The sequence below is a fragment of the Uloborus diversus genome, chromosome 6 (genome assembly GCF_026930045.1).
Source record: "Uloborus diversus isolate 005 chromosome 6, Udiv.v.3.1, whole genome shotgun sequence".
NCBI classification, from domain to species: Eukaryota; Metazoa; Arthropoda; class Arachnida; order Araneae; family Uloboridae; genus Uloborus; species Uloborus diversus.
Genome location: NC_072736.1, coordinates 74,784,296 through 75,072,653, shown reverse-complemented (window position 1 = coordinate 75,072,653; position 288,358 = coordinate 74,784,296). Strand labels below are relative to the sequence as shown.

At 32.7% G+C, this 288,358-nt stretch overlaps 2 protein-coding genes and 1 long non-coding RNA gene across 4 annotated transcripts; 1 reads left to right on the top strand and 2 right to left on the bottom strand.

The window, feature by feature from the left end:
- Positions 1 to 15,414: 15,414 nt before the first annotated feature.
- LOC129224820 (zinc finger protein 862-like) lies at positions 15,415 to 18,839 on the bottom strand. Its single transcript, XM_054859367.1, has 3 exons — positions 18,704 to 18,839; positions 16,883 to 17,229; positions 15,415 to 16,737 (listed from the first exon to the last, which is right to left on the bottom strand). The coding sequence occupies exons 1-3, from the start codon at positions 18,837 to 18,839 to the stop codon at positions 15,415 to 15,417; spliced, it is 1,806 nt and encodes a 601-aa protein (XP_054715342.1).
- A 7,626-nt stretch (positions 18,840 to 26,465) lies between these two features.
- On the top strand, positions 26,466 to 33,702 carry LOC129224732 (uncharacterized). Its single transcript, XR_008580714.1, has 3 exons — positions 26,466 to 26,528; positions 29,349 to 29,408; positions 33,631 to 33,702. It is a non-coding gene; the product is annotated as an uncharacterized LOC129224732 (long non-coding RNA).
- A 35,228-nt stretch (positions 33,703 to 68,930) lies between these two features.
- Positions 68,931 to 191,908, bottom strand: LOC129224490 (uncharacterized protein ZK1073.1-like). 2 transcript variants are annotated; one of them, XM_054858949.1, is made up of 13 exons: positions 191,681 to 191,908; positions 141,608 to 141,658; positions 110,209 to 110,272; positions 107,263 to 107,380; positions 105,055 to 105,117; positions 101,818 to 101,878; positions 99,894 to 99,980; positions 95,904 to 95,981; positions 88,955 to 89,064; positions 84,599 to 84,637; positions 75,378 to 75,513; positions 74,003 to 74,054; positions 68,931 to 72,586 (listed from the first exon to the last, which is right to left on the bottom strand). In XM_054858949.1, the coding sequence occupies exons 1-13, from the start codon at positions 191,726 to 191,728 to the stop codon at positions 72,429 to 72,431; spliced, it is 1,065 nt and encodes a 354-aa protein (XP_054714924.1). In that variant the 5' UTR covers positions 191,729 to 191,908; the 3' UTR covers positions 68,931 to 72,428. The 2 variants fall into 2 exon arrangements, with proteins under 2 accessions (XP_054714924.1, XP_054714926.1); XM_054858951.1 differs by lacking the exon at positions 191,681 to 191,908 and adding an exon at positions 166,227 to 166,376.
- Between the last annotated feature and the right edge of the window lie 96,450 nt (positions 191,909 to 288,358).

The following is a 288,358-nucleotide window of genomic DNA, read 5'->3' as shown; positions in this document are numbered from 1 at the left end:
TATTGGGTTTATTGTTGACAGCTGGAGTTGAATATTAGGAACAGCATCTAGACAGCTTCGGTATTTAGTTTTGGTGGTTGCATTGGTTGAAAATTCAGATTTTCACTGATAAGTTATGTGAATTGGAAAAACAGGCTTTACTTTTTTAATGATTGGTGTTTTTTGTTTTCCAGCCAAAGCCAAAAATGGAACTAAGCACAGACGGACAAAAATTATAAAATGGTAGGACCCAAGTAAAACTTGTAGGGTCCAAATAAATTATTTTTTCAGAGTTTGTGAGAAAAATTCAGTCTTGACATGGTTTTAAAACAATATTGTTCTGAAAAAACTAATCCCCAAAGTATTTCTTTTTTAGTTGGACACTCAAGGTAAAGTATGTATCCTGGAAAGTTGATTTCAAGAAGTACCTCTATCAAGCATTCTTATTCACAGGACAACAGACTGCTTGGTTTTGTCAAAGCAGATAACGATACGACCACCTATGCATGATCTTGCCTCATTGTACCTTGAGATGTCGGGGAGTAGGACTCAAAAGACAACTCCTTATTTGAAGGAGAAAATTCTAGTTTTGAAAAGCAAAATTTAAGTTTTACTTAATTTTTTTTTTCGAAGTTTGCCATGGATCCCCTACTAAGGTTCGATCGACCTCCAAGAGGTCCGTGGACCACAGTTTGAGAAGCCCTGCTGTATGGAAATTTGTAAAATGATACACTTTCCTTTGCTATAGTGAGGGACATTGGAAAGATATTTGCATGAAATCACTTGAGAGCTTTATCCTCATTCTGAAATCAAGTAAAAGATTCAAACTCATTCTAAAATCACTTGAGAGGCTAGATTCTGAAGTCACTTGAGATTTCCATTCAATTGTTGGGCATTTTATATTGAAACCACTTAAGAAATTCACTCTTTCTCTATTTTGACCATCCCTTATACGGCACCTTGATGTACAACAGATACACCGTGCATACAGTCAGTGCAGGCAACCTCAGGGTGTCTCTTGATATTTTTGAGTTTGAGAAACTACATATTGATCAGTTTCAAGTCCAGAAATTTCTCATTTCCTTTCTGGACAATTTATTAAGTATTGAAAACTGTGCTGCATATGTATTTCACTTTTTTTTAAAATAAATACTCTGAGACCAATATAAACAATAATTATTTCAATCAATTTCAAAGGGTTTTTTTTTTTTTTTTTGGCATTGTCGAGAAAAATGCTTTGAAAAAAACTAGCGCAGGGAATCTCTGTTTTAACAGCAGCTTAATGCAAAGTTGGCTAGTGAAAAGTTAGGTTGCAATAATCACTGAAATTAGCCCAAAGTTGCCAATTTGTATGATGACTGCACCATATTCCTTAAACTGAAACTGTACCTGAATTTTTACAACATATTCCCGTATTATTGTATGAAAGATGACTTAATGATTACAAATTTTATTATTGTTCAAATATTTTTTTCTAACCTTTGAGTCAATGAATTTTAAAATATGTGCTATTATTTAAGTTAATAGTTTATTCTTCCCCTTTTATCTTAAAATTTAGTCATAGGTTGTGAGAACAAACTGCATAACATTTATTACTATGTAATGTGTTTTAGGATTTCAAGGAGCACTTTTTACAAAATGTTACTCAAGCATTTTTTTTTTCGATTAGAGGTAAAGGTGTCCCTCATAAATGATCATAATTTAGAAGTAGGAATTTCGGTAGTATTTCATACAAATATTTAACGTTTTCAAAATCATATATTTATTCTTTAATTTTTGAAATTTTTCAGTAAAAATAGATGCATGATTGAAAATTATATAATGCTTTATGGAAAGTACAAGTAACAAAGCAGTAATTTGGTACAGTCATAGAAAAAAAAACGAAACACTTTTAATTATTCGGCTATTATACATGCTAGAAAGGAAAGAAAGGTGTCATCTGACATGGTTTAAAGTCTTCTTTAAAACTACGTAGGTAAAATTTTGATAAGGGACCATATACAAAGTAAAATTAGCACTAAGTCTTGATTTTCAAATAGGAACCCCTATTTTTTGCTACATAATTATGTTTAGACAGCAAAGTGTAGCCCAGGTATGAAATTTCATTGCATTCCGTGCAGTAGAACAGAAGTTATTAACGGAAAACAATTTAGGGACCGTCACCACATTGAAAATGCTACTTTCAAGGTCACGGCTTATCAAGTAGTGGAATGTAAACTAAGAACGAGATTATCCAGCTCAATTCATTTTTTTTTCAAGTTTACCTTTTTTTTTCGTAATTCGGTATTTTTTGGCCGATAATGTTGCGCCGAGGCGATTTAGGGTCAAAAACTTTTTTTTTTTAAAAAAACAGTAAAATATTTACTGATTTTTGTCTGTCTGGATTAACCTTAGAAAGACGGATGGGTACTGGCGGTTCCCTCGTATAGATCGTTGTAAATAAAATAATGACTTACTGAAAGTAATGGAATTTTTTGACTTTTCATAATATGAACCTATTGGATTGCTTATTTAATCATTCAGCCATTAGCCTCATAGAAATGTAAATTGAACCTTATACCTAGATAGACCTGTAAATATGTTTGATAAATGTATTGAACCTATGTTACTGGTTTATTTTGAAATGAATAGAAGGTCTTTTGATGTAAAATGGAATTCGCGTTTTTAATTTCGCAGAACATCGAAAGAAGTTTGGTATATTTCATACAAAAATATAAAAAATATACCGCCTAACGTGGGAAAACGCAGCATTAAATAGATTGGTGACTCGAGCAAAGCAAGGCCCGTTTATTCCGTGAAAATTTGCTTTCAATACATAAAATGAACCAAATATCAATCTAATAAATAAAACAGAGACATGAGAATATAAATACCCGTTGATGCACAAACATTTCATACTCAAACTTTATTTGGGAACGTTTGGCTATTTGAATTAACAAAGTTTACAAACACAGTAGTTGTTCTAGCGGCTTCATTTTAATCAAAAAACAGCAATTTGTTTTTAATCCAAATTTGATGTGAAAGATCACAATGATTGGTATTATTAAAAAAGCATAACACAATCAGCGGTTTTGGTCAAACATGTAATGTCTCTTAAAAGCAATTTAGGTAAGTAATTTCCCAATGTTGTTTCTAGCAACAAGATTCGAGATGGTCCAACCCGTAATATAAAAAGAGAAAAGTCATTTTAGCTTAAACTAAGGTGAACCAAAATCAAACTTCTTGTCAATTCTCTGATTTTGTAACTTTGCACTACTTTTGTTGCTTTGCAAAGCTAAGCATTATTTGATTTTGTTTTGCGCACCATATACTTGCTTGTGAACATTTCCCATAGTATCAGACAGTAGGCTGTCGCACCTATACTAAAACTACGCGCAGCATACCTACAGCCGGGTTAGTCTATCCAGAGGACTCAATTTCGTCTCTATTGTAGACTTGAGTATCTGGGTTCAGAACTGATCGTGCTCGAGGCAGAAGTCATGTCATTGAAACTGAGAGTGCGAACAAACTGGTAGGTAAAGTAAATTTATCTGTTGTATTATTTACGGCCTCTAGATGGTGAAATAAATTTTCTTTATCCACCAGTTTGTGTGAACTCTCAGCCTCAATGACATGACATCAGCTTCCTTGTTTGGTTGATCCTAGTTCAGGACTGTCATGTCCATGAATAGGAAGACTCAGATAGTGTTTGGAGGGGATAACCTAACCTAATCTAACCTATAGTGCATGGGAAACATTCATCTCCGCGACGCTGGTCCGTGTCGCCCGTTCTTTGCTTAAAGTGAAAGATCAGAGAGCCCAATATTCAGAAATTCGTTTCTGAAATACATGCATATAATAAGATAGGCATCCAGGAGTTGATAACAATTTTTTTATTATAACTTTCTTTCTTTTTCCATATTTTTCCATGTTATATAAAAAAGCAGAAAATATTTTGAAAATTAATCTTTGGCTTGCGAGAAAGATTTTAATGTGAAATGCACGGATAATGACAGAGAAAGTAAATAGAAAAATAGTATTTAAATTACAATTAAAAATAGACGAAAACTCTACTTAATCTTACGCCCAAATTACTGTTTTGTTAAATCTTTGACGAAGTCAAAAAAAAAAAAGTTCACAATCAGCCACAACAACTACACTATGTGCAGAATTTGGGCTCCACCACTGCCACTCTGGCGACTGACATGTCCTCTGTTAGATCTTAACACATTGAAAAAAATTCAAACACCTTCCAATAATAATAATAATAATAATAATTCGTAGAAATCAGCAAACTGATCTAAGAGCAAATATTATTTACTGACTCATATGGATTGCGTTAAAGGAGAAATTTCACGCTGTCGGCTATGTTTCGAGTGCTTTTCGCCGATTTAGACATTGCAATAATTTTACGTTTAGCAAATTATCATTGAGATTAGCCATTCTACACTACCTATTGCAACATGACAAGCAAGACTATGAGGTTTTATTGTAGATTTTTGTGAGAGAGTTGTGTATGTTAATTTTTTTTCAGAATTATTTTTTTTACAAAAGGCATTGGTCAATGCAGAAAAAAAAAGTCGTATTTTACGTGTAGTTTTTAATTTAAAATGTTTTGTAAAATATTCTTTTATTAGGCAATGAAATAGTGTTTCGCATTATTTACATATTGACGTTTAAACGGTATCCACAAAAAACTGACGATTGCAATATTGTGTTGTTCTTCTGCATAGACAGAGAATAAATTTATACATTAAAAAAAATCATAGACGTAATTCTAATGTAGAAAACCCACGTTATTATTGGCTTGCTTATTTTGTTGAACAATTTTTTTCTTTTTTTACGAAGAAACTTACTTTCATAATTTCTGTTTTAAAAAGGTATACGGTCCCCTAAAATGGGAAAAAATTAATTTTTAAGCACAGCGCGAAAACTACTGAATATTTTGAGCTCAAATTTTGGATTCCCACATAAAAGCTCATCTAGATTGTTTTTCTCTTAAAATTTAATATGGTTTCAGATCATATTTTTTTCAAAAAATTATATCATAATTCAAAAAAAATCTAAATTTACATTTTAGTTGTTGTAAATGATGTTTTTAGTATTGGGCCGTTTCATATTTTAATATAAAAAAACAATCTTTGCCGTTCTTAGTCTAGTTTATGTGTTATGTGTAAAAATATCAAAATATGTTTTAACATTACGAGAGGGATTTTTCAAAACTCAATTCTGAAGTAACGGCTGGATCAATTTTAACAAAAATTTGTATACTATGTTAAAAATGGATGCTAATTACAAATATGTGATAAAAAGGGGGGGGGGGGTTCCCATTGAAAATTTTGAAGTTGATGCTCGTTTTAATATGAAGAAGACCCCTCAACAACAATTTATCAACATAATTATGTAGAACACATTATTCCTGAAAAAATAACACCTTACACCTGTCTCTAATGTCAATAGTCTGCAAATACGAACAAGTGTTTCGTTTTTTTTTTCTATGACTGTACAATGCTTTAATAGAGATTAAGATTAAAAGGATGTTTGAAATAGGAGGGCTCCCGGGTTTTTCATCAGAAATTCAGGTGAACTGGCTTTTTCAAAAAAAAAAAAAACGTTTTTTTGTCTAACCCTGATTCTGCATCCTCTGATTCTTTTATGTTGTAAAATTGCTGTTGCAAAGTTTTGCTGGTTGCTGTTTAAGTTATCCATAATGCGGACAATCAAAATTAGTATTAAAACTTGATCTCTTTTTTCTAGGTTTTTTTACTTTTGATAGTGTTACAGCTGTAGTGTAACTAAAACTAGATCTAAAAATGTTTCCCTCAAAATTTCATGCTTACATATCTGTATGTGTTTTATTTAATGTAATAAAAGTCAGGTTTTTATTCTGAATGTATATTTTTAAAAATTTTCTAGCTAGTTGAAATTGCAGAGGCTATCATTTCTGTGCAGTGTTATTCTGACAAGAATAAATGGAAATTTTTATGCAAAATGACTAAAGTGATACCATATGCAGTAAGAGAAGGACGATATTTACGCAGGCTGATATCTTTTAATGCTTTAAGAGCAATGACGCAAAATATTACTGCTTCTGAAGAGAGAGGAGTGAAAGAATTCAGTGTGAGTAACGTTATTCTTAATTGGTATTTTATTCTGTGATTGTAACGAAGGTATGCCCCGATTAATTGTCAGTATCAATTATTGGGCCACTTTGCCGATTATTTATAATTGGTCAAATTTTACCGATTAATCAGCAGAATTTTTTTTTTTAATGTATTTTTTCCAAGTATAACCTGCAACAAGAAAGTATGTTGAATGCATTTATTAACTATAAATAAATGTAATTTTCAGCAAACATTACTATAAAATGTAGTAGAGTGTACAGAGTAAAAACAGAACAAGTTGTTTAGAAAGTGTAAAACTGAATGAAATATTAAAGAATAATCTTCACAGCCAATGTTCACATAACATTTCTATGAATTCGTTCCAGGACTTTTAAATTGGAATAAGAAAAACATGAGCCCCCCCCCCCCTCCCCCCATCTCTAATCAGCCAACCATATAAAGAAGTACTTTCAATCTATATGCATATCAAAGCAATATTTATCCCACCCTAGGATCTCCTCTCCCACTCTTTTCACATCACCTGTCTTGCAGCTACTTCTTGTTTTTGTGTTATTTATTTATATTTATCTTTTGAAGAACAGAAATGTGACAAATAAACAAATGTGTATATTAGGCGGTGAGAAGCAAAGGGATGCAAGATGCAAAATTAAAAATTTTCAGATAACGAATAAGTAGGGGGGGGGAACCTCTCCTCCATCTTGAATCCCTGGAATTGTTCTTTTTTTGCATGAAATTTTAATTTTTTTTTTTTTCCTGCTTGATATAGTTTGCTTTACTTCTGTTTCCTTTAGAAAAGGAAACCTTCATATAGAATAGGGAACTAAAATTCTAAAGACCTTCTAACAAGCAGAGCGGAAAATGTTTGGTGTATTTTTTTTAAGGGAGTGGCAAATGAAGAAGATCGGCGCAAAAGTTAGGAGGAATTACAGAATGATCTTACTTTCTCTTATCCTATAAAGGGGGGGGGGGGGTTATAATCGATGGGAATGGTTTCTTAATTGGAATTTCACTATAAATTTACATTGGGACAATTTCCTGTTAATTTACAAAAAAATGTTTTATTTTCAATTGTTTTATCATTTAGTATGATAAATTCTTTTTGTTTATTTTTAAGCAAAAATTTGGAACATTAGTTGGCACAAAAGCATTATCAACTGATTGATTACTAATGTGGACAATATCTGTATTGATGGAAAAATTTTTAGGGTTATAAAAAAAGAAGAAAATTGTAATTTTTGGATGTGTTTTCGTAGTGTTGTAGTTTAAGGCTGTGTGTGACGATTTTTTCGTAGCACTTGGCAGCTCTGACTATATGTATGATTACATCATACATTTTACAACTTACTAATTTACAGGGTTCTTCCGCTCCGGGAAAACCTGGAATTGTCAGGGAAAATGACATTGCTTAAAATATCGGAAAAGTCTGGAAATTTTCCAAATTTGCCCCCCAAATTTTTTTAGAATTTTTTCCCTGCAAATTTTGTTCTATGAAATCTAATTTTCATTTTTATCGATGTTTCCTGAAAAAATTGCAACAATTTTGAAGCAGAATGAAGTTGGACTCAAAAAAAGTGGCGACCCAAAAAAACTATCGCAGTTGCCATTTTTTACCCTCAATAGTTCACAAGAAAAAAATTCCTCGGATGAACAGGAATTATGCAGAAACTCAACAGGGGAGAAAATAATTTACTGCTTCTGAAGCACAATCTTGAAGGTGAGAGGGTTGATCAGAGAAAATCGTTTTTCGATAGTCTTTTCAACTGCGTCTGAAACAGTCGTCATTTTTGGTCATTCACAAGATGGAAGTAGATACGATCCTTTAATGCTTAAGTTTCTAAAAACAAAGCAGAATTGGATGTTTTCTTCAACTGAAAACTAATAAATAACACAAAATGAGCTGTTTTTTTTATTATTATTATTTTGAACAATTTTCTTGGGAAATGAAAAATTTTGTTCTTAAAACTTAATCTTATCCTCATTTCCTTGTCCAAAAAATGTGTTATCCTCAAATGTGCTAGAAACTTTTCAACTAAACTGTAGTTTCATGAAGATTTATTATTTTTAAATTGTTTTCATGCTACAAATTCAAAAAATTCTTTCTTTTTTTTTTTTTTTTGCCGTAGCTGCCATAATATTTGGTCATTCCCAAGATGGAAGTACACAAGACTTCTTAAGGACCTAAGTTATCGAAAACGGTATTGGATGTTTATTGCAATGCAAACTATTGAAAAAAACGCAAAATTTGCCCTTTTTTTCGGATAACTCGTAATTATTTTCTGATAAAATGCAAAATTTTATCTTCAGAACATTTTTTTATTCCAATTGATTTAAGGCTTATGTGCTAAAAACTTACTATTTTGTCTTAATTGTAGTTTTTTAATTATTATTAATTATTTAAAACTACTTCTATGCTACAAATTCAAAAATCTACTTATCTTAAATTTTTCACCTAGTCGCCATACTTAGTCGTTTGCACAATGGAAGTAAAAGTAAATTTCCAAGAACAGAATTGGATGGTTATAGTAATATAAACAATTGAAAGTAATATAAAGTGTGCAATAAATTATGAATTTTAAAAAATAATTATTTTCTAGAAAAGAAAAGTTTTAATTTTAATGTATGCAACCTTTAATATGCGAAAGAAAAAAAAACTGACGAAGACACACTAAAATAAGTTGAAAGGACTTTGGTCAAGTAGTAAATGAATTAAAACAATTTTGAACAAAATGTTTAAGAAGAAACTTCAAATTTTGAGAAAGAAAAAAAAAATTCCAAGATTTTCTTTTTTAAATATAAGGGGAAAATTTTCAGTTCTTCCGCATTGCTACTTTAAACAATTTTAATTATTTTTAAAATATTGCTATTTAAACTGAATTTTGAATGAAGCAAGTAACCTGGAATTTTCTAAAAAACAACCTGGAAAATCTGGAAAAGTCACTGAATTTTTTTTAACCACAAGTGTATGAACCCTGTAATTATTTATATGAAATAGTATTTGATTTTTAAAAAAAGGTGTGCATGCTTTTTTTTTTTTTTTGCAAACTGATGGTTGAAGTGATGTTATTTTTTAAACTTAATTTTTCTATTTCGACTAAATATACACATATATACAATAATGCAACATCTTTCATGTGTTGATTCTTTTCCCCTTTTAGAATAGTGCTCTTAGATAACTTTATAATTTCTTGCAAAGAATGAAAGTCTTGGACTAAATGGTTACCAATAATTTAAAAAGAAATTCAAATTAGAAGTGCTCCTAAATTAGCCTACTGACTACAAACTGACCATCCCTAATATTTTAAAATTTCCATGCTTAGTTCACGTTATGTAATTTTATTCACAATAATATGAAAATTGGCTCAAAGAAATTAGATGAAATTTCAAAATTATTTTGGGGAAATTAGAAAGGAGAAGAAAAATAAATCGTGTCTCATAAATTAACTATTGACTACTTCTTAAGGCAAAATTATAAAATGAAAAAAAGTGACTGCGAAATTGGTAGTATTAAAAATAATTGTTATGTTATCAACAGCCAATTAATCAGTAATGGGCCAATTTGCTTATTGGTGCATCCCTAGTTCAAACCTCTGTGGTTGTTTAGTTAACAACCGAAGTCTAACAACCAAAAAGTGAAAAAAATTTAAAAGTGAAGTGGGGATTTGTCCATTTTGCGACATTCATACAATAAAATATAACAAAATTTCCTCTGAACCGACCATTTGACTCCCCAAGAAAGAACACTAGTCAAATTCTTCCAAAGCGTAAGTCAAATCCGTGTCCATCTATAATATTATCCATTTCAGTTGGCAAACAAAATTTCCTCTGAACCGACCACTTGACTCCCCAAGAAAGAACACTTGTCAAATTGTTACAAGGGGTAAGTCAAATCCGTGTCTATCTATAATATTACCCATTTCAGTTGTCACCCCCCCCCCCCAAAAAAAATGTTTAACGAGAGAGAATAAACCAGCAAACTTTAACTATATTTCCTAACAAATTAATCTAAACTGCATACAACATGCATTTAAATCCTTCACTATATGTGCTTTCAGTTTTAATTTCATATCCAGTTTGACGGTTAGAGTTAGTTGATCTCACTATAGCAATTTTTGAATTTTTTTTTTTTAATGCTTTCAGGAAAACCAAACGGAAATTATCTTTTTTTTTTGTTGTTGTTGTTTGTTGTAGTTTAGTTTTGAGAATCTGAAACACTTTTCAAAAGTCAGATTGAGTTTTGCAAATTTTTGAAATTCTTAACACTTGTGAAACAATGATACCATTAAAAAAATTTTTTTTAATTGGCAAGAGTGCCAATTTTGTAAATTTGTAACTGTGAAGATAAATTCTCCTCTTTAGTCAAAAATAGTAGCAGATAAATCGGTATTTAAAATGATCTTACTCAAGATTTTTAAGGAAGGAAATAACCTTTTTCAAATAAAATTCAAGCATAATGGCAAGCTTTTTGCTAATCCTATTGTTAGCAGAACAAACAAATTTGAAATGGGGATTTTATGAAATGTAAGAATTGCATACAAAAATGGAAGATAGTATTTAATAGGTGGCGGAATCTCAAAAAGTTTATATGCTGCATTAAATATTTTTAAAATAAATAACATTTTCAGATAGAAAATGAATTGGAGAATAGTCAAGCAGAAACTATTTAGAGCAGTGGTGCCATATGTGGCCCACGTAGCTGATCCATGTGACCCGTCATTGTGTTCAATATTACAAAACAAAATATTTATTCTGAAACCTTCGAAACTATTGATCATTTTCATTTGATGTTATGTGATTGTTGCAAATTTGAAACCAAGTAGTGGTAAACTGGTTTCCAAAAAACAGATGCTAAGTTTGCATCATTAAAATAAGCATGTAGTAATGTTGACATGGATATTTGGTTTGTAATTGTCTTTCATTTCCCTTTTTTTCCCATGCTACCTAGGAAATATTTCAATAAAATTAAATTTATATTTTTGTTCTGACTCACGAGATTCGTCTTACCACTGATTTAGAAGATGCCTGATGACTTTTGGTGACAATATTTCAGCACATTTCTTGCCCTTAATTTTGACATTTTTGGCAAAAAACCAACTCCTATTGTTCAATAGACTCTTTATTCTCCTGAAATGTTCTCTTGTGACTTCTAGCTGTTACCCAAACTTAAGAGGTGATTGAAAGCTACTATATTTCAGATAAAGGTATACCCGCACAGCTTTGCCTGTAATAGAAAAATTAAAAGGTCTTTTGGTTCGCCAGTATATTTACAAAAAATGTATGGTGAATTTTCTCGCCAATTGGCTTGTACCCATGTTACGGTTCCACGTTATGATAATTTCGTAATTTACTCGTCCATCTTATGATAGTTTTGTTCTTAAAATTGGAATAGAAAAAGAACCACATCGAATTTTCGAAAAATCGCTTTGAGGTGCACATCCCCATGCTACAAACTAACTTTGTGCCAAATTTCATGAAAATCGGCCGAACGGTATAGGCGCTATGCGCGTCACAGATCCAGACATCCTCCTGACATCCAGACAGAGACTTTCAGCTTTATTATTAGTAAAGACAAGAATTGACATTATGGTTGCAATGTCAGCTGAGATGTACTCTAGTCCGTAAAAGGCCTTCTTGGAATGCTTCCAACAATGGCAGCACTGCTAACGGAAGTGTTGGGGAGTCCCAAGGAGATTACTTTGACAGTGATCAAGTTTCCAACTCTTATGGTTTGCTAGTCAGATTTATTGCTCATTGAAAAAGACAACATTTGATTGCTTTTCTTTTTTGCCAACTAAAAGCAGAATACAACTTCTACTCTAGAAATTTGCATGCACTAAATTCTTGATAGTCTTAAGATATATGCTATGTAAGTTGATATAAAATGACATCAGAAGCAGTTACTTGTTTTGGTTTTTCTCTCAGGATCCGTTTCTACCTTCCTATTTTCTGCCTCTCAAAACAGAATGCAACCCCGTTCCTTTGTACGGGGCTGCCGACAGCCATGGAAGCGGAGATGGGCAATGTCGTTTTTTTTTTAATGATCCCTTCATCAGAGGATTGTTTATTCTTTTGACCCGTTCACTGAAGTCATTCATTTGAACAACTTCATTCATTTAAAAATTCTGCGTGTGATCTATCTGCAAGGCATACTCATGTACATTCAAAATGTTTCATTAGATCAGTAATATTCTTTTAAGGAGAAACAACTGAAATTACCTAAAAGTTAAAAAATGTGCCTGTAGAAAATTTATCAATTTTTTACTTAGATTCAGATGTATAAAGTTATTTATATACCAACCAACCATGTATAATACTGAAATAATGTACGGAAAAAAATCAATGGTTTAGCCGGGGAACTGGAGAATTTAAGTAAAAAAAAAAACTCACCCGAATAAAAGATGGCTTCAAAATGATCCCATAGTACCCATGGGAAAAGACACCCACACAGATATTATGATGAAGGGGGAAAAAATAGACAGTAATAGTCCCTATCAAATATTCTCAGGATAATGAATGTAAAAGAACTGATTTAGAAGTCGCCAAGGTATTCAAAAAGAAAGTCAAATTAATATTGATCGTAGTTAATTGGGATGTTATAGATTGAAGATTAAAGGATCACCAGAAAAGAGATTAAAGGAATTTTTAGAAATAGTTTTGGCTGAAGAAAGCGTGAGAAGAATTTTAACAGGTGTGTGGTATAGGAAGTCAAGTGGAAAATCCTAACATTTTGTTCATAGCCTAAACAAGTTACACAAAATATTACTAATGGACTCATTGAAAAAATGCAAATGAACTACATCAGTTAAGGAAAAATAATGAACAAAGCAGAAAGTAAAAATGGTTCGAAATGAATATATTATACTGCACTGAGAAAAAAGGAAAGTTGTAATTAACTGAGAGTTAAAAATTTGAAGATGATTGCTATTAAAATTCAATACAATGTTCCAAACCATTCCCCGTTTAAACAGAGTGGTAGTTAATTTTTTAGGAGATTGTTCTGATCTGTTCATCTAAGGGGTCTTTCTTTTAGACCCTTTCATTCATGAACAACACATCATTGTTAGTTTAGTCCCAAAGCCCTTTCCCCTCATAAAATTTTTAAAATTTGTACTACCCTGATTCTAAGCTGGAAACTAGGGCCGGCCTCTAGTTTCCGATTGGGCTAACCTGGCCTCTCGTCAGCCCTACCTATGTAATTATGGGTTGTCCTGATGTGTGTTACCAACTTTTAATTTGAAAACAATTTTGAATCACCCTGTATGTATACGTTTTTAATTATGACATATTGACTTTATATAAAACTAACAAACTCTTTTTATATAAAACTAACAAACTCTTTTCAGAGCTTTATTTTATTTCTTTTTAGTTGACAGAATTGCAATCCACTATGAGATTTCTATGTGAAATGGAACCTGACAATATTATTGTGGCTGTTACATTTATTGATTTATGTTTGAAAAAAATGAAATTTGCTTCTGAGGTAAGCACCAACAATCTTTTGAAATTATTTTCTAATAGAGGACCAAACAGATGTTGTTCTGTTCAAACTTTGTAAATTGAAAAGTTGAAAAATTTCAATAAACTATCAAGTGTTTGAACCTTTTTGTTGAAAAAATAAGTAAAAAGAAAATGTTTTAAGCTGCTTGGTGTCAGAATGCGTATATTTATTACAAGTTGATTTGTCTAATGCCCATTGAGCAGTTGTTTTATTAACTATTTTTTCTCGCGTACTTGAAAGATCTTCATAGATTGTATGATTTGTTCCTTCAGCCATAATCAAAAGGATAAAATCGTCCTCAGATATAAAGTGTAAAAAACTAACTACCCATCTAAAACAAATGGTCAATCCCGCAGCAACGTCCTCCATATGAAAAAGAATAAAACAGTAGAAAGGATATCATTTTAAAAAACGATTAAGGTAAAAACAGTTCCCTGAATAAGCGAAAACCACTCGCCCTTCCCCCCTTCCTCCCGATGTAAAATAAACATTCTTCAACTAAAAAGACAGCTCTTTGCAATTTAAAATATTTCATCAAATAAACAAAAAATACGATTAATTACATTAAAAGTAGCTTTAAAATGCAAAGAAATAATCCTGCAACTCTAATGTTTATGGCCAAAGTCGCCAAGCTACCACGTTACTGTAATGCAGCCGATCAGTGAGCGAAGCCGATCGATTAGCGATCCAATCTTTTAAACGAAAACTTTTAAATCTTGCTCTCTCGCTGAGAATTTGTCTCATTATCTTTCCTTGTGTACTTGAATGATCTTCATATATTGCCTAACTTGTTCTTTCCGCCAAACAGAAAAATCTTCCACTGTGCTGATCTTTTGCATACAGAACTACCCTGTTGTAATTTATTTGGACAAAAATAAAATTTGTTTTGTCTTTAAATTCCTCCGTCTTTTCCTTTAATAATTTACTGATTAGTTTGATAATCCTTAAAGTATTCTTACCATTGGTGCCAAAACTCAGATGGATTTCAGCCGAGAAAAAAATGTTGCAGGTTACTTTCTGATCATTTGGTTAGTGAAAGAAACCTGATTTCTTCCAGTACTTAACTTTAAAATAGTATATCACAAGACCTAAAATCATTGCTTTCAAGAGAGAGAAATAAAAGCTTCACGCTCTCTCTCTACGTTTTATCTATTCTCAACTGACATATCACAGTAGAAAATTTCATTGCAAAAAGCAGAGCTGACTTTCTTATTTTCCTTTGGCAATGGGTTAAATATTTATTTCAGTTCTCGCTCAACGATAGGTTAAAATACATATTAGTCGTTTGGGAGCTATAATCATCCAATGTTTAAATTAATTAACAGCAACGTTTCCGATTCGATCCATCACGCTTCAAAATCATGCTTGCCACAGCTTAATTACACACAAAAAATTTGATCAAAATCGGTTCAGCTGTTTCAAAGCCTTTTGGTGGCAAACGTCCGCACAGAAGATTTTTATATATTAAGATTCATAGATGAATTTACATCTGTCTCTCTCTCCCCCCCCCCCCCTACATCCAACAAAAAAATCCGACTTTTGTCGGATGTTTTTAAATCCATAAGCTCGCATTTTGTGAATTGAAAAAAGGAATTCCTCGTAATGCCAAAGTACGTGTCTGCAGTATTCCTACACATTTGTGCTTTTAACTTTGTTTTATTTGCTTTTATTTTATAAACAAAGGCAGGGTTCCCAATAGGGACGGGAAAATGGGTGGGCGAATCTCGCCACTTGCTAAAAGTTGAGTGAGATTTGAAAAAACTGAGTGAGAAAATTTATTTAAAGAATTTTTTATTCCATAAAAATTACAAAGTTCCACATTTACATAGTAAGGATTTAGCACCGCCTATTTTTGCGTTCATTAAATTTAGTGGCAGCTACATCATATGGAAAGTTCTCCAAGTCTACACCTGCATCAGATATGCGTATTAAATTGCTGAGCGTTTTTGGAGCAAGTCTATTTCGAAACTTATTTTTGATTCTATTTTGGGTACTAAAGGATCTCTCAACAGAGGCTGAACTTATGGGTATCACCAAATAAATTTCCATTAATGTTGATGTGTTCGGGTATGTATTTTTGTATTTTCGCGGAAACAGTTCTGCCACTTCACTTAGGTTTAAATCTTTGTAACTATGCTTCAGCATAACAGAAACATCTTCATATTCTTCAATCAGTTTTTCGCAATTTACGTAAGTAACAAAATGGTTTCCTAACGATAGCACTTTTGCTTTCATCTCTTCATTGTTAGCAGATTTTAATAAAAAAGAGTCAAAGGCGCTAAAGTTTTGAATAATATTCATAGATTCTTCTGGGAATCTTCTATCCATACTTTCTTTAATTGAATTTATTAATGATATTTTAGTGGCAGTGAGCTGATCCAGTGAGGAAGCTGAAATTATCTTTTTATTAATCGTTGAGTAATAACCTTCGCTAGCACCTTCCATTTCTTCCCTATCATTTTCTTCATTTATGATAATATTGTGAATGAATCGCTTTTCATTCACGCCTGGACTGTGTTTTAAATTTTCTAAGTGTATTCCTGCAGCATGAATTTTGGGCATGACAATAGATAAATCTGCTGAATCTGATTGAAATGCTTTCGAAAGATTAGTAAGTATTGGTAGTATATCGTTCAAAATGTGTGTTATGTACACAAACCTAATATGTCTTACGGATCTCAATAGTCCAGGTGCTGTTGGGTCATTTCTCTCCGTTTGCGAGTCCAAATAGACCATGAGCGAGTCCAAAGTTTTATATAGAACTTCTACAGCTTTATGTAGCGACAACCAGCGAATAGAGTGAAATGTTACATATTTCACTACCGTTTCACTTACTAATTTTTGAACAGCTGCTAACTTTGCTGATCGGACAGCTGAAGCATTGAAGTATGCGAATATTGCTCTGACTGTATCGCTATAAGAACGAATGCTCTGTAAATTTTTGACAGCATCCTGCATAACAAGAGCCAGTCTGTGAGCTGTACAATGTATTGCAATTATACAGGGATTTACCTCTTTCAAACGAGCAATCAAGCCTGCATTTTTTCCCAACATAACTTGCGCACCATCGCAGCCCAACGCAACCATTTTCGAAATGTTGATTCCTTTTTTATCCAACATTTCTTGAATAGAAAACATTAATGTATCAGCTTTACCATCCTGGATAGAAATATTTTCCAAAAATTCGCATTTTACTTTTCCATTCGTTACATATCTAATGTTAATCCCGAGATATGTTTTTCATTGGCCAAATCGCATGTTTCATCACAAATAATGAGCGACTTGTGAATGTTAATGAACCCACTTGTTTCACTTCTTCCAAAAGATTATCCTCAATCACCTCAGCAATGCATGAATGAAGTTCATTCACAGAATCACTGTGTTCATATCTTATTTTGGAATTTTTAACATCACATCCTTGGAGTTTTATGAACTGTTGAAGATTACCAAACAGCGAATTTGGCAATTCATTGACTGCTACGAACAGCGCGCTTTTTAAACAAGAAATTAAAAATGATTTATTTCTACTGTCTAAATTTACCGTAGCTACTTGCATATCTTTTTTGCAGGATTCTGCCTCAATGGTTTGCAAATGTTCTTTACACATTTTATGGCGATCCAGAGAAGTTGTTTTATACGAAGTACAACTCTCTGAAACAAAAGTAATTTGAATGAAAATAAACGAATATTCGGATTTATATCTATTTATTACAAAAAGTTTCTGTTAGTGTATCGAAGAAATTCAAACTACGAGTAAACTACCAAATTTACAGCTATAAAATTTAGTACACAGGTTGTCTGAGAATTTATTTATTTATTTATTTATTTTTTTTGTAATATTTATCATTTTAATGACATTTTAACTTTCGGCGGACAGCTTAATATCAAAAAGGAAATAATTTCATTTTCTTAATTTTATTTTTCAGATGCTACATAGTTAAGACTATTAAAATTTAAAATGAAATTTAAGTATACAACACAACTCTACGTATTATTGAATTTCATATTTCTTGGCGGTTTTTTTATTTATTTAGTTTTTAAATTTGTTTATGGACGTTGTTATTTTAAGGATAATGCAGTTATAAAAAATATTTTTAGGAATTTTTGTTTTTGGATGATTGTTTAACATTAACACTATTTTCTACCTTGACACCAAGTGCGGATCCAGAGTAAGGGTGACAGAGGCATGCTCCCCCCCCCCCTTTCATAAAATCAACCAAATACAGCCAAAAATATTATTTTGGAAATTTGAATTTCTAAAAATTCCCCCCTTACACCCCATCTTCTTTGGAATGTTCCTTTTATGCCCCCTCTCCTCCCCACCGCCACTCTCTTCCAACAACAATATCACTAAAAGCAATCACTGGATCCGCCCTTACATGATACACTAATTAACAGAAATAATGTCACAAACTCACAAACAATACATGTACAGTAAAAGCTCGTTCAAGTTAACTGAATTCCTACTTCTATCATTTTTTAAAAATCTTATGGGAACAAATTTCTCCTCTTTAATTTCACGTCGTGTTGGAAACGAGCTAAGAATCAAGCTTAGCAATATTTCAAGCATTCGCAAAATATCCCTGCAAGATGATTCGGCGACTCTCTTTGAAACAGTTGTTTTAAGCTTTAAATACAAAATGTTTTTTTATTTTTCCAAATAATAATAAAATTCAATGATTGAATTAAAATTTGGTAATGTACAAATTTTGTACTCATATAAAAATATTTTTTTTTAAATATATATTATAATTCGTTATTTGCATTTCCTTATCCAAGAATAAGAAAAAAAAATTTAGGCCATTGGTATACTGTTAAATTTTTTTTTTCGTTCATAGTTGCAACTTTTATTTTAAAAATAATTTTTTTGAGCGACTTATAAAATATTTACTGATAAAATATTAAATCATTACTTTGGATTTTGGTAAAATTTGGATATCTTTTGGATTTAAATACAGGACAAATAATTGAGCTTTTACTGTAATTATTAGATGAAAAAATTAATAAATAAAATACTTTGAATTTACCTTTTGCAAATGGATTACGCTTCTTGTGGGCTCGGCAAAGTTTACAAAACATAAGGATAACTCCATTTTTTCTTCCGTTTCCAGCCAATCATATATACTTTGCCATTTTGGTTGATATTTGTCAAACTTTTTCTTTTTTTCCGGTGGCATATTTAATTGATCATTTTCTTTCTCACTATTTTCCATTTTCTTTTTATTTGAAACATTAGAACTCGCAAGTAGATACTTTTCCATTGCTAAGGATGAGTGAGAATATTTTCCAGGCGAAACATGCACAAAGCACGTTTGCTAAAATGATCTCCCTAGCCACTAGTGGGTGACCATTGACGTGTTGGACAATTGAAAAAAGGAAAATGAAAAAAAAATGTACGAGCCAATACTTAGTGTATAAAAAAGTATCCTTTTTACAACTGTACTGTTTTTGTTTCTTTTATTCTAAATAAATAGCAGTTATATTTGGCCTTTTTTTAAAGAGCTCAAGTATCCTTATCTACATAAAAGAAATCGCGAGTCCAGAATTTGGCGTTTCTTTCACTGTTATTTCAGCGGCCTTTTAGTGTAATTGAAGTTTTTTATCAACAGTTGGACAATGTAAATTTTTCAAGAATTCCTCAATACTTATTTCTTTAGTGTTTAGTTAGGCAGATTGAACAAAAGTTTGGAAAACAGCCAAATTTTCAGATATTATTAGGAAAAAAATTTGGAAATTTTTTCCTGCGTGTAGATCGATTCCCTAACTTTGAATCTCGTTTTTGTACTAAATTGCTCGATTTATGTGCGAGTGTGATAATGTATAGGTTATCGCACTCGCATCTAACCTCGATTAAAGTTCATAAACTTACTAAAATGCCATCGGGCGATTGTTTGATAAATTATTTCGTCCTCCATTCTTTAAATTTCCGGTAGCACGATCGGAAGTTCTAAGTGGACAGGATGTCTTCCTGCAGGTGTGTCGACAAGCCGCGATGACATTTTCCTATGGGGCCGTTCACAATGATACCGCATTTTTCGGGGGGAGGAGGTTTCTTGAATTTGCGGCAAGGGTGCAGGAGGGAGTAACAAAAAAAAAAAAAAATGACATCACGTGTTGTTTTTTTTTCTCTCTTTTCACACATTTTATTCAGCAATTATTTTTTCATTGTGTTTATGAAAAATAGCATGGCATATGACAAAAGGGGTGAAAGTGCGGAGGTAAAATCTGACCTTTAGTGAAAGAGGGGGAGTAGGATCATTAATGTTGAAAAAAGGTCTGAGATAATTTATAGACAGCCCCTTACAGTTTTGACTTAGAAGTGGATAAAATCGGAATATTGCTACATCCCAAATTTTTCGTACTTCCAATAGTTATTTCGTTATTTGAAAAAAAAATAAATTCTACTTAACACACACAAAATATTCATTTGAAGAATTTGATGCTGCTAAGTTATTTTTGAGAAGAGAAAAAGAACATTCAAGTGAATCAACATGATCTTGTTAAATTTAAAAGTTCAATTAAAAGCACCCCCCCCCCAATGCCTTTTTTTCCTCTTTTAATTGGAGAAATAGATTAATTTACCAAAACACATTTTTATCCTTCTTCAGGACTTTCTCATCAAGTTAAAGAGTTAACTGAAGTGAAACTACCATCAATTAATACTCCAGTTGTTCAGAGCAAAAAAAACTCTGCTCATATTCCAAAGAATCATTGAACAATGAAGATTTAACAGAAGAAGAAAAAATTGACCTTATAAAAAATGCGAGATCAGTTGAGAGAATTGTAAAATGGTCAGGCTGCTTAGAATTAAGAGAAAATGGTCTGCTTTGCACTTTTTGTGGTCTTACCATATTTTATGATTTTAATGAAGGAGACGACTTTAGCGAAAAAAATACGCCATCGTCTTTTCGACATCTCAAATACAACACTGAAAGACACTTAAAGTGTACAAGACACATTAAAGACATGAATGAAGTGCTGCTAAAACAGGGTTGCCACGCAGGGAAAACCGGGAAAACCTGGAATTGTCAGGGAAAATGAAAATGGCCGAAAATCAGGGAAATGTCAGGGAAAATGAGAAATTGCATATTTCCGATCGTTCTTAGCGCGGCCCGCGGTCTATGACGTCAAAAAAAAAAAAAAACTTTCATCCTTGTTTTTTCGCCGCCATTCCCTTTCCATTCGTCGTTTTTCATTCCCCTCTTTCTTCTTCCCCCTTCAGTTCTTTTTATCAACTCTCTGCAATTGGCACATGCGCCATAGCAGTCGGCGAAACAATTTTGTTCGGTAAATTTAGTTAATTGGACAATTTGAAACTTAGAAAGTTTCTTTTTTACAGAAGTATTGCTAATCTTTTAGTATTTTGGTAGTGATATTTAAAGACTTCCAATGCGCTTCTTTCTTTCAAAATAAAAGTAATCCGGTTAAAAAAATTTTTGCACATCAGAGAAGTTTCTGATCAATGCTCAAAATTTAACTTTATGACAGGGTGCCCACAGGAGTGATTATGGCGCAAGTTGCGCCATCAAAATTTGGGGGGGGGGGGGGTTAATTATTTATTTTATTTTTATTCAAATTATTTACTCGTATTATTTTACTTTATTATTTTCATCTGTATGTGTGTATTTTATTGGGGAGCGAGCACACTTTTCTTTAAAAACAATAATAATTAAAAATAAATAAATAGGTAAAAAAAAATAGAAAAAGAGGGTTAAAAATAAAAAAAGCGCTAAGACATTCAGAAATATTGAAGTGGGGGGGGGTTGTGCCATTGAACTTGGGGGGGGGGAGCACCCCTGTTTTATGAGCAACAAACAGGGGAAATATGTGAAGCTAAAAGATGCATGATTTTTTTACAGGCCAAAGTCTAAAAGCGCTTTGAGTTCAACGGATTGGAGGGGTAGAAGGCAATAATTGAAAAAGTTTAAGGTTTCATAAGTTTTTAGTTCAGATTATTTTAGCAATTAACTTTATTTTTGTGATACAGATGTCACAATTGTTAATTTTGCAGTTCTTTCACTTGATGTAAGGCAGTGGCTCCTCGCTATTGAAAATTAGATATGCTACATTTACATTAATTGTTTATTACAGTGATTTGCTTCACTTGTGTTAGTACATTAGGGTAGTTCAAAAATACACTTTAAAAAAAAGGTTTTTCCTAGAAAACAGGATAGCACTCAATGTTTTTAGACTTGTGGATAGTAAAATACTGGAAGAATTTTAATTTCCTATTCCAACTGAAAGAGGGTGCTCGACCCCCCCCCCCCTCAAACTTCATAAGTATGAGGAGGGGGTTAAAAAAATACATTGAACTGAAAAAACAATGTTACATACTATAATCTACACGAGTTATATGCATATTCATTGCAATATAATAATTACTTACATAAAAAAAAACAGCTGGGGAAATTAAATGTTTCTAAATTTGTGACTTTTTCTATTCTAGGGCTAATGTTAAATGAAGGGGTCATTGAGCAACCTCTTAAAATTTGAGTAAGAAGCTAAAACTTTTACAGCACAATACTATTAGTAAGTCTAAAAAAAATAAGGGGTGTCTTGGACTCGAGCTGAGAGAAGAAAAAAAATTGAACCACCCTTAGTACATATTTTTGATTATTTCAGCTTGAGTAAATTAAATTTGGTAACCATTGTTTGTAAGGTTTGAAAATGAGGTAAGTTTTATCAAAATTTGAGATGTATATATTAATGTTGCAAAATGAAGGTGGAGATTGATAACCTGGAATTTTTCTCAAAACCACCTGGAAAACCTGGAAATGTCAGGGAATTTCATTTTTGAACTTCCGTGGCAACCCTGTAAAAGGACAAGAAGACATAAAGTTGGAAAAAATAGCAAAGAAAGTGCAATTAATTGTGCAGCTTCTGCTTACCTGACGTATAAACTAGACACATCATATGTATCATATGAAAGTACAGTAAAGTCCCTCTAATGTGGACACTAAGGGGACAAAAATTTTTGTCCGCAATAGAGGGGTGTCCGCAATACAGGGGTTTACTAATGTTACTTGCCTTGGAATCAGGGAATTGAAAATTGTCGGCATAAGAGGGGTGTCCGCCTTTGAGGGGTGTCCGTTAGGAGGGGTTTTACTGTATTATTATTGAAATGTACAATAGTGAAGCAAGTATGGGAGTGAAAAATCACTCTAAGGAATTTGCACGGAACTTTATGCCACATGTTCACACCATATTGAAGCAAGAAGTGACAAATTTTATTGTACAAAATGATTTGCCGATTGGTTTGATAGCGGATAAGATGACTATCAATCATCGCACAAGGCATATGATAGGCATAAGGGTGCCCATTTTGGATATTAAAAGGCCATCTTTATTTGAGTCCATCTACATTGAACATCAGTGGGTGGATGACTCTACTGGAGAAGACTTGTGCAAAGACTTCCTGAACACCTTAGCAAAATTTGGTTTTGACCTGCCATTTGTACAAAGGAATTTGATTGGTGTAGCAGTGGATGGCCAATACATAAACTGTGGAATTGAAAAACATCTGCAAAATATTCTGATTAAAGATGTATCTGTAGTTTGGGATCCTATGCATCGTTTAGAACTTTGCATTAAACATGCTGAAACACCTAAACTTGTTAAGGATGCTATTGATATCATCCAAGACACCATGAAAGAATTTTATGCAGGAAAGAAGTTTGAAGTGCTATGCAATTCAGCTGACGAGTTTAGTGAGGTTTTTTATAAACCAAAGTTATTTAAAACGATGAAATTTGTTTCACACTCTGACACTGTTTTCAAAACATTTCTGAGTGACTACAAAATGTTTGTTTCTGCATGTGAAAGAGTTCCAGAACTGTTTAGCTTGCGTGATAAGCTCATGAGGAAACAAAATATATTTAAAATTTTACTCATAGCTGACCTATACAATTTACTAGCTGTGACTTCAAAGAGTGTGCAGTCCGGAAATCTTTTGCCATGGCAATACATCGATAACATAAAATTACTTAAATCTGCTCTTAATATTTTAGAATATAATTTAAATCTTCTGTGCAATATAGAATCTTACAAAATATTTTCTGAACATATAGCAAGTTTCCATCAAAGCTTCTCAAAAATACAGTCACAAGTTTTGAGATGTTTAGTGAATGCACATTTAAAGGAATTCCATTACCTGATATACCAGTATCAGCTAACCATTTAAGGTCCCTAAAAAAGGATGATATAACAGTGTTCACTACATCTCCCAAAACTTTCATCAAATACATAAATTCATTGCAAACTAAAATTGAAGAATTTTTTTTTTTTTTTTTTTTTTTTCAGAAAAATCTGGTAGATGCACAAATATAATTGAAAAGGCAAGTTTCCTCTTTAACTTTGAGCATTTAATTTATCCAAAAAGCTGTACTTCCATTGAAGAAACACAGGAAGATAAAAACTTCACCAAAGAAACATTTGTTGCTTTTATTGAAGGATTAAAATGTATTTCAACACCTGAAGATCTTGACACCCTTTGGTTTGAATACCAACAGTTTATCAAATGTTGGTATCAGACTGTAAATTTGTTGGAAGAAAGTAGATCCGAAGGACTGGTTTATGAAATTGAAATTTTATATAAAAAAGCTGTGAATGACCTGGCGTCAAAATTACCCGCATTCATAAAATTTTTCATCAACATTATTTCAATCCCTGTCTCCGAAGCTGCTTGTGAGAGTTGGGGCTCTGTTATTGATAAAGTTAGCAACATGAGAATGCGAAGTAATGATGGAAATGATTATGAAGTTGGGACCATTGATAAAAGAGTTTTTATCCTTCTTAATGGGCTTTCATCTGGTTATGTAACAACCAGAAAATTTTTAAAAGCTGCTTTAATGTTCGGAAGCTCTTACTATAAGCACTTTTCTAGAGTCACAAGTTCTAAACTCATGGATAGAAAGTTGTCATCATGTGTTGTCACTAAAATTATTAATAATGCAAATTGTTTACCGTATTTTATGTAAAAAATTCATATGCTTGTTATATTTGTTATCCGTCATGTTGCTGTTACTATTTTTTAAACTGTCTTGCTGTTTACTGCTATTAAGAGGGATGCAAAATTTCATTTAAGTCTTAACTGCCTCTGAAATGTTTAACTTTACTGAAAAAAAAGGAAAAAAAAGAGTTCAATAAAATATTTTTTAAAAAATAATGTATAATATTCAATATTTAAATTTGAAAATTTTGCCAAATTTTTAGGTTTGCCGGATACAAATAATTGTTGTGCAAGGAACTTTGTATTTTATGAAAATTTTAAACGAAACTGGGTAATAATATTGCTGCAGAATATTTTCAACTGCTCAAAATAGTGTCGCAGACTGGCTAGAAAGTTTCTGCTACTGGGAGTATGTGAGCGAATTTAGATTTTTTTTTTTGAAAACTCTGATGTAGCGAACCCTCAGCTATAGCGATCTCGGCAAGTCAATCAGTTTTGGTTCATTATAATGGGGTTTGCCTGTATCAGCAATCATGTAGTCTTCTGGGGGAGGGGGCATTTATGAACAGTGGAAAAGCTTCCTGAATTTCAGATTCAACAAGAAAGAACAGTTATTTTGTTGGGGGGGGGGGGATCTGGGGCTTTCTATTCTAATGTTCTAATTGTTTCAATGGAGAAGAAAATAAAAATATCAGTGTGTTGTTTACATGCTTGAAAATCACTGAACAAGGTTGCCATGCCCCAGGGAAACCTCAAGAAACAGGAAAAACACAGAAAATTCAAAAATCAACTAAAAAACAGGGAAAATCAAGGGAATTTTGAAATTTTTCTCAAAAATCTGGAAAATACAGGGAATTTTTTTTTTAATTTAAAGTTGCAAAAATCAATGTCCAAATATATAAACTACCAAAACATAAATAAATAAATAGTAATAATAGTATTGATAACATTAATGAAGTTCAGAAATAAAGTAAAGTAAAAAATAGTAATTTTGTTCCTTCATTTCTTTCTTTTTTTTTAAAAGTAAATATTAAAATGTTGATCGTAAAGACAATCGTTTTATTGTTTTATTTAACATGCATCTTGAATTTCATGATAATTTCATTTAAAGTGTATGAAATTAGTCTTCAATATTCATTGTTCTGCTTAGCTTTTACACTTTTAGGTCCAAGTAATGAATGGTTAAGAGAAGGCTTCTTTTTTTTTACCTTGCATAAAAAGTTAAATATATTCAATCACCATGCTATTATTTCAGTTATTACAAATTCTTGTTTATTCCCCCTTATTTATTAAAATATTTATTGTTTCAATTTTATTTCCTGTGGTGAAATTATCAAGATATTAATGTTCTTTTTCATACATACATCAGTGTTCGCTTGTTTGTAATGTGTCATTTTCATACATGGAAAACAACGTGATTTTTTTTCCAAAATTGAGTGGCAACCCTGTTGAAAGGTAATGTTCACCTTTAAAAGTATACATGAACTTATTATCGATATATAATCATGGAAATTAGTGAAACTTCTAATCACAACATAATAACTAAAGATCTTCAATAATATCACTGCGAAAAATCTGTTAACTCTTTGAGTATGTTCCAATAGCTTCTTTTTATAACTTTTTATCAAAACATCTGTACCTCAAATTTTTCGTCTTCCCCCTGAACTTTGAGATAAACAGGATTGACTTGTATTAGTTTGTGTAGTGATATTTTTAAATTCAAGTGATCACTTTTTGATGTGTTTTTCCAAATAAACTAATGCTTATAATATCTGCATTACAGAAAAGTTTTTTTTAAACTTTGCTTTGCTTTCATTGAAAAGAAAACGTTTTGAATTTTCTTCTTTCCATTTGTGTAAAATAATGTCCCAATAATGTATATAAATAGAACATAAATTATGTATTTTAGGGTGAATTTGAAAGCCTATGCCAAGCCCTAAAGGAATGTTCAGCTTCTTTCTCTAAAAAAGCGTTGCCTGCAACACTAACATATCAAGAATGGGTAAAAAAAAATGTTTTTTATTTCCTTAAAATGTGTGTATTGCTGTAAATTAAAATATGCTGTACAAAAAATGCTAAAAAATGTTAATTTTCCCAAAATGATTTTAAAATTTCATCCAGTTTCTTTGAGTCTGTTTTCATATTATTGTTTAAAAAAATGCATTATGTTAACTAAACATTAAAATTCAAAAACATTACCGGATAACCTGTGGTCAGTAATCTAATTTAGGGGCACTTTTAATTAAAATTTATTTTTTAATTATTCATTGCCGTTTAAGCCAAGACATTCTAAGACCCAATCTTTATAAAAGTTATAAGGTTATCTAAAAGCAAAGGAGAAAAGTATCGACACATGGAAAATGTTGCACCATTGCATTATATTTATTCAAAATAGGGAAAAATAAATTTAAAAAATAACATTACTTCATCCACCAGTTTGTAAAAAAATAATGATGTATGTACATTTTTTAACTCAAATGATATTTAACAGCCGTGTTTACATGAACCTTTTGCTCTGAAAAAAAACCAGATGGAAAATACGCCGTTAATATTCAAAAGGAGCCTGTACCCTGTATCCGAGAAAGCAGTTTTACCCAGCATCCTTCTCAGCTATATCCAGTTAGTGCACAAACTCATTTTGCGAAGTGCATTCTGGGTAAAAACTCTGCTTTGACTCCATTCGATAGCAGGAGGAAAAAACTCCACATTTCCCCGGCAAATAACTGGAATTTGGGAAGCAGGTTTTTTCTGGGGTTGAAAATGTCCATATAAACGCGGCTAATGGCAATTATTTTTTTTTTGTTGAATTAAAAATGACTATTTTAAAGAGGTAAGTTGCAAAATGCGTAATGTAATCATGTGTATAGTTATCAAAAGCTTCGGTTAATGTATTATTACACAAACTTAGGAAATGATTCTTTACTATTTCGTTCAGTTTTACACAGTTTCAAAACTATTTGTTTAGTCTTTATTCTTTACACTTTCTTACTACATGTTATAGCAATGCTTGCAAAAAATGTATTAAGTTATTGTTAACAAGTGTATTCATCATAGTTTCTTGTTAAAGGTATTCTTTAAAAATAATTTATTTTGGAAAAAAAAAATTCTGCCATTTGATCGAAAAAATTTGGCTGATTATAAATAATCTGTCTGGAAAACTTGGAAGTATCAGGGAATTTTATTTCTGAAACAGAGGGTGCACCTTGTCTTTTGTTTAGGGTTTCCAATCCAGATCCCAAATCCCGCGGGATCCAGCAGGATATTTAGCGGGACTGATCCCTTGTGATTTTGTTCTCAATCCCACAATTTTTTTTCTATTTAAACATTTTCCAGCTTTTGTTGCTTATAAAATGACTATTTTCACAAGCACCATCTGAAATCAAAGTTCTTCCTCGTGTATCTGCAAGAAGAGCAAGAAAAACTGTCTTGTTTGACCAACGATGGATTTCCAATTTAAGAACAGTATAAAAATAGAGTATATTTTCTGAGAATGAATTGGTATCTGAATGCAATGTTGGAGCACTTCTGTAAGCTTTAGTAATGCACTCAAAATCTTTAAGTTACAAAAAGTGCACACCAAAGAAGCAAGCAATGAAAAATCTCACATTATTTATATATTTGGCACGTTTTTAAAAGGAGCGACAGAAACTTGTATGAAACACAGGATAACTCGCACGACAGCATTAAGTTAAGCTACTCATGTTTTTGAATTCCTCTTTAAAGTGATTAGGAAAAATTAGCAAAATTATCCAAACACTTTTACTGAGACTGCAACTTTGTAAAATCATTCAGTATTAGCCCCCTTGTTGCAATGAATCAAGTTCACTGATACAGTGACGAAGCAACAAGGATATTATCAATGCAAGTTAAATTGAATACAACAAAACACATATCCAACAGACATCGCTTTGTCCGAAATTTGCAGTTCTTGAGCAAAAACGCAGCATAAAAAAGAAAAATATTTCAAAAGGTGATGAAGTTAATGACTATCTTTTTCTATGTCCACAGTTATTTAATTTTAGGAAAACCAATTGCAATGGAGCTGCACTACGTGTTTTTATCAAGTGCATTATTTTTTGAACAAAAATCCGTAATCATATCCCATCTGAGCAATGCTTTGTTGTCGTATGGACGTTTTTAGGGCAAACTTTTGCCTACCAAACAATAATGTCTAATTGGGATCTAATTGGTGCTCTATAATTGGTGTAAGGAATTCAAAAAAAATACTATTTCAAGTAACAAGCGCAGTCCTTCCTAAAAAGCACAACTTTTTCTATTTTTAAAAGAATGAAGTCAATCCAGGGATCCCGCGGGATTGGCTCCTTACAATCCTAAAATCCTGCAGGACTGTATTCGACGCAGGATTGGAAACTCTACTTTTGTTGTTAAAGAAAGCGAGTGTTAATGGTGTTGTTTCATTGATTCCTTTACGATTTGGACTGAACTATAAAAATCCACAAGAGCAAGTTTAAAATTTTAAGCTTGCAACAAAAAATTGAATTAATCATAGAAGTCGGTTTTTGCATAGCAAAGAAGGAAATTGCATTGAAGTTTGGTATGCCTCCAAGTACAATTCAACAATTGATAAAATTGAAACGTTTCAATTGACGGTGTTAAAAGAGCAGTAGATGTATTGCGCCTTTTTGTAAAATTAAAAAACTCTACCAGTAACTATGTTTCATTTACTGTTAAAAGAATTATGATCCATTATCTTTAAAAAAAATTATTTGTAATTTTGTTTTTGAATAAACGTGTATGATATTTGATTTTTATATTTTCAAAGTACAAAGATAATATTGATCTTAAAATTTTAATTTTTTAGGCTAGATTTCATTTAGAATTGATTTATTCAAGAGTTAAAATAATGTCCAATTTCAGTCAAGTAAGTAGTTTTCAAACTCAATTTTCATTTTTACTTTTTTCATTCAATTTGATTTTAGTTTAGATCTTTTAACAGGGTGGCGACAGATCAGGGAAATCAGGGAGATCAGGGAAAAGTCAGGGAACTTTATCACTCAGGGAAAAATCAGGGAAATATCAGGGAATATTGAAAAAATAACAAAAATTCAGGGAAAATTGATCAAATGAAGAAAAAATTCTTTTTTTTCTTTGCAAAATGAAGTACTTTAGTTCCTTACAAATGTTTCACCAATTATTTGTTGTATTAAAATTGAATTTTGACTGAAAATCAAAATTGTTTTTTTGCCATGGCATTATTCGCTGTCACTTCAAATTACACGCAGGTTTTTTTTTTCTTCAGACTTGAAAACTCTTTTATTTTAAAACCATATACATATATATTTTGAAACTATTACTAATTGTTTTTTTTTTTTCATTTCAATGTTGTTTGTTACTAAAGAAATCTGATTTTTTTTTCGACAATTAATGAAATCATTTGAAATTGTGTTGTGTAAATAAGTAAATATATTTTTATTGTTTTTTAATAGTTAAAATTCTGTATCCATTCATTAAAACCTAAGTTCTTGGTTAGGGAATAGCTCAATATGACTGGTTGTTGGAAGATTTCAATTTGTTTTACATAAATATGTCTATTCTGCCCTGTGCAGGTTAAGGGTAGTAACAGCAGTTTTTTTACATTTTTGTCATTCTATGGTACGTTTTCTTTACTGTACATACTCACTTATTTGGTTTACGCTGAGAAAGAGGCGCAAAAAAAGTCTTAATTCTAACATTTTCCTATTGTTAGTACTGAATCCACTACACATTTCTTCAAATATCTCGAAAACTAATCTCTGCAGATACTACTGTTTACCTGCAGACGACAGTATTATTTACGTAAGTCCAACTACATTACTTCTATACTTTAACTATCACTTGTTGTTCTTGCAGCAACACTTATACTGCTTAAAAATTCAGCTCAAGATTATTTCCATTTAAATTTTTTAGTTTTATCATGATTAGATATGTCTTCAAAAGTGGTCTTAATAATTTCTTAGAATTCTTATGTTAACTGGTTCCTGGAAGTAAAGTATTTGTTTTAGATTTCCTACAATATTTCTCTTCCGATAATTTTTAATACACTATTTTTACCAAAAAAAAAGGGAAGCATCTTATCAAAATATATTTTTAATTAACAGCATAAATCGTTCTAAACACTGCATTTTATTTAAGATGCAATGCTTTTCAGGTAGGGCAAAGAAAGGAAACCATTATTATAAGTAACGTAAATCAGGGAAATTTGGTGAACTTAATCAGGGAAATCAGGGAAAAGTCAGGGAACTTTTTTTTCCAGTTCCTGTCGCCACCCTGTTTAAAAGCTTTACACCTTAAAAATTAGTGCAGTCGAACCCAGCTGTAACAGACCTTGAACGGCAAAGCAAGGGTTTGCTACATCCATTCCCCCCTCCCCCACAAGCCCAAACATGCTCAAATTTCTGGAAGATTGCTTCTGAGTAATTTAAGATAAATGAAGAATTGAAACTTCAACCATTCTGAGTGCTGTAACTTTTTTCTGGGTCATTCCATACCAAACCAACAGTACTTTCAATCTGACCATGTCAGACTTTTGTTAAACTTTTCGTAATTTTATTCTTTGACCCCTTGAAATAATGTACAGTGGAACCCCGAATTTGCATTTTCCATTGGACTAGTGATGGAAAACGCATCAAGGAAAACTTAAAATCCGTGGGTGAAGGTAAAACTCTGAGGATATTGTTTGAAAACGGACACTTTCCTAATGGACTACAGGGGAAGAAATCTGAAATGTTTATGTTTTTATGTACAATTTTTTTTTCAACACTCTCCGTACTAGCATTTTATTTTATTTATTAATTTTTTTGCTAATTTACTTCTTGGTATACATTTGAAAATGGAAATTGCTTTATAGCAGGGTTGGCAAGGTTTTGGACACCACGATAAAAACCCTGGTTTTTACCGTCCTGTCCAAAACCCTTGTGTCCAAAAGTGTCCCAAACTATTTTTTTAGAAAAATTGTATTTTGTGAAAAAACATTAAAAACAGAATAAAATGTATTAAAGTAATGCTTTAGATTGAACATTTATTCAATAAGAACATTCAACTTATTAGTGCAGCTGATTTTAATCTAGTTAAAAAGAAGTTGAATTCGTGATTACAATTTCAATTCATATGCATGAGTCAATTTAATTTTATATTTATTATTTTTTTATAATAGTAACCAAATTTCCCTATGTTTATGCATGTGTCCAAATGAAAGCAAGATTCGCAAGGTTTTTACCATCCTGTTCAAAACCCTTGTGTCCGAAAGTGTCCAAAACTATTTTTTGAGAAACGACATTTTGTGAGAAAATATCAAAAACAGAACAAAATGTGTCAAAACTATTTTTTGGATTGTTTAATACATTTATTCAATGTGGATATTCAAGTATATATATATATATATATATATATATAGTATATAACTTATTTATGCGGCTGATTATAATCTAGTTAACTCGAAATTAAATTCTTCATTAAAAATTTCAATTTGTATACAGGAGTTTATTTTCGTTAACCGAATTTTTCAACATTTATGCATGTGTGCAAAAGAAAGTGTTCAAAATATATTTCAATAATTGACTTAAATGCAATAAATTACAAATTTTTGTAGTTACATAATGTATTAAATGTTCATTATGTTTTAAAAATATGAACTAAAAAAGAATAGCACAAGAGTTTTATATAATCATCAATTTCTTGTTCTTTAATCTATGATTAAAAAAATAATTTTCATTAAAACATTATGTAAAAATTATTTGCAAAAACCATTAAAAGAATTAAGCTTTTTTTTCCACCTCAATATTTATTGCACATTTAATAACATGAATTAATTATAAAAGGAACTGAAATTAGAGTTCTCGGTAGTGTTGTGTATTTCTTTTCATAACTCTACCAACTGTTATATAAGGAAGTTTTTATGTACTAGTTACTGGCATTTTTTTAAGTAAAATATTTTTTAAATGAACATTTGGAGAAAAATATTATCAAATGTTCATTAATCAAACCTCATTATATCTATATTTATGTATTACGAATATAGCATTAAAACATATTGATTAGATTACACCCCTTTAGCTTTAGCATAGTTTTGGACAGTTTCGGACACTTTTGGACAGTTTTAGACAGTTTTGGACGGTAAAAACCACCTGTCCTGTCCTAAACCAGTTTTGGACAGTCCAAAACCCAACCCTGCTTTATAGTTTTTATACTTTCAGAATAAAGGCAGTAAGGCAGAACATAAAGAGTTCAAGAGCTGTGTCAAACAGCTAAGAACCAAATTTATCTCGGGGGGGGGGGGGAGACATGAGTAAAGTTTTTGTCAGTCTCACAGAGGAAATATGAGCTTGATCTGTTATAAGAAAAACATATAAAGCGTATTTTACGCAAAAGGTTAACGTAATTCCAGAATATTTTACCATTCTCAGTAGAACATCACAGACCAGCAGAAAATGGCATACAAAACAGGATATGGGGAATGTAAAATCGGGGTTCCACAGTATATATGTTTTTAAAACTTTCTAAGCAAATTTATGATTAATTATTTTTTTAAATTCATCAAACAATCCTTTTTTGCTTGATATCAGTGCTTTAAAATTCTAAAACTCAAGCTGCAGAGTTTTATTATAGCTAATTTTAAAGTCAATAACATTCACTAATTTGATATGTTAAATTCTGTCCGTTAAAAAAAATTTGAGATTTTGTTTTTTTTAATCAAAATTTCGGTGATTTTTAATTTGTTTCAATGAATACATGGAAAATTTTTCTGAGTGGGACCATAAAAAAAATCAACAATTATAGTAAAATTCTGGGAAGTTTCTTTCTTTGAGTCTTTTTTTGAAATGATTTTTTTTAATGTATAAAACATGATCTTCAGGTATTTTAAAAAGATATAGCACAAAAATATTTGGGTTAAACCAGTGCTCTGTTGGGGGGGGGGGGGTACACAGTTTCCCAAAAATGCAACTTTAATGTAAATTGCTTTCATAATCTTTTTTCTATGGCAAAGACCTCTCCTTCTCCAAAGGCTTTGCTGGATATTGTACAATTTAATTTTAACTTAAATTTGTAAATTTAATAGTCTAAAAAGTTCAAAACTTCACGATATTTATTTTTTTTTTATTTTACAGATGTCTGCAACCCTTAAGAAAGAACCAGAAGGTTTTGATGATGAAAGCAAGCAAACATTACCAGAATGTGCCATGGAGTGTGAACCTGTAATTAAAAATGAGAGTGCTCTTTTCCTCGCTGAATGTGCCAAAGGAAGTACTTCTACAGACTTTTCTATTCATTTACCAGACTTAAATGTTTTTGTGCCTCAAAATGAGAATACTTTTACTTCTATCTTCAATGACGCGCAAAATGAGTTTAGTGTTCCCTTAACTGTAACCAGAATTAAAACTGAGTATCCTGAGAATGTTTCTGATGCTTCAAATTTAGCAGCATTGTCCTCAGAATGTAGTGATATGGCTAGTAATATTTCAGTTGTAGTTAAAAATGAAATTTCTACTCCTTCTGGAACAATGGAGAACCAGCAATTGGGCTTGTACATAAATGAAAATGCATCAGAAGATTTGGGCGTGGTAATTTCTGATACATATTCTGCAAGTATAACTGAATATTCAAGTTTAACTGAAGGCACTTCCCTTGGCAGTCCTGCGGAGGATGTTCTACTAAGAAGTGATGCAAGTTTATGTGGTTTAAAAATTGTAGAGTCTCGTAGTGTTGATGATGGTGTTAAGACATCATCAGTTGCCAGGATAGAATCAAAGTGCGCTTCGAAAATAACAGACTTCTTTGCATCGGACAAAGAAAAAAAATCTGAAAGCAGTTTTGCAGAACCTGAATGCAATTTAAATTTTACTCATAAAAACTGTTCAGATGAGCATGCAAATGGATTTAATACTGAATTTCACTCTGAAATTTTGAAAGCAGTTGAAGCAATATGTTCTGATGTTGAAAAGCAGGAGAGTATTGAAGATGGCACGAGCAAGTTAATGTGCGAATTTACGGAAGGTTTAGAATCACTGCATGAGAAAAGTATCACTAAAAATATTGACTTGCAGGAAATGGCCCAAAGCATTGTATCAAATGTTAGCTGTGATTTACCTAAGTTAGATTATTCTGAATCTCTTGAAGTGTCCGGACATGAGTTGGGAAACTCACCGGTTTCAAGTGTAAGGTCTGAAAGTTCTGTCGAACATTCAGTAAAATTTGAAAGTCATGATTTAACTGCAGAAAACAAATCATGTGTGACATTGAAGGAAACCATTATATCCCCAATGATTCCCAAAGGTGGTTTATTTCAAATGCATTTAAGAGGGAATATTTCTCCTGTATCGCAATTAAATGATGAATATGATGAGGATAATATTCCAATTGAGGAGATAAAGTATGACAATTGTAAAAAGGAGGACGAAGTAATCAGACGCCTTGATGCTTCAGAGCTGTATTCTAATGTAAGGATTAAATCCTCAGAAAAATCTTCTGAACTTTCATTGTTTGATAATTATAATGCTCAACCAAAGATTGAAAAAATCAAACCTATTTCTGAAGAACTTTCATCAAATGATCTTGATGATTTAGTAGTCCTTGACACTCCTTCTCAACCTTCAACTTCTAACAACAAACGAAAGTTAACAAGCAATGAAAGTAGTTCCAAAAAACTCAAAAAGGCAGAAACCCTTGTAGCAACCAATCCTTTTGCTCAAGATTCATTAGACAATACTGATTTAGTTATTTGCGACTCATCATCGGACTCTGATATTGATGTTGTATGGAGTTGTGTGAAAAAAAATTCTGAGGATTGCATTATAACAGAAGTGAAAAATCATGTTATTGAAATTGTGATTGATTAGGAACATTAACTTAACATTTTTAAGCAAATTTTGTTGTTCAAAAACCGTTTCATAACAAAATTTACTGTGTTTTTTAAACTGTATACTTAAAAACAATAATTGTCTGGCCACCATTGGCAAAAGGAGAGCATATTAGCATATTTTTGAAGCTTGTATTTTTATATACATTTGTATATTATTTCATTGTAATATACATTTAATTCAACATTTAATTGTATATTGGAAGCATTTTGTTATGTGTGTAAATACTTTTGTTATGTGTTCATTCTTGAAAAATAGAAATTTAACTGGCTATCAATTACTAAAAATCTGAACAAAAGCTGTGATATTTTTTTTTTTTCTGCATTAGTACTTCAGGAGAGGAGTTCACCTTATTACTCTATTCTTCAAAAAATGAAGTTGCAAGCTTATAAGCAGTGGCGTAGCTAGACCCGACTTTCGGGGGGGGGGGGTTACTTCTTTTATATATATATATATATATATATATATATATATATATATAGATATAGATATAGATATATATATATGTATGTATATATATATATATATAGATATATATATATATGTATGTATATATATATATATATATATATATATATATATATATATATATATATGTATGTATGTATGTATGTATATATATGTATATATATATATATATATATATATATATATATATATATATATATATATATATATATATATATAATCGCTTGGAATTTTTTCCTTTTCTTCTTTTTTTTCTTTCTTTTTCTTCTCTCTTCTTTTTCTCTTTTTTTTTTTGAGACTAACTTTTCGGGGGGGGGGGGGGGTTTGTCCCCAAAACCCCCCCCCTTAGCTACGCCCCTGCTTATAAGAATTACTCAGCATTTAAAAATAGCAATAAAATTTGTCTGAAATGAAATTTATTCAATGTTACTGTACCATGTAATTTTGTTATAGAATTTGTTGGACTATATGTGGTCATAAACTAAAATAAAAAATATTTGCAGTTATTAAAATTATTGAAACTGGTCCAATGAACCCTGACTTCCTACTTGTATAAAAAGTTGAAGATTCATAACTGCGGAAAAAATAAAGATCTTTTCTTCAAACATGGATCTAATGATAGCTCAAAGCTTTCATTTAAAAAAAAAAATAATATTATGATTAAATGGTGAAAAGATGTAGTTGAAAGTCTGCCTTTGTTGGAATAACATTGTAGAAATTGCATAATTTCTTATGTCAAAGATTTTAAGATGGTTAACTTTTCAGAATCCGTGATTTTTTTGACAGAATTTTTTTAAAAAATGCGATCTGAAAAATTTTAAATTGTAAATAAAGCTTCCATATGTTTATTTTTGTTGAAGTTATTCAATGAAATTAAAAGGAGATCAAAACTTGGAGATTGATTCTGAAATCGGTGTACACATAACTCCAACAAGTGCATGTTGGCATTGGGTACCCATCCCTCCACCTAAACACCACAAAGAACCCCCCCCCCTCCCTGTTTTTTTATATCCCTTGTAAAATTGATTTAAAAAAAAGGTCCCCCCCTCCCCGTCTTTTTTTTCAATCAATGTTTGTAAAAGGCTATTTTAAAACTTTAAGAAAAAGACTAGAATGCTAGAATGGTTTATCATCACCATGTTTAAAATGATGTACTTAAGTGAAGTTTTGTCTCATAACATCAGTCTTCCTTCACTCGTGTGCCCATGAGAAGGGAGGAGCCATGCTCTTATTGGAAAGTTTAATATTTTTCCCCGCAAGAAAAATTGCATCACAATAGTTGAGGAAAACCTAACCTAGCAGTATTGTGAAGGCTATGCAAATCCTAACCGCAGCATTACGAAGCTGCTTGGTGAAGTTTCCCCCAACTAGTGTGCAAAATTTTATTTTATCATATGAAAAAAATTTATAGAGCTGTATCACATTCTTAGTGTTGTTTCATTTTTTTAAAAATGAATGATGTGGAAGAAAACATAAATTTTTACTAAAACTAGAGCACGTGCACACAGAAGAAAATATTTCCATTTAATTGCCTTTAAAATTTCGGAGTGAAATTTACCGGACCAAACTTATCTTATTTTCATTTTCAAATGTTACTACACAGAACAATCAAATTATAATAAACAGTGTTAAGCCTACCCTTTATAGAGAATTGTTCCTACAATCAAATAATAAAATGCAACTCTGCTTGTAGGGTAATTAAGTGAAAATTGTTTCATGCACTTTTTTTTTCATCATGAAACATTTCTTGTAGCATTTGATTCTTTTTCAAATTATTTTGCTTTTGGGAAGGTTCGATTATTTTTTCCTCCCTATTTACTAATGGTTACAATTTTGTCAATATTTTTTACCTTTAAATTTAGAAGTCCCTTTTCTAGACATTAAGTCGCTTCTTCTGTACTTTGTTAAAAAGGGAGTGGAACAACCTTTTTAATCATTGGCTAAAACAAAAATGAATAACAGTTGTTACAAAGTTAATTTTGTTTATAAAGTTAACAAATTAGTTTTAAGGCTGAACCTAAGCACCCAATAAATTTGTTGATTTTGGGCTGTTGAAACTTTTTAATAATGCAAGTTTTCGAAACTGTCGTTGATTCAAGTCATTAGTTCAAAAATTTTTCTCCATATGCTTGTATCCCCTGGGGACAAATTGAAAATTTGTTAGAAGGCCTGTGCTTTTAACTGTATATTTCTTGTGTATATTACCTTTAAAAGTTTAGGGACAAAGAAATTCGAAAATACGTTATGCCATTAATTATTCAAGGCTAAAAGTTTCAAAAATCAAGAAATTGTTGTCTTAAATTTTAGTAAATGCATGAATGTCATACATTTTTACATAATTTCTCATGTGCAATTAATGTGTTGTTATCTCTGTTATTACATTGTGAAATAAATAAATTTAACATATTAATCTTTGAGAAATAAAGAGTTTAATATTTTTCTTGTGTGTATTAAGTTTCTTTTGCATGATGATGGAAACATGTAAACTTAAAGTAATGGAATGGAAGTGACACTGTAAATTGCCCGTAGTTTAACTTGGCTATAGCTCGGGTGCCTTCTAGTGGTTTGGCGCCCAAAAACGCTGTGTCACAGTTTGACGAGATTCTCATAGAATCCTGTGTCGGAAAACCAGAAACGTATTTACAAGGCGTAGCCAATGTTTTGTTTTGGGGGGGGGTCTTAAATTTTGGACGAAAAGACGAAAAAGTTGCCTGTTGCTATGATTTTTGAAGCATTGGTAGACATATTGTAATGGGGGTGGGGGTAGGCAAAACAAAAATATGAAGAAAAAAAATTGGGAGAGGGGGGGGGGGCAGGTGGAATTATTGGTTGTTTTATTTATTTATTTTTTATTTATTTATTTATTTATTTATTTATTTTTTTGAAGAGTAATTTTACTGCATTACCAAGAGTTGAAGTTATTTTACCAAAATGTTTAAATATGAGCAAATGTTTCCTCAGAAATTTAAAGTTATAATTATAATGTCAAGTTGGAACATGAAACAATAATATGTACCACCAATTACTTTTCATGAGCTTTGAAGGTCAGAAGCGCCCAAATTATTGTTTGTAAGGGAAGAGCAGACCTATAGAAGTACATGCCAAACTGACACTGGGTTCGGTATCTTTTTAGACGTAATTTCAAAAGACATTTTTTTTTAACTCGATTTCAGACTGTATTTGGTAGCAACACAAGGAAAATAATTTGTTTTGTGGACCTGGAATTTTTTGAAACCTTAAAAAACGCATTTGGGGCTGAACTCGGAATTTTTTTTAATTGAAGTTTTAAAAATATATATGTTTATGTAACCAGGGTCCGCAGATCTCTTATTTTCCTACTTTATTGAATTTTTCAAAAATTTCCCTGTTTTTTCCTATTTTTTTCAATGCATAAATTTGCTTCCGCCTTTTTACCCATACTACTATATTTTTGTGAACATTATCCAGACAGTGGCAGATCCAGACGATCCTGTTGGGAGGGACGATTGAGTAATGCATCAAGGGGGGGGGGAGGGGACTAAAGAAAATAAAATTTTGAAAAAATTTTAAGAACTGAAGCATGTTTTGTTATATTTTTTTGGAATAATGTGTATTGTTCGAAGAGTTTGAATGAAAGTTATAAGTGTTTCGAGTACCGCACACACAAGAATGAAAAATTGAAAAAAAAAAGAAAAGAAAAAAGGAGTTTCAATAATAGTATTCTGAATCGATTCTGAGCAACAAAAAAAATATAATGTTTTGTCCCAAAAGTTTTGTTGACTGATTCTTATAGTACTTTTTACACTGAATCCAAAAATAATAATAGTTTTTATCTATCACGTATGGTTTTCTTGTGACAGTAAAATACAAATAACACACTTTTTTACCTATTTACAGCTATTCTACATTAAAAAGTGGTTGTAAGGGATTTTCTTGAGTATTTTGCTTCTTTTACATCTCTTTTAAGTGTCCAGCAGTAGTCAGCCAGCATTCTCGGACTCCATTTTCCTTGATATCGTTTTTCCATGCTTGAAATATCTTGATGGAAACGTTCTCCATGTTCATCACTAACATCTCCAAGATTTTGTGGGAAGAAGTCCAAGTGGGAATCAAGAAAATGGATTTTTAGCGACATGTTGCAACCCATATCACTGTAGGCTTTCAGTAGATCGTTGACATATTCCTTGTAGTTGTCGTCTTTATAGTTTCCCAAGAAATTTTTAACCACATTTTTGAAGCAGGTCCATGTTCTATTTTCTATGTCATTAAGTCTGCTTTCGAAATTGTTATCTTTTATCAAATCTCGTATTTGTGGACCAACAAAGATGCCCTCCTTGATTTTAGCATCGCTTAGTCTAAAAAATTTCTCTTTTAAGTACAAAAAACCTTGTCCATTCTTGTCCATAGCTTTGACAAAGTTTTTCATCAATCCTAACTTGATATGCAGTGGTGGCAGGTAAACTTTTTTAGGATCAACCAAAGGTGTGTTTTGAACATTTTTCTTGCCAGGTTCAAGGGATTTTCGCTCAGGCCATGATTTCTTTTTATAATGGTTTTTCCGATCTCGGCTGTCCCATTCACAAAGGAAGCAACAAAACTTTGTATAACCAGGCTGCAAGCCGAGTAACATAGCAATTACTTTAAGATCTCCACATAAGTTCCATCTGTATCTATCATATTGGATATTATCTAAAATCAGTTTCATATTGCCATATGTCTCTTTCATGTTTGCAGCATGGGCCAAAGGGACTGAAGGGAATTGGTTACCGTTATGCAATAGAACAGCCTTAAGGCAGTGGCGGATCACCGAATAGGCGCATGAGGCGCTAGCTGGGGCCTCCAGCAAAGCAAGGGGCCTCGGAGCCGCGTCACTTCCTCAAAGATGGAAAGTCAAAATTTTGAGTGGAAAATGCTCAAAACTCCTGGAAATTGTCAGTTAGCCATGGATTTTAGGCGCGGGTTGATTGCTCCCTATAGGGCCCCCTGCGTCTAAAGGGGCCCCAGGCTTCGGCTGTCTTTGTTTGAATTTTTCCGGGAGAAAAATTTTTCTTTTGAGAATTTGCCATGGAAAGTCATAATTTTGAGTAGAAACTGCTCAAAAGTCATGGAAATTGACAGTTAGTCATGGATTTCAGGCGCGGGTTGATTGCTCTCAATAGGGCCCCTCTGCGTCTGAAGGGGCCCCAGAATTCAGCTGCCTTCGTTTGATTTTTTTTGGGAGAAAAAACTCTTTTGAGAATTTGCCATGGAAAGTCAAAATTTTGAGTGGAAAATGCTCAAAAGTCCTGTAAATTGACAGTTTGTCATGGATTTTAGGCGCGGGCTGATTGCTCCCAATATAGGGCCCCCTGCGCCTGAAGGGGCCCCAGACTTCAGCTGCCTTCGTTTGAATTTTTCTGGGACAAAAACTTTCTTTTGAGAATTTGCCATGGAAAATCAAAATTTTGAGTGGAAAATGCTCAAAAGTCCTGTAAATTGACAGTTTGTCATGGATTTTAGGCGCGGGCTGGTTGCTCCCAATAGGGCCCCCTGCGTCTAAAGGGCCCCCAGGCTTCAGTTGTCTTCGTTTGGATTTTTCTAGAAGAAAATCCTTTTTTTTTTTTTTTTTTTGTGGATATGCCTTGGAAAATCATAATTTTGAGTGGAAAATGCCCGAAACTCCTGGAAATTGACAGTTAGTCATGGTTTTTAGGTGCGGGCTGATTGCTCCCAATAATTCCCCCTGCATCTAAAGGGGCCCCAGGCTTCTGGTGGATTTGTTTAAATTTTTCCAGAAGAGAAATTTTTGACATTTTTTTTTTGTATGTGTATTAGGTTTAAAGTTTCAAAATATATATTTGTTTCTTTCCTCCGGAAAACTTCATCTAGCATATTTCGCACTCTGCCGTAACTCAGCACTTTTTCCGAGATCGGAGAATTCCCCTTCTTTCTTCAAGGTCGAATTTTGTCCCTGAGATAGTGGGGTGTTAGATAAGAAGTAACAAAAGGAAAGGCATTTTTATGGCACTAAGACAGGGGGGTTGGGTTGACCTTGGAAAATCGCCGCGAGAACTATTGTGTCCGGTACATTTCTATCCAATTCAGTAGTTCAGTCAGTGAGTGTTGTCTTGTAACAGTGTTCAGAACCTTGCTAGTTTAATGATAGAAAAAAGCATTTACAAAAATAAAACAGCCCTGGGATTTAGGTGAGCAATCACACTTTTTTTTTCTCCAATGCGTTTTCCTTTTTGGTCATAAGTTTAAAAACGAAATTGTTTCAAAAGAGTCGGGAAAAGTTCTTTTTGAGGCAATGCTCCTACGCAACATTCTTTTTACGATGCTGAATTTTTCCTGCTGCAGAGCAGGGCTGCGGAGTCGGAAGGAAAATGGTTGACTCCGACTCCAAGATTTTGAAACATCCGACTCCGACTGCGGCTTTTTTTATTTTTTTTTTAAATTTATTTTTTCAAATCCCCCCCTTATGGGAAGGGGGGAAAACTCCTAAATAGAGATTCAAATATTAATTCCTTTTTATGAAATTTTCGCGTTGTATTTTATTGTAAACCTAAGATGCATACAACGTTAGAGATTCAATATGAAAATCAAATTACCCGGTAGGTGCGATTTCTAAAGTAAGATTACTAAAAAGTCCCATTTTTTAAAAAAATGAAAAAGATTAATTTGCTCCCCTTTAATGTTTAACAGATGCTGATCAAATCATATGCTTTCAATTTTTGAAAGCACTGAGAAGAGTGAGAGAAAGAGTTTTGAAAGAAAAAGAAACTTTTTTGCTAAGTCAAAAACTTTTCTTGAGAGGTGGCACCCCTCCCCCTCCCTCCCGGGTGGCACTCATCTGGTGGGTGACACCTCAGCTTAATTTCAGAGTTTATAAAAATTAAGGTTCTTTAATCCTGAAAAAATTCCCCAATAACAAATCTTAAATTTCATCTTAAAAATTTCAACAAAAATATTGCACTATATTGCGGAGAGAGGTCGTGTACATGTACGTCCGGAGCAATTTTACACAAAATGCGGCGGTATACAGCTTTGTACGAATAGCTTTAACTATACCTACATTTCTTGGTTCAATTTTTAATTTTAATTTTTTAATTGACGGCTTCAGAATTAACCTTAATATGAAGATTTTAGGATTAATTATAATTACTGAGTGTTGTAAGCAATAAATACAAATATACAAATACAAATACAAATGTGACGACCAGCAACAGGCACTGGGCCCAGCTAGGCTGGTCCTAGTCAATTAATTAGTCCCCAATGAAGATCAATGGCCCTCTTAAAGCTATCCACTCCCTTGCTCATTACCGCCTCTTCCGGTAAGCTATTCCAAGTGCCCACGACCCTGCTAAAGTAGTAGTTTTTCCTGATTTCCAGGTTAGCCTGAGATTTAAATAGCTTAAAACAATGACCCCTTGTCCTGCTTTCCCCGCAAAAATTTAATCCATTTACATCTTTCATTTTGATAAATTTAAATAACTGAATCATGTCCCCTCTGACTCTCCTTTGCTCCAGGCTATACATGTTAAGCCTATTAAGTCTAGTATCATAATCTAAATCTGAGAGTCCCCTTACTAATTTAGTTACCCTTCTTTGAACCCTTTCCAATACAAAAATATCTTTCTTCAGATAAGGCGACCAAAACAGAACAGCATACTCCAAATGAGGTCTTACTAAACTCCTATATAAAGGCAGAAGAACTTTCTTAGATTTGTTTGAAATAGATCTATTGATGAACCCAAGCATTTTGTTGGCTTTGTTACTAGCAATACTGCACTGTTGACTAAACTTGAAGTCCTGATTTATAAAGACACCCAGATCCATAACATTTTCTGCCTGATTTATGACTGAACCCTGTAAACGATATCTCATACGCTTATTTCCATGACCTAAGTGTAGCACTTGACATTTCCCTACATTAACTGCCATACCCCATTTATCTGCCCACTTAGTAATATGATCTAAATCCTCTTGCAGCTGTTTTACTTGTTCTTCATTTTCGACAATCCCCATAACTTTTACATCGTCAGCAAAACAATTTATGCTTCCAGAAATATTTTCATTGATGTCATTCATAAATATAATAAACAAAAGAGGCCCTAAAACTGATCCCTGAGGAACCCCACTTAAAACATCACTCCAATTAGAATGATTTCCTCTCACAACTACTCTTTGCTTCCTACCAGTAAGCCAATTTCTAACCCAAAGTAAAGTTTTTCCTCCTATTCCAATGTCAGCTAACTTGCTGAGAAGAGCAACATGCGGTACCTTGTCAAAAGCTTTTTGAAAATCAATATAAACAACATCCACACATTTTTTGTTATCTAAAGCTGAGGTAACCTTGTCGTAGAAATGCAATAAATTAGTAGTACAGGATTTACCTTTCCTGAAACCATACTGCAAACTAGTCAACAGACTATTAGTCTCTAAGAACACCATGATCTTAATTTTGATCAAAGTTTCGAAAATCTTACAAATCACCGAAGTCAAACTTACAGGTCTATAATTCCCAGCAATACCTTTAGACCCCTTCTTGAAGAGTGGCGTTATGTTAGCCAGCTTCCAGTCCTCTGGCACCGTCCCCGAGTTATAAGAAGCATTGAAAATATTCAAAATAACATCCACTAATTCCTCTGCACATTCAACTAAAATTTTTGGATAAATATTATCTGGTCCCGGAGCTTTAGTTGCTTTAATCTTTTTCAAATGAAATAAAACCTCCTCCCTGGAAAACCCAGGTAGCACAAACCATCGGATTTACGTTGGAGAAAGGTTGAAAATGCATCGTAATGGTTGGAAATATGTTTTGGTTAGATATTGGTTTTTTCATACGCTCATCCGATCATTTGAAGCATCGGAGGATGGTTTAAAACCAACCTATATCCGACTAAACGTATTCCCAACTTATTTCTAACCTTCAAACCTGTTTCACATTTACGCCCATTTATTGTAAGCTGGTTGCTGATTTGCGCGTTCTGCGAAGCGTGCGTAATGCGTCCCATAAGCCCCCCCCCCGCCTCTGCAGTCTTGTTGAGACCCATGACTTGAAAAAGGGGTGATGGAGGAGTGAGTGCGCCAGGGGCATAGCCATTTTCTTTTTCATTCCAGGGTCACATACACATTCACACACGTGTCGTACTTGCTCACGGCGAGTGTCGTTCAATCTCACAAGTACTAAAGTCTTCCAAAGTAATTCAATTCATTTTTCCAACTATTTTTCTTTCTTTCAATAAATTTAAAACTAAGATAAAACATTGTTTTTTTTTTTGGTATGTGTGTGTTTGATTATTAAATGCATTCTACTTTTATTTGTTTTCCAAGCACGACAAATGATTGTGGCTGTGCAGGCCCAGATTTTTCTTGTTTCAAACTGCTAGAATTTTTCCTACAAATTCATTTTGGCAGGAGGTTTTAGGAAGAGGTTGTTTCTAGGGGAATTTTATCTTTTTTGGGGGGGGGGGGGAGGGGTCTCCGATGAATCGAAATTCTTGAAATTTTTGCTCATTCGAACTGATTTTCTTTTTTTGATAGATGCTTTAACTAGTTTTTTTTAGAGAATTTTGTGAATGCTTTGAATTCGTTTTAGAATTTCATGTTGTTCCTTTGTTTAGCTTTGGTAATTTTAAACGCACAATACATGTGCAATTTACCATAGAAATAAAATTGTGTCTCTGCATGAACTTTTCTCGTTGATGGATAAAATACATTAAAATTCCTTCCCTAATACTAAAATGAAAAAAAAAAAGTCAATGAACATGAATTTTTTAATGAAATGGGAGAGTATAATAGTTCGACAAAACAATAAAATAAGTAGTTTTCATGATATTCAAGTTTAACCCACGTCATTTTAATTGTTATGAAGATTCTAACTGAATGTGTATGCGTATGTTTTTTTTATTTTTTATTTTTATTTATTTATTTTTTTTAATTCTTATTTCAGGTCAAAGCAAAATTGAACCTTCAAACAAGCTAGGTTATTTTTCATGGCAGAATTTTAAAGTCAAAGATTTTATTCTGTCTTAAGAATAACCTTGCTGGTAATTAATATTTCCTGAAAAAGAAAAAAGAAACTAATGTATGCTTATGAAGATAATTTTCGAGTAATTATTCAGAAAAATAAAAGGTAAGAATTATAAATATCTTAATTTTTGTTCATATTTTATTGAAACGTTTGTAAATGATAGGGAAATGATAAATTGCATTTTTTTTTTTTTTTTTTTTTTTTTAACTCTTTGAAACAATATATTGATGTAATGAGTGAAAATAGTAAAAACTTTAAATGAAACAGGTTTGAGAGCAATCAGAGGTAGCAATAAAGGTTATGATGTCACAAAGGGCAAAAAGTCACATAAATTATAGATACTATACATGATGCAACTATTTCTCTACTATATTTTAATTTATTTTAGCATATATAAGAATTTCCATGCTTCAGCATATTTTTTTAATTTTTAGCATTTCTATTTCTACGCTTGTAAAATAATAATGATTTGATATATATTTGGTAAAGTATATTGATTTGATGAGGGAAAATAATAAAAAATTCAAATGAAATAGGCTGGAAAGCAATCTGAGGTAGCACACTATTAAGGTTGCGCATATTAAATTTCAATAACATTGGGAAATAGTTACTTAAATGTTGATTTTTCATCAGAATAGCGTCGGAAAATAATCAGTCTAACGTTGCAGCTAACGTTGGAAAATTGTTGGATAAGCGTCGAAATTTATATTGGGATAATGTTAAGAAGTGTTGTTTAACTGTTGTAATTTACATTGGAATAACGTTTGGAATTGGTTGGTTCACCGTTGCATTTTACGTAGGAACAGCGCTGGAAAAATGTTGAGATAACGTTGGAAACCAATCGTTGGATAACCGTTTTCCGACGGTGCACTTTAACGTATGTTCTAACGTAAGAGGCCGACATAAGTCTAACGTAATAAGCTAACGTTGGCCGAATGTTCGTGTGCTAGCTGGGAATACAAAATCCTCAAGCTGTATAATAGCTTGTGTCTTGTTAGTGTCAACTGTTGAGATACAGTTATCGTTAAACACACTGGAAAAAAAGTTATTTAGAACATTTGCAATATCCCTATCGTTATGGATTAAATTTCCATGCTCATCAACCAAAGGCCCAATTTGACTGTTTCGAGCTTTCCCAGAATTAGCGTAAGCAAAAAACCTCTTAGGGTTCCCATCAATGTCATCTGCCAGCCTTTGCTCCAATTCCCTTTTCTGAATCCGTACCAAATACTTAAAATTTCGCCTTGCCTTACCATACTGGAGCCTCTCCGCACTCTGACCAGTTTCTTTAAACTTACGAAAAGTGGCTTGCTTATAATTAAGAGCTACTTTAGTCTCCCTGGAGAACCACATGGGCCAAATTTTGGTACTAACACCTTTTCTCCTAAATGGAACATAGTCCCCAACGGTTTTAGCAAGTTTATCCTTAAATTCCGTCCACTGCTGATCTACGTCGTTATTTTCCAACCCTGACGAAAAAACCTCTTTCAAGCTCTGCCTAAGTGCAACAAAATTGGTATTTCTGAAATTGGGCACAAACCTAAAATTATCATCTTTGCACACTTCAAATTTAACCCGGAACCTAATGCTGTTATGATCACTATCTCCAATATGCTCCCCTACACTCAACCCCTGAACAAAACTACCTATGTCACAAAAAACTAGATCCAAAATGGCCTCCTCTCGAGTTCCCTGAGTTACAACTTGATCTAAGAAACAGTCACCAATTACTTTTAAAAATTCCTCTTCTTTGCCATTACCAGGATAAAAATTATTCCAATCAATACCCGGAAAATTGAAATCCCCCATTATGATAACGGATCCCTTACTAGACATGTCACTAATAATACGGTACATCTGTTCATCTTGTCCCTGGTTTGAATTAGGTGGCCTATAAATGTTTCCAAAGCGTAGCTTTATGCCCTTACTGCTCATCAACTCCAGCCAAACCATATCAATATCAGTAGGCTTATCATTTATGACCAATTCATTGCAAATAAAATTGTCTCTAACATAAAATAAAACCCCACCTATCATATACTAATTTTATTTTGTACTTTTCAGTGTTAACCAAGCTTTCTTAGATAAAATTTTTAGAATAAAAAAAAAAACATTTAGGGGAGAGTGTTGTACCTTGGGGCACTGCTAATTTCTAAGAATCTATTTTTAGCAGCCATGTTTTTATAATCTCTAATAGTAGTAGGGAGATAAGGCCGTTCCTGCCCCAAGAGGCGGCTCTGCGGCTATGAGCCGCCTCCCAACTGACCTCCCCCCCTCCCCCAGCCGTTCCCTCCCTCGCCGCGTGAGTTGAGTTGTCCGTGAAAGATTACGAGGTTTCTGGTTGTCATGACAACCAGAGTTTTGGGATGGCAACACTTCGTAGAAGTTTTCGGATGGCAACACTTGTTTTTCGTAACCTTTTACGAGTTTTGGGATGGCAACACTCAACGTTTCGGATGTGAATATTTTTACGCGAACTTTGAAGATTTTATTTTTGCAATGCTCCTGGCGCCATCTATTGAGAGGTTGATTTTTTTATTTCCGAACTTTGAATAATTTCGACGAATGGTTGTCAAGACAACCAAAGTTTCGCGAATTTAATTATTTTTATTTTTACAGAGTGTCGCTGCTCGGAATCGAACACCCAAACTTTGAGTTAGCAAAAACGTATGCTAACCACTATGCTATATTTTTCATTACTCTTTCAGTCTTAATGTGAATCTGTACCATGACAACGAATATTACAATTAAATTAATTTTAAAACCATCAGTTAATTCACTCTTTAGTACTAATCATGGCATATCATTAACTGTATTTCAGCTCATAATTGAAACTATCATCATTATTATTATTTTTCATAATAACAAAGTTTTCACTTAAGTAAAGATTTATTTAAATACAACCCATTCGAGATTTTAGATTTGGTTCAATGCTTTATGGACTTGAAATATATTTTAAACTTTGATTTTCTTTTTCATGCATTTCAAACTTTATCATTTTTATTTTTTTCTAACTTGTTAAATTTTCTTAACTAATTTCATTTTTCTTTGTCAAATTTACAAATATTTTTTCTAACTTGTAAAAATTTCGAAGAAATAATTTTCTTAACTAATTTTTTTTTGACTTTCATACAACAAAATATTTTTTCTTACTTGTTAAATTTTCAAAGAAATAATTAACTTAAATATTCTTTCACACATTTTGAACTTTAACGTTTTTTCCTGTCATTTAGCACTTTGATTTTTTTTTTTTCACTATTTTAGCGTTTTTCAATTATTTTCAGTCTTTAACTATTTTCTTAACTTTTTAGTCTTTAACTAATTTCAAGCATTTCAGACTTAGATTATTTTTTCGTGATTTCGATTTTTTTTAGTATATTTTAGAGTTTGATCATTTTCTCGCTTGTTTTTACTTTATCGTTTTTTTTTTCCGATATTTTTAAACTTAGAAATTTTTCACAAGTAGTGACAGGAATCGAACCTTCAAATTTTTCAAAACGTTATCATGTCTTCAATTTTTGCAATCATGTCAAACTTGCAATCAATTTACTCGTAGTAGTAATTAACACTTATCATTAACAAATTTTCTCAGATTTTAAAAAATCAACTTAATTAATTTTTTCCAGTAAGCAAATTGCGCACTCAAGTTACATTCCAACACTGCATATATGTTTCAAGAGTTTCATTGAATTTATCACATTCCATTTAATTAACTCTAATAATTACTTTTTCATTAATACTTAACTTAATCATTTTATCATACATTTATTCCAGTTACAAAATTATGCTTAAAAGTTATTTATTTTTCTTAGCACAAGAGATTTTAACATGTTCCTACTAAAATGCTTTTCACTCTAGTTTGAGTTTACTAAAATAGCAACTCATTTACGATTTAGATTCATTTAATCGTCTTTGATTCTTTTTTCATTGTTAATATTTTAAATTATCACATACGTTATTATTTTTATACATTTATCCATTTAATTTTCGAAAATCTACAATCAATATACTTTTCGTATTAATTAACACTTATCACTATCAAATATTTTCATGAATTTTAAAAAATTATCTTAAATAATTTTTTACTGTAACCAAATTTCCCACTCAAGTTATATTTTATCACTACATATGCTTTTCATGAGTTTCACTTAATTTATCGCATTTCATTTAATTAACTCTAATAATTATTTTTTATCATCGATATTTAAGTTAATCATATTTTCCTTTCTTTATTTTTTTTTTCATGCAAACACTCTTGATGGAATAAAACAAAATTTTCAACTTTCATGAATTAAATCCCCTCTGAATATTTTATTTTACTTTACCATACTTTACTATTTTACTTACTGCGTTTTACTATTTATCATTCATTACAGCTTTTCCAAAATATTACTTTACAACCAACCAATTTCATTAACAGAATTTTCATTACAATTTATAAATTTCACTTTTATTTAATTATTTTTACCTACGGTAAAATAAAACACATAACACAAAAATGTTAAACATCAATGAAGTACCCAAGAAATGTTAAAATTATAAGTCGAGTATCAAAACTTCATGTCAGCAAATTTTAAAAAATAGACTTACCGAAAAATAACTTCTACTGAAATTCATTTCAAAACTTGGAATCAATTTACTCTTAGCATTAATAAACACTTATCATTAAGAAATTTTCATGGATTTTAAAAATCAACTTATTTAATTTTTTTCCAGTAAGCAAATTTCGCACTCAAGTTACATTTCATCACTTTATATGCTTTTCAAGAGTTTCATTTAATTTATCACATTTTATTTAATCAACTCTATTAATTATTTTTTTGATTAGTATTTAACTTAGTCATTTTATCGCATAGTGTTTTACTTTATTATTTTTTTTTTCATACAAGCACTTTTGTTAGAATAAAACAAAATTTTCAACCTTCATGAATTAGAATCACTTTGGCTATTTCATTTTCCCAATAATATTTTACTTTAACAACTAATTTCTTTAACAAAATCGATATCATTTATTTTAGTCTTTATCCTTTTCGAACGATACATTCAAATGGACAGCTATACGTTAAATTAAGAAACTTAATCTAAATTTTGACAAATTAAGTTATAGTTAAATACTGACTAAAATTAAGTACAAAAGACTAACCTTTTTTGGGGTGAAATCCCTCAAGTACCAGCTATCGCGAAGTTATTTAAAAACAGTGAATGAAACTGTAATAAGTGGATTGTTAATTATAACTCAATCTCACAAAATTACAATTACATGCATGTTTTATTTGAAATCGCTGCATACGACTGGCTGCCCATCGTCGATTTGCAGAACGCATGCCGTGATATCGCAAATCAACTCGGCTGTTGAAAAAAACTACCGTAATCCCACAGCACTTCGGATCGTCCACACACACACATCGAGGCGAATTGAGAAAATGACTTTATCAATATTGCTATCTACGCCTTTACCGATAACAGATAGCAAACCCCACGTGCTAGTATTATTCACCACCTGGCCTACGTCTTTCAAGTGATGTCACTGTTTCTGACCAATTAAAATTAGTTCACGTTTCTCAAATATCAAGCACATAGATCGGCAATAGCCTGATGTCAGGTTTTCCAAACAAAATTTTAGATTTTAATTCGTAGTTTCGAATTAATTTCTTTTTCATTTCAAACTTATAAAAAAAATTTCCAGCTTGTAAGAATATTTCTTTCAAAAACAGATTTTTGATTCAAAACAGTATTTTTTCAAACTTGTAATATTTTTCTACTTAGAAAATGAAATCAAAAATTTTTGTTTTCTTTAATCATATAAAATGTTTTTAAGAAATAATTTCTCAAACTTGTAATATTTTTCCACTAATTAAAAAAAATCAATTTTTTTTTTCAATCATATAAAAATTAATTTTTAATCTTACAACAGTAAATTTTTCCGCAAAAATATTTTTTTCAAATCAAAATAATAATAATATTTTTGTAACATATTGTTTTTTTTCCTTTCAATCTTTTTTTTTTTTTTCAAAAATTTTCAAACTTACAAAATAAAATTTTTTCAACTGAATCTTCAAACGAAATGCTTTAATTAAATTTAAAACTCAATATCACTTTACTCTTAGTATTAATAACCAATAGCACTTAACCATTTACTCTTTGCACTCTAAGTATTAATTAACACACACGCATTAGAAATAATAATAATAATGTTTAAGATACTTGCAAATCATGCACTCAAGCTTTCAAATATCCATCTAGCATGTTATTGTTCATTCGTGTGAGGGAACTTGTAATAAAACTTTACTTATCAACCGAAATTATAAGCGAAAATATCGCATTCTTTAGCACTTAATATAATCCTACAATTAACAAATTGGTTTTAACTTTGAATTTAAGAAAAATAAAAACTATTACACACTTAGTAACATATCTATCGATGTATATTATTTCATGACAAATCACAAATAGGTGAGGATCTTTTATCGATCATGTGACCAACTAAGTTAAGAAAGAGCGTTCTTATCTCATATGAGAATTTATAAGTCTTTAATATTTCTCTTTAATGTAAGTGTATTGATACGTACGAGTTTGTGTATGTGAATATAACTGTGTATTGTTTTCAAACCATTGTCATGTTTAAGCTTTACGGTTCTAATTTTGACTTTCCACTTAGCATTATTTGAAGTCCTTCGCATGCATTAAACTATAGAAATATTACAAAAATTATATTTTCATTCAGTCTTAATTACAAAACCATACAATAAGATGAAGACAACACCGATAGTATAAAGATTACTTACAATAAAGTGCATATAAAAAATATATGTAAGAGTGATTTCAAAGTATAATCCATCAACCATATTCAACAACTCAATCAAAACACAAGTCTCTTTTAAAATGATAAACACAATTTATTCACACACACAGTAAAAGACAATTAAAAAAACTTTCATCTTTAAGTAAAACTCTTCAAAACTTTCAAGCGTATTTTTAACATCGATTGCATCAAATAAATCAGACACATGACATTTTAAACATGGACTATCAACATTCAAAGTAACGAAGTCACGAGTCAAGTTTTCCCAATTAACATTAAAAAGAGCCCGTTCGAAAAAAGTGTCGAACTTTCGACCCCTTGTTAATGATTCACATTCATGCACTCTCATGTAAAAAATGAATCCATTTTTACAATCCACACATTCTTTTTTAGAAAGGTAGTTTATGTTGCATATGAGCTCATCAAATAGTCACTTACGTAGAGAATCAGCCAGTTTACGAACTTCTTGTGATGTATATGTGCTGATTTTATCACATCGACAATCACAGGGATATTTTTTCTCAATTTCCGAAAGGATGTACTCTTTTAGAGTATAAGTCATAAGTTTGTCCTTGACACCACGTGAGATACAAGGGGACGCGTAGCACAATTTGTCAATCTGGCTTTCCAAAAGTAGAACTCTATCAGGCATCAACTGGAACACTTCTCGTTTCAGTTTGAACAATCTTTGCACACTAACACAGATGTTACCATTCGCACTCGACTCTCCTTTTTTATAACAAAAGCGAAATCACGGTCTTCGATTAATTTTTGATTTACATTTTTACGTAGGCTTGAAATAAGTGATCTCCACACATCTGGTTCTAAGGAAATACCATCCATAGTTGGTCGAAAAATACCATCTTTCCCACACGTATATCTTCTAATATGCACGCGTGTACGTTTCCGAAAAGTATTCACCTAAAGTGAAAATACAATCACCCAAGTGTATCATATCATCAGGCTGTGGAGAAGCCTCAATGTTCATTTTCATGTTCGTTGCATCCCATCTGTTCATCTTCAGGCTTCAAAGTTTCAGAATGATTTTCACCAGCGTTAGTCATTCTTAACTCTCATAGGATTAGGAGTCACAATACTAAAACAACTTCCTGTGAACTTAAAAAATAAATCAAACTAGGTTTTAACACTAGCTGGTGAAGAAAAATCCTAAGTACATAGAATAAAATTTCACGATCTCTTTCAAAGCTCAGAATCACCCTGAAAATGATTCTCCAAACATCCACTATAAACCAATGAATATTCACTTTAACCAATGAGAAATGTACATAAATCTCTTGCTACTGACGTCATAGAATATCACATGAACTTTTGAGCAGAATTGAGTTGTTTTACACAGTATTCAGATTTTTAGAAAATGCTAACACTTTGACTTCCAAATTCATCCTGACCTACTACGAGTAATTTTAAGATGGTAGCAGGTTTTCACATCACATCGAATGCCGATGACGGTTTCGCATCTCATGCAAATTGACATGATCAATTACACGTGATTGATCATGTCATGCGTGAGATGCGAAAACGTCATCGGCATTCGATGTGATGTGAAAACCTGCTACCATCTTAAAATTACTCGTAGTAGGTCAGGATGAATTTGGAAGTCAAAGTGTTGGCATTTTTTAAAAATCTGAATACTGTGTAAAACAACTCAATTCTGCTCAAAAGTTCATGTGATATTCTATGACGTCAGTAGCAAGAGATTTATGTACACTTCTCATTGGTTAAAGTGAATATTCATTGGTTTATAGTGGATGTTTGGAGAATCATTTTCAGGGTGATTCTGAGCTTCGAAAGAGATCGTGAAATTTTATTCTATGTACTTAGGATTTTTCTTCACCAGCTAGTGTTAAAACCTAGTTTGATTTATTTTTTAAGTTCACAGGAAGTTGTTTTAGTATTGTGACTCCTAATCCTATGAGAGTTAAGAATGACTAACGCTGGTGAAAATCATTCTGAAACTTTGAAGCCTGAAGATGAACAGATGGGATGCAACGAACATGAAAATGAACATTGAGGCTTCTCCACAGCCTGATGATATGATACACTTGGGTGATTGTATTTTCACTTTAGGTGAATACTTTTCGGAAACGTACACGCGTGCATATTAGAAGATATACGTGTGGGAAAGATGGTATTTTTCGACCAACTATGGATGGTATTTCCTTAGAACCAGATGTGTGGAGATCACTTATTTCAAGCCTACGTAAAAATGTAAATCAAAAATTAATCGAAGACCGTGATTTCGCTTTTGTTATAAAAAAGGAGAGTCGAGTGCGAATGGTAACATCTGTGTTAGTGTGCAAAGATTGTTCAAACTGAAACGAGAAGTGTTCCAGTTGATGCCTGATAGAGTTCTACTTTTGGAAAGCCAGATTGACAAATTGTGCTACGCGTCCCCTTGTATCTCACGTGGTGTCAAAGACAAACTTATGACTTATACTCTAAAAGAGTACATCCTTTCGGAAATTGAGAAAAAATATCCCTGTGATTGTCGATGTGATAAAATCAGCACATATACATCACAAGAAGTTCGTAAACTGGCTGATTCTCTACGTAAGTGACTATTTGATGAGCTCATATGCAACATAAACTACCTTTCTAAAAAAGAATGTGTGGATTGTAAAAATGGATTCATTTTTTACATGAGAGTGCATGAATGTGAATCATTAACAAGGGGTCGAAAGTTCGACACTTTTTTCGAACGGGCTCTTTTTAATGTTAATTGGGAAAACTTGACTCGTGACTTCGTTACTTTGAATGTTGATAGTCCATGTTTAAAATGTCATGTGTCTGATTTATTTGATGCTATCGATGTTAAAAATACGCTTGAAAGTTTTGAAGAGTTTTACTTAAAGATGAAAGTTTTTTTAATTGTCTTTTACTGTGTGTGTGAATAAATTGTGTTTATCATTTTAAAAGAGACTTGTGTTTTGATTGAGTTGTTGAATATGGTTGATGGATTATACTTTGAAATCACTCTTACATATATTTTTTATATGCACTTTATTGTAAGTAATCTTTATACTATCGGTGTTGTCTTCATCTTATTGTATGGTTTTGTAATTAAGACTGAATGAAAATATAATTTTTGTAATATTTCTATAGTTTAATGCATGCGAAGGACTTCAAATAATGCTAAGTGGAAAGTCAAAATTAGAACCGTAAAGCTTAAACATGACAATGGTTTGAAAACAATACACAGTTATATTCACATACACAAACTCGTACGTATCAATACACTTACATTAAAGAGAAATATTAAAGACTTATAAATTCTCATATGAGATGAGAACGCTCTTTCTTAACTTAGTTGGTCACATGATCGATAAAAGATCCTCACCTATTTGTGATTTGTCATGAAATAATATACATCGATAGATATGTTACTAAGTGTGTAATAGTTTTTATTTTTCTTAAATTCAAAGTTAAAACCAATTTGTTAATTGTAGGATTATATTAAGTGCTAAAAAATGCGATATTTTCGCTTATAATTTCGGTTGATAAGTAAAGTTTTATTACAAGTTCCCTCACACGAATGAACAATAACATGCTAGATGGATATTTGAAAGCTTGAGTGCATGATTTGTAAGTATCTTAAACATTATTATTATTATTTCTAATGCGTGTGTGTTAATTAATACTTAGAGTGCAAAGAGTAAATGGTTAAGTGCTATTGGTTATTAATACTAAGAGTAAAGTGATATTGAGTTTTAAATTTAATTAAAGCATTTCGTTTGAAGATTCAGTTGAAAAAATTTTATTTTGTAAGTTTGAAAATTTTTGAAAAAAAAAAAAAAAAGATTGAAAGGAAAAAAAACAATATGTTACAAAAATATTATTATTATTTTGATTTGAAAAAAATATTTTTGCGGAAAAATTTACTGTTGTAAGATTAAAAATTAATTTTTATATGATTGAAAAAAAAAATTGATTTTTTTTAATTAGTGGAAAAATATTACAAGTTTGAGAAATTATTTCTTAAAAACATTTTATATGATTAAAGAAAACAAAAATTTTTGATTTCATTTTCTAAGTAGAAAAATATTACAAGTTTGAAAAAATACTGTTTTGAATCAAAAATCTGTTTTTGAAAGAAATATTCTTACAAGCTGGAAATTTTTTTTATAAGTTTGAAATGAAAAAGAAATTAATTCGAAACTACGAATTAAAATCTAAAATTTTGTTTGGAAAACCTGACATCAGGCTATTGCCGATCTATGTGCTTGATATTTGAGAAACGTGAACTAATTTTAATTGGTCAGAAACAGTGACATCACTTGAAAGACGTAGGCCAGGTGGTGAATAATACTAGCACGTGGGGTTTGCTATCTGTTATCGGTAAAGGCGTAGATAGCAATATTGATAAAGTCATTTTCTCAATTCGCCTCGATGTGTGTGTGTGGACGATCCGAAGTGCTGTGGGATTACGGTAGTTTTTTTCAACAGCCGAGTTGATTTGCGATATCACGGCATGCGTTCTGCAAATCGACGATGGGCAGCCAGTCGTATGCAGCGATTTCAAATAAAACATGCATGTAATTGTAATTTTGTGAGATTGAGTTATAATTAACAATCCACTTATTACAATTTCATTCACTGTTTTTAAATAACTTCGCGATAGCTGGTACTTGAGGGATTTCACCCCAAAAAAGGTTAGTCTTTTGTACTTAATTTTAGTCAGTATTTAACTATAACTTAATTTGTCAAAATTTAGATTAAGTTTCTTAATTTAACGTATAGCTGTCCATTTGAATGTATCGTTCGAAAAGGATAAAGACTAAAATAAATGATATCGATTTTGTTAAAGAAATTAGTTGTTAAAGTAAAATATTATTGGGAAAATGAAATAGCCAAAGTGATTCTAATTCATGAAGGTTGAAAATTTTGTTTTATTCTAACAAAAGTGCTTGTATGAAAAAAAAAAAATAATAAAGTAAAACACTATGCGATAAAATGACTAAGTTAAATACTAATCAAAAAAATAATTAATAGAGTTGATTAAATAAAATGTGATAAATTAAATGAAACTCTTGAAAAGCATATAAAGTGATGAAATGTAACTTGAGTGCGAAATTTGCTTACTGGAAAAAAATTAAATAAGTTGATTTTTAAAATCCATGAAAATTTCTTAATGATAAGTGTTTATTAATGCTAAGAGTAAATTGATTCCAAGTTTTGAAATGAATTTCAGTAGAAGTTATTTTTCGGTAAGTCTATTTTTTAAAATTTGCTGACATGAAGTTTTGATACTCGACTTATAATTTTAACATTTCTTGGGTACTTCATTGATGTTTAACATTTTTGTGTTATGTGTTTTATTTTACCGTAGGTAAAAATAATTAAATAAAAGTGAAATTTATAAATTGTAATGAAAATTCTGTTAATGAAATTGGTTGGTTGTAAAGTAATATTTTGGAAAAGCTGTAATGAATGATAAATAGTAAAACGCAGTAAGTAAAATAGTAAAGTATGGTAAAGTAAAATAAAATATTCAGAGGGGATTTAATTCATGAAAGTTGAAAATTTTGTTTTATTCCATCAAGAGTGTTTGCATGAAAAAAAAAAAATAAAGAAAGGAAAATATGATTAACTTAAATATCGATGATAAAAAATAATTATTAGAGTTAATTAAATGAAATGCGATAAATTAAGTGAAACTCATGAAAAGCATATGTAGTGATAAAATATAACTTGAGTGGGAAATTTGGTTACAGTAAAAAATTATTTAAGAAGATAATTTTTTAAAATTCATGAAAATATTTGATAGTGATAAGTGTTAATTAATACGAAAAGTAAATTGATTGTAGATTTTCGAAAATTAAATGGATAAATGTATAAAAATAATAACGCATGTGATAATTTAAAATATTAACAATGAAAAAAGAATCAAAGACGATTAAATGAATCTAAATCGTAAATGAGTTGCTATTTTAGTAAACTCAAACTAGAGTGAAAAGCATTTTAGTAGGAACATGTTAAAATCTCTTGTGCTAAGAAAAATAAATAACTTTTAAGCATAATTTTGTAACTGGAATAAATGTATGATAAAATGATTAAGTTAAGTATTAATGAAAAAGTAATTATTAGAGTTAATTAAATGGAATGTGATAAATTCAATGAAACTCTTGAAACATATATGCAGTGTTGGAATGTAACTTGAGTGCGCAATTTGCTTACTGGAAAAAATTAATTAAGTTGATTTTTTAAAATCTGAGAAAATTTGTTAATGATAAGTGTTAATTACTACTACGAGTAAATTGATTGCAAGTTTGACATGATTGCAAAAATTGAAGACATGATAACGTTTTGAAAAATTTGAAGGTTCGATTCCTGTCACTACTTGTGAAAAATTTCTAAGTTTAAAAATATCGGAAAAAAAACGATAAAGTAAAAACAAGCGAGAAAATGATCAAACTCTAAAATATACTAAAAAAAATCGAAATCACGAAAAAATAATCTAAGTCTGAAATGCTTGAAATTAGTTAAAGACTAAAAAGTTAAGAAAATAGTTAAAGACTGAAAATAATTGAAAAACGCTAAAATAGTGAAAAAAAAAAAATCAAAGTGCTAAATGACAGGAAAAAACGTTAAAGTTCAAAATGTGTGAAAGAATATTTAAGTTAATTATTTCTTTGAAAATTTAACAAGTAAGAAAAAATATTTTGTTGTATGAAAGTCAAAAAAAAATTAGTTAAGAAAATTATTTCTTCGAAATTTTTACAAGTTAGAAAAAATATTTGTAAATTTGACAAAGAAAAATGAAATTAGTTAAGAAAATTTAACAAGTTAGAAAAAAATAAAAATGATAAAGTTTGAAATGCATGAAAAAGAAAATCAAAGTTTAAAATATATTTCAAGTCCATAAAGCATTGAACCAAATCTAAAATCTCGAATGGGTTGTATTTAAATAAATCTTTACTTAAGTGAAAACTTTGTTATTATGAAAAATAATAATAATGATGATAGTTTCAATTATGAGCTGAAATACAGTTAATGATATGCCATGATTAGTACTAAAGAGTGAATTAACTGATGGTTTTAAAATTAATTTAATTGTAATATTCGTTGTCATGGTACAGATTCACATTAAGACTGAAAGAGTAATGAAAAATATAGCATAGTGGTTAGCATACGTTTTTGCTAACTCAAAGTTTGGGTGTTCGATTCCGAGCAGCGACACTCTGTAAAAATAAAAATAATTAAATTCGCGAAACTTTGGTTGTCTTGACAACCATTCGTCGAAATTATTCAAAGTTCGGAAATAAAAAAATCAACCTCTCAATAGATGGCGCCAGGAGCATTGCAAAAATAAAATCTTCAAAGTTCGCGTAAAAATATTCACATCCGAAACGTTGAGTGTTGCCATCCCAAAACTCGTAAAAGGTTACGAAAAACAAGTGTTGCCATCCGAAAACTTCTACGAAGTGTTGCCATCCCAAAACTCTGGTTGTCATGACAACCAGAAACCTCGTAATCTTTCACGGACAACTCAACTCACGCGGCGAGGGAGGGAACGGCTGGGGGAGGGGGGGAGGTCAGTTGGGAGGCGGCTCATAGCCGCAGAGCCGCCTCTTGGGGCAGGAACGGCCTTATCTCCCTACTAATAGTAACCTTTCACCCTAAATAGTTCCATAGTAAAAATCAGCATCAAATGAGTAAAATTGACGATTTTGTGAGAGAAAGAGAATTTCATGACTCAAAAGTAGATATTTTCTTCCTTTTCATTTCATTTTCCGTCTTTGTATGTATTTGTAAATTTAGCCAACTGAATTTTATTCTGTTATAAAAGAGAAGTACTTTCATTATTTTCTCATAAGCAAATTATTTATAGTGCTTCTAGATTGACCATCATTTTGGTTTTCATTAAACCACGTGGTGATTGTACCTTGGGAAAGCCAAACATTTTGTACCTTAGGACACGTTCCAAGGTACAACATATGCATGGTTCTTAATAATTAAGATATATCTAGGAACATGGAACAATGTTCTAATCTTATATGTAGTCCTTTAAACAACTTTTTCTTTTCTGGTGCAAACTTGGTTCAAGTATAATAAGGCTGTTTCCTGAATCATGAAGACTTTCCCATAGAACAACAGGATGTGTCCCAAGGTACAATAGGATGTTGAACCTTGGGGTAGCTTGGAACTTATACTTTAAATGGCTGGCAACATTTTATTTTCAAATTGTCTGAATTGAAAAATATATATTCTATAGAAGTATGTTGAGCTATTTTAATGTGACTTTTAGATTTTAAATTTGATTCAAATAATTGACGTTAAAAATTAAAATATGAAAAGTGTTCCAAGGTACAACATTATCCCCTATATTTTATCGGATCTTTTTTATTTGTGCTTTCGTACCAGCACTCTTTCGAATTTACCAAGCACCCTGAGAAGTTTCTCGACTTGCTCAAGCGATACATGCATTCATTTTACTATTTTATAACAGAGATCGAGGTAAAAAATATATTATTTTTATTTCAAAGTGATTATTTAGAAAATGTTAGGCAACAAAATTGATTGCTGACAATTGCTCTCAGTTAAATTAAGTTAAAAAATAAGCAAACTAGGAGACGGCGTTGGTAGCTGTTACAGAGAATTCGATAAACAATCAAGCCAGCTGGTTGCCACAATGAATTATTTTCTTATTAGTAGGTATTTATACATGTAATCAAATTAATTGGTAGTTAATTTTTCAAAAAATTCAAGGAGAGTCAGGGAAAATTAAAGAAAAAAAATGAAACCCGGAGTCGGAGTCGACATGTTTTCGAACGACTCCGACTCCTTTACCCTAAAATGAGCCCGACTCCGACTCCACAGCCCTGTTGCCGAGTTATGATTATTCCAAGCTGTCTTTTTTTTTGTTTGCAACTCAGCACTGTACCGGCATCTCATACAAGATGCCCGATCATATAGACTACGCATTTTTGACATATTTAACCCATATGAAGAGACTACTTCTTTAGTTAAGGAAAATAATTATTCTAAATCAGTTTTTTCTGTTCTGAAAATGCAGGCAAATGATTTTATAAGTTATCTTAAATGAATTGACCTTTTTTTATTATTCTGAGTGAAAAATTTGGGAGTGCAACCACCCCTCTCACCCTCCTCCCTATTTGCCGCCCCTGGCCTCAGATGATTTGTAACTATGACTACGAAAATTTTGCTCTCTAAATAAATAATAAAAACAGCCATCGCCATGGTAATCTGAAAAATCAGAGCAACATCAACTTTGGTCAAGTAAATAATCAATAAGCAATTCGTGATTGCTCAAAAAAAAAAAAAAAAAAATGTATATATATATATATATATATATATATATATATTAATTTGAATTTTTGGCATCTTGAATTCAAATTATGTTTTTCGCAATCACGAGCATGTATGTTTGTGTAGGCGCATGTGTGTGGGTGCGTGTGTGTGTATGTAGACATGTGTGTTTGTGTGCAGGCATGAGTGTGTGTATGTGTGTAGGAGTGTGTGTTTGTGTCTGTGCGCGGGCATGAGTGTGTAGGCGTGTTTGTGTATGCGTGTGTGTGTAGGACATGGACGCAACCTGGAGACGGTTTTCGCAAGAGGAGCAGCATCGTGAAGCCGGTCGACACGACGGTAGTGCTGGCAGAGGGTGCTGGCGGGAAAATAAAATCAGCGTAACGCCAAAAACTAGTGCTGCCAGAGGGTCAAATCCTGATTTCCCCAATTCCTTTCCAACTTTTCCCCAAAAAGCGATGTTTTCCATCAAAATTCCCCAAATTCAAAATTATTTTTCCACTAATATTTTCATAAAATGAGTTGACTTTCTCTGATATTTTTCTCTCTTGAAATTTTTTTTTCTTCCCCAAATAGCCAAATTTTCTTATAAAATTCCCCAACTTTTTTTTCTTCCCATTTTCGTTTTTTTTGTCTTCTTTATCTTTATCTTTTTTTTATTTTTACTAATAATAAAGCTGAAAGTCTCTCTGTCCGGATCTCTCTCTCTGTCAGTATCTCTGTGACGCGCATAGCACCTAGATCGTTCGACCGATTTTCATGAAATTTGGCAAAGAATTAGTTTGTAGCATGGGGGTGTGCACCTTTAAGCGATTTTTCGAAAATTCGATTTTGTTCTTTTACTATTCCAATTTTACGAACATTTTTCCGAGCAAAATTTTCATAAGATGGACGACTAAATTACCAAGTTATCATAATGCGGAACCGTGACGTGGGCAAACCAATTGGCGAGAAATTCATCATGCATTATTTGTAAATACATAGGGGAACCAAAATACTTTTAATTTCCTACTACGGTCAAAGCCGTGCGGGTGCCACTAGTCATAAATACAAGACCGAAAGATAAGAAATAACCTAATATTTTCTTTCAACTCGCATTTACTTACTCTGCTTCTATTTAAACTATGATTTTTGTATATATTTATCTAAGAACATTCTTCATCACACTTATTTTTGCCTGTTTCACGTATCAATTAGTTACTCACGCAGAACTATTAATGCGAATTCCGTAGCATAATATTCCACATAATGCGAAATGCGAATTCCATAAAGTTGAGCAAAGCTACGCCAACGCTGTTTTATACAAACAACGTAACTACCAGATGTCAAGACGCGAATTTAAATACGAAAAAAAAAAAAAAATCCCCAGGTTTCCCCCAAGGAAAAAATTTTTCCCCAAAGAATTCCCCTCAAAACCCAATTTCCCAAAATTTCCCCAGAGAGCACCAGATTTCCCCAAAATGGGGACATTTTCCCCAATCTGGCAACACTGCCAAAAACAGTCAAATGAGAACAATAAGCAATCGTGATTGCTCAAAAAAAAAAAAAAAAAAAACCTCAAATGAATGAAATTACTCTAGAAATATTTAAAAGAGCGTAATTTGGAGAAGATAGCCATACTTTATTTACATTAACTAAATCAAATTTATTTTTAGCATCTCACTCGAACAAAATATTTTGTGAGAATCTTCTTTCAAAACAACCCTTAAAAACTTCATTTCGCTTATTACTTCAGCGCAACAGTTTATTCTTTTGTGTATCTACTTGACTCACGTTGAGTATAGTTAATAAATTTCGAGAAGAAATTTAATATATTATTGTTGCGAATACATTATCTCTACAAAGGTTTGAAATCATTATTTAATAGGAAAATAGTGCTTGCATCCGATGAAATTTTGATTTGGTACGTAACCCTCGTAACGAAAAATATAAAACAACAAATATAACAAAAATCAAAATGTAAAATGTGTCTAAACTATAACCGGTCTAGCCTATTAAGTTATCCTTTAGGTATGGATTTCATTATACTGTACAATTTTCAAGAAAGAAACAAAAGCAAATCTCTCACGAAGGTTTTCATCAGATTTTAAATATCCCGTAAAGTTTGTCTACTGTTGTATTTTTGAAACTATACAGTTTCGAAAATTGGGAGGGGGGAGGAGGAATTGATCTCTATCTATTGTTTTGAAAAAAAAAATCGATTAAAGGCAGTCCCTGAGCTCCATCCCTTACCCTAACGTCAATAAATATAACCTATAATCGTATTTATAGGACTTCAATTTCAACAACTTTCCGCTGACACCCTTGCACCCAGGACCGGATCTATAAATTTCAGACCCCCTACAACAAAATTTGTAGGGCCTCAGAGGCCAGCAGTGTATATTTGTAACGTTAATAAGTCTTAGAGTGCTAGATTTTTTCAGTTTTTTCTTCAATTTCTTGGGCCGTAAAAAGACCAGGTGCACTCCCGCACTACGGGGTTTGCGGGTGCGCAGATCCGGACCTGCTGCAGCTGCACCCTTGTGCCCCCTAACATCATCAAAGAAAGTCTAAAACTGCGTTTTTAAAACTACGAGTTTAAAATTTTTCCCGGGGGAGAACCTCCGGGGAAACCCCCCTCTCTCCTTATTTTTTCTATCCAATTAAAGGTTCTCTTTCTCCTCTCTCTTTTTTTCTGGCCAAATGAAAAAAACTCCCGCCCCTAAGATTTTTTTCTCTCTGGTTGCGCCACTGAATGATGCGCATTGAAAAACAGGGGAAAGCTAGGATTTTGCTAGATGGTCTGAAATCGGGGTTCGGATCTCACACCCTGCACTACCTAAATTACCAAAAAACAAAGACAAAATTTTTCGCAGTAAACTTTTTTTGTCAGAAATATCGTTGTTTTTCCTTTTTAAATAAGAATAATCCCCCCCCCCCCCAAAGCTTGTTGATTCAAAAAAAATATGATTTTTTGCATTGTAAATATAGGAAACCATATCACTTTCGTTGTGTCAATTAAAGGGGGCCTCCGGATAGGTTGCGCCTGGGGCCCCAAAATCGCATGATCCGCCACTGGCACATTGAGCATTAGAGGTCACAGTGACCTTCCAAAAAAAAATTTCCTATTCGGCAAATTTTGTAAGACAGTTCGGTAAAATATCATCATTCGGCTAAAGTTGGAGTTTTATTTTACAAATGGAGAATTTCTGCCCCCTCCCCCCCCAAAAAAAATTAAGTTTGGATCAAGTAATCTTTTATTTCCGCTCAGTCCATGTCATCCAATATGATCTCATTCGTCGGTTACTTTGGCTACAATTGCTGCTGAAGAAACCTGAGCTCTCAATGCAGTTTTAACTATTCCCCCTGTCGTAGACTTAATTCCTTTTCTATTGACTTCGGTTCACATTGCTTTTAAAGTTTTTTTTTTTTTGTCCTAAAAGCACTTTTTGAATTATCCAGAAAAGAATGGCTACCCTTTTTTTTCGGTTTTTTTGCAACTATTTTAAGTCTCCCAAAAATTAGCCAGCAATGAAATTTTAAATCACCAGCCACGGCAAAAGGTAGCCCGACGGCTACTTTTCATGCAAATTAGCAACACTGTGAAGAAATCATCCCCTCATACATACTAATAAGCAATTCAATGTTCTAATGGGGGGGAAAACATTTTTTCTTATTTTAGCAGCATTTTTATGCAGTAAAGGGAAACGAAACTGTCATACGACTCTAACTTTATATTTAAAACTCTAAATTATTTTTAGACCGAATGAAAATTTCGAGATAAAGGAAGGCTCGAGTTATAAGGTTTCGAAGTCATCGAGATTCGACTGTATCTGTTAAAATTTATTTGTTTGGAAAAGGTAGGCTACAGTGGCCATAACACTATCAACTCCAAAGTAATCAAAATGATAAAGCTCAATAAATTATTTAAATAGAACTTATATGATCACAGAACACCCAAAAACGAAATATGCAAATGTACAAAACTTTTATCAAAGGTGAAACTCCCCTAGTTTTTCCCCCCAAACTAAAACACTGATTTTTTTTTTCATGTAGTATTATTTTTTTCTTTTTTGAATAAATATGGATCAATGTATCATAGATTACAACACAGAACACATACAGAGAGAAAGAAAAACACAAAGCTAGGTTTTTATACTTTATTTTTATCAGCATATAAATTTTTTAGAGAAGCTTCATTAAAGTGATTTTAATATCTACAAAGGTTGAAATGCAACAATGTAATAATTGCTAACTTTGAACAGCAAAGTGCATTATCAATAGAACTTCTGAAAAATTAAAATTGCTACTTTAAAAAATATATTTGAAGCATTTGTTAATATCACTGCTAACTGGGATTATTACTCATCCTGGTTTTTGCATAGATTCTAAGAAAAGTAAGGGTTTACCAGGACAAGTAATAGATCTATGTCTTCAAAAGCTAAAAGGTAATGAATGATCATATTATCAACATTGTTGTTGTTGTCGTTTTGTATAGTTGTATAAAATTAGAGTTGTATCACATTTAAAAAGGGTTAAGAGGATATTTTTCATCTTAATGAATACAAAAATCAGTTTTTAAATGAAGTTATTTTTTTCCCCTTTAAAATTTTTTATCAGCTTTTTCAACCATGAAAACTTTTTTTTTCTTACTCTAAACTAACATTAGAGCATAAAATAATTCTTATACTACTAATGAATTTTATATCTTTTATTTTTAAAAACGCATCGATAACATTTTTCTTTCTCGTCCTCTCAATTTGGTACGATCGCAAGAACATATGAGGTATGAAATTTTCTAACAATTAGTAGGGGAGAGTCGGAATGAATGAGACAGCTGCATATATGTGTGGGAATAAAATCTGAAATTTTTTTCCCAGTTTGTCTAATAGATGCAGAAGCAAGGGTCGAAAGCTAATGCACTATTGGACAAGTTAGAATTTTTTCTCCTCTTTTTATTTCCTCACATAAGTGTAACTATCCCACCCATCCCGACTATCCTTTACTTTTCTTTTGTGCAACAAATACATGTGACTGCATGTCTCTCAACATATCATTTTACCATTTGAGAGCATTTAAAAACAAGTTAAATGATTACTTTGTCATCATCATCCCTAAAATGCATTTCTTACGGTAAAGATAATAATGTTTATACTATTCAAGATCTGTTATTGAAATATTTTTGGTTTCTGATAACCAGACTTCGTGAGTTTTATTTAGCTAAATTGATTTGATCTGACTTCTATTCCACAATAGAAAAGTAACAAACCTTGCATACAGTTAACAAAATAGGATTATATCGTGCAAATGATTAGTTCTCTGTAAATAGAGTGCAGATGAGAATGATTCCATAAAATGTTGTACACTTTAAAAACAGTTTCAGGTTGCATTGAAACCGAATTTGATAACATGATCGTTTGGCATTTAGCATAACAAGTTTTTGCATAATTCACTTTTTTTTTTTGGCAATGAGAAATTATGTTTAAAATATTTTGATTAAATTACAATAATATCTGTAAGGAACTTTAAACATTCGAAAAACACGAGTAGAAATGGCAAAAGCTCTAAAGGATCAATTCATAGACCATTTGAACTAAGACACTTATGCAAAGTTCAGTTATTAATCATTAACTACAAAATTCAATGATTTTGTGACAAATAAATGACAAAATGTTGCAACACTTTTTTACAACATTTAGCTTAACTTAAACAAGCTTTTCTAATTTCACTTTCAGCCATTAAAGTTTAAAGTCATATGAGGCAGTGAGAAGAAAAGCAATGTAAGTGGTCATTTTCAAGTTTTGAGTAAAACGCGTTTAAGGCTTTAATTGATTTGTTTTTCAAAATAATGCTGTACAGCAGCACCTACCAGGACTACTAGTACTATCTCTTGCTCTAAGACAGAGGAGAAGTTCCCCTACTATTTGTATTGGTTATCTCCAAATTTTTAATTTTGCCACCTGCATACCTTTGCTTCTCACTGCCTCATATGTATTTTCTCTATATTTGTAATTTGAATAGGGAAAAGGGGGGCACATGTGAACATTGTATGTTTTACTATGATAACTTTAAGCAAAAAATTGTGAAAACTCCAGGGATGGAAATACCAGTGCTACCTGTGCCCCTTTATAGGTGTCCATGTGTGAATTGAAAGCATTTTTTTAAATGCTATAATGTAATATATATATATATATATATATATATATATATACATTATAAATAAATAAATAAATATATATATATATATATATATATATATATATATATATATATATATATATATATATATATATATATATAAATCTCAAAAATTTCCATGACACAAAGGAAAGGCTACTCAATCATGAGAACACATCATCACACACTGAGAAATTTATAGCATTTTTTGAAAAAATGAAAATTATTGTTTGCATGTTGCATGTGTCCCCCATTTCCCTAAATAGTTTTATTATTTATGCAAAATAATTAAAGTTATCAAATAATTTAATGGAGTTAAAAATTAAATTGAAAATTTTAATTATTTTTGAAACATTCAAAATTTTTGACAAGGCTAACTAGGACGCACATACTTTTTATAGCTACTTTAATAACATAATCATTACAAAAGTGTTACATGCATTTGTTTTGAAATCATGTTGAATGTCTTTATTCCTATAGTGTAGGTATGCTACTCCAATGTTCCAATTATGACTTTTAGTTAATGTATTTGACAATCAATGCACTTTGGAAAGCACTTTATAAGTTTTACGATTTTTAATTTCGCGAAATTTTTAAAACGTGTATTAAAAGTAATTGTCCTAAAAAATATTTTCAATGTTTTAACCACTGTTTTTAGCTTTAGAGACATAGATTCTGTGTTTTACATAAAGGCCGACGTTTTTAGGGTATATATATATATATATATATATATATATATATATATATATATATATATATATATATATATATATATATATATATATATATATATATATATATATATATATATATATATATATATATATATATATATATGCAGGGTGACCACAATTAAACGATCTTACTCTAAAGTTGTAGAGCGAAGAAAATATTTATCAGACATTAGCGAAACTTTGATCATAATAGAGGGGTGGGACCTTTTTTGAGAAAATAATAACAACAGTAAAACATAGTTCAAAATTTCGCTATCAGAGGACGTTTTGAATGAAATACACATATACAGCTCATTTATTATGATGTAGATTTCACCATCTTTTTCCTGGAGGAGCTTTTCTACACATTAGTGTTTGAGTTAACGACGTCCTCAAAAATCACTTCACAGAAGAACGTGTCATCAGCCGCGACTGCCGTGACTTGCGACTTTCCCGATCTCCAGACCTCAATCCATGTGACTTTTAGTTTTTGAGGTACATGGAACATCTTGTCAAAATAAGAAATTTTACCTAATCTTAAAGACGGCATTTCACGACATCTTCGGAAAACTTTCCAGAGCACATCGCCGTCAACTTACTGTTTAAAGATTCCAGAGGGTTGCCAAAAAATCCGATTGAGCTGTCGGCAAAATAATTTTTTTTGAAATAAAATTTTTAACTATCGTAAATGTGTGGTACATGCATAGTTCAAATAAAAAAACGCCCTTTGGAGACGAAATTTGTAATTATTATTATTATTATTTTATTTTATTTTTTTGTTCACTCAATTTCCCATCTTTTCATTATGTTCTACACATACTTTTGTTAAGTTTTGAGGAATAGTTTCACTCCTAGTCAACTTTAAACTAGGGTCGTTTAACTATGGCCACGCTGTGTATCCACACTTTTATACATATAAAATGGAATATAACACTCACTTTCTTCTTTAAGATATATATGCTAATAATGAGGACAGCAGAAAGGCCTGCAGCCTTTTTATTGCTTGCTAAAACGGACAAAAATATAATGCGAAATGAAACAGTAATATACAAGAAGAAAATGATAGCTAGCAGGACTTTGTGTGTTCATATTTTTCTAAACTGCATATTAACAATAGTTTTACATAAAAAAGTGACCTATGAAAATGTACAAGGATCAAACATTCCAGGTTTAATGTTTGGTAAACTTCACAAGTATTATGAACATTTTTAATACTTTTACTTAACGCTGATTTTTAAAAAAGTGAAATACATGTTTACGAAAAATATTTGCTGACAATGGAGAAAGAGTAAACGGTAAAAGGATTGGGTGTATTAATTCTTCAATGCAGTTTGTTAGCTCCTAATAGATCTATTAAAACAATAACAATGTTCATAATCTAATGCTGTCTCACATGTATACAAAACTCTAACATTTTGGGTTAGTTACTAAACAATATACACTCTTAATTACCTGTATGTGGCACAGGACCAATCAGTAATACAGAAAGTTTGAATTTTATAACATGCATTAAGAGATTCAATGCAACAATTTTTTTATGACATGTGCTAGACATGCGATGAAATTGCATAAGGGGGGGAGGGGGGAGGAAATACTTTTTTTAAGAAAACGAAATAAAAAATGTCTTAATTCATCTTGTTAATTACAAACATTTTTAGACCTCATACGAATTTCAGATAACTCATAGCAAGTAAAACCATTTCAATATGAAATAGAAAATAAAAATAATAATTTTGATATGCCAATAAAAATGAGTTTGAAAAATGTCTTTGCTTGTATTACCGCTTTAAGATTAGTTTTACATTTTAAAACATTATTGTACTTTTGTAATCAAAAAGTGTACTTCAAATTTAATTTTTCCTGAAACTAGTATTTTTCCGAGGCACAAAAAATGAAGGTATCCCTGAGCATCTATAAGTAGCGAAGAAAACGTCGTTATTTATTTTGTAACTTAAAAAATCCATGTATGCCTGGTTCAGTCATATTTGAAATTTCCTTGCCGCTTACTATTTGTTAACTACCGGGAAATCTTAATTCAGAACAATGCAACGTTTACATTAAGGCTCATTTAAGAAAAGGGTTTTTAAATTGTATGACCTTTCATCATTTTTCATTTTAACTCTAACATCACTACAGGGATATATACAATCATCTTTTTAACATTCTAAAACAAATGTTGTTCCAAATGGCACTGCGATGAGATTCAAGAGCAAAATTGCGAACGGATTATATGAGATTTTCTCGGGGGGAACGCAACAAGCATACTTTGTTTTTAATGCGCATGCGCAGAATACAAATCAAAAACTAAAGACTGCAGTGCACGATTTTTCTATTGTTTAAGAAAACCAGATAATTAAGTATTGAACTGATTCAATAACTGGTTTGCTCAAAGAAAAATATTACAAAGTATTTTGATCCTGGTATTTTGCGCTAATATAAATGTAACCCAAGTTTCTTTCAAAGAATATTTTCATAATGGGTATGCGTGCTTTAAAACTTGATTTGTTAACCCTTACAATATATGCAATAAATTCTTATTTGCTAAGAGCTAATGTAGGAAAAACATAAACAAGCAAACAAATTTTTAATGTTTAACAAAAGAAGAAAAAAAAAAAACGCTGTCTGAATGCTGCATATAGAAATTTCCAAATTAAGTTACCATCTTTTAAAAGCCCTTCATTTGAAACTGGAAAATAGCAGGATATATGTGCTAAATCTGCCACCTGTAATCTAAACTACAGATCTTTAATAAATCATTTTCTCTACAAGGCTATATTATAAAGACACACAGACAGTAACTACAATATAATTTCATAAAAACATGGTTCCTTTAAAACGTAAAAGTTACATTTCAAAGGGATCATTTATTTTTTGATCAGCAGGGTTTTCGTTTTGCTTCTACTATAAATGATGGTCCTTTCTAAAAAATGTATAAGCGCATAATATGATACAACAATTTTCTTTTTGAAGCTATAAGTGGGCCTGAAAACGAATAAGGGTTTATAAAACGGATACAGAATATTATTTGGAATACAATGTTGTCATTAGTGTTCAGTAAGTATTGCTGCATTTAGCAATGCAGCAATGTGCATCTGCCATGTATGAATTCCATTTCATCCAAAGAATACACGCTTTGAAGCAACTTCTTTTAAAAACACATCAAAAATACACCATAATACACTGAAAAAATGGAAACATATGAACATCAACAGAGGCTAATGCATGTAATAAATTGTGCCAAAAATTTCATGTGTGGGAGACGAAAGAAAATTCAGTCTTTTGATTTCACGAGGGATTAAAAGAATAAGAGATCCCCGACCTTCAACAACGCATATCAGATACATATACCACAAGGAAGGAAAACAAGCGAAAACTATTTCCTCTGTCGGTAATATAAACCCCAGTCAGTTCCCAACAGGTAGAGAGATATATACAGTTGACCTTCAGCTCGTAAACTAATACACAATAAAGTATAGCTTAAAAATCAATCTGACAGCGAGTCCCAAATAAAGAGTTCTTTTTTTTTGTGTTAAAACGTGAGACGCACCGCTGCCTACTTATTCAAAAAGCTTTCTCGTTCAGTCCCACATGCACACGGAGAGGAGACATCGACTTCTGCTGCGACGCCTCACTTTTGGGTGATGGTGAGGGAGAGGCGCCTCGGCCGCGGCATGTCGTATTCCTCCATGGAAAGCGTGCGCCGTCGCCCGATGGCACCCAGGGACTTCGGGTCACCCCCTGAGAAGGTCCTCTGCCGCTCCACCCCAGGCATTGTCACGGAAGTCACTGAAAGGCAAGAGACCGAACAATTAATTTTATTGAGCAGTCACGAATTTTGCACCACCCCGCTAAGGCAGAAATGCATAAAACACACCACCAGCTCAGTTATTCCATCCGAAGACTGCAATTTCTGCACCCTTTCATGCTTCAGGAGGGGAGCCATTTCCCTCATTTCTCCTCCCCTGTATCCATGCCTGATTAACGGTTCTATCACAAATTTTGCAACCAAACGAAGCATGTGTGTAAAGAATAGATGTTAATGGACAATGAACCAACAAAATGTTCCCTAACATTCTATTTTTCTTAAACTATGCTATGCTGTCGGGAAATCGAAACTTACGTACTTAACAATTGAACATTTAAAATTCAGCATATTTATTCGACTTATTATAAGTTATCTTGTGAGAAATTCTTGAGGAATTTTGCTTGATTATAAGAATTATATGATGCGGCCCGCGGCCGCCCCTTGCTTTGGCCGCCCTTGTGCGGTGCACACTCTGCACACCTGCTAGGATCGGCCCTGGCAATTTAGTGCTTTTTTTCAACCCGGAATGGGAGGTAACTGAGCTGGAGGTGGAAAACCTCATAAAGGAGCCAAGAGAGCAAAACTGGTTGCTAATTTAGAATTAGCACACCAAACGAGTGAGTGACCGCAACAATGGTTCAGTTCAGGTTTTCCGCTTCCAGCTCAGTTACTTTCTATTTCGAGCTGATGAGTGCTAAAAAGCACATAACTGCAGTCCTCGGATGGAATAACTGAGCTGACGGTGCATTTTATGTAGTCACGAATTGTTCTCACTTGACAGTAGAGATGCAAAAAAAAAGTTTTTGAGCTACGGGAATAAACTTGAGAATTCTGTGGAATAAACCCGAGAGTTCTGGGGTAATAAACCCCGAACTTCGGGAATTTTGGGAGTAAACAAACTCCATGTTTTTCCACGTTGATTCTAGGCTTAAAATACGATTATGTCAGATTTTTTCAGATGATATCGTTGGTCATTGCTAAAAAATCTGCTATGCTTGAAGTTTGGAACAAGCTATTTAAAATTGAAATCGAATTAAAACTAAAAATATGCCAGCTGAACAAGTTTTTTTTTTTGAAAGAATTTCAAATTGTTGGTAGATGTCCAACAATCCAAAAATAACTACATAAACTATCTTGCTGGCGTGATTTTTATTATGACAGATATGACATTTTAGTGCTTTTTTATATTATTGAGGAGTGCTAAATGTACAAACAGATCGTTTAAATATTTACTTATAGATTACTAGAGTTCATAAAAGTATTAAACCCTCATTGTTTTACAAAGCCCTGTTTATTTTATTATTATTTAGTTGAGAAAAAAGCAACAAACTCAGCACTTTTCATCATTATCATACATCATAAAAGTGTAAAACACTGAGAAATAAATACAAACTTACAGTATCCAAGCCCTTTGACAAACAAGAGCAAGCTTTGAGAAAGTTTTTCGGGCTGCAAATGTAAAAAGAAAAAATTGCATTTTAATTACAGCACACATACAAATTTACATGCTTTATTTTCTCATGTTTGCAAACATGGATGAATTTCATTAAAAACATGTTATTTAAATAAGAACTTTTTAATTTAAACAGAACTTACTTTTTTCTAACAAAAAACTTTACTAAATTTTTTCATTTATTTCCACTCCCTCAAACATACCAAGCAGAATTTTTCTTTCGAAAAGCAATTAAATATATCAAAATTATTAATTATTATCTGTACCTGCACTGCTGTGCTATAAGACTTAAAAAAAAAGCTCTTTAAGCATATGTAAATTTCCCTTCCCACTCCAAAATAAAAAAGAGATTTTGTTTCATTAACTAAACTGTTCACACACAATTTTACTTAATATTCAAGTGAAGTATAATCGAAAATGTTGAAATAATGACGTCAACTGCTCGTCAAAACTCCCTCTTTCAAAGAAAATAGCATATAATTTAAATGCACTTAAAAATCATCCAAAACCACCGTAGCTAAACGTTTAAAGTTAAATAACAAAATAATAACTTGCAACCATCCAATCCGAAAGAATTTGCTAAAAAGAACAAATAAATAAAAAATATCACTGAGTTGAGATTTTTCGTCGAAAAATATTAATAAATAAAAAATTGACACCGTTATCAGTATAGAAGCTCGTTGTGAAGCTTATATAGCAGTGCACGGTGTTCACACTCCATGTAAGACAGGCTTTTTCCGAGATCAAAAATTTTAATTCTGATTCATAATTTAACCTTTTTTGATACATCCTGTTTTTTAACTAAAGTCTTTTCCATGATGTTATGTTTCTATATTCTTTCTCCTTTTCTAATGTACCTTTTAGAAGAGATAAAATTGAGGGAGTGAAGCATTTCATTTCTGAAGCCAAGACCCCATGTCAAGGGTAAAATTTTAAAGCAAAGCATTGGAAGAAATCAGATTTCTTTCCCTTGTTTCATGCAAAACGTGCCAACCATTCTCCGTTGGTGAGTCACGTGATTTGCGGTCTTCATGTTAGCTTTTGCTAAGCCAATGATTGAACTTGTTCCCTCCATTTACTAATTCCTGCTCTAAGTAATATACCTCTGTGCCAAATTTCGCGGCAACACAGTAAATAGTTTTTCAATTTTTGCAGATTTTATGTTTGTGACCTTAATTTTGGGAGTGAGTGTCTTTACCTCTTATTTCCCTTTCTAACTTTTTTGTTTCAATAGAGTCCTTAATTTGCAATAGATTTAGGCGACAAAGTTTATAAAAGAGGTATATACAGAAAATCACTAGTAAGTCGGCTAGACATACCGCTTGTGCGAAAACATCTCCCACGCTATCTATTCTAAGGAATGAAGTTTTTTGTTTATCCATTCGTGCATAAAGATTTTGGACGGCCTGAAGATGTGAAGCTCTACCTCCGCTAATCAGCAGCACATCCATGGATCTGTAAGGAAAAGCTAATTAATACAGTTAGCTCTCTATTTAACGACGCCCTATTTAACGACTTTCTCTATTTTACGACGGCTTTTCACTGCCCCAGATGGTGCGCTTTAGTTTTAAAATCATTCTATTTAAGGATTATTTCTACTTAAGTACGATTTTTTGCGGTCCCTTGAAAGTCGTCAAACAGAGAGCCAACTGTATTCACACAAAGTTCAAAATAATTAAGTCTCTTGTCACATGACAATATGTGCCGTTTTATATAACGAATCAAGAATATTAAAAACGTTTAATTAGATAAAATAGCAGCAACAACTCTATGTATAGCGGAAAGGTCGCTTTTATGTAACTGATCCACTATTATGGTCCCCACTGTTTTTCGTATTTTCACTCCTCCAAAACAAATTTCACTCCAAGGGGTATTTTCACACCTTGAAAAAGTCTTTGATATATTTGTGACTATAACATCATTGTAACCGCACAAAAATGAATATTTTATTTCAAAAAGGAATTCATTTTGCAGTTATCTGAAATTACGCTGCACTGCGCTGTAAGTTCTCTTGTCAAAAAAACCTATTTACAGGGAAAACGCTGCGAAAAATAAAACAAATATATATTTACCTATTTCAGCGAAAAATTATTAGTTTCTGTCAGGGTTCATGATTTTATTTATTTATACTTTAAACAGAAAAAATCGGATTTTTTAAATTTAAATCAGATTTTTTTTTTAATCTTTAAAAATTTGTAGACATTAATTACTTTTACATTTATAAACATAATATAGTCACATAATAGATGAAAAAGCAACTTTTTAGCTATTTTCGTTTCATGGTAGTAGCTATTTTTTGATAATTGGTATAAGTAGAACAGCTTTATGCACAATTCAAATTACATTTAACATTTACCCCCTACCCCAGCTAAAACCACAAATCTTTTAACCATAATTCTAGAAAACAGTGGTACCACTATTTCCTAGAATTATAACTTTCACGCTTTTTAGAAGAAAAATTTCTTAAAACTTGGCAGTTTTTTGTGTTTATCATATTGTAGATTCGACAAAAGTTCTAAAACGGACTCAAGTGTTCAATTAGAATAAGGAAAGCAAAAAAAACCTGGAAAAGAAAGCAATCTGAACTAATGCATCCATTCATTTTACTCTTAAAATTAGAATAAATTCTCTAAATATTCAATAAATATGCAAGATTAATAAATATGTTAGAATTTTTACATAAGATGTGATTTTGTTTTATGCTTTGCTTAAAGATAAGGTTTTTATCATCATGTTTGTTTTTAATGTTAAAATAATGTGTGTTGAATAATTGCTTTTCTTAAAAACTTCATTAATCATGGTGTATAAGAAAAACTGGAAATTTTTATTTGTTCTGAACTTATTTTGGCCCAAAAGCAATATTACATGAGTCTAAAAATTTGTTACACACACAGAAAGAGGGATCTATATAGTTTTGCCACTTGAAGTTAAGATTGTATAGTGCAGTAAACTGAAATATAGAGCAACACATTCTAAAATGCAAAATTCATTTATAAAGAATTAAATCAACTGATTTTAATCAATGATTTTATTAAAAAACTCACATAACTCCAATCAATTGATTTTCAATGATTTTTTTTAAAAAATCGCTTGATTTAAGTCGTGATTTAAATCAATCTGATTTAAATCAACAAACCCTGGTTTCTGTTAGATTTTTTTTTTTTTTTTTGATTAATTTTGATTACACGGCTCTAGTTTTTTGGCATGTATAAAATAATTGCATTATTATTAATTTCATTCGTTTTAATGTAATTGATCCACTATTTTTCTCTGGACAGGTAAACAGCAGTATCTGCAGAAATGAATTATCGAGATTTTTGAAAAATGTGTGTTGTATTCAATACTAAGAATAAGAAAATGTTGGAATTAGGCCTTTTTCTCGCGCTTTTCTCTTAGAGGAAACCAAATGGGCAAGCTTGTGCAATAAAGCTACGTACAAAAATGTGAAAAAAACATGAAAATGTTGTAGTTACTGCTTTTTGCCTGCCTACGTCAGTATTCTGGTCCCCACTGTCTTCGTATTTTCACTCTTCCAAAACATGTTTCACTCTTCTAAAAAGTGCCAAGGAGTATTTTCACACCTTGTAAAAATCATTGATATATCTATGAATCTGACTATAACGTCATCGTTACCGCACAAAAATGAGCAATGAGGTTGTTTCCTTCAGTCAAAAGTACTACTTTTAGTCACTGAAATTGATAGAATGAGTAAAAAAAAAATAACATGGACCCAGAAAATACTTTCATTTTCGCAACAGTTATTTTTTAATTAACTTTTTAAAATGTCCGATTTTGAAAACAAGGCGTGGTCTTTATAACGTCACAAATGATGCAATTTGGCGCATGTTTCTTTCGCGTTTCCACGTTATGATAATCAAGCAGCGAATTAAAATTGTGCTCTACGCTTGCTATCAACCATATCGTTGCCAATACACGTGAGTAAAGATGCGAATTAAATATTTTTCAACACTGAATGTCATTTCATCATTTGTGATGTCACACGACAGAAAGGTAAACAATAAAAGCGCACCAATTTAAGTAATTTTTTAAAAATATTAAACTTATACAAATCATTTAAAAAATAGTCAGATCCTATATTTTTAAGCATGCTCTTTCAGAAAAAAATACTTTTAAAATTTTGGAAACGACCCCATTGATTTCAAAAAGGAATCCATTTTGCAGCTGCCTGGATCGAATTACGTTGCACTGCGCTGTAACAACTCTTGTCAAAAAAAACTATTTACAGGGAAAACGCTGCGTGCAGTGAAGACGGACAAAAAGAAATTTTCTAGTAAGTGAAAATCAGATAAAGGCATTAAAACTTGATTATTATTATTTTTTTTTTTTTCAAAAAAGGACATTTACCTATTACAGCGTAAAATTACTTGTCTTAATAAGATGACTTTCGATTACTTTTTATTACACGCCTCTAATTTTTTTGGTATGACTAAAATAATTGCAATATTAATTTCATTCGTTTTTATATAACTTATCCTTTATTTTGCTGTGTGCAGGTAAATAGCAGCATCTGAAGAAATGAGTTAGAGATACTTGAAGAAACGCGTTTTGGATTCAATACTAACAAATAGGGAAATGTTGGAATTTGGCGTTTTTTTTTGAGCAACCATGATTGCTAATTGCTTTCATTTGACCGTCCTTGATGTCCGGTTCGTTTTTCAACCCCACCGCCCTCTGTAAGCGTGACTCCTCAGATCCTGAGCATCGTTCCCCGGTAGCCGCTGCTCCTGGTCGGTGGCGACCATGTCCTACACACACGCACGCTCATACACACTCACACGCGCGCATTTACACACATACACACGCCAACGTGCATATACACGAGTCTACGCCCACACACAAGCCTACACATACACAACTACATATACACGTAACCACTCAAGAGGAGGGACAGGAATCGTTTCTAGAAACAAGCGAGTGGGGTAGTAACCAATGAATAGGGTCCTGTCGCAACTCGTGATTGCAAAAAACATATTTTGATTCAAAATTTCAGAATTCAAATTAATTTTGAAAATTAGAAAGTCTTTTTCTGTTTCAAATTTTTTTCGTTTTAAAAATTGACTTGAGGTACTTTTGAAACATTTGTGATAAATTTATCTGTACTTGCTTTCTCCTTCTATCGTCCTGTTGCCATACGTGCCATCCAAAAATCTATTCCAAACTCCTTTTCAGTGGAGCGGCCTAACGCTTTTTTTTTTTCACGCTTTTCTTTTAGAGGAAACCAAATGAGCGAGCTTGTACAATAAAGCTACGTACAATAGATGACGAAAATGCGAAAAAAAAAAAAAAATTAAAAATTTGTAGTTACTGCTCTTTGCCTGCCCACGTCAGTATTATGGTCCCCACTGTCGTATTTTCACTCCTCCAAAACAAGTTTTACTCCTCTAAAAAGTACCAAGGAGTATTTTTACTCCTTTTTTTAAAAAAAAAATTCTTCATATATCTGACTATAACATTATAGCTACCACACAAAACTAAGCATTTTATTTCAAAATGGAATTTATTTTGCAGCTGTCTGAAATTACGTTGCACTGCGGCGTGACTATTCATGTGAAAAAAACCTATTTACAGGGAAAACGCTGCACGCAGTAAATACGGACAAAATGAAATTTCTTGGCAAGCGAAAAGCAGATCAAGTCATTAAAACTTGATTCTTCTTTTAAGTTTAAATTTTTATTAAAAAAATACATTTACTTAATACAGCATAAAATTAATGGTCTTCATAAGATTATTTTCCATTAATTTTGATTACACGCCCCTAGTTTTTTTGTTATGACTAAAAGAATTGCATTATTAATTAATTTTATTCAGTTTTTGGAAATTTTTTTGCAATACCTTGGATTCTTCTACAGAGGGCAGGTAAAGGGCAGCAACTGCAAATACTTTATTTTTCCTTTTTTTTTGAGCAATCACATTGCTTATTGTTCTCATTTGATTGTTTTGAATTCCTATGATTTTATTTCCCCCCCCCCCCCCCCGGCCTCCCTCTGCAGCATCACCGTCGACCGGCCGGCCTCACGATGCTGCTCCTCTAGCAAAAGTCTCTAGGTTGCGTCCATATCTTACACACACACATACACACATACACCTGCACACACACACGTACACAGGGGCGGCATTTCACCATTTCATTTGGGGGGTCGAGTTTTTTAAATATGTATAACCCAAAGCGAAACCAAACACACATTAGCTAACAAGAAGTTGTCATAAAATCGGTTTAGTATGAATAAAATTAGTGTTTAGAAACAATTAAAATTTTGATTCATTGACTAAAAATTTATCATACAAAACATCTCGCTGCTAAACATTTTATACCTTTTGGAAAAATTATAATGCATGATTTTTCGAATTCGGAAGAGCAGGGAATCGTGTTACTAATCTATCAGTGCCCAATGTCGTGCTGTTTTGCCAGTTCAGCTAAATAGAAAAGGTATTTTTTCCCCCTTTGTGCCTCGAAAATATTTCTCTAACCTCCTGAGACACAAAAAAAAATCTTTCTCTACTAGCTGAACCGATTGTAATATTTAAAAAATAATTGAAGTAACACAAAGTTATGTATAAAAGCACTTTTTATATCTTGCTCTTCAAAATCGCCCATGCTACTTCTAAAACTGTGAGGGGCTTAAACTTTTCATCATTGAATAATCTAGTCATGTCGGTGCTCGCAGCTTCAATGAGATATCATCTGCCTCCAGCTCTGTTATTCACTATTCCAGACTGATGAGCCCATAATAAGGACGAAACTGCAGTCTCTGTATGTGAAAACCATTCTGTCGGTATATTGCTTGTAATTATTCTTTCCTCATACTAAAAATTTTACTCACAGTTGAAACATTTTATTTTTCGTTTTCAAAATCCAATCCAAATAACCATAATTCCAGCCAACCATACAGAAAAATAATTATCATCAAATTTTGTGTTAATTTCATTCGAAACTGAATGTATTAATTCATACAAAATATTCAAAAATCAATGTTTGACTTCACATCATCATCTGGATTTTTGTCACTTTTTTTTTTTTTTTTGCCTCTTTAAAATTGGCTAGGAGGAAGAATTTTTTTTTTTTTTTGAAAAATTTCATGATTGATTGAAATGTACACACAGATCGATTGTAGATTGAACTATGGTTTGAATAGTCGAGTAGCGGATTGAAGATATAGATTTTGATAGAGTAAAGCATTTTTCAAAAACCTTTTCCCGATACAAACAAATTGGATAAAAATTCAAACGAAGTCATACATGCCAAAGGGCATGAGCTTTTTCATCATTGAAAGAATCGTTTTGCAATAATTCTTCCAGTCGTCAAATCACTGCTTTGAAGTTATAGAGAAATGGTTTTATCGTTTTAACTCTTGAAGATTATCTTGTGTCACTCCGCGATTGCATAATTATAGAGCCCTATAAAAGGTATTTGGTTAATATGTCTTTTTTTTTTCAATAATCACATGCATTTTGAAGAAGTTTCTATGAAAACATTATAGTGTATTGAGCAGCTGAAACGTGTTTCTAGCAGAAGAAAGCAATGAACACTCATTAAATAAACATACACTAAAAAAATGAGCGTAAAAGTGAATGTAAAATATCAAGGAAATTTCTTGTGAAAACCATGCTGCCACACCACTTTTCACGAGCCTCTCGTATTGGACATACCATCGTAACACTGGGCACACAAGTGTGAAATATTTAGCCTATATGAGGCAATGTCGTCTTTAGTTAAAATTAAACATGATTTTTCTATCTGTTTTTTATGTTCTGAAAAAGCCGAAAATACTTCATGAATTTCTAAGTCATCATCCAAATAACGAAAAACACTTCTAGTCTGAGAATGTGTCGAGTTTCATCAAATAGTTGCTGAGAACTAGCGAGATTTCCTTTAGTGAACATTTATTTACGACTTAAGTAAATTGAATTCACCCATTTTCTATCATTCTGCTCAAAAAATTTGGGGGTGCAACCGCCCCCTCTTGACCCCCCTATTTGCCGCCCCTGCACGTACACACACACTCATGCCAGCACACAGGCACAAACACACACGCTTACATACACAAACACACTCGTGATTGCAAAAAACATAATTTGAATTCCAGATGTCAAAATTCAATTTTTTTTTTTTTTTTGTCAAATATTGTACGTTAGCTTTATTCTACAAGCTTACTTGTTTAGTTTCCGCTAAAAAAAAGTGTGTGTGTGGGGGGGGGGGGGAGTCGAATTCCAACATTTCCCTATTGTTAGTATTTAATCCAAATCGTGTTTCTTCAAATATCTCAAAAAGTCATTTCTGCAGATACTGCCGTTTGCCTGCCCGCGTCACTCTTCGTCTTGAATTATCCATTAGGTTTCGAAAATTGCAGCTGAACTTTATCAAAATATTACACAGCATTCTTGGATTTTTCTGCAATTCAATAGCATGAAGTAAAAGACTGTGCTACAATCGTAAAAGCACAAAAATAATCCCCTAGTAAAAATTTATGCGAATTTAAAAAGTTCAGGAGCTAGTTTCGTGTGAACTCTCATGAAAATTTAGCACTGATCATAGCAGAAAATTATATAAATAACGAAATCAGATGGTCAGCGAAGTCAGTTCTTTTCTATATAATTAGACACAAGCAAACGAATCATCAAAAGTGGTTCATTATCAGTGGCGCACAAACGCCACCAAACATATTATTTTGACTTAGTCGATTATCGGTTGAAAAACAGTAAAAAATTAAATGTAATTACTAAACATTAGTTAATGAAATAAATTACTTGTAACAAACAAATACCCTATTAAAATACCAGAAATTTAAAAATGTGCATATATTTACTTTTCTCATAGTTGAAAATAAAAACTGCGAAGTAAAAACATCATTACATAGAACAATTTATATTCGCATAAAATTCGATTTGCAGAAAAAGAAAATGAGAAAATAAATTTCATTTTTTCGTTCATTTTATTTAAAATTATTGTTTTCTTGGCGGGAAATTATTTTACGCACGACATACATAGGATTATCATCAATCAAAAAAAAAAAAAAAAAAAAAACTCAAGGACGATGGGAGGGGTCCGGACCCCCTGGACCCTCCCCTAGTAAGCGCCACTGTTCGTTACACATTTCTCATTGAAAGTCATTTAAGATCATCACTGTTACTGATACAGCACATTATTGTAACTATTAGGTATGAATATATACGAATTTCAATTAATGAGTTTATTAGAAAAAAATTTCTTTTACACAGGATTTTATGCATAGCCACTTGTTAAGCATTAAAAAGGGTTCAAATACGTCAAATTTTAGATTTAAAAAATGTTTTTTTTTCTTTTAAAGTAATCTTACGACAAAAATAGTTAATTTTTGAAAAGTTTCAAATTTTCGCTTTCGTAGACAGCAGGCGTTTGAGGACTACAATTAAATATGCTATGAAACTATCATATATTGGCTTCAGACTGTCATCTTTTTTTAGTAAAAAAAAAACTTTTTTTGTCGGAGAAAAAATCATTAAATCGGTAAAAATGCAGTTTTTTTCACCAAAAAAAAAAAAAAAAAAAAAACTTCTTTATCAATCAACCCAATTAAATTTTGAAAAACGATGCCTAGATGATATATAGGTCCTGATTTATTTTTAGAAAAGGAGTTATTCAAATAGGTTAAATACTTTTGAAATAGTGTAGATTTCAAATCGAGTGTTTTGCTGATTTTTTTTTTCAAAATGGCCGATTTTGTTCAGAATTTTAATAAGATGTAACTGGAAAAATAAAAGATTTTCTTGCAAAGTCCATTTCGGATATTTTATATGGCTCTTAGTTGTAACTACTGTAACTTAAAAAAAAAAAAAAAAAAAACTCGGGAAGGTCATATGGCGATTCCCACCTGCCTGCATGATTTGAAGTGGAATGACTCACATAAAGAAAAAAAATGTTAAATAGTTGAATTAATTTTTCGATTTCCATGATAGAGAGGGCTGACTTGCTCCATAAACTGATTTTAAATATCTTTAAATAATATTTAAAGCAAATCAAAATAGAGTAGACAGTTTATTTATGCAAAAGTGGAAAGAAAAGTTCTCCACATTTTATTTCTTTTATTACGTGTATTTTTTCCTGTTGTAACTTATCCCTGCTTTATATTTAGTGACTGTGATGTAATCATATTTTTCACATAAACTCTCAATATATTCATATCGATGTTATCTGCTAGATTTTCTATATGCTAGGGGTGTCCCAAAAAATGGTAAACACTTTCAAAAAATTGAAAAGTTTTAACAGAAACAAAACAAAAAAAAAAAACTCTCCAAAATGCTACAGCTTTCATTTTTAGCAAGTGTTTACGATTTTCTGCACAACCTAGTATACTTTGCTGTATATTTTTAGTTAATGAACACTCGACAACTAGTAACAGTACTTAATTTTTTTAAATTTTATTTTTAACTCTTTGAATCCTCTGAGACGGTCGAAACACAATTTATGAAACACTGTTTTATGTGACAAGAGACAAATCACTAAGAAACAGTTTGAAAAACACAAATAAAAACTTTTACTTACTTAAGATTAGTTTCTATGGCACTTGTAATATCTTTACGGCTGAAAAATAATGAATGAAATGTATTAAAAACCATATTAAATAGTAGCCTATAAATGAGTGTTTGGAAGAAGAACACGATGTAGGGTCACTTGGGGTAAAAAGGAAACATGGGGTAAATGAAAGCAAACTCTGTTAGTACCACCCTTGTGGCCAAGGGCGCAGCCAGAGGAGGGCAGTTGACCCTCCCTAGAAGAGAACCCCCTACTCCCATGCTCTTTCCAAATGTCAACAAAAATACTTTAAAATTGCAATTTTAGGACTCCAATTTCAAAAAAAAAATTTGAGAAGGAGAGCCACATAACCACTTTTTTGCCCTCATCTGACACAAAAATAGCATATAACGTTTTTTTAGGAGGAGAGGAGGATTTAATTAATTATAATTTCAAGCAATTTCCGAGTCTTGTACTAGGGAGGGGTGCAACAAAAAACCACTATATTGTTGCGCTTATCCTCGCATCTCCCTAACTGGAATCATGGATATGCCCATGCTTGTGGTAATTCTTGAAATAAACTGTTGGTGAGTGAAGAATGAGTAACGTACAAAAGAGGTACCCAGAGTTCCGTGTGTTTTCAAACAATTACGTAGACGTCATCATTGTTTGATGATGAAAACTGAAAAAAGTTTTGTTTTGAAGTTAAGTGATCTTATATTTTCATCTCCGTAGGTCTACGAACTCGAAGAAACTGGTTTCAACTACTGTTTTCGTATTTTCACTCCCATAAAATAAGTTTACTCCTCTAAAAGGGGCCAAGGAGCATTTTTACTTCTTGGAAAAAAAACCCCTTGGTATATCTGATTATAATGTCTTTGTTACTATATTCAGCGACCGCACAAAAATGAGCTTTTTTTTTTTTTTTCAAAAAAGAGTTTATTTTACACCTCTTCGGAATTCATTTGCACTGCGACGCAGCTATTCTTGTCAAAAAAACCTATTTACAGGGAAAAAAATACGCAGTAAATGCGGACTGAGATTTCCTGGTAAGAGAAAAGTAGATCAAAGGCATTAAGACTTAAATATTTATTTATTTATTTATTTTATAATTTGATTATTTTTTAACATTATATTTATTTATTACTTGTCACGTGGAAAGTTGCTAAAAACAATCGTTTATGAATTTTATTTCTTTTGAAGATTACATTTTGATGTATTGTCCTTTTTATGTATTTCAGAAATTCAGAGAATAATTTAATTTTTGGTAGGATTTTTCTTTTTAAATGATTTTACATTAGGTTTCTAGGACTTGGTGGGACGCCTGTGATCTACAAGTCATTGATTGAGTGTTGCTGGTATAGAACTTTTTAAGTTACGAAACCGACTGTGTGTAGCGCGATTACTTACCTACATCTACCTCATAGGGTCTTCCCATAGTTTCTGGAGTAAAAGCAAACATAATTTCCTTCATTCCATTTACCCCACAGTTTCTGGGGTAAAAGAAAATATAATTTCATTCATTCAATCCATCCCATAACTTGTGAGGTAAAAGGAAACATAGTTTTATTCATTCCATCTACCCCACAGCTTCTGGGAAAAAAAGGAAACATAATTTCATGCATTCGATCTATCCCATAGTTTGCGGGGTAAAAGGAAATATAATTTCACTCATTTCATCTACTCCACAGTTTATGGGGTAAAAAGAAACATAATTTCATTCATTCCATCTTCCTCACAGAGTCTGGGATAAGAGGAAGTATAATTTCCTTCATTCCATCGTTCTCCACAGTTTATGGGGTAGAAGGAAGCAATTTCATTCATTCCATATCCATCTACCTTAAAGTTTCTGGGGGCAAAAGGAAGCATAACTTTATTCATTCTATTTACCCCATAGTTTCTGGGGTAAAAGGAAACATAACTTTATTCATTACATCTACCTTATAGTTTCTAAGGTAAAAGGAAACTGAATTCCATTAGCTAACGAAGTCATAAAATCAAATTTTACCCAGTTACTCTCAGAAAGTGTAGTTTATTTTACTTAATGCGTATTTTTTTCGCCACAACTCGATAAAAATAAAGAGGAGGATCAAAAGTTGAATCAGTTGAATTCAATTTTCTTTCATCCCAACAGACTTTAAACCTGAACATAAAGACATTTAAAAAATATCGAATTGCTGTCAGAAATTTTGTTTTAGGCGCCATAAGAATTTCACATTGAATAGTAGATTCACTTAGAAATATGTTTGATGGGAACGTGAGATATACTAGTAGAATTTAAAAAAAAATCGAGTTCTAAAAATGAAATATAAAAAGTCTGCATCCGTAATCCAATGTAAAGAGCAAAATACGGCAAACAACTTTCAAAAAATAGGAGAAAAAACACGATGCAACACACATTCCAAATGAAAAAATATGAAAATACGAAGACATTTTCAAAACATGGAAGGCTTAACATAATCTTAAGTTTGTTACAAATTATTTCTAATAAAACGATTAACAATATTTTAAATATTTCTATGAATTCAGCATAATTACTTTGAATCAAACAACTGGCAAAAGGATAACCTTTTATAGCAAAGTAATTCATCTGACTTAAAAAACAAAACTCGTTTTCTTGAAGGGAGACAAAATGACTACTTAAATGCGCTTCATGGAGCACTTATTTTTTATGAACTCATTCTCTCAAATAACTATTCCACAAAACACATTTTATGCATTAATGTTAAAAATTCTTCCGCTTCGAGTGTTGCTTTCTTTATTGCAGAGTGGAGCGAGAATAACATTACAAACAAAAACAAATATTACAAAATATTTAAACTTTTACCTTATGATCTAGTGTTTTAATAAAACAAAACTATAACAACATAGTTACAATTGATGCTCAACTTCACAAACTGATTTGGACCCGCATTTAGGTCTTTAAGAGAATTTCAAATAGCTTTATCAAGGTTACCTTTTCACCTTGACATTGTTACTTAAGTACGACGATATCATTTCCGTCTTTATTCCTTCACATAAAAAACTTTTCATATTCAAAGCAATAGTTACCTTGGATTTAAATTAGAACCACTGGCACAATAATGCATAGTGTGGCTCTCATAACAAAACGTTTGACCTCGGAAGAGATCACTGCTGTTTGGGTTAAAAATAGGAGAAATTCGTGTATTGGCAGCGCCAATAACCGTTATTGGCAAAGTAAACCAGCTTTTCTCACCCTTATTTTAACAAATGGAGCATAAGGGGTCCGGGACACATTTCGAAAAAAGTTTCATTAAACATTTTAGAGTTTTGAAATTTTTTGCACTAAGTCACCATCTATTTAACAAACAAAAACATAACATAAATGTTAGAAACAAATTTTATTTTATTTTAATTTAATATATTTTTTTTAAAAATGAGGTTGTTTAAATCGCTAAAACTCAAAATATTCTTAAACAATTTTCAAATTTTTTTTCAAAAAAGTATGCACAAATATCTAAGCTTTACTTTCTATTCGGCCATTTAAAAACATTATTTCAGTAAAAAATAAAAAATATTTGAAAAAAAAATTCGAAAAATTCTAAGAGATACTTCCTTTTTTAAAAAAAAATCATATTATTGGCAGTAAATTTTTTTTTCAAATTTGCTGAATAAAAATTGAAGTGGACTGTTTGAAAAAGATATGCTCCAAGTTTCATTACTTTATCTTGATCAGTTCTTGACTTATAAGAATTTGAATGCAAAAAATCGGGAAAATTTTCATCATGGAGAAAAAAGCGTTTGAAGTTTTCAAGTTAAATTAATTAAATGCATACAACAAAAATAATACATCTTTTGTTGTAATTAAGACAGAAACAAGATTCAAAAACGTCATTTTAAGCAGGGAAAAGCGGAGAATGTTTTTTTAAATGATTAAGAATAAATAAATAAATAAATAAAATTTGGTTATTTTTGTGTTTCGAACTCCCTTAATCCTCCATTCATTGGAATTAAAGTACTCAGAATCATTGTACCGTCAAAATAACAATATATGAAAGTATCTCAGCATTGTTGAAAATTTAATAATGCTTCTTCAAAAAACTTCCCCAACTGCTGATCTTAAAGAAGAAACATCAGAATATTCTTTAAATTGGATCGCATTCACCCTTGTTTCTTTAATTTTGTTTTGCGCACAGTTAAAAATATGTAGAGTAATTTTTTTCAGGCATTTTTCGTTTGTGCTCTCAAAAATAGGAAGAAATTGACAAAAAAATGTGAAATAATTAAACAAGTTTCACAACTATCTTCAGAACCTGTTCGTTAGAGCTCCAGAGCCCCCGGAATAGAAAGTTTGCAAAATGAAGCATCAATTGTGTCTAAAATATTTTTTTCAGAAATTCATCAATAGCATTTTAGAAGCCTTACTTCATATAAGATTCAACATATCGGCGCAAATTTTTTGCATTGATTTGTTTTTTCAACTTTTCAGTATAATCTTGAATCAATGTTTCTTTATTTTCAACTGTTTCCAATTGCTGAAATAATAAAAAAATAGTATGTTTTTTTTAAACAAAAAATACAAAATTGTTAGTTGTTGAAGCCTTGCGTGCAACAGTTTCAAGCACAACTATCAATTTTAATTTTCTCTCTCTTTTTTTTTTCTCAGATTCATTTTACTCGTCACTTATTAAACGTCATTGTAATCATTGATCAATTTGACAAAAAAAGAAAAAAAAAAATACGTAAATTTGATTTTTAATATACTTTGATACCTTGCAAATGATTCCACAAAAACAAAAAAGACTTAATTTTTAAAGTCACCAGTGACTGGTGTTATGACAGTAATGCACAAATTAAAGCAAAGTCATTCAGTATATCAAGCACATTTAATAAGCTTTAAGGGCAGCAGAAAAATCTTATATCTAACTACTACTTTCAGTCGAATGCGAGTCATTGTAAATGAATTTTTATTTGAAAATTTTTATTTTTTTTTAAAATGTAATTTTTTAAATCCAAGACGACGAAAGCTTACCTTAAAAAAACAACAGAAAATTCCAAATTTAATTTTCGGATTTTAAATTTTTTTTTCATATCAATTATGGAATAGCATTTGTATTATAGCATAGAAAATGTAATAGATTTATGCATAGCATTTAAAATTACGTATTAGTTTACTTTCATGAAAATATTTCATGTATTATATCTATTTCTGAGAGTGAGCGAACGTTTGAAAACAAATTATTTGATCTAGAAAATATATTTTCGACTAAACCGTATTTGAGTACATTTTATTTAAAATAATGGAAACTTAAATCTCTTCTACGTTGGGTTGCATCAAGGATCAACATAACTCAATACCTCTGTGGTAGAATTCAATCACATATATGAAATTATGCTTATCAACATTGTTTATTTGTAAATGCAAGAAAAAGTGTATTAATTTTATGAATTCTGTGATAAAGGTAATCTAATTCTACAGGCGTTAAAGTGCGAAGAAAATAAACAATAGCACTGAAGCATGTGCACATAAAATATGCTGGGAAAACAATTGAGACTACAACTACCGTAACAGTAAGAAGTTTGAGAAATATTAATGAAAATTTGTATTGATATTGGTTCTCATATCCAAGTAAAGTAGTGTAGAATGATAAAAAAAAATTGTTTCGAAAGACGCTTTATTTTGTAAAAATTGTTCAGAATTTATTTCAGAAGAATAATTCACTTTAGAAATAAAGTTGGGCGGAGAATTCCATCTTTAAGATAGCAAAAAAGAAAAAAAAAACAATTAAATACGAAGGTCAAAAAAAAAGGCAGAACAAAAAGAAGAATAAAATAATTTTAAAAAATAAGTGTGAAGTTTCAGTTTGCGGTGCGCATGGACTAAAAATTTCGTGCCGTGCGAAATTGGCCGCTAAACAAGGGTGGCCGGTTCGAGAGGTTTCACTGTAAAATAATTATGTGAATGTTTACTTGGTTTTGTGGAATGCATCAAGTTATTCGTTTTCTCAGTATATTATATTTTCTGAAAAGATGTAGAAGGAAAAAAATGTATGAAATTGAAAAAGTGCGTTTAAAGAAATGCGAATGCGTGCTGAATCATTGAATCGTAAAAAGGTGTAGTTTATGCATCTGTCAGGGCCGCAGATAGCCGCGGTTCGCCACTTGTCAGTTTGGTCGCCGCCCCCCCCCCCCTTATAAAAGTTATACGATTCTGATTAATAGCCTGCACCTGGCAACCTTTCCCTAAAGGACCGAGCCCCTAATTTTCGACAAGACTGATATGGCCTCTCGTCGGCCCTGGCAACTGCTGTGATTAAAAAAAAGCATTATTTGATGCGAGATTAGTATTGTGATTATGGACGTGCGAAAAAATGGGAAATTAAAGAGTGAGACTGTGCCAGGGGATAAAGGGTATTAATTCGATCTCAGATGGGGGTTATAGATATCATCCAGCTATTTTTGACGTTTAGATTGAAAAGGTTATGAAATTAAATGTAATTATGATAATTTTTTTTTCAGGAACATACTAAACAATTAAACGCTTGTCTGGATCGACATTTTATCTTCATGCATAATTTTAATGCCAGTGACACACATTAACATCTACAGACGAAAAGAAAGTGCGAGCAAAGCAGCTAACATGCCATCTGTACAGTTAACTAAATTTTAAATCATGCAGTTGGGAAATGTTTACCTCCTGAATTCGTTTCACGAATACGATGAAGAGCATTGAAGAAGCCATGAAGACATAAGTAGAAAAGATTTTAAAGAAAACAGAGAATAAACACTCAGAGGAAAATACCAGCCCGGAAAATACATGTAAGCAAGACACATTCATAAAATGGATGCTATGCAGTTCAATAGTTTGAGTTCAATTTATTTCAAACCTCTGTTCCGCAGTTACTAAGGCCAGTAAGGTTTTCAGATGAAGAAAAAAAGAAGCTTGGTTTGTTTTAGCTTCAAAGCACGCGAATGTATTTTTCTTTGAAAATGTGTGCCTTATGCACACTTAACAAAAACTTAGTGGATGGTAAATGCACTTATCTATGCAGAATGTTTTATAGATAGTCGTATTGAATTTTACTGTACATATTACAGTCGAACCCTGGTTTAACAAACCTCTATTTAATGAGTATCGTGATTTAGCCAATTTTCCTTTTTCCCCTACTGAAATGAAGGCACAAATCCCTATTTACCGGATAATAAACCCCGAATTAACGAATTATTTTAATAGCAAAAAAAAATGTTAATTTGAGTTAGGAAATATTGAGTTGTTTTCCTAATGATGCATCCATCTTGTCCGAGGTAGATAAAGACTTTTCTTGGAATCAGCCATTTTTAACGGGAGAGGGGGTAACCAATGAATAGTGATTCTGATGCAGAAGGCGACAATACTCCCATTAAAACTTACTTTTTCAAATGCATTACATGGCCTAGAAACCGTAAAAACATATCTCTTGCAGCAGGCTGTAAATGACACAGTATTTTCTTATATCCATCAAGTCGAAAGAGAAGAATTTCAAGACAAGTATCAAGGAAATTGTCAATCATCTACTTGCTTTAAAATTTCAAATTATTTAATTTAAAATTTCAAAATAGTGTGAGTCGTGGAATGCTAAATAAAAAGTCTTCACTTTCTAATCATGGATATTTTTCTGAAGTTGCTTATTAGGGCTTTTAGATAAGGTTAATGTATTTTTTCTCTCCCCTTCCCGATATTACGAATAGCCCTGATTTAAGCATAAAAGTTTTGCTCCCGATGAGTTCGTTAAATCGGGGTCCGACTGTATGAATAAATATAAAAATATACATTTTTTTTCTCAAGTGAATTAAGTTTCGGGTCTACTACACCATATTTAATAATTATACAGCTCTTAATATGTAAATTCGTCAATATATTTATATTTTTTTAAAAGGATTAATAGTGGCAGTATTATCAATCTTGGGCTGCGTTAAAAATTACATTACATCGCATTTTTAAACTTTGCATTTTTAAACAAACCTTTACACAATATTTTAATGTTAAAGTATGTAAAAGCAAGATTTGCTGGAATTGTTAACTAAATTTAAAAATTATATAATGAAAAAATCTCTATTTTTTCCATGACAGCTTATACATTTAATTAAAAGGTAATAATTTTAAAACATAATAAACAAAATGTTTTGCTTCAAAACTACACATATGTTTGTAATTTCTGGAAAAACCAAATTTTTTAAATTAATATGTTTATTCTCCTTTTAAATTATTATTCTAATGAACTATATGAGCTGTCACGTGCAGTACAAATTACCCGTTTTTCTGTGGAAATGCCTATAAGAACTTTCAGAATTTGGGAATGTTAAATAAAATGTACAAACTTATCACTAGTATAGTCGAATTTTCCTTCTGAGGAAAGGAAGGAGGTTATAACAATCCTAACTCATAAATAAAGTACCACATAGGACTGATGATATCACTTAAACTTAAAGCCAACGGTTCTGGATGTGAGTTTACCTAAAGCCCTGAATCTTAGATTAAATTAGCGACAAATCCGCCATCTTGGGACTAAACGATGCTTTCTTTATATGTTTGCTGTGCTGAAGTAGCGTGTTTTGCTCCTGGGTTTTGATTTCTTATTAACTCTACGTTAATCCACAATCAAGAAGCACCACAATCAAGAAGCAAAACACGCTACTTCATTAAAGCAGTAAGGGGAAAGCGGCATTTAGCCCCAAGATGGCGGACGTGTCGCTACTTGTAGCAGCACGTCCGCCATCTTAGAGCTAAACGATGTGGTGACACGTCCACCATCTTGGGACTAAACGATGCTTTTTTCCTTATTTCTGCATGGTGAAGTAGCATGTTTTGCTCCTTGATTGTGGCTTCTTATTTAACTTCATGTTAATCCACAATCAAGTACGATCGCAATCAAGAAGCATACTTCATTTTATAGCATACATAGGAAAAAAGCGGCATTTAGCCCCAAGATGGCGGAGGTGTCGCTGTTTAAGCTACGATCTAGGGCTTTAAATCCACTCCTCTCTCCCTTTATTGCTCAAAATAAGCACATAACACAATGCCAAATGATTAATTTGGCTGATCAAATGCGGTAATCCAATCGCATAACCTCAATGATTAATCTGTTCGTGACAAATATATGAAGCAATTTAGACTCAAAATGTTGTTGCATAGCATCCATGTCGCATGAAGGAACTTCACGTATAGACTTTAAGTAAATACATATTTTACATTCTCATACATAAGCTCTACTTCGTTAAATTTTGAATGTTTCATGCTACAAATGATCAATAGCCCACATTAATTAGCTATTAAAAGCTGAAAGAAATCTGTTATGCAAGTACACATATATATATATATATATATTTAAAACATGCTGCAATATATCAAATACATTCTTATATTACAATATGGCAATTTAATTCATGGTCCAATATACATGTTTTCCACTGCAATCATATTCATCTGGGAAACAAATACATGAAATGGTATGTAAAAATAATCCTTTTTTGCAGTGAATTTATAAAAAGGAAACCATTTTGTTCATTGAGAAGCACAATATTGTTCAACATGCAACCTCCCCCCTTAAAGATCTTTGCGCTGGTAGTTATAAAAGAATGGACAACTTTAGTTCATTTTCAATTAATGCAACATCCTAACTCCCCCCCCCCCCGTTTTTTTTTTTTTGACAATAAAGGTTAACAAAGAGAAAGCATGAAACTATTTATTCATACTTTTTCGACACAGACTAATAATTAAGGTAGAATTATTAACGTCAAAATTCAATTGAAAGTTTTTAATTTTTTTTTTATTTTAAAGTTTTAATTTATCATGTTATAATTTCCAAACAGACACTAACGCGGCGATATTGTAATCTTAACTCAAACATTTTATTTTTTATTATCTGGAATTTATTATGTAGAGGTGGACAGATCGGTCACAGAAACATTTGACATTTACTTCATAATATGACATCGTTCTTCCGTGACGAACGGTTTTTAAGATAATTTTTTTCGACATTTTCGCTACAATATCACATTATTCTTCCATGACGTATTCTTACTTTGACGGTTTTTTAAGATAGTCTTTCTCGACATATACTCCACAATATGACATTGTTCTTCCGTGACGAATTCGCACTTTGACGTTTTTTCAAAAATGTCTTTTTCGACGTATACTCTACAATATGACACTGTTCTTCCATGATGAATTTTCACAGTGACATTTTTTAAAGATAATCTTTGTCAACATACACTCCACAATAGGATCTTCTAATGGAAAAGGCTCACTGATGGTTTTTCATGCAGTTGTGTACCAGTTGTTGAACAAAAGCAAAACAACGTTAAACTGGCACAAGTTTTGTAAATTTTGTGCCACTAAATTGCTGTGCTATTTTTTTTGTTGAGTGTTATTTAATAATTATGTTGATACTCCATTATTTTTAACGAAGTTTCTAGTACTTTTCCTCTTACCACCATGCAAAATAATCACGTCAGCGAATGACGTCGCATTTGACGGTAAACAAGTTGGCTACCTCGACTATAATATTGGTCAAAAGTGAATAAGGCACAATTTAAAATTTAATAAAAAGATAAGTCATTGACCATAAGGGCGGAGACATCGATAAGTATTGATCCAAACTGTTTATTTTAAATAATGTGATTCGCTTATTTCATCAGATGTAATATAATAATAAAAAAATCGAAAGTTAATACCCCAAGGTAGCATTATATTACCTGAAGATTAAAATGTCTCATATTAGTAAAGCATATCTGACTACTTACCAAAGTCTTCAAGCATATTAGAAGACTAAATATTTTCAAGAAAATTATTAAAATTACAATTTTTCTACACTTTATGGCCTTAATCGATATCAATAAGAATTATTTAGTTTTCTTTTAGAGTTTAAACGACATAAAGGAAAGGAGGGGAAAAAAAGCAAAACGGGGTGAACAAGTAATAAAAAAGACACATTTTAACCACAGTTTCTCAATAGTTCACTTCAATGAAATTTTTTAAAATACATGATAAAAATATTTTACGTACACCCAACTTCGGTCGCATTGTGTTTTATCGAAAAGTTAGTAAAATATACGAGCCAAATTGAATGCACGTTAACTGAGTTTACTTTTCCTCAAAATGAGTTCTGATAAGAAAACAATTATTATCATTATTTTACAATTTAAGGTCACAATTTTTTAAAACTAACTACGTAGAAAAAGAAAAAAAATGTGGTAAAACCCTTTTTAGAACCAACTAATGCTAAGGGAGGTATTTTTTAAAAGCGCTTACTAAAATTTATGTAGAGCAGACATCAAACACACTCAAATAAAAAACACAAGTAATAAAATGAGTCAAAAACTGTAATAACCTTACCGCTCCAAATTTGTGCAGTACAAGGTACTGCTCTGTAGATGGATTCATCCCAACATTAGAAAGTTTCCAATTCATGAACTGAAAATAAAATTAAAATTTTCAATTGTGTAAGAAATTTGGACCTTACAAATAAAAAAATCAGTTCTTTCCTTTGACACTTTTGATTAAATAATATATCATCTTATTTATTTGGGGTAAAATAGTAGATTTTTTTCAAAAATGTTTGAATACAGATCTTTTTTTTAAATTAAGGTAATAGGCTTTAAAATACTGAAAAACTGTCGCTTTGGTTAAAAAAACAACGCATAGACTGTACCGTTGTGGGTTTCCTTATTTATGCAAAAAAAAAAAAAAAAAAAAAGACACAAAAATTAGCTGTAATATCAAATATGAATCTCTTCTATTTGCAATCTAACAGATTAGGTTCGGACACAAAAAATCTCGTTTTGGTTTTAAATTCACATGAAGTTGAGACATGTAGTCCAAACGTACTTGGAAGGCATGACAGGATTTTTTTTGACTATTTTGTCACTAATATGCAAATTCCGGCCCAATAGATTTTACATGCAGTAGAATCTATTGGGCCGCGCGGAACGGCATCGAACTTGTGACCGGAGGGTTCCGGGTTCGATCCTAGCCGTTCGAAGATCCAGTCTCCATTAATGGTGACTGGAGGGCGTTAAATATGCTCGTGGTCACAAAGTCCTTTAAGTCAAACGATACTTCTGATGAACCTGTGAATGAAACGATAAATTTACTTTTAGTTTCATTCAGTTTGAAAATATTTCCACACACACACACACACACACACACACACACACACACACATATATATATATATATATATATATATATATATATATATATATATATATATATATATATATATATATATATATATGTTTAATAGATTATTGGCTTTTTACTTAGAAATTTCTAAAATAATAGCTATTATTTAACGAATTGACGCAACGCCAAAAGAATTCACGGATCCACTAAGAAACATTTATTAGAAATTATCATATATGTAAGTCTGTAGTGTAGTATATTAAAAAATGTATGCTATACATTGATAAAAACATCGATGAACAAGGAAAAAATTTTTTTGTTCGCAAGGAAAGTTGATCGAGAGTGTCCCAGCTAGGTTGCTTCTTCGAATGAATTTAATTGAAAAAACAATGATTAAAAAGAAATTCTGTTGCCAGTTTCTATTTGCTAAAAAATAAAATATTTGTAATTGATTTTTAACAGTATAGGGTCTGGTGGGGTAAAGTGGTCATAAAATCGTATGTTTTCAACTTTGGTGGATAATAAATACAACAAATTATTTAAACACTTCAACTTTTTTTGTTGTTATTTTACATTGCATTATTAAAGAACACAGTACATTGAAGTTTAGAAAAAAAATATCGATTTAATTAGTTTTACAACACTTTCTTTTCCCTTTGTATTTATGACCACTTTACCCCATGGGATGGGGGAAAGTGGTCATATAATGGGGTAAAATGGTCATAGTTAAAAATAAATGCAAAACCACATTTAATAAATCTAATATTTGTATATTTCAGTTATTTCTTTGGTTACAAGTATATGCACTAATATATGTGTGTATACACGAGTATATACGTGTCGTGTAAACATAAGTAAACAAGTTCATATATGAGTAGATACATGCATACATCAGATGCATGCATGCACGTGCCTGCTCAAGTATATACGTGTATACACGAGTATATAAGCATGTATACGTGATTACCTAAAGGAGTGTTGACGTATCTACACGAGTATATATGTGTCATGTTTATATACGTGTCACGTGTATATACGCGTATAAACGAACGTCATATGCATTTATGCACTTGTATCTTGAGTATACACGTGCATATCTGAATATATACGTGTATAGTAGATGTATATACGCATATATGTACAGGTGTACACCTGTACATATGTGGGTACATACACAAGTGTACATAAATGTATATACGGGTATACACGAGTTAATTCGTGGATGCATCCAGTGCGTGTTTGTACGTATCTACTGACGTAGATACATGTATATATGGAAGCATGGTTATATACGTATGTATACGTGTAAACAGAATTATATACCTGAAAAGATGTATATACGTCTATTTACGTGTATACACCAGTACATATAAGTATACAAGAGTATATACGCTTATATACATGTATGCCTACAGAGTGAATCCAAGCTCTGGAGCAAAAATCTAAGGGGTGTGAGAGGGGAGGATAAAATGCAAAGAATAATAAGGAGCTTATGGTCGCTGACGCGCTACATGCACACAAAGCCAGAAACTGATGGATGCAAAACAGGTCACAAATTTTTTACACAAAGATGATTTTACTCAAAATTTTTATTTTTAAGAAATATTTAGAGCTTTTGTTAAAAGTTACGGCCTGTAGTAGTCCTAATACACGCATCGCAACAAAGGCGCAGCGACGAATGAAAGTTTTTAAAAGTATCGTTATTAAAACAGAGAGGTCTTTGTGATTACGACGCCTGTATTACAGCTGCAGGCCGCAGATTTCTTCAATCGCTTTAAAACTTTCTTACGATCTAAAATGTTGTGTAAAATTGTCTTAGTGTAACAAATTTGTAACTTGTTTTGCATCCATCAGTATTTGGCTTTGCGTGCATGTAGTGCGTCAACATTGTGTTTGTAACCATATGCTCCTTATTATTCTTGCTTCTTATCCTCCCCTCTACACCTTTTATAAATTTTCCCAAAAGCTTAAACTCACCCTGTATACTTGTACATCATATGCTTGTATGTAAGTGTCTACTCGAGTACGTACGTGTATATACGTGTCTACCTGAGTATATAAGTGTTCGTATACATACGAGTAAAGGCTAGTATATACGTGTATAGTCGAATGTATATCTGAATGGATAAAAAAACCCATATCGCAGATACCCATATACCTATTTATTGATGCATTTATGTGAATACGTTTATATACGCGCTTACACGAGTATATGCTTATGCATACGTATATACTCGTATATTTAACCCTACTTACTGTAAAAACAATACATATTAAGTGAAATTAATACTTAATTTATATCTGCCTTATATTTAACTATAAAGTGACATTAGAAAATCAATATTCGTTAAGCCTAATATTATGACCACTTTACCCCATCTTACTGAAATTGTTCTAAAAATTTATCGAAAATCTATTCAGCTAACTGCTAATGAGTAAGTGATCTTACGACATGTAGGAAGCTTCCTGTGCCGTCAATCTGTTCATAATTCTAACAAACAAAATTTCCTAAAGAAGTTAAAAGAGGTGTTTACATTTTTAAAATTTTCATATTTACACAAAATATTTTTTTTACCAAATAAAATTTTGCCAGTTTTGAAATTTTGTGTTCAAAATGTAGTTTCTAACTCACCGAACCGAAAATAAAATTTTCACATTCATTCGAACATTTATTTCCAAGCTAAAGTCATTTATTTGACGTATGACCACTTTACCCCATTGACCACTTTCCCCCATCAGACCCTATTGCTTTTAAAGGCATTTTCAATTTTCCCTCTTAATTTTACATTTGCGACTCAGTCGGGGTTTTTTTTTAATTTTTAATTTTATTCAGAAACCAATTTCTAAGTAACTGGCTCCAAATTTGTGACATTTTCACTAATCGTACTTTTTTATTTGAAATATTGCGGGAAAAATAACGGGCCACATGGAAGAGCTTCGTGGGCCGGATGAGGCCCACGAGACGTAGATTGAGCAACACTGAATTAAATAAACAATATTTAGCACAGCTTTTGGCGCACTCATCTTAGTAGTTTTAAGTGTTAGCAAGTTAATTTATGATGAACAAACCAAAAATTATGGTCAACAAAATTAACTTCCAGAAAAATATCTGAATAAAAATGTTTGACCTTATTACTTGTAGCAGTTCTTACAAGCGGAAATTATAGATATCGGTTTATTGCCAGTATGAAAATAACATACCTTATCTTTGAAATATTCCATAACACCTACTCCAGTTGAAACACAATGAATTAAAACTAAACCTAGGACTCGCGATGGATTAGCCAGCTGAAAGAGAGGACAAGCATTTAATTAGATAAAAATTAATGTTAAAAATATTAAATACATTGAATAAATTTGTCACTTCTTGAAAAATGTGTTTTGTATCATTTGTACGCAATTTATTTACTATTGCATGATAATTAATAATTCTAAGAAAAACTTATCCGTTAATTATTTGGAATGAGATCGTTTCCAAAATTTTTAAAGTATTTTTTTCCGAAAGAGCATGCTTAAAAGCAAAGGATCTGACAATTTTTTGATAAATTTGTTTACGTTTAATATTTTTAAAAATTACTTAAATCGGAGCGCTTTCATTGTTCACGACTTCTGCCGATGACATCACAAATGATAAAATGCCATTCAGTGTTGCCATTCACAGTGCAAAATATTTAATTCGCATCTTTACTCACGTGTATTGGCAACAATATGGTTGATAGCAAGCGTAGAGTGCAATTTGAATTCGTTGCTTGATTATCATAACGTGAAAACGTAGTAGAAAGATGTGTCAAAGTGCATCATTTGTGACGTCATAAAGATCACGCCTTGTTTGAAAAATCGGACTTTTTATAAAATTAATTTTTAAAAAAGTGTTGGAAAAATGAAAGTATTTTCTGGGTCCATGTTATTTTTTTTTGCTCATTCTACCCATTTCAATGACTAAAAGTAGTGCTTTTGACTGAAGGAAACCACCCCATTCCCTCTATGGTTTTGAATTAATTTTTATTTGACGAATTCAACCATTTGGTATTCTTGCAACCAGCTTTGGGAAGGAGCTGAATATAAAAAATTAATCGCTTTTAATCAAAACAAACCTATTAGTTGTTGTTCAAAAGGTATGGAATTAAGCTGAATTGAAGTTTATTTATTTTTACGATACATTTAAGCCTTCTTTCGTCTTGTTTTGCTTATTTGTTTTTTTATTTATTTTTTAAACTTTTACGGCAAATTAGACTACAAAACGCTAATTGATGATGGATTATCAATTGAATTTTATTAATCTTCAAGGGTGATACTTCCTAATCACTTTTGATGAGCATTTGAAGTGTACATGCACTTAAAATTCGGGAAAGTTGACCAAAATAGCGAGGACGTTTTCAAAACTTCAAGCTGTTTTCTAATCTTTTAGCTTTCAAACATACTAAGATGTCGTTAGTATTTCAAGCAATTCTCTACATGCAAGGATTTTTTTTTTTTTTTTTTTTTTTTTTTTTTTTGAGGTGTTATTATGCAAAATTCCCCACTTCTAAAACTTTAAATTAAGTTTCTGATGAATCATATTTTTTCCATATGTTGCTTCTTTCCAACTTCGAAACAGAATAATATAATAATGAATTAAACTATCATAATTTTTTAACACCATTATTAACTTAATAGTACCGCAGATGTTTTCTGCCATAATGAAAGCTTTTAACTCCAAAATAATTATAGTAAGTAGATTTGTAAAAGGCAACATTTCGCAAAAAATACATTTTCTTGTGTGTATTTTAAGTGAAAAAACTGATTAAAAGAATCATCTTTATTGCGACAAGAGACACAACGAATAACATAAGGAGTATTTTTCAATTGAAACTTAGTGTCAAGACGTAGTAATTTTAAAGATGTTATGTTTCGAAAATTTTATGATACATCTGCCCCGTGAATAAACGTTCTCTATGTCTGTTCTGAAGTATTACATAGATTTATCTACGCAATTGTTTTCCTCTCAATTGTTTTGTTAGCGTGCTTTCGTACTTCAGCTGCCAACGATCTGTTTGAAAGGTGCTTTCATTTATTCCATAAAGTTGCATCCGGAAGGGAATCCCCCCCCCCCCTGTCATTTAAGATTCAGAAAAGTGATACTTACAGCGAATCTGACTAAAATATTTGCTCCAGCTCCTTCACCAAATCCAACAACAAGTTTCACTCTAAAAAAAGGAAAATGAAAGAAACATTATAATTTCTTTCTCACATAATCTCTCTAAGATACAAAACTCAAGTTGTAGAATTATTGTAAAAGTTGAATCTATGTTCTTACTCTAACGTTATACATGTTTTTTTAGTCGGAAGCGGAGTTTTATTTTCCCAGTTTGAACCATGTCTTCAGGCTTTAGCACAGACATTCAATGTCATAGATTAACTCCCAGTATCAACCAATGATACTTATACAAAGACGCATGGATTAACTTCCAGTCTTTAACGAAGATACTTATACAAAGACGCATGGATTAACTTCCAGTCTTTAACGAAGATACTTATACAAAGATGCATGAATTAACTTCCAGTCTTTAACGAATATACTTGTACAACGACGCATGGATTAACTTCCAGTCTTTAACGAAGATACTTATACAAAGACGCATGGATTAACTTCCAGTCTTTAACGAAGATACTTATACAAAGATGCATGGATTGACTTCCAGTATTTAACGAAGATATTTATACAAAGATACATGGATTAACAACCAGTCTGTAACGAAGACGCTTGTACAAGGCAACCTCTCTGAATCTTTAAATACTGAAATCTTGGTGTTTATAAAAAATGCTGCTTTTTTTTTAACTGTAATTAGTGGAGGATTTACTGCATTGCAAATGTCGCAACTGCGACAAACGGCCCAGAATAGGGTCCAAAAAGATATCTTTGGGGATAATTCAAAAATGCATTGCGACGAACGCCAAATCTGTAAATCCGACACTGACTATAATTGAGTTACGATGTAAAAAGAGTGTTTAAATGTTTGGAACTGAATAGTGACATTATCATTTCAGCACAGTGGTTATCTGCATATGGAGCCCATGAAGCAAATTTAGACGAGTAAATATCTATATTTTTTTAACAACAAGGTGAAAAAATAAAGCATGAAACAGTTCAGAGACTTTAAAAAGGTAATGAAAGTGACTCTTATTTTAGAGCATCATGTTAGCTTTACTAATAATAAAGCTGAAAGACTCTCTGTCCGGATCTCTCTCTGTCTCTCAGGATCTCTGTGACGCGCATAGAGCCTAGACCGTTCGGCCGATTTTCATGAAATTTGGCACAAAGTTAGTTGTACCATGAGGGTGTGCACCTCGAAGCGATTTTTCAAAAATTCGATGTGGTTCTTTTTCTATTTCAATTTTAGTAGCAAAATTATCATAATATGGACGAGTAAATTACGAAATTATCATACCGTGGAACCGTAACATGGGCACCAGCAAATTGGCGAGATACAAAATTATCATAATGTGGAACCGTAACATGGGTACAGGGCCGTCCGAAGAGCTGACGGCGACCGGGGCGAATTTTTCCCTGCGCCCCCGCCTTATATACACAGAGAAAAAATTAAAGTTATAACATCAGTGCATAATACGCGTGAACGCGTCATACTTGAATTTTCTCCATATTACTGAACAGAACAATCAGTGGACTATGCATAATACAAATTAAAACACAAGCAATGAATCTGTTTCTAATATTTGCAAAACATTAATACCCCAAAAACATTTCGAAAAATGGAAAGGTTAAAAATCCTAATATTTATCTAATAAAATGGTCTCCTACTAGATAAAAAACAAATAGTTAAAACTGAATTTTACTCACACTGATCAAACTAAGAACACTAATAAATAATTTGCTGATTATAAATATAAAATGGATTCAACGAAGTAAATTGCATCAAAATCAAATTTGGATCTGGACTCATCCGATGATTCTTTGAAGAGTTTTTTGGTTTCACTTGTGCCAGCTTTCATATATGTTAAAAACAAAGATGGCATTCTTTTGCATCAAATATTAGTAAGCATTAGGGAAAAGCTTACAAATACTTAACAACTTCGAAAATCGCTAAGAATTGCGTTTTTGAAGCTTTAATTTCGAATTACTGGCCCTAATATAACAAAATATGGTTTTATAATTGCATTTTAAGACTTGAGATTATGAAAATATTCGTGCACGGGTGTCCATATCGACTTTCTTTAATATCACAAGCAATGATATTTTAATCGACACTTAAAAAAAAATGAATGCAAAACATTGCTTAAATTTTTTAGACCACAACTTTTTAAAAAAATCCAGCGAAATGCTTCTAATCCTCCTACCCATAAAATCTTCGAAGTTTGTCTAAAGTAGCGTGTTTGAAACTTCAATTTCGAAAACTTGCTGGGGGGAGAAGGAATGGATTTCCATCTATTTTAAAAAATAATCCATCGGAAAATGTCTCTGAGATTTCTTTCTTACTCTTACGTCAATGAACTAGGCCCATAATCGCGTTTTTAAAGCTAAAATTGCGTTTTAAAACTAAAATTTTCAAAAATTTTACCTTTCCTATCAGATCAAAAAAAAAAATTTTTTTTTTTTGTTTTTTTATTTTTTCAATGTGCCGCCCTAAAAAATTTTCTGGTTACGTCACTACACGCAGGGCAGAATTCAAGCTAGTTTGGTGGGAACTGGACAAAGGAGAAGTCCCTTTTGTTTCATTCTTAACAGTTATATTCTCAGAAATTGTATCTGCTTCAATGATACAAAGGAAACGAATGTTCTGGAGACTGGGAGAGAGGAATATTTTCGTGCCCTGGGATAATTAGAGAATCATTGCAATGATTCTCTATTATGTGCGTTTATGGCTATATCTATGATACACAAAATGAGGGGGCACCGTAAGGCGCCCCACATTTTTTACGATCGGGGCATTTTATATGATAAGGCGTCCTTCACTTCGTGCGAATGTCGTCGTGTTTCTTCGAAACCAGGGGCGCCTTGCGGCGCCCCCTCATTTTGTGGCGCCCGAGGCGATTGCCCCGCTCCCCTCCTTTCGGACGGCCCTCCATGGGTACAAGCCAGTTGGCGGGAAAATTCACCACACATTATTTGTAAATATACAGGCAAACCAAAAGACCTATTGATTTTTCTATTACGGGCAAAGCCGTGTGGGTAACCACTAGTATTCAATATTTGCGTCATTTCATGGAGATTATGAACTAATATGTTTTATTGCTTAAAAATCATTAAATAACAAAAGAGTAAAATCAGGGTCAGAAAGGATTAATAAATGACATAACACTAATTTCATTGGGATGATGAGACTTATAAATTACTGGTCATAAGATGCAAATAAAAACAACTTACTTCAAATGATCTAAGATTGCTACTAAATCTTCTCCCATTTGTTGGATAGTAGGAAATTGAAACCTATAAGAACAGAAACAACAATGTAAGAAAAATCTAACTAGAATTTAATGGAACTCTAATATGTTTTGTTGATGCCCATTTTTAAACAAAAGCATTAGGTATGACTTTAAACATAATCTTTGAGGTAGTCGTAGTTTGCAAAAGGATTTTTAAACAATAATTTTGGAAACTACTGTCCAAATTAGCCCCATCTAGGAATATTAAACGCAATTATACGAAACGATTTATTTTGTTTTTACACTTATATGAGTGTTTTCATTCAAGAATTCTTAACCACAAACGTTAACTACGTTACTAATTCTTAACCAACAATGCATTTAAGAAGCCAATTTGAAAAAAAAAATCGCTATATATAAGCACATTTAATTCGTCTCTAAATCAGGAGGAGTGCAATTGTACCAACTTCTTTCCTCACTAAATGACGGGAATGATTCATGAATTATGCATTAGATTAGACATAAGAAAAAACATCAGTTTCACCAAGAAGCAAAATGGAGTTCATGTAAAGATAACGAATGGGAAAACATCGGTTAATTTTTGATTCACTAACATTTGGCTACTTAGTACACAAGAATATCTTTACAAAATTTATCTTGTGAATGTAAACAATTAGCGCCCTTGATAAGTCGTGAACTCTAATTGAGATTAGCTTACGAAATTTTACATTATACTCCTACCTGTTTTAAACATGTATACGTTTATTCGGCTTATTTTTGTAAGGAGAATTACGTCCTAATTTTTTTAAACAGTTTATATAATCCAGTTTAAAATTTTATAATGTTGGAATGGGTCAAAACAACAAATCATTTAGATGTCATAGAGGAAGTTATTCTTTAAATGGTAAGAAGTTTGGTGACTACCCCCTTGAAGTACGCTGTTTAGTTTTGGTAGCCTTACGTTAAAAAAGATATTTCTTAACTGAAAGAGTGTTCAAAAGAGAACTACAAGATTAGCAAATAGATTTTCAAGTTAAGGTTCGTGTTAAAGACTGAATTAGTTAAATATGTTCGAACTTGAGCAAAGGTCAGGCAGTGGAGATTTGATTCAGTTGTTCAATATTTTTAGAATGAAAATGTTGATGGTCTTATTTCTTGGAAGGAACACATTGTATTGTAAAAGTCATCATTTGTCTTTTCTCTAAAATATAAAATGAACTTGAAATTAGGAACAATTATCAGTTTAATTGGCTTTTTAGTGTATGGAGTAGTTTACATTAAAGAGCTGTAACTTATGATTGGATGAACACCTTTAGCGATTGACCGTTGATTATAACAAGAAGTTCAAGGGAGTGTGGCATCTTACCCGGGTGTAGAGATTCCCCATGATTACTCTATTTTAAAATTTATGTTATTTTTCCTGTGTAGAGTTTTCCACAAAAGAAAAAAAAAAAAGATCATTTCATTTGGTAGACTGAAGAAATTAATAGCCCACCAGTTTGGTAATAGTTTTTATCGTAATATTTATTCGCATTCTTAATTATGTCATTTTCTCAAATGCAGATACTCGAGATATTCGTTTTCAGTTTCAAACTAAACCATTTTATGATTAACGAAAATCTCTTTAAATCTCACGTTTCATACATTTAGATAGGTTTTAAACGCTTAAAGACAAAAAAAAAAGAAAAATAATAACTCTTAAGAACTAATAAAACTAGTTCTTTACCACTTTGGTCATTAGCAACATTTTTATATCGGAAAAATTCTAAGAAGCTTTACACATTTGGAGAACATTACAATTCTGAAAAATATTCATTTAAAATATAGTAAATCGAAATTTCTTTACATTTCTTTAATAAAAAAGTACTTATAAATGATAAAAATATTAAGCTATGTGGAATGCAATCTAACTTCTTTTCAAGCTAAATGATGGTGAAATGTTGACTTTACTTTGTCATTGCATATTTTTCAATACATTGTTAGTAGACATTACTTAACGTATGTGAGATGCAGCATTTCTCAGATGGAAATTATTTTTCATTTTAACAATCACTTACACGTAAATACAGTAATTTCGAATTACGCTTTTAGAAAAAAAAAGAAAATTTTTATAATTTATGCAAACGTGCTTTGTAATACACACTAATTCATGAAATTGCTCAGCACTGCATAAATCTGTTTTTAAAGCAAAGTCTAATGAAAATCTTACTCTGAAGGAAGGTCATCAGCATGGTCATGTTGTCCAGGCACATCAATATGAATGAACACAGAACGGGGTTTAATCTCAATCATGCAAGGGTGTTCAACAAAATCTTGGAATGTTGAATCTATGAATAGAATCACACATATTGGTATAATAATAACAATAGTAGTAACAGTAGTAATAATAATAATAAGTACTACTATTATTATTGTCATTATTATTACTATTATTGTTGTTGTTGCTGTTATATTATTATTATTATTATTAATATAACAACAACAATATTAATGATAATAACAATAAAAATAGCAATAGTACTAATTATTATTACTGTTGTTGTTATTATTTTTATTACTGCTGTTGTTGTTATTATTAACTAATTATTATTATTATTATTATTATTATTATTATTATTATTATTATTATTATTATTATTATTATTATTATTATTATTATTATTATTATTATTGTTATTATTATTATTATTATTATTATTATTATTATTATTATTATTATTATATTGCTACCAAAATAACAATAATAATGATACTCTTTAAATTTAAGCAAAAAACTTTCAAAACTGCCATTCAATGCACGAAGCTGATTAGAGAGATACTGCTTTTAAGTGGTCTTCATGTGATGCTTAGGGATAGGGGAAAAAACTTCATGCTTTCATTGCTTTACATCTGCTGATGTCTAGTGCAGAACTTATTTAGTTAATACTAGATACGTTTTAATTTTAAATGTTTATCACTATTTGTCAAGTACACGAAGAGCAAAGTGAATGAGGCAAAGAAAAATTTCATTTCGATTCTAATTCATTCATGTATCAAAGCACTTCTGTATTCATTTATTAATTAATTTATTTGCATTATTTCATCTACATTGATTATTCATTTATCCACTTATTTTGAACTACTTTTTCTAATACATTAATTAATTAATTAATTAGTTTATTCGTTTGCTGTTTCATCATGTATTTGCTTATTCATTTATTATTTTATTTACTCACTCATCTGATCAAATATACTTTGATAATTAAACAGAAAATATTTGATTAGAAAAATACTTTTTCACTTTGCTCCATGAAAAAAAAATGAAAAATTTCCAACTATTTTCGAAGGCACAAATTTAGTGCGAAAAATGAAAAATAATGTTTCAATGTAAGTTTTATTAATCTTGAAAAAGGTAAGTTGTCTCAACATTTCATTTAGCCCCACATGCCACTACGAGTACTTATCTTTTATTTTGTGTTAGGATATAGGGGGGTCATGGGAGTTATTTGTGCAATGGCACCATGCATTATCAACAGCTTTACAAACTGCATTGCTGATGACTTCTCCTTTTAATGGCATATGTAAATAATGGAATAAATAAACTTCAAAACTACTCCTTCAGGAAATTACTCCACACATAAAAAGACCCGCCCACTGTAATGAAAAACTTGTTTTATACACTTACATTACATCAGTTAATTGACATGAAACTGAAAACAAGAAAAAAGTGACAACACTTAATTTCCTGTACAGCATCAACACGGAATTAACTTTCACGTTTAGAATTCCGTCTCTAAATTTTCTAGAGTACGCCCAGAAGAAAAAAAGGATAAGATGAAACACATGGCTCTGAATATAAAATAAAGATGTTAATTTTTATTCCTATCATAACATCACAATTAAGAAAGGGGAAATTCTGATACAAGAAGGAAATTCTGAAGGTCGAACTCGTATTCGATAGCGTTTTGCAATTTCCTTATCTGTACTTTAAGCTCGTCTGAATTTCTTAGCAGTAAAAAGAGCTATACATAAGGTATTTTAAGATCAATAGTAAAATATAAAGATTATTCAATATTTAACATACATTTTTGCAATTCAACTCAAATAATAACCATGATAATAACAATAATAATAATACTAATAATAATAACAACAACAATAATAATAATAATGACAATAATAATAATAATAATAATAATAATAATTTTAACAGTAACAACAATAATAATAACAGTAATAATAATTATGAGTATTATTATTACTATTGTTATTTTTAGAATATTAATTCTGCTGCTGTTGTAATAATAGTAATAATAATAACAATTATTATTATTATAAAAACAACAATAATATTAATAATCATAACATTAAAAATAGTAATAGTACTAATTATTTTTTTTACTATTATTATTATTATTATTATTATTATTATTATTATTATTATTATTATTATTATTATTATTATTATTATTATTATTATATTGTTTTTGTTAATATTAGCATTATTATAATATTGTTATTATTATTATTATATTCTTCTTCTTATTATATTATTATTATTATTATTATTATTATTATTATTATTATTATTATTATTATCATTATTATTATTATTATATAGTTACTATAATAGCAATAATAATGATACCATTTAAATTTAAACAAAGAACTTTCAAAACTGCCATTCAATGCACGAAGAATACTTCAAGCTGATTATTCATCAGATCATGTTGCAATTTGAGAAACTTGTGCAATAGCTTGAAATTGAAACGAATTTGAATGCTTAGTGCAATATGAAACTTAAATAGCGACACTTCCGCCATCTTAGGGTTAAATACCGCTTTCTTCCAATGTCTGCTGTAATGAAGTATCCTGTTCTGCTTCTTAATGGTGGTGCTACTTGATTGTGGATTAACATGAAGTTAAATAAGAAGCCACAATCAAGAAGCAAAACACGCTACTTTACCATAGTAGACAAAGGAAGAAAGCATTGTTTAGCCCCAAAATGGTGGACGTGTAGCGCAAGACGTGAAGAACAGTAGAGAATTTAACCCTTTCAGAGACAGTATCGTTGGATCGTTTACAATTTTTACACCATAATTGAGCAGGTATGTTAAGTCATGATAAAGTTAAAATGCACCTAACCCTATTTTTTTAAATACAAAAATGTACTTACGATTACTTCCTATGTCGTGAACAGTTAGAAATATAGCTTTCTTTTCTACGTTATTAAGGTCACCCTGTAATAAAAAAAAAACGAATTAATTTTCATTTTTACGTTTAAAAAAAAAAAAAAGGTGCGTAACCAGAAAATGCAGAGGAAAAGGTGTGAAAATGGACACTGGTGTAAATACGGCCATTCCTCCTTAGTGACTATGGGAGTTACTGAAGACTGACCGCGAATGCTGTAGAAGGTATCATTCAGGGCCTGATTACCACACTGGCCTACTAGGCCTGGGCTTCCCCCTCTTCCTAAGGGGCCCCAAATTACTTAAAGAATTATGCATAGCATTACAGCTATACAAAAAATACACACATTTTTAAAATAATAGCCTTCAGGGGGCCTCAAAATTATTGTGGGCCTTAGGCCTCACTTTTAGTTAGTCGGGCTTTGGTTCCCTTTACTGATATGAGATATCAGCGAGCGGTTGGAAGCATTTTTTAGAGTAGGGTGGATGCAGCGTGAATTATTGTGCAAAGTGGTATTTTTTTGGACTGCAAACATTTAAGAGTCTTGTGAAATCGTATTCTTTTCATGTTTAGTGAAAAACAATTTCTTAGTTATATTCGGAAAACGGAGATCTTAAGCTTTTTCTTAAAGCACGCCTTTAGTCACGTCACGCTTTACGTTTCATGTGATAATGGCCATTTTTCTTAGGTGTAGTTGTTGTAAATATAGGTCCTCATTTAAAGAGTGCCCATAGCTATACCATCTCTTTTTTTAAACGACAAAAATTATTTCTCAAGCGATGCATCTTTCATCTTCCGTGATGGAAAATTCTCTGAAGACATTTGGGGATGTGAGTGAAATGAGTAATGTGACAAATGTGGGTACACTTGGATTGTGCCGAGGCTGAATTAGCCAGTTATGTTTGCGATTTCTGTAAATGTTTTTCCCTTGTAATATATAAGTTATCTACCATTCTGTATATCTTTTATCCTGTTTTTAAACTATTTTTGGTGACTTTTTTTAAGGGTTCCCATATTTACACCCTATGTTTTCTGGTGCTTTTTTTGAAGCTTTTTGTAAATCGCCGTTTTTGAAGTGAAATAATCAATATTAAATCATTGTTTGACCTTCTCGTATTTAGGATACTCGGGAAAGTTGATTAAGAAAGACAAATCTAGAAATTTTCGAATTGAAAGTAACTTTAAATCGAAAACAAAAGAGGGTGCCCATATTTGCACCTTTTTCCCTATATATGATAGCGTAATAAAAAAAACTAAAATATATTGCAATATAGATCTCTAAATAATTGCACAAATTTCAATACATTTCAATGAATACGCAATTATCAACTGGAAATCAATTAAAGTTGAGTAAATACTTTTGTGTTTGAAAAGTAAAAATAAATGACAACGTTACGTAACGTACGAATTGCAGAAAACAGCATAGACTTGTATAATTGTTGCTTTTTAACATAATTTCGATGCTCTTTCAAGCGAAATTTTAAAACATGCCAAGTTTGTCCAATATAAGCAAGATTGTAACTGTAACTTATTTCATAAATTCCACCACAACTAAGAGGATGAATGAAATCTGAGGAAAATGAGAAGAGAACGAAATTTTACTAATAGGAGACGATGAAATTAAGCAAAAATCTACAATTTGTGCAATATAATGGTGTTACTTCTTTTCGATTTGAAATAAATAGTTTTTTCTGCATAAAATTTACAATGTTATTTCTTTTCCATCAAAATTATAAACAATGTTATTTTTTTCCAAACTGAAATGAAAGAATTACGGTTTTTTTTTTCTTCTGAAAGTCCAATTAGAAACAGTTCACATAAATTTTACCAAGCGGGACAAAGCAATTTATTGGTTGGTTTTCATGGCACACGATCCTTACTTAACTCCCACTTTGCTACCTTTTAGTATTCGCGATCCATCTTTCAATCATCATTTTCATTGCGCCAACTCATAAAATAGGAACGTGAATAATAATGTATTTGGAGTACTTTGATGTTAAAGCTACTCTGCGACCTTAGTTAAAATTCTACACTTCAAAAAATGAACTGCATTTGTCTGCATGTTTATAATCCGGAAGTGAACGGTACAGAGATTCATGGACTGTTTAAGGTTAATGTGAAAAACGTAGTTCATAGCGTAAAGGAAAGAAAAAGCGAAATAATTTTAGATGACTTTTTTCCACGCTTAAAATAAAAAGTTATCAAAGCCAATCAAAATTCTCCTGTCCATTTATAAGCTTGTTATCTTACTCTTCTTGCATTTTTCGAGTTTACCATATTGTTTTCAAGTATCACTTGGTGCTTAATTTTAATAAGTTGTATGAGGCAGGTTTACCTATCAGACCCTTTCAGGGTTTCCTAAATCTGCGTCGTGGACTGCTAAAAACGTTCTGCTACTGGGCTTTACAATAAGGCGAGTTATGTTTTTTTCTCTTTTAAATTTTAATGAGCGATATCTCAAAGCCATCGCAACAAACTAATAATCACAGCAGAGAAAATGGCCTTGCTGTTTAAAAACGCTTTATCTATTCATTCAAATTGTGGTCATATATTGCATATTTTGGTAGGAATGAACGAAAGTAATTATATTTTCTGGAAAATATAATAAATATCTTCAGTTGTAGTTATTAACAACAAAAAGTAACCGTAACCAGACTAACAAAAGTTACCATTGTTTCAAAATACCTCTATATTTATTCCCATCACGAACAAAGTTACTGATAATTCTTGATGAAAACTATATTAAATGTAAGAAGGCTTTTGGAAGAAATCCTCTTACAAAATTTGTTTAATATACCCTGTAGTTATTATAACGCAAAAACAATTGGCGCACATAACAAAGGAACATTTTATTCATAATAGACAAACAACGCTGTAGCTGAAATACATACATTTCTTTTAAATTTTAAGTCACTATGATGAAATAAAACGAACATAGGTTATGTGTTATAAAGCAGCCATGCTTACATGGGCTGCATGCGGCTCGCAATATTTTTCAATACAGTCAAAAAAAAAAAAAAAGTTTTAATTTTTAGATCTTGAATTCAAATTATGTTTTTCGCAATCACGAATTGTGATAGGACCCTACTCGTTGGGTTTCTTGTTTCTACTAATGGCTTTTATAGCAACTATAGTTTGAATTCAAGAAGTCAAAATTCAAATAAATGCCAGGTGCTGGATGTTGTGTGCTGAATATTATTTTTTGCGTGAAAAATATTGTAAAGTCGAGAAGATCGTTTATGATTAATTCGATTCCGAAGCACGTGGACGCTTGCATTATAAGCACCGAAGAATGAAACAAAAGGACACGGGTGTCCTTCAACGGTTAAGTGAAAACAATAAACAATTCGCAATTGATCAAAAAAAAAGGAGGGGGGGGGGTAACATTTCTTGTATTTGTTCGGTAATATAAGATTAACGTACAATCCGTTTGGCAACTTTGGCAACTTGGCATATTATCAATGCTAATCCAACTGAAACTCAGAAAGATGAAAAATTAAAATGTGGATAATTAGCAAAGTGGAGAGAAAGTATCGTTAAAAACTATTGTTCAATATATTAATAATGTTTAAAATTATTTAAGACAAACAGCATCATATCCCGCACACTAATATCCGAACCCTATCCTCTTGATCGTCCCGTTTAATGAATACGAAAAAATTCAAAAGCTCCCACAGGCCTACACCCCTCGTTGGGGTGTGAGTTAGCCCCGGTGTGAGTGAACTCTCCCACTGCTCTTCCTCATCCCCTCGCAGCATCCACTGCGCTTGCGTACTACTCCCTTATTACCCGTGACATTTGGAAGACCCTCTGTTGATTTCCTTTGCGCTCGCGACGTCAAGGGCACAACTAAACAAACAAGGACCCACGAGGATTTAGAAAGGCCGATGCAGGGAGGGGGGAGGGAATCGATAAATTGGGTTTCGACGTCTTTCAACGACCTTTGACGCTCGGCCGGACGATCCTTTCCGGACACATTCTCCAAAACTTCCGGACAGCTAGTACCGCGCGAATTGTAAACAAAACGTTTTGGTAACAAAATTTAAATAAAACTTGAACTCGCATTAACATGGAGAATTTATAAAATAAGATTATTTTACTAATTGCAAGAGGGGCATTTAAATTCATTGGTAAGTTATTTTGTATGGGAGTTCATGGGAGCTTACTGTATTTACTTTCAATTTCATTTTACTTATCGCACCCAGGAAACTGAAGTGACACAACTCACGAGAGCAACATTCGAGAAAATCAAGGTTTTACGCAATGCTACTTGAAACGATTTATTCTCAAATACTACTACTGTGTGAGAAAAACGTTTATAATGTTATGTTTGCTGGTTGGTTTCTGTAGTCTAAATTAACACTACATATTTAAAATTAGGAAAAAAACCCCATTTAAATATTGAAATTGTTTATCATGCTTCACTTTTGTCACCTCGTTCAATTATGATGTGAACGATGTTACAATAGAGGCACATCATACAAATTTCATAATTTAGAAGAATTTTCTTCTAATTTTTAGCTTTTCTAATCTAAGTTTAAACGCCACCATGCACGAGTTACATAAATGAACTTAGAGCGAGTTTTGAGACAAGAATATACATTAAATTTAGATTTTTAATCCATAATAAGGATGTTTAGTCAAATATTTAAGTTGTATCACTTCTGTTACCGAGGTGCGATCTTAGATGGAATTCAGGCTGTTTACGAATCAAAATGCGTTCTGAAGACTATAGAGCTAATGCACATTTTTTTCCTTAGAAGTTAGACCCTGACCATAACACGTAGTCTGTCCAATAAATCCGCGAACTCATGCACTCTAGCGGCCATGACGGGGACTATAGTCCCGCTAACTGTCGGCGATGGTTGCCCGACACCCAATGAGCTGTCAGTGATTGGTAGATCACCAAACTGTGCGTATGTCGCAAGTTATGTTAGTTTCTGTTGTCCTTGTTTTTACTGTTCGTCGAAAATGGAAATTGACAAAATTGCGCAACAACTAATAAATCCGCGTTTGAGCGATCGCCTTCATCGTGGTCGACCAAAGTTGACTAAAGGCGATGATGGAACCTTCACCATGACAATGCACCAGCACATTCAGCATTGATTGTGCGCCAGTTTCTGGCACAAAAATCAATCACTATCCTTGATCATCTTCTTTATTCGACAGATCTCGCACCCTGTTACTTTTTCCTATTCCCTAAATTCAAAAATGTGATCAGGGGACATCAATGGGAAGATTTGGAATCAATAAAGCGAGAAACGACAAGACAACTAGAAAGCCTAACTGCTGATTACTTCCATAGGTGCTTTAAAGAGTGGAAAAGATGATAGGATAAGTGCATAGCAACGAATAGAGAGTACTTTGAAGGGGGGACAAAATCGATGTGTGCTAAACTTTGCAAAATAAATTTTTTTATGACCTCAGTTCGCGTATTTATTGGACAGATTACGTAAAGTAACAAATACTAGCAGAGTAATGAAAATTAAACTACGAGTATATTCTTAACTGATTTCATTCACATGTTTACAATAGCAAGACATATATAACAAATAAGAAAAACTGTGAGTCAAAGACTTCACTCCAGAACAACATTAAAATGGTCCGATGAGTCAAGGAGCTGCGAGTTTTCCCAAACGGCTTTTTATTTATTTATTAAAGAGTTTGAATTCCTCGATATTAGTTTACTAAAGGTTGTCCACGAAGAGATATCGGATGCCCTTGAAGCGGAAACATCACTTATAATATAGGTTGTTCGTTATTATTTTGTAATGGGTAGGATCAGCGAGAATGCGCCTCTTACTACTCGGTGCTTTCTGAACTAATACACCTATTACAAATGATACAAATGATGTTTCCGCTTCAAGGTCATCTGCCATGTCTCCGTGGTCAAGCCTAACCTTATTTTTTACTTTCAACTACTAGGATGAGTCATAAAGTACTCAGATGGAAGAAGCGACACTTGTTGGCCCGGACATGAAGAGAGCCAAGATTTTTTAAAATAAAGGTTGAAATATATGTAGGGACGTAGGGGTAAACAGTGTAAGGGGGCAATAAAAGTCATTTGTGACAGGCCCCAAAATTTCTGTGCACGCTCCTGGTTAAAAGTAGCTCATGTGTGTGAAATGCATATGATAACAAATAATAATGCCGATATTTAGCCTTGTTTATTTTACATTACTTTTGATACGAGGTGCAACAAAAATAAGCAATAAAAAAAAACATGCTAATTAGAAAACTCTCTTATGAATTCTAGTAAGGCCATAACGAAACTGAGACAACGCGAAACATACAAGGTGATTCAAAAAGAATGGTGAGATTTCAAAAGAAGTTATTTCTAAGAGTAAAAATGGTACAAAAACGAAGTTTTTTTTTTAAAAACAAAAATAGTTCTAAAGATATTCTTTGAGCCGTCCTCCTGACATCTGAACGATATCGCACTCGTACACAAACTCCTACCATACACGTTGCAGCATGTCCACAGTCACAGAAGCAACTGTTGCAGTCATCCAATTTTTCTTTTCGTCAAAATCAGCAAGAATATTAAAACGGTATCCTTTACGTATCCCCGCAGAAAGAAATCCCATGGTGTTTGAACTGGTGACTTAGAGGGCCAATGATAAATAGCCAAATCACCCTTCTAACTTGCTGAATGGAACACACATGATAGCACGCAGATGCATATAGCGGTAGTCAGTTGAGACTTTATCAACTTGCTCTATCAATCACAAGGTCCAGTGTTCTCAAAACAGTAGCCTTTTGAAATTCTACCACTGTTTTTGAATAACCCTGTTTACTGTGCTACAGGGAAAGACTCGGTGAATAACATCACTGCTACAAAATTAGTTATTATAATATTAATGTTTATTCACATGATTGTTCATCATAATAATCATAGTAAAATGTTATCCTCATATATATATAATAGCCAATGATCGAGTAACCCACGAGTTTCAACAATGAAACTCGCGCCACTGCCTGATAATTTGTTAAGATTTTTTGGTAATGTTTAACATGGGGGGAAAGGCTTTATTGTGACAAGGCTGAACTCGATCCGGTCACTTAACTGTTTTACTTCAGACTGTGTCATTTCAGGTGAATGAAGAAACGAAAGAATGGTCAACAATGAACGTTACCTACTGGAGTTTAGAATTAATCCACTGAAGTTAGGATTTCAATTTCAAGTATCAAAATATCACCAAACAGGCAATGGCTTCGTTCAAATGTAGAAACAATTTTCACCCGTCATACCTCGACGGGCGATTTCCTAGTATATATTAGTAAGGATTCTTCAATTATTTTATTTGAAAACAATTAATGTTAATATTCTTCGCAATTCTTACAACTATTTCTTACTGCTACTATGAAAAATAAAAATTCTAACTTGTTATTTGCTAACACTTTTTAATAGTGAAGAACTTGCTGAAAGATGACTAAAGATGACAGAAATTAACGGCTTGTACTTCTCGTGCTTGGTTTTTAAGTTCACACTGCATTAGTAAAGTAATTTATTACACAAATTTATGACTCACCATAGTATATCTAATATGTAGAAGAAAGTATTAAATTAATGAACACTTTCAAATTTTGATGGATTTATATAATTTATGGTGTGGAATAATCCGTTTTGACTATTTTTGAAAAATGTCAATCGACATGCTTAAAATGAATGCTTTGGATTTTTGCAGTTCAATGACCTCAATTCTAAAAACTAAGTTGTGTCACGCACTAAAGGTCGATAAAATTAGCAAATTAATCGCAACGAACTCTTTGGCTGTATTTTATAAGCAACAGTTGAAATAAATGAGATTTGTTCTATTCTTATTCATTGCGATAACTGGGCTCCAAACATTTCCTCTGGATGCTGGATAAGTCAGAAACATCCGCTAGAGTTAAAGTCATAAAAAAAGAAAGGGAAGGAAAGGAAAATGAATAAAAAATAATGGAACAAAAATAAAGAAAGCACTTTGTTTTAGAAGTAGTACAAATTTACAAAAAAGGAAACTGACCACCAAGTTATGAAGTATATTTAGAATTGAAACAGCATTGCGGCCGAGTTGACTTCTGCCATTTATTTCTCTATCTTTATCTTTAAATTTTTTGAAAGAGTTTACCTTCATGAATTTTTGGCTTTATTTTTTTTTATCAACAACTTATGAGGTGATGCAAAAGACAGCAAAAGAACCATTAGTCCATCCCTTCCCCCCAAAAAAGGATGGAGCCCCCTTCAAAAATTAAGCAGCACACCTTATGAACGATACCCAAAACCAGATACCAAGACTCCCTAAGACATACACCCGTAACAATTTCATCGTCGCAGTTTGAACCATCATCGTATAAAAATCGTCTTTATCAGGTAAAAAATTTAGTTTTGTATTTTTTCCATCAACATTTTTTTCAAAATTTTCAAAGCTTACTTATGCATCCTTATACGCAAGGATTTTTTCTAACACGATATTTCAACGTCATCATAAAAAAAAATCCCTCTCAAATCGATTTATCAATAACGTTTTGGATTTTGATTTGTTCAGTAGTGGTGATTAATAAATGAGGGGTTTAAGATCCAAACTAGCTCAATCAACGATTTTTGAACAGTTTTTAATTTTTCATTAATTTGATATTTCGTAATAGATATTATCGCTACAAAGCGTTTGGAGCAAATCTTTCCCAAACAGGTTAAAACCGCAGCTTAAATCAGATTTTACTTAAAAACGAACCCAACTTATGCTTCTACTGAATGGCAATTGTAAAATCGAAAAGATAACATTAACATAACAAACGTAACAAATTTCTTAATCAACTCATATTTACAAATGCATCCCCAGCAATAGAAATATTCATTAATGCTATATTATAAGTGTATATTTTAGTTCATTTTAATCTTAATTATCTATGTAAATGTTACTTGAATAATACGGGAAGGTTCTTTATTGAAGTTCAGCGATGCGACTCTCACTATAAAAAAGTATATATATATATATATATATATATATATATATATATATATATATATATATATATATATATATATATATATATATATATATATATATATATATATATATATATATATATATATATATATACCGTATTACCCCGCATTATCTGGCATGCCGGATAATTCGAGGTTTATTTTGCAACAAAACAAAAGTAAATTTCCCCATTCAGTTCCAATCCGAAAACTAACCAATGTAAGGAAAAAAATCTTCTTCCAAAAAAAAAAAAAAATGCATTGCATATGAGATGTTCTTGTTATTTATGGTAAGTCATTATTAACGGACTTGATTATATGCCAATAAAGTAATCAATTCAGAAGCAATCATCGTTACTGCGATTTGTTCATAATTTTTTAAATAAATTATTTTAGGTTCCTTTTAGAGAGGTAAGTTTAATTCGTATTTATTGAATAGCTATGGTAAATTCTTTAGCACTTGTTTAGGGGCGGTAACTTACTGCTTAAATATTTGCTTATTTAGTTTGAATTTATTTTTTTTTAAAAATTATTCGTTATTAAAAAATATTTTTCTTGTTAACATAACAAATGACATTGTTAGTAAATATTTTTGCGAAATTAAACTGCTTGTTTATATTCATAAGATATGTATAGAACTGATACTCATTTTTAAGCTGTACATATATATATTTTTTATAGTATTATTTTTTCTTCCTAACCTCGATTTTTCCGGCATGCCGGAAAGGATCAGGCAAGCGTCATTGAAAATCTGGCGACCTCCAAATTTTTCGGCATGCCGAATAATGCAGGGTAATACGGTATTTTTACTACGAGAAAATCTTTTCGGACATGGGGGATCATAGAAGTGAGTCCTATACTCTGGTTTTATGCCGAAACGTAAGTGAAAAAATTGAAATAAACCCCTAGAAAAAAGATCGGTTTTGACTATTTAATGGCTTATATATGATGCTCCTTTCTCCTCCGAATAAAAAAAAATGATTATGAAAATGTAAAAAATTTTGAACACCATTTCCAAAAAGTGGGACGTGATGGTGGAAAACGAAAGAATAAAATATCTGGATTCAGGGGTGTCATTTTAGATAAGAATCACCAGGAATTTTGTCAGGAGCATTTTGAAGGTTTTTTTTTTTTTTTTTTGCAGAGCAAATATTAGACAATATTGCCATTTAAATGAAAATGAAGTACACAAAGGTTAATCAAATGAAAGTCAATTCATTTGAAAAATTAAGTGTGCAGATGATCAAATGACGAAAGATCGATGTTTTTACTCAATGTATGTATAAATCTCCCAGCTACTAATAATTTTATCCTAAACGTGCCTCAAAGTTTCCAATGTGCCTACATTATCTTTCCATGCAAAACTTATGGAAATAGGAATAAAAAAAATCCTCTGAACTCCACGAATGGAAAGGCATTTATGTCAAGCACAGAAGAATAACCGCCAAACATTATAAGTAACGAATAGAATGGGTACGCCCCTCACACTGTCACGCCCACCATAATCTTCCGACATGCCGGGTTTAATGGCATTCAATAAATTTCAGCATCTCTTGCCTAATGGGTAGAGGGTCACAGCTACATTCGACACATAAATATTGGAAATAAGCTCGCATGTATCGCCGATTCACTAATTGTTAAAAATGCATGAGCTCCATGTTTCTTAGAATAATGTAATTCATGAGAATATTGTATTATTATTTTTTTTTTTAAGTGCGATCTTTTAAGTCGAAAATGGCAGAAAAACAAGTTTCATATTGTGTGTTTGGGTTTTTTTCCCGTTTGCTGCAGATTTTTAAATATTTTTTGATTAAGTGGTGTCCTTTTAAATGTCAACTTTTTTCGTGGAGCGACAATTTTTTTATGCAATGATATAGTTAAAATGTAACATTGGATAACTCGCAATAAAAACGAAAATGATTTAAAATAATTTAATTATAGTCTTAGTATCTTCAAGAATTTGCACAAAATTTCTCAAAATTCCTTAAGCAATTTGCTCAAACAAATTATAAGGTTAAAATTTTAATGAAATGAGTCGCACTTTTGTCTACCATTTGGTATGACCCGAAATTTTCCTTTATGTAGAGCTAAAATTTTTCCTCCATGTTTTTATTCTAAGTTTAATCTGCATATTTTCTCGAAATAGGTAACAGTTTAAACACTGTTATCCATGTCTACCACTGTCTAGGCAACAGTTTAAAAATTTTGATTTTTTTTGCCGTTCTAATTCGTTTTTGTGGTGTTGAGTTATTTTCTTCATTACAAATGTGTGAAAACATTTTGAATTTGTGTGATATTTTTATGTGAACTTTTACGAATTCGACTTTTTTAGTCCACTAATAATTGGAATTTTATTTGGTGAACCTTGACTGAAGCTTATTATTGTGAATTATGTGCTTTGATTCATTCTGCATCAACCATTCGATTCTCTCATCAACCATCGTAGATATAATTAATATAAGGCTTAAGGATAGAAATTGAATTCTCATGACAGGTGACATCAAATCTTGTTAACTTATAATTTGGAAAACTTGTAATTGTAAAACTGCCACCACCGTTTTCCATACAATTGAAATTATTCATTTTGTAAGCGGCGGCTATATATATATATATATATATATATATATATATATATATATATATATATATATATATATATATATATATATATATATATATATATATATGACTATATTGATGAAAAGTTGCATTCAAACCTGTTTTTATAGTATTTTTAAGGAAACAACATGATTTAAGAGAAATAATAGAAAGTTTTGCAACAATCTTGAATAATCTCTACCTGAGGCTCCGCGGCCCCCGTTTTAACACTTTATTTTTGCTCTGTTCATTCGAAAAATATTGATTAAAAGCTGAATCCAAACCCTGTTTTCGCCGAATGTTTAAAGAAACAACTTGAACTAAAAGAAATAATGTAAGTGTTGCTACAATGTGAGGAATCTCCATGGAACCCTGGGTTTCCGGTACACAGTTTAAGAAACTGAGACCATATATCAATATCTACTGAATTTAGATTGTACCAGATAAGTAAACGAAATGTAATTTACGAATTATATTCTTCAAGATAATATGTTTGTTTCACAACGTGTTTATGATTGTAAATTTCATTCAAATATTTTTTTTATTATTCTTCTTTTAATTAATTAATTATCTATTTATTTTTATTTGCTTTCAATTTTCCTTCTGTTTGACTGATGACATTTTCTAATGCTTTCATTTCTTATACTCTCTCAATGCTCGGTCTTACGGGTGAGTTGATGGAACATGTTTTTTAAATGGTGCCAAAAACAAAAATGAATAATAGCAATTATAAAGTTAATTTATTAATGAGTTAATTTTGAGGCTGAACTTCAGTGAACCTAGGTTTGCTGGATTTGTGGCTAATGAACTTTTGACACTTCACCAACTTTGAAATAATGGAGGTTTTCGAGACTTTCTTCGATTGAAGTTATCAGTTTAAAAGCATTTTTAATAGCATTTTTCACTTAATTTTTGTTTTTTTCGGTGATTTTGAGTTGCATGAAATAAATGCATAGGCAAAAGAAAGTGAAAATGTTACCGAACTTTTGCATGTTTCTAAATGCGTTAAACTGAACATAAAATTCTTGTGAACAACATTTTGTTCTGTATGTGGAAGGAGGGAGAATTGGGAAGAAGGGTTACCAGGTCAGCCATTTCAGACTTTTCCTGGGGAGAAATGGGAGGGGAGGGCTAAGTAGTCAATGTACATTATTTCGAAAAACAAAAACTACGCCACAAATATGTAAATACATTATTTTCCCAATGTCAGGAGGGGCACTGACCCCTCGAGTTCCCCAGGCGAGGCCTGGTAGTTATGTAGGAAGAATTTTCGAGCAAACTATCTCATAAAAAAGAGAGGCCATACCTATAAACAATCCGTAGGTAATTTACTAACAATGTTAACGATATTGTGCTCGCTGAAGTAAAGTGAATAAGAAAGTAGCGATAGAAAACAAAAGCTTCCATGAGATTGCTTCGGCAGCGGAACAGGATGACGCTGCTGGAAGCAATTGAATTACACCAGAGCAGTTTCCATAGGAGAATACTTCCGTTTATATTAAGTACCAGGAACGTATTTCCGATGAGTTTCTGCCTAGAGAGGGAATATAACTCGGAATGTTTATGTATTTAATGTAAATCAGAATTCAAGCATACGACTCATAATTATCTTCAATCTAGAGACATTTACATTTGAGGCAGTGAGAAGCAAAGGGAGGACTTTTTAATGCGCAAAGTGGACTTTTTAACGTTTTAAGTAAAATTGTGTCAAGGCAACATCTTATAAAACAACATTAAATAACGCTGAGAGCTTGGAGTGCACTTTATCAGAGTTCCCGTGCTTATAAGAACAAAAAGTTCCGTCCAGAACTAAACGAGCCTACTTTCCCGTATACCAATCGACTTTCTAGTATCTGATCAAAATTCTCAAAATTAGCTGAAATCACAAATTATTTATGCCATATATTTTTAAATATTTTAAGCCGATTTCTTGAAATAAAATATGCCTCGCTCATCTAAGGTATTAGATGCGTAAAAAATAAATAAACGAACGAATAAAGTAGCAGCACCTTTTAAACAAAGAGCTAATACATTTTATTCCATTAAAAAAAATCCTTAGCCGCTTCCAAAAAGAAAAGAAAAATAATTAAAATTAATAAGCCTATTAAAATAAATACATCATATCCAAAAGAAAAATCGTTTGTTTTTCCCCTGTTGCTAAAAAATAATTTTAAAAAAGGAATTAATGACATCAAGTCAATCTCATTTTGGGACAAAAGAGAAAGATTCGGGAGCTGAAGGTATTTAGGTATTTATTTCAGACTTGGAGTTGGAATCGGTCACTTTTCATAAAGTCCGCAACTCTGCCAATGTTTTCGGAGCCGGAGTCGGACTTACTTTGGGATAAAGGAGTCGCAGTCGGAGTTAAATTTCCAAGAGCCGGAGTCAGTCATTTTTCCTCCGTGTATAAATATTTGTCAAAAAGCTTCGAAGTCAGAGTCAATGTCGGGGAGTCGGAATCCGACTAATTTTCGGTGCGCAGAAGTCGAAGTCAGGTGCCTCAAAATTCTCGGAGTTGGAGTCAGGAGTTTGTAGTCAAGAACAATTTCCAACAAAATTTGTTTGAAGTAAATCCGCCTTCAAGTTCGGAATCTGCATTGACTTTCAGTTTCCCCGTAGGCGCTAAGGTTATGGGATTTGAACAGTTCAAAATTGAACTTAAAATTGTTCAAATCAAAAAGATATTTTATATACACGTTTCTCATAAAAAACTGTTTCCTACAAAGCTTGTTTGAAGCAAATTCGTTTCTAAGTTGACTTGATATTTCTCGTAGGCGCTAATGTTAAGTTTTTTTGAACTGCACAAAATTGAACGAAACATTGTTCAAATCAAAAAGTTAACTATGGAAATGAGGTGTCCTTGTTGAGATCTTTCGAACAAAAACAAGTTTGTTCAGATCGGACTATTCAGTCAAAAGTTATTAAGGGGGGGGGGACAGACAGACAGACCGACAGACAGACATTTTCCTCCATATCCATACGCTACTTTCCAATGTTTAGTTTTACGATATTTATTTAATTATCTTATTTTATTTGAACTTTTTTTTTTCGCGATATTTTTAAGATGCATTAAGTCTTCTTTCATGCTTTTTTCTTCGTTTTCTGACATTTAATGGGAAAGTAGGCTAAAAAAAGTGACCATGGGAAAATGTTTTACATAAACTTATTATCATAGAAGAAGCTGTTTTGGTGCGAATACTGGCAACAAAATTATGGTGACCAAGAGGAGATGTTATGTGTAGTAGTTCTTTAACTGTAACTGAAATCCTACAGACCAAACACCAAACCATGTGGCACGACAGCCCATGAGAGCAAAGACCTACTGTAACCAACTCAGTTTTCCTGACCAGGGGCTTTGGGGTGCAAGGCAGATGTTCCGGTTAGGTGGTCAGCCTAATGCGGAATCCTTCCAAGTACACTTGGTACTCATTTTATCGACTCACTGAAGGATACCCCACTTTCATGATAACAATGAGGGGGGGGGGATTGAAACAATTGATACAACGACAATGGGGTCGTTTCCAAAATTTTAAAAGTATTGTTTTCTGAAAGAACAGGCTTAAAAACATAGCATCTAATTATTTTTTAATTAGTTTCTTTAAGTTTAATATTTTAAAAAAATTACTTAAATCCGTGCGCTTTCATTGTTTACATTTCTTGCCGATGACATCACAAATGATGAAATGCCATTCTGTATTGCCATTCACAGAGCAAAATATTTAACTCGCATCTTTACTCACGTGTATTGGCAACGATATGGTTGATAACAAGCGTAGAGCGCAATTTTAATTCGTTTCTTGATTATCATAACATGGAAACGTTGTAGAAAGATGCGCCAAAGAGCATCATTTTTGACGTCATCAAGACCACGCCTTTTTTGAAAAATCGGACAGTTTAAAAAAATAATTAAAAAATAACTGTTGGGAAAATGAAAGAATTTTCTGGGTCCATGTTATTTATTTTGCTTACACAATCAATTTCAGTGAATAAAAGTATTACTTTTGATTAAAGTAAACCACCCCATTGTATGCAGGGCTGGCTCTAGTATAGTTTTGCCGCTCCAGGCGATGTTGACAAATGCCACCTCCTGGTCTTACTAAACCTCTTATATATAACAGACAATGATCGAGTAACGCTCCTGATGTCATTGGCACGGGTCGCCTACAGCAGGAGCAGTAATAATTGTGTAACCCAATTCTAAATTTTAATAAAAAATCTTATTTTACAAAATTATACTGTTAAGCAACATTTTCGATTGTAGTTCAAAAGATTATGATTCTTCTGAACCGCGTACCAATCCTCGTGACTTTTACAATCATTCTATGTCACCATCGTTTATTTTTTTAACATAAAAAATGCCCGAGTTTTCGAATGAAAATGCAACTGTAGAAAGAGCATAAACTTTGGCCTCGAGTTCTGTGAAAACGAAGACGGCGGCTGGACGCCGGAAAAAGAAAAGGAACAAAAAAAGAAAAAGAAACGACTCCATGATAGACACTTCCAGTTAACAAGTACATTTTAGTAGTAGTGAGACCGCATTTGGTTTTTATCAAGAAACTAAGATAAGAAAGTTTTATTATAAACATGGAGCCTCTGATAAAGAACACTCCAAGCACTCAGTGTTGTTTAATGTTGTTTTACAAGATTCCCATAACCCTCCTCCTCAAAAAAAAAAAAAAAAAAAAAAAGAAAGAAAGAAAGAAAGCCATATGATTTTTAATGTAAAAAATATCAAAAAGTAAGTTATTATTACAAACAGCATTACAGTTTTAGTTCTAAAAAAATCCCGAAAGCTTAGCAGCTGGAGGGGGAAAAAAATAAAACCTTAAGAGTTCCTTAAAAAATAAAAAATCTTGAATCAAAAATGAAATCAAATCTAAATCCTTAAAAGTTTTAAAATAAAAGTTTCAAAAAAATCATCAGACACCACCGCTGTTAAATAACGTGAAATTTTTATTGTAAGCTTCCATTAGAAGAATCCATTCCAAAATTAATTCTTCTTTCGCAATGAAAAAACTTCAAGAACAAACATACATTTTCGGGTCAATAAAAATATATATAACAGGAAACTTCCATGTAAAATGTTTCAAATTCGCAGAAATCCCTATACTATTACAAAGAAAAGCTGATTGTACAAGACAGAAGTGGAAAAGGTTACCATATACCATTCGATTTGTTTTCCTTGATTAAATTTAAAAAAGCGTCAGTTCTGTCACAAAATACGAAAATTATTCCAAAGAAAGTAATACAAAAAGATAAAAAGTTTAGATGTAAAAATTCCTACAGTTTCAAAACCTTCTCTCCGTTGGCAGAGGCTGTGAAAAACTGAAAATGCTAAGTTCCTATTTTAAAAAAATCATGGACATATCTTTCAATATCTTCAGTAAGCCAAACTAGTACACAGTCCCAATATAGTGGACTAATCAAAGTTTTGGCTAAAAAATACAGTAAATTCTTCGGTTTGCTCATAAATTAAAAAATTTATCGGAGTTAAAATCTGAAAGTCATCAGTAAGTAAAATCATAACTCGTTAAAATCGCTGTAATAGATATATTTTTTATTTTTGTTCTCTCTCTCTCTCTGGAACATCTCTGGAAATGATGGTAAAGCAAAGTGTATTTTTCTTCAAGTTCATACGTGAATAAATACTTTTATCCTCCTCCCGCTAGCTTTTATTATCAATGAGAATTTTTAATAAGTCACTATTAAAAGAAGTTATCCATCCTAGCATAGTTTCAAGGCAAGTGTGTATTTAAGGAGGTAGACGAAGGGGCGGCTCCCAAAATAAATTCAAAATCACTCATTGTGAATAAGGATTTAATGTTTTTAAACTTAAATAACGAAAATTCTCATATTAATTGGCTTGAACCTCTCCTAAAATAAATTTCTATATACGCGTCTGTTTCAAGGACATGAAGGTTTTGTAAAAACATCTGCCAAGGAAAAAAAAGGGAAAACTGCAATTTAACTTTAAGAGCAAAATTTATAATTAAAGATAGGTGGATACATTTTTTTATTATTAACTTCCATCAAAACATACTTGTAACTTACACTACTGGTTTAAAGTATTGAAAGTTTGAGAAATCTTACATTCTTACAAGATAAGACCATGGCAATAGTATATTTTCAACTTAACTGAGTTTCTAAAACAGCAAATGTAATAGAGACATTTACAGAAACAATAATTTAAGTTCGGCATCACGAACAACCAAAAGAAGTGTAGCAAAACTTTGTGGATTTTAACGCTAAAAAAAGATTGCTGTGATTAAATTTTAACACGGGCCAAAATCATATAAAGTCCTTTTTGGCTCAGGTGCAACAAATCCATTATCCTTTTTTTTTTTTTTTTTTTTTGAGAAGAACTTGCGTCTTAATTTCCTTTTATTCCTGGGGAACCGGAATGGATTCCAATTTCTGATAACCTGAACTTTTTCTTTTGAATGCTAATTTTTCAGTAAATATATAACTATTTTGTTCAATCACTTGGACATATGTAATGACTTAAATTAATTTAATGTATTGAAATAACACTAATGTTACTTTTTTTCCTTCTTAGTTTTATTCTTGAAAAACTTACATTTCTCAGACTTGCAATACTTTTGGCCAGCACTGTATTTTAAAGTAAGTTTACGTCAGTTTCAGTTCAAGTACAATTTTTGTGTGCTTCTATTGAGCAATATATTCCATTACCTTTTTTTGCGCAATTGGTACATTTAGAGGACCCCAAATCCATGCCAAGATCAAAATGATAAACTATTTGATTTCATAACTATCATTCTAACCCGTCCGTATATCTTCTACGGGGACTCACGAGATGTATAAAAACTGAATTTGCCAAGCACTACTTGACATTTTTATGAGTGTATGGTTCTGAATGAGGTTTCTTCTAAAAGGGCATTACGCCCATATTTATCAGGAAAAGTTCTAGAAATTTTTGGGATTTTAAAACTACTTTTACCTTCAAAATGCTTTTTTCCCATGCAATGTATCGTAAAGAAACCGCATTAGACGAATTTTATTTTGCCTCAAAATTGGTAGAATTACGGCATAATTTTATTCTTTTTTTTTTTCGAGGAAAATAAACTTCATTGTTCTACGTGCTTCCGAGGCTTTCAAGCACCAAAACGTCCGTCTTCTCATAAGTTGTAAATATGCAATTTCCAAAAGTTCAGGAGAGTTCCTCTGATGACAGTGGTAATGTTTTAAGAAGCTTACTCGATAGTTCGAAATCAGGCGGAGGAATTATGGTGACCAGCAAGAAAAGATATTCACAGTAATTAGTAAACCACAACTGAAACCGGAACCCGATTAAGTTTTTCATGGCAAATGCCACTGAAAAGTTCATACTGAACATTCAAGCCTTTTGTTTTTAAATTCCATATTTGCATCCATCGCATCCATACAGCCAAAACAAATGAATGAAACAGATGGACTAGAATGATAATGGTTTAAGGAGCTGTTCATATATAAATATCACACTTTTTCCTAACAATATTGACCGCCCTCCCTCCTTCTGTCACAAAGTGTTACACTTCACCTTATCCCCTCTTCTTCAATTTTCACAGGTCACGCTGTTTTTCATAGGCATATTGTTATTGAAAAATTTTGATATCACTCTTCTTGTTACCCCCCTCTCTCCCCTGCACAAACTCACAATTTCCCAAGCCACACTCCCTTGAAAGCGAATATTTAAAAGAAATAAGTCATATGTTTAATAGTAAACTGCAAGGAATTTATTAATTCAGATTGCCTTCCATAGTGGCGGAAGAAGTTCATCCCCGAAGAATTAGACTCTCCCCCCCCCAAAAAAAAAAAAAACAGATACTAAGACCTCCTTAAACAACCTCCGTAAAAATTTCGATGACACAGTCTGTGTAATGCTCCCCCCCCCCCCCCGTAGGCACCCCTGCAATCCATAGTTTTCAGAAAAACGTGGCACGATCGTTGTTTTTTCAGCTTTCAAAAGTAAAAAGAACTCTAATTAAAATTCCTCATTATTTTCTGCACTTAGAGTGTATTATTATTTCTCGTTTTTCAAAACGTAAATGTTATTTACATCATCCATGTGCAGTAAAATTAGTTTTATTGTTCTAAAGCTATTGTTTAAAAAACGTTACTGACATATAGGTTGAAATATAATGCTTTTCATATTGTTCGAAATATCATGTACTTTAATGAATGTAAATCTAAAACCCTTGAAACCTGTTTTGAAAACCCAAAAAAATCTGTGAAATTAAAAAATAAAATCTTGTCTAAATAAAAAATCCGACTTTTGACTTTTTTTGAGCGATCACGATTGCTTATTGTTCTCACTTGACTGTTTTGATGTCCTATCATTTTATTTTCTCACCGCCACCCTCCGCACCATCACCGTCGACCGGGTCCTCACGATGCTGCTCCTATAGCGAAAGCCGTCTCCAGGTTGCATCCATGTTCAACACTTACACGCATACATACACGCACGTACACACACACATACACACACAAACACATACACACACATACACAAACACATACACACACGCATACATACAGACGCCTACACATACACACAACTACCCACACATTCATGCCTGCACACAGACACAAACACATATGCCTACACACACATACACATACCCCGCCCCCACGCACACTCATTCATGCACACACTTATGCCAGCACACAGACACAAACACACATGCCTACACACACATACACATACCCCCTACACACATACCCCCCCACACACAAACACACACGCCTACATACAGACACTCGTGATTGCGAAAAACATAATTTGAATTCAAGGTGTCAAAATTCAAATTAATTTTTATTTATTTATTTATTTATTCATTTTATTTTATTTTTTTTGAGAAAACACAAAAAATCTCGAACGTGCAATAAAATCTTCCAAGAACTCTAAAACAAAGACTTACACCTATCTCACCCTAACCACCAAGATAAAAAAATAATGCTCCCCCCCCCCCATTTGATTTCAATATCACAATATCATTCTTGCGGACGAAATACCTTTTTCAATGAAATAATATTTCCAGCAAATTCAAGATTTTTTTTTAAAAAAAAAGCAAAAAAGAAAATTAACCTTCAAAAGATGTTCCAGATATATTTCGAAAATTTTATTTTGAGGCAACTCTCCGATTTTTATCAAAATATCATTTTCCGAAAATAACACTTTTAACGATCGTACTGAAAATGATCATTTATTTCAACAGGCTCTCGACTCTTTCAGCATCCACAGACCAATTTCCTTGACCGTTCCGTTAAACTGCAGATTTTTCGGGTGCACGCTGCTTTCTAAATCATCCCGAGAGTCACCGGGGTCAACAGATAAAGTGTCCCAAATACTCGATTTTTCTCACATCAACAAGTTCTTCAATCTCTGAATCAGATAACGCAAAAGTCACCTATCACAAGATCTACAGTGTACGGAATAATAAGTGGGAAAGGTTGCGCGGGTCACCTTAAGCTAAGTAGTAGTACAAGATATAAAACAGATTCATATCGAAAATGCTTTGACTAAAACGGTATATTTGCTTTGGAAAATTCCCTAATTCAGGGGTTCTCAAAGTGATGACCGCGGCAAGGGGGCCAATTGGGAGGGGAGGGGGTCATAGCGCAGACTGCGGCATTGAAATTTTTAAGGGGGAGGGTGTTTTTAGTTGTATTTTTCTCTTTTTTTTAGGGATATACCGATGCGATTCCTCCAGTTGTTTGCTACTTAGATTCAATGTGTGGGGTCGATCTCGAAATTCTTTCTCAGATCACACTCATCGTGAGAAAAACACGTTACGCTGGTGTTTTATATCTGTCACCAGAATGGAAGCTGGATAAGTCTAGGACCGCATGTAAATACGACTTTGCTCCCCTTTTCTGCGAAGTATTCGAAATGAGATCTTCAAAATAGCTGAATTCTATCCGGAGCTGGACATTTGTTGTGCACATAAACTTTCTCCGTTTAGTGTGATATGATGTCTGTGACACTATAGGGAACATTTTTTACCAACCTGTCAAAGCAGTTAGAAACCTCAGACAGCAAAAGGATCTTTACCCATTTTGTCAACATCGTCTAACTGTTGTAAACAGGGGTGCATTCCCCGCCAAATGAATCCCCGTATATAAGAGAAAATAAATAGGTCAAAGGGGGAAGACACTCAGAGAGCAGAGCTGTGAGCTACGGACGATGGGCTCTCGTAGTTCAAAATATCTTTGTAACATTAAATAATTTTTAACTTTTAAATAGCTGTAAATATTGATCGCATTAAACGTTTCTAAAAGGCCAAGTTATCTTTACTCTCCATGTTATCTCTACTTTTGTTATCTTTACACAAGAGGTGGAAACGTTACAGGGAGACTCTTGGGGAGTCTTTGTGTTATTAGGCGGGGGTGCACCCTCGCTGTTGGGGGGGGGGGGCACACTTAGGGTACCGTAGGGAGGGACGAGGGGTGCCGCGAAGTATTCTAGATCTCAATATGTATAATGTAATAGAAATAGACTAAAATGCTGTCAGAAATTTGTAATTCTTCAAAGGGTGCCGCGAATCTGAAAAGTTTGGGAACCCCTGCCTTAATTCATACGCTGTTTAATTTTTATCATCTTATTATAGTGGACAGCTTTTGTTGAGGGGGGAAGAAATGATTTTCATCCATTCTTCATAAAATGTTTGACCCAATGTCCTCCTTTCTTTCCCAAAGAATTAGACAATTATCAATTCCAATTTATATAATATCATTTTAAAACCACAAAATTACTTTCGGTAAAAATAAGCAAGCAAAACCTTTTAAATTTTTATGCTTTGAAAGTTTTTACAGCTCTTTCCCCCCAAAACTTTCGGTTTTAAACTGAGTCTTTTCCACCTTTCCCATATCTACTTGGAGGTAGCTTATTCAATGAGCAGATACACTCTTGTTTTTCAAAGACTTTATTTTTATATATTAATATTTATAATAAAAAAAAGAAAAAGAAAAAGAAAAGATTCAGGTAAATAATAAACACTGTATTTAAAAATGTGGAAAAAGCAGACCATGGTATAAAACTCCAAAGAGTACATTTCAATGGTCATGTTGAATTAGATCACGAGATCGATATCTACAATAGCACAAACAATAGAATAAGAAACGTCAAAGAGCAAAAAAAGTGAAATGAAAAAGCAATCTTCATTGCTAAAATAAAGTAGAAAGAAAATCTTTTGCCGTTATTCCAACTGTATTCAATAATACCCTCCCCTCCCCAGATTCATCTAATGTTTCGAAATCCCTTAATATGATATATTTAAGGAGACTTGCGCAGTCTCAGCTGAAGATTTTAAACTCTTAATGAAATACCAAAAGGCTCTCAAGCATCTCTTATCAGCTGACGACATACCATTTATCTATATCCCTTTCATGTGTGTCAGCAGGATAAAGGCTCTTACTTGAAGGACCCGAAGAATCCTCGGGACCGGTCGACGGACGCCGAGCTTTATCGATCAGAGCCGAACATCACCCGAGGGAGAGGAGTTAATTACCCGAACAGCTATTTCTCGCTATTTCAGCTAAAGGATGTACTCCTTACTGGAGCTGCCCGGCTTAATACCAAGTTGTTTCGGATTTCAAAAATTGGCTAAAATGCAGAGACATGAAATCCTTCTAAATGTTATGTAGGTTGTTTTGTTTATAAACACAAAATATCTGTCAGGAATGTAAATGTATCGCCGAATAAAAGTGATTATAGTACAAAGTACTCTGCAAAGCCACTGCAGTATGGACTAGGGAACTGATTTTCATAGCGAAATAGCTTGAATTCTATCTAATGGGTAAAAATTGAAATAAGAAGAAAAAGGACAGGAGTCAAGAGCTCCCTTAAAAATTACGCTCTAGTTTGAAAATTAAGAAATAAAAATTAAGCCCTGGGGAGTTTTTTGGTTAAGAAGATAACCGACCACCTACACAGAGGCGGTAAGTGAAATCCACTTTTCAAAAAAAAAAAAAAAAAAAAACTGCTTGTAAACTAGTTGACTGGCGTTTTACGTTGTCTTCACAAGGTGCAACTTAGTTGAAGCAACTTTTCTTTTGGTTGGTTGGTTTCGTGTTATGGGGTAAAAAATTAAATAGGAGAGAGGGTCTTGTGTACAGCATCAAGCGATGCAAAGACAGTTTTCTTTGTTAAAGTCCGAGTCTGCCCACGGATTGTTACTTATTTGCTGCAATTGCGCCAGGATAGCGGGACAGGTGCAGTGGGATTCGGAGTTTGGTTCTGTGTCCGGGTAATTTCTGCAGTGGCAAGTACGTCCTTGTCCAGTCTTTATGTATCTTCATCCCCCTGAAGTGTCCCGTCCCAAGTCTTGTTAATGTACTGGTGATGGTTCTATTGGTATTGATTTCTGAAATTTGGGGTTTGATTTTGATTTCTCTATCTTTAAGTCTTGCCCTAGCCACTGAATTGATATCGCTGAGAACCATGAACCCATGAATTTTTCTATTAGTGAGCCGAATTTATTTATTTGAGCAGCTGTTGCAGAACGTTGTTAAAACTGAACCGAATGGACTCTCAACTAGTTTACTTGTATGCAGAGTTGTATGCAGAGCAAACGCTTGGCAATTTCCCGATGAGTGTAATCAAATAAAATGTTGAGCACTGATGCAGAATGTTAAGCTTATGGGAGAAAATTTGTAGGGTTTTTTCTCTCAGGACTTATTTTCTCGAGTGTTTTCTTGCCCAGTTCGAGAGTATATTAAAATGACTCAACTGTAACTACAAAAAAAAAAAAAAAAAAAAAAAAAAAAAAAAAAAAAAGAAAAGAAAAAGAAAGAAAAGATTGGTATATTGGGAAACGGTGGGGTAAATAATTTTAGCTACCAGGATGAGGGAAATCTCAGTTTATGCGATCACTTTCTTACTTCTAACCCTGTTTTGGCTCTTTCAAAAGACAGATGATTATTCCAAATTAAGGCGAAACTGCATTCCGTAACAATCGGCTTGGTATTTTTAACAATCTGTGATTGGTCCTTTCTTGGATTTTAGGTTACTTGCAATTTTATATGATTATTTTGCAAAGATGATTTATAGTTTCTTTTACTCAAAATTTCGTTTGAGTTCTGAGGTTTCTTCCACAGCTTTGGCTTTTTTCTTGAAATGTAATTAGCGATTGTACCAATAGCGATTGCTCTTTGATAGCGATTGCTTCTAGGTGAGTTAAAGTAGAGTTTTACATTTTCTTCATCAGAGCGTATGTAAAAAAGTTAAAAAGTTGAGTCAATCTAAAAAAGATTAAAAGAAAAAAAAAATTGCCATGATTTTGTAAAATTATTTAAAAAAAAATCTAACAAAGCAAAAATTTCCAAATTTTAAGGTGACTTAAAGTTTTCGTTTTATCTATGTTCTCCAACATCAGAAAATGATAAAAAGAAAAAAAAAAGGTAAAACACGATACACTAAATAATAAAAACTTTACGCAAAAAATAAACCAATTCAGTTAACAACCCGATTAATTTGCATGAAAAGAAATTCTTATCTTCCCTTATGTCCAAGCCACTTTCCTCACAAAGAACCAAAAATCACTTTGCTTTCCAGACATTAATTAACAAAGAATTGCATTCAAATCGAAGATTATCAGCGTGGACTCAAAAGACTAGCATGCTGCGTGTCGTGTCAAAAGGAAGATCCACATATACGACAACAACCAAAAAGAACTCGCACTCCCATTAAGACGAGATGTTACAAAGGCAACATAATTAAGACAGGATATGGCAGACAGGTGGGCGCAAAAGTGATGAGGGGGCCACGCTGGGAAATATTAATGAAGCACTTTCATATTAGTGATTCTCGTTACGGCAGCACATACTGATTGAGTGGAAGAATAAAATTAATGGAGGTAAAATATTGTTTCTTGATAAATATTTTCTTAATCGATTGTATTATGAAGTGCTAGCAGGGGCGTGTACATGGGTGGGGGATATTTGTTGGCATGGGCGAAAGCCTGAAGGGGGCCAGAGATTTTTAAAATGATGGGTGAGGGTGAAATATATGTAGGGATGTAGGGTAAACAATATGGAGGCTGAAGGGGGCCGTAGAAGTTATTTGTGATGGGCCCCAAAATTTCTGTGCACACCCCTGAATGGTAGTTCCCAACCCAAGAACGACTCCTTACCTCCTGGTGTGCAGTTTATTTCAATTAATCAAATGTTGTAAAATAATACATAGTTAATTCATTTAACTCAAATTTGTTGTTCGAGTTTCATTATTGTTAGAGTTAACGTGATTGGAAATCCCATCTAATCCATAAAAAGATAAAGAGACATTGCAATTTCATGAACTCCATCGAGTTTTGAAATTGAATTTTGCTATGGTAATATCCTCACTTAAAAATAGCGTATTCACTAATCGAGTCTCTGACGTCATTGACAATGAAACTCGTGCCATAGCAAGATAATTTGATAATACTTTTTGGCTATGTTTAACATGCTTCATTTTTACCGGGCTGAACTGGATCAGGTAGTTTAACTGTTTTACTGTAAGACTGTCCTTTTAAGAGAAAAAAGAAACGACAAAGTACTCAACAATTAACACTGTCTACTGGAGTTTAAGTTTAATCCAATAGAGTTAGGTTTAAAATTTCAACTATCAAAATACCCCCAAACAGGCAATAGCTTCGTTCAAATCCAAATTAAAAAGCTGCGGATGCGGGACAGGCAACTAGTGACCATGGTAGAGGACTTGGAGCGCTCCAGCTCCTGATGTATATCCTGGCGACTGATGTATATGAAGTGCAAAAGAAAGAAAAGCCAGAAATTGCACAGATATATTTTGATAAAAAATATATCATTCTGATGGGATTAACAGTTTCTTAAAGTTTTTGTCAGTAATAAAATTCATCGCTTCGAAATCATTTCGAAAACATAGCCACAAACAATTGAGAGGAAATTAACTAGACAGAAATCGATTTGTTTTTAATTAAATAATTGAAAACACTGGTGAACACAGGTTTTGTTACTTGCAACATTTATAGTATTCCTAGGGTAGTTTTTGACACTGATGTCTAATATCTACTTATATTTTTTCCATAAACCACAGTTTTTGTTCAATCATAGGTTTTAAGTTATTTATTTTTTCCTTGTTTTTCTATAACACCTAATGATAAGAACTAATAGACTGGTAAACAAAGACTGTTAAATGAAACATTTATGATTTTTCTAGGGTAATTTTTGACGTTGATTTCAAATATTTAATCTGAATTTTTCCATTACCCACAGTTTTGGTGTAATCATAGGTTTTAAGTGATTTATTTTTCCTGGTGTTTTCCTATATTACGTATTGATAAGCACTCAAAATGAACAACTAAAATTTTGTCATGAAGACAAGAAATGTGGAGAAAGATAGTCAGGTTCGCTGGTACTGCAGTGGTAACATGGTAGTCTTAATGGCACCCCATTTTTGTGGTATACGCTACCTGAATTAAATCATTTTCTGTGTTTTTAAATTTGAATGCAAAAATAAAGAATTCATAGATTTTACTCTAAAGAACATGATTTAGTATACTGAAATAGTATGGACTCCGTAATGGATATATTTGTATTTTAATACCAAACAAATGAGACTTGGTATTAACTCTTTCGAAACTAGTTTAATAGCTATACTATTGCATGATTGAAACACGTTGCCTTAGGTATCCCTAGCACATTCAATCGAAATGAATGAAACATATGGAGATTTGTAAGTCTTTTTTAGATGAAATTTAGTACAACACATATCATGGGATATAATTTGGGAAAATTCTCCTTCAAGTACAAAAAAAAATTACCATTTAGGTCCGGAGTCCTTCACAAATTTTTCATTAAACCCAATTTTGTATAAAGAGTTTTTTTTTTTTTTTCGCATGAAATTTTTCTACTGTAACTTGCCTGGACTGTTTTCGTATACTCGTAACTCTTCTTCATATTGGTTGTAGAATTTCTCCCAACCAACTGCAGTATTTGAACAGAAAAAAGATATGAAGTTTCTTTCAAAAAATGAATTAACTTGTAAGAGAAAAACCATTATCTGAACTACCAATATCTTCTGCACCGAACCAAAAGTAAAACGCCCTTTAGTATAAACATAAGTTTCTAGTGCAAACATAGCAGCATGTCTTTAATAATAGGAGGGGGAACAAAAGAGCGCAATTAAGATAGCTAATGGTGGGTGTGATGTACCAAAATTTAAGCTTTTATCGTGAGCAGCGTATTGATAGCGTTTCTGTTAAGTAGCTGTAAAGACATATAATGGGTAGCATTGAGAACAAATTCAGCTTAGCTTCTTAATCGTTGCAATTCAAATTAACTCGTTTAAACGCATATTAATGAGGTTTAAAAGCACGTATTTCAATTTAAAATGGTAAAAAAAATTCTTCTATTACTGTAAATGAACTCATTTTTATTCTGTGAAAGAACCCATTCTCCTGAAGATCTTACTAAAATTTTGTTTAATCAAGCGCTGTCCCAGATTATGAAATGAATTTTAGAAAAGCCAAAGCGAAAAAATATTCTTTAGAGAATCTACAAATCTTGAATCTTTTGATTTAAGAACTGATGATGGAAACATTTTTTGGGAGAAAAAAAAAGTTATTTTAAAAAGATCCTCTATATCTATCATTTACAGGGTCTGCATAAAAAGTAATGAGACTGAGAGCTGAATTCTGAGAATTTATTGCAGATATTAATATTAACACCTAAAATTCTTCAAAATAGGGCCCTTGGCCTGGCACACACATATCCCAGCGAGCCTTCTAAACCTCGAAGGCTGCTTTGTAGTCTACTTCCAGAATGTCCTTTAAAAGTATTGTACTAGCGCTTTCACGGCATCCAGAGCGCCATGATGATGCTCTTTAAGTGATGTTTTCATCCTCGGGAATAGAAAGAAGTCTGCTGGAGCTAAATAGTGGCAGTCAGTGGGGTGGAGAGGCGTAGATATACCAGTATTGAACAGGAAGTCTTGGAGGATGAAGCAGGTGTTTCCAGCATTTCTCAAGTTTTCAGCGATGATGCTGTGGACTGTCATTTTATCAAGTCCAACTACATCTGCAACCATTCTCACATCTAACCGGCGGTCCGAATTTCGCACAACTAGCACATCCTCCACATTTGCGTACGCTCTGCTGGTTGACGGACACCCTGTTTGAGATTCATCCTCGACGCTCTCCCAGCCATCTTTGAAACACTTGTGCCACCGAAACACATGCGCCTTTAACAGACACTTATCTCCGAACACTTGCTTATACTCAGTAAGTTACCTCCCTATAGCCAGGGCTAAAGCAGAAATACATGAAATACAACGGCAGCTCAATCAATTGGTTTTCCACCTCTGATTCAATCACTCCTATTCCGGGCTGATGAGTGCTAATAAGCGTGAAACTGCAGTCCTCGGCTGAACTGACTGAGCTGGCGGTGTATTTCATGTACTTGCTTACACATCTCTAAAATCTCTGAGGTCGATTTACCAAGTTCCGCACAAAAATGTGTCGCGTAAAGCTGTTTAAATGTTCTCTGCATTTTGGAACATGAACCGATGTTTGCAACAGAGGTACACTATAATGACGACGCTGCCTGAACAAAGACTCCTAGGCAACTGCGGACCGGAGTGAGTCCCACCAGTAACCCCCACCACCAACCAATCCAGTTTATGCGCACTTAAAAGGTACAGGCGCATAAAAAAAATGAGTCTTATTACTTATTATACAGACCCTGTATATGATTTACCGGCAAAGGCGGATCCAGCCTCTGATTTACGAAAGTGTCATTGTCAAAAAAAAAAAAGGGAGAGGGAGGGGGGTCTAAGTGCAATTTTCGGGATCAAATAAGGGGTCAAGAAAACATTTTCGAAACGCAAGTCCCCAAAACAGAGATGTAGGCAATATTTTTCAGCTAAAGATGTATGATCCCCAAGATACCCTTAGACCCGTGCTTGTTTACCGGGGATGCAGGGTAACGGCACCATTCACAGATATGCTTAAGACATTGCTCTCAGGTTAACTCAATTTTCTGAGCCTGTTAATGTATTGGAAATTTTTAAATTATTTTTCCCCCCATGCAACTACTTCTCATCTAACGTTTGGCTGATTCTGGGTCCTCTGAATTAGTTTATTCTGTTTATATTTGGTCTACTTCGAAAAAGATCCGACCCGCGCCAAGCCTGATCCGCGCCGTCACGCAAATGTCTTTGAGTGCCTTTATGAAGTAACGTTCGAACAAAATATATATATTTAACACCAAGGGTGAAGTTTTGTAGACAAATGTAAGATGGGAAAAAATACGTTTGGCAGTTAGTTTATCAAAAGAAAACAATCTGCATATTTTTAATTTTGGACCACCGTGTACGTTTTTACTTCACATCTCGAAGTTATTTCGAGTGAGGGCGGATGTAAGGGAGGGGCGTTCGAAATAGCCTTTTGAACTTCGGCTCTGTCTCTTGGAAACCTCGCACTGAGCTGTTGTTAAGAAAACGATGGCCTGTTTCAGTTAATCAAAGCATTTTAAATCACAATAAAAAAAATCTTGGAATTTGATTGGAATACTTATTGCTTATTTTAGTCTAATAAGTGCTTAAAAAAAATGGCTATTTTGCAGCTCAAATTTCTAATATTTGGTATGCTGTCCAAAAAAAGCAAGGTGTCTATTTTTAGACTTCGTATGGATCAATGTTTAGTTTGTTTCTGAAGTAAATGTTTAAAAATGTAGAAAATAGTGAAAACTCACTATACGGAGATAGTGGTTTTTTTCCCTGTCGGTCTGTCGGAAAAAAAAAAAAAAACTTGCAGGTTTTTCGGGCTGGGCCAGGTTTGACGAAATCTGTCATTGAAATGTTGGAAAAATAGAATATTTTAAATATTAAAGCTAACGCCGCTCTAAATATCTCTCTAATCCCTAATTGATAAATTAGCTTCGAATAATATCGCAAATTATTCAAATATCGCTAATTATTCTAAGTTTTATGCCTGTAAAAACATGACAACAGAGTACTTAATAGATTTCTAAATTTAAGTAGAGGGTATTCCCCTTTGAAATCTGAAACTGAAATCATTTCCCGTAAAATTAAAATTCTAAAATACAGAACCATTACAAAGGGCATTAAATTTGATATCTAAAACAAATACGTACTCTTTTCAAAGCTTCTTTTTTATATAAATTTAACACACGAATAGTTAAGTAAAAGGAGGGAGGGAGATAATCTTGTAATTATGGTCAAGTCGTTATTTTTCGGAACTAAAAAGTTATCCTAAATTATAGTCTACAATATATAAATATTACGCACATCTAAGTAATGTGCAAATGCGTTTACTGTATTTTTTTATGTATGGTAATACGAAGTAGTGGAATTAAAACGAATTTAAAATCGCAAGAAAAAAAACTATAATTGTACAAATTATAATACAAGATATTTCACCGCTAAAACCAAAATGTGGAATAACAAATTTCTTGTGCCTATGCTCAACCTTGTGTACTATAGACATACCGAAATAGCATTTACGGCTCCACATTAAGAAGGAAAATGCTAATGTAATGCATGATGTCATAAAAAATTCTTGAACTTATGAAGTATTATGGCACAAACCGTATATTCATACGACAATTTGCTGCTGTTCTATGAATTTTTAAAGTGGTTCAAGGACTTTTCGAACACCCTGCATTTTATTTAGATTAATCGGTCTTAATTTCGAAAGGTTTTACCTAAAATATTTCTTAACAACTTTAGTTGGGGTGAAAGAGAAAGACTAAGAATGTTTTAAAACAAAACTGAAAAAGTTAACCAGGTAATAAAAACAAAGTGGAGTATTTAAAAGTTATAAAAGAAACAATAACTTACTTGTACGTATACATGGACTTTTCCACATTTAGGGGTCTCAATTTCATGGTGCTGAAAAAAAAAGACCAAAATTTAATACTACATTCAAATACAACAGTTAGCAAGATGGAAAGAAATTTTAAAACCATAAAAATAACTCGCAATTTGTTACAGGACATTTGAACATCTTCGTAATCAAATGATGTACTTAGAATGTGAGTGGTGTAGTAAGTCATCCTAACTCAGTTTCGGCTAATTGAAGATTTTGTAAAAATTTGTTTCTGCAAAAAAAAAAAAAAGTGGGACAGCAAAACAGTTATCTTCAATGGAAGGATTTGTATTAAAACATCAGTATTTTTTAGGTGCATTAACTTTATCAAAAGTTGCTTGCGACGCATTTAAACTAATCCTAACCAAGGTTTGAAAAAACCCGAATTTTTTAAATATTTTTGAAGAAGCTCAGCTCACCTGGGTTCTTGATCAATTAACCGGGTTTTTTCGGGCTCCTCACATTCGCAAAGTACACTGTGCAGTAATACTTTTTTTTTTTTCTTTTTGCAGTTTGTTCTCCCTACCTATGACTAAGTTTTAAGATGAAGAAGGCAGAATAAGCCGTAAAAATGAAAAATATCAAGCATTTTAAAGTTCATTGACTCAAGAAGTTGGAAATAAGAATTTGAACAGCATTAAAATTAGTTATTAGGCGACAAAATAAAGCTTACATAAAATACTGAAATATGTTATAAACATTCAGGTATGATTGCAGTTAAGAAATATGGTGCAGTCATCACACAGGTTGGCTACTTTTGTCTAATTTCATGTGATTATTGTAGTCTAACTTTTTGTCTTGGCAATCTTGCGTTAAGCTGCTGTTGAAAAACTGATTTCCTGCTACAGTTCATCAAAGCATTTTTACCAACAATGGAGAAAAAAAAATCTTCAAAACATTTAAATAATTATTGTACATTTTGGTCTCTACGTATTTAAACAATCCATATGCAATTTTAATTTCTGATTCTTAATGAATAGTATAGAAAGGAAAATGGCAATATCTAGACTTGGTATTGATCATTATAGTTATAATATTTAGTTTGTTTCAGAAGTAAATGTTTTCAATATAAAGTGAATTCTGAAAAATAATAATAATAATAATAATAATAATAATAATAATTTGAATTTTGACACCTGGAATTCAAATTATGTTTTTCGCAATGACGAGTGTGTGTGTGTGTTGTGTATGTGTGTATGTGTGTGTGTAGGTGGGGTGTGTATATATGCGTGTGTGTGCAGGATATAGACGCAACCTGGAGACAGTTTTCGCTGGAGCAGCAGCATCGGGAGGGGCCGGTTGACGGTGGTGCTGCAGAGGAAGGCGGGGGGAAAATAAAATCAAAGGAATTAAAAACCGTCAAGTGAGAACAATAAGTAATGTGATTGCTCAAAAAATCAAATAAAAAAAACTTTTCCGAGGTAGTGGGTTTGTTCGAGTGAGCCGTCAGGCTGTCAAACTCTATGCTTAACCCTTCAGAACTCGCGTCATGATGAGTGACCGGATAACTCACTCCTGAGAATTTTTTCACACCACCTACTCCCCTTAAAAAAAAGTTTAAAATGTTTTTCAATTCAAACTATTTCAGTTACTTTTATTCTAAACGCCAAGTGTAATACAAAATAATAGAACTTGATGAAACAAATGAAATATTTTATGAATTAACCATTTCTTTGCGGTGTTAATATTTTGCCACATCGCTTCATTTAATCCCCCACGCGACGTTTACCATGGCGCAGGGGGGTGGTTGAATGAATTACACCACTGTCGTTCTATATTTACTTTGATGAAAGAAAGTCAAATACATGCAAGGACTTTTATGAGCTAACCCCATTCTTCTAGCAGGAAATTCTGGCTGTTGGTCCGATCCGCGGCATGGAAAACTGGCTCAGGGGTTTATTAAACTCGACTGTCTTCGAGTCGATCAAATTCACAAAATACACTGAGCGCCCTTTATGTGCAATAATTTTCAAAACAAATATCCGACTTGTTCAATTCGAAAACCATAAGTTATCTTAACTATTTTACTTTGCCCCACATTCCCCCACTATGACTAATTATAGCTAACAAACAAAAATAAATAAATTATTTGCACCTGTATTGCCTGTATAAACCTTGTTCATAATTTTGGGGCGCCACGAAATATTGCAAAACTTTCATTATAAATAAGTCTCTAATAATTTGTGAAGTTACTGCAAATTGTGTGTGTGTGTCGTGACGTCTCTATAAAGACTTCACAGCTTCGGCACACAGTTTGAAAATCTTTACACTAAATCATTTCACAAAACTTCTATGATCTTATTTATTTCATGACATGGCGGGAAAAACATTTCTGTCACTTCCAGAGATAACGCTTCTTTAAACTACCTGGAATCGATTAAGTTAAAATTTTTAAAAATAATTCAGAACTTATCCTAAACTTAAAGGATTCTACATCCCCGTTGAAGAGATAGAGAACAATGACGTCACTTCGACGTCGGTGGTTCGAGTCTTCTGACGTCATACCCCGGTGCGAGAAAAGGTCATGGAATGCTAAATTATCGACGCCGTTTAAAGAAATAAGGTTAGAAGTCCGATTCCTAAACATAAAATGGGTATTGAACTTAAACATTAAAGTACCGCACTTTTCTAAGCATCTATGTACTGTTTATTTTAATTACGCAGTATTTATGACCATAACTAAATAAAACATGTGAACTTCATAAACTGAATTAGACGTAATGAATAAAACCAGAGGCGGCGATTGGGACTGAAAAGTGAGGGGGGAGGGCAAAGGAAAAAAAAACGAGAACTAAAAGCCATAGAACTCTTACCTGAAGCAAAAAAAGAAAAAAAAAAAGAAAGAAAGAAAGGAAAAAAAAAAGAGAGAGAGCGAGAGAAAAATGTACGAAATTATTTTGCTAGGGCTGGTTTTGAGAGCAGATGAGTTTTAATTGATGTAAATCTAACAACTTAACTCACGTTATTATGAAGATTTTGATGAATTTTGTACACAATAACTTTTCCAAAAGAAACACTTAAACATGAATTAGACTGACATTATTTACCCCAAAGTATTTTGAGATGTCACAAACACTTGGTAATAACTTCAATGAACAAGTATGGCTTATTTAGTAAGTTACCGTCCTATAGCCAGGGCTAAGACAGACATACATGAAATACACCACCAGCTCACTCAATTCCAGCCGAGGACTACAGTTTCGTGCTTATTAGCACTCATCAACCCGGAATAGGAGGTAACTGAGCTGGAGGCGGAAAACCTCATAAAGACCTTCAATTTACGATTGAAGTCTTCAATCTACGAGTTGAACCGAACCATTGCTTCGGTCACTCGTCTGGTCAGTGCGAATACTGTATTAGCTACCAGTTTGTTTGGCTCTCTTGGCTTCCTTAAGAGGTCGCCCTCCAAGCTCATTCACTTCCTATGCCGGCTGATGAGTGCTAATAAGCTCGAAATTGCAGTCCTCGGATGGAATTGACTTAGCTGGCGGTGTATTTCAAGTATGGCTTGTTTTTAAGTAAAACAATTGATTTACTAATATTTAAACAATGAATACATAAACTAAAAGTTACTATTTGTGCTATATAATGTTTCCTAAACAGATATACAAAGTAAAAAAATAATTATGTTCTGAAATTTTTGACATTTTTGCTTTTTTTTATAATGTCTAGTTTTAGTTCCTAAATTGGAAAATAAAATAAATAAATGAACCATAAAATTGGGGGGAACAGCTGCTCTCCTTGCCCCATACCCCTCCCGAATCGCCGCCACTGAATAAAACCTAAAGCAGTTCTTCATAACATTCCAGAGTTCTGCATTACTTTTTTTTACTAACTTACGTAGAGTAATCTAGAGATAATCTATATAGATAGAACAGTGTGTGTATGAGGTTCCTTACCCAAATCTAGTTACATAGTATCTTCACTAAATTTTGTCATGAAATTATAAATGAGGGTTCCGGAGCCGGAGGGAAAATGTCATACTTAGATTGCGGGAATTTTAGATCCTTCGACTCCGACTTCGACTCCTTTACCACAAAATCAATTTAACTCCGCCTCTGAATCACCAGCACTGGTAGAGATTCGAACTGTAAGGAAAAATGACCGAACCCAACCCTTGGAATTTTAAACTTTCCGACTCTCGAATTCGACTCCTTTTCCTCATAACCAGTCCGACTCCACGACCCCATCTCCGTAGCCTTGGTTACAATGGCACACAGAGAGAGTCGTAGTGTTGTTTTTTTTTTCTTTTTAAATTAAAGAACGTTCTAAAGCGTTCGAATTTATTATTATTATTATTATTTAGGAAGAAATTATCGCATTGTTTTGAATTTGGTTTACAAGCGTTAGACCGTTTAAAGAAACGGACGGGCCTTCGAGCGTTCATGGGCTTCCCGGTCATAGTTGGTAAGGGTAGTGGCGGATTTGTAGGATTGGGTAATCTTTTTCGAGGCCCTTATGTCGTGGGGGTCCCTCGCAACAGCCCCCCCCCCCCGTCGCAACAACATTGTGACATTTGCAAGGAGGTTATTGGCCTCCTTATAACAATATAAAAAATCCTACTCTTTCTCTCTCTCTTTCTCTCGAAAAAAAATAACACTTCAAAGTTAAGGTCTAGTTGTGAGAGTCATTGCAGTAGGACTTTTTTTTTTCTCTTTGGATTTCTTTGTTGCACTTAAAATTGGAACAGACATAGGCGCTACAGCTAGTGCCTGAATAAACTAGTAGAGTAAGTTCTGATGTAGAGATTTATTGCTTCATTTAAATTCTATTATAGCTGGTAATGAGCACGGGGATTGGGCAGCCAGCGAGGAGAGCAGCAGTCTCTTGTTTACATTTGAAAAAAAAAAAGAAAAGTCTTTTGGGGTGAAATCCGAAAAGATCTTACTTTGAAGTCAAGTAGATCGTTTGAACAAAATAGACATTTTTCGCAATAGTAAAGTGTGTTTTCATTGCATTACATGCAACCACTGCTCCAAAGTATGAAAACGAAAATATATTATAAAAATAAAAGGAATATCTAAAATGAACTACTACCTTTTAAAAAAAAGAAGGAGGGGGAGTAAATTCGGTTACGGAAGAACTGAAACATTTCTTATATTTTTCTCTCACAAAAAAGCGAACCTGAAATAATGTTAACAGGTTCTAGGTCGATCCAGAAAAGCATTAGGATCACGCAACACGCCTTCAAAACAATGTCACGATTGGGAAGTGTTGCCAAAAAATATTTGGAAGAATTCCAAACAGATACTGAGAGTTGCGTAGAAAAGAAGTGTCACTTCAGCAAATTTTATGCCTTTTAAATGTTTCGGAAGAGAATAAAAGAAAGATTGCAACGAGTTGTATATTGTTAAATAATTCTTAGACAAAAAATGCTTCCTAAATTCAGTTTGTTCTTCGCACAACACAGAAAATATTAATATAAAAAGATATTGCTCAGATTTTTCTTTTCAAAGCATTGCTCGTTCATTCCAGTGCAGCATTTTGACTTTCAAAAGACCTTGTAGACTCGTAGAATATGAATAGAGGCACGTTTCTTGCAAATACGACAGTGGTAATAAGACTATGAACAAATATGCAGTCATTTTGTGTTTTTTCTCAACTTCAATTTTGAGTATATAAGCCAGGGGGGCTCATGTACTCCCCGCAAAGACCAAGAAGATCCCCCCCAAGAGTGAGAGCCCCCCCCCCCAAAAAAAGAGAAATGCCCTGACCCCCACCCTCCCCCAAATACAGAGGGAGTTGGAAAATAAATTTCTCTTGTTGATTGTGGTCAAAGTTGTGTATGAAAGTTTTAAAAAAAAGGGGGAAACACATGAAAGATAAGACATTTCTATATTTTTCTACGTACCACGAACATTGAGACACTTGGTATACCGTTTTATAAGCTTCAAAGAGCCTTCCAAGAAAAACTTAGGTCTTTGCATGCGGATGAAGCATTTTACGGATTTTTTGACTTTGTAAAGCGCCTTCTGCCGAGGTTCTTGTTTGAAGCCAGAAACAGTTGGAAGTCGCTTGGTGCGAGATCAGGGCTGTATGGCGAATGGTGTAGGTCAATTTCGACGGAGTATCACAGTACCACATAGCATCGTCCATGTACAAAGCCCCGATGTTTTCCTGGAGGGCTTACTGAAGCTAATCCATCCTATTTACAAATTAAATTGTTTCGTACCTTTTATGCCTCCTAATATATTGTTTGAATTTCATACACGCCTCTGTTCAAAAGTAACAGGGGAAACTATTTCTCGACTTATCCTCGTTTGAGTGACTCTTCCCCACCCTTGAATAAGATGCGTCTCCCCGAAAGTATGGGATACTAAGTTTTTTTGAAAGAAAAGTTAACTCAAGTAAACTCCCGATTATCCGCAGAATAGGGTGGCACGATAACCACGGATAAGCGAAAACCCTGGATAATCCGAATAATAGATAAGAAACGATATTAGTGTATATTATATAATGACTACAAATATGAATAACACTCATCTCTTACACTCACACATTTCTTTTAACTCACATTTAAATTATAGTTAAAAACGATAATACTGAATGTAAAAAAATATGCAAACGCCAAAACCGAACAATTACGCAATCATAAGTTTAAAAAACATTTAATAACTATAATATCAGTACATTTCTTTAATTTTTACGAAAAACTCGTTATTTGTAAGTCATCACCGTTATGAACAAAACAAAAAGTGAAAAGACCAACGGATAATCCGACCGCCGATAATCGGGAGTTTACTCTCAAGATCCAAATAAACCAGGAAGCAAAAAAATCTTGATTAACCAAAAATGGCAAAATAGTTGTGTGCTTTACAAGCACTTTATAATGTTCAAATTTCAGCTGGATCCTTCAACAATAGAAATATGCACAGTACTCACAGTACTTTTCATATTTGCGGTGCGCTTCGAAATCATGCAGTTCATTATTATTGCTGAAACTTTGCTAATTTGGAAACATAGTTGAAAAATTGAGGCCATTAATGATTCCGATTAAAGAAATCAGGTGTCCCTCAGATATGTCACTGAGAACGTAAAATGTTCCTTATGCACACAGAAGAGTTGGAACTAATGACAAAAAAAAAAAAAAAAAAAAATCCAACAAAAGAAAATAATAAATTTGCACCCGTACACTTTATCGAATGATTATATTTTCAGCGAATTTACGTAGAATTTTGTTTCGCTTCATCTTAAGGGATGAGAATTACTTGATCTGTGTGAAATTCTGTCATTTAGTTATATAGGTGTTTTACTTGAAAAAAATGTAATTTTACACACACACACACACACACACACAAACTATTTTTCAATGTAAAATCTGCTTGTGCACGTTGCTTCAATGCAACGTACAATGCAAGCGATTTGTAACCAAGACAACGAAAATTAGCCTCTCTAAATAATATTTAAGACAATGAGCTAGATTTATTCTTGTCATTACGGTAATCTGAAAAATCAAAGGAACATCAAATACGGTTAAGTGAGGATAAATAGCAATTCGTCATTGCTCAAAAAATATGTAAATACACAAAATTTAAACTTAAAAAAAAATAAAGTATTTCGAGAGAAAATTCACTCTTGTAAAGCTTAAATAACTCGAAAAACTTGTTTGGATAAAGCAATCAAAATCCCCAAAATGACATAAGTACAAGTATAAAAGCTTTCTCGAGTGCAAAAGCCCCTGTGCTCTGAAATGACACCGAATACCCTTGTTGTTGCTCTCCCATTCGCAAGAAAGCGTTTATGAAGAAAGAAAAAAACAAAATACATCGTCTGCCAGCAAGGTTGAACTATTTTGAGATAGCAAGGCATTATTCCATCGTACAAAAAGAAACCAACTGCAGTTCCATTTTATTTTCTACGTTGTCTTAACAGCCAGAGATGTTTAAAAAATTACGCTAACATTTGGCATTCTGTCAGTAAACAAAAGCTCTAAAATCCTGTTGCGCTTCATAAGAAGTTACAACACGTAAGAAAATATGGAGGTGATATTTCTTAAAAATTTGAGTACTCGTGATTGAACTACATTCAAAAATATGTCACGGCTCGACCGATTTTTATGATTTTTTTTTTTTTTTTTGGTTGGTATGAGAATAGGTCGTAAAGTACTGTTAGGTAGTCAGGGTGTCCCTATCCAGAACATTTTTTTTTTTGAAAATCATTGTAAAAACCATTGTTGAAAATCACTGTAAAATCCTAGCTCAAATTAATGACAAACATTGTATTCATAAGCAAACAGAAGATGGCAACACTTTTTTTTAATGGGGTTGTTCCCTTCAGTCAAAAGTACTACTTTTAGTCACTGAAACGGATAGAATTAGCAAAAAAAAAAAAAAAAAAAACATGGACCCAGAAAATACTTTCGTTTTCCCATCAGTTATTTTTTAATTAATTTTTTAAAATGTCCGACTTTTCAAACAAGATGTGGCCTTTATGACGTCACAAATGATGCGTTTCCACGTTATGATAATCAAGAAGCGAATTAAAATTGCGCTCTACGCTTGCTATCAACCCTATCGTTGCCAATACACGTGAGTAAAGATGTGAATTAAATATTCTGCTCTGTGAGTGGCAACACTGGATGGCATTTCATCATTTGTGATGTCATCGGCAGAAGCGCAAACAATAAAAGCGCACCGATTAAAGTAACTTTTTGAAAATATCAAACTTAAACAAATTATCAAAAAAATGGTCAGATCCTATATGTTTTTAAGCATGCTCTTTCAGAAAAAAATATTTCCAAAATTTTGGAAACGACCCCATTATTGAGGGTTTTTTGACGTTTTGGTGGAGCGTCGCCTGACTTTGACATTTTATTCTGCATTTGTTTTATACCACAAAGCAGTGTGTGCCAAATTTTGAACGATACAAAAATTTTGTCTTTTTGTGCATGTGTGTATTACTGTATTGAGAAAATGAATGGTTGATGATTTTTTGGTTTTATAGATGATCCTCGTCTACAGCCCTTAGTTCCTCTTTCTGTCAAAGATTTCGTTATTTTTTAATTAACAATCAGAATATTCTCTAGAAAATATTTATATGGCAGAACAACGTTGGCTGGATCAACTAGTTAAACTAAACCTATTAACTATTTCTACAATAAAATTGAAGTTGTGAATTTTAGAGATATACAGTGAGTAAACGCTTTTTTTAGGATAGAAAAGTTGCTAATAAATCGGTCGCTTCATACTTTCCTTAACTGTTAGTATTTGTAGCATTTAAAGCCTGAATATGTGTTTATGTTATAAAAACTACGGGTGTTTTTATTGAAATATTTTATACATATTTTATTGTATGTTAAAACCTAAAATCTGGTAAATGTCGACATTTAGCCAGTAAATATCAACATTCACATAAGAGACATTGGGTAATAGGGTGCATCCGTGCGTGCCTTTTTTTTAAGGTGTTATTTTTTCATGAGGCACCCTCTCATTTTGTTTCTTTGGAGGAATGAAAATTCACATCTTAAAAATAAAAATTTAATAACATTTAGAGGTTGCTATCATTGCTGCAAAATTGGTGAATCATTACTTTTTTTGCGTCTATTATTATAATATTTATTTATGTATTGTAAAGTCTTTTGTTCAATGAAACACTGTACAGCAGATGTTGTAGAACTAAAACCAAGAGAAAAATTACAGGGTTTTATTACTAACATTTAGATTTTTCTCCATATAGGCCATTTCATTAAGTTTTACAAGAGATATTATCAAATAGTTTGGATGATGAGTAGCAATTGGAAAAAGGCTTATAGGGTGTTTGTTGGGGTGGGACACTGGGGTAAACGGGTCACTCCCCTATAACTGAAATATCGATAAAGTTTTCAAACTTTTTTGCACTTATCATGTTAAATTTCATCACAGTGATTGGTTTTGCATAGATTTGGGTCTCGTGAAATTTTTTTCTAGGTCATAGCACAGTCAAAAAAAAAAAAAAAAAAAAAAAATGCGAGTTCAAGCAACATTTTTCAAAGACGTGTTTCCATGTTAGTTTTCTATTATTTTTTTATGATTATTAATTTTTCACGTATAGTTTATACAGCAACAAGATTTTTTTAATAAAATAATATTAATGCGTGTTTAAGAGAAAGGGTTCCACTCACACCGTACATTTTTGCTATAAGGGGTAAATGGGTCCCCCTATAATAATGAGGATTTCAAAATCAAAAGCAACGCTGATTAAATATTTGTACTAGTGAAAGACAACTATAATAATCTAGTAGGAATCGATAGTTCAGCTACAAAAACTGCTAAAGCTGGTGACAGGGCCGCGCGAAGCCTGATCGGCGCCGTCATGCAAATGTCTTTTGAGCGTCTTTATGCCTTGACGTTCGAGCAAAATATAGTTAACTTCTGGGATCAGGTTTTGTAGACAAATGCAATGTGGAAAAAAATACAGGTTGTTTTTATTTTAATAAATTTGATTTATTAAAATAAAAACAACCTGTAAATTTTCAATTTTGGAACACGTGTTTACTTTATATCTCTAAGTTATTTCGAGTATGGGCGGTGTAAGGGACGGGCGATTGAAACTGACTTTTGGACTCTGACTTTTTATCTTGAAAACCTTGCATTGAGCTTCCTTAAAAAAGAGATGGTCAGTTTCAGTTAATCAAAGCATTTTACCCCAACAATTAAAAACACATCTTGGAATGTGATCGAAATAGTTATTGCTTGCTAGTATGCAGCTTAAATTTGGGTTGGTTAAAAACAAGCTTGAATGTTGATAATGGTTCTTCCTTGGCCAACTTTACATAGACTCAGTGTCATTTAGTGTTTCCAATTTCTTTTTCAGCTTATAGTTTTGGATAATTTATCAAAATCAACCTTATTATCAACTGTATTATGCATGTTGAATACACCTTTATATGTTAAAAGTAAAATATGTATCTATAGGCTTTGAATAAATTTTACAGATATAATAGTTTTGTTTTTTGTTTAAAAATTTTCTGTCACACAGATTTAAAAGACAGTAAATATCTCGTAAGTAGATGTGTTTACAAAAAAATAAATAAATAAATAATTCATACTAAAAATTTACATACTTTATCAAGTAAAACCTCCTTACCCCTTTTTTTGATATGCTTGATTTAAATTTAAATAAGGGGGGAAGGGTGACCTACATACCCCTTATTATGGGGTAAGTTAAACACCCATCTGATTTTTTTTTAATCGTTAAGAATATTTAAAGCATTATTTTAAAAAATAATGTTGAACTTTATCTTGCAGCAAGTTACCGCCCTAAGCCAGAGCTAATGCAAAATACATAAAACACACCGCCAGCTCAGTTATTCCATCCGAGGACTGCAGTTTCGGACTTTTTAGCACTCATCAAAAGTCACTCGTCTGGTGTGCTAGTTCTACATTAGCTACCAGTTCGTTTGACTCTCTTGGCTCCATTAAGAGGTTTTCCGCCTCCGTTACTTCCTATTAGGGATGCGACATCGATGTTTTTGTTTAAACATCGATGTTTTTAACATCGATGTTTTACTTTCGATATTTTAGGAACATCGATGTTTTTGGTTCGATATTTTTTCGATGTTGATGTTTTTTTTTTTTTTTTTTTTTTGAAAATTATAATAAAATTTCTCACAGAAAAGCAACATCGATTGAAAAACATGCAAAATAGGCTGAGATACATACTGAATCCACATTGCTTGGAAAATAACATAGAAAAAAAATCAAAGAAAGTAAATCGGCTGCTGTCGGTGTTTAGATTATCTGAAATTTTCCAAAACCATTTCCGCTTCAACGGAGTAATGAATGCATTCAAAATAAACAGGATTTTTTTCAATGGTACTGTCTAACCACGGATTGTATGGAAAGGCAAACATCCGGTTTACACGCGGAAATGGAAGCATCTATTAGTTTTCAGGGATGTCAGATTTTGCAGATGTATGTTAGCCTCTAAATTAAGCAGAGTCTCATTCAAATGAGCGCATAAAATTTTTATTTTTCCCCTCATTCAGATGGAGTCGCCTTAACTGGATGTTTGCCAATTCCATACAATCCGTGGTCGAACAGTATTATTAACATAAACGGAGCGGCAGCAGGAAAGCTTCCTACTGTCTGATTTATTTATTTTTTTCTATTGACTTGCCAAATATTGGGGATTATAACACTTATCGGCTTTCCCCAACAGTTCGTCCCCCTTTTACTTACAATTTGTGTTTAATTATGTTGTAGCACTAAAGGTACAACACATTTTTTTTTCTTAAAAAATAGTTGTTAGAATTAATTCTGTATTTATAGTATAATTTGCACAACTTTGTCTCATCATTCAACTGACGGTAAACGCTATGATACATTTTTTCTTAGATTCATTTTTGATGTAGATTTAATTTTAGTTTTATTCAGTTTGAAAATATTTTCTTAGCAATGTACTAGTTTGTATAAATCGTTGCATATCTTACTATCATTTTTTGTATTATTTTAGTATCAAGATGTCACAAAATTATTCTTATTAACTTGTATACAAGACTTGAGAAAGGTTCTGTATTTTCAATATATCCTTCGGCTGCTTAGAAATTTCTGAAATAATAGCTATAATTTAACGAATTGACGCAATGCCAGAAGAATTTACTGATCTACTAAGAAACATTTGTTTGAGATAATCATGTGTGTATCATCTGTAGTGTAGTACATTCAAAAATGTATGTTATATATTGATAAAAAGATCGATGTTTTATAACATCGATGTTTTTTGGTCGATGTATCAATACCATCGATGTTTAATTTTTTTACAACGAAATTTTGAAACATCGATGTTTTGCCATCGATGTCGCACCACTACTTCCTATTACGGGCAGATGAGTGCTAAAAGCAGTCCTCGGATGGAATAACTGAGCTGGCGGTGTGTTTTATGAATGATGAACTTAAGTTCATTAAGAATGTATGAGGCATTTTTTTAAGTATTTAAAGCAGGAGCACAGCCGTGCTGGTACAGCTAATAGACAGATAAGTTAAGAAACATACTGCTTAGCGTAAATAATGTCTTATAGCTATTCAAATTGAAGAAATAAGGAAATATCTCTTTCGCGTAATTAATAGTAGGCTTTGATATTACAATAACTACGGAAATGTGTTAAAATGTTTAAGCTCCCAGAACGGATACAAAAAAAATCTAGTTCTATGCTAGCTGCTTTGGGAGAATCCCAATTGTTTTTAGCTGACGTAGATAATGTGTCTATTTATAGACCGTACAGGCAAAAGTAGCAAACATTCCAAAGAAATATTTCCTTTTTTTTTTATTCTTTCCTTTCTTTCTTTTTCTTTTTTTTTTTTTTTTGTTCTTTTATAACAAGGAGTGTGCACTTGGAACTCATTTTTTTCTGCAAACGTTCACCTACTCTTAAAGACATTCTGGTGCTTTGCCAGTCTTGCACGAAAAAGAGACAACGACTTAACAAAAATAAACCTATTGCATTAAATAATGTACACAGGCGTCGTATACATCTCTCATAATGGGGTGGTTTCCTTCAGTCAAAAGTATTACTTTTAGTCATTGAAATGGATAGAACGAGCAAAAAAAAATTACATGGACCCAGAAAATACTTTCATTTTCCCAACAGTTTTTTAAATTAATTTTTTAAAATGTCCGATTTTTCGAACAAGGCGTGGTCTTTATGACGTCACAAATGATGCATTTTGGCGCATCTTTCCACCACGGTTCCAGGTTATAATAATAAAGCAGCGAATTAAAATTGCGCTCTACGCTTGCTATCAACCATATCGTTGCCAATACACGTGAGTAAAGATGTGAATTAAATATTTTGTTCTGTGAATGGCAACATTGAATGGCATTTCATCATTTGTGATGTCGCACGACAGAAGTGTAAACAATAAAAGCGCAGAGATTTAAATAATTTTTTAAAAATATTAAACTTATATAAATTATTTAAAAAATGGTCAGATCCTATGTATGATCTGTCAGAAAAAAATACTGTTAAAATTTTGGAAACGACCCCATTGTAAATAAACTCGTTAAATTATAGTCCGATAAAATTTGTTTAAAGCGTTTCTAGTCTTTTTACAAGGAAGCACTTTTAAGTCTCAGATGTGACAAATTATTTTTTTTTTTTTGGTTTTCCGCTTCTACAGAATATTTTGGTGTGATATAGTTTATTACTAATATGAATAGATATTGACGCCAGACTTTCTACGGAAATCATGACACAACGTTTACAGAATCTGTTAATTTTACAACAATATCATGTGTACAGTAGAGTGGAGTGAAAAAAAATCAAAATCTGTTAAACGTTAAGTAATAGTGCGGAAAAGTTGCCTTTTGTAGAGATATTTAGCCATGCAAAAGGGTTTCGACAGAAAATAATATCTTGAGGGGTCGCCCTCGCCTTGAAATTGACCATTATTGCATAAAAACTGGAAAAAGTTACAATAATTTTATCAAAAATAAAAACTTGATAAATTTGATATAATATCACTTAAAAATAGGCTTTTTGTGTACATCACACACCATACGTGATCATATTAAAAATTAAATATATTTTAAAGTTCCACACATGCTTTGAATTTTACCACTATAGCCTCAAAATTGACCAACATCGTAAGGCTTCGTACTTAGAGGAAAAGTATCAAAATTTATTTTTTTTGTAAAAATGTGCTCTCATATTAATTAATCCTTACATAGAAACCGAAAAAAGTAAAAAAAGCATTTTTTACATAGAGAAAGTAAAAGTTGATTTTCCCCTTAGCGCATGACAAAATGTAAAATATACGTGTGATAAAGAACGTAGGTTACGTGTGATAAAGAACGAAAGAAAAATCAGTTTTCAAACTTGGCAAGAATTCATGCGCTGAAAATAACTGAAAATCTAAAGGAGAAACAAAGAGAAAACTAAGAAATAAGACGATTAACGCTTATGAAATTTGCGTAATACAATTGGGCTAAATCCAATAATGGTGGGAACCGCTCCTGTAGAAATAGTAAGATAATAAAAAAGAAAATGGCGATTTATTCTTGTAACACAAATCTCCCGTAATAGGACAAGATATTGTAATTAAGAGAACATTTTTTGATGTTATATCTTTGTTTATTTCTTTTTTCTAACTTTAAACTGTTAAATAACTAAAAATGGTGAAATAAAAAATAATTATTAAATAAAAACAAAAAACCTGACAGCGTAAAAGCCAAAAAGACAAAAAAAGAAAAAAAAAAAGCAATCCCAGTAGTTTAGAACGTTATTAAGTACTACTGAATAACTATATCATTGGAATAGTTTTATAATCGATACACACAAAAGACAAATCATAAATTTAAACGCAAAATAGAGAAGGATCAACAGTCGGGCTCATTCCTTTTTGATCAGTCAAGGAACCCCGTAAAATTTGAATGGGCCCCGACTGTTGATCCTTCTATTCTGCTTTTGAATTTATGATTTGTCTTAGGTGTGTATCGATTATGATTATAAAACTATTTCAATGGAATAGTGATTCAATAATACTTAATAAAATTCTAAACTACTGGGCATATATTTTTTTCTTTTTGGTTTTTTTAGTTGTTACGAAGTTGGGTTTTTTGTTTTTGTTTAATAATTAGTTTTTATTTTATTCTTTTTAGTTAATTTTCATTGGTAAGTTATTGTGTACATAATTCAACAAAATCTTAAGAAAAACGTGAGTTAAACTGTTAGATTTAAATAATCAATTATCACTCACATATGCTCTCAAAACCAGCCTTAACAAAATTTGTTCTCCTCCCCCTTTTTTCTTTCATTTTTTTGCTGCCGTTAAAATTCCAATGGCTTTTAGTTGCCGTGTTTTTTTGCCCCCCCCCCCTCTCAGTCCCAATCGCTGCCTCTGAGCTTTTGAAGTTTATCTCCGTTTTCGTATACAACATCTTATTGCTACCTATGGCGTGGATGATCATTAAAAAACATCATTTCAGCATTTAATTACTATTGTTACTCATTTAAGATTGCTGATAAATTTTTAGCTCCCATAGCAGCACCGCCAAAGAGCAGAATTTCTGCATTTATCTTATGACATCTCTGACCTTGTCTCTTTATCCCACGCGGTATGGATGATTTAATCAGAGGTCTTCTATATGAAAGAAGATGCCCAAGGTCTTATTGATTGAAGATCATCCATTGCAATTGCCAGAGCTCCAGACAATGCCTGGATAGAGTGACATCAAAAAAATGTCTTCTTGTCCCTCAGATCAGATAACAAAAAGTGCTACTTCGCAAACTGGAAGTTATCTTGCTCAATGTCTGTTCAATGTCTGGAGCAACTAAATTAAAAGTACTACTGGCTTCATTATGACAAAGCAAGTTCAGATGTAAAGCCTGAATGATGCTCAAAAATATGAGTATAAGAATATTGAAGTTTTATGTAGAGATACGCGGGAAAAAACAGAAACTCTTAATTTCTTGGCTAATATACATACTACGGATGAAAGGACACCGTCAATCGAAAAGGACTAAAGTCTTCTTAAAAGTAGTTTAAACTAAATTTTGATGAAGGGCATTTAGACCAGTGCCAATAGCTTTGAAAATGGTAAAAAGTCGAAAAAATTTAGAACAGGATAAAACCAGTTAGAAAGGTAAGAAAATCTAATAACATAAATAGGAAAAATAAATTACGGGCGAACTGAGTTCGGGAAGGGGGGTGTAGGGGGGTTTAAGGGGGGGAAAACGGTTTATCACGATTTCCGGAAAAACTAAGAGTCCTATCGAAAAAAACTAAATTGCAAAGTTGTTGGTAATAAAAAGATCTACAACTTTTGCATTTGCACTTTTTTTCTATAACCTCAAAATATATGCGAAAAATTCAAAAAACCGACTTTTTGGTTTTTTATTTTTATCTTCCACAAAAAAAAATTTTTTTCACTAAATTTAATGAAAAGTTACCTTATTATGTCCCAAATACACTGTAATTTTTTGGATTTAAAATATTTATTTTTTCTCCTTATTTTGATTCAGTAGTAAAAAATCATCAGAATTTTCAATCAAAAAATCTCACGTCAAAATATCTGATTTTTTTAAAAAATCGTAGCAAGTTTTTTTTGTTGGAATCTCTACTTTTTGATGGTATAAAAAACAATATACAATACTATAGAAATTTTCGCAAAAAATGAAGAAAATCAAAAAACTCGTATTTGAAAAAAAAAAAAAAAAGTCATAACTATGTAAAAATTTTAAGCTCCTTATCAAAATGTACACTTTAATTACTCGAAAAATGAAATTTTTCATGTTACATTGACACAAACTGAAAATAAAAATATATTGAAATAATTAAAAATCAAGCTACAGCATGCATTTGTTTTATACCCTTCTCTTCCACCATTAGACGGTGACTGCAGTGTCCCCTATAGTTTTTTGGAGTTACGAATAGCAAGCTACACTGTAGGATGGGATAAATGAGTAATTTCCGCAATTTCGAACTGTGTAACCTTGAATATTATGAAAAATAATCAGTTTTCCAATTGTGTTTGCTGTTAATTATTGTGTTTGCTGTTTATTTAATAAATAGCTTAAAATTTTACATAGTGATGATTTTTTTTTTTCAAATTCGAGTTTTTTTGATTTTCTTCATTTTTTGCGAAAAGTTTCCATAGTATTGTATATTGTTTTTTATACCATCAAAAAGTAGAGATTCCAACGAAAAAAACTTGCTCCGATTTTTTAAAAAAATCAGATATTTTGACGTGAGAATTTTTGATTGAAAATTCTGATGCTTTTTTACTACTGAACCAAAATAAGGAGAAAAAATAAATATTTTAAATCCAAAAAATTACAGTGTATTTGGGACATAATTAGGTAACTTTTCATTAAATTTAGTGAAAAAAATTTTTTTTTGTGGGAGATAAAAATAAAAAACCAAAAAGTCGGTTTTTTGAATTTTTCGCATATATTTTGAGGTTATAGAAAAAAAGTGCAAATGCAAAAGTTGTAGATCTTCTTATTACCAACAACTTTGCAATTTAGTTTTTTTCTATAGGACTCTTAGTTTTTCCGGAAATCGTGATAAACCGTTTTCCCCCCCCTTAAACCCCCCTACACCCCCCTTCCCGAACTCAGCTCGCCCGTAATTTATTTTTCCTATTAATGTTATTAGATTTTCTTACCTTTCGAACTGGTTTTATCCTGTTCTAAATTTTTTTGGTCTCAAACATTATTGGCACTGGCCTAATTGTGCAAAGTGAAAAAAAAAGACAAAGTTTGAATTTTTGAACAGAAACCCTTGTTTTTTACTACGCTATTTGCTTTCAAATTAAAAACCAGAGTACCAAATTTGATTGCATTCCGTCCTATATAACAAAAAATATTTACAAAAAAAAGGTTATCAAAACACAGAGCTGCCATAGAGCATAAAATGCTAATTTCAAGGTCAAAGTTGACCAAGCAAAGGAAAGTAATCTAGCAAAACTTTAACATGTTTTCAATAGAAAAAACTAATTATAAAAGTAAATTTTAAGTAATTAATTAAAATTCCTGGGGTTTTGTTTTTTATTTTCACAAAAGGTGAAAAAATAAAAAAAAATTAAAAAAAACCTTACCACAGCCGATTTTTTTTTCTTTTTTAAGTGCTACATTCTTTTTCGTTGCTTAAAAATTAGTACGAGGTATAACTTCTTCTACAACCGGCGACATCTTTTTCAAAAGTTTTCTTTAGTCTGTTATCCATCTTTGCAAAATCCTAAAGAAACCTTGGTTTGACAGTTAAGGTTACAGGCTATCTTTGACATCTTGTTTTAGTTAAAAAAATTTTGGTTGATTTTAGTATCTTTAAATAGCATAAGCACAGATTCGAATAATATGAAGGTAAATCTTGATAAGACTTTTGTTGAGTCTTTTTCATTGACGCATCAACCTTTTTACCCACAAATTTTCTACAAAGGGTGTCAGATACCACTGACTGAAAACTTCAAATACCTGGGCGTCAGTTTTGATAGAAAACTTACATGGGGGTCCCATGTGGAGGACATCACCCAACGTGCCATAAAAAGACTTAATCTCCTAAAAATATTAGCGGGTTCTAAATGGGGTTGTTCAACAGACACGCTAAATTTTACATACAAAACTTATATTCTACCCATCCTTACTTATTGCTGTGAGCCGCTGATCACAGGATCAGAGCAAGTCCTTCAACAGTGTGAGACTTTTCAAAATCAGGCTCTACGACTGATTACCGGAGCAGTGAAGACAACACCCATTGACTGCATGTTACTCAGCACTGATAATAGACCTCTAAAGATGATCTTTGAAGAAAGAGCTGTTCTCCTATGGGAAAGAATACTTAGAATCCCTGGGTGTCTGTCCCTGTGGAACCAGGACTCTCTGGCCGGCGGGAGAAACTTAAAATCACAAAAAGGTTTTCTCCAGGGAGTAGCTGATATTTCTTCTAAACTAGATTTAAAATATGAGACTAAACAATTTCCTCCCTCCATAAACCCCATTTCTGAAAAAGGTTTCTCCATTCGCCTTAATTTGATCAAGAATGTGTTCAAAGCGGAGACAAATGATGTAGTGTTAAGAGCTCTTGCTCTCGAAACAATAGAATCCTGTTACCCCAGAGAGAAATGGTTGAGAATATATACTGACGGCTCTAAAGTGAATGGATGTGTTAATACTGGTGCTGGTGTTTACTGTGAACTTTTTTCCTTTTACACCCCCATTGGCAACCATAGATCAGTTTTCGATGGCGAGATTGCTGCCATCTGCCAGGCCCTGTCACAGTTCCAGCCACATTTAGACTCTTTTTCAAAAGCAGTTGTATTAACGAACTCAAAGGCAGCACTCCAAGCTATCAATACACCTAGCCACTCCCGAACTTTAACCACCGATAATTGTCTGAAGCTCCTTAACCGGCTTGCCAGAAATAATAAGACAGTTGTTCTTCAGTGGATTCCGACCCACTGTGGAATCCAAGGTAATGAGATGGCAGATTTTTTGGCCAAAAAGGGAGCATCGGTTCTTCAGAGAACCAATCCTAAGCTTCCATTTAGTAACATCAAAAGCTTAATAAAGAAAATCTTTAAAGACACTTTTCACGAAGAACTCAAAAATCGCAGCAGCAATAAACCATGGTTTGAGCTGATTCTGAATTTTGGATATGTGCCCTTTTTAACGAAAACCTGAAATGTTGAAAATTTAAATTTCATCAAAACTCTAATATTTCACCTTCTCATACTCTCTTCTCGAAGTACATGAACCTGAAAGTAGTGGATTAAAATTTGAGGGTTTTGGACATGTGTTCCTTTGGATCTAAAAGCCTTAGTACTACAGATTCTTCCAGGATATGTCCCCTTTTGTTCAAAATAAAACGTGCAGAGGACGGATTTGTTATCTTTTGATCAAAAAGCCACACTTTACCCATAAATAAATTACGGTTTTTCCACGTTTGGACTTCTTGAAAGTAAGTGATTTGATAAAGGTCATCTGAGAGATTAAGAAAATGTCACAAAATGAATTTTTCTAAAAAGTGGATATGTTCCCTTTGATAAATTACTCCTCAATTGATATAAAATATGTTACAATTTATATTACACGTACTCTTCTGTATATAGTGTTTTAGCATTCGAAAGTTGATAAAAAATCTCTCGTGAAATCAACTGCCATTCTTTTATTTTACACAGCCATTGGTTACTAAGTCAAAGTTAAGGCAGCGTAAACGGCAGTAAAATTAATTTTTAAGCAAAGCATTAAAACTTCTGAATATTTTTTAATTAATTTTTCATCAAAATATAATATGTTTTCAGATTATTTTTTAAAAATTAATTTTGTAATTAATTAAGAAATGAATTACTATTTTTCAAGAAACATTATAAGGTAGATTTTATTTACTTTAATTGTAAGTCAACGGTTGAATCAACTAAAATAAAATTTGATATAGGCAAGTTAAATTTCGATACAATATTACTATTTTAACATAGTTTGAGAGAGTAATAAAAAGGGGGGGGGGAGTGGGTTCTAAATGAAGTTTTTTAAGTTTATGCTCAGTGTAACACGAAGACGAGCCCATTACAAACTTTAATTATGAAATTTTATGAAGTTAATTATTGTTCAAGTAAATTTGACATTTTATGCATCCTTAGCGTAAATAGTTTCAAAATACGAAACAATGCTTCGTTTTTCTTTTTTTCCCATGACTGCACATGTGTACTATTTTATATTTGGATCTTGGACAGTTGGAATTGATAACGTCATAAATCAGAATATACTTGTATAGGAAGGTCGTACCTGGACCTGGGAGGCGGGTGGGGGGGGGGGGGGGGAAGAGGCAGTGTTTGGGATTTTTTTAATTAAAAAATTGCACTTTTTTATAACTTAAATAGGATATTTTTAAAATTAAAATCGCTTTATTTCATGCATCATTTCAAAAAGATTTTAAGGACTTAAGAAATTATTTAGGTTACATAAAAATACATGATTTTTGAAATAGTATGAAAAAATATATATTCATATTAAATGAATGAAACCAACGTTTAGATGCACAGAAATTGCAAATTACTGCAGACACGTGTTTTGGTGTTACAAGGAATACCTTTTTCAATGCAAAGAAGTGTGAGTTTTTGGATGAAGCTCGGATGACTTTTCATCCAAAAGCTCACACTTCTTTGCATCGAAAAAGGTGTTCCTTGTAACACCGAAACACGAATCTGCAGTAATTTGCAATTTTTGTGCATCTAAACGTTGGTTTTATTTATTTAATTTTCTTGCACAAAGGTATTTATTTGTTATATATCTATGTATATAAGTTGCAAGCTATTTTCATGGCGTATATAGATTACAGAACTATAAATTACCCGTTGTGTGGTATCCATTTAGTAGATCTGAAGAACTATTATTCAAAACAAATAAAGTTAATCATGATGAATTATGCCTTGTAGTCCTGAAAGTGATTGAATAAGTTATGCTATGCTGTTAAAATGTTTGAAAATAAGGCCTTGACGTAATGCGAGCTTTGACGCAACACCAATTGTTCAAGTCACAGTTAATCAAATGATATTTCTCGTAATTTAGTTCTGCTTGAAAGTATCAATTTTTTATCTATGTTTATTCATTTATTTTGTTTCACGCTCAGTATTCCACCTAGACTTGAATCATCTTTACATAAGTTTTGCATCACATATTGTAACTGTTTGTGTTATGTGAACATAACTAAAGTGTTGATATTTTCTCTTTGCCAAGTATTAGATATATACAATTAGCAAAACGTTTTGAAAAAAGTTAAAACAGTATTTTGGAGTTTCAAATGATCCCAATCCTTTTTCACTGCAGTGAAGAACAAAGGTAAAGAAAAAAAGGCTTTTAGTCGCACCCGTTTTACAGCGAAGCCGCATATAGCGAATGACATGAAAGCTTCAATTCTGCTTCACGTTTCATTGTGCATTATTAAACTTCTTATAACGAAATAACTGTTATAACAAAATTTTTATTTTGTCCCTTCGACTTCGCTATAAACGGATGCATTTTGATATCTATCGAAAAGGTGAGATGCAAAAATAAAACCGATTTTTTTAAATATGTAATCTATATTCAAAATCAAAAAAGTTTTTAACAACTCAAAGTAAAGCAAAATTTGTTGAAATTAAAAAATGAAACACAGCATTGTGTTGTCGTAAGTGTGCTTAGCAAAAGTTTTTTGAATGAGAATAATCTGTTTGAATCGATTTTTGATTGAATCCAAAAAAGTTAGGAAGAACAGACAAACAGACCGACACACACACTTTCCTATAAGTCTCAAATTCTTATTTACGATAGTTTTTAAAAACACAATTTTTTAAATAACTTTTTTTCCCCTTTAGATGCTTTTTCTCACGAAATGGAGCTTACTTTGACCGTTTTTAACGTCTTATTTTATTCGAACATATTACTGTAATGTTTCCCTAAGGAAAAAAAACTAATAAAAGGAACTAAAAATTCACGCCATTGCGGAAGAAAATCAGACTGTTTATTATCACTAGTAAATATTTATTTATATATGTACTAGCCGCCTGCGGCGACCAGCTGGTCCGCCTTTTTACGCCATTTGCCTTTTTGCGCCAGAGTTGCCGCCTTCGGCGGCTGCTTAGACAATTTAGCGACGGTATTAATCAATGTTTTTCTCTTTTTTTCTCAATATTATCATTCGCCTTTTTACACCGATGTTGCCGCCTTCGGCGACTGCTTAAACAAATTTCGTGGCGGTATCAATCAATCTATATCTATGTATATCATTAGTAGTTTGAATAAAATATTTTCTAGATCTATCTCCAGTTCCGTCGTTTGGAATATTTTTAAAGGAGGGGGAGACACAAACGACGTACTCTTCATGCAAATTTTGTCGAAAAATAACAAAAAGCACTTCCACTTTTATGTGAAAGCATTGTTTTTTCAAAGTCATGGTGTGTGTGTGTGGGGGGGGGGGGGGCACTGACACCCTGTTGAAATTCCTTAAATGACGGGCATGCCTCTTTCTTGCTATCTATCTGCTATATCGAACTCTATATTTGTCTATCTATCAATCTATACGATCTGCGCATATCTACCTCCTGACAGTACAATCTTTTTTTATTTATATTAGTATTAATTCGAAAACAAAAACATTTTTTGTCCACTCAACCTCTATCTCTGTATCTACCTAACCTAACCGCCAATTCGTAACAGAAACGAAGATCATGCAAAAAATCGCGAGCTTTATTTATTTAATCAAAATAGCCCTCGAAAATAAAGGCTCTATGTTCCCCGTAGTGTTCAAAAAGTAGAGCTTGCAAAAAAAAAAAAAGGTGAAGAGAAGGCAAACGATTTCAGTTGGATCACGTGATGAGGTAAGCTCGGAATTCAGCCGGCAAGCGAACAGCTCGCGTTGTGTTCTGCCATTAAAAAAATTGTAAAAAAAAAACTATTGCGTATTTTTCAAAACTTTTTTCTTCTGAAGGGGGCGGAATATTTTTACTATTACCAACTAAAATTTTAGAACTGAGGGTTTAATACTTGTCGCAGGATGGGTTTCGAAAAAAACTAAACCCAGAAAAAAATGTAAAATAAAGGTTTTTTCAAAAATCTATAAAAAATACAAAAATTGCTCTATTTTCAAAATCTTTTCATTCATCATATTTAAAATTAAATTTCCTACACAATAGTACAAAAAATATCCGTCTGGCGTGATTGGTTCAGGATCTGTGAGGTCAAAAGTGCTAAAAAGTGCTAAAAATAACATAAAACATTAAATAACTTTTTTTCTAATTAAAATATCAAAAATCGGAGCCCGAGGTGCACTTTTTCAGCAAAAACTGCACCTGTGTACCAAATTTCATCTTTCTAGGCCTTACCATTTTCCCAGGATGCGCGCCACAAACACACACACACACACAAACATCTTGTTTTATTATACGTATAGAAGATATAACGTTCAAATCTTGTCTTTACTCACATACCGGGAGAATTTTCAGGCAAGTTACTTTTAGTAAAATAATGTCGATTAAATAATTTGTGATTTAGGAATTCGTATGGAACACAAAATCAAAAACTTTAAAAATGTTTAACTCAATATTACAATGATATCTTCTTTTAGACAGGTAAACAAAACACAGCAACACTAAGTAAGATGAACCAGTTAGTTGTAAACAAACTATATTAATACTACATACCATAATTTCTTCTTTCCGAGAGATAAAACAAAACACAGAAACACAAAGATTAACCTAACCAGTTCGTTGTAAACAAAGGATAAAAAGCAAAGACTCGGAATCAAAGAATAAGAGCTAAAATTATCCGCATGAAACACGTTTCAAATCGTCTCGGCTACAATAGAAGAATAAATGAAATAGCCTGACACCTGACCCGTTCGAATTCAACTGGGTAACAGGTGTTTTCGAGCAACTCATCAAATACAGCTGTAATGCTGGTGCAGACGCACGGCCATAGGAAGCTTTTGAGTAGAGAAGTGATTACCAAAGTTTCTTTTAAAACTTATTACAACCACAAACAACTATCAATGATTGACCCTAAAACTGCTGCAAAACACATCATATAAAGTAGCGGACAAAAAAAAAAAAAAAAAAAAACTGAATCACTTGAAAAACTTTACATTTTAAAGAATTTCTCGAGAAATAAAAGAACATTTCTGTACCTCGGAGTCAGAAAAACTAAGTCACATAATCGCTACTTCACAGGAGAGAGGAAAAAAGATTGTCTGGCACATGCAAAAGATGGGACGCGCGCTTTTTTAACACTGATAAATAATTGCAAAGGATTTTTTTTTAGAATTAAGTTCACATGGCTCGATGCGGATTCTACATACAATGCACTGGTAAACAGAAAATCGCAAATTTTGGACTAGCGTCAGTCTGGCTATGAGGAACAGAGTTTTTCTGTAACTTCTGTCACATAAAAGGCATGCTTCAGCCGACATGTTTCAATAAAAATTAAATCACCCATTCAGCGGATCAAATACAAATTGGTGAATTGCGTGGTGAAAAGTGCAAATGTTAAAAAAAATCTGGCAAACTTTGAAATTCTAAATGTTATAACAGAATAAGTTCAAATAAGTCAACTTCTTTTTAATGTTTTTTGCTTTTTACTCGAGAAGAATTTGGATTCAGTTTCAGTGTCGTATTCAAGGGGCAGGTTTTTAAGGTTCAAACCTCCTCTGAAAAATTTAAGACTAATCCGAAAAAGAAAAAAAAAAACAACTTTTCATTATACTTCTTTTCCTGAAAAAAATATAATACTATTTTATTTTTTGTTCACTTATTTATTTTCAAACTTCATTTGAAAAATTAAAAAAATATCATTGAAGAATTGTTTAAACTCAGTGCTTTATCTGCAGTATTTTATAACCTTTTTTTTTAAACAAATATGGGGGGGGGGGAGTTACTGCAAAAATCATTTCTTACAAAACAATACAGAGCTTTTCTTCAGATTTTAAATACCTAACGCTGACAAAAACATCAAAGTTCTTTTAGTTTTGGAAAATGCCGAACTCTAATTTAATATATTTTAGAAGCGTCTAAGATATATGAATTTAAGAAATATTGCTTCGAATGCACTCATGTTAAAAACGCCCTCAAAGCAGCTCCCTTTTGTTTACGTAACATATTGTATTAAAATCAGTAGAATATACAAATGAACAGAATTTGATTGATTACATAGATTTCACGAGAAAAGTGCCTTGGTAAAGCCCTCCACGAAACATAAGTGTGGTTACGGCCCTGCTTAGTTTGTCCTTGATGTGACTCCAAAACTAAAAATTATTTTTTTGTTAAAACTAATTAGTCTAACGTTATTACATTCAAAAATGACAATTCATGAAAAAGTAAATACGATTAACTTTTGTAATTTATCTATCATAATAAGACTTACTGAAGCAAACCCCTCAAGTTCAAATTATTTCTTTCCAAGTGTTTGAATGAGAAAGGAGAAAGAGCTAAAAATTAGCTAAAGTGCTGAAACCTGTTTCAAACTGAAAAGCAAACAAGCTGCTAATGGAACCCGAATTTAAAATATCTAAGGAAAAGAACAAGGTAGAGAAGCTGAAAAAAAAACCACTCGGAAAAGCTCGAGTTACCTCCTCTGAAGGACAGCTGTGTTTGAACGAACTCGAGAAAGCGTGGAACGCTCTCAGCTTGTCTCCGAAAGATATGTCCACATTAGTCAGCTGGCTGAGTCCGACATTGCGGCGGGAGCAGGATTTGTTCAGCAGTTCAGCGGACATTTTATTTGATGAGGGGGAAATAAAGGAATTTAAACTTATGTTCGGTGAAGAAAGTAGTATTATTTTTATTCATTTAAATATACTTTTGAATTCTGGTTGCTGAGAATTATTTTATTGCCAAGTACAGTGCTGGACAAATTATTAGACTAAAGAGGTTTTTTTTTTTTTTTTTTTTTGTACACTATTTGTACTAAAATACTATTTATTTTACTGTTAAATTACAGCACATACTGTACACTGATTATTACGTTATTTTAGTATAATTTAATGTTTGCAGGTGGACGCACTGTCTGCTTTGTTTATGTTCTTTGTTTATCTACCTACCACGAACATAACTTCAATCAGCTTAAACAGTTCACTAGTTCTTTTTATTAGTGTGTTCTGTTATATTTAAAGTTAGTTTTAGGTAATTAGTGAGTATATATAATAGTGAGTATAAACAATTTTTTATCTCCTTTTTTAAAAAGTTAAGAAATTGTGTAAACCTTGTGAAAAGTATGCCAAAAAGATTTTAAATGCTCATCAAGAGCAACTGAATGCATATTAAATATTAGATAATTATTTCACTGTTCGTTAATGTGTCTATAGTTATGTAATCAATAAAGAATTTGCTATTAAAACTGTCTTAGTCTAATAATTTGACCAGCACTGTAGATAAACATACCCCCGGTCATGGAACCAGCCCGACCAGGGGCGTTCCGAACTTCATCAATAAACATGAAAGCGCATAAGTTAAAAAAAAAAAAAAAAATTCGCGCTAGTCAAAAAATTAATTGAGTAACTTAAATACCACTTTTTATATGCATTAAAAACATATATATCATTGTTTTATGCCAAAGTAGAGCAGACATTTTAATGATATCCTAAAGGGAAACGGATCAATAAAATGAAAAATAATAATAAGAATAATAAACAGGTATTTTTTTTTTTTTTTTGGTCCACTAAAGTAATTTTAGCAACATTTGTTGATGGCTTGGAGACAATTGCCACTTGACTTTCATGCTCGGTGATGACTTTTAAGAAAAGTTTTTTTTTGATAAGAAAACACAAGCGCAAGGAAAGAAAATAACTTGTTTTCATTTTAAAACGTTTTTTAATATTTTATCTTCTCAAAGCATTGTATACATTCCAAATTCCACAAAACATATATTAAGAAGCTAAAAAATTAATCGTCATAAATATAACTTTTTTTTATAGTAATTCATCACTTTTCTTTTTCTTTTTGAGGGGGGGGGGGGGGTGGAGGTATTAAATATTGGATATTATTTGTAACATTAAATTATTACATAATCACTCGTATTTTTAGTATGCTTTTTGAAACCATTTTATATTTCTGAAAATCGAATAAATATAATCAAATGATACATTGCTTAGTTTATTTTTATAGGACAGCCATGCTCAAACGAAAAGATTTTTATAATGCATATTTTGATGACAGCAACGTTACGAAATTACAGTACGTTGCAAAACTGATTGATTGTATGAATTCACGTTTTCGATTTCTGAATGCAGCAAGCAGATGACCTCTTGACATTTATATTTCATTACTTCATATCATAATTTAATTTGCACATTTTAGTAGATGATTGGTCTGAGCACTCAGCCCCGATGGGACATCTTGAGAAACTGCAACCTCCCAAAATTTCTACTTATTCCGCAAATTTTGTCTGACGATTCAACAAATTGTGAGGCAGCCTTTCATTACTTCAAATGTTTTTATTTTTCTTCTCATTTTGCAGTTTTAACGAGTCATTGAGTGTAGGTATGTGTAATGTTTGCATTTTATCACTCGGTAAAATTCAGTTTCATTCGGTAAATTGACAATTTCCCGTCTCCCAGAAATGTCAAGTTCGAGGCGCGCTTGCATGCACTAATTAACTTAAAAACAGGGTTCATGATCAGATTTGTATTATATAAATCAGATTTTTATTTTCTTTAAACATACTTCCAGGATTTAAGGTACTGATTATGTTACAATTAGAAACATACACGATATTTTTAAAAACATATTTTAAGCTATTTTCATGGTATTTATTATTTTTTAAGGTATACAAAAATAAATAAATTTTTACATGGATGACTCACATCACATTTATCGTTTAAGACACCAGAAATAATACTGCCTTAGGAAGGTAAAGGACAATATTTGTAAATTTTTCACTTTTCCTTTTGCATTTTTCTGCAATTTTTTCATCTATTGTACATTAGCTTTATAGTACAAGCTTACTGGTTTAGTCTCCGCAGAAAATAAAGCGAAAATGAAAACGTTAAATTTCAACATTTCACTGTTTTTAGTATGAAATCGAAAACGCGTTTCTTTAAATTATTCAAAAACTTATTTTTGTAGATACTGTCGTTTTCGTTCACATAGCGGAAGACAGAATAGTACACTGTAAATGTAAAGAAATGAGTAAATTTCATCAGAATTATCTTCTAATTACAAAAGCAGAAATAAGCCAAGCAATTGCTTCATGTTTTTTATGTAACGTTTTATAATGAGTACACTTTAAAGAAATTCCATTTTAATGGCTTATAGTTTTTTTCACTGCCTATTTAGTATGTTCAGGTTCATTTCATTACTAAAAGCAAAGAAATTAAACTGAATTTTTATATCCCTGCAGTTTGTTAATGAAATTAGAATAAGTTTTCTAAATATTTCATAAATGTTGCGGTTCAGAAATATGTTAGAGTCTGTGGCATGAAACGAAGCGGTTTTATTTCGAATAAAATTGAAGGTCAATAGTTTTACCACTGTATGTTTTTAGCAAAAGAATCCTATTTTTTCATAGCCTTTTTGGTGAAGAACTATAATTTTTGCTTCGCTCTTTATTTCAATTCTGAAAAATAACAGAAATACTTAAAGTTTCTGGAGAAAAAATTTAGTTCCAAAATATTGAAATCACACACACAGAGGGGGAACTCACACATAGACAGGAAGAAAGGAACCTAAAGTTAGTTAATTGATTATTTTGTAAATGCATCTTATTTTATACTTAGATTCTAATTATTCAGTTTCAGAATGTGTTGTTCTAAATTTTAAAACAAAATTTTAAAATTGCAAAATTACTTTAAAAAATAAACCATTTTTTTAATGATTATAATCAATGACTTTTTTTTTCAAAAAATCACATGATTTAAATAGGAAGGATTTTAAAGAATGATTTTTTTAATTACTTGATTTAAATCAGGATTTAAATTTAAATCAAGTTGATTTAAATCAACGAACCTTGCTTAAAAACCACACAAGAAGAAATTTGCATAAAGAAATCGAAAGTTTCAGTAACATTTTAATATCATAGTCATTGCATGGAATGAATGACAGCTGATTTTCACATTAAATCTTAACAAAAACGGATTAAAGTTCCGTTTATCTTCCTTTGAGCGATGTTAAACAGAATAATAACTCTAATAAACGACAACAGAGGACGCCACTACTAAAAATTATAATCAACACTAGATATCATTTTGGGAGTAAAAAAATTTAGTCGAGACAAGATGAATGTTGGTAACCAGGACCAAGCCCTTCCCTTTATTTCATTTCAAATTTTTCCAGGGGGTCGCAGAATACAAACCAACAAAACTATGTCGGAAAGGAATAAAAACCACGCCCACACACACATAAATACATTAATTTTTAAAAGGGGGGAGGATCAATTGCCCTCTCCTAGAACAAGCTGAAGAATGAAGTTGCCCTACGGCAAGACAGAGGAACATTTAGGAAAAGGGCACTCCTCTTAAAAAGGCGTTCCGCGTACCAGATTATCCAGAAGTTACTCCAAAATTCACGAAGGAAAACCGGATCTCTCACGAAATTATGTTAACGTTATCACGTCATTTGACCATAATCTTAATCCCCACACTACTTAAAAAAAAAGAAAGTGTTTTTCTAAGAAAAGGGACATAATTGAAGCGATAATGATAATTATGTACGTTGTGTGGGATGCAGACAGTGACGCAACCAGAAAATAGTTTTAAGTGGAAATTTTCCAAATTCTGCTTTTAAAATCAGTTTTAGGCGATGTAAAGGGGAAGAAAACTAACTACCGTTTGGATATCAGTAGACCTATTTAACTCCAAAACAGCTTAAGAATCTATCACAACAGTGTTAAATTGTTTGTTAGTGTGATAAATGCAATGGAAGTGACGTCAGAATTTGGTGACCCATATGGTGCAGTGTTGCCAGATTGGGGAAATTTTCCCCATTTTGGGGAAATCTGGTGCTCTCTGGGGAAATTTTGGGGAAATGGGTTTTGAGGGGAATTCTTTGGGGAAAAATTTTTTCCTTGGGGAAAACCTGGGGAAAAAAACCCTAGGGGAAAAAAGATTTTTTTTCGTATTTAAATTTGCGTCAAGAAGTAGTGGGAACATTGTTTGTATCAAACAGCGTTGGGTTAGCTTTGCTCAACTTTATGGAATGCGCATTTCGCATTATGTGGAATATTATGCTATGGAATTCGCATTAATGTTCTGCGTGAGTAACTAGTTGATATGTGAAACAGGTAAAAATAAGTGTGATGAAGAGTGTCCTTGAATAAATATATACAAAAATCATAGTTTAAATGTACATACAGAAGCAGAGTAGTAAATGCGAGTAAAAAAAAATATTTGTTTATTTCTTATCTCTCGGTCATGCGCTTGTATTTATGACTAGTGGCGCTCGCACGGCTTTGCCCGTAGTAGAAAATTAAAAGGTCTTTTGGTTCCCCTGTTTGGTCCCGTATTTGGAGATGGATACGCTGGTGAAAGTGGTGAATCTGTCGATAGACAGCAGTATATGTGACATTTGCAACAGAAGCATAATAGGATGACGCAGTAAGCATCGTCATGTGTTGTGGTGGTGCATATTAAAAATGGTGGTAACAAATAATGCATGATTAATTCCTCGCCAATTGGCTTGCCCACGTTACGGTTCCACGTTATGATAACTTGGTAATTTACTCGTCTATCTTATGATAATTTTGCTCAGAAAAATGTTCTCAAAATCGGAATAGAAAAAGAACAAAATCAAATTTTCAAAAAATCGCTTAAAGGTGCACATTCCCGTGCTACAAACTAATTCATTGCCAAATTTCATGAAAATCAGCCGAACGGTCTTGGCGTTATATGCGCGTTAGAGATCCTGACAGACAGAAAGAGATCCAGACAGAGAGATATCCAGACAGAGAGACTTTCAGCTTTATTATTAGTAAAGATAAAGAAGACAAAAAAAAAGTGAAAATGTGAAGAAAAAAAAAGTTGGGGAATTTTATAAGAAAATTTGGTTATTTGGGGAGAAAAAATTTTTTCAAGAGACAAAAATATTAGAGGAAGTCGATTCATTTTATGAAAATATAAGTGGAAAAATAATTTTTGCATTTGGGGAATTTTGGTAGAAAGCATCGCTTTTGGGGGAAAAATTGGAAGGGAATTGGAGAAATCTGGATTTGACCATCTGGCAACACTGATATGGTGACGAATCGGAGACCTTTCGCCAAAAATGAGACGTTAAATCCAACATCAGTTTGGTGACATTGGCGAGACTTCCAATACTCAACTCTTAACAAAAGTTATCCAATTTAATAAATAACTAATTGGATAATTGTTATCAAATTGCGAAATATTTTTATATTTGAGTTATAATTCGCAACAATATTATATTCTATTTTATCATTCTTTAAAGATTTTTGCAGTTATTTGTTGAAAATTTGCTCTTCTCTTATTGACAGGTTTTCTTTGTTTATCTTGCAAATTAACAGCGTTTTACACTGCACTCTTCAACGATCAGAATTTATATAAATAAAACTAGTTTAAGTTCGTTTTCTGACGAATAAAAGTTTTTACAGTGAAGAATTACAGACAGGTGATCATAGGCGGATTTAGGCCGAAATATTCAGGGGTGCAACAATAACAAGGATCTGAGGAGGGGGAGGGGTACTCCCGGAATAACAAGGCAGTGACGAAATCAGAAAATAATCTTAGGACGGGACACTCTTTTAAGTCCAAAAACGCGATGTAAACCATATTTAGTAAGATTAGGGGGTGGGATATTCTTAACATTTCAAACTGCAGAAAAAGTCTTAAACGAAAGTCGATATTAGAAGCAGTGGGTGAATCTAGCTACTGGTGTGGAATAAGATTCATGCCCCAGAAAAAATTTGAAATTGTAGTTTTGAAAACGCAGTTTTACAGTTCTTGGTGATATTGTAACAAATCCTGTAAATAGTAATTATTGTAGTAACGTAACCTGTAAATAGTTTCCCGTAATGAATATACAACCCCTTTTCATTCGGCTAAAGTATACGACTCCCCTATTTCTTTTTTGTTCATTGATAAAATTTGATAACGGTCTACTATTTTCCAGAAGCGTTTGAAATATTTGAGAAATCTCTTTTCGGTGTGTATATAAACCGTTACGCTGGATAAAAAGGGGAGTTTCGATTGAGATTTCGAACGGAGAGCGTATTTGCTCTGTTTATAGCGAGGCATTTCGCTGTGTTGTTTTCGTATTTGGAAGTAAATACGTGTGTAACCGTTAAGTTTACGGTGTTGAGTGATATTTGCTTAATTGCTGATGATTAATTTAGCAGTTGTTAACGATTTCTCCTGTACATAGTGTAAATAAAGCTCCTGTGTTTTTATCAAGAACTGTGTCTTCATTTCAAGAAAGTGGAAGTCGCGCCGGAATCCGTTACAATATTTTAGAAGCAAGAAAGGTACGTGTGGTTCCAAGGCTATTTTTAGAAATTTTAGTCTTATAAAAGTGATTATAGTCCATATTTATAGTTTGGGTTATGAATGAGACTTATAGACTGTCTCCAATCGATTTTTTGAAAAGCAGATAGAAATACGTAACCCCCTCCCCTCCCCCACGCTACCTCTTTAACTTTTCATAATTGAAGTTTCAAAAATACTACGTAGAACAATTTTTGATGCTGTTACCGGACGGAGTGTTCTGGAGCTCTCCCCTGGAAAATTTTCGAAATTGAAGTCCTAAAAATGAAGTCCTTCTGCAATAATCCATGGTATATAAAAAAAAAAAAAGGATTCTCCCACTTAAATATTTCGAAATGGTAGTTTTCAAAATCAAAATATTAACACTCTTTGATGATAATAGAGAAAGGGGGATCAGAGGCTCTTGTTCGAATATTTTCCAAAATTAAAGTCTTAAACAGATGAGTGTAAGACCATATTTGGTAACGTTAGGGACACTGCAGTTTTTCAAAACTGAAGCTCCAAAAACGCAATTTTAAACGATTTTCGATGTACTTAGGTGATTAGAAGATCTTCTTCGGAAATTTTGCGAAAGTGAAGCCCAAGAAACGAAATTTGAGGTAGTCTGTAATAAATTTAATTGGAGAAAGAGCTTTGGAGAAGAAACATTTTGAGGACTAATAAAAAAAAATGAAAACAAAATAGAAAAAAATCAACAAAAAAAAAAAAAAAAAAGGAGGAGGAGATATGAAAGAAAGAGGATTGTGCGACAAGGCACACAATTCGCCGCCAATAATCTGAAGCTGTTGAAAAATTTATGTGTCAATATTTTCTTTTTGAAAGAGAAATTAAGATTTTTTCCCCAACATTCTTTTTTTTTTGTAAAATAACTGCGTTTTCCCAAAATGAGATCTTTTCTTCTCTTCAATAATAAAGAATTTTTTTTTGAAAACATCTACTCAGCATTTTGTGGGGAGGGTCACCAGTCTTGTGCCCCTTCCCCCCTGGATGCACAACTGCAGCAAAATGTCCGGAAGTCCTCCTTCAAAAATTTTTGATTATTTAACTTTAAATTGTTGGTTTCGGTTGATTTTGGTGTAGATTTAATTGATCAAGTTTCTTGCAATAGCCATGTTTTTTTTTTTTTTTGGACTTTATTAGCCAATATTGTTTTAAAATTGAAGAATTGGTATTGATATACGAATAAATACCCAATTACCCGAAAAAAACCCCAACATACAATTATTCTATAACACAGCACTGAACAATAAACTGTTTGAGAAGTTTCTTTATTTGCATGAAATTATTTATTAGGGGTTTTTTTTCCAAATGGATAAAATTACTTTAATTCTTAATATGAGCACAGTTATGTTTTTCTTGCACTAGCGACGTGTGGTGATACACTGGATTCAAGTAAATTTACTGGTATAGCAGCTATGAATTTTTTTCCCCCAACTGCATTTCCGAGTTTGTGTAAATTTCAGCCCATCTTTTCGGATTTTCATTCGTATTAAAATTCATACAAAAAGTCCCTAATGAAACGGACGGAATGTTTTAAAAGTTTTCCTTAACACATGAAACAATTATTTAAAAAAAAAAAAGAATTATCTATGCGGTAAGAAATGTACGCTTTGTATAAAAGATACTGTAGTTCTTTAAAAAGGAAAAAAGCATAATTATTTTTAAAAAGACAAAATTAAAAACATATTCTAAAGAACTCTATAAAATGTCCTTAGTTTAATCGGTTTTTTAAACATCCAATCCGAAAGAAATTTCCAAACAAAAAAGAATAAATAAATAAAAATGATTTGAAGAAATATCCGTCATTTTTACTGTATCCTACGCGCGTTCAAAGCTTATTCATAAAATAATAACTTACCAATATCCAATCCGGAAGACATTTTTCGAAAACAATTGATAAAAAAAAAATCACTAAGGTGAAATTTGTCTAATAAAATAAATAAATAAAATAAAAGAAAAAATAGGATAAAAAATAAAATAAAAAAATAACTTATACATGCGAAAAAAAGCAGATAATAATGTAAAATGGGGTCGTTTCCGAAATTTTAAAAGTATTTTTTTTATCTGAAAGAGCATGCTTAAAAACATGGAATATGACTATTTTTTAAATTATTTGTTTAAGTTTAATATTTTTAAAAAATTACTTAAATCGGTGCGCTTTCATTGTTTATGTTTCTGCTCGATGACATCACAAAAGATGAAATGCCATTCAGTGTTGCCGTTCAATGACCAAAATATTTAATTCGCATCTTTACTCACTTGCATTGGCAACAATATAGTTGATAGCAAGAGTAGAGCGCAATTTTAATTCGCTTCTTGATTATCATAACGTGGAACCTTGGTAGAAAGGTGCGCAAAATGCATCATTTGTGACGTCATCAAGACCAGGCCTTGTTTGAAAAATCGGACATTTAAAAAAAATAAATTAAAAAACAACTGTTGGGAAAATAAAAATATTTTCTGGGTCTATGGTTTTTTTTTTTTTTTTGCTTATTCTATCAATTTCAGTGACTAAAAGTAGTATTTTTGACAGAAGGAAACAATCCCATTGCAAAGAATAAATTTAATTGGTTACGCCGCAATAGATCACGTGGTCTCTATAAGCCAATCACAAAGACAATAGATTTTAGGATAGACGTCAGGCTTTGGGCACAGGGAAGACAATAAGCAGAACTGATTGCCCAATAAAGCTAACTAATAAATTTTTTTTTAAACGCTGTCTTGAAGATGTAACTTTTTACGCATGTACATGAGCTCCCCCCCCCCTTCCCTGTTTTTTTTTCCAAGCCACAAAATTGTTCATAGTTCTTCGTGTAACCTTTAAATGATTTCGGTCAAATTCGCGTGGAATGAAACATCACTGGAACAAAAAATTACAAGAAGAGAGCTGTTATTATGAAACGTTAGCACGCTCCTTTTAGATTATAGCCTTGACCTCAAAAAGAGAGCCAGAACCGTTAATTGTTTTCCCGTGTTTTCGAATTTCAAATTCTCTTTTATCATTTCTCATGTTTATTCTCTTGTACTATACTTATTATTATTTTTTTTTTAGCGACACTAAATTTATTCATTTGCACGTGATTTTTATCATTTTAAGCCTTTTGTGCGGAATATTTTTAAAAATTTAAAATAAAAGGCTTGATACATTTTTTAAAAACAAAAGTATGATTATTCTGTATGTCCAAAACAAAGTGACTTTTACTCTTTAGGATACAGCAGACTTTTTTTTTTTTTTTTGGCTTTGTTCGCTATATTTCTGCAATTTTTTTAAGTGGAAAAAAAAGAAAGAAAGGGTTTCAGAGGAAAAGCGTGTATATGTGTGTGTGTGTGGGGGGGGGGGGGGTACATATCCGTTCATTTTTTGGACAGGTTCTTTTAAAGGAGAGAATTTTAAACTCTTCGCGAAATTTTTTTATAGGTGCTCGTGAAACCTTTCTTATTTTCACTGAGCAAATGAAGAGGAAAAATATTTCACCGAAGAAAAAAAAAATATATTTCCTTATTCTCTCGTTGAATTTCACTCTCCATATTTATATAATCTATCCATTTGGAGAAAGTAAAAAAAAAAGTTTCAAAGGGTGGCGATATATATACCCTTTCTTCTTTCGGACAAGTTTTTCAATGGGGGAAATTAATTTGCGACTTTAGGCATGCACGACTTTTAATCAACGTCGAAAACATTCGATGATTCAAATACTTTTAACACCCCTGTCAGCTTGCCGCAAAACAGCATCCCCTTTTGCTACACATAAAAATAAGGCCTCGACGTGTTTGAAAGAGGAAATCGGCTTTGAAGCCCAATGTGACAGATTGCGAGGACGCGAAAACAGCTTGGCTTGCCGCCAAACACGTGCTTTGTCGGAATATACTGAAGGATAAAATGATTCTTTGGCAATTTATTAAGTCAGATGACACCCCTGTCAAAGGCATTTCATTGCAGGCGAGCATAATGGTCGGAAAATGTGTCTCGGTGACCTTAATGCGCAGGGAGAACTGGAGGATTTTTCACATTGATCCACAATGAACTGAAAATAACTCAATTAGAATTTTTCTCCTGCACAGGATAAGTGTTTCTTCTTCGGAAATGCAGCAGCAATTCTTAAAAGACGTTACAGGATACGTCACTTCGCAAAGAAAGATCCCCCCTCCCCCTTGAAAATATTTCCTTACTTAAAAAAAAAGACGTATTCGACTTTTTACTTCAATTTGTGGTTCATTTTACTACATTCCTAAGATTCTCCTCAAAGGCTTTTATTTACTTATGTTTTATGATTACAATAAATTACTTTTCATTTAAATGTTTTTGTAATAGTCCTTTAACATCAAATAAAGTTCTACTCATTACTATTATTATCATTTTATTATTTTTTTCATGAAAATAAGAAACCTCAAAAGAATTCGCAAAAGTTTTCTCGATCTACGGTCCAAAACGTTTTTTTTTCTTTTCGCCAATGCATTAAATTAAATAATTTAATGGGTGAATAAAAAATAATGAAATGATGCGATATGCATACAAAACAATTTCAAATGGCAATGGAAATTTTTTTCCAATTTAGTATGTATCATACTTTTACAAATTAAATACTAATTGTCGCAATATATTACAACGTTCTTCGTTTTAATCTTTTAAGCAGGATAATGTAACTTTATCAAAATCAGAAGTGTTAAGGAATCATTTAATGTTTTAATTTTTTTCGGAAAAATAACCAAATTTAAAAACTAAAATTTTGAATGATTGCATATTAAAAACATGTGCAAAGGAAAAATAAATTAGTTACGGTCAATTATTAAATTAGCGTTAAAAAAGAGAAAAAAGAGAAAAAACTTGAGCTTCAGATAGATGCATTTTCTCTTTCCCCAAACGGTTTATTTTCTATGGACATAACAGAGAATGACATTGAACCATAATTCAAAATGAGTATCTCTTTCATTATTAATTTTTTTAAATTTTAGTTAATAATTCTCATTAATCATCAAAAAAATAAAGCTGCAGCTGTAACCCAAGATATTTCGCGTTTATAAGCATTCCAAACGCAAATAGAGAAAGTAATTATTAAAAGACATTCAAATGCCGCGAATTAAATATCAGCAACAAGTATTCAGTATGAAATGTATCATTAAACATATCGAAAAAATTTGAGACCGAAGAAAAACAACTGTAAATGGCCATTCATTAATTACGTAAGGATGATTTTAGCAATTTTTGACCCCACTCCCCCATGTAAGGGTACGTAAGATTTTTCAAACCCTTCCCGTCTGTTCTTACGTAAGATTCCATTTTTTCAAAATAATGAAATAGCGAATCTTACATCACTGGAATCGTTATTGAATACAACATTATTATATTAATTCTTTTTATGCTAAGAAATACTTGCTAAAAAGTTAGAATCTTAACTGAATGTTTTTTAGACATCTCTCTATACATGACGCGATACTAATTAAAAATAAAACATGCCATACAAAGTGCAATTCTTTTATTATATTTGCACTATTCATTCTTTTTAAAACAGATAAAAAACAGCTCAGTCTAATACATTTTTTACCTTCCAGACGCAAATGAAATATGATCCCTGTCAAACCACTTGACCGCGCGATTTCTAATATTAAATATCGACTTGGAAAACATTACGTAAGAATGGGTATGACCCCCCTCTCCCCAAAGCAAGGGTATGTAGAGATTTTCCCAACCCCCTCCCCCTCGGGACCCTTACGTAATTAATGAATGGCACCTAAGTAATCAAACTTATAAGTAATGTTGCGGGGGAAAATACTCAATTATTTGTTTACAAGGCATAAGACCCTGTAAATGAAGCTTTCTGATTTTATCTCTAGATACGCAGCAAAAACCGATTTACGAGTTAATGAAAACGAGGGAGTTACTCTGATGTTTTCGGAATTGAACATATAGTTGTATGATTTCATTAAAAAAAATTATGAAAGATACTACTCATTTGTGAACAATTACTACTTCTAGTTAGTGTTTAATGCATGTTTTTTTCAAATAAATAAATAAATAAATAAATAATAATATATTATCTTTGAACATGTTCAAACCATGAGAAAAATAGTTTCAGAAATCATAGTTTAATTTAGGTATGGTTTTAAGTTAAACAACCACTTGGTAACGTTGAGCTTTAACTGAAAAAACAACAAATAATTTACCATCAAATGTCCCAAAACATTGATAAAAAAATAAAAAATATTTACTATTTAAGTAGTAGTAAAGCTTAATTCGTCAAAGAATTGTGGCGTTTTCAAGCGCACTAAACTGAAGGGGTAAAACGGCCCACATTTGCGAATGACGAAAAAAAAAAACTCTAATTTTGTTTTCCATCAGATTGGTGCATTTCCAAGTTCAGAATTAATTTGATAGCATCTTCGATGAGTATTTTGTTGGTTATTGGCTAACTACAGAGTTTCAATTTGTTCTTAGAATGTTTTAGAAGACTTAGTTTTGTATGTTGCCAAATGGCAACACGATGCATTTAACTGTTAAAGAAATTCACTTTAATTTGCCTTGAAAGTTTCTCCTTAAGGGCAAAACTCTTAACAATGACGCAGGTTTAAAATACATACATATATATATATATATATATATATATATATATATATATATATATATATATATATATATATATATATTCTTCCCCACCAAGTAGAGTAACGGCATCAGTAACAGACAAGGGTCAAGTTACACAATCGTAAGTTTGGATTTTAATAATAAGAATTTTAAGCGGGTAAAACTGATGTTGCTGTGGTCCATGAATACGGTGCAAGCATCTAGTGTTTATCAGAGTGAATTTTATGAACCAGTTGGTATTTACAAGGCAGTGGTAGCAGTTTATGAACAATTACCATGAGGTCAGCTGGTGTTTCATGTTCATTTAAATTTAATAAGGGTTTAGTTCTAAAAATAAAGTAGTTTTGCACATTTTGAATAGAAAAAGGTAGTTTAGTCTATTACTCATCCTTTCCTCATCCTATCCTGTCTGTTACTGGATTTCATCAGATTTTTCGGTGTCTGTTAATGGGGGGGGGGGGGGGGGGTCAAACCGTTTTTCTAAGTTGAGCACATAAAAATAGAATTAACTAATTCACAGGATCCAGAAGCAGCCAAACTTTAAATGAGATGTAATTGCATGAGGGAAAAATAGTTTTTAAAGTCAAAATACATTAAAAGGCTCAGAAAATTGAATTAAATTGAGAACGATGTCTTAAGCATGTCTGTTACTGTACCCTGTGACGTTACCCTATAGTTATAAACTTCGCGTATTTTACAGTAATGATGGAATAAGCATGTAAAATTTATCTCATAATAAGTTGAATAATTTTAAACATAGAGCTATTCAAATTGAATAAAACTTTCTTATAACTCATTCATAAAACTCATACTTTGAATTTCATAGAAGATCTGAAAGTAAGATATACATACACAGATCAGTCTGCTAAATGTTTTTCATTGTAATAAATTTCTTCTTAAATCTATTACAAAAACAATTTTTAAAAAGACGTCATAATAACACTACAATGCGCCTTTTCAGAAAGCATGTAACAATAATAAAATATTCCTCCCAAGAAGTCATTTTTATCAAAGTGTTTTCTTAATTACATTTCTGAAACAGTTTCCTTCACTGACACTGGAGTTTCGTAATCGCCTTTAGGAAATTTCATAAACGTTAATCATTTTATCGCCGTCACATAATTTCCTTTTCATCACTGAACATAACAAAAATCCACCACTGCCGCCAAGTTCTTACGCCAAATTGCTCACTTTCTCACGTATTTCAAACGAAATAGTCAATTGAGGCTGTGAGAAGCAAAGTGGTGTAAATGAAATTTTATGAGAAAAACGCGTGCGAAGTTTCAAACCGCAGATAGGCTTTCCTTGAAAAGTTTTCTAAAATAAGCCGAGCAGCTGTATCTACCTGGAGTAACCTAGCACCCTCTTGTTCTAAAGCAGAGGGGGTTTCTTCTACTATTTGTACTAGTTATCTCCAATTTTTTAACTTTGGTTTTTACACCACTTTGCTTCTTGGTGCTTCAATCATAATTAAATGTCAAGCTTTTCCCTCAAACACATCACTGAAACTGCGCAATAAATTTTGAAGAATCATGTTTTGATTTATTCGTGCAGTTCCACATTATCCAGAAATTTAATTAGTGATTTTCAAGTTCCTTTACAGAATAAATTACAATTATGTGTAAAGTAATTCAAATGAATCTGTTTTTTTTTCTTTCAAACGAGAAAAGGAGTTAAATAATGTTAAAACTGTAGAAATTTGCAAAACAAAAAAATCAGGCATATATTTCAGGGTGACAATGAACCTCTTTTCAATGCAAAAGATGGATGGAACGTTTTTAAACAAAATGGTATCTATTAGCTCTTGTGAAAAATCAAATGATATATATATATATATATATATATATATATATATATATATATATATATATATATATATATATATATATATATATATATATATATATATATATATATATATATATTGTCTCAATCTGATCAAGTTTCAGTAGAATAAAGATAAAATATCCTAACAGACTATATATCACATTCAGACAACCTGTTTTAATGATTATGCAGAAGTAAAGGGAAAAACTTCAAACTTTATTGCATCGAAAATGCAAGAAAAACATTTTAAAAAACTGTATCCACTTTTTTTTTTTTTTTTTCAAAAACATTTAATGCAAAAAGGAATCTAATCACAATAGTTTTCATAGGCACTGATGCTTAACGAATCAACTATGATTTAAACTCAGTAAATAACAATTAAACTTCCCTTTTTTTCAAGAACAAAAATGTCTCAGATTCAGGAACGCCGACTCACTCTGGTGATGCTGCAGTGCTTGAGCATTTATCAAAATGCTTTTGTGAAAAAAATCTTTATTTTTTCTTTTTATTTCTTAAGTAATAAACCGGACTTACTGAACCGAGGGGAGGGATATAAAGTTTGGTTTGAGGAAAGATTTCACCATGGATGAAAACGTGAGATCAAAAATGGCAAAACTTTGCGAGGGGAAAATTTATTTCGCGTGGGCGCGAGTAAGAATGACCTCCAGATTAGAGGGTCTGCTCCCAGAGTAAGTTTCCAATCACTGCTAGGCTTTCAATTTGCTTGAGGCGGCTAAAAGCCGTGGCTTTTAATTTATTTTTTTTTAAAACTTAATCAAACATTTGCAAGATATCACTGACGAAAAAAATTGTTTAAAAAAAGGAAAACTAATACGTTTCGTTAATAAATAATGTAGTTTAAATCAACAAATTATCTAGAAATAAAATAGTTTATTGTAACAAATACCTTAAAAGGTTCACTGAATAAGTAACCCAGTTCAACTGCAACACACAAAAAATGTTTCGATAAAAATGTCTAAAACACAGATCGATAGCCCTCTTTAGATCCTCTCCCATTGATTTGGACTCTGAACATGAATATTCTTAATAATTTTCAAAACATAGTGCCACAGTGTAACTTTTTGTCGCTGCCGAATAAAACATACACCAGTACGAATGCACGTTTATCGATAGTGTTAAAAAGTAAGAACAAGAGTAAATTGTTGAATCTCTTTACTTGAATAAAAATACTCCGTTGACCTTTTCTTAGCACAAAACTGCAGACTTTTTCCTCGCATTTTGAATTTCGTTTGGAAGATACCGTTAGACGGTCACTGTTAAACTTAAGATTTTTTTATATTTTCGTTTTCGTTTACGGGCATAACTTTTTCTATTTCTTGGAGAAAAAAATAATATAATCATATTGTATTTGAATAGTTTTCGAATTTTTAGAGTAAAAGTCAATTTATGATGTCATCTGAACTTTTGATTAGAAATATAACAATTCCAATGTTGGTGCAGTTCTAATATTGATTATTACAAGCATATTATCTATCCAAATTAGAATTATCAATATATATGTTATAACATAATGTTCCGAAGGTGGTTTTGATCCCGAAACCCCTTCACTGAGCTCTTGATACATGTTTATGTATTTTTTCCACTAGAAATTTGTTAAGGAAGAAAAATTTAATGAAGCTAAACTGTACACGTACTTCCACGGATACGTTCAAGTAAACAAAAAATGCAAGAATATCAACTAAACCCATTAAACTTTGCAAAATGACTATGTGGGTTCGTACATTTCACAAGAACAAAGCATACAATAAGTTCTTTTACAAATCCTTTCAGGCAAATCTTTACAAAACTTGCCGTTAAAACCAAAAAAAGAAATGTATAAATAAAAACAGGAAATGAAATGGGAAAAAAATCGACCTGAAGCAAAGCATAACGCGATATAAGCCAGCATAGAGCTGTCAATCATTGCCACTGACGGGGAAAAAAATTAAAAAATACAGACATCACCTTCCCCCTTTTCGTTCCTTTTCCTCCCCCTGTTTGAAATGGCGAAGCGTGGTTATGATTATCGTTTTCTGGAAGAGGCGTTTGAATGAATTCCATTTTCCCCTCTCATTTTTTTTTCTTATGTTATTTTATTATTTTTATATTTTAGTTCCTTTTTGATGTGTTTTGACTGGCGAATTCCATTTCCTCAAGTAATGATGCGAAAGGCACAGTGAAAATTTCGAAGGGGATGGATCGAAATCTTAGCGTAGGAAGAAGTTTTGAGCAAATAAATCCAAGTTTAGCTTTAACTATTTATGTTTCTTTTGCATACAGAATAATATTAGCGATTAATTAAAAAACGTTTCTTGATAAGATTTGAGATGATGGCATCAAAACTAAAAACCTTTTGAGTGCCCGTCTTCTACTAGTTGATGGATTATTAGTAATCAGAGTCCCTTTTTAATACAGGTACTTGATGAACACATATACAAACAAATCATCAAAGTTTGGCTTATAAGTATTTGCTTTTTTTTTTTTTTTTTTTTGCATACAGTATAATACTTTTTAAGCTTTGAATTTTAAATGCCCGTCTTGCACTAGTTGACAGATTGCCTGTAAACAAAGAGCCGTTTTTTAATACAGGTACTTGAAGAACACGAGTTTTGAAGAATATGGATGCCTTCTCGAGAATCGCATGGTTCCAAACTATGTTTTTTTTCGAGCAATTCTTTTGGCAAAGAATAAAATACAAGTATTACGTGAAATAAAATTATTTAACAATATGTCATATGTTTAATAAAACAAGGAGTTGGAGTCAAAGACAAAACCGCAAAATTTTAAAAAATTTCACACTTGAAACAGAATACCGTTTTCGGCAGTCTCGAAGAACATGGTTTCTTTAATTGATTGTATTCATCGGGATTGTAGGTTAGTTGCAACGGAAATAAGCTTTTTAAACTACACAAGAGACTTTTATTTGTACAAAAATAAATGGCGTTTGACTACGAGGTAGCATTGAAAAATAAAACACACACAATTTTCACAACCTAGTTAGGATTGATGAGCTGTTCTTCTAGTTATTTTTCAATTTGTTTCTTACATGAGTGACTTACACGTCAAAGTACCTCTGGAATACTTCGCTACACAACACTTGATAAGATGATAAATTTTGAGGTGGCTGAAAAACCCCAGTTTTTTCCGGGCGTTTTTTCTTTCAAAAATGGCATTTTTCGTATTAATATGTTATTAATAGCAAAATTTTCTGAGAAAACATTAAAAATTTCAAACATTTAAAGATACATGCAATCCATGTTGTGCTTATTTCTTCTTTTTGGCAGAAATTTAGGTGAAACTTTTATTTTTAAAATAATAACCAATAGGTTTCTTTATTTAAAACATCAAAGTTATGCAAATTAGTCCACTCACCAGTCGACTATTAATTTTTAGTAATTTATTTTATTTTAGGAATTTATTTATTTATTTATTTATTTTTGTAAAACGTGAGATTTACAGATTTTTTTTTTTTTTTTTTTTTTTTTTGTGAGTCGCACATTTGGGGGTACACATATGTACATGTATTCAAAAAATAATAATGTTTCCACTGGTTTATATTACTGATACACTATTTCTGTTCTGTCTCACTACACTGTTAATGAAAGAAGAAAAAAAAGAAAGGAACAGCAAGTAATACTTTGGTGTTTAGGGAAAGTAAACTATCTTAGGGGAAAGTGTTGTACCTTGGGACACTGCTAATTTCTAAGAATCTATTTTCACCAGCCATGTTTTTGTAATCTCTAATAGTGTCCTTCACCACTAAATGGTGCCATAGTAAAAAATCAGCATCAAATGAGAAAAATTGACGATTTTGTGAGAGAAAGGAAATTTCATAACTCCAAAGTAAATGTTTTCTTCATTTTTATTTCATTCTCCGTCTTTGTATTTGTAAAACTAATCAACTGAATTTTATTTCGCTACAAAAGATAATCATTTTAAATATTTTGGTTATGAGAAATAATGATAGTGCACCTAGATTGACCACCAATTTGGTTTTTATTAAACCACGTGGTGATTGTATCTTGGGACAGTCAAACATATTGTACTTTAGGACACGTTCCAAGGTACAACATATGTATGGTTCTTAATAATTAAGATAAGTTTAGGAACATGGAAAAATGTTCTTTTCTTATGTAGTATTTTAAACATATTTAATTATACATAATAATTCATCAATTTATTAGTCATAACTCATTATTCATGATTTAATTTATTACCATGAGAAAAAAAGTTTTTTTTTTTTTGGTGCAAAATTGTCTCAGTTATATGGCTGTTTCCTGAATCATGAAGACTTTCCCATGGTACAACAGGACGTGTCCCAAAGTACAGTAGGATGTTGTACTTTGGGACAGTTTGGAACTCGTACTTTAAATGGCTGGCAATGTGGCAATATATTATTTTCAAACTGTATGAATTAAAAAATATATATATTGCATAGACATATGTTGGCGTATTTGAATGTGACTTAAATTTTGAATTTGATTTAAATAATTGACGTTAAAAATTGAAATATGAAAATTGTCCCAAGGTACAACACTCTCCCCTATAGGTTTCATTAACAAAACTAAAGTTTTTATATGGGGTACTGAACATTTAACAAAATATTGTAACAAAAAAAAAACCATTGGAATTTTTGTAAAACAAATTTCAGAACGCAAAACTTAGTGCTAGAAATTTCGAAATTTTCAATTTTTCCCGGGTAGAAATAAACTTTTTCGGAAAAAAAACGGAAAAAAAAACTTTTTTCCCCAAAAATTTCCATTTTCTTTCTTCCTACCGTTACCATCTCCAATCACAACACAGAAAAATGTACTGCAATGAAATGTTTTTTTAGGATTCGAGATATTATTCAAAATTAGATTTCAGTTTTGCGGTGTATTTTTTTTCTCTTTTTTTACTGAACAGTTTTAAGTAAAATACATTATAATATTAAAAAGACGTTTTTTGTCAATTTTAAACAAAATTTGACAATTTAATATTTGAAACAAAACTACATGTTCTCATACGATTTTTTTTTTCTAGGACTTGAACTCCTCACTAGGTAACTTCGTATAACAAATTAAAATATAGATCATAGTATTATAATATAATTAATTAAATGATAACATGTTTTTTTTTTTTTTTTTTTTACTTTTAATCTTTCCCTTTCGAAATTCCAACACTTTTTCACATTACAAAATACTATTAAACAACTTATAAGGGTCAGAGAAGTTGATGATTGTTCCGAAAGTTTACAAATGAATTTATCTTGAGCACATAAGATGCATTTTAAACAAACAAAGAAAAGACTAAATTAATCTAAAAATTAAAGTTTCGGTATAAAGTGGAAATGCTTCAAAATTACTTTGCAACCAGTAGTCGATACGCAAAGTTTGTATTAACTCTAGGCCGACAGAATTCTTTTTTTGTCCAAATGAATACGCTAAATACGACAGAATAGGAAAAAGCTTCTTCTATTTCCCTCTTTATTTGTAATAAGGAAATGTCAAATTAGGTTCCTCAATGAAACATTTTTTTGAAGAATTTATTTTGAAGAGCTTTTGGCAAATTTAATGGGCGGATGGGGAGGGTACCCCGTCATTGGAATAAGAAAAGAATTATGAGTTTCGGAGCAACTTCACTTTTATTTTCTCACCACGATTTGAACTTTGAGAATGTTCAAAAAGTATCCAATACAAACAAGACGTTCCTCTATAGTCTATAACGAAACAGAACTATTCAAATTTCTTTATGTATTTTCTCCCAAACTTCTATTTTCTATTATCTGTCTTTTTTCACTTAAAAAGTATTTCAAAACGAAACGATCACTGTTAAACTTAATTCCTACCAAATTGAGCTGAGTTTAGAAAATTTAAATCATTTCCGCAAGACCATAAAATTTACCGCGCTGTCTTTCTTAGCTTTCTTCTTAACCGTTCATACAAAACGCAAATAAAAGATTAAAAGATGAAATATGGGCATGAGATGTTCCAGAGAAGGCTATCTGATTGCCCGTTCGCGTTTGCTGAAGGAAAGGAGTGTTAAATAACAACGCCCAAGTTATGAAAGCACCACCATAACTTGTTAACAGCCTCTGCCCAACTTAAAAGTGCGAGTGAAAGCATAGGTTGCTGTTTCTTTTTTTTTTTATTATTTCGTGTCAAACAAGCTTTTAAAGCTATAATAAATAAATAAATACCTTTGTACTAAAAAGAACAAGATAATTTTAAAACGTACACAAATCTGAAAGAAAATTACAGACCCGTGTTTCGGGGTAAAACGAACTCCTTTCAATGCAAAAGAAGTGAGCTAATGGATGAAAAAACATCTGGCATTGACTTTTGTCGGAAGTCTTTTCATCCATTTTCTCACTTCCTTTGCATTGAAGAAGGGACTTCTTGTAACTCCGAAACACGTGTCTAACTTCTTTTTCTCTCAAATGTGTGCATTTCATATGTTGCTTAACTATATTTTATATTTAAAACTATCTCTGAAGAGAAATTGCGGAAAACGTAGGAAACACTAATAACAACTTGATAAACAGTTTAAATTAAGGTTTAAAACAACTCGAGTGATCAGTAATGAAATATTTCGTTTTAATCAATTTATTAAAATGTTAAATTATTAAACCAGTTGAATTGATTTCCAATACGTATTTCTGGAAAAGTTAAACCATATTTTCATGATTTTTTTTTTCAAGCCCATCTCCTCCCCATCCTTTTAACTCCAAGCTTGAGAACCTTACTGACTTTTAAACCCGGCGTTGTGTCTTTCTCAGGGATGCCCACCTGGAGGGGGGGGGAGCGGGGGGTCAGAGCGCAGGCTGCGCCATTGAAGTTTTTAGGGGGGTGTCTTGAGGGGTACCTTTTTTCTTTTTTTTGGAGGGAGGCCTCTTGCTTTTCAGGGGGGCGCTTTGCGATATTTAGGGGGCGGGGTGTGCGCTCTTGCTCTTAGGGGAATGGCATCCCTGTCTTTATCCCTTGTCCAGTAAGTTTTATTCTTACAATAAAAGCATGTTCTATATCTGATCATCATTTATGGCTAGATATTCCCTAATTATATCAACCTATACGTTAGGGAGCCTCTCAGATCAAGGAATATAATCAACAATTCTCTTTTTTCTCCTTTGCTGGCAAACATCAATTAATTCAGGAGTTCCCAAGGTGGGTGCCGCAAATCGAAAAAGTTTGAGAACCCCTAAAATAATTGATCACTTTATTAAAAGAAGACAAAAATTTTTAAAAAAAATGCGTAAATGGAAGTCCTCGCCAATATTTGTAACTCGTGTGACTTTACTCAAAAAGTACATGCTATTGACGGTCAAATGTGTCGATTAATGAAGTTGGAATCAAACTAATTATTAAAATAAGCGTGTGCTCACAAAAAAAAAAAAAAAAAAAAAGTTAAGAATTAATATTTTTCCGATTGCAGAAAGACACTTTCTTAAAAACTAGCCTTGTCGCAGAATAGAAGTAGATAGCAGAAAACCATAACATTCTCGACATCACTCGGAAACAGCGACGCCCCGAACTAAAACTTTTGGGAGGGCGAAAATTCTCAATTTTCCGAATGGAACTTTAAATTTTGCCGAATGATAAATTACGTGTATGTGCAGTGAGTACATCAAATGAAAAGGGACATTCGGGCATTAATTTTGCAATTATGCCCCCAAATCACTCGAAAAGTCAGACAATATTTGCAGAATAAGGGAATTTTTGGAAGGTCAAAGCGATCTCCCGTGACCTCCCATCGCCCCTGCTAGGAATATCCTCCCATCGACAATATGGCCAAAAAATGAAATTCCGAAGCATTTTGGACTCGCATTAATTGGCAAACATTTTCAAGAAACTAAGGTTTTTCGAGCACAATCGCGGAAAGAGGCTAAATAAATGCAATGAATGCCATCTTTTCCTGGAACGGAGAATCCCTACTACGCAAATAGCAGCAGTTCCGACAACAATCCGACAGACGCTCCCTCTCTCGCGAGAAGTCCACACCCACAATCCGACCAACCACAATAGAGAATCGACCACAAACCATAAACACAGATCGCTTCTTCTGAAACGGGCTTCTTTCTGTGTGCGTTTCTTTATCGCAGGAAAAACCGATTATTCCTCTCACCAAGACATGTAAATGAAAAGTAAAGAGAATTACGATACATTCATGTGCACATATCGATGAACTTAAAAAGTTCTTCGAGTGGTGAGAAACAACTCCTGTGTGTTTCCTCGAAGTTTTAACAAATGAATACAAGATTAATATTTAGTAATATGGGAGGGGGTAAAACTTACCGTCACCTCCACTTCCTGTCCAGGGAATGTATCATCCTGTTCAGACATGTTGTATCTTTATCTTCTTTGGTACCACGGAAAAAAATTAAGAGGGGCGTAAAAATAATAGTAATTCGATGAAGAATCAAAAGTGACTTTTTACTGGGAAATAAAAATAAATCGAATGGAACGAACACACGCAAAAAACGACGATAATAATCACACTCCTAGCGCTCCGCTTTTCATCAGAGACACAGTCGATTTTCTGCCCGACACCAGCGCAATCAACAACAGGGTTGCCAAGCTCAGAAGTTTGGCGCCAGCGGACGGCGCCAAAGTCACTTATTTCCTCAAATAATTTTGCTCAGGCGATTAGTAAATCAATACGCTTAAAAATAAATTTTCTATCCGAAGCTCTGGATAAATTGCTTCTAAAATTGATTTCAGATGAAAAATGCATACTCATCTTGCTATTTATTTACCAAATGTACTGTAGCTGTAATTTTGATTTATTCGGTGAGGAGAAAAAAATACGAATCTTTCGAATATTTGTTGAAGAAAAAAGTTATTAATAACAATAGAAATCTATACAATATTTCTTTAATAACGTCAATACTTTTTATATACATCAATATTTCTTTACATTTCTTTAAGTAAAATGAGTTTCGCTATTTCTGCCATACAAAAAAGGAAGAAAAGAAAAGTCATATGAGTAAAAGAGAGACTTTTAAAATTGTTCTTTCACAAAATTGTATCATCAAAATATTTGATGAAATCGGGGCTGAATTTCTACCAAAAGAAAATAAAGGAGCCCTATGGTCCCTACTACTTATTTCGCTTCAACATCCCCAATTTCACCTAAAATATAAAAATTTTCATAAAATTTAGAAGAAGTGTAGGAACTAAGCCCCCGTGAGCTCTTATGAAAACTTAGCCCTGGATGAAGTATTTATACAGGATGTAATCCACGTATGATAACTTATACTTTAATAATAAGCTTAATGCAGAAAATATATAAGTTTTGCTGGTAATGACGAGTAAACTAATGGTGATAGTCTTATTTTCTTGACAATTCATCTTTTTATGTGAAAAGAGTATTAATTATATTACAGTAGAAAATTTCAAAATCTAGAGCTATTTAAAACTGCAGTTTGTAAATTGTGTGTGAAATTTTAAGAAAATTCATCGGGTTTATTTTTAATCGACAGCTTTGATGCTTCTTTTCTTGACGTATGTTCTTTCACTATCGTAACATTAATTTTATATAACTTCATCTATTCTTCGCCAAATGTATTTAAGCACATCTTTTCTTTTTAACTATAGTTATTTCTTCAATTAAACATTTTTTCCTCAAACTGTATCGATAATTTTTCAATAATTATCTGACGTAATAGCTGCTAAAAATAGTTATGTCAAATGTTTTGTTTCAAGTTTTGCGATAAAATTTTACTTTACAAGTTTTTTTTCCTTCAAAAACTTTTTAAAACTTTCCTGATGGTTCTTTTTTTTTTAATTTCATTCATAATTTATGTTCTAATGTTGTAATAGCTATTGTTGTATAAAATTTTAGAAAGAAAATTAATGAACCTCACAATAAATGTTTCGCTCTTGTTTACCTGTGTTTTTTATTCATGTGTCTTTTAATAATTATTTATTTATTCATTTCATTTTATTGCAATAACGAAGTGTAGGGGAAGGAGGGATACTTGTGTGAACAAGAGTGTCCCTCTTTCCTTTTCTTTATTTCTCCTTTTCTTTATTTTTCAAACAATATTATCAATTTCTCAGAGAAAACGAATCCCACGATTGAGTAGTCTTTTCTTAGTGTCATGGAATTTTTTGAGACATTTGAAAAAAATATTTCTTAACTGTATGGTATTTTTGAAAAATGACTTCCACTGTGGGGGCACATATGAATACACACACACAAAAAAAAAAAAAAAAAAAAAAAAAAAAAAAAAAAACATTGCAAGCATCATAGTTCAACAAAAAACTCTTCAATACGAAACATATATATTCACCAATTAACGTTGAAGGATTTGCAACGTATACTATGTAAGAAAATAAATACCTTTGTGCCGAGGGTTAGCAGAAAAGCATCATCGTTTTATAGCACAAATATACAGATCTATCTGTATATTTGTTTAACACAAATGTTAATTATTTCTTGTTATCTACTATGTAAGTTTGAATTGATCAGTAATTGTGTCATCAAGAGAAATTATTTTTTTCCCATATAACTCTGCTCACTGTCAAACTTTAAAGTTTTGTATCATGTTCTGATCACTGGATAGACAAGAAAAAAACTTTTTATTCAACGTAGTACAAAGAATATTTTATCACATAAAGATAATTCTTGTTATGGATTGCTTTTACACTTTAGGGGAGGAGTGTGTACAGTGAGATACGAAAGTTCAATTACATTTTTCATCATTAAAAAACACAAAAATCAAATTATTTCAAATGGTACAATATCTGTCACCGTAATAGGTATTACAAAAATGTCTGGAAAAAACTACGAATTCATCAAAACAAAAAAAAAAAAATAAATAAATAAATAAATAAATAAAAACCAAATGCAATTTTGTCTCATTCTTTCCAGGGAAAGTGGGAACAGTGAGACACATATGCTTGAATTATCAAACTTTGAACGAATCTAAATTTACCTGTAAAAATATGGAAAATATTACTATAGTACCACAGCTTCCTTCTTGTCGACGAAAGTACGAAATGGAAATGGTTATGTGATAGTGTAGCAGTAATAGTCATAACTCTATTCAAGAATCCTTATTTTGTTGATGCAGGGATTTCAAACTTATTTTATCATTATTTGCATAATAATGTAGCAAATAGTAATATAACTAAGTTTATCTCAATGTATAATTTCTCTATTTTTAGTGTAAAAGTGCCATAGGAGCAGTGAGCAAGGAATTAATAATTCCTCACTGTTCTTGTCTCACTATTCCCTCATGGCAAAATATGAAATCAATGGCTGCCATTCTCAGACAACGAAAATTAACAATATCACTCTACTGCCAAAATCAACGTTAGTAAATAAACTAAAGTAAGATTAATAACACCAGTCTCTAAAATTTATCTAACATTTTAAAAGCAGTGCAACAAACAATGGAGATATTTTACTTCTATAGATTCAAACTATGACGACATACTGTTTTTCTTACATGATACTTGAAACATGATACTTTAATCTATAAAGTTGTTCACAGTATGTAGACCTGACTTTTCAAAAGTTTTACCAAAAGCTGGAAATATCCAAACAGAAGATATATTGCTGTTGTCCCACTGTTCTCCCAGTCTAACTGTACCCACTTCTCCCTATGAAAAGTAAGATAATGTATTTTAAAATGATTTTAATCTAATTATTAACTGATTTAAAACTGATTTAAAATGATTTTTAACTAATTGAAAATATTTTGTGTCTGTTAGTTATTTCCTGTAAGTATTTTTAACACTAAATGTTTGACCAACTATCAAAAAAAAAAAAAAAAAAAAAAAAGACAGAAGGAAAAATAAAAAGACAGAAAAAGAAAAAGAAATAATAACAATAATAAAAATGAAATGTAATCAAAATAAATAAATACCTAATGTAAATAATTATTAAAAATGCATTTACAAGTTATAAAAAGAAAAACAATATTGATTAATCTATACTAATATTATAAAGAGAGAGGGCGGATTTTTGTGTGTTTATATGTTCGAGGTAATCTCCGGAAACACTGCACTTATTTAAAAAATTCCTTCACTATATGGAAGGTGCTTTCTTGCTGAGTGACAAAGGCTATATTTTAAAAAAATCCGATAAATAGTTCTTTTTTTATTCTAAGGCCCATTTTTCACATAAATTCCCGAATATGGGAGTGAAAAATTACTTGCCCTTTTAGTATTATATATCGTTGAAAAGGGTAGAACTTTCCGCGTTCTACACAGTTTGTTTCAATGCTCTAACTTAATTACGGCGGGAGTAATTTGCGTTTTTAGCTCGAACTTTTTTAGGCTTGCCTGAAAATTTAGGCATTACTTTCTTCATTAAATCTATCAATAAAAAGTGAAGGAATTGTCCCAGTTTTCTTGACACCAATGGAAAAAGCGACATTTTCTACTCCAGATATCTCTCGACCTATGGTCGAAAAACATAGCTTCTATCTTCAAAAGAAAAAAGTTACAAGCGTTTTTAAATCAAATTTGAAAACTGTCATTTTGATTCAGGTTGTCAACCATTTTATTTTCGCGTTTCCACGGTTACGCTTTTTTAATCCATTGTTTATTTCCTTATTTCGCATTTAATTTCTTAAACTTATTTTTAAGCTTTTTAACCGACTTCAAAAAGGAGGCGGTTATCAGTTCATACCGTATGTATGTTTTTTTTTGTTTGTTTGTCCACTCATAGCGTCTCACCTAGTGAACCGATTTTGATGATTCTTTTTTTAATGGATAGGGGATGGCTCAACTTAGGTCCCATTACTTTGTTTGACCGTATTTGTTCTTGAGAAAAAAAGTTATGGGCAAAAAACAGTAAATTTTATGCAATTTCCCTATTAAATGATTAAAATGATATTGTAGCGAAGTTCGCATTTGTCATCCATGGATAACGGTGGCTCAGTGGTAGAATTCTCGCCTCCCACACGAGCGACTCGGGTTCAAATCCCGACTAGGACACAGTGAATTTTACTAAAATTTCGTTTATACTGTTTCCCGTATTTTCTCGAATGTTCTATTAATTTCTGTATCTTTCCAAGTCTGGAAATTTCCAGCACTTTCTCAAGTTGTATATAAGGAGATGTAACGTTCATTCGTGGTTCTGAATAAAGATCTCGAGTTGAGACTAACGAGTATTCGCTTCATTTGGCTTTCACATTGTCTTCGCTATCTTCATCTACGCGACAATATGAAACTCATTGTTATAAAAGTTCTGTGCCATATAACAGTAACATTAATAGTAATTGTAATGATAATTTTGAATAAAGGCTTTTCTAAAGCAATACAGTGATATAGAGCCGAACTTCTTACAAGGTAACTTCTTACTTTTACTGAAATATCTACATTTACACTAAAAAGAATGAAATAAAAAAATTTTGAAAAAAAAAAAAAATAGAACCGACTTCAAAATTGCTCTAAAAAGTGAAAAATAATTTTATTCTTTAAACACCATCGATAATACTTTTAAACATAATTTTTGAAGTTGGCGCAAAAACAAAAAGTAAAATCCAGTGTAACCATGCTTCGTTCATATTTTTATCAAAAAATCATCCAAAGTTAGGAACGAAACATTTATATCGTTACTCAAATATGCATGTGGTAGTGAAGAAACTGGACCTGGTTAAATTTATACTTGTAGTTGAGTTATGGCTGTGAATGATTTTATCGATCGTTTTTGCGCCAACTTCAAAAATTATGTTTAAAAGTATTATCGATGGTGTTTAAAGAATAAAATTATTTTTCACTTTTTAAAGCAATTTTGAAGTCGGTTCTATTTTTTTTTCAAAATTTTTTTATTTTTAAACTATTTCTTAAACTTATTTAATTTCTTAAACTTTATTTCGTTTTTCCATGGCTACGCTTTTAAAATCCATCTTTCGCATTTTAATTTCTTAAAAGTATTTTAATATCTGTCGTCATTGTTTGAAAGGGTAATTTTGCACGGTTTCTTTTTTTTTCTTTTATTTAAGCCTGATTGTTGAATATATGTCACTTGACACAATTTTTATTCTCAAGGTAGACCGGGAAAAGCCGAGCAACGCAGCTCTTAATATATAAAGATTTGAAAGCTACTGTTAATGTGATTTTATACTTTTTTGTTTGTTTGGCGTAACATTTATTATTGCCAAAGAAAAAACATCCGCTTCACTCGCAAAAGGGCTGGGTTTCGGTAGCGTGATCGCTTGGCGCGTTAGGCGCTGAGCAGGTTCTGTCCAGGATTATTGCTTTAAAGCAACCGTAAATGTAATTCATTGTTTTGGCGATTGTTTTGAAAGAAGACAAACTTTTGATTTGTTTTTATCCTAGTGAAATGTACGACATTTTTTTTTTTTTTTTTTTTTTCTGAGATGATTTTTGAATATTCCACTAGATGTTTTTTGTTAGACGGATGGATTATGAAAGCGTGGTTTCTGGGTGAGTTAGGCGATAAAAAATAGAATTGCGGAACTATTTTTACAATTGAAAGACATTATTTGATGTCTTTTTTTGTTTATTTGGCGAAATATTTTAAATTGCAGTAAAAACCGCTTCACTCGCTAAATAGAGTTGTAAAGCAGCTGTAAATCTAATTTAATGATTACACGACTGCAGTCCTCGGCTGGAAATGACTAAGCTGGCGGTATATTTCATATATTTCTGCTTTAGCTCTGGTTAATGGGCGGTAATTTACTGAATATACCATACTTTGCCTTCAATCTTCGAATTGAACCGAACTATTGCTTCGGTCACTCGTCTGGTCGAATGCCTGACATAACGTAAATGTTTGTCCAGCCTGCTCAGAAAACTGGACGTTATGTCCTAGCTGTCCAAAAATGTGGACGTTCTGTCCTTGGACCTTTTGTACGTCAGACATTGTGTCCGTTGGACGTTATGTCCGTTGGACGTTATGTCCGTCGGACGTTTTGTCCCTCGGATGTTTTGTCCGTTAAACGTTTTGGTCATGGATGTTATGTCCGTGGACGTTATGGATCTGGACGTTGTGTCCGGTTCCCCGTCTGGTCTGTGCTAATTCTATGTTAGCTATCAGTTTGTTTAGCACTCTTGGCTTCCTTAAGAGGTTTTCCATCTCCAACTCAGTTACTTTCCTATGCCGGGCTGATGAGTGCTAATAAGCACGAAACTGCAGTCCTCGGCTGGAAATGACTGAGCTGGCGGTATATTTCATGTATTTCTGCTTTAGCCCTGGCTGATGGGCAGTAGTTTACTGAATATTTTGCTTGAAGTTATCTTACTAGGCTCATATGTACCCCCTTTCTCCTACGTAACAATCACTGTTACTTAAAATCGGTTTAAATGAGGTATCTTCAAGAAAACTTGAGGAATTGATGAAAATTGCGAATGCAGCTCCGGAGTTGGTTGGGGGTAGTGCCCCTCGGTAAAAGAAAAACTTGTTTTTTTTTTTTTTGTTTTTTTAAGCACGCTTTTTTAAGCAAAAGGTGTAAAAAAAGGGGGGGGGAATTAAAAAAAAAACATTTTTTTTAACCTTTTTTTTCAACAAAAGGTGTAAAAAAAGAGGAAAATAAAAAATGCATTATTCACGTAAAAATTGTTTAATTTTTTTTCCGAAGCGTCGATAAACACTTTAGGAAATTACGATCCACGGGCAAATCAACAAAAGAGACCACACGTTAGTCATCACAAAACCGTAACTACATAATCGCGAGAAGAAGAAGGAAAAAAAATGGAAGAAAAGAAAACTGGAATACTGGAAGCACGGTCACAAAAATAGAGGGAGAGGTTTACAGCGGTCTTTGATCGCGTTTCAGGGTCTCGCTACGTGAGCGGTCGCACGGATCTCCATGCATTCATTGACCGTCACGAAAGCAAAGCAAAATGTGAGTCATTGCAGTGACCATTTTTTTTTCTCTATTCTGCTGTTCCCGACTTTTTCAGGTGTTTTGTCGTGCGCGTTTGTGTTTGAAAATTCGTAGACTCGGCGAGTTTTTTAAATAAGGGATATTTTCTTTTAAAATGAGAAATACAAAACTAAAATAGATGTATCGTTCATTTTAAAAAATTGCGGAGGAAAACAGCGATTTGGTTGTCTGCGATCTGTAACTTGGTTTAACTAACTTTCGAGACAAAAAAATAATCTGAGGCTTTGTCCATCACGTTAGTTTTTTTAAGTTACACAGGGATCGAAGCGACCTTTATTCACAAAATATAGGACGAAAAAAAATACGATAACACCAATCATTAAATTTTGCGAACGCAATAGTATTTAAATTAAAAAAAAATAATAATAAGGATTGTCTGTCGTAAATACAACGACAGAAGTGAAATTTTTATTATTTATTTATTTATTTATTTATTTTACATTCTGAATTGTTACTTCACCCGCACGTTTTCTCTCATGCCACGCTCTTGTTTTTTCTGCTCCTGACTTAAAGGCATATTCACAACAAAATTGTATATTTTAGTGAAGAAAATAGATTATAAATAACGAGGAAACTAAACAATATACAAATCTGCTTTTTGGTTGTTGCCGAAAACAATGGAAAATAATACTAATTATAAAGTTAGTTTTGTTCACAAAAGCTGACAAACTGATTTCAAGGCAACTTAAGCAATGTGGATTACGCTTTTTAACTGATGACTTGAATCAAAGAAACCAGCATTATTTGAAAAGTTTAAATACACAAATATATGCTTGCTTAAACTCAGCCTTGAAATTAATTTGTTGAGTTTAAGAAAATTAACTTTATAATTATTGCTATTTTTCATTGATTTTGGCAACAGTTAAAAAACAACTCCGTCACACAAAAAGTTTGCCGAGCAGAATTTCAAAGCCCTCGAATAAAAAGTTTCCCTTAAAAAATATTAGAAAAAAAAAAAAACTTTGTGCAGCTGATGAACACGGAAGTTCAAGAGGGACCGCACGACACATTTAACATCCTATATCATTGCCAAACAATACGTATTTTGTCATTGTTTTTGTGACCACATTGTTGCACTGAAGCATCATTTCGTGTTCTTTTTACCGTTTGAAGGGTTTTCGAAAAATACAGAAGCAAAATTCATTTGTTCGAAAGTTTACATACCACAAATGTATTATGCTTCTTTTTTGCTGTATTGCATCTTGCTACATATGTATTTACATCTTATGGCCTTGCAACGGTTTCTTCACTTTTTGCTTGCTCCCCTAATTAGTTTGAGAGTGTAATATAAGTTTTATAATATGCTTCAACTAAGTGATATAGTTTGTGGTTGTTTTTTTTTTTTTTTTTTCATAGCATGAACAATGGACATCTCCTAGGCATATTTTTCGAGAATGAAATTCTTTTTTTAAGGTAGATAATATACGAAACAGCGAAGACCATACTAGTGATTGATTTTATAAAAATGTTTTCTTTCCAAGGTTGACATGGAAGGTGGTACGGAAAGAAAATCGTGTACTACTACAGTGAAACCTGTGTAAGTTGACCACTTGCGGTGAACTACTTTAGTGGTCAACTTTAACAGTTGGTCAACTTACAGAGGTTCATTCATACGATAAGGGCTAATTCCGTACCTGAAAAAAGCGGTCAACTTAGACAGGTGGTTAACTTTCAAGGCTTGTCAACTGGTCAGGTTTTACTGTATTTTGAATTTTAATATGTTTGATGATATTTTTATTCAATGAGTTTTTTTAAAAAACACACCTTCAAGTCTGATATTATTCCCCCCAAACCTAAGAATCCACCACTGATATTACTATTATTTCTACCAAATTTATTGAATTCAAAAATGAACATAACGCTAGCAATGTCGAATAGGGGAGCGTGTTGTACCTTAGGACACTTTTTATATTTAAATTTTTAACGTCAGTTATTTAAATCAAATTTGAAATCTAAAAATCACATTAAAATACACAATATACTTCTCTACAATATACAATTTTTAATTCAGACAGTTTGAGAATAAAATATAACCAGCCATTTAAAGTAAGAGTTACAAATTGTCCCGAGGTACAACTTCCAATTGCACCTTGGAACACATCTTGTTACACTATGGGAACCCTTCGTAATTCAGGAAACAGTCATATACTTAAACCAATTTTGCACCAAAAAACAAAACAAAATATTTTTTCCGTGGTAATGAATTAAATCATGAAAAATCAATAATGAATCATACATAATGAATAATTACCTAACATTAAACGTGTTTAAAAGACTACATCAGATTAGAATAATTTTCTATGTTCCTAAACATATCTTGATTATAAAGAATCATGCATTTGTTGCAGCTTGAGACGTGTTATAAGGTACAATATGCTTGACTGTCTCGAAGTACAATTACCACATTGTTTAAGAAAAATCAAAATATTGGTCAATCTAGATGCATTATCATTATTTTCTCATAAGCAAAATATTTAAAGTACTTCTCTTTTATAACAAAACTAGCTGTACCCGACGCGCGTTGCTACGCCAACAAAAAAATACATCATTATACTGATTTTCATGACAATCGGTTGAACGGGGCAGAAGTTGCTACTCTGCAGTGGCACCTGGTGGCGAGTGGCTTCAATGAGCATATTATGCACCTTCTCCGTGGAAAAATACATATATATTGCAATTTTCATAATAATCGGTCCAGGTATCAAGTGAAGCCGTGACTATACTCAAATTTTGTACTCACGCAGTTTGCAAGATCAATCAATCGCTAAAAATATCAAATAGAAAAAGTTTTAAATGCCCCCGTTGCATGAAAAGCCATAAAACAATAAAGAAAGAATTTATTTGTTCAAACTCAAGAAAAATGGCAACAGCTAACTTCTTATCAATGAGATCTTTCACGCGAATTAATTTCTGCAGCCGATAATTTTATTCGTATTTATCCAATGGATTGTGACTTAAATTGAAATAAAAAACTAACTATCGATCGGATTTTTTTCGAACTGGTCTATAAACATTCCCAGTACCAAAAATAACAAACGGTGAAAGTTTCAGCCAAATCTGCCGGGTAGTTTTTGAGTTCATGGATGGCATACAGACAAACATTCATTTATATATATATATATAGATAGATAAAATTCAGTTGACTAGTTTTACAAAGACAAACAAGAAGTTCTGTCTAGAACTAGACGAGCCTACTTTCCCGTATACCCATACTACTTTCTAGTACCTGATCAATATTCTCAAAAATAGCTAAAATCGCAAATTTTTTCAAACATATTTTTTTTAATATTTTAAGCTGATTTCTAGGAATAAAATATTCCTTATTTTTCTTTAAAAAAACGAACAAATAAAATAGCAGCACCTTTAAACAAAGCAGCTAATACACTTCTTTCCATTAAAAAAAAAATCTTTAACAACTTTCAAAACGAAAAAAATAATAATAATAAGTTCCATAGACTAATAATAAGAGTAGACCGAGCTTTTTCATTCTTGCTGATGAAGAAAATTGGTTCATAGATGTATCACGTGACTAGTGGAAAGGCTTGGCGAAGATTTTGGCAGCATGGTTGCTAGATGGCAGCATTATCTATAGTTTGACACTCGACATGTATTTTAAGACGATGTATTTTCATTAAAAAAAAAATTTTCCAAGTGCAGAGATTGAACAGTTTTTTTTTTTTTAGTTATGCATTATTTTGACACTAGTAATAGTTTTTGGTCACAGTTTTCAGTAACTTTTATTTCATTCGGAACTACTACGTCAGCGTTGGCGTAAACGTAATGGCGTAAACGTTTTGCGTTAACGCAAAAATGTACTAATCGGTATCTTAAATTGAAATTGTAGGTAAAAATCTTACCGTTTGCCGATTCTTTTTGTGCGCTTGAATATTTAATTGCTTAGAGAGTTATTGAAATTGACTAAAGAAAATGCACAATACTTTCTAAACGAAAAACTCACTATATTAACAAAATATTTACAACTTAGAATAACAAATTTACAAATCGGACTCCATAAAAGATCATTCTTCCGTGTTCCATCAATTTTTATTTATTTTATTTCGATCGTCTGCTACGATCAACGCCCGCTGTTGCTAGGGTATCCACTAGTCACATGGTTTGGTTTATAAGCAGCAAAAGGGTTGCCATAGCTCGGTCTATTCTTATTATTAGTCTATGATAAGTTCATTAAAATAAATACATCATGTAAAAAATATCGTTTCTTTTTCCCCTGTTGCCAAAAATAATTTTTTAAACGAATTAATGCACTTACCAAAATAAATAAAAACAATAAAATGTCAACTTAAGGAAATAATTTTCATTGTCAAAAAAAAAAAAAAAATCGTCTGCGCATATTTTTAACATAAATGACTTCGAGTTTATTCGCCGAAAACTGAATACCTAAATTAAAACTTTAGCGTGAAAATAAAAACAAGTTATATCAACAATAATTATTTCACAGTTAAAACCACAGCAGCGGAGTCGGAGTCCGAGTCAATCTCATTTTGGGATAAAAGAGTCGGAGTCGAATATCCAAGAATCGGAGTCAGTCATTTGTCCTCCGTGTATAAATGTTTGCCAAAGCTACGAAGTCAGAGTCGAAGTCGGGGAGTCGGAGTCCGATTAATTGTCGGGCACAGGGGCCTTACAATGATTATATCTAGAAGGGAGTCGTTAACAAGAACCTGGTCAGAAAACCAGTTTTTCGTCGTGCGTGACGTCACTTTCCGTAAGGCACCATTTCTCCCTACCATGAAGCTATCCTAAACGTCTTGCTGCCGACTTTAGCTGCCGAGAAGGAGCATTCTCGTTTTCACCCGGGTGGCAGGGGCCCTACAACGTAAGTAACGTTCCATTCTGGTGACGACGTTTTCTCCCTCACGTAAAGCGAGAACAACCGAGAAAATAGTCGGTTCCTCCCATTTGCTCTTACCATCATTGTATCGAGTGAGTATTTTGTCTCGTTTTCCAGCGTTCCGAGAACTACTCGTGAAGCGGGAAAAGAATCGCTTCAGTCAGACTAAGGTTCTTTTTTCCTACGGCAAAAGAGGCTTGCCTCTCCGTTTCCCACGGCATTTGCGGTTTCCCGTACTTATTGAGTTTTTTCGTCCACAGCAACGGGGATCCGCAACTTTCAATTCCACGGCGTTTCAGGATCCGAGGAGTTATCTCATGGCCAAACAAATTGGCAGATACATTTCTTGATATGTCATAACCAACTTTTTTTTTCTTTTGTGTTTACGCATTTTATTAATTTTATTTTTGGCTTATTTTTTTCTTTTAAAAATTTTCTTTTAATTCTATCTTATGTTATAAACAGGCTCTAAATTAAGTTCTTTTCTGAGTGGTGGGAGCTATTCAGGCTACTGTTATAGCCTTTACTCCCATCTACTCAATCAGGGATTTTCAAAAGGATAGAGTGAAATATATTTAAAAGAAAAAAAAAATTAATGCAAATTTGAAGAATAATAGATAAATAATATAGCTGGGGAAGTCAAAAACGATCGTTTTGAATTGACTACAATGCCCTTTCTCATTACTTCTAATGAAATAACAGTGGTCCAGCAAATAAATTTTGCTAGAATAATGTATAACTTATAACTTAACATGAAAAGTGCTGTGGGTTTTAAACTTTATTTCTTTAAATTAATTAAATGGAAAGTGTTTCGCGTTGATTTTGTACTGAGGTTACAACAAAACAATGTGTAAACATAATGCGGGAAAATAACTGAATTCAATTTGATTCGAAAAATAAAGATTGATATTTTATGAAATGTAAAATTAAAAGATATTTGATTGGTGAAAAATTTCTAAGGATCTTGAGGTCCTATTAACCAAAGTCTACTGACCAAATGTCATACCCTACTATTTATTAAGACAAAATTATATGTACAAAAATAAAGGGGGGGGGGATTGTAAAAATATTCTCGGTTATTAGAAAACGCCTACCTGTAGAGCAACGTTGCTTAACGTCGCAAAATTGAATCCAGCAACATGCATGTCAAAACTATCAAAACATGTAATTTAAAGGCAGAAACACCAATATGTAAACCAAGAAATGAGTCATTTCTCGCGATCGAAATTGCTTAAAAGTGTATCTATTTGCCCTCATCATAATTAATGTTTATTTAAAAACATCCATATTCGGGGAATGAGCCTAATAAAAATATGTTCGTAACACTCTATAACGAAAATATGGTCATAATATTTTGAAACCGAAGATATTTAATTTAAATTACTAACCGATTTAAACAATGCGTCAGTGTTTAATGAAAACCATGTTCCTATAATAATGTTATTATTATTAAAAGTAACTTGGCTGCAATATTTCCTAGACTCCTCCTCTGGCAAAATTACAAGCATTGATTAGAAATCCTACAATTGCAAAATTTCCATCACTACGCAAGTGTAAACAGCCACCGCCATCTTGACTAGGAAGCACTTCTCACCTCCCGAGAAAGCGAACTCACCACCTGGGGCCTTACAATGATTATATCTAGAAGGGAGTCGTTAACGAGAAACCGATCAGAAAACCAGTTTTTCGCCGTGCGTGACGTCACTTTCCGTGACGCACCATTTCTCCCTACCATGAAGCTATCCTAAACGTCTTGCTGCCGACTTTAGCTGCCGAGAAATACCATTCTCGTTTTCACCCGGTCGACAGGTGGTGAGTTGGCTTTCTCGGGAGGTGAGAAGTGCTTCCCAGTCAAGATGGCGGTGGCCAGAGAAGCGGTGTGACTGTTTACACTTGCGTAGTGATGGAAATTTTGCAATTGTGGGATTTAATGCTCGTAATTTTGCAAGAGGAGAAGTCTAGGAATTATTGCAGCCAAGTTACTTTTAATAATAGTAATATTATTATAGGAACATGGTTTTCATTAAACACTGACGCATTGTTTAAATCGGTTAAATCGGTTAGTAATTTAAATTAAAATATGTTCGGTTTCAAAATATTATGAACATATTTTCGTTATAGAGTGGTAGGAACATATTTTTCTTAGGTTCATTCCCCGAATATGGATGTTTTTAAATAAACATTAATTATGATGAGGGCAAATAGATACACTTTTTAACAATTTCGATCGCGAAAAATGACTCATTTCTTGGTTTACATATTGGTGTTTCTGCCTTTAAATTACATGTTTTGATAATTTTGACATGCATGTTGCTGGATTCAATTTTGCGACGTTAAGCAACGTTGCTCTACAGGTAGGCGTTTTCTAATAACTGAGGATATTTTTACAGTCCCCCCCTTCTTTATTTTTGTACATATAATTTTGTCTTAATAAATAGTAGGGTATGACATTTGGTCAGTAGACTTCGGTTAATAGGACCTCAAGATCCTCATAAATTTTTTACTATCAAATATCTTTTAATTTTACATTTCATAAAATATCAATCTTTATTTTTCGAATCAAATTGCATTCAGTTTTTTTCCCGCATTATGTTTACACATTGTTTTGTTGTAACCTCAGTACAAAATCAACGCGAAACACTTTCCATTCAATTAATTTAAAGAAATAAAGTTTAAAACCCACAGCACTTTTCATGTTAAGTTATAAGTTATACACTATTCTAGCAAAATTGATTTGCTGGACCACTGTTAGTTCATTAGAAGTAATGAGAAAAGGCATTGTAGTCAATTCAAAACGATCGTTTTTGAATTCCCCAGCTTTATTATTTATCTATTATTCTTCAAATTTGCATTAAATAATTTTTTTTTCTTTTAAATATATTTCACTCTGTCGATTTGAAAATCCCTGATTGAGTAGATGGGAGTAAAGGCTATAACAGTAGCCTGACTAGCTCCCACCACTCAGAAAAGAACTTAATTTAGAGCCTGTTTATAACATAAGATAGAATTAAAAGGAAATAAATGCATAATCATACAAAGAACACATAAACACAAGCAATGCAATAAAGTACGTCTAATTTTATAACGGAACCCAGGTATACTATATTACAAATATGCTACTTTATCCTAAATGGACTGCAGTAGAATTGAGTATAAAATTTTTTAGCCTTTTCTTAAACAAATTTCGATTATTAATGGTTTTTAAACAATTGGTGTGTCCACAATCTTGGTCCGTAAGAGTTAATGCCATTAAACAATGGATTTGTTTTTGCGTTAATAGGTATAATGTTTTCACGGTTTCTAGTGGGGTAATTATGGACCAAAAAATTCTGTCAAATGGTTCTTAAAAGCCCTTTGTTTTGCTTTTCAAAGATAATCAAGAGCGAGTCCATCGTTTATTTTTTCAAAAATATAACAATTGCTTAGGTTTTTTTTTTATTTTTTAAATTATTAAACAGATTCCACCTAAATATGTGGCGCATGAAAGTTCATGCCAAAAGAGAATTCTTTGGTGTAAACGAAGTTTAACAGTCACTAGTTTCAAACTAAAAGCAACCGTGCTTCGCAACTCTGCATTTCTAATTTTACGAAACATAACCGTAAGGGTGAGTCATTATCAACGATTTAGGGGGGGGGGAGATTATCTTAAAACTAGACCATTGTGAAATTTTATTCGCTTACTTACCGTGAAAAGATTTTGAAATCTGATGTATAATAAACAAAAGGCAAACAAAAAAGCACTTTGCATTTTAAAGTATTCTTTCGAAAGAATATTTTTAAAAGAAAAAAATAAGCCAAAAATAAAATTAATAAAATGCGTAAACACAAAAGAAAAAAAAAGTTGGTTATGACATATCAAGAAATGTATCTGCCAATTTGTTTGGCTATGAGATAACTCCTCGGATCCCGAAACGCCGTGGAATTAAAAGTTGCGGATCCCCGTTGCTGTGGACGAAAAAACTCAATAAGTACGGGAAACCGCAAATTTGCAAGCCTCTTTTGCCGTAGGAGAAAAGAACTCCAGTCTGACTGAAGCGATTCCTTTCCCGCGTCACGAGTAGTTCTCGGAACGCTGGAAAACGAGACAAAATACTCACTCGATACAATGGTGGTAAGAGCAAATGGGAGGAACCGACTATTTTCTCGGTTGTTCTCGCTTTTCGTGAGGGAGAAAACGTCGTCACCAGAATGGAACGTTACTTACGTTGTAGGGCCCCTGCCACCCGGGTGAAAACGAGAATGGTCCTTCTCGGCAGCTAAAGTCGGCAGCAAGACGTTTAGGATAGCTTCATGGTAGGGAGAAATGGTGCATCACGGCGGTGGCTGTTTACACTTGCGTTGTGATGGAAATTTTGCAATTGTGGGATTTCTAATGCTTGTAATTTTGCAAGAGGAGTCTAGGAAATATTGCAGCCAAGTTACTTTTAATAATAGTAACATTATTATAGGAACATGGTTTTCATTAAACACTGACTCATTGTTTAAATCGGTTAGTAATTTAAATTAAATATCTTCGGTTTCAAAATATTATGAACATGTTTTTCGTTATAAAGTGGTACGAACATATTTTTCTTAGGCTCATTCCCCGAATATGGATGTTTTTAAATGAACATTAATTATGATGAGGTCAAATAGATACATTTTTAACAATTTCGATCGCGAGAAATGACTCATTTCTTGGTTTACATATTGGTGTTTCTGCCTTTAAATTACATGTTTTGAAAGTTTTGATATGCATATTGCTGGATTCAATTTTGCGACGTTAAGCAACGTTGCTCTACAGATAGACGTTTTCTAATAACTGAGAATATTTTTACAATCCCCCCAAACCTTTATTTTTTGTACACATAATTTTGTCTTAAAAAATAGCAGGGTATGAATGTTGGTCATTTTAATAGAACCTCAAGATCCTTAGAAATTTTTCACCTACCAAATATCTTTTAATTTACATTTCATAAAATATCAAGCTTTATTTTTCGAATCAAACTGCATTCAGTTTTTTTTTCCGCAGTATGTTTACGCACTGTTTTGTTGTAACCTCAGTACAAAATCAACGCGAAACACTTTCCATGTAATTAATTAAAAGAAATAAAGTTTAAACCCCACAGCACTTTTCATGTTAAGTTATAAGTTATACACTATTCTAGCCAAATTGATTTGCTGGACCACTGTTTTTTCATTAGAAGTAATGAAAAAGGGCATTGTAGTCAATTCAAAACGATAGTTTTTGAATTCCCCAGCTTTATTATTAATCCATTATTCTTCAAATTTGCATTAAATAAAAAAAGTTTTTTTTTTCTTTTTTTTAAAAATATATTTCACCCTGTCTATTTGAAAATCTCTGATTGAGTAGATAGGAGTAAAGGCTATAACAGTAGCCTGACTAGCTCTCACCACTGAAAAAAGAACTTAATTTAAGGCCAGTTTATAACATAAGATAGAATAAACAAAAAATGAATGCATAATCATACAAAGAACACATAAACACAACACAAGTAATGCAATAAAGTACGTCTATTTTATAACGGAACCCAGGTACAAATATGCTACTTTATCCTAAATTGACTGCAATAGAATTGAGTATAAAATTGTTTAGCCTTTTCTTAAACAAATTTCGATTATTAATGGTTTTTTAAAAAATTGGGTAAGGTGTCCACAATCTTGGTCCGTAAGAGTTAATGCCATTAAACAATAGATGTTTTTGCGTTAATAGGTATAATGTTTTCACGGTTTCTAGTGGGGTCATTATGAACCAAATAAATTCTGTCAAATGGTTCTTAAAAGCCGTTTGTTTTGCTTTTGAAAGATAATCAAGAGCGAGTCCATCGTTTATTTTTTCAAAAAATATAACAATTGCTTAGTTTTTTTTTTTTTTAATTAATAAAGATTCCACCTTTCTCAAGGCTTTGTACAGAATCATGAAATCAAAACAAATATGTGGCGCATGAAAGTTCATGAAGAAAGAGAACTCTTTGGTGTAAACGAAAATTAACAGTCACTAGTTTCAAACTACAGCAACCGTGCTTCCCAAATCGGCATTTCTAATTATAAGAAACATAATCGTAAGGATGATACTACATTGACAATAATTTAGGGGTGGGGATAATCTTAAAACTAGACCATTGTCAAATTTTATTCGCTTACTTACCGTGAAAAAGTTTTGAAAACTGATGTATATTAAACAAAAGGCAAACAAAGAGGCACTTTGCATTTTAAAGTATTCTTTCGAAAAAATATTTTCAAACGAAAAAAATAAACCAAAAATAAAATTAATAAAATGCGTAAACACAAAAGAAAAAAAAAAGGTTGGTTATGACATATCAAGAAATGTATCTGCCAATTTGTTTGGCCATGAGATAACTCCTCGGATCCCGAAACGCCGTGGAATTAGAAGTTGCGGATCCCCGTTGCTGTGGACAAAAAAACTCAATTATTACGAGAAACCGCAAATGCCGTGGGAAACGGAGTTGCAAGCCTCTTTTGCCGTAGGAAAAAAGAACTCCAGTCCGACTGAAGAGATTCCTTTCCCGCGTCACGAGTAGTTCTCGGAACGCTGGAAACAGGGACAAAATACTCACTCGATACAATGGTGGTAAGAGCAAATGGGAGGAACCGACTATTTTCTCGGTTGTTCTCGGTTTTCGTGAGGGAGAAAACGTCGTCACCAGAATGGAACGTTACTTACGTTGTAGGGCCCCAGGAGTCAGAGTCGGAGTCAGGTGCCCCTAAATTCTCGGAGTCGGAGTCGGGAGTAGGTCGTCAAGAGTCAACCAAAGTTTGTTTGAAGTAAATCCGCCTTTAAGTTCGGAATCTATATTGACTTTCAGTTTCCCCTTAGGCGCTAATGTTAAGAGATTTGAACTGTTCAAAATTGAACGAAAACTTGTTCAAATCAAAAAGATATTTTCGATACATGTTTTTCATAAAAAGCTTTTCCTTACAAAGTTTGTTTGAAGCCACTTCGCTTCTAAGTTCAAGATTTATTTTTGATTTGAATTTCCCCGTAGGCGCTAATGTTAAGTTTTTTTGAACTGTTCAAAATTGAACGAAAAATTGTTCAAATCAAAAATGAATTATGGGAATGAGATGTCCTCGCCAAGATCTTTCTAACAAAAAAAAATTTGTTCGAATCGGACTATTCATTCAAAAGTTATTAGGGGGGGGACAGACAGACAGACCGACAGACAGACCGTCAGGCAGACAGATCGACAGACAGACAGACAGACCGACCGACAGACATTTTTCCCCATCTCAATACCCTACTTTCCAATTTTTTAATTTTTCAATATTTATCTAACTATTTTATTTATTTTTGACTTTTTTTTTGTTTTTTGTTTTTCGGGATATTTTTAAGATGTATTAAGCCTTCTTTCATGCTTTTTTCTTCTTTTTCTGATTTTTACTGGGAAAGTAGGCTAAAAATGAAATAAAAATGAAGAAAATATTTACTTTGGACTCATGAAATTTTCTTTCTCGCACAAAATCATCAATTGAACTCTTTTGATGCTGATTGTTAGTATGGCACTATTTAATGGTGAAAGTTACTATTAGAGATTGCAAAAAACATGACTGCTGAAAATAGATTCTTAGAAATTAGCGGTGTCCCAAGGTACAAGCGTCCCAAGGACACAAGGTACAAAACACTCTCCCCTACCCTACGATTTCTTTTCTGTTTCTCTTTTACTTTCGTTTGATGCTCCTTTTAGCAGCGTTTCTTAAATTATGTTTCACGGAACCGCAGGGCTCCATGGAGATCACTCAAGGGTTCCATGAATCCTACATATTTTTTCAAAACGTTCAAATTAGTCACTTAAAAATAAGGCTTGAGTGACGTGTTTTTTATATTTCTCGCACCAGAAATTTAAAATGATGCCATTCAAAGAAATAGAGGAGCAATTTAAAAGATGAGACTTCTCAATTTTCACAAAATTCCTTGTTGGCACTTTTATTTGCTAATATATTTATTAAACTCTGTCGACAAAACCTAAATACCACCACAGGCGTAGTGCTCAACCTGATCTGAGATTACAACTTTCATCCATAAAATACCTGATATTAAGGATGTATCTGCCATAATAAAAATAGGTACTACTCATATCATAAAAATTTAAAACTCTAAAACTTTGTTTGAAAGAAGTCGTAGACGTTTAGACAAATTTGTGTTAATTTTGAAACACCTTTTTAAAGTCAAATTTAAAAAAAAGGGGGGGGGGATTTTATTGTAAACAAACTAGTAAGAGAACGCTGCATGCAAACTGTACCATTCAGGGAAAAGAAACGGTGGTTCCACAAAAAAAGCCGACATTCAAAAGGATTCCACATGTCAAATAAATTAAGAAACGATGAGTTAGAGCCTAGTTGCCTTAAAAAATAGCAGGAATTGGTCTTGAAAAGTCGCATCATCCAAGTACATAAAAGATGACAGTTGGAAAGTAAGGCAAGACAAACAAGAAATTTTCGGAAAAGCACTTCTTTAGATTTTTTTATTTGCCTTTAGCTCAATGAGCTCCTGACAGACATAATTAATGATTAAGTAGAGAACTTCCAGAGAAATCAATATTTACATGAGTCATCAAAATAAAAAATTTGCCGCCAAAAATAACATCATTATGTTAATGTCCACTCTATTGAATACAAATCACCATATTTTAGTAAAAGTCAGTCTTTATTATGTGTGCCCAAACTGCTTAGTTTGATGGGCATAATGTTTTTTGAGTATTCGCCAAATCGTTTATAAGGTTATCAAATCATGGCTCTTATTTTCATTGCGGGAAACTTTTTCCAAATCGTTTAACACGCAATCTTTTTTGGGAAATTCAGCAAAAATTATTCAAAAAAATCACGTCGCTAGTAGATCTATCACTAAATGTTTTATTAAAAACTTGACTTTAACAGATCAAAAGAGCATCAAGCTTTTTCTCGCAGAATTAACAGTTTTATCCTGTATTTCTCTGAAAACAAGTTACGAAAATTGTTTTTGGAGGGAACAAGGTTAACCATTGGCTTAGCAAAAGCTTAAGCAAAGATCTCAAGTCATGTGACTTAACAACAACGAATGGATGAGACGTCTGTCACGTGACTTGGTGTCTTGTTTCATGAATGAAAGCTTTTTCTCCCTCCATTTTATCTCTTCTCGATGGTAAAAATCATACAAAAAACAGCTACATGAATGTCAAAGAAAACTAAATCGAGAAAACACAAGTTCAAAGTAGCTTTTTCTCGTAAACTAACAATTTTACCCTGTATTTCTCGGAAAACAGTTTACAAAAACAGTTGTAAAAATTATGCAAAAAAACAAGCTCTAAAATGTCGAATAATACTAAACGAAGAAAATACACACTAATATATATATATATGGGAAAAATTTTTTTTTCGGAATTCAACAAGTGGTGCCCCCTAGTTTTGTCACACTATAATAAAAATTAATGTGTGCAAAATTTGAACTCGATCGGTCAATAATAACACGTGCCCCTAGGCCGTTGAACTTTAACACTTTTGATAATTTTCCCACAAAGCTTCGAGTTTTTACTTCAGACCAGTATACATCGTTTCTCCTAGGTTTGCAAAATATTTTAACATTGAGGTAGCACTAAAATTAATCTTTTTAATTACTTTATATCATCTAAAGATTTTACGTTGAATAAGAATGAAATAATGCTTTAGATACGTTCCTTAATCGTGCGATTTTCTCAATGTATCTCGATATTGTGTATTTTTTTCCGATAGTCTTGGACGGTCTATAAAATCAATTGCTTTTGTGACTCATATTTGGTAAATTAGTTGTGAAATTTTTCGATTAATTGTGCTCCTCTTTCAATTGTATCATTCACAATTTTCAGTATTTTAACGATCTCTCTTCCCTTTAAATAGTTTCCTTCATTTTACCGTGAATCAGGATCAAATAGGAAAAAATCATTTAGTATTTGTAACTTATCACACAGTTTTATTGACGCGTAATTGATTCTATAAAGAGGAAGATCTTTACTAAAAAAGTACTCCAAATCATCTACTGTTATCTGAAACAGTCATCAGACACGTCTTCCTTATTACAAGCATTTTTTGGACTAGCCATTTCCTATCTTCAAAGTTAATTCCTTCATGTATTACCGACAAAGCTACTAGTTTATGCCTTAAATACCATAAGTGATTTATGAATTTTGCAACCACTGCTTCTGTTGCATGTTTGTCATCATTTTGTACGCTGCTAGTTTCTCAGACATATTATATTATTCAAAGGAGCCTCGATTGGGTTGCTGTGAAAAACCATATCTTCATACTAATTGTACAACAGCTTTGTAAAACAGCATTGAAGGGCTTTCTTTTCATGTAAGGTCAATTTAAATAGTTTTCTAAATATTAAAATTTTCAAACAAAAATTCCTTTTGCCACCCATGTGTCTCAGGGATAAGCTCCAAGTTGCCGAAAACATATCTCTGTAGGAGGAAATTCACCAGGAAATATTATTACAAGTTAGGAAAATTCTCTGTAATCTTTCTCAATTCCGCTTTTCAAGAACAATAATATGTCATCATTTTCGTCTTTTAGAATTTAAGTAGTATGTGTACTTGATTGAATTAAAATTCTCTGTAATTTTTCTCAATTCCGCTTTTTAAGAATAATAATGTGTCATCATTTTCGTCTTTTAGAATTTAAGTAGTATGTGTACTTGATTGAATTGTTATAAGTTCTGAAAGATGGAGATCTTTTCACAAAGTTTTGAAACGCTTAAATAATTGAATATCGGATCTAGAACTAAGAAAGGCAAGAACTTTTTTAAGGACACACTCTGCAGTACAATTTCAAGTGCATGATGATGGCAATCCAAATGTAATATATCACCGTTCAGTTTTTGCTCTAAAAAATTGCATGCACAATTTATACGGTTGGTATTGCAAGTCGTTGTATCAAACACTACAGCTAGAGCAGTTAGCAATAAAGAGCTATCATCTAAGATATCATATACAACTGAAGAAATATCTAAGGAATTCCGAGTAACTGTTCAATATTAGGATCTGAAGCTATCACGGTAATCCTGTCGGCGTTCTTTCTCCAGTTACACCTGAATGTAGCTTTGTATCCCAGTGAATAACTACAAAATCTAAATTTAAATTCATGAAATTAAATTTTACCTCTCGAAGATTTTCTCCTTCTCTCTTAAGGAATGTACGATTGATCACTGGGTCATTTGGATTTAAATTTACTGCATCTACATAGGCTGTAAATAAATGAAATACATCTTTATCCCTAATATGGCATTTGTCTAACAGTGATGAAAGGCGAGATGATATAAATAGTTGGCAAGCTTTTTTGCATTGTGGTAAACCAGCTATAGAAAACAAAAGTTCAACAGGTTAGGATGGATACCCATTTTGGTTTCTAAAACTTGTGAATCGCAGGAATTTGATGATAATATAGGACTATGTACTGGAATACAAGAGAATTAATTTATAGATTTCTATTGTTCCGATCTGCAATTTTTTTTTTTAATTTGTATTTTAGCTATGTAAAATACAGTATATTTTTATGTTAGGAGTAATCGAGGATTTTTCGAAATTTATATTTTAAAAATTGAAAATTGCACAAGCATTTAGGTATGTTTATAACTAAAGAACAGCGAAATAAAATATAATCGCAATTGCTTATATTTATAGCATTGAAACCTTGCGACTCTGCCACACCTATTACATACAAAGGGAATTTTGAAAATCAACACCCCCAAAGTCTGGAGTAGGCAATTTTTTGTTGTCAAAGATCATTCATTAATGGCCTAGACCATTCATTAATGGCCTATAGAATCCCTTGTGTCTATCTTGGTTGGAGGAATCGTACCCCTACCGCTTGGTTGGAACAAGCGCAGAAAAGCGGTACGCTTGACACAAGGCCATTGGTGTACATGTACCCTCTGTAACGTGTTAAATTTTACAGAGTGAAAGTGAGAGAATGGTCAGTCTGGAAGTAGCAGCACCTACTGAGGTTCAAAATTACTTTAAATATAAAACGTTAGAATATTTTTACATAAAAATGAGAAAATCTGCAATTTTTTCTTCGAAACTCAAAGAAGGGGGCTCTAGGGGCACGTGTTAATATTCATGGATTGACTTAAAATTTTGCAAGGATTATTAATTTGTGTAATGGAATAAATTGGGGGGGGGGGGCTTCGCGTAAAATATCTGCAACTTCAAAAATAAGGACCATCCTAATGTATATATATATATGTTAAGTCTACAATTTTACTCTTAATCAATAAGATTCTTCTAATACTTAAAATTTTACTCTAAGTCTTTAATTTTTCCATAATCATTGGGCTATTCCCTCAACTCACAAGTATTTTCTCTAAGTCTGTTCAATTTTTTCTTAGTCATTAATCCGTCCTCTTTAATAAGAAATTCATTGACGAATCTTTAAAAAAATTCAAATTAATATACACTTTAAAGCAAGAACATTAGTTAGATTTTTAAAATTTTAATTACTTTGCAGAAATTTTTTTGAGCAGATAACTAAACCTAGACGTAAAAACAATTCTCTGATGCTCTTTATTTGGTTTCTCCATTAGATTTTTTATTAATTTTAGCAGCCTAATTCACTTGAGACAGACATTGTTCTTAACTTCCATCAAAAAAGTAGGATCGTTTAGTTCTAGACGAAGCTTCTTGTTTCATACGAGCTCAAGTGCCGCCGAATGTAAAATATAACAAACGATAAATAAAACCCTATTAAGTTTGAAGCCTAATCAATACCAATTTCCAATCCCGCTGAATGGAAATTATTCACAATTTCCATCTTATATTATGCTTTATGCAAACAGCATTTCTCAAGAGCTTGCTTTTCGGAAATAAAAATGCATGAGATGATGATATATTAAAATAATTTCTCTACAAGCTTTAGCTGCATTTGAAAATAAACAGAGAAGACAAAAAATGGACAAAAATAAATTTATATTTTATTGCAAAAGCAGATTCTACTGCAAAAATTCGACAGCATAAAAGAATAATCATTCAATTTTCGGTAGAGATTGAAGGAAAAATGCATTTAATTCGATATAGTCTGTTTATGTTCAGCTATCTTGAAAGGTGGAAAAAATGATATTTTAAAGTATTTTTTTCTTTTTGACTTTCGTGATGATTTATCTCAATGGTGGAATACATTAATAGTAGTCTACAAGTGATATCCTGATTTGAAGGAGGAGGGGCATTCACGATATAGTGAGGGTTTATAACAAGGGGGGGGGAGTAACAAGAAGTATGACATCACATATGTTTTGCAAAAATATGCTTATGAAATGTACTATGACGTGTGACTGGGGAAGGGGTGGGGGAAAAGCAATAATGTGCGGTCCGTAAAAGTAAATCAAGCAGAGCACTCCAAAAATAATTTTCATTTCACATTCGTATGCTCATAATTGACAAAAAGTATGAATTACAAGGTTTTTGAATCTTGACTTTTACTGAAAAAAAGTTTTTAAAAAATAAAAAATATTAGTCACGCACACAGCCGTTTGTATCCATATGAGGACTGTTGTGACCAAACCCCCTGAAGGTAAATTCTGGTCGAGCTGGTACCTGGTGCGAAGTTGGTCCAAAAGAAGGGCTACGAGGGAGAACGATCAAAGTCTATTTTTCTAAAAAAAAAAAAAAAAAAAAAAAAACTCTGGTTAACCCATGGGAACAGACAGTATTCAAAAGAAATATTATTCAGGCAAGAATTATCATAGTGAGTAAGTTTTAACAAGAAGAATGAGGCTAACTTGGAAACGATTCGAGATTTCAAGCTCAAAAACGTGATGAGGGAAATTTGAGCATGGTGGACTATGATCATTCTTCCCCGTGGCCCTTCAAATGTTTTCAGAACTACGAAAGGTGAACACAACTGTTTTTTTTTTTAACAGAAAAATAATTATGTTTAAATCCGTTCTTAGCCTACTTTCCCAGTAAAAGTCAAAGAAAGAAGAAAAAAGCATAAAAGAAGGCTTAATGCATCTTAAAAAATATCCCGAAAAATAGTTAAATAAATATTGAAAAATTAAAAATTGGAAATTAGGGTATTGAGATGGGGAAAAATGTCTGTCGGTCTGTCGGTCTGTCTGTCTGTCTGTCGGTCTGTCTGTCTGTCCCCCCCCCTAATAACTTTTGAATGAATAGTCCGATTCGAAGAATTTTTTTTTTTTTTTTTGTTAGAAAGAGCTCGGCGAGAACATCTCATTCCCATAATTCATTTTTTGATTTGAACAATTTTTCAGCCTACTTTCCCAGTATAAGTCAGAGAAAGATGAAAAAAGCATGAAAGAAGGCTTAATGCATCTTAAAAATATTCCGAAAACAAAAAAAAAAAGTCAAAAATAAATAAAATAGTTAGATAAAAATTAAAAATTGGATAGTAGGGTATTGAGATGGGGGGAAATGTCTGTCGGTCTGTCTGTCTGTCCTCCCCCCCTAAAAACTTTTTAATGAATACTCCGATTCGAACAATTTTTTTTTTTTTGTTGTTGTTAGAAAGATCTCTGCGAGGACATCTCATTCCCATAATTCATTTTTTGATTTGAGCAATTTTTTGTTCAATTTCGAACAGTTCAAAAAAACAACATTAGCGCCTACGGGGAAATTCAAGGCAAAAATAAATCTTTAACTTAGAAGCGAAGTGGCTCCAAACAAACTTTGTAGGGAAAAGCTTTTGATGAAAAACATGTATCGAAAATATCTTTTTGATTTGAACAAGTTTTCGTTCAATTTTGAACAGTTCAAATCTCTTAACATTAGCGCCTAAGGGGAAACTGAAAGTCAATATAGATTCTGAACTTAAAGGCGGAAATGACAGATTCCAAATCCGAGTCTGAATTTAAAACTTTTGGCTCTCGAATCTAACTTGTTTGTCCCAAAATCAGATGGACTCCGACTGTGACTACACAACCATGGTTTTTACTGTGAAATAATTGTTTTAAATATGTTTTGATTTTATTTTCAAGCTAAAGTTTTAATTTATGTATTCAGTTTTTGGCGGAGAAATTCGGAGTCCTTTATGTTTCTACATAAAGATATGCACAGACGATTTTTTTTTCGACAATGAAAATTATTTCTTTAAGTTGACATTTTATTGTTTTTATTTATTTTTGAAAGTACATTAATTCATTCTTAAAAATTTTTTTGACAACAGGGAAAAAACAAACGATTTTTTTATATGCTTATTTTAATGAGCTTTTAATTTGAGTTCTTTTTTCTTTTTCCTTTTTGAAAGCGGTTGAAGATTGTTTTTTCGATGGAAAAAATGTATTTAGCTGTTTGTTTAAAAGGTGCTGCTATTTTATTTGTTCTTTTATTTATTTTTTTCGTATCTAATTCTTTAGATGAGCGAGGCATACTTCATTTCTCGAAATCAGCTTAAAATATTTAAAAAAATATGTTTGAAATGATTTACGATTTTAGTTAATTTTGAGAATACTGATCAGATACTAGAAATTCGATATTGGTATACGGGAAAGTAGGCTCGTTTAGTTCTAGACAGAACTTCTTGTTTCCTTCTTTCTTTCTTTTTTTTTTTTTTTTTGAAGAAATAAATTCTATTTTACCAGTGCATGACTTTAAAACACTATGTTTTCCACTGAAGAGCAATGATTTGGGGCTTGTCTTAGATCTGATTTATGGCCTCTGAGTCCAAAATTGATCCTAGCTTTAGTCTACCACGATAAGTTTCAAACTACATCGGAATTAAAGCAATCAATTCACAAAATACAGTATATTTTTGAAGAAATATAGGACAAAAGAAATAAAAAGTGAAGCAGTCATCATTATGTTTTGACTACACAATTGCACAGCATTATTCATTTTTTATTGGTCCTTTATTTTATTTATTTATTTATTTATTTTTTTGCTATCTTTATTTTTAATTTTATTTATTCATTATTTATTATTTTTATTTATTTATTTTTTAATTTTATTTATTTCTTTATTTTATATATTTATTTATTTATGCCAGTGCATGACTTTAAAACGCTCTGTTTTCCGCTGAAGAGCAGTGATTTGGGGCTTGTCCTAAATCTGTAACTTGTTTTTGACAGCTAACTTAATGCCTCTGAGTCCAAAAATGATCCTAGCTTTCACAATAAAGTTTTAAACTACATCGAGATCAAAGCAATCAATTCAAAAAATAAAGGATATTTTTTAAAAATATATAGGACAAAAGAAAAAAAAAGGAAAGCAACCATCATTTTATTTTGAATAGACAATTACACGGAATTATTCATTTTTCATTGATCCTTATTTATTTATTTTGCCGGGAGAATAGAGTGAATTAAAATTTGTCAGTAATATTTTGGAAAATAATTCTTTTTTTTCCATCGAACGCCTTTATATAGTTATTTGGAACATACAACTTTGAATACAAATACAAATTAAACATGGACTGTATCAGAAATGAACACTTTAAAACCATGAACCAAAAGACAGTTTTACAATTGTAATGATAAAAAAATATCAATAACGAAGTTTGGTAAAATTATTGCTTTGACTTTTTCTTTTCATGAGATTTTGAAATGTTTTATTGCTCAAACGAAGTTAAATTATTGTACTAAAAGCGATAATAAACTGAGTAATTGTTCAAATGATCCCTAATGTGTTTCGCAACAGTGTGTGACGATGAATAATGCTGTTGAGGGACTATTGTTATATGAAAACATAGTTTCATAAGGACAGTTGCACTAGCTTTTTCCAGAATCGTGTAAATTGATCTCGAAAGTAAAAGTGTAGAAAATTCACTCAGCTGGACATTTGTGCGCATTTTCAACTACAGACGAACCTCCAAATATCGAACTCCCGCATATTGAAATTTTCTATAGATTGAAATGAAAAGAAATTTCTATGTTTATTACATAGAAAAATTGTTTCTATATATAGAAAGAATCTCTATATATAGAAATGTTTTCGGGACATTAGTAGATTTCTTTTCCACTTTAAACTGTTTGTCTCATGAAAAATGAAGGTTAGAGGACGAAATTATGTTCACTAAAGGTTGCTACGGAACTCATAAGGAATTTGGGGTTGAAGGGTGAGTAGTTAAGTCGTTGTTCCGTTCTGAAGTTCTTAAATTCCCTCAAGTTAATTTCAAATCTTAGTTGTAACACTGTAAAATCAGTTTCAAGTTATCCCTTTTGTCTGTTGATTATCATTCCTAGTGCCTTCTTAGCTTCAGTAAAAATCATTAAAGTTAAGAAGATTGATTATTTACTTTTCTCTCGATCACATTGTTAAAACGAAAATCCACCTAAGGTTGCGATCAAGTTGAAATGCCGAAGAATATGAAGATGTATGTTGGCGTAAAAATGTAATTTCTATTAATTTTTTAATCATTAACTTTCATTTAATCCGATGCTCGTATAAATTATAAATTGGTTTCATACACAAAAATAGCATTTATTTAAATATTTTAGGATACTTTTATGATAAAATAAGATCCTTTCCATACATCGAAATTTCTATACGTCGAATTTTTTTCGGCAATTTGCTACTTCGATATATGGAAGTCCGACTGTATTGGTAAATCTCGCAAAATGAGTTCAAACCATGTTCAACTTTATTGAGTTTTTTAAAATCAATTTTAAAAAATCCCACCAATAAGCCTTATTTGTGTTTTGATCCTTCATTTATTTCTATATAATCTTGTATCAATCGTTTGTGCATAAGTAATTTATGAGATTTTTAAAACTGCATTAGCCACTCTTTTTCCGCTTTTTTCAGGAAGAATTGGAAAAATTGAATCTTTACCAATTGAAATATCGTTAAATAGCTGTTATAAAGTTGCTTACAAAACTTTTAAAATGCTGAATGTTTAAAAATACGGAGATCATCTTAGAAATAGGTTTAAAACTTTTACCATTAAGAAAACCTTTCTGTTTTCCAACTGCCAATCTTTGATTTCTAAGTTCAAAACACTCAAAAATTATCGGAATTAATCCAATCATCATTTGGCAGTTAATTTTGACAACGGTATAACTGTTTTTTAATTGCTAAATCAAAATATTTCCACTGATTTATGCTTTTCATATAATTATATCCTGTGTATACTTTTACAGTTTTATGAAAGAAAAATAGTATAAAATACTTTGGTGCGCAATGCATTTAAATTATCTTGCAGCTTCTGTTATCAAAGTTTGCATTTTCATGTGGGATAATGAACACAAAAAACATTGAAATAAAAAACCAAAATAAAGCACGTGTCTGCAGTAATTTGCAATTTTTTTTTTTGTATCAAAACTTTGGATTTTTGATTCATTTAATTGTATCTATAACTTTTGCAAGTTGTATTCAATTGAATTTCCTTTATGAGCTGTGTATATAAATGATGTCACACTTTTTTTCAACATTTTAACCCCCTTCTCCTTTGTCACAAAGTGTCATACTTCATTTTACCCCTTCCCTCTCCCTTACCCCTCAAAGCGTGTCATCCTTTGTGCTTAGCTCCTAAGAACTTCTTCATCTACAAGTTTATTGGTTTATTGCACAAATTTTTGACTTCAACTACGCCAATAAAAATAAGGAGTAGATAAGGGAAATGGAGTGGTCATTCAATTTCACGGAACTTCGAAATCTTACGATTGGGAAATGTCTGTCGAAATAATGTACTTGTTTCTAGACTTATGCGAATTTTTCGTCTGGCTGAAAAAAATTGTTTCTAAAATTGCATTTCTCAACGTTTTTAATACAAATGCAGTTGTTTACTTATTGTCACCCAGAAATATGATCAAAACCAAATTTTGCAGACTAATGCGGATCTCAGAAAAAATATTTAAGGTTCAGAGGAAAAACATTAACAGAAACGTAGTTTAATATCAGTGAACTCTTAAAGCATGCTCCAGGCACACAGAAGTGAAGTGAAACGCTTTGTGACGGAAAGGAGGGGGAGGGGGTGAACTTGTTGCGTTTTTTTTTCCTTTTATTTTCCAGTTTTCCAGCAGTTTGTATACATAATTAAAGGGTCGTTGCTTCGTGGGAGAACTGATATTATGAGCAAACTTTAAGACCGTAGTAGAATGTACGTGATGTCTAGATGCAACCTACCTAAAAAAAATAGCATAAGAAAACACTAAGTAGCTAAATGCTGAGCCATAATTAGAGTGAGCGAGAGAGGGATGATATGAGACATACGGGGTAATAATAATTATAATAATAATAATATACATTTTTTTTCGTACATTAAGAAAGTGTATTTTCTGCAATTTCAAGACCTTTCAGTTGTTGATTTCATTTAAAGACTAGTTATTTTTTAAAAATTTTCAATGTCTTTTCATTGTTGTAAGCATCAAAAAGAAATTGTTCCATTTTTATAACATCCAACAGTCTCGCATTAGAATTTTAATTTTTTTTGATGGGGGGGGGGATACTTTGTTACTGACTTTCCAATCTAAAAAACACTTTTGTCTGTGAAGTGGTTTTTTTTTTTTTTTGTTTGTTTGTTTGTTTGTTTTTTCCTCTTTTTTCACGTCCCCGAAATTTATTTTTGAAATTAAAGCTTTCATGATTGTGCAAAAAAAAAAAAAAAAAGAATAGGTACACAAAATAAAAAGTGTTTCGAAGAAAATGTTATAAATTGAGGAAATTTTTTATAGTAGGGGTAATTGTGTCATTTTATCGGTAACAAGCACGGATACAAGCCGAAAGCGATCTGAAACGACAACGTTTCGGAGATAAAAGTCTTAAACTCGAATTATATTCAACCTTTGATTAAATTCGGAGAAGAGAAGGAGTTTGGAGAGCTCCCTCGGAAAAATTCACGAAATTGAAGTTTCAAAATCGCAATTTTAGACAATCTTTATTTATGTTTGAAGGAGTAGAGGTTTAGAGAGCCCCTCCCCCCCAAAAAAAAAAAAATCAAACTTGAAGTGGTAATGACGCTATTGCAGACCATCTGAGGTAATGTTCGAAGAGAAGACGAAGTTCAGGGACTTTCCTCCGGTAGCCCGAAAAAAAGTCAAATTCCAGCATTTCATTGTGTTGTGAATAGGAAATCCAAAACATATTTCTCCAGATAGCTCAAAAACTCATTTCTTCAGATACTACTCTTTACCTTTCAAAGGCAGAATAGTAATTCATAACTAATGTAAATGGATATATTTACTTGAAACAACATACGAAGACTTTGAAAAGAAATGGAAAAAAAAAGTTACTTTATAAAGATTTGTTAACAAATTGCGAAATTAAGGGCTTTGAATCTGATAACTATTGATAAGTGACGAGCAAAAAAACGTTATAACTTCAGCTATAAAAATGTCAAAATAGACCTTAGTTTTAAAAAAAAAGAGGCATTATAAGACTTTATTTCCAAAGAACTACTTTATCATCCTGCTTTTCTCCACCACATCCATACTTCATCAAGTTCTTCTTTTCATATTCAAATTTTATTGGGAGGGGGGCTTCTAATATTTTGAAGAAAGCAACTCTTTTTCATGATCCAGATGCACACATCACATGAAAAAAAAATTCTCTAGATAAAAACATATTCTCAAAAGTCATAAAATGTTTGGTTTTACTTTTTTATGAAATATGCAGCACCTAAAAACATGTGCAACTGATATTAATACAAGGACCATAATGCTATCAGGAAAATTCTTCCCTAAATTAAATGAAAAGACTTGTAAATTGTTGAGACATCCACCATTCAGATTTATAATCACGCATAGTCTACGACACGATCGAAAGTACTTAACGGAGATGTTGTGGCTCTTCGTTGTTCGATTTGTGAGATAATTGATGCCGTTGTTTGTTCGGCATAATAAATATCTCTCCAAGAAAGCGCTTTTTTATTGATTGGCGTAAGACAAAACAAAAGCATATTTGCAAATGTAGATAATCTTTTTAAACGAGATAAATGTGTTTTTTTTTTTTTTTTTGTGTGTGTGTGTGTGTGTGTGTGTGGGGAGGGGGGGTCATTCTGTTAGGAAGCAGAATAACAGAATACATATTGTCATTTTATGTCTGATGTTGTAGCTTAAAGTATTTAATAAATAAAGACAATAACTAAAAATAATCAACAGAGGATCCAGGGAGTAGATAATGAAAGCATGATCCCTCCTTCCGTTAACGCGACCAAAGAAAACATAAAAATGTGTTTTGGAGAACTATGAGAAATTACCTGAGGAAACTCCCAGGCCACCTATTTGTTCTTGGAGTATATGTTACACTTATGAACTCCTTGCGATTTGTGTGGTCATAGTTAAATAATGAAATCTTTGCAAACCAGAAACTGGATCCACCCTTAAAATAAGGTGCTAACTTTCTAACACCACCAAATAAAATTTATGCTTTTATAAACAGGGCTGCTTCAGTCAGCGTTCTGAAAGCCATAAATAATTATACCTTTACTCAGGGCTTTAACTTCCACCAAAAGAGAAGTGCCATTTAGTCCAACAACTTATTTTTGAGCAGAAATAGTCTGAATTGTTTCTAAAATATTAACAATTGCATGAAGTTGAAAAGATGTGTGTAGCTCAGCTCCCGTGAGTTCCTACGCAAATTTATCCCTGCCTTTTCAGCTAGCCCTGAAAATTGCGCCTAAAATTCAGGCTAGCGTAAACAGCCAGAATATATTCTAAAATGTTAAAATTTGTGCATAAAATTGAAAAGAAGCGTAGGAGATCAGCTCGCATGTGTTCATAGGCAAATTAATCATTGCCTTCATAGCTAGCCCTAAAACTACCGTCTAAAATTCTGGCTAAAGCAATAAGCCAGAATTTCATGAAAAATGTTAAAATTTGCATAAAATTTAAAAGAAGTGTAGGAGCTCAGCTGCCATGAGAAAATTACGCCCTGCCTTTAAAGCTAGCATTAAAACTAGCGCCTAAAATTCACGCTAGTATAATAAGCCTGATTTTTACCAAAATTGTTAAAATTTGCAGCAATTTGAAAATAAGTGTAGGAGCTCAACTCACCGTGAGCTCCTACGCAAATTATGTCCTGCCTTTTCTTCCAACTAAAAAAATGGCCAAATCTGCATTCGATGAATTTACATTGAAAATTTCGGGCACGTTCATTGGAGTTATAAGATGCTTTTGAGCGCAAAAAAAAAAAAAAAAGATTTATGTGACCAGTTTTTCTACTGTCGTCGCAAATCATTATTTTCCTGCACTAAATTGCGTTATCTTGCAAATCCTATGCACGTGCCCGAAATTTTCACTACAAATTCATGCCTTGCCATAATGATTTTGCTCGCTTGTAAAACATTCTGTTAGGAATGCTCGAGAAAGTGTACAAATACAGATCTACCTACCCCTACTTTGTAAAATGCAAGAGATTTCTTAAAAATTTGCGGAAGAAATACCTTAACTGTATGATTTTGCATTATTAAAAATGTAAAATCATAATGTTTGTTTAAAGTAATTAAAATTGAACATCTTATTATCATGACATACTACAGTGCCCGCCACTAATAAAATCACTGGGTTATAAAATCAGCCACTTTTTAAAATCAAATATGGAAGAACAGAATCATTGCAATGTCAGAACATGTTGAAACTATTTTTTAATAAAATCACTATCGCCGTTTTATTAAATCAAACTTTTGGACGTCATACGTAAAAAAATTGAAAACGAAGCACCAAGAAGTGAAGGAATAGGTCTCAGAAGCAGAAGATGAGAAAATCTCAGTGCCAAATTTGCCTTCTTCAATAGATGTCAGAAAACCGCTTGATGTTATACGATACACTTTCGAGCAAAGAAGAAAATATAACGTTGAAAGTTACAAAACATTTTGTAAACTTTCAAACGATATTGAATCTTTAGTTTCCAATTCTGGCAAAATATTGGCGTATTGTTGTTTAACTAAAACCCTTATGCAAATGTTTTTAAAAAATTCACCTCATGTTCAATTAAAATGTCTGCTGTATTTTGAAACACTTAAAAGAAAGATAAATGAAGAAATCATTTAGTTTTTGGAGTATTTAAACTTCAAAACCGTCTGCGTCACTTCCGTGTTTTAAAAGACGAAATTAATTAATAATACAGTGTCAAGCCAGCGCGGATAAGGAAGATCATGATTATGATCCTCCCTTCCCCCCACCAACGCGACAAAAGGAACAAGTTACAGTTTTTCAAACTTCGAGTAATTAACTGAGGAGAGATCCAGACCCTCTATTTATGCTTCAAGTTATTGCACTTATGACCCCCACCCCTCTCCCTTCTCCACGCACATCCTTTCGAAGTTTTGTTCTAAGATTTCTCAATCCTCTTCTGGTACCCTTCAAAACCAGTCGCTGAATCCGCCGTCAGTGATCAAAGGCAGAAATGAGTTAGCGAAAATGATTTAAAGTTTAAAAATGAACTAGAAATACCAATTTTATGAGTTTCAGACAAAATACCTCATAAATATTGTAAGGACTTGAACTCTTATAATAGTGAAAATTATTCACTGTCTTTTGTTTTTTCCGATAAATCAACATACAATATTTTTAGCACTGTGTTAGATTATTTGTAAGCAACTCAATCGGAGAAATTCATCTTCTGATAGATGTCTAAAACCAATAATGTAATCTTTGGGGAGTTTCTAATCCTTTATTCCAAGTTTTGTTTCTGATAATCAATGACAAATAGTCATTCTTTTAAAAAGAGATAAATTTTTCTTGGTAATCTTGAATATTTTTTGTCTGCGTGCGGAGCAGGAGAATATTGCAAACAACGTTGAGCGAAGTAAGTGGACAAACTTCAAGTACCATTGCGTGTCAGTGGAATAATATTTCATTCAGATGTGAGTCGCATTAAAATAAAAACGCAATTATCTCCAGAAACGTAATATATAATGTGAATCAATATTGCGTAGAACATGATTGCGTCAAAGCGCTAAAGATATACATTGAAGAACGAAACTTTTCTAAGGAATAAAGTTCAAAATTTAGAAATTTTGAAATGGAGATACATCCTTGTGCAAATTAATTAAAACAAACTCTAAAAATCGAGAAAGTTAAGAAGAAATGGTATTTTATTTAAATTTATATAAAATCAAACGTGCATAATATGATCAATGCAATCAATAGTGCATAATATGATGTCTTGGACTTTTTACTAAAATTTGGACAAGATTCGGCGTGGAATCCACCTTTTTTTTACAATCATTGACAATATTTTTGTCCTTATCCCAAATAAGAATTACAGCAGTTTTCGGCTTCTCCATAGTTGAATAGCTCGTATGCGATAGACAATTCTTGCCTATGTCCCAAAGATTTACAATTGGCACGATATAGTTCTTAGACCAAGGGAAAGTTCTCAGAACATTGCAATGTCTCAAATTGGTTCTCAGACATAAAATTCTTGACCATTTTGGAGGAATGGAAACGATCTAAATCCTGCTGGAAAATCCTTGTTCCATTTGGGTATCGTTTTTTGAACTCTGGTAAAACCCTTTTTTCCGGAATGGTAATCTATTGATCACAACCCATCATACCCTAAACAGGCTGCAAATAACCAACCCCATCGTAACCGAAACAACCCCAAAATATATTCTTTTGGGTGTGTTGTAGAAATTGGTTCATGTTCGTTCGCCTGCAGATCTCTGCACTTGTTGAGTTCTTTGGCCTAGGGCAGTGAAATTGCTTTAGTCGCTAAATAGTACTTTCCTTCAATATTCAGCAGTCCAATTCTTGTATTTTAACTCCCACAAGTAGCGCTTTTTCTTCATTCGTTGCATCAGAAGCTGTTTCTTCATCGGCTGACAGGCTGTAAAAAGGTGCCTTCGAACAGTAGATGAGCTAATATTTATTCCATTCTCTTTTGAATCTCTATTAAATGCTCGCTAGTCTTTCGAGGATCTTTTTTGCAATAAATAAGTAGAAAATAGTCACTTTCTTGGTGTCAATTTTAATTTTCGCCATATTTCCCTCTCCGCTTGGAAATATGGATCTTGTTTCTCTATTTTGTTTTATAATTCGGTTCACAGTTGCAATACTGATGCCAACTACCCTTGAAATCTATCTATAGTCGTTCGGAAAGAGTAACAATCTGTGTACGCTTTCGCGGTATCACATCCATCGCAGACGATAGTGAAATCTCAACTGACGTAATCATAGCTGCAGCTTTCATCTTCAGAAATTCCTGCCCATGCGCTCTAAGAACTCCCCTGATTGGTGTAAATTGATATCAGCAGTGGCGGTGCCGACTCCGTGGGCCTGAGGGGGCCCGAGCTCCCTCAAAAATTTTTTTTGAGGGAAATGAGCCCCCCCCCCCCCCATAAATCAAGAAAATTATTAGTTATATTATGTTTGTAAACTCATAAATTTATCTTTTATTTTTCTTGTTTGAAGACAGTTTTCTTGTAAAATACATTCAGTAATGAGTTAAAACAAATAATTATTACGGTATTAGGCAGGTTAACTGAAAACGAGTGGTGTGAATAATGAAGGTGTTACGGTGCTGCAAGTACACTTAGAATTTGTCCCAGAGCGAGAACTTAGGGGTCAAGTCTGTTGCCGATGGTCAGCGATGCGGCGAGCTCATCTAAGTGTTGCTGATCTGGAAAAAATATATGAGGGCTTGATTTGTATATTAAATGAGAGGCGGGATAGTTTTGAATACTTTTCGGAATTGTGTTTAAAAGAAAAACCTTCACAAAATGATGATCCTTCGCTTCCTCGGAATCGACGTATACCATAGAAGTATGAAAACAACTAAGCCAGCTCACCGCACACTTTCAAAATCCCAAAAGAGTACTTCAAGGCACTTTACATTGAGGTTTGTGAAATGGTGCAATCTTTTTACATCAAATGGACTCACACGGGTCATTGCAGTTGAACAAGAGTGTTTGCTTGTATTAAACAGAGGTGAAACAAATTTTGAAAAATCAACTGAGTTTTTCAAAAGTGATCTGAGAGACTGCGTTTACACTTGATAAAAAAGTTAAAAAAAAAAAATAGAACCGACTTCAAAATTGCTCTAAAAAGTGAAAAATAATTTTATTCTTTAAACACCATCGATAATGCTTTTAAACATAATTTTTTAAGTTGGCGCAAAAACAAAACGTAAAATCCAGTGTAACCATGCTTCGTTCATATTTTTTTCAGAAAAGCATCCAAAGTTACGAATGAAAGATTTATATCGTTAGTTAAATATGCTGTCATCAATGCATAATGTATATGATAGTGAAGAAACTGGGCGTGGTTAAATTTATAATTATAGTTGAGTTACGGCTGTGAATGATTTTATCTATCGTTTTTGCGCCAACTTCAAAAATTAAGTTTAAAAGCATTATCGATGGTGTTTAAAGAATAAAATTATTTTTCACTTTTTAGAGCAATTTTGAAGTCGCTTCTATTTTTTTTTTTTTTTCAAAATTTTTTTATTTCATTCTTTTTAGTGTAAATGCAGGTATTTCAGAAATAGTAAGAAGTTACCATCACGAAACTTCGCCTTATTTTTTTCATAAAAATGCTCCATACTAAAAAAAAAAACTATAAACACGCATTAAACTTTAGGCGATTGGCACTAAAAACTTATCTTTGTTCCTCTCTGGAATTCATGTGTAGTTAATTTAATTATAACCATTTAAGTATTACGTTTTCCCTAATTAGTTTCTATTTCACAGCATACAAGTTGCATGTTATGCAATCTTGTATTTTCTTACTTATCCCTGATCATCTGTTATTGGCGTAGATGATAACGATAAAAATACTACTGTGTGTAGTTGAGGCAAACCAAATGGTGGCATTGTGAAGGCTAAGCAGATCCTAATCACTGCATCCCCTCGCTTCCAGGTTAGGTTTACCCCCACTATGGCGCAATAGCACTGAAGAAGGGACGATTTCGATAATTCACATAAATCAGCAGGATTACCAAAATCAAATTATTTATGCCAAAAATGAGACGACAGCGCCAGATTCCCGATTATCGAAATATCCCCCTGAAGAAATTTGATGCTTGCTTCAGAGAAGCCTTCATTCGAAATTATCACTACAATTACTATTAATGTTACTGTCGTTACCGTGGTATAACTTTGATATACCCCCCCCCCAAAAAAAAAAAAAAAAAAAAAAATTACGCGCCAAATTTGGCACTCCCTACGGACTTTTTAGGGTTGCTGTTCCTTATTTTGGTGTTGTCAGTTAGGATTTTTCAGCTTTTAGGTTTTTGCTGTTGCCAAATTTAGTACTTTCTTGTATTTTGTACCATTTTTTGATTTTTTTTTTAAAAAGTTTTGTGGCAAAATGTTGGATTTCATATATGTTTTAGCGCCATTTCATTCATTCGCCATTTCTTTGTGAAGTGATCAAGCAGATTTATGACTTGCTGTATTTTGCTGCAAATCTGGTTGTATTTTCCAATTTTATTTTTTTTCTATTAATTATTTTTATCTTTTAGTTTTCAATATGCCTACTGTTGTTGAAAAGTTTCAGGGAATTTTGAGTCGGAACTTTGTATTTTTTATATAATCATTGTATTTTTTAGGTATTCTTTTTTTTGTATTTAATGATTCCGTATTTTTTATGTATTCGCAACTCCAGCGCTCGAATACGCTACCTTGCGGTGATTTACAAAACTGCCAGAAAAACTAAAACATTGCCACATTGCGTTCCACGTAAGTCTATTGACTTAAACATAGGCAGTTTGTTCTGAGTATTTATTAACGCAATCGATGTGTCTTGGATTGCTTTCAGCAACAGAAAGTGTTCGAGCTCCTCAAAATAATGTTAGTTTTCATTATTTCCCTCTAAAAAGTGATTTGATTGAGAAATGGTGAAAGCGCGTTAACACCAGAAAACTCTGGATTAACAAACTTGGATAACGTTATACCAGGTAAAAATTTTATTGTTTTGTGTGAATTTGTAAGAATATGGGTTTTTTTTTAACCTTAAATTAATTTAACAAACCATATTTTACAGCAGCATTTAGTTCGAATAGACAGTATGCAAAATTTTTTCGTGAATATATTATCGTAGAACGAAATGAAAAATGTTTAACCGAGAAAGAATTTATTTTGTTGCTTTTATTCTCAGCTGAAAGGTTTCGCCAAATTTGTTTAGGGTTATAGTTTAAGTATTGTGCGAGCTAAGTATCCTTGGCGAGATTTCGCGTTTTTAGTTAAACCATTTTTAATTTTTATCATGAGTGGAATAAAATGGTAGTAAGATTACAGAATTCGATAAGTAAAAAGAAATAATGGTCAATCAACTGAAAAGAAAACTACCACCATATATCCGTGAGAATTTTGTTGATGATTCGCATAACATGACACAATTAAATCGTAGCTCAGAAATTAGAAAAATCGAAACAGAAAAATTTTAAATTAACCGATTCGGGAATTCGAGAGAAATAACTCAGCCACAAATGCAAAACAATAAGCGCTAGCCAAGCAAGGCAAAAAAGTATCATCTTCTTTCGATAATAATTTGTAATGTGATATTGAATTTTCTAGCATTAATTGTTATTCTTGTCAGGCCACAATTATTATTTAGTTTTATCAAGAATTGATAAATATCGAATTCAACATCGTGGAAATAGTTGCTTAGAACTACGAACTACGTAGTTTGCATAAATCTTTGACGTTTAGTAATGCTTCTTGAATTCTCATTTCTTTCTACGTGGGCCAGAATATCCACAGGACTTTGAAAATTAATTTAAAAAGAATAAAGCGAAAAAATCATGCATACGAACAAAATTTACCAGACTTATTACCATTTTCTTCGTTACCACATGCGTTTGTTTTAGTTTTTTCGTTCGCCATTAATCAGTGACTGCAGTGCCCCCTATAGTTCGTTGGAGTTGCGAATTAATTATATGTATTTAGGGAGAATCCAGCTTGTCAAGAAAAAAAAGGCGCTAAAAACAGGTATTTTGCTTGGCGAGAAAAAAAAAAAGTCGCAAAATTTCCGATTTGGGGGGGTATATCAAAGTAGTTCCACTATTAATGTTACTGTCGTATGGCACCAAACTTTCATAATAATGGGTTTTATATTTAATCATTTAATAGGGCAATTGCATGAAATTTGTGGTTTTTTGCCCATAACTTTTTTTCTAAAGGCCAAATATGATCAAGCAAAGTAATGGGACCTAAGTTGAGCCATCCCCTATCCATTAAAAAAAGAATCATCAAAATCGGTTCACTAGTTGAGACGCTGTGAGTGGACAAAAAAAAAAAAAAAAAACATACATACGGTATGAACTGATAACCGCCTCCTTTTTGAAGTCGGTTAAATATGTTAGCCGATATCACTAATGAAAAAACAACTGGTCTTAAAAAACATGAGTAAATTAAATTAACTTTTTACGAAAATACTGTGCGTGTTTATATTTAGTATTTCCTTTTTTCAAAGCCGCAAAATATGTGTCAGGCTTCTCAAGTTTTCGGGGTTCTAATGTTGATTATCTGACATGTTGGTTATATGACATGCTTAAAAAAAACTTTAAAACTCACTATTTTTCATCTCAAATTTAGAAAATTTCCCACGGCAAGACTCCTTGGTTTGTCCCCCTCTCCCCAATTTCTTTTTAAGTCGACGTCTCTGGAAGTGCTCTTCCATTTAAGTCTAGTGTCCTACCTTTACCTTATATCAATGCCTAGCTATTGCACGGCACGGCTCCCCATAAAATCGAACAAAAAATTTCCTTACTAAGACAAGTGACATGATTTAGTTGAACCAGAAAATTTGTAAACCAATTTTAGGTTGTTTTACTTCGAAAACGCCATGTCACATACTGTTTGTTTGATAAAATTATGCACACCAGAAAATATGGCGTATTCAAGGTACAAAAATCTGACCTTTATTTAGGGTGGGGGACGTCCGAAAGATTACATAAACCCCTAAATCCCCGGTGATGTCAGGCCCCCCCTCCCCCCAATAATTTCTGCAAGTCGGCGCCCCTGGATATCAGGTAAAGGATTTATTGCTCCCATAAATATTTTTACAAAAAAAAAAAAATTTAATTGGTAAAAAATACTTGGAATGATTTTAAAATTAATGGAAAAAATATTTTGTTTCAATTAATTTGCACAAGGGTGTAATTTACCGAAGCAAGTAGTCGTGGTAAAGTTGTGAACATTTTTGGAAAATGTATGTGTATGCTTGTAGAAAATGTTGCGTTTTAGAAAATTCAAACTCATATGCATAGATAATTTAATGTTAAAGAGAATTTAGTGTTAAACTCAAATCAAAAATTTTAAAAAAGGCAACTATTTGCAGCACAAAAAAGACGAACCTTAATAATTGTAAGTAGATTACATAAGGAAGTTTTCTTCGAATCTGGCAAAGCACAGTAATGACTTGTTAAAACAGTAAACATGTCAGATTCTGTCGACAGTTGCTAACATTTGATTGGTTCCAAAAAATAGAATAAGTTAGACATCACTAATCATTGAGTAACTGTGTTTGTGAAACTACGTATTTTTTTATTGCACATATTAAAATTTTGCTTTTTGCATTGTTAATAAATAAATCATCATTACAATGATTTATACCAGCTTGTATTTGGAAAACGTAACATTTTTTCTGCATGCAGGATTTAAAAAAAATCGAGGTATCTACAATTTCAGCAACAACTAATTTCTGAAATTTTTTTGAAAACGTCTTGATAGTCAAAGATGAATTTCTAGCAAAAGAAAAGTGGGAGTGCTTGAGTTTTGAGACTTTTTCAAATGACTTTCCGTGAGCTCTGATGCTGTTCTATCCTGTTGATAGTCAAAAGAACTAAACGCTGTCAGTAAACCAAAAATAAACACAGTAGAAATTAAGCTCTTTTCCTCTAGAAGAATTGAGTTCTTGTTTTGATATCACTTCTTAAAGCTTAAGGCTTTAAGAAGTGATATCAAAAATGAATAGATTTTGTTGACACCCTGATCGGAAGTGTATTGTTTAGTTTGGGACGCTTTGATTTACCTTGCCATCTTGCAGTTTTTTGCAGGATCGTCATAGTTCATTAACAACGTATCAAGACTACTGCAGATAGTTTCTGTGTTCTTACGTACTGAGAAATAAATGTGAAATGTGAGTAGAGAAATTCTGCAACATTATCTATAGTTGGGGCAAACCTAACCTGGTAGCACTGCGAATGCTACACTCACAGCATTACAGCGCTGCCAGGTTTTTTTACTCTAACCATAGTTTTAAAATAGTTCCCCTCCCCCAACCAGAAATTTCCTCTTTTTTTTTCTTTTTTTTTTCTTTTTTTTCGCCACATGTGCAATCTATATTTTTTTCTTACTTTGGTACTTTGGTAGACTCCTTCCTAGGAATCGTTTCAAAAGAAGCTAGGTAGGGAAATATATATATTTTTTAACTCTAAAACATTCTGTAAAGCTGAAACAGGGGGAATTGCTTCACTCAAGCTGCTCTAAAACGGACAGGTGAAAGCAAAATGCGTGGAAACGTCATGTGGCAATTGCAAAATTTTATTGTAAATTGTTTCTCGTTTTATATTACTTTTTATTCTGATTTATCTATCATGCAATGCCTTCATATTATTCTTCAGTACTTGTTGACGGAGGAGATTCCTTGCTACAGGTATCCTATAAGTGCGTTCTTACATGCTTCAAGCTCAAAGAATTGGTGATGGTGTCAACCTACATGAGTCAATGATTTTTATTTACTTAATATCCACTCCCCGAACTTATATGCCTGTTATATGAACAGGTATTAAGAAAGCACATCACTTAAATTTTGCTGAAAAACTTAAATATGCGAAATCCGTAAAGACCATAACAGTGATCAGTTCTTTAAAACCTTTTTTTTTTTTTTTTTGTTTCTGAGGATGAAATAGTTGGCAAAGGCAGAAAAGATAAATCTCTAGACTAGGAATTCTGATCAGCAGCCACTGGCTACCAGAGTCACAAAAAAATGGTAGCCATTTATGACTTTTGGTAGCCATTTTAAAATACAACGCAAAAAATTATAACTTAAAGGGAGTTGACTTCGAATTACGTTGCCAAGGTGTAGTCGACTGATGAGATGAACATCTCTGGGTTGGAAGCGTGTTGTCGTAGTATGATATACAATGTGATTTTTAATAAATAGAGAAACTTATGATCGCCACTTTTGGCGAATAAGATTTGATTTTTTAGTAGCCATTTTCAGTAAAATGGTCACTCCTTGGCGACTGGTGACAACTAATCTAGAGCTTTGAGAAGAGATGCCCATTATTTCGATTGCTTCCATTAAAAATGCCTGACATTTTGTACAATATTTCGAACAATAAGGAAGCATTCAAATGTAATATTTAAAGATAAAAATTGCTCTATTTGTCACATTTTCCATAATACTAACTTTACTGCAAAATACAAAGAAAAAATGACTTTACTAATACTTTGAGGCGCTTATGTGATTTCAAATACGTTAAACACTCGTGCAGAGGTGGAAAAACTGTCTCCGAATCGTGCTTTAGTGAATTCAGTCTCATAGACTCCTTGTTCAGTCGCTTGCACCAACTGTTTTTTTTTTTCCCTTCATCGACATAGACTATTTAAAGGGCTGTAGAGACTCGTGGGGATCGTAGTGGTCCACTTCGGCAGCCATAAATTCAACCGGCTTTTGCTGCTAAGAGAATTCCTTATGAATGAACGTCCTAATGTAACTTTTCTTCCCCCCAAAAAGTAAATTCTCTCTCATACAGAAGTAAAAAAATACTGCATAAAGTTCTTCCACGTTTGTCTCATAATCATGCCAGATGGCAGCGCAAAAGAAATATTTATCACAGGTCATGAAAATAGCCTTGACATTTAATACAGCCTGTAGCTTCCAATTATAGAGCATGTCAGTGGCGATGAGAAACCTACGATTCTGTAGCAGTGTAAGGAGCCAGTGAGAGAATAATAGCTCATTCGTACGAAGAATTACTTCTGCTTTTTTTTTTTTTTTTTTTAATTGCTTACAACTATTTTTGCAAACAATGTCGTTAATTGGTTGATATCAATTTCCCGTGATTTTACAAAAAGTCAAAAGCAAATTCACGCAGACAAAAAGTATCTAGACAAGGGTCATTCTGCAGAAAACGTAACTTTTGAACGCAAATATTTTTTAACTTCAAAACCTTTTGCTTTCTTTATTTTTCGTTCTTACGTTCTTAAGTGCCACCTACTAGAAGTAACCATAAACAATGGAACAAGGGCCCAGCTAAGTTCCAATTATTTTACTCATAAATTTAAAAAATAAAAAATGCCTTGTTCATAGAAATTAAAAAAAAAAAATAATAATAAAAAAAACTTTTAATACTTAAAAATCGAGGCCAATTTAATATCAAAGTAGTAATTTTGTTAATTGTGCAAACAATCAGCTATTTTAATGATTAGTGGGAATATAATATTAAGCACTCTTAATTAAAGCATGGCTTAATTAGTAGTTTCAAATGTATGTTTAAAAATAGTATGTAGTAAATTTAAGGATACACTGGCAATTTTTAATTTTGGTAGAATGCCTATTATTGATCTATTTCTCCTCCATCAATTATTTTCACCTCAGAAATAATGACATTGATGAGGTCTGTCACGGAGGTGAAGAATTTTTCATTAATATAGGCAGATACATTTTTCAGGGAATTTTTTTTTTCTTCGGTGGTACTATCTGCACATGTTAAACATATGAAATGAAAACATGTTCATTTCTTTTTTTACATTAATTTGCGTCCGCAAAATTCAAGTTCATAGAGGTGAAAAGTCATAATAACCAAACTAAGTTTTTGAAGCAAAATCTATCTTTTTGTTTTTCGACAAAAATCTCACAGCATCAACTACGGCTAAAAATAAACAAGAGGACTCTCTTGTATCATGGAAAATAAAGTTTGATGTCATTACTGCCATTTGTTAATGAGGAATGGCATTTACTGTTTAGGTAACGGAGGTGAGAATTTATTGTGTGACATGACTCCTTGTCCTACTAAAACGAACTAAAACACAATATTAAAAAAATAAATATACTTAAACAATTAGTATTTGAGACACTGGTGAATGGAATAATAAATAAATAAGTATATACTTTTAATTAAACAAGTTATTAAGCAACAAAAACAGTCACACAAAGTGTGTGACATGCCACGGAGGTGAGAATTCATATTATGAATCAAAAATATACTAAAATAAAAATTATTAAAACATTGTTGGCAGGTTTAAAGAGATATATTTTTGATGAAATTAAAAATGATTGTGAAATGAATTGTTCCTTAAAGTTTTTACTGTGAAAGGCGTGTGACAGAAAAGTTACACTTTTTGAAGAATGACCCATAAATAAAACAAAGAAAATATGTGTATGTATGTATACAATATATGTATGAATGTATGTATGTTCCCTATACAAAAATCCACAGTTTACGTTGGATCTCAATCAAATTTGGCTGGGAGGTGCTTGGGCTGAAAAGTTATGAGCATTTTTAAGTAAAGGAACATCAATATTAATTGGGGAATTTATCGTCTGCCGCAAGCTCAGTTTTAATTAGCGTGAATAAAATCATTGAGAAGAAAGATCTGTTGCCATTTTTTCTCGACTGTGAAAAAACAAAATTCTTGCTTTTTTCCCCCGAGGCTTTTCCTGTAATCGGATGTATATCAACTTATAGTTTTCTCTCCAAACTTTTCTCGATATATTTCATTTCTTTACAATTTCTATGGAACAAATGGTTGTTTATTGCTATTTATACCAGTTTCGAATAATTTAACATTCCTCTGGTACACGGCTTCATTACTTTTATCATTGTTCCTGTGACCACCTGTGTCTCCTAAAGGGGCGATATGACTTCCTTTGAAAACTCTTGCTCTAGACAGAGTGTTGAGGGGGAATGCCATCCAGTAAAATGTATGGTTTATTATTGTAAAAAATAAGGCAAATTTAATGTTAATTAGTACGAAACTAACTTTTGAAGAAAATAAATGCTGACTTTTGGAATCAACGATGATGTAGGTAATCTAAACTAAACTTTTTTAGACTTAAACAAATCTTTAACCATGACATCTATCTAATAAAAAAGCGCGTTCCCCCAAATATTTTTTCCACTTCCACACTGTCTAGAAGACATTGAGTGCAGTACAGTTATTCGGAATAAGTTCGTTTTACAATATTTTTATTTTAACTGCTTCACTTAAAGTTTAATAGTGTTGAGGCTGTATCTAATTGCATACAACTAAAGAAAAATTACAAAAGTGCAGTTTTGATTTTCGAAAGTAAGAAATAATGATAATGAAATGCATTTAAAATGAATTATCAACCTGGTTCAAGTTTGTGTTGCCACTTAGATAGTGTAACTCTGAGCCACGAGAGAAATGTGATCTAAAATTAATTACTTCAATAATGAAAGCTTTCACCATCATCATCATAACTGATCAAACAGCCCAGTAATGGAAAAATCTCTAAAGGAAAGCATTGACCCATCATCATTTATGATTAAGCTTTGATTTTCAGTTCCTTTCATTTATTGCGAGAAAATCAGATTCTACCGAATCTACCCATCCCAACTGCGGTCTTCCCCGTCTTCTAGTTCCAGTTAGTCTAAAAAGCAATACTTTTTTATTGTGCTGTCAACATGCATTCGGATCACATGGGCCATCCAGTTTATTCTATTTACTTTAATATATTTGGGCCGTTTCTTGTGACGGAACGGAACATTTTGAGTAGTTTTGTCATAAGATTTTGTTTCATAAATACAAATAATACGAGCTAGAAATTTTATTTTTGATAGCAACGGCAAAAAATTTGTCATAAGAACAATGTAGAATATCAAAAGTTAGTTAGTTTGAAGAAAATATTTGAACGACATGCAAAAAATGCCCGTGACGGAACTGGACCGAAACGAGTCCCGTTCCGTCGCGGGCATTTTATTGCGTATTCATCAATTATTTCATTTAAAAACGATAAGTTGAATGTTCTACGGAATTCTTATGACAAATCCTTACTGTTGCTTTCAAAAATAAAATTTCTAGATTGTTTTATTTGTATTTATAAAACAAAATACACTGAAAAATGTTCCGTTCCACTAAATGGAATGGAGCATTTAATAACGTCAGTTTGCTTACATATATTATATAGCTTAAAACTGAATTTTCTTCTCCAATTACCATTTTCATTTATACCATCAAGTACACATCGCAGAATCTTCTTTTCAAAAATTGCTATTGTGTTTTCCTCCTGTTTTGTTAATGTCCAAGTTTTGAATGCATAAGTTAAAACAGGGGTAACTAGTATCTTGTAAATTAAAAACTTCGTCTTCTAGAAAGGGATCTGGATTTAAAAAAATCCTCTTTATCCATATACTGCCCTAATAGTTTTAAAAAAAAACAGTTTTTACTCAAGAGAATTTCTGTCTTCATTAGAAATAATTCACCCCAAGTCAGTTGTTTCTTTTTACTGTTTCAAATTTAATGGGAGATTTCAGGAACTTTAAATCAGTATTCAACAGTAGCATCCAAATGGCAACTTTAGAGTCGTTAGATTGCTAACTTATTTTATGAAATAAAAAATAGGAAACTCATATTATAACCTCGCCAGGGCAGAGTTGGATTTTCTACAGCTTCTTTCGAAGTCAAATAAACTAAAAAATATGAATTAGTCCAAAGTTAACACAGTTAAAGAAAGGTTCAAAGTTTGCCTAAATGAGTGTATACGTAGGTTATAAAACAGTGTAGAAGTTCGATGAGTCAATCAATGATTCTTCTTTTTATTTTTTTCTCAGTAGTAAAAATAATACTTATCGCTTTTATCTAACATCAATAATAAATATTTAAAGCAATGAAGAAACTTTTAAGAGATTTATCATGCACTAAAATACATGAAATTGCCGACAGCAAGATAACCTCTTCATCTTGTTGAACATGCGAAAAACACTTGAAAGCGAGCCCAAGACTTATCGCACACGGAAGGAATAAAACGAGATATAGGAGTGATTGCTCTCTCCCAGTAGCAGTTTTGCTTATTACATGATAGGAGGGAGTGGGAAAAATAAGTTTTTGAATTTCGAAACGCCTGGGGTCAGAAAAGTTGCCTTTTAGCGCCAATAAGTTACCCTCAAAACCTTAACTTCCTAGGATAATATCGTTAGGTTCGTTCCTAAATCGCCCCAGAAAAATCCAAAAGCATAAAAAATCGATCTTCTTTGAAGTTTAAAATATACAATTTTGAAAATGCTTGGAGGTGTAAAAGTTAACTTTACTTAACATTAATATCACCTAGAAGTTTTAGTTCAATAGAGTTATTTCTTTAAATTTTGAAACAATCGCAAAAAAGAACTCCCAAAATCGTCTTTTTTTCTTCTATTTTAACACGGTCTTGCAAAACAAAAATAGGTTAAATGCACACAATATTACAAAATTTTAAACACAGAATCTAAACTTATTAATCAATTATATCGTCGGCCCAATGCTAAACTAGCGAATATGAAAATTGGCACTTTTCAGGCGAACCAAAACGTTGAATATAACTTTTCCCCACCTGACGCGTTTAGTTATTTTTAATGTTTTAATTTTAAAAGATAACTAATAGTAAAAAAAGAACACATTTGAAGAAATTATAATTATTAGACCTTTTTGAGTACTAAGGCATACATAGAATTTTAAAAACGCCGTCCACTGCTTCCAAACACGCATGATTGTGCTGCTGTTACGCTGCACACGAGCAGCTACTGCACGATAAGACAATCCAGCTTCACGAAGACCGACGATTCTGCCCCGTTCAAACTCCGAAATTTGCTCAAATTTCGCTTTCTTTCTTCGAAGAGATTTTATTTTCATTGAACAGGTTTGTTTAAGTAAAACAAATGATTTACAGTAAAACAAATGATTTACAAATATCTAAAGAATGAATACAATAACTTAAAGTTACTGCATGTGCTAAAAAATGTTTCGTAATAGTACAGTAAACTTGGCCAAAAAATGGCCAAACCCAAACATCCAAAAAAAAAAAAAGTTTAAACCTGTTGCAAATTACTTCTTACCCTACCAGCAAGAAGGGGTAAAAAGTCCCAAGAATTTGCGCGTCGGGTCTGTGGAGAAAGGGGGTGGGGGTACGAAATAATCCTCTTAAAAAAAATTCTATTACGTACTTAAAAAAAAAAAATATTCAAAATTGCAGAAACCACCACAGGGGGGGGGGGGGCATGGTTCAGATTGCTTCAGTGAAATTTTTCGCGCAGTTTTTTCACTTGCATCTCTTAATTTTTTGAGAACTTTTATTCTGGAAGGGTACTCTGTAACACTTGAGGAGGGCGCCATCGCTTGGAAAAGGGTGGGGGGGGGGGGAGAACCCTGTAATTTTCACTCTAAAATCAATGATTGCAGTGAATTTCACGAAAACATTTCACTGATTTTAAACTTTTTCAAAGTGCAAAATGCCACACAACGATACAGTAGTGTCATAAGGCTCATCCCAAAATGATCTAAGAGAGCTCAGAAACCAAATTAGTTTTGACTGGAGTTATTTAACTGTTTAGAGCGCTGGAGTGATATCTAAAGCTAAATCCCTGAGCAGCGCAAAAACAAAAGTCCAAATTAACTGAAGTTTCCCACCCTTCTTAATTTATATATATATATATATATATATATATACACTCTTCTGCTATCACCGTAAACGGGATAAACCGAAATCACCAATAATGAGATGGGCAATGCAGCAATTCTGCACCCTCTAAGTCAGTGGGGGTTCTCGTTTGCAAACCCCAAGCTGCGTCTCTTTTACGCAGCCGGTTATAGGAATTGTGCTAAATATGCGCACATATACTTGCAACACTATCTGAAACTTTTGAGTACACTATGCGATAAAAAAATTTGATGAAGATGTCGTTACCCCATTACACTACCCAACGATCCAACGCAGTGACAAATTTTGGTGGTCCAGAACCTGTAATGATTCAACGATAGAAGAAATCTTGATAAGAGCAAAGCAACACTAGAATGCTAAATATTTACACTTTTTTGTCTCTCAGTTTGGAGATCACAATCCATTTCTAAAGCCACCAGAAGTTTCTTCCCTCTCTACGGGTATTGACTCAAGTTGGTTGTGGGATTGCTCGCTGATCTGGTCGGTCGCTGATAATAAAGTGAGTTGTGAATGAGGCCTTTAACGTTGAGGAAGCAACATGAAAAGATATTGAAGGCAAACAATTTAGTGGCATTTCTTTGTAAAGGAAGTATGCAGTTGTCTCTAGCTTCTGTTACGAGAGTAGATACTATCTGTAAAGATGTGTAAACCCAAATCATCCTTTACACAGAATGGTATATACAGTAAAGATGGAATATCAAATTGCTAAAAACTTCCAGTGTGAGTTATGCGTTGATCCTTCATCAGTATTTGATGAATCTATTTTCACAAGGAAAGAAATCCTGTATCGTTATAGTGTTATTACTTGAAGCAAAAGATCCATCCACCATCACAAAACAAACAGCTGGTGTCATACATGTTATAGGTGGAAGATACCTTCTCCATAATGTTTAATATGGGAAAGCTAATGTCATTTTTGATGAGTACAAAGAAGGAGAAAACATCATAGAAATAACATCTGCGTTCTATTACAACAGATAAGCCTTCTTCTCTAGAAGACTTTCTCTGCCTCATATCTTGTGCTTGCCCTCAGCGGTTCATTGGATAGTGAATATTTGAAAAGTCTGAAAGTGGACTGAAGTGCTCAACTATGCACAAACTGTGTTAGACATAGCTTCAACAACAACGATTTTGCCGCCACTGTTCTTGTGGATGGACAATCCTGATTTAATGCACTTAAAATTTGCATAAATAGTATTTCAACTTGGGTGGGGGTAGGAATGGGTTATTATTTTATTGGTAGCGGTGGCGGGGGTGCTGTAGCTTTGGGAGGAGGTGCGCCATCGCTATTGGAGAATGGACACACTTGATTTCTAACTTTAACTTTGCATGAAATAATATTTCTGCTTGAAATGTATGGAGGGGATTTCTGGGGTATTGCTTCTTTGTACGGGGAGAGGGGGGCTCTGTAGCTTTGGTAGGTTGTGTCATCCCTCTTGGGGTGTAAACACCTTTAATTTAATGGTTTTAAATTTTTTATGACATAATATTCCCACTTGAAATGCCCCCCATTCAGAAACTAAACGCACAATGTGGTAGGACTTTTTACCTGTTCTTATTGGGAGGGTAGTAAACAGTTTGCAACTGTTTTTAACTTTTTTTTTTTTTGGATGTTTGGGTCCTATCCCTATTTTTACTGTTCTTTTTAGATATACAAAGTAAAACAAATAATTATGTTCTGAAATTTTTGACGTTTCTACTTTTTTTATAACTTCTAGTTTTGGTTCTTAAATTGGGGGAAAAAAATTAACGATAAAAAGTGGGGGGCGGTTGCCTCCTCGTCCTTTCCCCCTCCCCTATATCCCCGCCACTGCCTGTAAGTGACGTAATTGTTGTGGAAAAGTCCTAAATTTTATGCCATGCCCTATGAGAGCACTCTCATCTTCCTCCAGGATCGTCCATATTTATGTAACATTCCGTTCCAAGCTCCTAAGAACCCATTCTTGTATGAGACTCCTGACATCAGATTCCCTTTCGGCACGAAAATGAATGTCACCGGGTGAAAGGGGCAAAAACAAACCGGCATCCACACACACAAAAAAGCTTCTCGTTAGTTCGTGGCCTTGGACGGAAAAGGAAGGTTGTTAGGGTCTGTTTTCGTTTCGGATTGACGCTGAGGTACACAAGGACGGACAGACGTGATGGCAATGCTAATCGAAGAGGAAAAAGCGAAGAATATGTACGGCATATGAATGAGACGCTTCGGTTATGAATCACACTCAGGTGTGGTTGCTTGTTCCAAAGAAGAAGAAGAACGAGAGAATCGTTCGTCGAAGGGTTAAATTTATTCCTCGGTTTGTTTGTGCTATGTGTAAACAAACTTGTGCGAGATAACTTCAGTGCTTTTCCGTAAGTGGCGAATCTTTCTAAACTCAGGTGCGAAACAAAATAAAAGAAGAGGAGCAAAGAATGATTTTTTCTTCTAAAATTTGCCTTGTGCTGGAAGAATTCTTTCGGGAATTTATTTATACGGAGATCGAGTTTCACAATTTTGAATTTGCAATCGATTCAACTGCAGTTTTATTGAAATAAATTTTACACAACGAAAATTTTTTTTTAAATCCTTTTATTTAATTTAGAACTTAGGAAACTGGTTGCGATTTCATGATGCAAATGTTAATGCTGTGAAATGAATGGGATTTATTTTTCAATAACTTCCCACATGGTGGAAAAGTTCTTAAGAACTTGAATTTGTTTCCGCGAGATATAGTTTTATAATTTTAAATTTGTACTTGATTCAACTGCAGTTTTGTTTAAAAATGTTTCGTGCCATCAGAAAATTTAAAAATTCTTTTCTTCACCATAGAACTTCGAAAGCTTGTTGCGATTTCATGATGCGGGGGTTCACCGGAGAGGGAGGGGGGTATGGCGCAGACAGCGCCGTTGAAAATCTTAGGGTTTTGGTGTTTTAAGGTTAGGTGTTTCAAGGGGTATTTTTCTCTTTTTTTAATAGTCTTTTCTTATATCTTTGAAAATATTTGCAGTCCTTTACAGCTTTTAGTTCGCGCATAAACCGCAAATTTACGTGAAATTTACCAAAAATCGACATTTTTATCCTATTTTGCACATTGCAGTATTTCTTCTTTTAGATCCCAGTTTAATTTTTTTTTACAACAAATGTGCAGTTTTCAGTTTTTTGCTGGAAATATATTCATATTTTATTCTATTAACAACCAAGAACAAACCCCAAGCAGGTGGTTGCGCTTTTTGTTCCACCCTGCAAATTCCCAAGAAAAGTAGTTATTAACAGGACTTGTATATTTGTAAAGTAATTTACATTCAAAATAAATATATTATTTTAAACAAGTTTCTACGTTTTGATCCAGGTTTTGAAGTTGAACTGGTGACTCAATTTTTACATTGATGATCGCGAGCATAAAATTGCAATCCATATCTTGTCTCCTGGCAAACTACCCAATTTACCGACTCACTAACTAGTTTAATAACCCTATCTACAATCAGAGTGTAAAAGAGGAACATTAACTGAATTATGAGTAAAGCTTCAACTGTTTTTGTATAATTTATATTACTAGTGGCACCGCACGGCTTTGCCCGTAGTAGAAAATTAAAAGGTCTCTTGGTTCGCCTGTATATTTACAAATAATGTATGAGGAATTTCTCGCCAGTTGGCTTGCCCATGTTACGGTTCCACGTTACGATAACTTGGTAATTTACTCGTCCATCTTATGATAATTTTGCTCGGGAAAATGTTCTTAAAATTGGAATAGAAAAATAACAAAATCGAATTTTTGAAAAATCGCTTTAAGGTGCACACCCCCATGCTACAAACTAATTCTGCGCCAAATTTCATGAAAATCGGCCGAGCGTTCTAGGCGCTATACTCGTCACAGAGATCTGACAGACAGAGATCCGGACAGAGAGACTTTCAGCTTTATTATTAGTAAACAAAGATTAACTTCGATAGAACTCGGTCGCAAGAAATCGAACTTTCAAAAAACTGACTTAAAAAGCGAGCAAAAGTACATTTCATTGACATTTTCAATGTAATACAGAAACGAAATGGTAAAATTGATCTCTCTCTTCCAAAACCAAGACCTTTCAGTCATTAGCATTCCTTAACACGCGTTAACGGAGTACTAAGCCGGGTCCAATTTCCCAATAGGCAGAGTAGTCAGCTGCCTAGGGTGGCAAAATTCTCAGGGGCGGCAAATTTTGCTTTAACAACGTATATATATATATATATATATATATATATATATATATATATATATATATATATATATATATATTATTACTCTTGAAGTGAACTACTAGTATTCTTTAACTTTCCATAGTGACATCCTTTTCTTAAAATTGTCTTGTACTTTCACTCATCTTATGAAAATGAAATATTTTTCAAGCATGCTAATAGATGTGCTTAAAACAAAGCAAGTGTCATTGCGTTTGAGCAGAAGCTCCAACAAGATTGGAGTTGGTTTGACTAAGATTTTTAGTGCCATAGTAAAGTGTATTCAATTATGGTTTCTTCAGTGATTGACGTGTATTTTATCTTCAACATTATCAATACTTAAAAAAAAAATCTGTTAATAATTTTAAGTCTGGGCGGCAAATAAAAATAAGTAACGAGCAAAAAAGTCTGAATGAATTTAATGAAGAAAACATGCTTACTTAAAGACCGATGAACAAAAAGGAGTTTTCAAAAAGGTTTCAAAAAGTGATATATATTTTTTAAATGGGCAGTTTTCAAAAGCAGAATCTTTAGACTTTTTGGAACGTAATCCAGTAACAATTTACAAGTGAAATACCATCGAGTAATGAGGACTGGTAAGAAACGTAAAGTGAGTGAACGTAATGACACACAGAGGAAATTAATTACATCGTTAATTCATATCTAAAAACAATTCTCAATTAAACGAATGATAAAACAACAGTATGCATCAATATCATACATTCGTAACACCTAATCGGAAGGAACGTTAAGCATCATAATTAAAAAACAATTTTAAAAAAGAGAAAAGAATCTCAATGTTGAAATTTTGTCCACAAATTTTCCAAATAAGGAATTTTTTGGGAGATCACAGTGACCTTCCATCGGGGCACCCCTGAATAAAAAAAATGTCATCAATTCTTCAAAAGCTTGGCAGTTGAAATTTCAGGAACACTATTTTTTGCGGTTTTTTTTAATCACGGACATTTTTTTTTTTTTTTTTTTTTTGAGGGGGAAGGGGGGGGGCGGCAGATTTAAATCTTCCTAGGGGCGGCGTGGAGCTAAATTTGGCTCTGGTACTAGGGCTGTATGTTTTGCAAAATAAACCACTAAGCTCGTAAATTATATCTTTAAAAATCATGCTTCTATATGGTTCGATAAAATTTAACTTTAAAGAAGAGAACAAACTTCCGTGAACCTGTACAGTTATTTAAAGTTACGAAATTTACAAGTTAGGTGTCTGATGATCTTTTAAACATCGTGGATCCGGTGATTCAAAGAAATGCTTACTTTGTCATTTTTTAGAAATTGTTATTGGTCATGGTAGTGGAAAGCGAAATGGAAGGAAATTGGATTTCACTTCGGTATACAGTACAACGCAAAAGATTATCCATCAGGAAATGCTTCTATAGGTATAAGATAATTTCTTCCACCAATATTTAAATATAAAGCTTCGAACTATAACAGTTGAAGAGTTAATTGATTGACCATCGTGTTTACTTACCTCCATTTCAGTGATGAAGTGGAAAACAAGAATAGTTTGAATTATTCTAGGAACTATACATTCTCTTAAGTATGCATTCTAAAAATTCCCATATCAAACTCTGGCAGTTAAAAGAATTGTGGAACTGGCCAGTGAATTTGCAGAAATTCATTTGAGTATTAAGACGCAAGAGATGGATCTATATGAAAAACTTTATGTTTGCCAACATCACTGCCAAAACTGAGTCTATGTCCAACTTCAAGCCTTGATCGAAACGAAGAAACTTGGTTAAAATAATATAGTTACTGTGAATATAAGTAACTTTACAAATATATAAGTCCTGTAAATAACTACTCTTCTTGGGAATTGCAGGGTGGAACACAAAGTGCAACCACCTACTTGGGGTTGATTCTGGGTTATTAATGGAACAAAATATGATTACATTTCCAGCAAAGAGCTGTAGACCGCACATTTACAGTAATCAAATTATAACTGGGATAGAGATGAAAACGGTCGGAAAAAAACAGGAAAATTTCGGGGGGAAAACGGGAAAAAAGCAGTTTTTTTTCCGAGGAGGTTTGTTTTCACTCCCGAAAAATGGAAAAATTATTTTTTTCAACTTTTCAGAAAGTTTTAATTTAAATTTTCAGCAAAAAGTGATTAGAAATTTCTCATACTTAAATTCTCTCTGAAGCAATTCTCCCCCTCCCCCTCTTTGTATGTTGAAATATTGTCTAACTTTGATAATGCAAGTTGTTGTATGATAGTATAATTTGCATATAAATCAACTGTCTATAGGTAACTGTCAAAACTAAATAAATTAACAAAACACAAACACTAATAATATGAGACCTTTAAGAATCAATAAATTAATTGGTTTCAAATTAGCCGACGTTTGAGGTAATACAGAGGTGCAACTGTAAATTGAAATTTTAATTCAAGGGTCGTAATTCCTTTAATCAAGTTTTGTTCAAAAAGGCAGGTATGACTACTTAAAATTATTGTGCTTAGCACGGCCGTATGAACTCAAGTTTAAGTTTTCGTTCAGCTTTAGAAACTATTACGCAGTTTTGGTTTGGGGTTTATGTTGTTAAAGAAAAAGAAAAACCAATTTAGTTTCGATTTGGATTGAAAAAAATCAAAACTAGCTTTCATTTTCAGACAGCAAAGTTACAATGTAAGGAAGGGAAATCATCCTTATTTTTGTTTCAAACAATATCAATCATGTTTGAAAGTCGAAAATTACAATTATTATTTCAGTTTCAAAGGCAATCTAAAAAAGAAAATGCTTTTGTTATGATTGAACACACCAATATTATTGGTTGAACGACGACTTGACCTATTTCTAGTGTTTGACTAAGAAAGCTCTCCGTTAAAAAACAATTTTTTTTCCTACTTAATTTTACCTTTATATGTACTTCTGTCAAACAGAAAAAGAAGATGTTTGGATTGCATATATATTTTTAATGCTTAACCCTTTATTTGTTCCCAGAAACAGAGCTATTTGGAATTCCTATTTTTATTCATGAAAAAATCAACTTTTCCATTTTTTCCGAAACAAACCGGCAAAAAACCGGTTTTTTTCCACCACTTCAAAATTTCCGGAAGTTTTACATCTCTAAACTGGGATCAAAATGAAGAAATACTGCAATGTGCAAAATAAGCTAAAAACATCGATTTTTGGTAAATTTCACGTAACTTTTCGGCTAATCCTCGAAGTAACAAGAAGTTCCGACTAGAACTAAACGAACCTACTTTCTCTAATACCCATACTACTTTTCAGTACCTGATCAATATTCTCAAAAATAGCTAAAATCGCAAATTGTTTCAAACATATTTTTTTAATATCTTAAGCTGATTTCTAGGAATAAAATATACCTCACTCATCTAAAAAAAAAAAAAAACCGAACAAATAAAATAGCAGCACCTTTTAAACAAAGCATCTACTACACTTTTTTCCATTAAAAAAATTCTTTAACAGCTTTCAAAACGAAAAAATAATAATTAAAATTAATTAGCTCATTAAAATAAATACATCATATCAAAAAAAATCGTTTCTTTTTCCCCTGTTGCCAAAAATATTTTTTTAAATAAATTAATGCACTTACCAAAATAAATAAAAACAATAAAATGTCAACTTAAAGAAATAATTTTCATTGTCAAAATAAAAAATTGTCTGCGCATATCTTTATGTAGAAACATAAATGACTTCAAGTTTATTCGCCGAAAACTGAACGCCTAAATTAAAACTTTAGCGTGAAAATAAAAGCAAGTCATATCAACAATAAGTACTTCAAAGTTAAAACCATAGCTGCGGAGTCGGAGTCAATCTCATTTTGGGGTAAAGGAATCAGAGTCGAATATCCAAAAATCGGAGCCAGTCATTTGTCCTCGTGTATAAAGTTTTGCCAAAGCTACGAAGTCAGAGTGGAAGTCGGGGAGTCTGAGTCCGATTAATTGTCGGGTACAGTAGTCGGAGTCGGAGTCAGGTGTCCCCAAATTCTCGGAGTCGGAGTCTGGAGTTTGGCGTCAAGAGCTGTTTCCAACAAAATTTGTTTGAAGTAAATCCGCCTTCAAATACGGAATCTACATTGACTTTCAGTTTCCCCGTAGGCGCTAATGTTAAGGGATTTGAACTGTTCAAAATTGAACGGTAAATTGTTGGAATCAAAAAGATATTTTATGTACAAGTTTTTCATCAAAAGCTTTTTCCTACAAAGTTTGTTTGAAGCAAATTCGCCTCACAATGCGGAATTGCCTTGAATTTCCCCGTAGGCGCTAATGTTAAGTTTTTTTTGAACTGCTCAAAATTGAACAAAAAATAGTTCAAATCAAAATGTGAAATATGGGAAAGAGGTGTCCTCGCCGAGATCTTTCGAATAAAAAAAAGTTTGGTCGAATCGGACTATTCATTCAAAAGTTATTAGGGGGGGACAGACAGACAGACCGACAGACATTTTCCCCCATCTCAATACCCTACTTTCCAATTTTTAATTTTTCGATATTTATTTAATTCTTTTATTTATTTTTGACTTTTTTTTGTTTTTCGCGATATTTTTAAGATGCATTAAGCCTTCTTTCATGTTTTTTTCTACTTTTTCTGACTTTTACTGGGAAAGTGGGCTAAAAACTGTAAAGGAAAGTAAATAATTTCGAAGATTTTTGAAAAGGGTATTGAAAGTAAGCATGTAAAGGGTTTTTGAACAAGAATTTGAAATATTTGTATTTTTTTAAAAAAATATTTGACAATTGATCATTTTTTACCATTTTATTCTTATTTTTTCTATGTTTGGGATGGCAATATACAACTTTATTTTGTTATTAAAAGTCGCTTTTCTAAATTTTTTTTTTTTTTTTTTGACCCACCCTAATGGGCACTCCTGCATGATATGAATCCAAATGAAAATTCAGACAGTTTCCCAAACCTTTAATGCGAGTATTAAGGAAGAAACGCAAATATCAAAAAGATATAAAATATTCATTTAGAATTTAATTTAAAACAGAAGAATTTTTTTTTTTTTGTATTTTGTATTTTGAGACTGGGGAGATCAATGCCAATGTTCAATGGGGAGATCAATGCCAATGTTCAAATAGAAATTGATATCAAAAATATTTAATTTTGAACGAATGTAAAAATAAATACACAAACCAATAAATGTATACATAAATGAAACAACAAATTAATAAATATAATAATTTAATTGACAAAATTAATAACTCATTAAATAATTTTTACGAGGAAATAAATTAACAAGAAGTTCTGTCTAGAGCAAAACGATCCTACTTTCCCATATACCAACATCGACTTTCTAGTATCTGATCAGTATTCTCAAAATTAGCTAAAATCGTAAATTATTTCAAACATATTTTTTTAATATTTCAAATTGATTTCGAGAAATAAAGTATGCCTCGCTCATCTAAAGAATTAAATACGTAAAAAATAAATAAAAGAACAATTGAAATAGCAGCACCTTTTAAACAAAGCAGCTAAACACATTTTTTCCATTTAAAAAAAAAAAAAAAAAAACCTTCAACCGCTTTCAAAAAGGAAAAAAAAGAATTCAAATCAAAAGCTCATTAAAATAATCATATCAAAAAAAAAATCGTTTGTTTTTCCCCTGTTGCGAAAAAAATTTTTAAGAATGAATTAATGTACTTTCAAGAATAGGTAAAAACAATAAAATGTCAACTTAAAGAAATAATTTTCATTGTCAAAAAAAAAAAAAAATCGTCTGTGCATATCTTTATGTAGAAACATAAAGGACTCCGAATTTCTCCGCCAAAAACTGAATACATAAATTAAAACTTTAGCTTGAAAATAAAATCAAAACATATTTAAAACAATTGTTTCACAGTAAAAACCATGGCTGTGGAGTCAGAGTCGAAGTCCATTTGATTTTGGGACAAAAGAATTAGATTCGCGAGCCGTAAGTTTTAAATTCAAAGACTCGGAGTTGAAACCGCGGTCATTTCCCCAAAACGTCCGCAAGTCTGCCAATATTTGCAGAGACGGAGTAGGACTTATTATTTGATACAGGAGTCGGAGTCAGAGTCGAATATCCAAGAGTCGGAGTCAGCCATTTTTCCTCCATGCCTAAAATTTTGCCAAAGCTACGAAGTCAGATTCAAAGTCGGGAAGTCGGAGTCTGAGTAATTTTCGGGCACAGGAATCGGAGTCGGTGTTCGGAGCGCCGAAATTATCGGAGTCGGAGTCAGGAGTAGGTCGTCAAGAGCTATTTCCAACAAAGTTTGTTTGAAGTAAATCCGCCTTCAAGTTTGGAATCTGTATTGATTTTCAGTTTCCCCTTAGGCGCTAATGTTAAGAGATTTGAACTGTTCAAAATTGAACGAAAACTTGTTCAAATCAAAAAGATATTTTCGATACATGTTTTTCATCAAAAGCTTTTCCATACTAAGTTTGTTTGGAGCCACTTCGCTTCAAGATTTATTTTTGATTTGAATTTCCCCATAGGCGCTAATGTTAAACTTTTTTGAACTGTTCAAAATTGAACGTAAAATCAAATATTGAATTATGGGAATGAGATGTCCTCACCGAGATCTTTCTAACAAAAAAATTGTTCGAATCGGACTATTCATTCAAAAGTTATTAGGGGGGGGGGGGACTGACAGACAGACCGACAGACATTTTTCCCCATCTCAATGCCCTACTTTCCAATTTTTAATTTTTCAATATTTATCTAACTATTTTATTTATTTCTGACTTTCTTTGTTTTTCGGGATATTTTTAAGATGTATTAAGCCTTCTTTCATGCTTTTTTCTTCTTTCTTTGACTTTTACTGGGAAAGTAGACTAAAAAGGAAAAGAATAGGAAATACGTGAAAGAATAAACGATTGAATATGCAAGAAGAAATGAGGTAGTTACATAATGCACAAATGATTCAAAGATTGAATGCATAATGAAATGTCATAAACCTCTTCCCTTAACCTCATTCACTTCGCTCCAAATGAAGTTTAAAAATTGTACTAGATATTTAAAAACAAAATATGCCTAATATTAAAATAATAAGTATTTCACTTTATTTTCTCAGTATGGCTTATTTCAAATTCTAACAATACTTTTAATTGTTTGTAATTACAAAATGATAAATTTTATCATTGTATAATAACAAAAATTATTTTTGATGTACAATCCCAAAATATTACAACAAAAGTATCAAATTTTGAAAATGTCTTATATTACACCTTAATCTTTCATTAATTAAATTTTAAAAATTAGGCAGAGCCTAATTTTTACTTCATTTTACAAACAAGAAGTTTTGTCTAGAAATATACGAGCCTACTTTCCCGTATACCCATACTACTTTCTAGTACCTGATCAATATTCTCAAAAATAGCTAAAATCGCAAATTGTTTCAAACATATTTTTTAATATTTTAAGCTAATTTCTAGAAATAAAATATTCCTCACTCATCTAAAAAAATTAAATGCGTAAAATAAATAAATAAATAAATAAATAAAATAGCAGCACCTTTTAAACAAAGCAGCTTATACACTTTTTTCCATTAAAAAATTCTTTAACAGCCTTTAAAACAAAAAAATAATAATTAAAATTATTAAGCTTCTTCTTTACTAATAATAAAGCTGAAAGTCTCTCTGTCCGGAGGATGTCTGGATGTCTGTAGGATATCTGTAGGATGTCTGTAGGATGTCTGTGACGCGCATAGCGCCTAGACCGTTTGGCCGATTTTCATGAAATTTGGCACAAAGTTAGTATGTAGCATCGGGGTGTGCACCTCGAAGCGATTTTTCAAAAATTCGATTTTGTTCTTTTTCTATTCCAATTTTCTTTACTAATAATAAAGCTGAAAGTCTCTCTGTCCGGAGGATGTCTGGATGTCTGTAGGATATCTGTAGGATGTCTGTAGGATGTCTGTGACGCGCATAGCGCCTAGACCGTTTGGCCGATTTTCATGAAATTTGGCACAAAGTTAGTATGTAGCATGGGGGTGTGCACCTCGAAGCGATTTTTCGAAAATTCGATTTTGTTCTTTTTCTATTCCAATTTTAAGAAAAAAAAATATCATAAGATGGACGAATAAATTACGAAATTATCATAACGTGGAACCGTAACATGGGCACAAGCCAATTGGCGAGATACGAAATTATCATAACGTGGAACCGTAACGTGGGCACAAGCCAATTGGCGAGAAAATTCACTACACATCATTTGTAAATATACAGGCGAACCAAAAGACCTTTTAATTTGCTATTACGGGCGAAGCCGTGCGGGTACCACTAGTTACTAATAATAAAGCTGAAAGTCTCTCTGTCCGGAGGATGTCTGGATGTCTGGATATCTGTAAGATGTCCGTAGGATGTCTGTAGGATGTCTGTGACGCGCATAGCGCCTAAACCGTTCGGCCGATTTTCATGAAATTTGGCACAAAGTTAGTATGTAGCATGGGGGTGTGCACCTCGAAGCGATTTTTCGAAAATTCGATGTGGTTCTTTTTTTATTTCAATTTTAAGAAAAAAAACTATCATAAATTACGAAATTATCATAACGTGGAACCGTAACATGAGCACAAGCCAATTGGCGAGATACAAAATTATCATAACGAGGAACTGTAACGTCGGTACAAGCCAATTGGCGAGAAAATTCACCATACATTATTTGTAAATATACAAGCGAACCAAAATACCTTTAATTTTTCTATTACGGGCGAAGCCGTGCGGGTGCCACTAGTATCTTTATATATTAATAGGCAAGCTGTTTTTTTTTTCGGTACCGATTCCTCCTCTGTTTCCGAACCGATTTCCTTCGTTCTTTTTTTGTTCAGTAGCTATTGCCGAGTTTTAGTGTCATCAATAAAAAATTTTGAAATCGAACGCTAATTAACGGAGATATTAATAAAAAACGCATTTTCGTCCTAAATGTCTCTTTCTACGCGAACGGATGGTCCATTTTTTTCAAATTTGATATGGTTGGAAAGGTCTTTAAAAAATACTCCTAGCGAAGAAACTGTCAGGGCGCCCAAGGTCCAATAACCTAAATCCACTTCAAAAAAAGTTATAAGCGTTTTTTAGTTAGCGAAACTCAAAAATTTCAATTTTATCTCTTTTCCATTGTTGAAATTCATTGTTGGAAGCGTGAAACATTAAGTTTTAATTGGTTTTTTAAACAGCTCTTTCTACATGAAAAATGCATTTTAGCGCTTCGAGCTTGGTATGGTTAAAAAGCTCGTGCAAAATACTACTAAACACGTTCTACCTGGTTTAACCCCACGTTGTACCCCATGTTCGAAAATGCCAATCCGCTAAAATGGCTAGAAAACGCGCTAGAAGCAATTAAAAGTTAGTGAAAATTCATTTTTATTTGCTTTTTCACGCGACATAATTAGCGTGAAGAAATTGCTGGATAATAAATACTGTGTTGCCAATTCTCGCTTGAGCATAAAGAAATGAAATACTTGCATTTGTTTTTATTATCGAGGCTTTTTGGGCAACTACGGGCATTTAAAATAATTTCATTTTGATTGTTTTCGCGATTTTAATATTTAGATAAATCATTTTACGGAGTGAGGGACGGCTTTCAGTTCCAGCTCTCAATAATACCTGCATTTGCTATCACCACAAAACTTTCGATAAAATTGACGTATTATTACGACGTCCAGTGTTTTCACATAGACAATGAGGTTGTTTCCTTCAATCAAAAGTAGTACTTTTTGTCACTGAAATTGATAGAATAAGCAAAAAAAAAATAAAAATAACAAGGACCCAGAAAATACTTTCATTTTCCCAACAGTTATTTTTTAATTATTTTTTTACAATGTCAGATTTTTCAAACAAGGCGTGGTCTTGATGACGTCACAAATGATGCTCTTTGGCGCATCTTTCCACCACGTTTCCACGTCATGATAATCAAGAAGTGAATTAAAATTGTGCTCTGCGCTTGCTATCAACCATGTCGTTGCCAATACATATGAGTAAAGATACGAATTAAATATTTTGCTCTGTGAATGGCAACACTGAATGGCATTTCATCATTTGTGATGTCATCGGCAGAAGCGTAAATAATGAAAGCGCACCGATTTAAGTAATTTTTAAAAATATTAAACTTAAACAAATTATTTAAAAAATGGTTAGAACCTATGTTTTTAAGCATGCTCTTTCAGAAAAAAAAAATATTTTTAAAATTTTGGAAACGACTCCATTGTGAAATTGGCGAACTTTATCCATTTTGGCACCAATGCCAGTGCGAGAAATATTTTTCTTTTGCATTCTTAAAAAATTAGTACAGAAATGTCTATTTGCAAGGAACTGACTACGAATCAAGTCTCTCTTTAAGGTGGGGTTCATTAAATTGTAACAGTTCGTGACAAGGCGGAGGAAATAAATGACAACAGGAACATACAATGGGGAGAATGAGACATCAAGCTTTTTTTTTTTATAAGAACGTCTATGAAAATCAGTAGGACATGTGGCAAATGGAAGAGGGTTTATGGTGAAGTGTGAAACTTTGCGACAAAGGGTAGAGGGATCGAAATTTTGAAAAGTGCATTTGTCCGTTTTCCCCTAAACCGTAAACAAATCACAAACACGATTTTTTTTTAAAAAACAGCACTTTTATTGCGACGTCCAGTGTTTTTGAACGAACAATTTTTAATGTAGCAAGTAGGATTCGTTTATTTGACAGTTTGGAACTTAATAATTCTAACGGCAAAGGTCAAGGCAACTTTAACTTATTAAAAGAAGCATTGTTCATGCAGAAGTTTTACGTATAACCTGAGTTTTGCAGGATCATTTCATTCGGGAAGATTTCGATAACTGTTAAATTGGCGGGCGCTCTTCATCTATTGGCGTTAAATTTTTGGCACCGAATGCAGATCAAGAAATGTTTTTACTTTGCATACGAAAACAAAGAGTAGGGAAATGTATATTTGCATACGGTTGCCACAAAATATGGGCTGTCCACGGATAAAGTCCCGCTTTAAGGTGGGGTTCACGAAATAGTAACAGTAACATGACAAGAGGGGCATACAATGGAGAGAATGTGACAACAAGCTTTTTTTTTTAATAGGAACGTTTATGGAAAATAGTGTGACATGTGACTAAGGGAAGAGGGAGTATGGTGAAGTGCAAAATTTGTGACAAAAGGGAGAGAGGGTCGAAAGTGTTGAAAGGTGTGACATGCACCGCCCTTAACCATAATCAAATCTCAAAGACGACCTTTTTTTAAAATTGTATTTTTTTTTTTTTTTTTTTGCGAAGTCCAGTGTTTTTGAATAAACAGTTATATGTTGCCACGAGTAGAGTTCGTTCATTTCATACTTGGTAATTTATATTTCTAATGACGATGTCAAAGCAAATTACTCAATAATAGTAGAAGTTTTATAAGTAATATTGTTCACGCAGAAGTTTTACGTATAAACTGAGTTTTGCTGCTTCATTCCATTCTAAAATTGTATGATTGGCGATTTTTATCCATTGGCGTAAAATTTTTTGTTTCCAATTCTAGCGCGAAAAATCCTTTTCCTCTGCATACGTAAACAAAGAGTAGGGAAATGTCTATTTGCATAAGGGTAAGCACAAAACAACATGGTATCCAAAATAAAATTATTCAAGCCAGGAATTTGACGACCACACCAATTTCTTGATGGGGTTATTTTCTTCAGTTAAAAGTGCTACTTTTAGTCAATGAAATTGATAGAATAAGCAAAAGAAATAACGTGGAGCCAGAAAAAACTTTTCTTTTCCCGACAGTTAGTTTTTATTATTACTTTTTAATGTTTGATTTTGGAAATAAAGCGTGGTCTTTATGACGTTACAAGTGACGTATTTTGGCGCGCTACTCCATAGCCGAGAAAAAGTTTTACGCTTTGCTGTCAACAACGTTTCCAAGTGATGATAATTTGCGCTGTGCGCTAATGACATCAGTGAATGGCATTTCATCGCTTTTGATGCCATGTGCAGAAGCGTAAAAAAATGAATTTCAATCTGCGCATCAATTAAAATAATAGTTAAAAAATATTGAATTTTTTGAAATTATTTAAAAAATGGTTAAAACCTTTGTTTTCAAGCATACTCTTTCAGAAAAAAAAAATACTTTTAAAATTTTGGAAACGACCCCATTTCTGAAATATCGCTTTTAATCCATTTATTTTGAGATTAACCGACAAAAAGCAAAATTGAAATAAATTATTACTGTTTTTTATTTTGTGTACATATATAAATTGTATGCTTCCAGATATGCAGTAAACATGAGTAAGAGTAGAAATAAAAATGTTAGAATTAGTTAAATTCATACAAGTTTTCTCAAATATTCATTTATGAATAAGGTCGAATTTCGACCACTGGACGAACACTAGTTCAAATAAATACATCATATCAAAAGAAAAAAAATCGCTTCTTTTTCCCCTGTTGCCAAAAATATTTTTTTAAATGAATTAATGCACTTACCAAAATAAATAAAAAAAATTTAAAAATTAATTTGAATTCTGAAATTTTGAATTCAAATTATGTTCTTCGCAATCACGAACTGAGACAGGACCCTACTCATTGGAGTTATTGTTTCTAGAAACAGCTTCTGCCCCCCCCCCCCCCAAGCCTGCCTCTCCTCCTGGGCGTTTACGTGTGCATAGTTGTGTAAGTGTGTAGGCTTGTGTGTGTGCGTAGACCTGTGTGTATGCACGATGGCGTGTGTGTGTGTGTAGGACATGGACGCCTCCGACCAGGAGAAGCGGATAGCTCAGGAGCGGAGCAGCCGCGCCACGCCGCCTGCAAAGGACGGTGGGCGGTGGTGCTGGTGTCCCTGGTCCAAGCTGAAAAAGGCACGGAACATCAAAAACGGTCAAATGAGAACAATAAGCAATCGTGATTGCTCAACAATAAAATGTCAACTTAAAGAAATACTTTTCATTGTCAAAGAAAAAAAAATCGCCTGCGCATATCTTTATGTAGAAACATAAATGACTTCGAGTTTATTTGCTGAAAACTAAACACCTAAATTAAAATTTTAGCGTGAAAATAAAAACAAGTCATATCAACAATAATTATTTCGCAGTTATGAGTACTCCCATAGCTACGGAGTCGGAGTCAATCTCATTTTGGGATAAAGGAGTCGGAGACGAATATCCAAGAATTGGAGTCAGTCATTTGTCCTCCGTGTATAAATTTTTGCCAAAGCTACGAAATCAAATTCGAAGTCTTGGAGTCGGAGTCCGATTAATTGTCGGGCACAAGAGTCGAATTCGGAGTTAGATGTCCCTAAATTATCGGAGTCGGAGTCTGGAGTCAAGAGCTATTTCCAACAAAATTTGTTTGAAAGAAATCCGCTTTCAAGTACGGAATATACATTGACTTTCAGGGTCCCCATAGGCGCTAATGTTAAAGGATTTGAACCGTTCAAAATTGAACGGAAAATTGTTCAAATCAAAAAGATATTTTATATACAAGTTTTTCATCAAAAGCTTTTTCCTACAAAGTTTGTTTGAAGCAAATTCACCTCACAGTTCGGAATTGCTTTGAATTTCCCCGTAGGCGCTAATGTTAAGTTTTTTTTTTGAACTGTTCAAAATTGAACAAAAAATAGTTCAAATCAAAATGTGAAATATTTGAAAGAGGTGTCCTCGCCGAGATCTTTCGAAGAAAAAAAAGTTTGTTCGAATCGGACTATTCATTCAAAAGTTATTAGAGGGGGACAGACAGACAGACCGACAGACATTTTCCCCCATCTCAGTACCCTACTTTCCAAATCTAACTATTTTATTTATTTTTGACTTTTTTTTTTGTTCTTCGGGATATTTTTAAGATGCATTAAGCCTTCTTTCATGCTTTTTTAGCCTACTTTCACAGTATAAGTCAGAGGAAGAAGAAAAAAGCATGAAAAAAGGCTTAATGCATCTTAAAAATATCGCGAAAAACAAAAATAAATAAAATAATTAAAAAAAGAAATTAATTTGAATTTTGACATCTTGAATTCAAATTATGTTTTTCGCAATCACGAGTGTGTGTTTGTATGTGTGTGGGGGGGGGGGGGTATGTGTATGTGTGTAGGCATGTGTGTTTGTGTCTGTGTGCAGTCATGAGTGTGTGGGTAGTTGTGTGTATGAGTGTTTGTGTGCGTGGGGGCGGAGTATGTGTATGTGTGTGTAAGCATATGTGTTTGTGTCTGTGTGCAGGCATGAATGTGTGGGCAGTTGCGTGTATTTGTGTGTATGTGTAGGTGTCTGTATGCATGCGTGTGTGTATTTGTTTGTGTATGTGTGTAGGGGTATGTGTGTGTATGGTGGTGTTTGTGTATGTGTGTGTATGTGTTTGTGTGTGCGTGTATGTATGCGTGTGTGTGTAGGATATGGACGCAACCTGGAGACGGTTTTCGCTGGAGGAGCAGCATCGTGAAGCCGGCCAACGCGACGGGTGGTGCTGGCAGAGGATGGCGCCGCGCCGCCGGTGGGAAAAATGATAGCACGCCAAAAACAGTCAAATGAAAGCAATAAGCAATCGTGATTGCTCAATAAATATCGAAAATTTAAAAATTGGAAAGTAGGGTATTGAGATGGGGAAAAATGTCTGTCGGTCTGTCTGTCTGTCCCCCCTAATTACTTTTGAATGAATAGTCCGATTCGAACAAACTTTTTTTTGTTCGAAAGATCTCGGCGAGTACACCTCATTCCCATATCTCACTTTTTGATTTGAACTATTTTTTGTTCAATTTTGAACAGTTAAAAAAACTTAACATTAGCGCCTACGGGGAAATTCAAGGCAATTCCGAACTCTGAGGCGAATTTGCTTCAAACAAACTTTGTAGGAAAAAACTTTTGATGAAAAACTTGTATATAAAATATCTTTTTGATTTGAACAATTTTCCGTTCAATTTTGAACAGTTCAAATCCCTTAACATTAGCGCCTACGGGGAAACTGAAAGTCAACGTAGATTCTGTACTTGAAGGCGGACTTCAGACAAATTTTGTTGGAAATAGCTCTTGACGCCATACTCCAGACTCCGATTCCGTGAATTTAGGGGCACCTAATTCCGACTCCTGTGCCCGATAATTAATCGGACTCCGACTCCCAGACTTCGACTCTGACTTCTTAGCTTTGGCAAAAATTTATACACGGAGGACAGATGACTGACTCCGATTCTTGGATATTCGACTCCGACTCCTTTATCCCAAAATGAGATTGACTCCAACTCCGCAGCTATGGTTTTAACTGTGAAATAATTATTGTTGATATGACTTGTTTTTATTTTCACGCTAAAGTTTTAATTTATGCATTCAGTTTTCGGCGAATAAACTCGAAGTCATTCATGTTTCTACATAAAGATATGCGCAGACGATTTTTTTTTCTTTTTTTTTTTTTTGACAATGAAAATTATTTCTTTTAGCTGTTATTTTATTGTTTTTATTTATTTTGGTAATTGCATTAATTCATTTAAAAAATTGTTTTTGGCAACAGGTGAAAAAGAAACGATTTTTTTTTTTTTTTTGATATGATGTATTTATTTTAATAAACTCATTAATTTTAATTATTATTTTTTCGTTTCGGAAGCTGTTAAAGAATTTCTTTAATGGAAAAAAGTGTATAAGCTGCTTTGTTTAAAAGGTGCTGCCATTTTTCTTTTCTTTTTTTTCGTAAGATGAGTGAGGAATATTTTATTCTTAGAAATTAGCTTAAAATATTTTAAAAATATTTTTGAAACAATTTGCGATTTTAGCTATTTTTGAGAATATTGATCAGGTACTAGAAAGTAGTATGGGTATATGGGAAAGTAGGCTCGTTTAGTTCTAGACAGTACTTCTTGTTCTTCTTTCTCTGACTTTTACTGGGAAAGTAGGCTAAAAAGGAAGTATTGTATTCGCGAAAAAATTTTCACTCAAAAATCGGCCCTCATTTCCATTTTGCTCACCCCTGAATGAATGTTGAGTTTATTTTTCAACCCGTCCACACGTGCCTATATGCCTAGGAACGTACAGACACCCGAAATATCCATTTTGATGATCCCCGAGTTAATCAGAACGAGTTTTCTCGTGACGTCCGTATGTACGTATGTATGTGCGTATGTGCATAGGTGTGTATGTGTGTATGTATGTCGCATTACTCAAGAACGGAATGTCCTAGAAAATTGAAATTTGGTACTAGACTTCTAGTGGGGTCTAGTTGTGCACCTTCCTTTTTGGTTGCATTCTGATGTTCCAAAGGGGTCTCTTGCCCCTTTTTGGGGTGGAAATCATTGTTAATTTAGATGTAAACTCAAGTGGTGTTATAATTTGGCAGACACTTGGCGATATATCGCCAGTCTTTTGGTCGCCAAGTTTTGTCGACATATTGGCGACAAATTTGGCGGGTTTTTTTTTTTTTTTTTTTTTTTTTTTTAAATCTGTTTCAATTTGGTCACTGTTTGTGATATTTAGAGAGTAAACTATTGAATCACATTAAAACTGCCAAGAATGAGAAAGTGACATTAAATTGGAGTAAAAGGAAGTCATGTGATGCACACATCAGCTCGTTAAAAAAGGAAATACAAAGCCTATTGTCCTCAGAACCTATTTTTACAAGTAACTAGCCTAAAAGTTCGATCTAACATGCTACAATTCTAATAAAAATTGAAAAGAAATGAAGGAGCTCAGCTCCCGTGAGTTCCCATGCAAATTAAGCCTGTTCAGAGGTAACTACTTTCTAGCTGGAATCAGGCATATATTTAATTACATAGTTGAAACATTTTCAGATTGGTGGCGCTGCAAATTGTGTGTGTGTGTGTGTGTAATTTTCCTCAAACGTTAGAATGAAAACTTAAAAAAAACAGCTTAGATTTTTTAAGGAAATTGTTTTACTATTGAAGATTGAAAATAAAGGTAATAGGGTCAGTTGGGAAAAAAAGAAATATGAGGAAGATGAAAACAAACTCTATTGCCGCAGTTGTGGTGATTTTTGAAGCTAAATAATTGGTAAGTGAGGACTATGTTCAGTTGGGGTAAATGGAAACATGGGATTCGACAGAAAACAAAATCTATTTTGACACTTGTGAGGATTTTTGAAACTAAACAATTGTGGAGTGAAGATTAAGCAATATAAAGGAAATATTTTGAGACTTTCGCGTGTGTTTAAAAGAATGTGTTGGTTTCATCATTGTCTGAAAATGATATTGTGGAAAAGGTTGTTTTTTAATGTTTACTGATTTTGCATTTTCTTCACCAGCAGGTCTACAAATGTTTTTTTTTTTCGTCGAACGGGGCTGCGTTTTAGGCTATTTAGTCTTTCGCAGACCTAGTGCACTCTCCCGATACGGCATCCAATCTTTCATGTGCCACCATTAAGCAGGGCCGCGCTGTGCCTATATGCGAGATCGTGTGGCGCCAGCGTCAAAAAAGGCGTCTAACTCCACCAATCAAAAATGTTCCAAATGGAGGAAAATTACTCCAAACGAAAAACAAAATAATAATAATAATAAAGAAATATAATTGAACTTTTCATTATATCCAGGGCCTGCTCAACCCAAAGTGATGCCCAGGCCCTGGCAAAATTTAATGCCCCTCTCACAAGAAAATGCGCACATTTTTCGTATGGCGTTTTCAAAAAAGGGAAGAAATAAAGAAATTTACCCCATATTATTGCCCTAAAATTGAGGTGTGATTTTGATTTTTTTAGTTCCAGAAAGTAACGACTTGATTTTATAGGAAGGATTTTCAATTTCAGGTTTTAAGGTGGGATGTCCTCTATACTTCAATTTAGAAATATAATGAGTGCCCTGTTGTCATGTTTTAACAGGTATAAAAGATTGATTAGTTATTCATCAATTAGAGATTATAGAGATGTTTAGAGCGGCGTTAAATTTGATATTTAAAATGTTTACTTTTTCCAAAACGATTTAACATATCAGAGGAGCTAATGAACTCAAAAAACAGTTCGAGATATAAAGTGAAAACGTACACTGTATTCCAAAATTAAATATACACATTTAAAAAAAATTAAAGCCAAACGTATTTTTTCTTCTTCATATTGGTCTACAAAACGTCAATCCAGCTGTTAAGTATATTTTCGCCGAACGCCACTGCGTAAAGGCGCTCAAAAAACATTTGCACGGCGACGCCGATCAGGCTTGGCGCGGGGCCGGCATTAAGGCGCGGATATCAGTGGCACGGATAATTTGGACGCCCAGTTTCCACCAGATGGAGGCACCTGGGCTCTCTTTGATGCGAAATTTCAATTTTGCCGAGGCCAAGCGAACACCCAAGCGATCTTTTACATGCCGCATAATCATACGACATGGGCGCTGATAACTTTCTGCATCTCGAAAATCCACCGACACCCCAGATCAGAACCTGGGTCCACAGGCGTAGAAGGCCAGCGCCTACCCATCACGCCACCAGCCGGCTTGGTCTACAACTGTGTAGTAACTGATTTTTACTTTTTATTTATTTATTTATTTATTTTTTTTTTTTTTTTTTGTCTTTTTTTTAATTTTCAATAACCTTTCATTAATTTCAATGTTTCAGCGAATATCCATACTTGAGAAGAAAAAAAACCCTCTAAACTGCTGTTTTTTCTTTCGCTTTTTAAACAATATCGACTTGTCACATCACACTGTGCTCTTGCCACACATTGTAATTGTAATGCTCATGTTTCCTGACGGAACGTTATTTAAGGCAAAAGTAACTTCCATAAACTTAGTCCCTAAACATTTTCTTAACATTCTTGGAGGGTACGCTAAATAAATCTAAACGCCTCGGAAGGTTATATTTCTCAGAGTGATGAAGTGTTGAGCAAATTCCTAAAGAAGCGTCTATTTACAAAGTGGAGACAGCAGCCATTTTTTAGAACAAGCTACGAAGCTTGATTTAAAGTTCCACTTCCTTTAAGAAGATGCGACGTTAATTGAAGTACACATAGCTAGGAAATCAATAATGGTACTTAGCAATAGAAATTCTGCCAAAATCATTACAAAAGGTTTCTTGATTATCAAAAAACAATGTAAAATTTGCTCTTTTCGATTTAATGTTAGTTACTTACCGTGTTGATGGCACCTTAATTGTTTTAAAATCATTTATGGTTATATAAACACTAAGGTGCTTATAGTTAGATAAAACCAAAGGGTCCGGCAAATTCTGGGCGACTATAAATTTACCTTGGTGGCTAATTTTTTAGAACAAGAATCTTCCAGAAGTCATGTTATATTGAATTTGCCTATAAACTCCGAAAAATAGTTTCGCACCTAAAGTTAGTTTTTCCCGGCCCCTAAGAATAAAGAGTTTTTGTCTGTTTCTGACTCCCACGGTTTTTACGTTGGAAATAAATTTAAATACGATTTCAACGTGTAGCTCTGTTGTGCGTTACCTAGGTGGAGAAAGATAAAGAGAAAGTAAAAGGGGGGCAGCGATACTGGATGTAAGGAAAGTCGCCTAGCACGTCGATTTACTGTCCAAAAGAAAAGTAAAAAAGAAGTAAAAAGTGAAAATTGTTTTATATTATTTTCTTGAATTTATGCCTAGTATAGTAACTAAAATAATCATTTATCCAACTTTTTGAAGCAAAAAAACTGCAAATTACTGCAGGCACGTATTTCGGTGCTGGATGAAAAGTCATCGGGGAAAAGCAACACGGTGGAACGGGAGACACTATAAATACCTAAAAATGGAGAGTAGCAAAACAAATAAGACCAAATGACACCTGGAGCCGAAATTTGTGTATCGGATTATTATATCGGACGACTTTTCATCCAAAAGCTCACACTTCTTCGCATTGAAAAACGTGTTCCTTGTGACACCGAAACACGTATCTGCAGTATTTCAATTACACGTCCCTATTGCGTCAAAAAGAGGTAAGGTAAAGATTGTCAAGATCATTGCTCATCTTATCAGAGCCACACTGTGCATCGACCAAAATCAAAACAACTCCAATTCTTCGCCATTGCAGCAAGCTTCGTTTGAGAATCCAAAGAGAAACAGGTAATATCCTTATTTCAACTAGAGTAAATCTTGCATGGCTGTATTGATTGTATTTTAAAAGAGATTAAAGTGCTTAAAAACTGCAGAAAACAACACTTCTGAGTGAAATTAATGATACGACTCCTTTTGATTTTAAAGTTGCTCGGTTAAAGAGTAAACAGAACGAAGTCAGTTTCTTAAAGATAAACTAGCATTTGTAGGTGATTTTCTCAACTCAATAGTTATGAAAGTTTTATAAAATGAGATTGAAGTAAAATAATATGAACTCAAAGCCATTTAGCATAAACATTTTGAGTTAGAAATATAAAAGTCAGCTCGGATGAGAAAATAAATGGAACTATGAAAGCATTAACAACTCCTGTTCCAAAAAAACCACTAAATTACAACATTGGAAAAAGCATTCAGGATTTTTCAAACATTGGAAAATGCTTTCCGTAACCGAAAGTGTTTTTTCTAACTCAGGAAAGGCATTGCTAAACATAAAGTGGCTGCTGATTTTGAATCTGAAATTTTAGTCATTATCTTAGAAAAAAAAGTAAACGGTGTTTTATGTTACATTGGTGAAGAAGAAATAAAATCTCATGAAAATATTTCTGGAACTTGTCTTTTAAGAATATCAACATACAGTACAAGAAAGCTTTCTAAAGTTTTGCACAGGAAAACGAGAACTGAATAAATCACATTTTCGGTTCGCTTCCAGGCTAAGAGCCAATTTTTGAGACTAATTTGTCTTACTTAAAGTGAAATAGTTTAAACATTATGCCAGTTCATAAGATCTGATGAAATCTTCTAAACATTGGATGAAACACTTTCATCATTTATTCACGTCAAAATTGTACAAGTTTGACAAAAATTGAAATAATTAGCTGAAATAATCAACAATTTATTTTGTTCATGACGACAGATTTCTAAGTGAAAATAATTTTAGCATTTACGATGTTCGCAATAGTTTTAATAGTTTCCAAAAGAACACAAGTATGTCATTCTTTCTATAAGAAATAACCGAAATGAAAAATATCCGATTAATAAGTGTCATAGGCATGGCTCTGGTTACGAGATGCTTGACCTTGGATGAGTTCGTTCATGTTTGAGTTAAAAAAGGAGGCAAAAGGAATCGTTTAATCCTTCGCCTGACGCGGATGCCGCCTCCATCGCCCCTCCCTTGAGGGACTCTACCACGGCAAATTTTCTATAATGAAGTTCAATAAAAAAAAAAGATATTTGATGATGTTAGAGAAAGGGTTTTTGGGGGGTTCTTCCCGGAAATGTTTCGGTATTCAAGTCCGAAACTGTTTTGATGAAAATTTTGAAACCAGAGGACACGTAGTAAAGATTAAGTCATAAAAATCAATCGTCCCTCCCTTGAAACATTTCTCAATCCGCCATTGTCCTTTACCCACCTGAATTTATCTTATCTGTGCCAGACAGTGCAGTGTACATATGCAGTAAATATCACACCTATGCTGGTACGTAAAATTGAGTTTACTGGTAGATAACTCGATATTGAATCTTAAGAGAGGATGGATTACGGACCGATTTTTCAACTGGTAGAATCGTTTCTACCATACCAGCACACGGCCCTTGGACGGATTTTGTTAACGGCGCCCAAAAAAATAAATTTGAAAAACAGTTCGATGCTTTAAAAAAGAAGATAGCTGAAATTCAAACTCATTCAGAAAAATACTAGGAAATCGTGGAACCACTGCAGTTATCATCACAGAAAATAAATTCCAGTTCTTCTGATTCAAGTGCCAAAATTAGTAATTTAAAGCCTAATCTTATTCAAAATGCCACGGTGAAAAACAGTAGGTTGTTTAAACTTCGCTCAGCTTTCGAGGAAATAATTAGTGAAAAAATTTAGCTCAAGTTTTTATATCAAAACCATTAAAACTACTTAAAATCCTAACTCTTGAAATGGTAACAAAAATATCAACAATAATTTTGCAAAACATTGAAGGGGGGGGGGGGCGCGGAGCGTTGAGAAATGAGATCACATCTTTCTAGAAGTTCATTTGATAACTCAAAAGAGAGAAACTAAAGATTATAATAACAAAAATAATTTTATTTACAATACATAATAACTTTGTTTACAATCGTTTAAAGCAATTTAAAACAGTCTTTACTCAAGTGATTTTTACTCTTAACTCGAGTGGTTTTAACGTCGCTAATCCTATTAACAAAACAATTAAATCTGCTGCATAGATGAAGTGGAAGGATGAGAAGAAGTTGCTACCATTCTTCAGGTTGTGGCAACCCTGATCTCCATCCTCGCCGCTCTGGGCTAGGATGGAGTCACCAACCTTGATGCCACGGGAGTACTCGTGCACCCAGGAACAAGTTGCGCTGAGCAGAGTTGGCAATTAATATACTACTCAAGGTCGCCCATTATTTACTGTTATTTCACGCTCGTTCCTTTTCCTGCTAAACTTGCTCACAAATGAATGCGTTAGGTTTTCAAACAAGTTCTATGATCTTTTGTCAAACAGACGCATCTTTGGCTAAGAAATCCTTTTTTGGTACTGACCAATCCTTGTACTCTTCGTACATCCCACCTAGGAAAACCGGAACTAAACTTTTTGGGGAGATGGGAAATTATCAATTTTGCTGAATGAAACTCAGAACCTTGTCGCATTAATACGGAAATGCTCACATACCTACATCAGAGTTCGTAGTTGTCCTATATTCCTGATAAAAAATATTTTTTCTTGATTTGTCTTACTTTTTAGATTTTTGTCTTGATACTCCTGTGATTTTTTAAAAAATACGTATACTTTATTTCTTTCTTTCTCAACTACAATAGTACTAGTGCCAATTCTCTATAAAAAACAATTTATTTCCCCCAAAAGCAATTAATTCTCTCCAGTAGCGTAACTAAGGGGTCTATCGCCCCTTGCGAACTAAAAGAAATAGCGCCCCCTCCCCCCCAGGGGAAATGAAAGGATTTTCTGGGTCCATTTCTACCGTATTCTTTAAATCATCCACTATTAGAATGAAATAAGAAATGAACCATCAATTCATAAGAAATAACTTTTAGCAAACTAAACATCTTCCACACTGATAATCAGGGATGCTATCTACCCCAAATTTAATGGCGCAATTTCCCCACCAAAATTTTTCTCGACTCTCTTTCCCTTTCTCAATTTTTTTAGCTCTCTTTTTTATTTTTTTAATTATTTTTAAATATTTTTATTTATTTATTTATTTATTTTTAAATATTACTTTTATTTTATTCGAGAAATTCCGTGCTACCGCCAATGACATACATACACACACACACACACAAACTGAACAAAGAATTGAAATAAAATAGTAACAGAATAAAATAAAATAAATAATTTAAATTAAAAATAAATCAATAAATAAAGTTAAATAAATGAAAAAAAAAATATTTGAAAAAAATCCCCCTCCTCTTGTGGGCACTCTGACTGGTAATTACTTTCTAACTAATGTCCCAATTAGCCTCATTTTGCGAAGTTTTTTTACTCGTAATTAGAACCGTTTCCAGGAATCCTTAAACTAAATCTCTAATACTTAATTTGAATTTCGAGAATGTCTATAATACGCATATGTAAAAACTCTTTATTTTTGGTGGGGGGTGGGGGGGGAGGGATTTCTGATATTGAACACGTGCTTCACTGAAAGTATGCCGTGTTAGGCTTCAATTTTTTTGCATCCGATAAATGTTTCAATTATTTCAAAGGTTAGAAGTTACATTTCAACATATTCTTCCATAGTAGTAAAGTATTTTATCATTTAATTTAATTATTGATTTGCATACTTGCTTTAAATTTTTGAGTGCGTTAGGATAAAGTAAGTCTTATTTGCTGTTCATCCAGGAAACTTTTTTGTTACACCAAATATTTTTTTCTTGGTAAAATATTTTGATATTTCATTAATGCTCGGATTGCTCATTTAAACTGCGGAATACCCCCCCCCCTTTCCGCGAGGCAAAATTAATTCAAAAGAGACTTGAAAAAAAAATGAAATCGTCAAGAAAACGATACGTTGGTTTGATTAGTAAAACTGTTTTTTATTTTTAATTTGAGATATAAAAAAATAATGAGATAAAAAACTTTTCTGAGAAAGTATCAGTCCTGTAAGAAACGTTATTTTGAAGTTAAATAGAATAATGTACATAAGTATTTCCTTCAAAAGGGCATTATTGAATTTCGTATGTTTTTTTTTTCTTTTTCTTTCTTTCTTTTCTGTAAAAACAATCTTTTGTAATAGAAATTATTTTTCTCAGTATTTTCCGAGCGTACTGAACTCTTAAATCTTTACACCTGAAGCTTTTTTTTCAGCCACAAAAATAAATAAATAAATAAAAATAAAAAAAAAAAACCTGAGTGTTTCAGTTTTGTGTGGCTGTATCATTCGTTTCACTGCGTCAAGAGAGATATTGTAAAATAAACAACTTTAAAAAATTCAAAGTGACCTTATGAAATAAACAAATTTTCAGCCTCGAGAAACTAGTGTGTCAATAAATAAAGCACAATTTTAATACAATACTTTACAAAAGAAAACAATTTGGAACACATAAAATCCTTTATTGCATCCGATTTTTATTTCCACTTTTTAATCGTTACCAAAGCGAAAAAATAAGTTAATAGTAAAAATTTGGAATATTCTTTTCCCTCCCTCCCCCTTTTCTCTCTCTCTCTTTTTATTTGATAAAAAAGAACTGAAATCCTCCCTTCGCCTCAATGTGAACACGTTCTTTGAAAGATTCAAAAACTCCACTGAAATAGCACTGCACAGCAAAAAAAAAAAAAATGAAAATGCTTCTGACACCATTCTGGATTATTCTTATGTAGATGACCCCTTGAATCCATTTTCCCTCTTTGCCCACCACTTTTTAGAAATGGCGCTCCCACCCCCATTTATTTTCCGTTTTTTTTTTTTTTTTTTTTTTTTTTTTTTTTTTTTTTTTTTTTTTTTTTTTTTTTTTTTTTTTTGCAGTTTTATAACCATTATTTTTCTTTGGAAAGAAATGAAGCATTGCTTTAATCATTATCTTTCGTCTAAGGCGGACTAGAGAAGTTCAAAATTATGAAAGTTTGTAGCAAATCGGGAGACTCGTAAAAATATTCCCACAAAAATATTTTTTAAATTATCAAATACGAACCTTTTTACTTCCTCTCACGCAGTAAAGGAAGTATTGTATTCACGAAAAAAAAATTCCCTCGAAATTTGGTCTAATTTTCCATTTTACTCATACTCGAATGAATGTTGAGTGGTATTTTTCGACCCGACCGAAAGTTCATATATGGACACCCGAAAAATCCATTTTTGACTATCCTCGAGTTAACTACCACGAGTTTTCTCGTGACGTCTGTATGTTTGTGTGTAATTTCGTTTTGCTCAAAAACGGTATGTCATAGAAAGTTGCTAGTTAAAATTTGGTATGTAGACTCCTAGTGGGGTCGAGTTGCGCACTTCTTCTTTTGGTTGCATTCAGATGTTCCGAAAGAGGTCTTTTACACCTTTTTTTGGAGGGGGGGGGGAATCAGTGTTAATTTCAATCCAAACTCGATTGATATTAAAATTTAGGGAAAACTTGGCGATACACCACCACACTTTTGGTCGCCAAGTTTTGTCGTCAACTTGGCGACAAATTTGGTGAAAAGAATTGTTTTTCTAATTTGGTTTCAATTTGGCGCTATTCGTTATATTTAGAGAGCTATCCATTGAATCACGTTAAAACTGTCAATATTAGGAAACATTTTCTCTATAAAACGCGCTTTTTTTTCTTCTTTTTTTTTTTTTTTTTTTTTTTTGCATTGGTTCGCGACAAACCAGTTTTCTATGGGGTTTGTTTTACAAATTTTCCAGATTTTTTTCGTTAAAAACAGAGTATCGGACTCACTCCCATGAGTCACATGTTCGAGAAAATTTTTACGCTAAAAAAAAATCTTCAAAAATCTTGGAAACACCGCTTGTTGCATACGAGTCGCACTGCAGATCTTCAGTAAAGAAATTTTCCGTAATGTTTATATTTACTCAAATTACCTTCACATATATATTTAAGATTAAAATTTAAATTAAGTCTGATTATATTATAGCATTAATGTGTATTTATATGCAGAGCCCCTCGCCTCTTTATTATAAATTGCAAAACTAATAGCTCACTAAATTACTGGGGTTCTTAATTAAATTTCTAGGGGAAAACTCTCAATTGCCTATTCCGATATTCGTCTCAATTGAAGTACGTTCAAAAATATATTGTTCCTCTGTGCAATTGAAAATCCAGCAAATTTCCCCTTTTTTTACGATTTTTGCCAGCCTTCACCAGGTTTTTCTAGTTTTTGCCGCAGCCGTTCTAACAAAATACCTTTTGCCGGTAAAATGACCAACCCAACTATAATTACTATTCTAACTAAAACACAATAGCTGAATGCTGAAAGCCGAATTTTATTTTATGAGTAATACGTGATTGGCTCTTTGACGTTCGCTGGAACCTCTCATTGATTAGAGCTAAGGTGGAAAATTATCAAAACTAAATGAATCATATGAACATCAAAATCCTTAAATTGACGCTGCGGAATTTGCAGTCAAACAGAAATTTTTATTTTCGCTTTCATCGTGAAATGTAAGAAAAAAAAAAAGAAATAGATCGAAAAGAAAAAACGAAAACAAAGAACTGAGAGATAAAGAAAAGTGACGAACCTGAATGTTTTGAATGCTCTGAACTGTGCACTTCACTAAAAGTTTGACAAAGGAAATTTCTCTCAAGTCACCTCTATATCTTGTACACAGGGGCACCCCGAGCTTAGGTTTTTGGGAGGGGGAGAATTTACCGAATGGAACTCCGAATTTTACCGAATGATAAAACATCTGCGTACACGCATGGATAAATACCTCCATCTAATGAAAAGACATCAAGCATCATATTTTCTAAAAAAAACAACTGCAGTTTTGAAGTGCTGTCTCCAAATTTTCCGAACTGTCGGACGAATGCCGAATGAAGACATTTTTGGGAGGTCACAGTGACCTCAGTGACCCCCCCCCCCATTGGAACCCCCTTCTTGTCCGTACAGGGCCGCGTGAGCCAAAGCGGGCCCCTTGCCGGTTTGGTCCCCCGGTCCCCGGTCTCTCTACCAGTATAAAACTTATAAAACTTATTAATATTACTCCCGATTCTTAGCCGGGCCCCTCCAAAGGCCGGGCCCCTAAATTCCGACTGGGCTCATATGGCCTCTCGTCGGCCCTGTATACATGTTACTGAAGTACATTGAACTCTAGTGAGAAACATCTAATCAAATGCAATAATTGCTACAAAAAATCACAATTAACAGCGGCAGTTGTGGGTTTCTCAGAAGAAAACTGAAACAGTAAAAAGCTAAAAACTAATAGATGGATAAGATAGAAGTTTCCACAATTTATCTTACTATTCAATGTTTTGCAATCGTTTTTTCTTGGACGATCATCTGCTATCTGAAGAGTTCCAAGTACAAAAGAATAAATAAGACGTCCTTATCATGTGCGAAAGATCTATTAATGTAAGAATAAACCTCAATTTTCTGACTTTTGCCTCTTGGTAACAACGATTGCTGCATCCGCGAAAAGTTGAAGACCCCGGGCTTTTGTCCTTGGTTTTTACGCGCTCTTTTTGTCCGATAAAATGTTTTAATAACCTAGATTAAAGATCAAGTAGAGACGGACCTTCCGATGCCTAGATGGCGCTTCTACGGGAGAGATGATGGTCTCACTGCGCATGCGTACGTCAAATGCGATAGGGTGGGAGATTGGCAGGAAAGGGTTGCTCTAGAATTAGGATTTATCGCTCTTTCCTGGCGATTCTTTTTGAAACATAACATTTAATAAGACAGTGATGGGAGCATATGGTAAGTGATTACCATGGGCTCCAGACTGCGATATTCAAACCGCGGGCTGCCGTTTAGATTTTTCAAAAAAAAAAAAGATTTGGCTCATAACACTTCCAAGGTTTGGGTAAAAAAATCCAGATCACCCAACACCCAGATCACCCTTGACACATTTAAAAAAATCACAGAAAACCAACAAATTGTCGTATGAATTTGCGGTTTGCACCACAATACTTCACAGGTTCAAAAGTTTTTATGACATTGAAAAACCAAAAAAAAAAAAAAAAAAAAAATGAAGAGGGGGGGGGGGGGAAATGAAGAAGAAAAAAGGCATTTTGCAGCCAGGGTGTCAGTATATGCTATGCTTGTAACTCTTCGTTTAGTAATTTTCATTCCTTTTTGCGTTTTCCTATGTCAACAAAAACGATTTAAAAGTTACTTTTAAATCGTTCGGCGATCCAAGATCTTTTGTTTTATTAAAACTTAAATTAAATTGAAATATTTTAACTGTTAAATAAAATTTGCTTGCTTTTAATTCCCAGTTTTTAAGGAATTATGTTCAGTAATCTGAGTTATTACAAAATTCTTTCAAAAATGTTAAATTTTGCAAAAGTAAATAAATTTTCTCTTTATGCTAAAAAGGGAGATGGCATTCCTCTTTTAAAACTTTTCTAAGGCTTCTTCTTGTGCCTGTAAGCAAACAAATTTTGAGGGGGGTTTTCCTCCTCTTTTGTTTTACTTTTATTCTTTTAATGAATAATAGTTAAATATAACAAAAATAGTGGAAAATTCGTTAAGTGTGCGATATTGGGGAATTATTATTTATTCTGATTTAAACTGTTAACATTACTTTTCAAACAATAAAAACATTTTCAACTGAATCCAGGAGAAATATTTACTTTTTCTTTCGTTTAGGTTTTTTGCAGCTAATGGTTTAGCATTTGATTTATTATTAACTAGCTGCGTCGCCCGCTGTTATTCAAAGTTTTTGTTAACATATTGTTTCATACGTTATCTTAATGTTTGCATGTTTTTATTACTTATTTTAAACTACTCATATTTATACCTTTCTTCTCAAAACACGCTTACTTTTAACATATCTTGACTTTATACTTATGTATATAATTGGTACTTAAAAATTGTTTGGCGCAGTATAGCCCTCAGAGGCTCTTGCGCCATTAAAAATAAACAAACCAAACCGCCCGCTGTTGCTCGGCCTGCCTCTGAAATTAGTTATAGCAAGTGAAGCGTGTTCAGCAAAAGAAGAAAAACTTAAATAAAAGAAAAAACAGTGCACAACTTTCCATTAGAGAAAGGACGACAGTCCCTTAAAATATCGATTAAAATGCAGACATTAGTCCCTAAAAATTCCCATTCTAACATTGAAACTTCGTAAATGAAATTAACACACCCTTAACAATCCTAATTCCAGTCAGATTGTATTTGGCACTTCGTAAGGCATCTCGGCTGTTGCATCGATCCCTGATGAGAAAAAAAAAAAAAAAAAAAAAAAAAAAAAAAAACAAGAACTCTTAAGCCGTGAGGCATACGAGTCCTCTTTTCTCCTGAATAAATAAGGAGAAATATAGCTAAAAATGTCTTTACATTAAAAGCAAGAGTTCCAAAATGGGGTCAACAGTCTCTGTAAATCCTGATAAGAATTACGACAACAGTTCTCGAAAATCTCTAGAGCATCTCGAAGTTCCACAAAAAAATCCTAACTTGACAACAGTTCTTAAAACTTCCCATAAGAGTAAAGAAAACAGTCCCTTAAAATTCCCATTAGAATGTTGATTGTTGACGATGTGGAAAAATAGCTTCAAAAAATGCCCTTTTGTTCTACAAAACTCCCCATTAGAATAATGACGTCTGCCCATCAAATATACATCAGCAACAATCACACTGAAATAGCGTTAATGGCAACCGATAAGATTAACGTAACTGAAAAACCCTGAATTATAACTAAAATCCTTGTGTTTTTTCTGCCGGCAGGACAAAAAATATATAAGAAGAAAAATAAATAATGAAACAAGAAAAAAAAAAGAAAAAAAAAACGGAAAATTTTTAATTCCTCCATCACAAGAAAAGCCTCAAAGAAAAGTAAGAATTTTATTTGTTCACTATCGAGAAAAAATGGCCAAAATTTAGTAAGCTTTTTTTTTCTTTTTTTTTTTCAATGATTTTTTCATGTTCATTACCTTAGCTCATGCAGACGATAAATATCGAATTTAAAATTGATTTAAAAAAATGCATATATAGCTATTTTCCTGGTTAATTCAACCCTCTTCGTGTTTTCGAATCATAGCAAGGAAATCTTCCAAGGGGGTATTTTTTAAAGACTTTCCAATGAAACTAAAACTCCGACTATACAATCATTATTTCGAGTAGAGAGATTCATTTTATGCCAGTTCTGAGTCCTAAAATCATGCACTTTCGGAAATTCCCCTACGATCCTTCCCAGGTGTAAAAATATGTCCCTGCCAAGTTTGCCCAAGAGACCGACGTAAACTACGGTTTTGTGTGGGGAAAACACACACACACATATATATGATTGAATAGATTGAATGTAATTACATCAAATGTTTCATTTATTTATAACTGAACAGTGTTAACGAATTTTAATTCAATAAACAAAACAAACGTTTTTGAATCAAAGTTATATTACTCGATGAAGGTAACTGTTCTCCTTGACGTTCATAGTAATTTCTATTAGAGTTATATAATTTCAAAATTTTTCAAATTTTAAATTTGTTTGTTTTCATGACTCAGACTGGAATTAACAAAATAAGAAACAAACGAATGGAGCTAAGAGCAAGTGAACGAATAAAGATACTAAAACTACATGCCATGCGCAAACCAAATGCCTATCCGTGTTCCTCCTTGTTTACGGAAAATATATTTGTATTGTTTTCAGTCGTGTCACACCGCAATTCAGTCCTCTGGTGGACATGCGTTTCCAATATCCGGTCTGAAGACGTGCCAATATTTTCGTCAGCTCAAAAACAGGGACATAAGGGATGAAAACAGTTCTTCTAATGCAGGTATACGTATCGACGCCATTTCAGTTTCCATGTTTTTTTTTTTTTTTTTTTTTGTTTTCTTTTTTTTTTGTGACATAGACCGAAAAATCCAACAAATTAAACTGATAATTGAAAGTGTCAGATATAAAATCTGCACTTTTTTTTGTGCAGTTTTTCCATATTTATGTAAAACTTTATCGCGTATTTTCACTCTTTACTTCGTTTTCTTCTCGATTTGGTTTTCACAAAAAAAAAAAGGGAAAAACTTTCAGCACAATCTATAGTAGTGGTTACTAACCTTTTAAAAAAAAAAAAGTCATCAAATCACTTTCAAAATAATAAAGCCTATGGTAAAATTTACTAAATTACTGAAGTATTAGTAATGGTCCATGTGATTAATATTGCGCCCAAATAATACTATCACATGTTGATAACTCGCAAGATAAGAGCAACATGATGATTGCAACCAAAAAATAAATTGAATGCAGGAGGACGGGGCACCCTTCGAAGAATTAGGTTTTTCTCACGGCACCGTACTCATTTATCTCTATTATACACTCTGAGGAAAATTAGTAAGGAAGAAGAAACAAAGATCCACTCATTATTTGCTTGTTGAAATGAGGCCTTTTTCAAGCTCTTAATGTTTTTGGTTGTGGAGGAATCACTCTCTTTTGTTGTTTAGTTTTATTTTTCTTTTTTCTTTCTTTCTTTAATAAAATATCTAACACCGGGTGAGGATTTAATGGGTAAACCACTACAATGTTTTTCCTTTTTTGTTTCATCAACATCAACGATTTGATATCGTTGAAACTCTACTCCATCGCTTCCCAACCGGTGGTTTACGACCCCTGGGGGTTCACAGAAGAATTTCAAGGGGATCGCGAAAATAATATTGTAATGGTGGATTTTTAAGATACTAGTTTGAGACAAAGTTCAAGCGTTTTTCACTACCATTTATTCATTTGTCAGTTGAAAGTAAATGTTAGCATATTTGCTGACCTATTTCGAGTCCTTTTAAAGAAGGTAGTATAAATTTAGAGATTCTAATTTTACTCTTAGGAAAAAGATCATGTATTTAATCTGAGACAGTTGTGACAAAATTATTTTTAAAGATCATTCTTTGATGTACTTCTGCATTCACTTTTGTAGATAAATGAACTGCTTTGTCAGAACAAAATATTTTAAATTTTATTACTCTTCTGGACAACGTTTGTGTGTGAAAAAGGATTTTCAAGGTATGCAGACATAAGTACCGAAGCAAATTAAATGCTGAACCTGGCGAAAGCCTAAATTTCGGATATTTTAGCTTCTTTACTCCACAATTGCTCCATTAAGAGTCTTTTAAAAGTTGACTGAAACTGAAGCTTAACAAAGAATAGCTAGTGAGTTTGTTTTTTATGGAATTTGTTTGGAATTCATTTTTTGGCTATCATTTCAATTTGTAGCAATGTTTGTACTTCTATATTTTGCAATTATATTTTCACTCCTTTTAGGAAAATATCATCAAACTATAAAAATTCTCCGAAACTTTGTGCCTGTGTGCAGGTGCTTTTTTTTTTTGGCTTGTTGCTTAATACTTACTGCACAAGGGGTTCTCAAATTTCTTTCTGATATTGGAAGGGGTTCGTAGGGGTGAAAAGGTTAGGAACCGCTGCTCTACTCTATCCCGGAAATATTACGGGCAGGAGGAATAGGAGACGAAAGCTCAGCCCGTGATTTTGACAGGAGCGAGCGGAAAGGGAAAAAAGAATTTGCACATAAGAAAATGTTGTTGGTAACTTTTTTTTTACTCCTGTCCTCTCCTTTGCCCGGGCTCCATTGCTGTAGTATACCGTACACCTCCTTGTGAGTTCCATGATGTCACAGTATACTCCAACGAGGGCAGTCCTCCCCACCGGGTGCATTTTGAATTTTAAGGGAACACTATATGACAGGTTCTCCCAAAGTGGGTGCCGCGACACCCTGGTGTGCCGTCGGGGTAAGCTAGGGGTACCGCGAAGTGTCCACGATACCAAATATTTTTAGTAACTAATACAAAACAATGATGGGAGCATGGGCGGATCCAGAAACTGCTCTAGGAGGGGGCGGGTGATTTTCTTTTCTACTACGTATCTCAGTTGAGGTGCACATTATTTCGTCTGATACAACTAAAATATCGAGATTTATCCAAGGAGGTCCCCGAACCTATTCCCTTCCTTCGTCCAAAATTGCTTTTTGGAACTTCAGTTTCATAGTAATTCCGGAGAAATGTTTCGAACCCCTTTTCCCCTTACATGATTGAAAGTATTCTAAAATTGCTCTTTGGAACTCCAGCATCGAAAATTACTGCAGGAAAGTTACTCAACCGATTTTTTCTCTAGACACTACATGAAATGTCTACAATCGCGTCATTAAAACTTACATTTTGAAAAATATCCGGGGGAAGGTCTCCAAACTCGTCCTCCTAACATCACTAAAGATTATAATCTGAAATAGCTATTTTGAAATTTCAAATCCAAGAAGTTTCCAAAAGGAAGATTCGAATTTCATTCCTTTAACTAATGTCGTCAAAGATAACCTTCACTTGCGTTCTAGAACATCAATTTGGAAAAAATGCCGATGCACGATCCCTCAAGGGAGGAGCGATCGCCCCTCTCTTGAATCCGTCCATGGATGGGAGATCACTGTGATCTCCCAAAACTCTCCTTATTCGGAAAATTTTGTCTGGCGGTTCGGCAAAATTATCATCATTCGGCAAAATTTAGAGCTCCGTTCGACAAAAGTATCATCATTCGGAAATTGGGAGTTCCATTCGAAAAAATTTCGAGTTCCTTTCGACAAATTGAGAATTTTCCCAAAAAATTGAGTTCGGATCTTGTATCCATTGTTCAATTGCCTATAACTAAACTTTACAAACCAGACATATGGATTGAAATATAAAAATGGCTGTCTAAGCAGCTCGTATTTGCATGGAACTCAGCAGGGGAAGAAAGGGCGGAAATAACTTAAGATTCCTCGGGACAGTTGGGCGTCGGGTGGCAATCGATTCGCACCCTTTCTCGCGCCTTTTTTCCGGCGCTGGTTTTGTTTTCGGGAAGAGCTGAAGTCGGTTCTTTCTTCGATTCTCTTCAGTTTCCGTTTTCTTATTTTTCCGAGTCCGCCCCTCTCTTTCGAAACGTGCTTTTTCGAGAACATGGTCACATTTTGTTCGTAGAACGAAGAATATGTGCTGTTATGATTAGATTTTATAAGCACGAGGCGCCAATTCAATGGCTTGAAAATAATTTTTGCCCACTTTGAGGACAAAACGCTTTGGGATGGAGGATGGATATTTCTCATGCATAAATCTAAGAAATGGTGAAGTATGTGCAAATGGATGGGACGTGTATATCCATATGTTCCATTAGAGATACAAAGCAACAATTATTTACCAAATTTTAATTTGAAATTCAACTCATAAATATTTGGATTGTTAATGTCATTACTTTCATAATTCTGGTCCGTATGAACACGAGATATTTTCAATCGAATTATTTTCATATATGCGATGTTTTCAAAACAATACTAGTATATTTCTCGACCAAAAACTATTATTATTTATTTATATTTTATTTTTTGCTAATGCTAAGATTTTGATGTTTTAATACCTTGGAAAAAGTATGTCTTATAACTTATTTGTATTCGATAATTAAATTTTGAATTATTGAACATATATACCATGGTCTTAAAAGGGTTAAATTGTTTTGTTTCCCGCCAAAACAAATTGACGATTTGCAAGGCATTCATTGTATTCAAAAAAGAATACAATGGATGCTTTGTATCCTTTTTTTTTTTTTAACCTCCATTGAACTTCAAAAGTACTTTTGCACACAAGGATATTTTCTAGATGTGACACCGGTGTCGATGTTTGTGACGAATCAATGACGGTGGTTTCAAAACACAGATTTTGTTCGTTCTGTTGGCAATTTGTTTGTTCTGTTTGTTTTAGTGGTGCAACAACCTTAATGGACAATACTGCGCCAAACGATTACTAAAAAATGGGGGAAAAAAGTAACAACGCAAGTACAAAAGTAATTGGAGAAAAAATGGAAGAATATCGGGTAACTGGAAAGGTTTCCGCTGCATTTTTGTGAATTTTTGTAATAAAAATATTAATTAAAAATCAATTTTAATCCATAGTTGGGGCAAACCTAACCTGGAAGCTCCGTGATACTGTGATTGGAATCTGTGTACCCTTCACAATGCTGCCAGATTAGGTTTACTCCAAGTATAGTACATATCGTCGGGGCATCATGCTAAACTGACGAATGTGAAAATTCGTGCTTTTCCAATTCGATGGTTTTTTGCAGCACTCAAAAAGGGCTATCTGCTGGTTCAAACTACTTCAAACGATAGTTTTACACTTAAAGTTATCAATAAAAATTAAAACATTGAAAAAAGTAACTAAACGCTAAAACAAATATTGTTTTGGCTCTCCTGAAAAGTGCTAATTTTCACATTCGTAAGTTTAGCATGGTGCCGACGATATAGTCCATTATTATCTATGCCTATGCAAGTAAGTGTAAAACTTGTGTGATTCATCGGCGAAAAGCTTAGCCTTGTGATTTTCAGTGGCCGTTCGGTCAGCCAATTTCTTACCATCAACAGAGTTTTACAAAGACGGACACAAATGGCAGTCAGACGATGCAAGGTCCGGACTGTACGGGGGTTGCATCAAAGCTTCCCAACCAAGTTCCGTCAATGTGTTCCGAGTCATCAAAGATGTGTGTGGTCTAGCATTATCATGATGGAACACAACGCCTTTTCCATTGGCCCAATACTAGTCTTTTTTTTTTCTTTTCAGTTTATAGCTCTTTTAGTCATTTTTTGTGAACCGACGAAATGATTATGAAAGTGAAAGATATTCATTCTTTTCTCAAGCCTATAGGTCCACTGGTTTTGCCCCTTCTTTTTCCGCTCGGTGGTCCTGTATACAAAGACCCTGCGCCTTGCACCCACCATTACTGTGTTCAGACTAGATTTCCCACGACTGAGAGGGGTCGAAATTGGATTGAATTTATAGTAATGGGTCAAAACCAGAGGTTTTAAAATTCAAGAGGTGTCGAGATCTTCCTCCCTCGACTTCATTCGAATGGCGCGCCCGCCGCAGGAGGGCGTCATTAGGAGTAGAGGGGATACCTTGAAGCCCGCAGTTCCGCTAGGGCTGCGCAGTCGGAGTCGGACTGACTTTGTTGTAAAGGAGTTGGATTCGCGGTCGGTCGTTTGACCTACGAATCCTCTTCCCCCTAATGTCATCAAGTAGAAACAATATATATATTATATATATATATATATATATATATATATATATATATATATATATATATATATATATATATATATATATATATATTGTCTTTAAATTTCGAAAACTTTCCATGAGAGAACCTCTATCTCTGCGCCGCCGAACATCGCAACATACAGCTTAAAATTGCGTTTCTAAAACCTCAATGTCAGGCTGCCCAGGCAGGACTGAGGAGTTGAAATTGGACTGATTTTGAAGTAAATGTGAATCGGTGTAAAAGGCTTTAAAATTTCAAGAATCGGAGTCTGTTGTTTTCCCTTCAATACGCAAACTTTGCTTTTATCCAGTAAATAAGAAGTTTTGTGATGTTCACTTGATCCTGGTCAGCATATCAAGTACAAATCTTTTTTTAACCGTAATGAGCAAAAGGTTTTGTCGCGATCATGAAATCCAAATTGGAGAACCTGTTTGATGACAGATGATACAAAGAAACGTTCTCTCCGATTAACATGCAAGGGCTTGGAAGGATATCCATTGCGTAGGAGTGAAGTTGAGAGGAAATCAGGCGCTCGTTACATATCGTCACATGACCTTGTCAGAAACCCTTCCTCTTTCAGGGTACCGCTGCGTAACGAGGGAATGCGTTGTTGTGTTCGCGCGACACTTCCACACGAAAACAGCAATCGAAACTAATTTCATCTGCGCTTGCTCTGCAAAGGATTATCGCTTGACCTTCAGAGAGTACTTTGTTTCTTTTCTTTGTTTGGGGACGTGCATCGAAAATGTTTTCTTACCTCTTTATTCTTCTGGATTATTATTTTTTTTTAATTAGAAATTGTTTAGACCACCGATTCTCAACCAGTGGTCCGGCGGACCGGCACCAGTCCGTAGAAAAATTTGAAGGTCCTCCAATATCTTTTACTCGTCCTCGTTAAAAAAAAAAATTCTCCCACTTAAATAAAAACAGAAGAATCTCACAATTTTTATATGAATTTCGTGATTAAATTTCATATCTTTTTATGATTTTCTAAAATATTCAATTTCTTATGTATAATCGTTACAATAATTACCTATCCTTGCATTTAAAGATTTTGTGTTTTTAGGACTGTTCTCAAAAACTGAAACAACTGTTATTTATCTATTTATTTGTTTACTTTTCAAGTTAAAAAAAAAGCTAATTGGTTCGAAAAACATTTTTCATTACTTTTTAACGGTCCGCTAGTCGAAATGGAAATTAAGGTCGATTTTTGAGTGAAAGTTTTTTTACGAATACAATACATCATTTTTTGTAAAAGGAAGAAAAAAAAAATCCCCGGTCCGCAATTTGTTTTTAAAAGGCTTTTACCGGTTTTAACCAGGTTGAGAAACTCTGGTGCTCAACCTTTTTTCTTTTTACCCGAGAGCCCGGTAGCAGAAACAGCTAGCGGTGCATCGCAGATTCTTGAGGAAGTCTACAGACTATTTCTTAGTTGAAGGAGAAAAAAATGTGAAATTTTTGAAGAAAATAAGTACATCAGTTAATAGAGATTTACGAGCTATAATCCACAGGTAGCACGTACTTGTATTAGTATCTTATTTTTAAACATTTTTCAGTGCCGATTTAGAGTTTACGAGTGTTCCGATGTTGGTTTATCTTGCAGACCATTTTTACTTCCTTTTTCAAAAAAGGAAGTATTGTATTTGCGAAAAAAAAATTTCACTCAAAAATCGGCCTTAATTTCCATATTGTTCACTCCCAAATGAATGTTGAGGTTCTTTTTCGACCCCACCACACGTACATATGTACCTAAGAACGTATAGACGCCCAAAATATCCATTTTGAAGTTTCCCGAGTTAATTACAACGAGTTTTCTCGTGACGTCTGTATGTACGTATGTATGTCTTTCATTTAACTTATACAAGTAAATGACATTAATATTTAAAGACAAAAAACAGGGCTGAGGTAGGCCGATAGGTTTTAGGCGGCGAAGAAGTCGTCGGTTCGATACTGACCTGTCGAAAATCTTTCGTGCACGTTAATGGAGACTGGTGCACGTTAAATATGCCATGATTACAAAGTCCTCTAAGTTCACTTCCCAAATTCATACCTTTAACCGAACAGGATCAGGATTTGTTTGTTCTTGATCTTTATCTCATTTATTGAAATGTTGATAGATAGAACGTGCATGTATCTTATGTTGACTGCGCGAAAGTCAGACTTCCACCCTTGTGGTTCTCATACCTGAAACGCAAACGCTCAACTAGCCTTAAATCAGGTCATAGGCGCCCATATGTGTAATTTTAGAGAGGGCAAAGAAATTTTTATATATTTCAATACCTTAGTTCAAAGGAAAAAAACTTCTACTTTCTGCTTCTGTTTACAAAGTAATAAAAGAAAGTTATATTCGTGAAAATTTTCAGTTTTTCAATGAGACCAACACATCACCAGTTTAGGGAAATTTATATTTTTTGTTTTCTTTATAAAACAGGTGGAACTTTGTTATCTAAATGCATTTTTGTAATTCTAAAAGTAAAACCAAAGCAGATTAAACGCTTTTTTTTTCTTTCTAAGAAAACAATTTGTAAAATCCTGGTTGAAGGTCCAGAAACCTAGTTGTTTCATATGCAATCCTATTACTAGTAAGCCTGGAAATGGTAAATGTCTCCAAGAATATAAGGAAAAGTTCAAAATTTATGCAAAACTGGTATTCAAGACATAGGAAGAAGACAAAACTTAAAATAATCGAATTTATTAAATGTTGTACACCAGCCTATGTAGCTCTATGTTTGTCACTTTTAGAACCATGCAGCCACCGCTCAACCAGTTTTTGCACTTAGAATCTCAGAAGAATCAGCGAGAAATGTCCTTCCAAAACATCCATTGATAAATTTAGCCTTTTTTTTTTCTTGTGTTTCGAGATTTATTTCTTTGTACTCGCTCGCGAATGTCAGGCTATATTTATATACTCGTCACTCGTTTTTCCGGAAACTCGTTCGTTTTCTTCCTATCACTTCTGCTAAGAAGTTTGGCGCCAATATTGTTTTTATTTTTCTTTTAAGGCAGTATTTTCCTACAGATTCCATAATATATGGTCCTTTCTCGCTGCGCTCCTCGTAAAAGTCAAGAGCAATATTTTTAAGTAAAACAATGTTAATAAGACACAAATGACAATGAAGATTGCATACACGTGTCTCGGAGTTTCAAAAGGTTTTTTTTTTTTTTTTTTTGTGAAAAAAGAGGCATTATGAAAAATATTAAAACAACAGCCTGACAATACATTTTTATCTACAAAACGAGACTCCTTTAGGGTTTAAAAAATATGTTTCTCTAGGATGTGTAATAGTAGGCTTGCCAGATTTCTAAAAAAATCAATCGGGACACACCCGAATGCCCCCCCCCCCAGCGTCGATAGTATTCAAAAGGGTACACACCTGTGGCTAATTTTCAGAGCGCATTATAGAGCAATTTATTATCAATGCTATGAATAAATGGTTACTAATTATGAACCTAAAACTTATGACATAAGTCGATAAAATTTGAACATTTCACTTCTTGGATGTAAATTATTAACATTTAATTTTAGTGATAAAAACACTTTGTGAATGAGGAATAAAAAATTTAACAATATTTACATGAACTTTTCATTTTATAGGACTTTTAGAGTCTTTTTTGGTTTTAATCTTGTAAAAATCCCCACAAGCTAATTCGGTAATAATTTTACTAGTCAATGCTACAAATGATAAAGTAATTGTCCAAAATAATCCGCCACAGTTAATTATTTTGAGACCTTTTTGGTCATTTGTAATCAAGTTTATCTTTTTTCAGGACGTAAAGTAAACCGTCCGGGACACCGGTATATTGTCTGAAAACCGGGAATGTCCCGGTCAGATGGGGATGTCTTGCAAGCCTATGAATCAGTTATGTAAGAACAAAGCTGAACAAGTGAGAATAAAAATTTCACGCTTTTTTTTTTTTTTTTCTGAAGAATAAATTTTTTTTAAATTACCCGTGTCCGTTCCATCTTGGCATCGCACAATTACTTCGACAGTAATATTGCTTTATGAACTTTTTTTTAACCTACTTTCCCGTTAAGGTAAAAGAAAGAAGAAAAGCAAGAAAGAAGCTTAATGCATCTCAAAAATACCGTTAAAAACCAAAAAAAAAAACGTCAAAAATATTAAATATTTAAATAAATATCGAAAAATTAAAAATTAGAAATTAGGGTTTTGAGACGGGAAAACTGTGTGTCGGTTGGCCTATCTGTATGTTTGTTTGTCCCCAGCTCCCTGATAATTTTTGTGTGAATAAACTGATTCGAACAAACATTTTTTTCATTCCATACTTCACTCTTTGATTTGAGCATTTTTTCGTTCAATTTTGATTAGTTCAAAAACTTAACATTAGTGCCTATGGAGGAATTTAAGGCAAATATAAACCCCGAACTAAGAAGCAAATTTGCTTGACACATTCTGTTGGAAAAAGCTATTGATGAAAAACATGTATGAAAAAGATCATTTCAAATTCGAACATTTGTTTTCCAGTTTTGAACAGTTCCAAAAAAAAATTGAACAATACAGCCTGCGGAGAAATTAATGGCAAATATAAATCCCGAACTTAAACGCAATTTGCTTCAAACAAACTTAGTGGGGAAAAAGCTGTTGATAAAGAAAGTGCATAGAAAATATCTTTTAGAATTGAACAATTTTTCTTTCAGTTTTGAACAGTTCAAAAACCTCCGCATTAGTGCTTACTGAGAAGCTTAAGGTCATAGATCTCGAATTTAAAGACCGGGCTTGAAAGAAACTTTTGTCTTTCTTTCACGTCGAGCGTGAAATAATAGAATTCTTGCGGTAATATCACACGGTTTCCCTTCAGTAAGGGAAGAATAATTGTTAACGGAATGTATCTATATATTCTCATTTCTTTAAAATATATTTATTGTTCTAATTTTCAAAGCCAATTTTTATTAAAAGATGTAGATTGATTTCCTTGATAAGAACGCAGATCCAGGGCCCAATTTCCCAATAGGCACAGTAGGCAGCTGCCTAGGGCGGCAAAATTTTCAGGGGAGGCAAATTTAAACTAAGATTTTTAGTGCCATATTAAAGTGTATTCAGTTTTGGTTTCTTCAGTGGTTGACGTGTAATTTCTCTTCTACATTATTAATATTAAAAACTTTTCTGTTAATAGTGTTGAGCCTGGGCGGCAAATGAAAATGAGTGACGAGCGAAAAAGGGTGAATGATTTTAAATGAAGAAAACATGCTCTTGTCAAAAACCGATGAACAAAAAAGAGTCTTCATAAAGCTTTTAGAAAGTGATACATATTTTTCAAATGAGCAGCTTTCAAAAGCAGAATCTTTGAGCTTTTTGGAATGTAATTAGAAACAATTTACAAGTGAAATACCATAAAGCAATGAGGAGTGGTAAGAAACGTAAAGTGAGTGAACGTAATAATACAGAGGAAATTATTTAAATTGTCGATTTAAATAACTTCCCCCATAGATGAAAACAATTCTCAATTTGCCGAATGATAAAATGCGAGTAAGCACGAATGTCAAACATTCATAACACCTAATCAAAAGGAACGTTAAGCGTAATAAAAAGAAAACAATTTTAAAAAAAGAATGTCAATTTTGCAATTTTG

Excerpts from the sequence above, each read along its gene's own strand:
- LOC129224820 (XM_054859367.1), bottom strand. The coding sequence starts at position 18,839 with ATGGAAAAGTATCTACTTGCGAGTTCTAATGTTTCAAATAAAAAGAAA. Across the intron at positions 17,230-18,703 it reads ATATCAACCAAAATGGCAAA|AGAGTTGTACTTCGTATAAA; the intron begins GTATATATGATT and ends CTTTTGTTTCAG. Across the intron at positions 16,738-16,882 it reads TTTTGGAAGAAGTGAAACAA|GATGGTAAAGCTGATACATT; the intron begins GTGGGTTCATTA and ends ATTTCTATCCAG.
- LOC129224490 (XM_054858949.1), bottom strand. The coding sequence starts at position 191,728 with ATGTCTGAACAGGATGATACATTCCCTGGACAGGAAGTGGAGGTGACG. Across the intron at positions 141,659-191,680 it reads GACAGGAAGTGGAGGTGACG|CACCATGAAATTGAGACCCC; the intron begins GTAAGTTTTACC and ends TTTTTTTTTCAG. Across the intron at positions 95,982-99,893 it reads TGGAATATTTCAAAGATAAG|TTCATGAATTGGAAACTTTC; the intron begins GTATGTTATTTT and ends TTTTATTTTCAG.